General features: G+C 41.1%; 11 protein-coding genes across 19 annotated transcripts; 9 read left to right on the plus strand and 2 right to left on the minus strand.

Annotated features, from left to right (window-relative positions):
• Positions 1 to 15,285: 15,285 nt before the first annotated feature.
• Positions 15,286 to 18,586, plus strand: id4 (inhibitor of DNA binding 4). The gene is given in 4 exon segments (XM_054621700.1): positions 15,286 to 15,980; positions 15,983 to 16,041; positions 16,560 to 16,625; positions 17,325 to 18,586. Coding segments are annotated over 3 exon segments (762 nt in total). The 5' UTR covers positions 15,286 to 15,325; the 3' UTR covers positions 16,608 to 16,625; positions 17,325 to 18,586.
• A 51,310-nt stretch (positions 18,587 to 69,896) lies between these two features.
• LOC129109326 (neurocalcin-delta A) lies at positions 69,897 to 133,645 on the plus strand. 5 transcript variants are annotated; one of them, XM_054621358.1, is made up of 6 exons: positions 69,897 to 69,991; positions 72,480 to 72,603; positions 118,399 to 118,809; positions 127,648 to 127,753; positions 128,968 to 129,089; positions 131,106 to 133,645. In XM_054621358.1, the coding sequence occupies exons 3-5, from the start codon at positions 118,432 to 118,434 to the stop codon at positions 129,063 to 129,065; spliced, it is 582 nt and encodes a 193-aa protein (XP_054477333.1). In that variant the 5' UTR covers positions 69,897 to 69,991; positions 72,480 to 72,603; positions 118,399 to 118,431; the 3' UTR covers positions 129,066 to 129,089; positions 131,106 to 133,645. The 5 variants fall into 5 exon arrangements, with proteins under 5 accessions (XP_054477333.1, XP_054477332.1, XP_054477335.1 ...); XM_054621357.1 differs by having other exon boundaries at positions 69,909 to 70,009; XM_054621360.1 differs by lacking the exons at positions 69,897 to 69,991; positions 72,480 to 72,603 and adding an exon at positions 93,329 to 93,379.
• Positions 133,646 to 136,694: 3,049 nt separating this feature from the next.
• Positions 136,695 to 148,880, minus strand: LOC129109332 (grainyhead-like protein 2 homolog). 3 transcript variants are annotated; one of them, XM_054621369.1, is made up of 15 exons: positions 148,506 to 148,880; positions 147,643 to 147,829; positions 147,105 to 147,542; positions 146,846 to 146,901; positions 146,026 to 146,182; positions 145,626 to 145,737; positions 144,706 to 144,800; positions 140,386 to 140,544; positions 140,198 to 140,255; positions 139,612 to 139,751; positions 139,403 to 139,440; positions 139,174 to 139,262; positions 138,987 to 139,072; positions 138,735 to 138,799; positions 136,695 to 138,013 (listed from the first exon to the last, which is right to left on the minus strand). In XM_054621369.1, the coding sequence occupies exons 1-15, from the start codon at positions 148,517 to 148,519 to the stop codon at positions 137,899 to 137,901; spliced, it is 1,809 nt and encodes a 602-aa protein (XP_054477344.1). In that variant the 5' UTR covers positions 148,520 to 148,880; the 3' UTR covers positions 136,695 to 137,898. The 3 variants fall into 3 exon arrangements, with proteins under 3 accessions (XP_054477344.1, XP_054477343.1, XP_054477342.1); XM_054621368.1 differs by having other exon boundaries at positions 139,174 to 139,265; XM_054621367.1 differs by having other exon boundaries at positions 139,174 to 139,265; positions 145,924 to 146,182.
• Positions 148,881 to 153,167: 4,287 nt separating this feature from the next.
• On the plus strand, positions 153,168 to 154,436 carry LOC129110064 (zinc finger protein 706-like). Of its 2 annotated transcripts, none has more exons than XM_054622214.1 (2): positions 153,168 to 153,302; positions 154,328 to 154,436. In XM_054622214.1, exons 1-2 carry the CDS (start codon positions 153,168 to 153,170, stop codon positions 154,421 to 154,423), a joined length of 231 nt encoding a protein of 76 aa, XP_054478189.1. In that variant the 3' UTR covers positions 154,424 to 154,436. The 2 variants fall into 2 exon arrangements, 1 of the variants encoding a protein (XP_054478189.1); XR_008532118.1 differs by lacking the exon at positions 153,168 to 153,302 and adding an exon at positions 153,760 to 153,985 and having other exon boundaries at positions 154,328 to 154,406.
• Positions 154,437 to 156,053: 1,617 nt separating this feature from the next.
• On the plus strand, positions 156,054 to 168,173 carry LOC129109096 (14-3-3 protein zeta-like). The gene is made up of 6 exons (XM_054621042.1): positions 156,054 to 156,163; positions 159,351 to 159,656; positions 163,903 to 164,026; positions 165,724 to 165,887; positions 166,036 to 166,131; positions 167,066 to 168,173. Exons 2-6 carry the CDS (start codon positions 159,360 to 159,362, stop codon positions 167,120 to 167,122), a joined length of 738 nt encoding a protein of 245 aa, XP_054477017.1. The 5' UTR covers positions 156,054 to 156,163; positions 159,351 to 159,359; the 3' UTR covers positions 167,123 to 168,173.
• A 1,723-nt stretch (positions 168,174 to 169,896) lies between these two features.
• LOC129109466 (polyadenylate-binding protein 1A) lies at positions 169,897 to 176,184 on the plus strand. Its single transcript, XM_054621539.1, has 15 exons — positions 169,897 to 170,807; positions 171,086 to 171,279; positions 171,461 to 171,576; positions 172,381 to 172,520; positions 172,623 to 172,717; positions 172,887 to 173,024; positions 173,380 to 173,475; positions 173,630 to 173,902; positions 174,085 to 174,175; positions 174,295 to 174,417; positions 174,527 to 174,669; positions 175,165 to 175,249; positions 175,374 to 175,504; positions 175,641 to 175,731; positions 175,827 to 176,184. Exons 1-14 carry the CDS (start codon positions 170,615 to 170,617, stop codon positions 175,728 to 175,730), a joined length of 1,908 nt encoding a protein of 635 aa, XP_054477514.1. The 5' UTR covers positions 169,897 to 170,614; the 3' UTR covers position 175,731; positions 175,827 to 176,184.
• Positions 176,185 to 180,206: 4,022 nt separating this feature from the next.
• Positions 180,207 to 208,624, plus strand: LOC129109687 (E3 ubiquitin-protein ligase RNF19A-like). The gene is given in 12 exon segments (XM_054621804.1): positions 180,207 to 180,421; positions 194,729 to 195,388; positions 195,391 to 195,794; positions 200,822 to 201,030; positions 201,872 to 202,016; positions 202,312 to 202,474; positions 203,438 to 203,552; positions 204,257 to 204,418; positions 204,803 to 205,016; positions 205,130 to 205,273; positions 205,683 to 205,903; positions 205,906 to 208,624. Coding segments are annotated over 11 exon segments (2,811 nt in total). The 5' UTR covers positions 180,207 to 180,421; positions 194,729 to 194,953; the 3' UTR covers positions 206,505 to 208,624.
• Positions 208,625 to 208,697: 73 nt separating this feature from the next.
• On the minus strand, positions 208,698 to 223,219 carry LOC129109369 (sperm-associated antigen 1-like). The gene is made up of 19 exons (XM_054621407.1): positions 223,138 to 223,219; positions 222,709 to 222,853; positions 222,309 to 222,468; positions 222,061 to 222,183; positions 221,918 to 221,988; positions 221,585 to 221,697; positions 221,373 to 221,478; positions 221,043 to 221,173; positions 220,692 to 220,798; positions 220,172 to 220,295; positions 218,423 to 218,878; positions 216,229 to 216,328; positions 215,555 to 215,707; positions 214,743 to 214,900; positions 213,338 to 213,479; positions 212,133 to 212,259; positions 211,819 to 211,983; positions 210,730 to 211,053; positions 208,698 to 210,554 (listed from the first exon to the last, which is right to left on the minus strand). The coding sequence occupies exons 1-19, from the start codon at positions 223,187 to 223,189 to the stop codon at positions 210,426 to 210,428; spliced, it is 2,886 nt and encodes a 961-aa protein (XP_054477382.1). The 5' UTR covers positions 223,190 to 223,219; the 3' UTR covers positions 208,698 to 210,425.
• A 33-nt stretch (positions 223,220 to 223,252) lies between these two features.
• On the plus strand, positions 223,253 to 228,003 carry fbxo43 (F-box protein 43). 2 transcript variants are annotated; one of them, XM_054621405.1, is made up of 6 exons: positions 223,253 to 223,411; positions 224,601 to 225,449; positions 225,569 to 226,324; positions 226,615 to 226,717; positions 227,024 to 227,218; positions 227,400 to 228,003. In XM_054621405.1, exons 2-6 carry the CDS (start codon positions 224,665 to 224,667, stop codon positions 227,646 to 227,648), a joined length of 2,088 nt encoding a protein of 695 aa, XP_054477380.1. In that variant the 5' UTR covers positions 223,253 to 223,411; positions 224,601 to 224,664; the 3' UTR covers positions 227,649 to 228,003. The 2 variants fall into 2 exon arrangements, with proteins under 2 accessions (XP_054477380.1, XP_054477381.1); XM_054621406.1 differs by lacking the exon at positions 223,253 to 223,411 and adding an exon at positions 224,302 to 224,465.
• A 781-nt stretch (positions 228,004 to 228,784) lies between these two features.
• Positions 228,785 to 230,239, plus strand: LOC129109252 (regulator of G-protein signaling 22-like). The gene is made up of 5 exons (XM_054621278.1): positions 228,785 to 228,841; positions 228,917 to 229,099; positions 229,194 to 229,279; positions 229,872 to 229,949; positions 230,167 to 230,239. The coding sequence occupies exons 1-5, from the start codon at positions 228,788 to 228,790 to the stop codon at positions 230,237 to 230,239; spliced, it is 474 nt and encodes a 157-aa protein (XP_054477253.1). The 5' UTR covers positions 228,785 to 228,787.
• A 259-nt stretch (positions 230,240 to 230,498) lies between these two features.
• On the plus strand, positions 230,499 to 242,070 carry LOC129110194 (regulator of G-protein signaling 22). Its single transcript, XM_054622384.1, is given in 18 exon segments — positions 230,499 to 230,908; positions 231,060 to 231,221; positions 231,475 to 231,652; positions 232,195 to 232,317; positions 232,484 to 232,585; positions 233,590 to 233,653; positions 233,656 to 233,783; positions 234,127 to 234,219; positions 234,546 to 234,733; positions 234,991 to 235,153; positions 236,847 to 237,011; positions 237,986 to 238,054; positions 238,674 to 238,832; positions 239,723 to 239,902; positions 240,073 to 240,258; positions 240,367 to 240,510; positions 241,470 to 241,569; positions 241,958 to 242,070. Coding segments are annotated over 18 exon segments (2,619 nt in total). The 3' UTR covers positions 241,963 to 242,070.
• The last annotated feature ends 1,723 nt before the right edge of the window (positions 242,071 to 243,793 follow it).

Raw genomic sequence — 243,793 nt, forward strand, 5'->3', positions numbered from 1 at the left:
TAAACAATCGGCAGTATGTGGGCCAACAACCCGGGAGGAAGTGTGACATAAAAGGGAATAATAAGACATGATACATTCTGCTATTACCAGCCTGTGTCCGACACATACAGGAAGGAGTTTTCTGTCGTTAATCCACAGAGATATAGGTGGGTCCGTATGGATTCTTGACAGCCAATACTAGGGTTTGATAGGGTTTTATATGTGTGTGTGTGTGTGTGTGTGTGTGTGTGTGTGTGTGTGTGTGTGTGTGTGTGTGTGTGTGTGTGTGTGTGTGTGTGTGTGTGTGTGTGTGTGCACTGCACACGCGCTACATAAATATTGTAGTGGCTTCTTAACCATCCTCTAGAGTCTCCTCTTGGCAACTGGAAGTGAATAATGCATCGCTGAGATGCTGGAAAGATAGTGCTTTATTACAGTTTTGAAGTATAATATGAGTTGTTTGCCTCTGAAACGGCCCGGCGGGGGAAACGCTGCTACTTATTGTGAACCTCTTTTATGGGCCATTCCCCCCCTTCTGATACATATTTAATAATTCAGGTGATCTCACACAAAAGAAAATTGTTTTTAAAATCATGGAAATAGCAGACATCGATAACATTTGTGAGAAAGCTGCTGTTTATTGGAGGGCGTGTTTTTGGGATCTGATATTTTAGTTTTCTTTTTGTGCCCTCAATTGGTGTTTCCATGGTGATATAAATCATTTTTCTTCCACTTAACAATGGATCAAATGAAGCTAAAAACAGAATCAAAGCAGCTTCTGGATACAGCTTTAAAAAAAAAAAAAGCCATATTTATTTTTTTGAATGCTGAAAATGCAAATGTATTTAGTTCAAAAGTAAGTAAAGCTCAAATTACAAAAATGTCCCAAATTTGAGCACACGGTTTCCTGCTCCCATCAAAAATAATCTGTGGCATTAATAAAAGATATAAAAACATACAATGCATTTATTTTCCTAACTTTTTAAGGATCACAACCGTCCGTTCCAGTTCTGCAGCTATCTATTCTCCCAGCCTTTATTTATTATGATACAGAATCCCACTTCCCAAAAACACACACACACACACACACACACACACACACACACACACACACACACACACACACACACACACACACACACACACACACACACACAATGTGACATCACATTAAAGCGTGACAACAGTTTCCTCTGGAACTCATGAGAGAGGGAAAATAAGAGGGTTTTTTTTTGGGGGGGGTGAACTGTTAGAAAACAGCACAAATGCAGTGCAGTGCAGCTTGAAGTCGGCCGGGGGTAGTTCAGGAGATATAGTGCTGAGAGGCCCCGACTCCCTTACGACACTCAGGCTCTTTCATCTGCTAAACAAATGTCTGAGATCTAAAGGCTTTTCCCATAGTTGTTATGCTAACCTTGGAGAGCCGAGCCACTCCATTAGCATTTGAAGGAGCTAAATATTAGCTAAGAAAGAGAGTGCTCCCATTTAAAGGCATGAGAAAAAGTCAGTCGCCTTTGGTACCTAACCATCTGTGCTGGCGTCTCTCCCTGCACTGCAAACACGACTGCAGGAGCCGCCCGGAGCTCATGCCGCTAACGCCTCACACTTTGAGCTCCTGCCTTCTGAAAATAAGCCTTGCTTATGCCACAATTTTAAATGAAGAGATTCAGATAGACTCCGGTGCTTCTCTACATCCAAATAAAGCTGTTTGGACTCAACACCAAGCAGGCAATTTTCCATGACAAGTCCACTTTTGAACATCTCCGGGTTCTTGTGTGATTATTTGTGGACGCTCTGCCAAAGCAAACCACTGGGCTGTGGAGGAAAGCTCCAAACTACGTCAAACTGTCTTAAGGATTCACTCACCATCTTTATCATGAGGGCCTGGTAATAAAGTGGATTGTGTAAAGCCTCCAATTATATTTAAGATATATATATTTTTTTTATCCAAATCGGCTGTGGGAGATGTGTGAAAATGAAGCAGGTGAATTTTGGAGAGCCTGTTTCATTTTCATGCCGGATATGAGTTACACGTAGAATCATCACTTAACTGCTTAGTTAAGACAAAACTAACAAAAAAATTTGAGACAACCCCCACAGAGAGTAAATAACAAAACAATCACAGAAATGATGGCAATTAACCAGGGAATGCTGGAAACAAAGTATTGCTAACTAAGTGTCAGCGGAATGTGTTTATAGTTCTAACAGAAAAGTATTTGCAGGTCAGAATAGACACGTCCGAAGGAGACGTAGATTATTTTCTACTATAACTGTTTAATTGATAAAAGAGAAATATGCCAGGTTCCTTGAATCCAATGTCCTTAAATTGCTTGCTGGTTATATTGGATATTTTGTTACCTGGAAAGGTTGGAAGGAGATATACATTTCCAAAACGTTACATTTCTACTTATAAACCTGTGGAGCTAACTTTAGCAGAGTATGTTAACACATCATCTTCTGGCGATCAAATCAATCTCATAATTAATACTGGTGTAGTAACTGGGTTTTTTGTTTGTTTACTGGTACAGACGAGTGAAGCCTGATGCCTGCAGCACTGTGGTGAAACTTTATTCTATGCGTTGTACATGTGTGATCTGCCTGCTCCATTGTCATGTTAATGCCGTAATTAGCTACCACATTCTTAGCATTTTTTTTCTCAGAAACGGCGTCGGAGCCAGAGGCCAGGGGTCAGTTGCTGATTTCATGGACAGGATGCATGTTGGGCCGCAGCACCCAGAGGGAGGTCAGAGCACCCAGTCCGCCTGCCTTCAGCCCTTCGGCTCTGCTGCTGCTGCCGCTGCACTGGAAGGCCCACCTGTTACACTTTCCCAGGGGTGTGGAGGTGGAGAGGGCACCAACACCCTGGAGCACAAAGAACAAACACACAGACACACACACACATGCACACAAATACACACCCCGCTCACACAAGAAAGGCAGCAACAGCAGCCGCCCACACTGCACACACTACAGGGCACGAAACCTTCATTCAGCTTTAGTCGTTTCCACCACATGCTACAACACATTCCAACACCACAAGTGGATCTGAACCTCGCCCCCCCACACAACACACACACACACACACATTTGTTTTTCTTTTTGTAAAGAGCCCTAATTGAATGGGGAACAAGGAGATTGCTGAGGGAAATAAAAAAAAATCCAAGATTGGCAGAAGAGAGAGTATGAAAGGTGTGAAACAATACAAATGTGTATTCTGGAGACGTGATTGAGATCTTTCTGGTCTTCAAGGTCAAAAAGTGAAAAAAAAGAATTAATCATTCAAATGTATTCAGAGATTAAATGGGGAAATTGTCTCCTGTAGAGTGCTGGAATGAAGGGATGAAGGGAGGATGGGTTAATGATTTAAGGGAGGGGGGTCAACCCGTATGGGCCCCCTGCTCTCATTATGGAGATCGAGCACAACATAATCCCATCTCTTGCCGCCACAGGTGGGCTTTTGCGAGACGGGCGTCACAAGGTGAGGAAAGAGAGTGGAAAAGTTCACATCCATGTTTTTTAGAAAAGTTGAACAGTAATTTGAAGTAAAAATAATTTTTCAAGGACATATAAAGATACAGAGGTGTTTATTTTACATTTTTCAATACTTTACATTTTTCAGAAGAGGATTACAGTTTTTGGGCATATGGTACTGTATATTATGGTGTTAAACTTCAAGACTTTTCCACAAAGCAACAGTTGACTGATGTTTATTTAGATGACAGGTCGTCAACGTCAGTGTTGCCCTACTGACTAGAGCATATGATAACCTTTTGCAACCACAGACTGTATGTAAGAAGTGGAAGTCACCGTGATGTCACCAATTTGGTTTGTGGACTACTGTTTTGAAGTTCGACATTCAACTGTTAAAAATGGTTAAGTTTTAGGACAGGACAATTACCAGACATGACAACGCTGTGGTAGTGACCTGTAAATAACAAGGTAGCCCCGCCCTAAAGCCTACCCTGCTTTATGGTCTATTTGACTCTAAATGGACCATAATTTACTAAATGAACATCATGCTGTATTGAAGAAGACTTGAAACAAGAGACCATAAACTCATGTTTACAATGTTTACTGAGGGAATAAATCAAGTGAGAAGGTGGTAAGAAAGGAGAGAGAAAGTCAGAATTTTCTCTGAGATTAAATTACCAAATTTACGAGAAAAATTCCATAATACTGATCAAACTAATCCCAAAACCAAACCCAGCCATTGGTAACATGAGCTGCCGTGAGCAAAATACAGTATATTGATTACATCAATATTTATTTATATTTACCATATCACCGAATATCTGTTATATTTTCCTTGTATATTGACGACGTTTTGATATAAAATAAATAAATCTTGATTTTTACGGTTTAATGTCCATAATACACCAACATTATTTGTAGATTTCATAGGAAAACCATTACCATGAATCTGCTTTTGACTTTCATAAATAATAATGTTAGGTTGGTATCAGTAATCGGTGCACTACAGGTTTTGATGATGTTGTCTTTTACAACCTAGTTTGTGAAAACACCTGTTTTGCTTTCAGATTTCCCAACCCTTAAAATGTTTGCGCAACATTTGAATGACAGTTTAATGGTATGCAAAAGTGGAAGAAAGATGATGAGAGAAGTAGGGTCCTCCTGCTCTCAAGACTCTGTTCTTTCTTTCTCACTTACTGCCTTCCTCCTTTCGCCCCATCGTCCCTCTCAATAACATTCCAGTCAGTGGTCTGCAGTCGGATCATAGAGATGCAGGGTCTCCGCTGACGTCCGGGGTCGCCGACAAGAAAGACAAGGAGCAGATGGTGGTCTTTGTCATTCCCTCCTCTTTTCAGCCTCCTGGCAAGCCTCGCCACCTCTCTCCCTCTCTCTCTGCACCACAGCAGCATTGCAGGAGTCTGAATAGGCCCCAGCCAACGCTATGCAAGCCGCCTTGTAGGTGCGGACCTCCGCAACCAGATGGTGAGATTATTTGGAGCAATTAATTCTTTGAGAGAATCAGTGGGAACATGTTTGCGGCAGAGATTTGGGGGGGTGAGCGGTTGAATGCGTTGAATGACATTCTTCCTTAAAGTCCTTCCAAGAAAAAAAGTTTAAAAGGGTTGGGAAGGTGGGGGCCTTTGGTGGGAGGTTCCAGGAAGAACAGAGTGAAAGGAAGGGTTTTTATCCCGGAAAGAAAAGCGCGCGTAAAAGTTTTAAGGCTGTTTATATGGACTTTTCTTACTGAGAAGAGGCCCCAGGGTTCACATCGGAATTTCCACATTCCAGAGCAAAAGAAACCCAAATATATTGGCTGACAATAACTAAACCATGTTATCTGATTAGCTGTCCGAAGCGATCAATCAACATATCAATCAATCCGTCAATCAACTGCTGCCTTTTCAGGTTCAACGGTCTGTTGTGCTCAGTAGGCAAGCAGCAACATAAGGGCTGTAATCCGTCCCCACGCCGCATCATAGACCTCTTAATGACCCTGCAGGTCACAGGGTCGAGTCCCTCATTAACTCGCCACCAGTTCTTTCTCCTGTGGATTAAACATCTCTAGAGGAACAGACGGAGTCTCCCTGCTCACCTTTTGGAAGTGTGAAGAGTGGAAATGTCTGTCTGTGGATATCTATGACATGAGAAAAATGATTGTAGGGTGTAAGTGGCAGCTACAGCTTTTCATAAGGTGACTGAATAAGGAAATATTAGGAAGTCAAACATTCAAAGGAGTCAAAGAATGCTATACTTAATAAATAATATATATATTCTTTCTAAAATAGCTGGCCACTGCAGTTTTTGTCAAATGTTACTCAAACAGGAGAAAAATTATTGGGGACTATTTTCACTTAGGGATTAATCCACATTTGATGCTGTAGCGCTCTCCCCGGTAGCATAGGCATTTACCCAATACTAGTACTTTGGTATCAAACTTAAAAGTTAGTTGGAGGAGCTTAAAACCTTTAGTTCATCATCATTCTCATTTATAGATTGTGTTACAATGACTTGCAGTATCGCCAATTCCACAGCTTGATCAGTGCCCCTCTGCGAATGATGCACCCTTTCGCATCTGTATAAGACGCACCAGGCTTTCATCTAACTCCAATTTAAACCCATTCACGTTAGTATTAGACAGTAGGAGCATCTGACGTAGTATACAGGGAGGGTGGGAGTGGAGGCTGGATCGGTCCAAGAAGCGTGACTTTCACCCAGTGAGACCAACATTGACTTATTTTACCTTAGTTTTGTTACATAACTTACATACTTACCTAACGCCAGTTATGTAACAAACAGGTTTATGTTGAGTAACAAATGTAGTTATCTGAACCAAAACTAGAGTCCTTTCCTAAACCTTACCAAGCAGTTTTGTTGCTTAGGTAGACCTAAAAACTAAGTAAACCTACGTTGACATTTTATTTTGCAAAGACACTATGCATGTAACGAGCAGAAACTGACACAGCCTCCCTGACACGTCCAAAACTGATGCTGGAGGGGAGCCTAGGGCATCACAGTTGGAAGCGAAGGGAAACTGACTTAGTGTCAGCATTTGACGAGTTGGGAGTGAAAATGTGTTGCACTACCAATTAGCTTGATGTTCATCGGAAAGACATTTCCACTATTCACAGTATTGTTATTCATAATTTACCTACATATGTGACATCAACCAAATTGTAATGAAATGAACTGCACCCTAGTCTGCTCTGACCATCAGGATCGGCCATTCTTAATTCTTTATGACTCTCACAGTGTAGTCACCAATGTGGTGTCCAACTCAACAGCCTCCACCAAGAACACCAAGAGATCCAACATCCCTTCGGTTCAACATAACTTAAAACTAAAAAAATCACCCAATACTCCCTTCTTAATAATTTAGTCCATGCTACCGTACATTTACAACTATTACGTTGAGTGACAGTACATGATTAGTAATATTCAAAGTAAGGGCCTGCAGATTACTACACCTAACATTCACTATGTAATTCAGCTGTATAGACACTAACCCCAACCCATAGAGAATGTATGCATTGCATTTCGGTCATTTATTTTAAACTAGATTCTCCACCAAACCAGACCGGGCTACTCATTATTTAGCTTAATAGCTAAATGGGGCTCATTTAGAGCTCATTTTTCACTGCTGAGATAATGTTAGTCTCCTGCTATTTCTGAACACCGTATGCTAGTCTGTTACACTGTAACACTGCAGTGAATGAACGTTGTTTAAGTTGGGGAGTCTACTGCACTACCCTTTGAGTTTAACAAAAAATACTCATGGATACATTGTGCAGTTTCTCAATTCATGGGTGAGATTGGATAAATCTAAAGGGCATTTATTGTATCTGCTGAGCAAGAGTGTACATTTTGTTTCACCATGACCCAAAAAACAGGCAACATTTACATTAACTAAGTTTTAATATTTCATATTTAAACATCAACGATGACATTTTGAGAAACATGACTGGTGACCACAGCTCACATTACATTACATTACAGTCATTTAGCAGACGCTTTTATCCAAAGCGACTTACAGGAAGTGTATTCAACATAGGTATTCAAGAGAACTACTAGTCACCAGAAGTCATAAGTGCATCTCCTTTCTTAAACAAGCATCTAAGAGCATAAACCAGAGCAAAAGTATAGTGCAGAAGCAAATTACTACGAAAACAATAATTGCAACAGACTAATACGAATACAATAAGTGCTACAAACTACTACGAATAGGATAAGTGCAGTAAACGAATACGAATTCAATAAGTGCAGCGAACTGATACGAATACAGTGAGTGCAACAACTAATACGAATACAATAAGTGCTACGAGGAAGGCTCAGGGTAGTACTTCTTGAAGAGGTGAGTTTTCAGCCTGCGCCGAAAGATGGGCAGCGACTCTGCTGTCCTGACGTCAGTGGGGAGTTCATTCCACCACTGAGGGGCCAGGACAGAAAAAAGCTGTGACCGGGTGGATCGGCCGCAGGGACCTCTGAGCGACGGGGCAACCAATCGCCCCGAGGCAGCAGAGCGAAGTGGTCGGGCGGGGGTGTAGGGCTTGACCAAGGCCTGGAGATAGGAAGGAGCTGTTCCTTTCACTGCCCTGTAGGCTAGCACCAGAGTCTTAAACTGGGTGCGAGCTCTTACAGGGAGCCAGTGTAGAGAACGGAGAAGGGAAGTTGTGTGGGAGAACTTGGGGCGATTGAACACCAGACGTGCTGCCGCTTTCTGGACAAGCTCCAGAGGTCTGATGGCCGACGCCGGGGCTCCGGCAAGTAGTGAGTTGCAGTAGTCCAGGCGGGAGATGACCAGAGCCTGGATGAGCACCTGCGCCGTCTCGTCAGTGAAGAAGGGGCAAATCCTCCTGATGTTGTAGAGGAGGAATCTGCAGGAGCGTGTGACCGATGCAATGTTTGCTGAGAACGACAGTTGGTCGTCCAGGGTCACACCCAGATTCCTCACAGTCCGAGTTGGCGTCACCACGGCATCATCAATGGTGATGGACAGGTCTCGGTGCGGGCAACCCTTCCCCGGGAGGAACAGTAGCTCGGTTTTGTCCAGGTTGAGCTTCAGGTGGTGTGTCGCCATCCACTTCGAGATGTCAGCCAAGCACGCAGCAATGCGTGCCTCCACTTGGGTGTCACCGGGAGGAAATGACAAGACCAGCTGGGTGTCATCGGCATAACAATACCAACCCCATAATCATAATAAAGTGATACTGATACCAAAAGAGTAATTCATTTGATACCTTTTTTTCTACTTTCATTCGATAACCATCATGTGCACCACATTTATTTTTATCAGATGCCACAGGTGTGCTACACTTCCACAGCGTTGTCTGGTCTGGGAGTTGGTCATGTTTTCGTCTTTAACCCTTTAACCCTTTCATGGTGTGTTTTCACTTCATGAATACAAAATGTCTTGTTGAGTGTTTGATTGTTCTTAGCTCTGCCCTCTCTGTCACATCAGATGGTGATGGCCAAAAAACAAGATGACAGCCAAAATGCCAAACTTGAGGATTAAAAGCAGTAGTCCCCAAACCAATGTGTGACATCATGGTGGCTACATCCATCGCTTATATACAGTCTATAGGCCCTCCGCATCAAATTACCTCATTCAACGTGATCGTAGTAAAGGCTGGATTAAAGGAGGAAGTCAGTTGATGTAGTATAAAGAGCAATAAAGTTGGCCTACGAACGAGGTCTGGGTTAATGGATGAGTCAAAAAACACAATTTTTCACCAACATGCCAACAGTCCGTGTTCAGTGTGAACCAAAAGTCAAAACCTATTATTATATTATATATATAAATGTAAGTTACTGAACGTACTTCACTTTACTTACATTATGTAGTGTACTCAACTATGCAACAAACATGTTATGTGTCTCTTTTTGGCTCAGGTCAACATTTTGGGTCTAATCATGTGTCATCAGCAAAGGAAGCAAGTGTTCAGCTCACAGTGTTGTGCACTCAGTTCAGTGAAAAGTACAAGAATTTTTTTTTCTTTTTAACGGTTAATAAAATACTGTGCAAAGCTGAACTTTGAAGAAGTGAGGATTTGGGTTCTGGAGACAGCAAGCAGGGCAGCAGCTGTACAACAGGATGCAACAAAGGTGCACCTGTTGTCACACACACACCCACACAGAGAGAGATCATCACACACACACATACACACTCACTCACTAACACACACACACACACACACACACACACACACACACACACACACACACACACACACACACACACACACACACACACACACTGCTGTCTGTCTGCACCTACATGTTGTCGGGTCTCTCCACAGTTTGGAGTACAAACAGGACGCGGCAAAATGGAGCAGGCATCCAAAACGCCAGGTCAGGAGTGTTTGATGTGACCACGGTGGTAAACGGGGGGAAGTGAAAGCAGCAGCAGCTGGGAGAGTTCTGAAAAACTCCCAGCGGTCGGTGACGAGAAAGGCAGTGAATAATGCTTTTGGACCTGACTGAACTGCTTCTGACCTAAATGAGTGTGGCCCAGAACACAGCTCCCCCTTTTAGCACAGTTAATATGAGAATAGATCATGGCCACTAAACACAAACCCCACAGGTGGACTGGCACGTGGTCTGCGGAGAGAATTATCTAAGTGGAGTTTTATGCTAGTCTAATTTTACTCTGAAGCACATTTTCAATCTTGTGTTGTTTACAGTGTAAAAAAACCCAAAAGAAGTAAATTTAGCTGCAGCGGTCAATCCCTCTTTTATTTCAGTTAAATGCGTCGTCGCAGGTGTCCCTCATGATGCATTTGTGTGTGTTCGTAAGTAGGTGTGTGTGTGTGTGTGTGTGTGTGTGTGTGTGTGGATGGTTACTCAGGTTGCACAGAGTAAACAGCGAATGCACCTGTGTAAATGACACAGAGAGAACTGTTGTGTTTGGGAGGCCATCAGGGAATAAGGCATGTTGTGCAAACTGTGTCACCTGGAGAGAAAGAAAAAAGTGCGGCACCACCCGTCACCACAGCAGCTGAGCCGGCCGACGTGGACAGATCTGGGTTCAGAAGATACGAGCAGCTCTCCTACTTCTGATGAATAGTAAAAGTAGTGCATACAAATGTTCAATGTACTTTGAGGGATTTGTGACTGTTGTGCAAGGTGTGCCACTTGGAGACACAGAGAGTGTCAACGCCCAGCTCGACCAGACAGACCCATTAACAGAAAGCCAAACCAGCGGTTGGGTGATATTTACAATCTATGGTCTGTTCTACTCTAAGAACTGTCGGGCAAACTGCGTCAGCTGGAGAGGCTGTTAGGTCAGCCATCAAAACCACAAACCGACAACCAACCTGCACAGCTGGGGCTGAGCTCAGGAGTCATATGAAAGTTTCTGAGAGTGTGAGCTGTTTGGTGGAAAGTTTCAGAGGTAGCTCTGATGGTACAGAGACGGATCACGAGGATTCAAGTTGTAAAAATAAAAACATTGGTTTACATAGTGCTACAAGTGGAAGGGTCTGTATCAGAAGGGTAACTAGTAGTATCCTTAAAAAACAGAACAAAATAGATTCAGTCAGAGGCAGAGCCAGAGGGGGCACAGACAAAAGGGGATCCAAAATGGCTCCAAAAAGACACAAAACAACCACAAAGAGACCCACAAAACTGCCCCCCATAAAACACTAAACAACTACAGAGACACAAAATAACTCCACAAAGAGATAGAAAATAACTCCAAAATGATAAAACAACCATAAAGAGACCCCGAAAAACCACTCCAAACCAACACAAATTAACCACAGAGACAAGAAACAAATTATATGAGAAAAAAATAGCCACAAACAGACACTATACACTTAACAACCACAAAGACTTTGAGTCTTAACACATTTATATTAATTTCCCAAAAGTGTCCGCCTGCTCCCGGTCTACAGGATAAGACTGAACTTTACAAATATATTATGTGACACATATCAACGTTATCTTCTGTATTCTTTGTTCTCTGTCCGACCGTCTTTGATAAGCCTTAACATGCACGAAGGTGGGGCTAATGGGGCTTTGCTTGCTAAAACAACATATTGTCAGTACATGTTATACGCCCAGTGTTTTTTGGGGTCTATTTTCCTAAAATAAGCATGATAATAATCTGTGTCACCTCATTCTTCTACATCTTGCTATAAAGTGTGCACCGGGATCAAGCTTATTATCTTTATGGAGTCAGCCCTCCACCTAACCTCGTGAGATGGTAGAATTAAAATATTTAAAACTAATTCTACCTTGACTCCTAGAAACTATTTTTTATTATGGCTTATTTTTTTATGGTTCTTGTCCATTTTGCACTCTAAATGATTTTAATGTAAAAAAAAAAAAAGCCAAAGAACATCCCTTCAGATGTAATATATCTTACAGAAAAAGGTGCTATGAGGTGGTTTCCATCATTAAATGCTCAGTAAAGTAACATTATCTCCTGTTGTAATGTCATGGGGGGAATAAAAGGTGTTGGGCCTCCAGTGTGTGTGTTTCACACCCATCGCAACTTTAACCACAAAAACCTCTCGCACAGATGCGGCCGTCGCGCAACTTCCACTTTGCACATGTTTACCGACTGTCGCCCCACCGCAAAGATCTGAAAGACTACCCATGCTAGACCTCTCTCCAGCTATAGCGACCGAACTGCACACGTTCGTCTGAGTCTGACTGGTTTGAGTTAGCAGCCTGATCCCTGTCTCCTCACGCTGTGTAGCCACAACAAACAGAGAGCTCTCACCTCTCGGGCTTATCTAGTAACGAGTCTCTAGTTACCCGGCTCCGGTCCCCAGTCAGCGCTGTTATAAACCTTTAGGGAAGTAGAGCCAGAAGGGCCACAATTAGGGAAGTACATGTACATGCAAAGGAAGCACGAGAAAGCAAACACACACACACACACACACACACACACACACACACACACACACACACACACACACACACACACACACACACACACAAAAAGAAACGCACACTCATGTTTCCTCCTTTGTTCGCACCAACTTTGAATTATTGCATGTGTAAAACTTGCGGTCGATCCATGTGTCATTGACTGGGTACAGGGCTGAAGACAGACGAGAATAGAATTATAACAAGGTTACCGAGCACAAAGAGTCAAAAGTGCACCTTGTTTACATTCCTGCTAACACCCCCCCCCCCCACACACACACACACACACACACACACACACACACACACACACACACACACACACACACACACACACACACACACACAGGACACACCGAACTCTGTGCTTTTAACAAGGTTATTCTAATCAACCACAAATACTTTAACCAAAGAGGAGAGAGAGAGAGGTTACATCAAGGCCTGGTCACACAAATTCATCTGTGCTTCCTTGTGAAATAAGTTGCTCATCCCGTGAAGAGTTACTGATGGGAGATAAAGGCTCTTCAAGCTAGCTAGCTTGGCTCGAAGGAATATAAAGGTACACAGTTAAAAGTTGTGTTGATGCATCAGCTCCTATCTCACATTTTCTCAGATAGCTAAAGACCTATGCTAATTAACTCCATTTCGGAATCTCCAGCTCTATTCTCCCTCTAAGGTCAGCACTGTCGAGACACCACATTATCACGCCAAACTCATCAAAAACCCAACGCTTGGTCAGTGGCCCTACACTCCAAAGCACGATGCTCTAGAGACCTCTCTAGTGTCGGTTTTAGACGGTTTCAGGTCGTTACATTCGTAGTGTCAAAATGTATTTTCTTGTTCAAAGTAAACATACAGTTCACGCTCATTAAATACAGTGTCTATTCATACATTTGGTTCATTTAGTTTTTAGGTTTACTTGCACAACAAAACTTCTTGGTTAGGGTTACTTAAAAGATCATGGTTTTGGTAATAATAAGTACGTGACAAAACTACGACAAAATAAGACAACAGCTAAATTGGTTGCAAACGAGACACCAACAGTGGTTTCCTGGGTGAAAGTCCTGTTTGTTTGACAAAATTGTCCACGGCAACCTCCTTTCTCACTTTTCCCATTTCAGTTTCTCCAATGGTTAAATACCAACTGGTTGCCTGTTGCGTCTCATACAGACGCTAAAGGGTTACAGTCTCGTCATCGCTCAACACAGCTCTGATTCTTTTGCTCCAATTCTTCTGGAGCAGAAACTTGCGAGTGATGTTTAAGTCACCTGCTTTATGTATGTCCCTATGTATTTACTCGGTCTGTTTCCATTGCACCTTATATTTTTTAATTCATTTTTTTTAAGTTTTTTTAAGTTTTTCCACAAATAAAAAATTTGGATAAAAACAGGCGGATGGAAATGGCACTTTGTAGCATTTCAGTGTCTCTTTTTAGTTTTATAATGTTTTGGAAGCTTTAGAATCAGACTCTGTGTAGAATCTCCAACTCTCTGTTTTGTTATGGACATAAATGGTGAAAACGTAAGTATTAGTGAGTCATCGATGAGGCTCAACAGCGTTTCCCCCCTCAGGCCTCGTCACCTCATCTGCTAGTCATGGGCGAGAGTTCACGCACCGCGTCGCCAGTGGTAAAGGCTACCATCGACGACTCATACCACTGACCCCTTTGAAGTTGTCCCTGAACCAAACATTGTTGCAACACATTACTGAGCAGAGCAGTCGCTTCCCATGGCAACAGACAAACAGAGAGAAAGAGAGGAACGAAAATACCCATTTAAAGCCATTTAAGCCTTTCAATATTCATGACGGAGGAGACTGTGGTGGTTCCCATAAAGTTTTGGGACATTAAACCTCCAAAGAGGCACTGAGGTGGGTGTCATCCCCGCTAGAGTCGGACCTCAGGGGCCCCTGTATGATTCCTGTGTGAAAAAACACTCAGGATTGATGCTGAATTGAAGCTAGAGTGTAGCTTCCATGTTGTCTTGGCAACATGCCTGACAAGAAAGAAAGAAAGGAGGAAGGAAAGGGAAAAAAAGGAGAGCAGAGGAGAGTAGAGGAGAGGAGTCTTGTGTGTGAATGGAGGAGCTCTCCATGTGTGGCGCCAGGCAGTCTACCCGGCGGGGAGACACGATGGGCGGCAGTGAGGGGAAAGGAGCGGAGCGGCGACGCGTCCCGGAGAGGTGGAGGAATGTAGGAGGCACACAATAACACACACAGCTGGAGGAAGGAGCGGCGAGGAGGCGCCGCCGCTGCCAAATTGGCCCGTCCCGGCTCCCCTAGAGCTGCGATCAGCGTTGTGAAAACGAAAATGTTTTGTTACATGAAGACATAACGACAGTTTGTTCAATGCGAGATGATGGTGAGCTGGATGGTGTGTCCTCGAGAACCCATTTGCTCTTTAGAAGCACTAGAAATAAATCTGATCTGCTCCCTATTGGTTGTAACAGGCAAACGTGATATTATCCCCCTAACCCCGCCGATATGTACGCATCTATCCAAGCCCTCAAAATAATTAGGAATATTATTACCTACTTTTGGTGAGTTTGTATTTATTAATTGAGGAGTTAAATTGTTTGGCTGGTTCATTTCTGAAGGTAAAGCGGGTTTAACCAGGAGGTTTCGTCTGGGGATCATCTGTCACTGGGTAGTGATAGATACACGCGAGGCCGTGCGTAATTACGCATCAACGACTGCGGCGCTAAAGATGCAAACACGACGCTAATCGGCCTCACGTGTTGTGCAAATATATATATATATAAATATCATCGGCCAAATCTCCAAGAAAGAACTCCTGCACGAGCTGGACGTAAAAGATACTCGAGACTTTTTTTTCTTTGTGCAGCGGTGGTAATGCGCAATTGACTGATTTAAATCGCCCCTCTCTCTCTCTCTCTCTCTCTCTCTCTCTCTCTCTCTCTCTCTCTCTCTCTCTCTCTCTCTCTCTCTCTCTCTGTTACCCACACACCTCTCCTACCAACAGGCAGCCCACCGCAGCGCGCACTGAATGAGACACGCCTTTTTCCTCGGCTTCGTCGTTGGGTCGGTGGGCAGCGGGCTGATTGACCAGCTCCTCTCTCCCTTCGACCCATCAGCCGTCGGGTTGGCGCCTCCCCTCTGCTCTATAAATGTAGGGGATCTGTTCGCTCCCTTCACACCGAGCCTGCCGAAGTACGAGGAACTGCGCGGCTCCGCGGGATGTGTTGACAAGACTACGATTCCGCCTTTCGGTCGTTTTTTTATTCGCTTGCTAATTTGCTTTTCGTCTCTACATCTTTCCTGCTACCAGAGACGTATCCCCCCCCCCCCCCCTCGTTGCATATCTCCGAGCCGTTGGTTATCTAGAATGAAGGCTGTTACTCCGGTCCAGCCCCAGGACTCCTCCTCCGACGGCAGCCCGCTCTCGCTGCACTATCTGTCGAAGCAGAGCCTCAACATCGCCCGGTGCAGGGTGGAGGAGGAGGACCTGTTCTGCCTGCAGTACGACATGAACGACTGCTACAGCCGGCTGAAGCGCCTGGTGCCCACCATTCCGCAGGATAAGAAAGTCAGCAAAGTGGAGATCCTCCAGCATGTCATAGACTACATCCTGGACCTGCAGCTGGCCCTGGAGACGCACCCTTCGCTCCACAGGCAGCAGCCACAGCGGACCGGGACCTGCCCTCCCCGGCCTCCAACCCGAGCCGCACGCCGCTGACGGTGCTCAACGTCGACCACCACCAGGTAAGCTTTAAACCGACGGACGTTTCCAACTGGGACTTGTATCGGGGACCCCGATTTTGCTGCCTGCCAGACAGCTGCACACCACCAGGGAGACAAAGCACGTCATGCCCGTTATATGTCATTGTCCTTCCAATGTGTGGGGGGAAGAAAACAATCCACAAAATACCACACACCTCACAGCACAACCTTGGAAAATCGTGCGTAAATGAAAAACAAACACATTTTGCGTGGGTTAGATTGCGCACTTGATTGCGGGCTTTTACGATTTGCATGATAATGTCAGTGCATGTCAGAGGCCCACCTTATCCCAGGGGCTGGTGAAGTACCTCAGCCTGCAGCCCACTCCACTGCGCACAATGAGGGCAATTTGTTATTCATAAGAGCATTTATTATGGGAGATATAGCCGCCGCTCTGCTGCATATCATTTATTCTGCGGGGCTTCAGGCCTTTTCCTTTATTTAGTCTTTATCTAATGACACGTTTCTTTTTCTTCTTCTTCTTCTCCTTCTTCTTGTAGAGGACGTCAATAGTCAAAAAGCCGGAGGACTCTATTTTATGCCGCTGAGATACAAGCACCGCACTGGTAAGTTGACTTAAAATAACATTCTTCATTTATTTGAAATGTGTTTCTTAATTTTTCTCAGTTTAAAATCAGAAGTTTGGCAAAAAAAAAAAAAAAAAAAAAAAAAGGGATCCCAGTAGAGACACTACATCAGTGAAGCCATACCCATTAACTTGATTATTGTATCCTATGTGAGGTGCAAATTGACATATACATAGAGTGCTCTGGAGGAAACAAAGAAAGAAAAAATAATAATTGAGGAACAAACGAAAATTGGCAACGAGCTCAGAGGCAGCTGTGCTTTTTGCGCAATAACTGTCACCGATGTAGCAAGAAGAGAGGGTTAAAACCTCAGTTTGCCCTCTCTTTCATTCTCTCTCACACACACACACACACACACTCCTTTCCCTCTCTCTCTCTCTCTCTCTCTCTCTCTCTCTCATTCACTCTCTGTCTGTCCCTCTCAGTCCCATTCAAACTGCTGATTTATAGCATTGAGTCTAAACACACCTGGATAAGGCCAAAAAAGCTTGCTGTGTGTGTGTGTGTGAGAGAGAGCCCTGAGGAGCTTGTTGTTTGACCTGGTTTGTTTTGGGTTGTTGATCAAGCATGGCCCTCTGTTTTGTCGGTGGCGCCAGTCAGTCTGGAGCTCTGCAGCTCACCCCCTCCTCTCCTCCTCCTCCTCCTCTCTTCCCACCCGCTATTCACCCCCCTCCACAGGTGTGTAGGCCGCACAGAGCCGCTCCAAAGCCAGCAAAGCTTCGCCAGGGACTCACACCCAACTGGAGGCACCGATCACAAGGGGATTTGGAAAAAAATAACTATATTAAAACGCCAGGAGGAATTCAACCCAAATAAAATCACCACTCATAATCAGCTTTTTTTTGTTTGGTTCCATCGACCAAGGGAGTCAGTATGTAGACTTCTCCTTGGCTCCTCTACCTGTCACGTGAAATCTTCTCTAATTAGAGTGCAACCACGGAATCCCCACGCCGAAGAAGTTTTTGTCGGAAACGGGCGCTTAAAAACTGTCTGTGAATTGTGCTTAAAGAATTACTAAAAAGGACTCCAGTTTAAAGCTTTACTAAACTGCTAAAAAAAATGGTTGTACATGTTTTGGACATCTATTGTTTCAAATAGATGATTTGTGTTGAACGGGGGGCCTCATCCCCTGGATCTGTAAAATGTTTGATATTGTAAAGAAGGACGATTTCCGATTCGAGACGATTAAGAATGTACATATATAGAGACACAAATGTTCTATAAAAGTATGTGAAAGGAAGACATATATGCTCAAAATAGACTATTGTAATTATAAGATATTTTTATTAAAACCTTCTTTTTTTGTCGTTATGTAAATATGGTGTTTCGACCTTTTTGAGTCTCTTCGTGGATGGTTATGCTCTGCCGATACTGTCCTCACATGATGATATCAGCTATAACTCTTTGCAGTGTTTCTTTTTGTTTTGGAATAGTTGAATATGTAGCATGTCAGGCTCACTGCGGAGACGTTGAATGTGCACTGAAGCAGCCCCTCCCCGCTGTAGAAACCCGTGGTGGAGTTCAACACAAGTTCTTTTGATGATTCGCCCCACTCTAGCTTTCTCTTGAATTGTTTTGTACTCATTAACTATGGCGACTTTGACCCGCTTGGAGCGCCGGGTCGCTCTGCTGTTTGATTCATTTTTTTCCTTGTATTGATTCTGTTACATTGCACTCTTTGTTAAAAAAAAAAAAGATTTCTTGAGAGTTACGGCACTTCTGACAGTGTTTTGCAAAACCTTTTTAAAAGAACGTTCCTTTTTTGTGCGGTCGCAGCTTCTCCTTGAGAAGTTAATGACTGACACCGTGAAAATCATTCAGCTCTGGTTATGAATTGATGAAATATGTGAACATTAACAGACTTCTTCTGAACAACAACCCGACAGGCGGTGTCTTTAGATGTGAAATTACGCATAGAGAGAGAGAGAGAGAGAGAGAGAGGGGAAAAAAGACGCCTTTTATTTTTCATCGTGTCATCAAACGCCGACTTTACCTCACCACCCTCCTGCCAGTGTGAGAGGGCACTTGTACATTACTGTCAGCTGCACTGTTGGACTTGACCTTCACTGGCTTGTGAGGAGTTGTCAAAAACAATTAAAAGTTTCCAGGAAGAATTGTGTGTCGTCTGCAGTTTTGTCTCGAGGGGGGCGGCGTCTCGGTTTTTATTGCTTTTGAGTTCCCAATGCTGTCACACCACATAACGAGGATGGGGAGGGAGGTGGAGGGGGATGCTGACGCTGTGGTATCGATTAATTGACGCTATTTGGTATTCATTACATAAGAAATATATCAATAATAAAATTATATAAATCAAAATGTGGGTGGCTGCGTGGCTTCCGTACATTTTTACTACTTTTGTACAACAGTGGTTCCAAAACCAGCCCTGACAAATTCAGCTGGCTCGGGTCACATTTCTGTGGAAACCAATGTGATATCGGAACCTACAAAATACAGCAAAGATGCACTATTGGTGAAAATGAAGTGCCAAATAGCAACATGATTAATCTCTCGAAACAAAACATTCAATCAAAGTATTTCTGTAAAATCCTTTTAACAGCCGTATGTGTCATGTGTGTCTTTGAATGGTCCTTTCTTTTCCTTCTTAAAATGACCATATTTTAGGAAAAATCGCATAGGAAATTATAGTTGAAACTGCAACCAAACTATTTGTATTGTATTGAATTAAAAGACATTGGTATCACCCATCCCTTCACCAAACTGAACATAAAGCAGCGTGAGATTTTTAAATGGAAAGTAAAGGGTGGATGAAGATCATCACTTGTTGGCAGTTGTCATCCAAGTCCTAAAACCAGTCCGACAGGATTTAGGGATGAAGCTTTTTTTGTTTCGTGGGCTTTACCTAAATCCATTGCACACATAGTATCTTTATTTATGTAGCACCTTTTGAAACAGGGTTACAACTCATTTCTTCCATAAAAAGAAACACATCAAACTAATTCAACAAACGTACAGAAAAGTTGTAAGACGGGTGTTCGAGAGGAATGTTCCCTAGTTTCAGGGGCCTTCAGAGCAAAAGCAGTCTCCTTCATTTTAAAGTCCAGAGTGGGGGACTGTCAGTAGATCTGAGACTGCATTCAGGAAGATGAGCTTCAGTACAGGATTGCAGAAATAAATGTGACAGCCAAGAAATCAGATTTGAGCTAAATATTGTATCGTATTCTCACTAAAGCAAACTGCCAATTATGTCTTTTTTCTTCTTTGATTTGAATATTAATTGTTTTAATAATGCAGCATTGAAAACAGCTTCAATGTTCCTACCTTTATTCATTGGTCTCAAGTACAATATAAGCAGGATAAGCCACAAATAGAATAATAATGTTTAAGGATAAATGAATGCAACAGATGAGGAAACAAATGGAACGTTCACAACATTCAGGTTAAATGTTCATGTAAACTTTAACTGTCAGGCGTTCATTCTGATACTTTTGCCCTAAAGTGACCTACGATGAGGAAAGATGAAACGGTAAACAACGCTTCCTAGACAGCGTTTGCAGCATTTCCAGGAAGTAGAGCTCACTGATGCGTTCACAAGATATGGGGAAAAGGATGCTCGGTCAGGAAGTAGGATGTTAAAAATACAAACTGCCGACAAAATCCAACCAAAAATTATATTCACACTTTTAATAAAGGCCTCAAGGTTTATTGGAGTGTTCGAGTAGAAACAGCTGGATGTGTTGAACGTTTCAAATGTTTCAAAGATTAAAAAAGGGACTTATTTATATTATTATGATGATGGTTCATCATGCTTTTCAAGTGTCTGGAAAGCTATAAAAAAAAAAGCTAAATCCATCTTCATTCTGCCCTAACATTGTTCTTCAAATATTTTCTTGAGTTTGATTCTGGAATTTATCTTAAACACCATTTCTTTAATAATGCTCACCTAGACACCTGTCATTAATAATATTCCTTAAACCACAGACGTATCTGTCTAAGTGTTAATACTTCCCCTCCAGCTTCCACTCACATACAGACACACTGACCCTGGTCCAGTTGTCCCCACATCACCCTGCTGAAATGTGGGTTAAAGCTGCTGGTTGGAAGTGGACGAGCTCAGAGATGGAGAGATGCCCCCGTGGGTGTAGCAGACACCTCTCAGACACCCTGCTCCACCGTGACCATCTGAGGACAAGCAGAGCCACCTGTGTGTGTTTATAGTCCACAGTCAGAGAGCCGGGCCTGGCTGCCCTTGACAAGCGCCGTCCTTGTGATGTGTAGTGTGTGTGCGTTTGTGTGTGAGTGATAAAAGGTATGAAAATAATAAATAAAATGAAAAATGTGTTACGGCACAGGTGGCCGGTTTGACAGTTTAGACCTTCCTGATATGATTAAAGATATTCTGGTTCCAGTAAGAAAGCACAACGCGGCCCTCTGAGTTCACACCATGAGACTGAGAATGTGGTCTTTCCAGCTAATGAATGTTTTATAGATACACCAAACATATTTACATAACTTTTCTTCCCCAACGTTGTTTAATTCGTCACGTTATAAACCAAATGTATCAGTATTAAACTGATGTTAAAATGAAGCTTAGAAAGATTCAAATTGAAGCACTTAACTTGAAACATAACAACGAAGTGTTGTTAAGGTTTATCTGCCACATTTTTTCACTGAAATAATAATAGAATTTGGGCTCAGGTAAAACATGCAACTGAAAGATATCACTATGAAACTTCCCCAGTTGGTTATTTATATTAAGATCTTTTTTTGGGGTAATATGGAAATGAGGCATTTTCTAATCAAATATGTGCTAACTTGCATGAACTTCCAGAAAAAAGAAATATGAACATTTGTTTCTTATTCTTGACATATTAGAGTCAAAGATTTTTAAAGAGGGAATTATTATTTCTTAATTTTAATCTCTTTGTATCACTCCATAAATCAGAAGACTTTCAACAGCCATTAAAAAACTATTTTCACAATGTTTTTAGTATTAAAATGTTGCATAAATCAAGATTTGAATGACACATGAACAATCCCCTCTGTAAAAACCTTCAGAATATAGATAGGAATGAAACTGGAAAGTTTGGTCTATGTAAGTGCTACTGAAGTGGAGATTTCTGGCTCGTAAAATTACAAACATTTTGAGGATACTACAGGTAAATAGGGTTAAAAAAAATTATTAATACATATCACCATGAAACATGCCCAGGTGATTATTGTCGTTTATACGATAATTTTTTGTGTTACAAGTTGTTTTTAAATGTTTTGTTTAAGTATGCAAATGAGGCCTTATCTAACGGTAACTCCTGGTGAAGTTAGGAGAAATATACAGACGTAAAAAGACAAAGTAGTAAAATAAACACCTAAATGTGTATTCTGGATGTTTTCTCTCCACTAGAAAAAAGACATGTTATGGCAGCAAAACCCAAACTCTCAAAAGCAACCAGCACATGAAAAACAATGTGCAACCATTAATAGAGAAAAAACATTTATCTTTATAGAATTAACTTAATGTGTGACACTTCCTGGCAGACACATATGGCATTAATCCAGCTGCCAATCAGCTGCACTAATATTTCCACGTTGCAGCACATTTGATCCTATAGCATGATGTTTCTGTAAAGACGTTTGTTCCCTCAGTGTTACTGTAACACACTTCTATTGCAGCTCCGTGAACTGCAGATCTAATTCTCTCTATTAGTCAGCACCCAAAACGGCTGTCATCCCCAGATACATTATTCATCACAGCTCTTCTTATACTTTGCTGCAGCCATATGTTGACTCGCGAGTCCCACTGTCTCGCTGTTTCTTGAAGGGAAGCTCCAGCAGCTCTTTCTGCCTCTTTTAACTTTCTGCAAACAGGGTGGGAAAAAAGCGTTCAGGTGGGATTCCTACCTGCAGCATTCCTCTCCTACGTCCTCCCTGCTTAAGACCGTGGGAAAGCATCACATCCTGTTTGATAAGGAGGCCCAAAACCACATTGGTCAAACTGTTTTTTTCCACCCTCGAGCACGAGGGCCGAGGGGAGTGGATGTGTCGGCCCGTGACCAGTCACTTGGAAATGTCATTATGAGCACAGTATCGCTATTATCAAAACAAGGGACCGGCAGTGGTAGCGAGTGGAGCCAACTGTTTGCACAGGTGTGAGTGTGTGGGTGTGTGTGTGTGCGTTAGTGCATTGCCACCTTTCCTTGTGCACGCATCGGTGTGTGTTTCCTTGTGTCTTATTAAGAGGAGACACAACAGGTGAATGAGTTAAAAAATATAGATATCACAATGAAGTTCCCCTGGTTGATTATTTGCATCAAGATAATTTTTTCTTGTATTGATAGTTTTCTGAAAATGCATGTTTAAATATGCATTCTCTTAATAAATTTTCATCATTTCCAGAACAGAAATGTGAACATTAAATAAAGCCAGGTTAAAATTGTATGTTTTATTTTGTCGACATATTAGAGTCAAAGGTTTTAACAGAGGGGATTTGGGATATTTCTTTGTATTACTGACAACAGCCATTTAAAAAACAAATCTATTTCCGTTATTTTTTCAGTAATAAAATGTTGTATAAATCAGGCTATGAATGATATATTAACAATCCCCTCTGTGAAAACCTTCAGAATATAGATAGAAAGGTAACTGTAGAGGTTGGTGTAGGTAAGTGCTACTGAAGTGCAGATTTCTGTCTCAGAGTCTGAGAAAAACTTAATTTCGAGAAAACGGCCTTTAAATATATGTATTGTAGAATTACATACATTGTGAAGACACTACAGGTGAATATGGTAAAAAATGTACTAATAAATATCACTACGAAACTGCCCTGGCTGATTACTTACATTAAGATGATTATTTTTTGTATTACAAGTTTTCTAAAATGATCTGTTTGTCTATGCAAATGAGGCATTCTCTAATGGTAATTTGGGGTATTTAGGAGAAATCTACAGAAGCAAAAAAGTAAAAAGTAGTAAAATAAACACCTAAATGTTTATTGTGGACCTTTTCTTTCCCCTAGTCTGAAAGAATACATGTTATGGCCGCTAAACAGACCAAAATCTTAAAATTGACCAGATTTCTATGTCTATAGTGTCTCGCCTTACAATTATCTGTCTGCAGAAGATTACAATATAAAGCCAAGACTCCCTATTTCTGATAGAATCTCATTGGCTCTGCACTTCTTTTATCCTCATGTAAAAATCCCATTACTGATGAAAATGTGAAATGTGTTGTTTTATATTTCCAGTGCAGTTCCACACAGAAGAAAACACATCAGCTCCTAATTCTACAAATTTGTACAACGCGCCGTGACGCGAACACATAAAAACCCGGGATGCACGCCACCGTCTCTGCCTTGAATTAACCTTCCGCATATGTTAAACTGCAATAACAGGTTTGGCTGTCGTGTCTCGCCTCCCTCCCTCCCTGATTTAACTCCACATTATGGCGTTCCACGGGGGCCTATATCCCCGCGTGTTAATCACCGCTCTTCCCCGGCGCGCAGAGAAATATATGGCGGGCGCTTGCCGAGGAACAGTGGAGGACAAAAACGTGCTCGCTCTTGGACACTACTTGATTACAGACTAATTGGTCTAGAGTGATTAAATATCTCGTGCTTCCCACTAATTGCAGCTATTTAAAGCAGCTATTAGCTTAAAATGCCTGCCACCCAACAGCCGTTTACTCATAAACAAAATGTGAGATGCAGCAATTCACCTGTACAGCTCAGACTGGAAAACAAGAGTTACAGACTTAGGGGAGCTTTGTGACAGAACATCTTAAACATTTTAACTCTTGGTATGGTATACTCTCTCAAAAAAAAAGAAAAATTACTTGCTATCTTCTTTTTCTCCCTCCTGCTTTCCAAATAAGTAACAGATGTACATTTGCAGTGATGCATAATTAATCACAATTATATTTTCCACGTTCTTATCACTAGCGATAATTGATGTGTAATTATTTCTTCATTTGGGCCTTGTGTGTTCATGTTTTCATATATGAGAGGAGAATGTGAAGAAGATAATCCCACTGGCGATCACGCGCTTTCTCGACTCAGAGAGATCCTCCAGGAAGACGGGCGTGCACACGCACACACTCGACATGTTTGTGTGATCTGAGCCAGGAGCGGCCATCAAACACAATCGTAGGAGAGTTAATGTGTGCACACCCACCAGTTTAGCTCCAGCAAGGACCTCGTTCGGGGCAACAACAAACAACGACACGGGGCTAGAGGGGAGGATGATGGAGAAAGAGGGGAGGAATAGGGATAGAGAGTGTGAAAGAGATAAAAAGGTGGGGGCGACTTGGCATCGGCATTGCCAACCACGACTCCCGGGAGACGGGCGATGAATTACAGAAATGAGATCTCAGACAAATGCCAAGCTTTTTCCAAAGAGCAGCGAGAATGGCTGCGCCCCCCCTGGAGAACACAGTGATTAGAGAGGGGGGAACCAGGGGTCTGCCAAGCCCCTTAAAGGATCTGTGTGTGTGTGTGTGTGTGTGTGTGTGTGTGTGTGTAGGGGTGGCACTGGGACAACAGCCGTGTCACAGAACATGACCCCGAGGTGCAGCCATCAGACAGCCAATATGGCGAGTTAAATACCGCTGCTGCATCGGAGCGGAAGGGCTCCAACTGCCTCCAATCAAACAGGTTTCTGTTCACCTAATGAGCTTAATTAACGAGGCTGAGTTTACACTTCTATGCTCCGAAAGAGGGAACGTTGCGCTGCGGTTTAGAGAAGAATACGATGTCTCTCTTATTCAGGTACACGGATGCTTTTCAGCGCAGAGGTTTGGTCAGAGCAAGGATCGTTTCATTCGTTCTTTGATGATTTTTTTGGATAATTCCGATTGAAGTGGAACGCAGCTAAATAGGGAGAGTTGCCAACATGATTCATGGCTTATAAAATTAGGTTCAAAATGATTAAATTTAGATTCACAGCTAATATTCTCCTAAACAGATGCTAATTCTTACAGGCTGTAAAGGTGCCCTGTTGGTTAAAGATCCAAGTACCTAACTGTCAATGGATTATCATCATATTTGGAGCATAATGACCAATTTCCAATAAGATGACTGATTTGTTTGCTCAATTTTTTTATGTAACCACTTTTTGTTAAGTTCAAAGGTGAAAGAAGTGTTATTCAGAACATTAATATAGGATGAAAAATCTATTTACTATGTAAAGATGTAGAGCAGGAATGTCTACCTGAGCAGCTGGGAAAGGGAAGCTACTCTCCCTCTGTGTGTGTTGTAATCTGAGCATCTACTTACTTTTAAAAAAATGTTTTACCGAGAGGAACTCCATGGACGTACAGCGCCCTCATGTTAACACCGTTAGCTGTGTAAACATTGTTGTCATGGTTTGCACTGTTAGCGCCTTTGGCCCTGTTAGCCGCATACCGTCGGCTCTGCCTTTGCCATGTTGACAGCCCTCGAGAGGCATTCAAAATGCTCCAAATCTCTAAAAAAAAATAGAAAACAACCTTAAAAGATGATAAAACATAGCAGAAATAAAGTATTGGGCAGCATATTACATGCTACCAGAGAGGTCAGAGGTGACTTGTGGGTTGGCTTTAATTCCTGACCTACATCGTAAAAGCTGCTGAGCATTACAAAGGCAAGATAAAGAAAAAGGAAAAGAGAAGTATATAGACAAGATATCTACCGCTATACCCCGAGACTAACCCCAAAAACAATTTAATCCCACCTCAGCACAATAGAGAACAAACCCAACAACTAAACAGCAGTATAGTTTGCTTTCTGAATTGTCGGATGTATTCATTTAATACTGGCCGTGTTAGCAGCATATCTTCGGGCAGACTTCAAGTCAAAATATCCAGAGCGGTTTCCACTGGCAGACAATTATTCCCTTTAACTGTTACAGACACATTCAAAAATAAAATATTTTTTTTCACAGACTGTCAGACAGAACAAGCAAAGACGGTGAGCATGGGATGGTTTTGCAGAGACTGTCACGGCTTGCCTCTATAAGTGTGGACTGCATGACATTTCCATATTATATGTATAGATGGATATGGATGCATATAAATGCATTCACATAATTTGACAATATCACCTTATCTCAAGCTTTTTTTCAGAGCTTTAATGGTCTTCTTCAGTAGACCATCCCCACTAGATGGCTGAATGGATGGATGCTAATTCAAGGTCACAGAAGAGGAAATCTCTTCTTAACGTGTTTTTGTCTTGATTCAAGATGACAGGACTCTGTGTGCCGCATTATTCTGCCATTTGAAATTCTTTCTGGGACTCAAATGCGAGCTATCAGATTCCCTCAGACGGAATTGTCTCTGAGTGGGAATACCGAGTCAGAAATGGGGGATTTTATTTCAGCGACTGCCTGAGGGGGAAACTACATCAAACCAAACAGAAATCACATTGGAGTCTGAGATGACAAATGGAGACCTTGAATAACTGCATTACTACTATTATATTTCGAAATGGAAAAAAATTAATTTCACTGCACTGCAATGTTTCAGTTTCTTACAGATTGCGCATCCAGCCGCAGATACAGGTTTTGATAAAGATCATTTACAATTTCATTAGGGAAAACATTTGATCGCATTTACAGCCTTCTATATTTGTCTGTGTTATCTGCCTGCACAGCGGCACTGTGAGCTCAACTGAAAGCAGAGACAGGGTACAGGGGAGATTTGGTGGAACTGCCTTTAAGATCCCCTTCAGACATGTTTGAAGACATATTGGAATACACTGCTTGGAATAATAATTTATGTCCGATATGGTTTTTCTACAAATAAAGTTCATGTACTTGTCCCAGCAATCTGAGAGGTCTGGACGGTTCATAAAGGAGCAGTTGGCCCTGTACCATTCAGCGCTTTATAAATCAACAGTAGTATTTTAAAGTCAAGTCTTGAAATGTAGGTCTGAGTCAATGACTTGGTTTGTGGTTTTAGCGACTGACGCTTGGCACTAACTTTTAACTGTTCTTCTTTGGGACAAAAAGGGGACAAAAAGCAAGACGTCCAAGATCAGAGCCTTGGGTGACTCGAAATGCCATTTTTTGTACTTTCAGGAATTACATATCAACACAAAATAGAACCGTCCCAGTTGTCCTGTATGTCTAGTGATATGTTGTGGTGGACTTTGATGAACGCATCACTGAGATCTAGTAACACAAGGGGTCCTATCTTACACACGGCACCGTCGTTGCTAGTTTCAGACTGTGGGCACACCTGGCTTTCAAAGGGACAGGGAGTTGACATTCTGATTGGTTTTATTCAAAAAACACATTCATTATGACACTAAATACAAACCCCTTGCCTTATGCAATTCACTTTGCGCCCAGACTATGTCCCGTTTAATTAGCCAAAGTTGAGTTGGACCCGCCCTAAATGAAAATGCATCATGCACTTAAGACTAAAAATCTAAAGCCCTAAGACTTTTGAGAATTGAGTATTTTTTCTGTTACTACTTACTGTGTACTTTAACGTAATACCACATTACTGAAGCAAACATTTTTGACTTCTTCTGTTGCAATAAGCCCAACACATTTTTGGGTGGAGTGGGATGTCACTTGTTAGCTTCTAAATATTAATAATCTAAAATATTCACAGGATAATATGTGTTGGCCTTTCATGCATTTACAGTGTGTCGAGAAATATGTTTTTCTACAAAGGGAAAACTTCTGCTTTAAAAGTCTGCGGTTCATCCGAAATAAAGCACAACATTTGTTTTATTTGCTTTGTTTAGTAAATGTCAATTTTCCTTAAATGTTTTCTGGTTCCGAGTAATTGAAAAAAAGAAGAAAAAACTCTTTCATGAGCCGAGTGGAATTTCAGCATCAACAGCCTGATCCCTCCATATGTTGCCATATAGATATCAAGCCATCGATTAGGGGAACGCTGTCATCTAGTTGGCAGCGATTAGGCTGCTGGCTTTGGCACCAAGTCAACAACTAATTCACATGCTAATGTCTTCCAGATCAGGTCTCGCCCCCAAACTGGTTCCCCTTATTGACTTGATTCCCTGATTGGACAGATGGCCACCTTTTCGGTATCACAGACAGTCTGTTTGTGTTTAGGCTCAGGGTACGGGGGTTGTGAAGGGGGGATTCCCGAGCTTATGAATAAACAACAACAATCATCTAGATAAACAATAACATTATCTGGCGTCTGAACCTTGACGACGATCCATTATGGCCATTACTGTCACATCATGTGCTACAGTCAGCTTTTAATTGCTCTTATTCGCAATTGAGGACGGGTGGTGGTGGTGGGGGGGGGACTCAGACACTGTATCAGCGGAAGGCTCTTAATTGATTTGTCCTCGTGCTTGCCAAGACCGCAGTCAATACAGTCGAGTGGGCTGAAACCTATCAAAGCGAAGCGGGGAGTGAAGGCACGAGCACGGAGAGAACAAAACAGCTGCGACTTGTGGAGAGAAAAGGGCGGAAAAAGAGAAAAGCAGCATTTCTTATCTCTCCGACCCTTCCCTCCCTCCCCCACCGATCTCCCTCCCTCACCTTCTTGCTCTCCATTTTGTGCCTGGCAGCAATCTTTCTCAGGAGACTTTCTCTGCAGTTGTGTGAGGAGAATGTCAGTTCCTGTGTAGTTAGGAGTGTGTGTGTGTGTGTGTGTGTGTGTGTGTGTGTGTGTGTGTGTGTGTGTGTGTGTGTGTGTGTGTGTGTGTGTGTGTGTGTGTGTGTGTGTGTGTGTGTGTGTCTGCCTCTACCAGAAACGTCCCCTGGATGTGCTCATTAACAAAACAAGAGCGCGTACGGCTCCCCAGAAACAAGGCATTCTGGGTACTGCCACTGTCTGTCTCAGCTTTGTGAGTTCATAGATAGCTAATGAAGGGATTTGGGCAAGAATATCGGGCACGGTGCACACACACACACACACACACACACACACACACACACACACACACACACACACACACACACACACACACACACACACACACACTAATAACTACTTTAAATTACCTTTCATAGGCAGCAGACACAAAAGAAAAATAACGAGTTGTTCAACATTCTACAAAGTTAATGTTCAGGTTTTGAGTGTGGATGGTCTGAAGCTCTGTGTTCTGGGGAAAAAGGGAGAAAAAAATCAGCTCTAAAGGACTTGTTTTTATTTTTGAAGTGCATATTCAATATTTGATATGAAACACACAGAGCTATCTCCTGGTGGGCTGGAAAGAGGCTCTGTGTTTGTGTGAAGGGATTTATTTCTCTCTCACAGCAATCGTGGGACTTTCAACGAAAAAGTTAAAATGGTTCAAATCGTTCACACATGAAAAGTAGCATTCAGACTTTTTTCATAATAAAACTATTTTGCAGTTTAAAAAACAATTTCCCCTCAAGGACCATTTAGTATCTGTTTTAGAGCTGTCAATCATTCACATGATCTTCTCAGCAGATGGAGTTAGACTGGTTGTTACTTTTTTTTGATGTAAGGTACTTTTTTTTATTTTTTATTTTATTTTTACCAAGGATAAGTTTTTTGTCATAGCGTCAGTAAGGGGGCCTGGCTAGAGACTTTTTTACATTCAATGTTGTAAAAGCCACTTTGATAAAAACATTACATCCCCTTCCTTGGATGGAGGATGGGATTGAAGATAATACATCTATTTCAAAAAGAGAGAGAGGATGAAAAATAAATTGCTCACATTGACAGATCAAGAGCGTTACCAAGAAGCAAAGTCTTTCACAGCCACTATTTCAGAATCCCATGAGCCTACAGTGGGAGAAGGGGCTGCCTGTATCTTAGTAACTAATAGAACCATAACATCGCTTTAGATAGATTGCCTTAGAAATTCTATAACATGCTTTTTATTACGCTCAAACAGTATGACAGATTTTGTTTGATAACACAAAAGTTGTTTAACGATAGCGGACGTAGTAACCGTGACGTCACCCATTGGTTTTATGGACAACAGGTTTGAAGCCTTGTGCTTGGAACTTTGGCCCTCAACATCTTAGTTGGTCGCAACCAGAAGCGACACAAGAGATTGGAGCTAAGTACAACTAAATGATGAATAAGATATCTTTAGGCAACCAAAATGTGCAATTACCTGTTGAAGTAAAAAAGTTCTAAGACAAATACCAGATAAAGTTGTGGTAGAGACCTGTTAATCACAAGGTAGCCCTGCCCTAAAGTATACCATGCTTTATGGTCTATTTGACTCCAAATGGACCATAATTCACTAAGTGAACATCATGCTGTATTGAAGAAGACTTGAAACTAGAGATTGAGACCATAAACTCATGTTTACAATGTTTACTGAGGGAATAAATCAAGAGAAGTAGAGTCATTTTCTCATAGACTTCTATACAACCAGAGGAGTCGCCCGCTGATGGTGAGTAGAGAGAATGCAAGTTTAAGACGCTTTAGTATTGTCTCGTTTTAGTCCATGTTATGGGTCAAACTGCAAAACATTTCCGATAATGACTGAATAACATTATCATCAAAGCCACTCACATAATACGTAAACTGACCTTCTGGTGTGAAATTAGTGAGAAAAATGGCCCTGGTTAGGCCTTATTAGTACAAAACATATCATTCATATATACATATTGTATGATAAAAATAAAAACAGCAATTTCTTTGTGTTCATTACCTGTAAATACGCAGTCTGGTATGTTTTATAAGGTGAAGTTCTGCAAATGTAGGTCCTGGTGTTCAATGTTGCATCTATATAAAGAAAGTTTGGTGTGAAGAAATGTATTTCAAGCTACTCTGAAATGTATTTCAGATCTGACTATAGACACTCATTAATATGCATTTTCACATCCAATAGGAAACAATTTACAGCTAATCACTTTGCCACTGTTGAAAACTAATCAGCACATGGCCACAAATAGAAAAAAAAAAGAAAAAACTAAACGCTGTAATCTCACATGCAGTAAAGGACTGTGAAATGAGCGGAACAGGTGCATAGGTGAACAAAGATAAATATAGCTTGGCTTGATGAAATAATTTCTCTGTCCTGGATAATAACTCATTATGTTAATCACAAGCCCTATTAATCATTTTCTCATTTGAACTGTCATGACGTGATTGTCGTACGAGGAGATTGTGTGAAGAACAGCGAATAGATTCGCCTTTTGCAATTCATCAAAGTCACAGGGGTGAAAAAAAAGAAAAAACAAGAAAACAACGAAATCGACACAGGAGATCAACGGCGGAGAGTTTTTGCCTGAGCCTCCTCACATCTTTAGAAGTAAAAGAGGAAAAAGAGTGATTTAGATCCTGATGGCGCTGTAACACAACAGCACAACAGGAAGCATATTAGCAGTAGCCAGGAGAGTGTGTGCCTCTGCATACTGTGCATAGGTGTATGTGTGTGTGTGTGTGTGTGTGTGTGCGGCACCAGGGCTCATCTATTGTGATCGTCTCATTGTGAGAATGCCCTACTGGGGTGGCCAGCTGTTCCTGTGCCCATAAAAAGGAGGCAGGGATGTCTGGTGGGATGAAGGAGGCTGCAGAGAGCCACACGCACCCGCTCAGGAGAAGCAGATGTGCGACACACATATGCGAGCATACGCGCAAAATGTACACAAATACAGATGGACGCACACACGGGCAAATACAAAATATACAGAATGCACACGCAACTACAAAGTTACACACACACAAAATAATTCACTCACAAAATATCATGCAGAGACAACCCCACAGTCTTATATACCGGGTTGTACTTGTGTTACAGCGCTACACTTTTACATTCACACACACACACACACACACACACACACACACACACACACACACACACACACACACACACACACACACACACACACACACACACCACACACACACACCAGCAGCAGCAGAAGGCGAGGTGGTGGAGGCGTTATCGGTCCATATCTGTGCTTGGAGCCGCAGCAGTCTCCAAGGCTGCTATCAGCTTCCCCATTATCTCTGTCTGAGAGTGTGGAGGAGGAGGAGGACAACGATGAAGCCTTACCACCCCCTACCCCATCAACCAGCTCCCCCCTCATAGCTCCTGTACGCACACACACATATTCACACACACTCACCGCCAACTCGTTAAGAGGGCGGAAATGAAATGTCTGTCCCCCGAGTCGCCCCGAGTCGCAGAGCTTTTTGCTGCTGTGGCACAAGTTTGGCTACGACAACAGACGTCGGCTAATAAATCTACAGACGGAGAGAGTGAGAGAAGGGAAGGAGATGGAAAGAATGAACAGGAGTGAACGAATAAGAGAAACGATGAGAGAGAGAGAGCGATAGAGGGGATGGTTGGGGGATGAAAGGGAGTGAGGGAGCAGCCTGCTGCAACCGCCCCCACCTCAGGTCTCATTAACTTAATGGTCTCTGTGGACGGTGAAGGGCTGAGCAAGGATGGAGAGCAAGGGGGAGGAGAGGAGGGGAGAGACTCTATGGTGAAAGAGGTCTGCAAACCAAATTTATTCTTAAGACTGAACTTTTGAGCACACAATCAGCAATCGACAGCAATCTGTGTTGCCAATATTTGTAGCCAAATTGATGTAAATGCTTTAATTTTGAAGAGCTGTTCCAGCCTCAGTCTGGGCCCACACTAACCTGAAGGGCACCGGATTGTTGGGGAAACGGGTAACGATGTGCGTCATGATAAAGTACTCCAGTGGAGCTGCAGCAGGTCTGCTGAACATCCTTCACAGTAGAACAGTGTGATTGTGGGTGATGGTGAACAATAAGATAAGTCAAACAGACTGAAGATCTGTGAGCGCAAGTCAGCGAGATACTGGTTGTGTTACAGTATATGCTATGCTGTCGTATCATTAAATGTTCTATATTACATTCAGAGCATTAATATAGCAGCAAATAACTATTATCTATGTAAATATTGACATGATGCCTGCCTGAGCAGAGAATGAAGTCTCTTTCTGTCTGTGTGTGTTGTAATCTGAGCTTCTCTGTGATTTGCAGCACAGTTGCCGTTTTTGCACTATTTGCCCTGTTAGCACTGTTAGCTGCAAGCCCGCGACATGTTGTAAGCTGTTTGGAAGCAATAGCCAAGCTCTGAGTGTAGAATTTAACATTGTTAAAATGTAACATATAATTTGCACGAAACAGATGATATTGGGTTTTTTTCTATCTTCGATTGTAAGAGCCAGAAAAATGTCCTGCATGTAGGGTTTTTCACTTTTCTTTTCTGAAAAGTAATTATTATATTATTAAGTCTGAATAAGAAGAAAAAATTGGCTCCATGATATCAACAAACACTAAACATTGAATCTGGTTTAAGAGTCCACGTAAAAGGAGACAATGTGGGACTAGATGGAGGAAAACTTACATTATTATGAATATTATTATATTATTATTTTTCACTAATTTCTTAGGATTTGTGTGTTGTTGGTCAATCAATTTTCTTGAAGAAATTTTGCCTAAAAAGGTCCAACAAGGGACAACTATATTATTTTTTCTTAAAGGTACCATGGGTTTCTTTAGGCAGTAGCTTTGGTTAATAGATAATAATACTCACAATAAAACAGGACCTCTTTGGCTGTCCACACATACCGAGGAACGTAGCTTTCAGGTAGCATATTTCTTATTTCATCACTGGCTAGCGTTATATTCATTATTTCATTACTTGGGTGCATTTTTTACATTATTTGTATGTTGCCATATTTTTGTGCAGCCACCGAGAAACATTCCAGCATCAGTAGGACATTGTTTTTTTATCTAAGACACAGAGTGATACTGCAAGTGCAAAGAATTTAGACGTCATAGCTGAGGCATGTGCTTATTATATCACGGCTACGAACCAATCAGATTGCTCGATTTGAGCTTTAAAATTTCCTATTAATCACTGGGTTAATTTTTTTACCAGACACCTGATTTAATTGCTTTCTTGAAACATTTTAGAAGTGGAGAAGTTTTTTTCGATATGGAGTTCATAAATCACATTTTGTATCTCTTCCCCCCTCTGTGTGGATGAAACCCTTTCTATCAGTGTTCCACAGCAGCACTCACAGTCCCTTTGTGATGGTGACACGGCCGTCAGTGATGACAGGGTATCGGCTGCTATCGTCTGGGCTGTCCAGCCGCTGGCGCCGCACTCAAAAGGGGCTTCTGCCCCACCAGAGGTTTCGGACATGGAGACACTCAGACGGACGGCTCAAAGAGAAACGCGGTGTATGTAGAATAGGCGAAGGGGCCACTTCCTGGTGCAGTGCTGTCAAATTCATTATTGTGCGTGGATGGGAATCAGATTTGCAAAGACAAATCAAGACAGCCATCAGCAAGTTCACCGGGACGCCGCTCTCGCCATGTTGACACATCAGGCTCACTGCATGTCATCCAAAATGTATTTCCATGACGCTATTAATCAGACATGTCAAAGCAAGTGTAGCGCGCCAAACAGCCATTCAGTAATGTGAACTGGAATGGAAAGATCATTTTCGAAAAAACCCTCTGCTCGGGTCTGAAAAAACTCTAACAGCTGCTGATTTGCAGCATGACAGGGCACAGGCCACTGAGAGAGACGGAGACATCGGACGCGCCTGAGGAACAAGACGGATGACAGACCCCCAACTAGACTACATACACGTCAGATTGCCACTTGGTTAAATAGCAAAAAAGGGACACCGCGGAGATGACGGGGGGAAGCTGACGAGGACCAATACTCAGCGTCATGGGAACGCCGGCCGGTAGAAAAAGCTATAATTCACGAGAAATGTACAGTGAAATAATTTGTCTTCTGTGATAAAAGCACCTTGATCACAGCTGTGTGGGTCTGGAGAGACGTCTTCAGAGAATTACAGCAACCCACTGCATTCAAGTTCCCTATTCAACACGCAAGGTGTTCTGTAAGTTAATGTGACACAAGCAAACAAATACACAACCACAAGCTGCACACACACACACACACACAAATAAAGCCACACTGCGGGGACCATCTGACAAGGCCAAAGCGATGTTGGTTTCAGGGGACCAGCAGTCGGTCCCTCCACAGATGGGCCGGGGCCCTGCACCCTCTCCCTAATGCTCCATTCTGCAGCTGTGCGAGATTAGCTAGGTACCATCAATGCTAATTTGTGCTGATACAACCAAAACTTTTATTGAGATGAGGGGAAAAAGGGAGATAAAACACACAAACACACACACACACACCTCTGGTAAGTTGTCTTCTTGAGTCTGCTGCAGAGGCTGCACTCTAGGTGTACTCTGCACAGAGGCCGACGTGGGTCTTAGATACATTGTTATTAATGATTGTTAAAGCTTGATTATATGATCATATGGAATGATCTTCTCAAACTTTATTGAGGTTTAAAAACCATGTCATAAATATAATAATTCGCAGCAAAGTAATGTCAGATCATGTGAAGATTAGCTTTGTCTTTTGGTGTAGCATTGACGATATTCTCACTGGGACGGTAACATCACACTCTGCATGCCACATGTTAGGCTGTAAAATGTTTGGTTAAGGTTAGGGAAAGAACATGGTTTTGGTTTAAAGATTTAAAAAAGTATATTTTCCCTGGCTTGTGCTTTAAGTAAGTATTGACTTTTGCTATATTTAACCAAGACCTCAATGAAGTGCTTTGAAGATAATCATAAAAACCCTTATTCAGGAATTACAGGAAGGCAAATGTAAATGCATGTTATTAATAAATCTTTCAATATTATGTTGATAGAAACACCTACATTTATGCCTTATCATAATTAGTTCAATAGTGGAAAAAAGTCTGGTGCTCAGACACGTGACCACTTTTCTCCAAAGGGATTGCCAAAATAGACACAAAATGAAAGTTTCCACGTAGCAGCTTTAATGTAGCAGTTCGACATTTTGGGAAATACACTTTCTTGCCAAGAGCTGGATGCATCTCAAGGGTGGGAACCAGCCAGGTTCTGTCCAGATGTCACAAAATCTGCAAATCTGCACTCTAAAGAACACAAATAAACGTGCTATTTATCGTTTATACAACTCTCTTATCTGTACAGTTACCGGATGGTATCGATCTAGACAGCGAATTAGCGTATTACCAAAAATGTCAAACTATTCCTATAAATAATTGCAGAGTGTTAAGGGGTCTCCTTTAGTCTACTCAAGTGTCCCAGTGATCCACGACAGTGTGATGATAAGCCACTAGCACCCTGGAACCAAAGCAGCTAAATGGAATTTAGCCATAGTTTATTTTAATATTGGCAACCGTTCCTTCTCTGGGATTAATATGTTTGTTTTTTTCAGACTGTACATGTATGATGAGTGCAAATCCTCTCACACATCATTACACATCACGCCGTCCCATTTGCTAGTCATCATTGGTTGTTTACTGTCTAATCAAGAAGATATCCCCTTAAAGGTTTGACGAATGGGTAGTAGAAGGCATGTTTTTGTTATTGCAAAGAATAGAATATATTTTGTGTCATGGCAAAATTTTTGCTTTGTAACGCTTCATACAGGTAATCTTATCACAATTGTTTACACGTGATTCATTTATTCATTTTCTTTCCTCTGAAACAAAATCCAACCTTTAAACCTCAATAACTCACGCATAGTTTTTCCCTTTCTCTCTCACTCTCTCTCTGTCTCACACACACACACAAACACACCCCACATATGGCTAACCCCTAATACGGTGACTCTGACTGAATGCATTATTTATCATATGCATAATGTCTCCCAGCTAGCCTATTTTCCCCAGATAAGTAATATACAGCGTAATGTCATTGGCACACACACTGCAGTAGGAATAATGGGGAGGTTTGTTCACTTTATGAAACACTATTCATCACAACAGAGACAAACAAATTTGATTTCAGCTGTGGATTATTCACTGGCGGAGATTGATATTGTTTTCATGCAAAGCCAATAAAGAGGCATCATGCGAAGGTTTTGATTACATTATCAGAGCTACAAATACAGTTGGTACGGTGCCTTGTGACTGAATCATCATACAGCATGGTATATTCCTCAGGGTTTTTAATGTTGCAGAAGCAAAAAAAATTACTAAATAATGACTGAATTACCTGAACCATCTGACATATATTATAGGGTAAATTCTGGGATCTCATATTTTACTCTGTTACAGGTGCTTAGTAACAACACTTTGATGTAAATTTACAGTGAAACTTCTACTTCTAATTTCTTCCAACAGACCTACTGTATTATGTTTATACTGTATATCACTGTGAAAGCAAGGTATTCTGGGAGTCAAGTGTTCTTTTCACAGTAATTTAGTGCTTACCGATGACAAATTACCGTACATTTTGATTACAATAAATTACTTTATTTCTGCGATACAGTAGAGATACTGTTAATGAACGGTACCTTGCTGGTAAATCTTCTGCCAGTATAACTGACACTTTTTAATGATAACATTAAACTATATGCTTTTTACAGTAAGTTGCTGTATTCTTTTGAAAAAAGTAGAGAAACTGTAAATTGTACAGTAGCTTACTGGTAATTTACAGTTATTTTACAGAAAATAAGTTTTACTATCTATTAAGGAGGACTATTAAAAAAAGGACTATTATTGGTGATAACTGCTTGAAAACAGCAGTTGTTAAGGCATCGAAATGGCCACACAAGAAATGAAAAGGTATCTTTTGTTTGAATATATCATTCGTTGCAACAATGTTTTGTTACAGTCTCCAAATTAACAACATGTACATGACAGTGACTGAGGACAAAGTTGATTTTGTATATGCTATCTGTGCTGTTGTCTCTCTTCCCCCTCTCTCTTGTATAGCTCTGCCCAGGTGTGCTGCATTGCTCATCGAGTTGCATCTGGCCTGGGAGGGAAATGCTTTAAAGCTTTTTTATTATATAATACGTTTATTCACTTAAATGCCATGAGTTGGATGAGAAATCAAAATAAAATCTATTTCTACAGTCAAGCCAGTTAACAAATTACAATTACAAAAAATAAACAACTCTGACAAATCAGTGGTGTATGATGTGCATGTCAGGTGTTGCATCACATTTGTGGGTGTGGGGAAACAGTCTTGCTTAAGAAGCAATAGGCCCAGGTGCGTCCAATTGCACTAATGACACACTCGCTCCAGCCAAGCCGCTGCATGGAGAGCCAGGTATAATTAGACTCTGTAACTCGCCACACGGTCTGAGCACCACCTGTAGATGTTTAAATGTTATCTACAGATAATCTAAGGCAGGTTTTCTGAGTTGTACAAACGATAAAATAGAATCTGCATATTTTTCACTACAAATAATCCATTACAGTGTAATAATTCACTTTTCTTGATGGTACTAAATGTCATAAATTTGTTGTGTACTGTATTGGAGTCCATTGCCCCTTTTAGCCAATGGTAGCTCGTTAGCTAAAACGTAAGCTGTTTTGGGCCAACATGGATAGTCAGGAAAAATTAATCTTTTGTTACAATAATAGTTTTAATGGACCATATTAGCCATTCAGCCTCAGTGTTTCCCGAGTCGTCAATGTGATGAGCACAAACACACTCCCTCTGCCTCCCTCTCTCTCACTCAGATCCGGTGCCAAGTGGGCATCACAGAGTCGTTGTGTGTTTGTCTAATGACTACCCGCTGCCTGGCACAGCTACACATGGACGCTACAGAGAAATCTGATTAAACACTCTGCACTAATGCCTCTCATGCTCTGTGTTCGCATGTATTTGTGTGGAAGCACTGGAGTGCATGGGTGAGAGAAGTGTGTGTGTGTGTGTGTGTGTGTGTGTGTGTGTGTGTGTGTGTGTGTGTGTGTGTGTGTGTGTGTGTGTGTGTGTGTGTGTGTGTGTGTGTGTGTCAGCATTCCCCCTCTGAAATATTGCTAATGCACCTAAAAACACCCCAAAAATCCTGGTTTTCTTTTATTTATTTATTTTTTACAGCTCCATCATTGGAGCTACGTGTTATTACCGAGGTCGTTTTGCATCTGTCTGTCCAACTGTGTGTCGTCTTTGGGACTGTAATGTTTTTCCTTTAGATTTTTTATAAGGCCACGATTTCAGATTGCGTAATTTTAAAGAAAGATCATCTTTATTCATTCAACCACCGTGGATCAATATGGGAATAACCTTTTCCCCTTTTCCTGCGATTCTCCTTTTTATTTCAAACAAATATTTTTTGTGCTGCTGCAAAAATAAAAAGGCATCAGGTCTTCACTACACTGTTGAGAGGAGTGGATGTTTCCTTCAGATTGTTAATAAATAGACATTTTTTGTACGAATATAATATGTGATTATGGTGAAGTGATTCATCCAAAGAATCTTTTGAACCTACAGTGAAAGAATGAGCTTGTGTCAAAAAGACACATCTAAGCCAGGTGCAATATTAAATAACAAGACATATAAAATTTTTTACCATCCTCTGAGAATGTTGCTTTGCTTTCCTTTTTCCTGGCTCTATAAGGATTTACATTTATCTGTTTTCAAGAGCAATCCTGCAAAACCAGGATCAACGCTGATACGTTTAGATGCCTCTCTTTCTTTCTGCCTTCATCTCTCATTAACAATCCTCTCTCTCTCTCTCTCTCTCTCTCTCTCTCTCTCTGACTCCCTTGCTCTCATATTTCTTTTACCATCGTGTCAATTACTGTCCCAGTGGCTCTCCTCCTCAGTCTGACACATCTACGAAGTGTGTGAGCATTCATCAGAGCTGTTTAACCCTCGCAACGCCCCCGTGCTGGAAAACAGCCAGGGAACGTCACGGAGGCAGCCAGTTGTCCCCCCCCCCCCAGCACCGTCACCGACAAGCACATCAGACAGGGAGCGGGCCTTGTTGATGAGAAGAAATTCACTAATTGTTTGATTATACAGATCTTCATGATAATGAATCGCTACTCCACGGTTCGGGAACATGGTGTGCAACCCGAATTACCACCCCAACACTCAAGCTGTGAAAGTTGATTACTCATTAGTGGGTGACTGAGTGGCACAAACAACCCCGGCACCCCCTTTTGAATTCCCCTCCTGTGATTTTGACTGTATGTGCTTGTAATTGCTGCACAGTGCACTGTGGCACCGGAGACTGGCCTGCACCAACGTCGATAGATTCAAAATCGCCTCATGTCCACCAGCGGGGTTTGTTTCAATGGCTCAACTCACTATGTTCACCACGGCGGTGTTTGCACGTCCAACGTGATCTCATCCCTTCTTGTATTATTTTGCCACTTGGGCAGAAGCAGCCTTTTGTGGAGTATCCTGACGTGGTTTACGCTGTGAAACGGTGGCAGACTGGGTTTATGCAACCAAATTATTAAAATTATTAAAGTTTTAAATTAAATAACAATAGCTTTAAATCCATTTCAGTGGGCAGTTGCATTAACGATCCATTGCAATGAATGATCCACACAATGATCTGAAATGAAGGGGCTAAAATGATCACAAAACATCTGTAAGTACATGTCAACAATGTGTTATTAAAGTGTTCAAGTTAAAGCAAATTCACACTGCTGTTCTCGCTCACCCTCTGTATTCACAGCCTGTCCTTTACTTGTCTCTCCTGCCAAAGCGTATCAAAAATATTTCACTAAAATTATATACATCTTCTTTATTTCATTTTTGTATTTGAGTTTGCATTAGTTTGGATTCGAATTACAGAAATGTGTCTCAAACGGCACACGAACATAAGCAAAATGTGTGTTTTACAATAATGTATTCATACGATTATACTTTATTACACTATAATTATGCTAGGTGTTTGTGCTGGTAAATTGAGCCTTTGAGTTCAATTGTATAACCCAAAGAACATATATATTTATGTGGTAATAGTCAGAAATGGATAGGGTGAGTTTTTGTTTATGTGGATCAGCATAATAATAATCCTATCCTGGGCCCAGTGGGCAGTAACTCCTTCTGTCATCCCCTTCTGTCTTTCTTTTTCACCTCACTCTTGATCTTGTCCTGTGTCTCTGTCTTTGTTGTTTCACTTCTGTCTCTCTCAGTGAAAAAAGTATACACAAGTACGATATTTAGGGCTGAAAGGGAAACTAACTAGTGGGCATTACTGGCCACTGTTTAACGTAACACGTTTCACGCTTTACATGTATTCAGCTGACCGTCTGGTTTCTTCAAGTGACGTTTCAGCAAACCACTGTGTTCCAGGCCATGTCTGGAAAATATGATTAAGAGAGAAAACATTTTTATAGATACTTGCTAATGCGGCACTTTTATATTAAAGAGGTGAAGGGACCAAGCAAGGAAGAACCGTCTGATGTTACAGGGACATTTATGAAAGCATACGAATCCGATCACTGGAGTTCTGATGTATAGAACTGATGAAAAATAACTCAACAGACTTCATAAAGTAAAAGTGGAAAAGAGAACTTGTAACTGAAATTTCTCCTGGAGGAATGCTATCTCATCATCTACACCCAGATGAATACTACAAAGATTGAGAAACGTATGTTGGGAGAACTGCGTAAGGGTTTTTCATGACCCCCAAAAATAAAATAAAAACAAACTGGACTTCAGATTCAGTGCTGGAGGCAATGTGGGCACTTCATAGCTGATCACACTCATAACATTCACTCTTGTCTCATGGTGCAGCCCTTTTGGACTGATGCTCAATCCGCCACAAGGAGTATATTAGGATATGATGCTGAGTTCACTTGTCTCTGTCTCTCTCTACTTAACATAACTGTGGAACTGGGTATCAGAGACAAATATCTACTCACAATTCTAATGGTATCAAGCAAGAAGGCAAGACTCCCACCCTGAACCAAAGGATTAATATTGCAAACAGCATACAGAATGGAACATATGACATTCAGTTAGACATTACAGAAAGAAAAGGGGGAAGAGTAAAACGTAAGTTGTTATTTTTACAATCATCACTTAAAATGAAAGGAAAGGCAAGTGCAAGTGACAAGATGACAAGATAGAACAAAATGTAAACCATGCATACCTGACTAACAAATAGTCAGGTATGGCAACTGAAACTATAGTAAATACTGTGAAACATAAAAATGAATGTTAATGAATATGTCCTGACCTCTGTGACCTCAATAGTAGGTATAGCCACGCTCTTAAATAATATGTACATCGCTCTGTGTTTTACAATGACACAGCATGGTTTACATTGGAGTTAGTAGAATAGTAAGTCTTATAGGACGCTAAAGGATGATTTGTACATCGGTATCAAACGCCAAGGGCTACTGTACAAGCGTTGGTATTGGACTCTGTGGGAGTGAAACCAGGCTGGTCCAAGTGTTTTTAAGAGAGACGCCAAACCCCTAGTTTCTCCCGGTGGGCATGACAAGCTCATCGGTGTGTGATTGTGAGTGTGTAAATGGGTGAATTAGAGGCAAATTTGTCCAGCGCTTTGGCCCGTAAGGTGAAAGCGCTATATAAATGCAGCCCTTTCTCCATTTACCATTGATCTCAATATTACTGTTCAACAGCAGACTTAATTTCTCCCTTACTTTTATCATCCTTTAACAGTGTTTCAGACACCGTCGCCTCTTTCACAATCCCACCTTATGAAAAGTTTTTTTTTGTGTTTCTTCTAATGCGCCACTATGCCAAATTAAGTTTTGTTGCAACTTTGGCTTCTTTGGTAGTTTGGTAATCAGAAACCGTTGTCTTTTTAACTTTGTTTTTACCTCTTGGTTTGTAGACCGCTACCAGCCGGAGTGATTGGATGGAAACAGGTTTACAGAGTGACTTTGTGTCATCAATTTATGTGCATATTCTTTGAACATTTACAAGCCTCTAGCAAGCTTCTGGACATCCCTTGCTCTAGTTGGTCGTAGATATCGCAGAAGCAAAGGAGGAGGTTGTGTGACAAAGTCTATAACGTAGGTTACTTAACTAGCATCGCATACATATGTCGCCTACTTAACTACGTACAAAATAAACTTATACTATTCCAAACCACAACCTTTTTCCTAATCCTACTTGAGCATAAACTTAAGTTTAAGATATTTGGAAAAACAGTGTATACATGTAATGAGTTGATTAAAACTTTCAACATGGACGCTAAAGGTTTGGCCTACCCAGAGCGTAGTTTGAAGCAAAAGGGCCACTTACCAAGCTGCTGCATCTGACGAGTTGGAAGTGAGAACCTGTTAAGTATTGCTACTTTTGTCTACTAGCTACCAGGTAGCAACCCCTGGTTCTGTCGAATGAAGCCGATGCGGAGGTGTCTTAAAACTTTATTTTTCCTGGAGAACCCCATTATATCTGATTATTTTTACCACAAGATTGGTTAATAACATTATCCCGTTGGTGATGGGCTCCGAAGTGTTTAACCTCAAGTTTCCATACAAAAGGCAGACTTAGGCTGTTAAAGAAATTCCTTGGTGCTATCTTCTTCAAAAGAAATACAAACTTATGCCAAATACGAAAAAATAAATAATTACAAAGGGTAAACATTCAGTCAGATTCTATGGAAATTTGTTTAAAAAAATGACCCTACTTCTGACTTGATATATTTCCTCAGTAAACTTTGTAAACATAAGTTTATGGTCTAAATCTCTAATTTACAGCATGATGTTCATTTAGTAAATGATGGTCCATTTAGAGTAAAATAGACCATAAAGCAGCGTATGCTATAGGGCGGGCTTACTGTGATTGACAATTCGCTACCGCTGCTAGAGATGTATAGGGCGTCTCTACGTCACTCCTCCGCATTCCAAATATGGTAACTTCCATTCGTTGGTTGCGGGAAAAAAAAGATGGTAATCCAAGAATGCGGCGTCGAAATCGTCGAACTCGAGGCTTCAAAACGTCAGTCCAAAAACCAATGGGTGGCGTCACTATCACTACATCCATTTCTTATATAAAGTCTATGCTCCCTACATATCTGCACCTAGTGCGTATCGGTCCATCATTACTTTCCCTGAGGTTTCTCCCTTTTGTTCGGATTTTGTGAGTTCTACCTCGTTTCGCATTGAGGGTCATGTCTTAACCATGTAGAAGTAGTTTAGCATTGTGACTGAATAACAACCACTCTCATTCAAGTTTTGATTGACACAGGTCCCTGCTTGTTTTCCTGAATGATTCATCCAGTCCAATTATTGCACCTTAGCTACGAATCCACACAGTATGCAATGCTCAGTGACCTGCATCAATCCAACAATGTGACTCTGTGATTGATTACGCCCATTTTTTTGGACAAAAGCCAGCCGGTAGTGAGGTCGCTGCCAAGGTAGAAAGATGACAACTGTCTTAGCCCCGAAAATGTGTGTTAACAAGCAAATCTGGCCTGTTGCTAATTGCATGAAGCTGCGTGTCGTTAGTGAGTAGCCATCAGTCTGCATTGTTGATATTTGTGAATTTCTTAATTGTTTTAATTTGATGTGCACAAGTAATAAAAATAATAAAAAATAATGATTACAATGGCAATCAAAGCAAACGCTTGAGGCACCCATATTGCACAGGGTTTATCATATAAATTGGTTGCAGGGAAGCGCCAAAGATGGACAGCAGGATAACAAGAGCAGTGTGTGTGTGTGTGTGTGTGTGTGTGTGTGTGTGTGTGTGTGTGTGTTTGTGTGTCAGCCAACACAATGAATTTGTCCGTAATTGCATGTACAGTAAAGGAGTGGGCGGCTGGGCATTCGCGTGCATGTATGTTTGTGAGTACATGTATGTTTGTGGGGGATCGTGCGTTCTTGTATGTGTGTGTTGTATATTTTGTGTGTGTGTGTGTGTGTGTGTGTGTGTGTGTGTGTGTGTGTGTGTGTGTGTGTGTGTGTGTGTGTGTGTGTGTGTGTGTGTGTGTGTGTGTGTGTGTGTGACTGCCGCAACAAGACAAAAGTTAATGAGGTTTGAAGGCTGCTGTGGTAGCGGCGGCCTTGTCTTTGTCTCCGTCCTCTGCCACCCTACTTCCTGCCCAGGCTTTTTATTAAAAGGATAATGCGGCGAGGGTCTTTAAGTGTGCAGCTGCAGAGAGAAAGACAAGGGAGAGGGAGAGAGAGAGAGAGAGAGGGAGAGAGAAAGACAAGGGAGAGAGAGAGAGAGAGAGAGAGAGAGAGAGAGAGAGATGAGAATGAGAGAGAACGTTTGGGGTTGTGAGCAAAAAAAAGAGAGTCAGGGAGAGTGTTGGAGGGAGAAGGTAGAGGAAAGATAGATAGATAGATAGATAGATAGATAGATAGATAGATAGATAGATAGATAGATAGATAGATAGATAGATAGATAGATAGATAGATAGATAGATAGATAGATAGATAGATAGATAGATAGATAGAAGAGGAACTGAAAGAGGAGATAAAAATGGGGAAGACATTAGGGAGCTTCAAAGAATACGAGGATGGATTCAGAATGAGAGACGCAGGGATCAGGACTGGGAGGGAGACAGAAAGGAGAAATTTAGTGTGAGATGAGTATTGGCTTCTGTAGCAGGCTACGAATGCACAACAGGGACATTTTAACAGAGCTGGCAGTAGAATAGTATTCGCTGACGTTAAGATTATAATTGTTCTCTTCAAAATTTCAATGTCGATCACACACGTATAGCGACAGGTGAGGAAAGGTGGGCAAATCGCCATCTGTAAAATCAGTGTGGTTTTAGAGGTACCGATAAGAAAAAAATATTTATTCTGGATTAATGCCGAACATAAAACATCCTTTGTTGCAGCTGTTATTTATCATTATTACCTCCTTACAATTGAATTGTCTGGATGGAATAGTTTTTGAATGGTGTTTTAATAGTGCTTGGCCTCTGAGAGTGGAGAAACAGCAATGCACATGACCAAAGCCTTGGGCAATGAAAGCAGATGGCACAAGTTTTATGCCAAATGGGGTCAACTGAATGTTGCCCCTTTGCAATTTGTTTTCTTTTTGTATTTGGCATAAGTTTGTATTTCTTTTAAAGAAGATAGCAACCCTCACCATGGAATTTCTTATACAGCCTAAGTCTGCCTTTTGAAGGGAAACTTGAGGTTGAACACCTCGGAGCCCATCACCAACGAGAAAAGGTTATTAACCAATCTCGTGGTAAAAATAATCAGATTTAATGTGAAGGGGTTCTCCAGGAAGAAGAATGGCTAACTGCTAACTTTTTTTGCTTCCGGTGTTAATTAGAGGGTATGGTACCTAGTCAAGAACAGGCTTTTTGTTTTTAAACAAAACATTAAACCATTTTTTCCTCTTAAAAAAACCTCTGCAAACCTGTGTGCGACCATCACCATAAGTCAAATCCATATACAGTATGTAATAGAGTGTTGCAGGTGTGACATATTTTTGTAGGCTAACCAAGAAGTTAGCATCGCACTGGTTCCGTTGATAAAAAGCCAATGGGATTTTTCCACTGGATCTTCGATTATTGCACAAAAATAAGCTCTGTTGCAAACAAACATTTCTGATACTTACACGTTTTGTTCCACTTTTATGATTTTTGAAGCATAAATACACTCGACAGAAGTAAAAAGCTAATGTCATGCTATGAACGAACTACACCACTGTCGCATGAGTGGGACTATACACAACGAGGATGTGAATGCAGACTGGTGGGCTTGAAGACGGCATCTAACCTAAACAAACTATATAAAAATATATATTGACTTTGAAACGAGGGAACCAGAGGGGCAAAAATGCAGAATCATTTCTAGATTTAACGACTCTTTCCTTTATCGCTCTATATATAGAGACCAAAAAAGACCATAAACTGGACAAGGGACTCCTTGGAGAAGTTGCCAATCTATCATATCAGGTTTTTTTAATTTATTTTTTAATGATTGTATGTTTATATTCATGTAATTTTTCAAAGCCGTGTATAACTTTGCATCTGTGCATCGTCTATTCGTCAAGACCCTGCTGTGTAAAGGCCTTAACTCTGAGAAACTGTTGCTTTAACAAAAGCTTCCTTCTAAATATCTGAAATATAACAAACAATGACTGTGCACAATTTGACTGACGAACACACAGCACACAGTAACACAGCACATGCTTCCCCTCCCCTGTGGATCAATCAGTCTGCCGAGGCGGACGGTCATATTTGTCGTACCCTGCCTCGTGCCGGCCAATTAGCAACCTGTTAATTGGCGCAGGTGCACACGTCTGAATCCAGGGGCATCGTTACTTATTAATGGTTCTCTGCAGACCTCCCGTTGGCTGAAATTAGCCCTCTTTTTTCGGCCAATGGCGGGTCTCAGGTGTGGGCGTTGTAGCCGAGACACGTGCCTGTTAGTGTTGGTGAGTACGTTGTAATTAGTCTGTGGCTGTAATAAGTCTCTCTGTGTGTCTGCTTGGCCTCTCTCACCAGCTGCCTCTCTCCTTTTCCCCCCCTGCTTTGCCCATCCTTCTCACCTCTCGTCTCTCCGTTTGCCCGTCTGCTGTTTGTCGGCCGAAACATCACACAGTCTATACTCCGTTCTTTGGCTCTGCATCTGTTTTCTGGTTTTGATTTTGTCCTTCTCACATTATTTGTTTCATTTTCCAGTTTCTGCCTGGCCTAAATTTTAATATGCCATTTTTGAATTTAAACATTATTGGGGGATCAGATTCAGGCTCAGCTCAGAGCACCTATAGCCTTAAAGATGCAACAAGGCTAGATTTTATGCAAAGTTATGCACAAATTCTCAAAAATGGAGTGATGTTAAGAGGGATAACTTATAAAAATGAAAAAAGTGTCATTGAGGCATTTGTATTAGGTTGAAGACAAACAACCCCAACCTCAACATGTAAAATGTACATGACAAGCAGCGGCAAGTTCAACATCTGCATGCAACAAAAATAAAATGTTTATATTCATGTGGTAATCCGTGAGCTTCTGTTGTCATAGTTTTGTGTGATTTAAATACATAAAAATAGAGTTATACATGGATATTTGTATTTGGAAAAATAGTCTACGTTAATAATGTTGAAGTAGTCATAAATTATGCATGACATTGTGACAAAAAATTTGTTCAATAAATGAATTATTAGTGGATCATGTTTAGATTTGGGATATTGCTTTTCTTGTCTGCTAAAATACGTAAGTATATATTATTTTATTTTATTCACGCAATAAAACTGTTAAGTGCACTTCTGTAATTATGTCAAGTCTTAAACGAACCAGTCCAAGATGCAACTTTGCTCCTGATTAGATGCAATGTTCCTGTTGCTGTTATCTACAGGAGGAGGGGGAGGCTGGGCGGGTTTTACAGAGGAGGAGGTGACAGACAGCTAACACTCCTGCTGGGAGCTTCATTCACACACCGAAACAGAAGGGAGGATGATTCTTCAGATTGGTTTGTTTGTTTGTTTGTTTGTTTGTTTGTTTGTTGATGATGGGTGTTCATCATGAGCGGAGAACAACAACAGGCTCCATTAGTGTTACTCTAATGATCTTGGACAGTAAAGTCTGCCTTTGTCTCATGATATGTCATTTACCCATAGTTGAGAAATAATACAATATTTGCCTTTGAAATGTAGTGGAGTTAAAGTACAAAGTGGTATAAAATTGAAATAAAGTCCAAATACCTCAAAAATATACTCAATGTGACGCCGGGGGGTGATTACGGAACCATCTTATCTCCTTTTAGGATGACATTTAGGATATTTGGTATTACAAAAACATGACTGACCTAACTGTATTTAGGAAAAAAATGCTATCTTATCTTATTGATAACGCAGATGGAATGATGCTGAAGAAACCTTAAAATAAGTGGCATTAATGCAAACATGGCAGCTGCAGTTAATGAAGGCTTTAAGGCTTACAGTAGGAAGCCTTGGACATATTCAAGTATGTCTACAAATATCCACACTGAAGGCATGTATATTGTATTAAAGAACATGAGATTATGTTGTTGCTGTTTTTTGGGACCATATTCTGCAGTCTGCACAATCATATGAGAAACAAAATGCATGGAGTAAGAAGCTATTGCAAATCACTACGCACACATAATCAGTTTCAATGTTTCATTAATCATTGTCAAATACAATGTTTGTGAGATAATCTGACAATTATCTCAGTAGCAGTCTTGACTGGTTGCAATTATTAGAATGGTTTAGATTTAATTTAGCAATGATTTATTTGCCTAAAATGCTACATGTAGGAACCTTAAGGTTATTTTTTGTTTTGTTTTTTAGTCTTGAGAGTCTTTTTTTTTTTACTGAGTTTCTGCTTTTTAGGAGGGCTTACAAACTGTGAAATCTGCACTGGGAAACAATGTAAATAATGCAACAGCACAAACAAAAGAACCAATTAGAATTTAGTAAATGGAATTTGTGGGATGAAGAACCTTTTCAGCTTGCAGGCATGGCAACAAGAACATACTCAATTCTATCCAATTGGTGTGATCATTAAAACCAGAAACATTTTTGAAGTCAGATGTGGGATACATTTTTGTCGTTATTGATGTTTAACACATGGGTAGGATGTACAATGTGGATTAAACTTGAATTTAATTTTAGCTCTTGAGTCACTCCATATAATCTCTTTTTTCATTTTTGTGTTCAGTACTGACCTCGTTAAAAACAATTGTAATTAGGTCAGAAACTTCTTCCTTTTTAGTTAATTTTGACATATGTTTAATAGCATTAATCCTGATTTTACATTTCACCTTAATGTCTTTGAAGTTACGAAAAACACTATGTTTCATAGTATCTCATATACAGTATTATGTATCAGCTTTTATGGCTACATCAATCCATAAAAAGGAAATATTCTCTCCCATCTGTCCTGTAGCTGTCCATGGTTTGGACTGGTTTCCATGACAGATTTATGACCTTAAAACATTTTTGCTTTGCCATTTTTTATCCATATATATGCAGAGTTTTTACACACCCACATGGTCCGCTCCCTTCTCTGTGACATAAAACAGCCACCGAGTCATTGTTTTGCGAGTCACAAATGAATCCCAAGTTAGCACTGTTAAATCCTGAGTCAGGTCCCAAGTTAATGCTGACAAGTCCAGGGTCAAGTCCAAAGATGTCACAATTCAAAGGCACAGAAAACCCAAGAGCACGACTCAGGAGGCAGTTGAAAAAAAGTCTTTACTGAAGACCAAATACAAGGATTTACAAATCAAGGCAAACAAAGAACAAAGGTGTCAGACTGAGGCAGAATCCAAGGTTCACAGGCAGGGTCAAAAAACAAGGTAGATCAGGATCAGCAGCAGTGAATCAGCAGCAGTGTGAAGAGACTGTGGAGTAGAATTTAAATGCTGGAAAGCTACGACACATGGCAAGAAGACAATCTGGCAAAGAGCTAGTGTAAGTGGTCTGGTAGATATACGTACTATGGAGCTAATGAGTGAATGAGCAGGAAGGAGGAGTGACCGGGTCTGAAATGACAGCAGAAGAGAACGTGAACAACTTGTATAACCAACGAAACTGAATAAAATAAGCAGATTGAAACACAAAATCATGACAAAAGATAAGACTGATAAGGCCCAACTTAAGGATGACAAGTCCAGATAGTATTAATGTTAGTAGATTTGTGACACAATTTGCAAAAAACATACTTTTTGATCTTTGTACTTAGGGGAAGGTATCAAGTATTTTCAAGTCGTACCTCATAGAGAACGGCAAGAGCAACAATACCGCCTTGCATAATCGATGTGAAAGAGGCCATAGGCTCACAAACAATACAGTAAAAGCAGCGCACATCATTATTAAACATGTGGGCATTGTTGATGATGAGAGAGACAGAAATCAGGTAACATTTCTAATTACATCCAAGGGGGAACTGAACACTGATCTGCCTGGACCCTGTCATGGACCAGGTGGAGATTCTAAGTAGATACATCTATAAGTGTTTTACGTCTTATGAACTGAAGAGTCAAGAATAGATCTTTATGGTTAAGATTAAAATAGTCATGAATGTCTGTGCATCTGTACAATTAAGTAGAAAAAAAATGGCATGGCAAGTGGGTCTTCTTTAATGCACCTGTCTGTGTTTGAAGCATTATTCCCTGCGTCCTCTATGTGGACGCGGCCTACATTTTTACGAGACACATCACAGTGACAGACTGAGATCTAATGTGGCTCAGAGGACAGACACAACCCACTGGACCAACCCCGCTGCTTTTATATGGGGCATTTATTCACAGCCGCCGCTTTCAGTTCGGAGAAACGGAGAGGGTGTACTGGTTAATTCATTGTCTTCCTCCGCGGTGGGTTCACGAGCACGCAGCACAGATAGAGATCCAACAATGGCAGAGTCCACAGTGAAAGAGCATTCAAATAAATGGCACACTGCAGAGAAAGTCAAAAGGAATTCCCTAGTGACAATTCCATAATATTGTTACACTATGATGTCCTTTTATATTTATTGAAGTATTATTATAGGTATGTTTTTTTATTTTTTATTTTGGTGAACTGACCCAACGTTATTTCCATCAAAGACTGTAATTAGAACTGCCAATCTGAAGCTTAGTATAGCAGTCAAGAGATCTTCAGTCACTTTATTCATTTAGTTTCTCTTAAGGTACCGTCTCTCTTCTCTCTGTTGTAAGAAGAGAAAGCATAGGGGAAAAAGTGGATGTCGATTCTTCTGAGTATTGATTTTGACAGAATATCCTTTACAAAGAAGAAAAAACAAGGGATGCAGCAAAGAGAGGGAAGTGGAGAGCATGAGAGACATAGAAAGAAAGAAGCTGCAGAAGAAAGAAAGCAAGATAGCAGGAAGTGAGAGGTAAAGAACAAAGTACACAGACAGAGAAAAAAAGGAGGGAGGGAGGGAGGGAGGGAGGAGGAGGGCCCACACTCCTCTTTCTTCTGAAGAGAAAAAAGGTAGACTGGAGGATGACAGCAGGGTCTGAAAGTGCAGCCCTGTGAGAAGATCATAGCTCCTGTCAGACCATCACTCTGGATGTCACAAATTCTCACACACACACACACACACACACACACACACACACACACACACACACACACACACACACACACACACACACACACACACACGTATACAGGCATCAAAGCAGACGGCTCAGTGAGACCTGTCTGAGGAAAACACGAGTGAATGGAGGAGAAAACAGCGGGGTCAACAGAGGTTGATGGACACACTGTAGTAAACAAAACTCACACACACAAAACTTTTGGTTGCCACTCAGGCAAAACACAGAAGTGACGACCCTGTAAATATATACTGCAATAAGTAATATAAGATAAAATAAGATAAGATAATCCTTTATTAGTCCCACAGCGGGGATATATACATGTATTTTAAAGGAGACATTGACTATGTTTACATGCACATTCATATTTCCCTATAATTCAGAATGACAATATTCTGAATTTGATATGGTTTATGTAACTTTCATATTCCATTTGGATGTTCTGAATTAGGTCTTATTCCGAATGTAGGATTTTATATATTTGGGTTTTAGGAGCATTCTTTGGACATATATATCAGAATATGCATCTCAATAGGGGTTTAATGGCACTTTGCAACACACAGTCGTTCCTGTTTACAACCAGCTCTGTGCCTTGAACACAAACCAACTAGCTAATAGTTCAAAGCTGAAGTAGAGATCCATACCCAAAAGAAAAGCCCAGATATCTGGTCATAAGGAGAAACACACCTACTTTTAATCATTATGAAAGACTTATATATCAACAGGTTTTTGGATATGCCCAAATATCACAAACATTTCAAGAAGATGGTTGAAGGAATGAAAGAGGGAGGCTGTGTTCACAGGGTCTGACAAGTCCGCCACCGGTGAAAAAACGTTGATGCAAACATGCAAAATGACACAAACAGCTCCTGCCCCTTCACTTTTCCACATTTAGACGTGATAAATGACCTGTTAGGGCATCAACACGTCAAATCCAGTCGAGAATGACGTCAACGTGGGATTCACTGGCCTCGATGATGAGGATGCGACATTGGGGTCATTTTATAAAAATATGAGTGGAATATTAATTTTCATTAGTCATGTAAACAGCTAATTGGGAATATTGCAAGGGCAAAAAACTGAATATTGTAAACATAGTCGCTGTTGTAATAGAAGAATTCTTGTTATTTGCAGTAGATACATTTTCCTTGGTTACTACTTCACAGAGGGTACAGCGATCTAATTATCACACTGTCTGAACAAATAGCCCACTTAGTGCAGGAATCAGCTCTGTCAAATACTAAGATTAAGTGAGTAAACTCATTCCTGATGTAGCTTTTTTCCGTATCACCAGCAGCAGCAGTGTTACTGCTCCCATTACCAGAGCGGGCCAAACCTCTCCAAACACACAGCGAGCATGAATAAGGAGAGCCTCTTCATGCCACTGCTCTGTGTTCATTATCTTCTTCTGTGGTGCCTTGTTGTACAACGATGTGTTGTTCGGCGCCGTGTTGAGCGGCGTGCACTTACCTCCTTTTCCTATCACTAATGCAGCAGACATTAGCATAGCGTTTGATGTCGAGTTAGGAGACATTTAGATGCTCTCTGTTAAACAACTGTGTCAAGTGTTTGCTGCATCTATTTATTCGGAGAACAACATCAAACAGTGCACACACATGGGCCACAATGACTACGAGGAGGAGAGGAGGCTGGGAGATAAAGAGTGAAAGGAGGAGAGAGAGAGAGAGAAATGAGAGAGGGGCCCTCCTTCTCCAGCACTGAGGAAAAGTGAGTGCTGTGAATCAGCAGCAGTGTGAAGAGACTGTGGTGTCCACTGCAGGTCTTCATTAGAGCACAGCCAACCAGGAAGAGCCCAGCTCAGCCAACAACTGAGCTGTTCAATACCTCTTTTTATTCTGCTGTAGTTTTGAATCAATCTGCACCATTCTTCTTCCAAATGAAAGGAATATGTGTGTGTAAATGTATGCAAATTGAATCCTTCCTTTTGTGAGTCTAGAGCGAAAAACCACCGCAACTAAATCCGTTTGTGCCACGTCAAGAGAAGTTTAGACTAAAATGCATAGATATGAAGATAAATAATTTGTAGATTTAACAGGAAGCCTGAAGAGAAAAAGGAGATCCAACAGCTCTGGTGTTTGCATACACTAGTTTCCATCAGCATGTGGAGGTTTCGCCAAAAAAAATTAAAATGCTGCGGCTCTTTCATTATGTGTCACTTCAGATCAGGCTCTAACCTAAAGTAGACATTTTTTCACGGAGCAGTGTTACAGTAATGAGCTGAATGACTCGTGGACCGATCAACCGGTGTGCTTGTGTGCTCGTTAAAGTTGTTAGAAGCCAAAGCTCATTGGCCAATCAGCTGTTGAGACCCAATTAGGATGCCAAGCTTCATTGTTTCCCCTTTTGATGTGATTCATTTTCATGAGCAAAAAATAAAAGTTCCCTGGTTAAAATGTAACAGGGACAACTGCAGGAGTTTTGAACATAACAACTGAAGTAGACATGTGTGTATGGAAGCATATAGGAGACTTTAATAAAATGATCATATTAACTTGAAATTAAAATGTAATTCTTGGTGGGGGGGGGCTTATTTGTTTTCACATATGAATATTGTTTGCTGTACAGCAGGTTAACACTTTGAAAAATTGCATTTTTTAATGGTCTCAAAATTGCATTTTTGATTTTTAATTGTGACTTAAATAGTGCTTGCACAAATGGAAAACTAGGCTAAATTGTTTATATTTCATTCTAATTTGAAAATTAGGTTGGACATTTGAATATTGTCCGCTGTACAGGAGGTTAAGTCTTTGTAAATGAAATGTCAGATGCCATTTTTATTTTGAAATTGTAAGAAAAGTTACATTCTTCATATCGCATTTTAATTTTCAAATTTGAATTAGCATGTGAACATTGTCTACTGCACAGCATGGCACCACTTTAAAAAATAATTGGCAAACAGCTTTTTCATTCTTATCTTAATATTGTCATTAAATGGCCATACGAGTATAACACGAACATATGTGTACATTTTTAATGCTATTGTTGAATTACATTTAAGTTACATCATCATTTTAATAAAGTCCCCTATGAGCTGTCACATAAATAATTTGGTTAGGTTATGAAGTTTTTTAATGTTAATTTTCTGGCCTTTCCAGCATACAAGGTTAGTTCATCAATTTAACATAAACATTTTTTTTTTTTTAAAAAGTAATAGTACTCTAGGTGCAATTCGAGCAACTAACATCACACTGTCTGGCTAAACACTGAAACTGTACAGAAACTAGAATATAGGACTGACTTATTGTCATGTTTTATGTGTTTCTATGTACCTGTTAATTTACATTATCTTAGATATATATTTTAGATGAAGTTTAATCATAATTTATTGCCATGTTAGATTGTGCATCATCTGCATAAATGCGCACATGTGCTCCAGCGGCTATGTTTGGGTTTGTTTGTTTCTTCTCCCTGCCATGGAAGATTCCAGGAGGTGAAGGAGGGAGATAAGAACGAGTGAGAGAGAGAGCAAAGGAAGAGGGAGAGGCTCTGTGGAAGGAGGGAGATAAGAGGGAGAGGGTGAGCAGCAACACTTGTCACTAACCTTAACCCTTCAGATTGGGACGGGGGGAATTTAATGGAATCAAGGCGGGAATAAAATGAGCTGAGGAGCAAAGAAGCTAGTAGGACCTCTCTTGGGTGTGATGTAGTGTAGCGTTACACCACACTGTATACAAAATGGAATAAAATATCTATTGTCATTTGTATAATATGTGCGGACTCCCAATTAATCACATTTGAATGCATACAGGTATACATAATCTTTTAACTTGTCTGCTAAATCTGCATTATTTTGCAAGATTTTCCAATAATTATTCATTTTCTTTAATCCAGTGTCTTTATTAAAGTCTGAGTCATCATTATTGCTGGGTTGTTTTCCGTCTCTTTTTAAACATTTCAGTCATAGCTACAAAGCCTTCTATCGCCACATCACAGTCTTCTCATTACATCTTTTTTTTTTTATATACAAACACCATTGTTATGCACGCAAGCATTTCATCCCTGCAATCAATACCTGTCCGTCACCCCGACCCCGGCGCAGTGTGTCTCAGACGTGAGGCCTTGTCCACTTATAGCAGGTGTTTTCTGTGTTTGGGCTGTCAAGGACAAATGGTGGGGAGACGGGAGCGTCAGTGGTAAGTAATGAAGAGCAATCTGCAAGGCATCTCAGCTCCATTCAGCTCGATCAGCCGCAGGCTAAATGAGGCTGCCGTAACTCTGGCAACCAGCGCTGACCGAGTATACGTCGAGAGACACTGTAGATGTGTTTTTAATGCATTCCTGGTTGTGTTTTTTTTTCTTTTATATCTTTGCACACATTTATAGGTTGCATGTATGTGTATGTTAAATATGTGTGTGTGCGCTCTGGAGCATTGCCCTCTGTATCTCTACTTCCTGTATAACAATCCAGCAGAGGTGTACAGTGGCCAGAGGGCCTCTTTTCTTTGATATGAAGAGCAGTCAAAAGGTCTTTGGCTGGAGGCTGATATATGTCAATCAGCCTTTTTTTTCCCAGCAGCAGGAGCGTCCGCCGTCCTGTCCGTCTCTCACCTACAGCGAATCCCTCCCCAGCACTGATAACACTCCAGAATAACAGGTGAGCGACTGCTGGCAGAAAGGAGATTGCCTGACCTTATTGTTTGCCTTCGCCTCCTCTTTGTTCTTCACAAATAAAGGGTTTTTTAATAAACTGAAAGGTCCTCCGCCGTGGCCCATAGATAAAATGAAAGGGGGCAGTGAGGTATGGTACAATGTGGCGCGAAAAAAAAAAAAAAAAAGAGCAGCTCATCAGAAAATAACAAAGGTGCAAGTTAAAGATAAGGCGCCTGTCAGAGATTAATCCAGGCCCGCTTGATTGTTTTCTTTAATACCGGACCTGCTACAGCAAGCGATAAGTTTGCTGAGTAATTTGGTTTTCTAGGGGACGGGCGTGCGAGTGGGTGGCTGGGTGCTCGAAATAATATTCAGGTGTGCTCCATAATTGATTTTATTTCCTTCTTTTTTTCCCCACCCCTCAGTTCTCAAAGAAAAATGAGATGAAACTCAAAACTGCTTTGACTTGCCTTTTCTGTTCAGCCCCACTCTCCCTCTCTCCTCTTTTCTTTTCTCCCTCTCCCACTCTTGCCCTTCCTCTTCTCTCTTTCCCCTTTGGATTAATAAACTGGCTTTGTTGAAGACAATAAAAGAGAGGAGAGAGTGTGCTTGAGGAAGCAGTTTCTCTTTTCTCGCTGTAGCAGCTCCATTGTGACGGCTTCTGAAAGAGGCAGAAAAGAGAGAAGGATGGGTGGCGCGCGACGCAGACAGACAGCATAGTATGTGTGTGTGTGTGTGTGTGTGTGTGTGTGTGTGTGTGTGTGTGTGTGTGTGTGTGTGTGTGTGTGTGTGTGTGTGTGTGTGTGTGTGTGTGTGTGTGTGTGTGTGTGTCACGTTCTGATGAGTCGGAGGAAAATTAACGCATAGAACAATAGATTAAAATCTATTAGTTTGGTGATCAAAAGCGTGGAAACAGTCAGCCTATGTTAATTTGGCTTCAGAAATGAGGGAGAGCGAGCAGGAGAAAAAATGCTTCCAAAATCATCTAAAAAAGGTTTTTTAATTTTCTACAGCATAACCCTCCTTGCCCCTTTTCTATCTCTTCCCTTAGAGATCTGTCTGGTTTCTCTAGTTCACTGGGAACAATAAGACAATACACAGCCATGGGCAAAGCTCTCAAAATGATATATTCTTTATATATATATATATATACATATATATATATTAAAGGTAAGTAATAGGCTTTTGCATTTTTGAAAAGTATAGCAGCACACAATCTAAATCTCACTGAAATATTTATTGTTGAATCCATCATTCATCATCATCATGATCGTCATTTCCAGCCTTTTCTTTTCCATCAGCACTGTGCCCATCTACGTCTGCGGATTTGAATAAATGAATAGTTTTTACCCCCCAAAGAAACAGACACAGAGGAAGAGAAAAGGTTCTTGTGTTTTCAGCATTTGGCCATTTTGATGCCGGAATTGATCCGCCTCACAAATCCCTCATCTCTCTTCCCCTCTCTCTCTCCCTCTCTCTCCCTCTCTCTCAGCCACTCCTGCAGTAGATGGCCTGTACTCCAGGGCTGTTTTCCAATTACGGCCCAACCTTTTCACAGAAGGTCATTATAATTAGAGATCCATTTAGCTTTTCTGTGAAAAGGCACAACATAATTTTTTGGTGATTGTGCTCCCTGGAAGAAGAAGAAGAAGAAGAAGAAGAAGAAGAAGAAGAAGAAGAAGAAGAAGAAGAAGAAGAAGAAGAAGAAGGGGAGGAAAAAGGCTGTAGTGCTGATCTCAAGTGGCTCTATTATTATGGTTGGGTGGACAGGTTGGATGCATTAATGGCTTCACTTGGGGGGAGAGACTGGCCTCTCGCACATTACTGGCGCATGAATGGAAAAAGACATCTCAGAAATAGCTCTCCAAATCAATACAAGACCCTCACGCGTCTGTGTGTTCACCTCGGAGAAGAGAGGATAATGAGTGGAGGAGGACTTCATATGTAATCTGAGGAAAAATGACTGTAGAGTCCAGCTTAAAAAGTCTTGGTAGGATTGCTACCAACAAACCTGAGTATGTATATAGCTTTGTAACCAACGTGGCATGGATCACAACCAAACCTACTTTCAAAATAAAGGTCCTCTTATTTTTCCTCAGATTAACTGGCTGTTCCCCCAAACAGCTATTCTCTAAACATAGCACCATGCATCGACCAAATGAATGGAAGGAATTAGCAACCGTCACAATTCTTTGCAATGGCAATGTTACACAGAAAGATGGCCACCGTTCTGACCGTCCTGCTATGTCGATTTGAATGGGATTTCCCTACTTTCATTCCATTTCTATGGCGGTGTCTGTTTTTGCTTTTTGTTTTTTCAAAATAAGAGCAAACGTATCTGCTTTAGCATAAGTTGCTAACTGAAAGCGTGTCCAGCTAACTAGCTTGCTACCCCATGATTGAATATGAGCATTACTTCCAAGTATAAGGAGCACACCGCTAACTACATTAGTCTGTTATCTAGGCCAGCTGTGGCTCAGTGGTAGAGCAGGTCATCTTTCAATCAGAAGATCGACACTTTGATCCTCAGCCCCTCCAGTCCACAACGATGTGTCCTTGGGCAAGACACTTAACTCTAAATTGCTTGTGTAAGCTGTGCCTACAGTGTGTGACTGTTGCTAAATGTTAGTTAGTCCTGATCGATAATGGCTACTTGCATGGTAGCCCCTGCCATCTGAATGGGTGTGAATGGGTGAATGATGACCTGTCGTGTTAAAGCGCTTTGAGTGGTCAAGAGACTAGAAAAGTGCTATTCAAGTACAACTCCATTTACCTAATGACTAACAGATCCACTGTGCATGCTAACAGTAGCAGCTCTGTCTTGCACTTTTTTGGATTTGGGAAAGTTTACACTCCAGCAGGCCCAGCAAAACTTTGTTACTTGATATGGGGTTACATTTGCTGAACAAGTCAGTGATAAACGCTTGCAATACAAGAACAATGCTTCTTCATTATTTACTATTATCTATTATTGGACTGTTGTGGTCCTGACTATTTGCCTGAAACATGTATATAGCTTAAACCATGTTAGCACAATGTCATGCTGAAGGCATCAAGTGTACATTTAAAGATGCAATGTAAAAGATTTAGCAGAATGGAGCTGGGTGAGGCTGTAGAGTGCAACCAAATGAAACTCTCTTCTCTTTGGTTTGTATGTTCTGGGCTACTGTAGGAAACGTGGCAGTACAAAATGGCAGACTCTGTGAAGAGGACCTGCTCCCTTTGTGATATGAACGTTTCATGATCAGCTAAAACAAAACAAATTCGTAGTTTTAGATGATTATACACATTTTAAAGCATACTTATTTATATTATATTCTGTCAATATTCTGTCAATACAAACTGGCCCTTTAAGACCCCTTTTACAAGATACTTGTTTACAGCAAATCAGCTAGAAACGTCAAAAGTCAAGGACAGCCTTTTGAACTGACTCATGAGGCTAACGTTAGCTTTCCTCCCACAACATGGTGTGTACGGTACAAAGTATGTGCTTCTCACAAAATATTTGAGATTGTGTTTACGGACAAAGAACCTGATTTGGATTCTAGCAGACTCACAAACCCAGATAGGAACCGGATCCTTGCAGCATACAATCTAAACAACAGTATGTTTTCTCCTCTCTGTATTGCATAAGCAGATGGCTGGGGACCAACACTCCAAAGTGGTGGAAACCAACTAATTGGTTTGAGGGAAATCGATATGTTGCCGCCAGCGAACCCCTCCTTTACCCCTTTGCAGTCCACCGGTCCCCCTCTGCAATTACCCCATTGATTGGCCAGTGTTAATTGCAGGTCTCATTATTGCAGGTTTCAGCCGGCCACTATCACAGCAGCCGAGTTCAGGGGTTAACAGTGAGGAGTAACTGCAGATAGACACATATAGAGTGAATGAGGAGGGCATACAGGTGCTCTGGGGAACAGAGGGCTATATCTGACTCCGATTGTCATAATGAGGTATTTTATTTAACCCTTATTGGACAGTTCCCTGATGCTCTACAGCAGGCGGAGGTCAGAGGTCAGGTCAGCTTCACAACAGATTCCTTTCAGCTGCTAGGGTGGCAATGTATTGTGTAACCCCTAAATGAAAATGTTGTCTTGTAGTACTCCACCTCATGTCAGATTAAAAACAGAAGAGCATTCCTATGACAATTACTGAAATGGTCAAAAATACTTCATTTAGAGCTCACAAGGGAAAAAATACAACCACTACATTACTCCAAACAGCATGTGGAGCCCCATCCTCAAGCCAAGTGCCGAGACTCCAGAAGCACCATATTTAGACTACCTCCTCTGCAACTATTAATAAAGTAGCAAAATGATAGATGACGTTGTGTTCATCCAATGTAGACATTCAGGTCATGACTAGTGTGTCATGTATCAGTAGGATCGAGTTTGACCCTGCACCAAAATAGATTTTGTGATCAGCAAAGCAAAAAAGTTTTTTGCATTAGTTGTGTGATGTTTAATGTTTTTGTGTTGCGTGACATCTTATAGTCACTCAGGCGGCAACATCCAGTTCTGAAGAGTGAACCGAATGCGGATGTGTCTTAAATGTGCATTCTCTCTACTGACCAGCAGTAGGGGGGGTCTCCTCTGGTTGCAAAATTAAGTCTGATTGTATGGAAGTCTATGAGAAAATGACCCTACTTCTCACTTGATTTATTCCCTCAGTAAACATTGTAAACATGAGTTTATGGTCTCAATCTCTAGTTTCAAGTCTTCTTCAATACAGCATGATGTTCATTTAGTACATTATGGTCCATTTAGAGTCAAAAGGACCATAAAGAGGAGTATGCTGTAGGGCGGGGTTACTGTGATTGACAGGTTGCTACCCTACCTGAGCCATATACTGCTCTCTACGTCACCCCTCTGCATTCCAAATATGGTTACTTACGTTTATTGGTTGCAAAAAAGTGGATGTAATCCAAGATGGCGACGGCCAAAACGCCGAACTCAAGGCTTCAAAACTACAGTCCACAAACCAATAGGTGACATCACGATGACTACGTCCACTTCTTATATTCAGTCTATGAAGCCACTCGAAGGTACTTTCATTTTGTGTTGAGTTTGGCACCTCTTGTGGACAAAAGTGGTAGTGTTTCCATGTGCACCACTGCATAACAACCTCCAGCTGCCAGACTCCCACACAGGTGGGCCTGCACCACGTGAAAGATCCTCTCGACCACCACTTTCAGACGGTCCCATCTGGACTGAGTAACTGGGAGAAGCTCTGTTCTAGAATAACACAGACTGTTTCATAACCAGTGAAAAGTTCATGATTTTGGTGTGATGTTCAATGGTCTCTGAATGAAGGGCAACTTTTAGGGCATTTATGACTTGAATGGCTCATTTGAACATGATATCTTAAAGCTGCATATGTTTATAACGTGGTAAATAAAGGACATTTAAGCACTCTGTAAAATCATTTGGTCCTCAAATCCTGAAGGCCTGACACTACTTTATGGTCATATCTTCTCACTATATGGAATTCCACAGCAGTATTGTGGAGAATATTGACATAATGTTCCATGTTATACAGATACTTTACAGACATCCACTTTACAGGAACCTCTCAAGGGTTTAAGTGACCAGAGGGTGAGCAGATAAGAACAATATTTCTAATGCAGCTCAGCAGCAGTGCATGTGTGGACTAATGGGCCGTAAACCTTGGCCCACTATTTATAGGAGGGTATCCTTTCCTCCCACGCCACCCTGCTGCCTCTGCCATATAACAAATCTTTTGTTCATTTCAGCTTCATTTTGTTTTTTGTGACATTTCCGCTGTCTGTCACGAGAGCAACCACTGAATAATTACTGTTATGTTAGCCAAAAGTGAACAGAAAGCAGGCTTTATTTTCTGGTGACAAAGCTCTGCAGAACAATGGGATAAAGCTACATACACAGTACTCTCTTCACGTTTTCTTCCCACACAGACTTATACACTTGCAATATGAAATTCCTAACAAAAGAAATCATGAAAATAGGCGATAAGAATCTGCTCAATGTTGCACTTGGTTTTGAAGGAGTGCATGAACGAAAATAATGTACACCGCTGAAATATGCACCTTATTTAGGTTCTACTCAGAGATAATATTCAGAGAGGAAATAGGTTTCTTGGCATTTTCATGATTATAATTTCATAATGTGACTTGCCATATTTCACAATGTCATGCTGGATTTTTCAAAGTAGAAGCAGAGGTTAAACAATAACATTTCAACTCTGAATATGGAGCTAAATATTTCTTTAATAACGACATTCAGACAATGGAAACATAAAGAATAACTGTGTGATTGTAACAGACTTAAAACAGCTATTCTTCCCACACAGCAGATGCTTATCTACTTATCTGTTATCTAATTTGCTAAGATTTGCACAAAACGTTTTCTTTCATATACGATGCAGAGGATATATAATGATGTGGCAACTCCCCTTATTTATTTATAGTATAGATGCACACCATTTCCCCACACTCAAAGGAACTAAGATCACATTCTTTTCTGGAGGACACTGGACGTTTAAGATGAATCAGCTTTAACTTTCTGTGAATATTCACCACTATGGTTAATAGTCAAAGCAGATTATCATTAGCAAAAACATCTGTTCATGTAAAATGATTTCAAAATAATATTTTACTTAAAGGGGCTGTATTACAAAATCATAATGCACCTATGATTGAGGGATTGCCTTACTTTTAAGTAGAAGCCCTGCATTCAAAATCTTACTTGAGTAAAAGTATAGAGGTATTCGCAAAATGTACATGATGTATTAAATCAAAGTACTCGTTATGCAGAATGGCTATAGTCAGAATTAAATATAATCAGTGTGTGAAATCCCCGGTGGCAATCTGGGGTCCCATCCAACACCTACTTCAATAAAATGATACTTGGTGAAGTGAGATTTTATATTTTAAATCTCGGTCTGTAGAGTAAATTATTATATTCCTTTATTTATTTTAAATACAGCTGTCGGATAAATGAGGAGAAGAAAAGTACAAAGTAGCAACTATTCATCCGTTCACACATTAAAGGGACAGGTCACACAAAAATCTAAAATACATATTTTTCCTCTTGTAGCACTATTTATCAAGCTAGATGTTTTAGGTGTGAGTTGCCTTGTTTAGGTGCTATTGGCCATATAGACGCCTGCCTTCACTCCAGTATAACGGTACTATATGGCACTTCGGCTTGTGGTGTTCAAAGCGCTATAAATATACGATTGAAAAACTCAACAGCAATATTTCCTACCAGAAATCATGAACTGGTTACTCAAGATAATCCACAGACCTTGTGAGACGTTTCATGCAGGAACTATTTTCTTTCTACCAAACTACAACCGCCAACCGTCAAACCACGCAGAAGGAAGTATGCATCTATACTCCATACTGATAGATTGATAAACAGCACTACAGGTAAGAGTAAAAATTGTTATTTTTGATTTTGGTGTGCACTATCCCTTTAACTCCAATCACTGCAGTGTAATGCCCATGGCACACAGGTAAACACAGGCACACACACAACCAGAGCCTCCGCTCGTCATGCTCTCTCCCATGGGTCTGTGTTAAGATTGACCTTCTCTGCCTTTCATCACAGGAAAATATCACCCTCAAAGAATAATAAGGCCGCCAGACACATTAATTAGTGAGCATCTATTTAGATAAACTTCTGAGAGGGCAGGGGGGTAGGGGGATGTAAGGAAATGTATTAATATGCAATGTGAAAATAACTGCACACAATGAAATGGCACCTCTGCATTTAGCAGATCCATTTTTCTTCTAAAATGTTCTCGTCTCTTTATGAATGGAAATGTGAGGTTTGCAATCTTATGCATTCCCTGTTTGTATTATCTTGGTTGTGAGTTTCTTAATATTTTTATTGTCATGCGTAATGTCATTTTGGCAGACGTGCAGTATTTCCTGTGATTAGAAATCCTGCTTACAGTGCAGCTTTTCACTCAGTCACTTGAGCTGGTGTTGCCAGCATTGCAGACTCAGGTTTCTCTTTCTTTTATGTTTCTGCTGTGTATAGAACACGTATGCATTCATGTCTGCGTATGCATGTGAGCACTTAATTGCAGCTAAGCAGCAAAACTGTTTACAAAACTGTGTTGTTATTTGGTTTTTTTCGTGTGGACATCAGGAGCCCATACATGCATTGCATGTGTGACCCTCTGTAAATAGGGTTCTGTGCTCCATCTGGTCCCAGTCAGAGCCGGTTTGAGGCAGCGTCTCAATCAGAGCTGCTGATTGGTGTTGGTGCTGTCGGCCCTCAGCCACACCCGAACACACTGGCTGGGATCAGCTCCACGGCTGAAAGCAGCACACACTCTGCTTCATGTGTGCCATTATTTATTGACAACCAGAACACCTTTCGCAGTGCATGCTGGGGATTCATTACGGAGCAAAGATTGGTAAAAATTTGACAAAAAACAGTGTTCCTTTTACTAAATTGAACTTCTGTCGTAACAATTGAAGCCTCTGGTCACAAACACACACACTAGTCTTGGTTAATCTTTTGCTGCCTTCATGTACAGTTTGAAAAAATGTATTTATCATGACTTAAAAGGAGAGTGAAAGAGAGATTTTTCTGTCATACCTAAGATGCAAAGACATGGCATTTAAAAGCCATTAATCTGACAGGAAGTGCCATGTAATTTATTACATGTCGATATAGTTTTGTAGGCCTTTCATATATTTTATTGTCTATTATGTTACATTTTATTAGATGAAAAATATGGGGCTATTTTTCCTTCCTGTCTTCAGCGATAGCAGAAACTAAGTAACACGTCCAAGGCTTTGTTTGGTTCTTCTGTTTCTCAATCAGCTGGTGACTGTTCAACACGTATCTGGTGTGTGGTTTGAATCGTTTTAAACCTTTTTTATGCAGATGTTTGAATTGTTGCTTTCATGCACGTTTTTTTTTTACAACATCTCAGTCAGCCTCAGAGCAGTTATTTTGTGTGTATATAGTTGTATGTAGACTGCGTTGTGTGTATCCGAGGCAGGGAATAGCATGGTGGTTACCAAGGCGACGGAAAGATTTTTTCCCTGCATTTTTCCTTTTTGTTGTTGTTTTTTCACAGCAGGAAGCAGGACGACTTCATCAACTCTGGATAAATCCCAGAAACACACAAATAAATTGAGAACATGATCAGAAAAGGATGAGGGGTTATGTGTATTTATTTTTGCTTGTAGGCAGATTAAGTGAAAAATAGTTTACAATGTATTGTGTGTTGATCTCCATTGATTCGATGATATTTTTGTCAAATTACTTAACACAAACAATGACCCGTTTAGTTTAACATTATAGTGCATTATCACAGTGGTTATAAATCATTATAAAAAGATATCAGAATATAGGACACGAGAATATATTACAACTATGGGAATTATAATATAACTTTCCTTGATATTTGATATTATACAATGTTTTATAATGTGTTATGGCGTCTTAGAAAGAGTTTTACAATAAGGTCATACCTGCTTACCTCGTGTATGTAAAGAAAGAAAGAAAGAGGCGTTATCCGTCCATCAACACACTGTCTGCTCTAATGTGTGCGACTGTGGGGTTAAGTTGCTTTGACCTCTTGCAGACTACACACTCTCTGATACCACTGTACTGTTTACTCCGCAGCTTTGACATTTCCACCAATCACAAACAAAAAGGACGGGCATTTCTCCAGCAGCAGGGCTCTGTGCGTGTCACTCACTCACAAACCCGATTACAGCACTTGATGGAATTATCATATTTACAATAAGACCTTTTCCATTATAACTCTCAGCTATTGTGCTTTTTCGGATGCAGACAGTAAATGCCAGACTGATTTTACCAGACGGGAGGGGAAAGGAAAAAAAGAAAGCTGAGATAGATAGATGCCTGACAAAATGGAAAGTGAAATGAGAAAAAATAGCAAAATGACAGTGATTGTGATCTGAGGTCTGTGTTTGTATGCATATTAAACTGTGTAGCAGATCAGTGGTGCTGTTTTGGACTTAGAACATTAAAGACTAGAAGTTTAGAAGTTGTATTTTTTTTTAAATTCAGATTAATGTTAAAAATGTGTATTGAAGGGGAAATGGAACATTTCCAGTGTGCCCCGGATTAGCTCTCAACCAGGAAGACTGTGGGAATGTTTAACACTCCGGTTTGGACCCCTTTCTTGGCTCTGTGCCTCATGAGTGTAATTTGGATGAGTGCAGCTCGCTTGCCTTTGGGCTCATTAACAACAATATAAACAGTAATTACTGTGATCGCCTAATTAATTCATTTAAAAATGCTGCACGCCGTAAAAAAAAAAAAAAAAAAAAAAAAAAAAAAAAAAAAAAAAAGGCGCTGGCAAATCTTTTCTGGAGATAACATTTTTTATGAAATCATTGTTGACATAATTAGCAATTTCATGTTCCAAAATACAACCCAAAATGAATAATTAAAAAAAATATAAACTTTTTGTCCTATTTCTTGCATTTGCTCTTTTTATTATTCAGATTGCCTCGGCTTTTTTCTCTCCCTTTCCTCTAAGCCCGCTCTCTGTGAGTTATCCTTCTGATCCCGTCTCTGTCTGCACGGCGGCTCTGCAGCCCTGATAAATGTAATCCTCCCCTCCGGACACATTTCTTTTGTTTTTTTGGGGGACCATTTCGAGGCTCTCCTCTGATCACCAAGCCCTGCTTATTATAGAACTCTCTCTGCCTCCGTTCTGTGTCTTTTTGTTGGGGTAAAGAATGGTCATTTGGACCCCGATTGTCCATTAATTCCATCTAGTATATTGGCTGGTTAATTGTGATTAACAGTAATTAAGATTCAGCCGAACAAAACGTGGATTTGTTGTGGCTCGGCACAATGGATGATGAAATCTTACATTTCTTCCACCACATCCGGCATTTTCTCTACATTTTCCTCAATGTTTCAATTAAACCACTAAGCAGCACAGATATGTTCCATGATAATTACTTATTATGCTTTCTATAAAAAAATTAAAGATAAGATCCGATATTTAAATCCCAGCAGCATTTAAACAAAACAAAAAAACAGATTTATGTTGGAGAAAATAGATGTTGATTAATTCAAGGCCCTAATGGAACATACATTGGTGCGTGAGATGAAGAGCACATTGTGTGAGAGTGTGACAGGGTGCTTTATGTCGCGGGCACCGTCCTCTGACCCTTCAAAACCCCAATTAGTATTCCTGCAGAATTTATTACCACGCCTGGCATCACTTCTTGTTGATTACCTCTCTACTCATTAAAGTGAGAGCAGATTTATAGATCTGACTGATGCACGGAGGGGGAGATCCAGTGCAGTCTGGTTGATGTTTGAAAAAGTGCCAGAAGATTAATTATGATCTAAACAGAGGCAGGGGTTATGTGGGGGTAACATGCTTTTACCAAAATAAAAACAAAGTGACATATCTGAGGACCAAAATGCCTCTGATACGCACACACACACACACACACACACACACACACACACACACACACACACACACACACACACACACACACACACACGCACACGCACATATGCACTCGATACTATTAATACAACTTATTTGATATGTGTTGTGCAAAATCTATCAATATTTATGTCCAGCTAAATGTGGTCTTCAACCTTTTAACTTTTAACTGACTGTATGCACAGAGAAAGAACAGGATGGATGCAACACAATAATATGAATAAATGAATGAATTAATCTTCTTCTGGCAGTTTTATCTTGCCTGAGATGAAGGGGCATGCAGAAAATGGGGACTTACAGTGAAGAACAGCACTCGATCGCCACCTGCTGGTGTAATGCACAACGCCGTGTCAGGCCTTTAAGACAGTTTGAGAGAATGGAAGCTCTATAGGAACATCTGGTGGTAAAATCCCAGGAATAATCTGTTAATCTGTTAAAAGAAAATATGTGTTTGTATGAATAAATATTAAATAAATAAATTTTCTTTGAAGATGCATAGACGGACAATTTGTGTGCTTCCTGATGTCGTTTATTTTTTTTAGGTATTTTCCTAATTATGTTTTCCGTAGTTTTTTCTCCTTAGTTTGAAGAATAATTATCTGGATTATATGTTTTATGTGTAAATGTAAAAGAGCCCTCAACCTTATGAAATGATAGATAAGACAAACAAATATAGGATTGGATTTGGTTGGGGAGCTATTCACTGATATTAACACTAAGCAAAATGACATGAACACGTTTTTTAACCGAGCCCTGTGACTGGCCTGTTGGGTCTCTGAGCCTGTGCCCTGCAGGCCCATTCAGTAATCTAACCATGCTTGGGGTGGTTTCCAGGTAAAACACGCTCCACGATTAATAACAGAATAACCATGCGATGCTTCACAAAATCCTGCATTTTTTAAAATCACTATTCATTTTTGTGGTGAATAGTGTTGTTGTTTTTTTTTTGCTATGACTCAGTCAGAAGTGTTAATTCAACCTTATGGTCTCTTATTTTTTTAAGTATGTGTGAGTCCTCTTGTTTCCCTGTATTTGACATATGCCATCTTTTTTATATTTACTTTTGATTTCTAAGAATTTTCCCCAAACAAAAATTACAAATTACATTTTCCCAAAGCTTGTGATAAATGCAACTGCAAATTAGTCAAAAGAGATAAATCACTATAGGTGAGCCTTCTTTAGTTGTCCACTAGATGGCGCGAGAGTCCTATATAGAAATTGTAACGTCATTACGCTCGAGGTGGCAAGAGAAGAGAATAAAGACAGAACTCTCACTCTGCTCTTTCTTTCTGATACCACAAATGTACGCATAATATGTGGATTTCACATATTGCTTCCAGGATGAAGAATTATTGGAAATGCCAATTTCTGTATGAAAAGAAAAATACTATTGGTGTCATGTTTTTTTTTTTTTTTTTAAATGTCTAATGGCAAAATGTTTGTCTTGTCCGACGACGCATGCGTCGTGACAGACATGATCTCGCCGAGCCGGAAGATGAGCCATTTTTCCTCTCACGCAGCACACATCTTCACTTTATGACATCTTTGACTCTCTAACTCTCTCCACTCTGACACTTGTTGGAGATCCATGTGTTCCCGAGCTACCGGCAGATGAAGAAGTGGACACCTTCAGTGACATTCATAACCTAAGTGGTACGTCTCCTGTTTAAGGTTAGCACGTTACTGTATTTACAGCTCTTATTGGCTCGTGTCCTCTTTACAGATCATCATTTAGACTCAAGATAAGCTTTTCACGACGTGGTTAACTCACTAACATGTAAACGTAACGATAGTGGTTTCAATGAAAGTAGTTTTCAAAATAAATACGTATACGCATCCTGGCATTTCTACGACGTGTAGCTAGCTACCAGCAGCGTGGTGTACACAGTATGTGTTGCTTTGCCCTGACGCGTCTACCAACCGTAGCATGTTTAGCTTGCTATGCTAGCTGAGAGCTTTGTGTGGAAACGTTATAAACCCTCTTCTGTCTTTGGCTCCTGGTTGACGCCACAAGGTGTTTCGCGTGCGTTTGTCCCGCTGTTGTTAGCGCGTGCCACGTTTATCTCATTGGTGTGTATTTACACACGCACGGAAGATCTCCGCAGCTCGTGCTTTTGGGGCGGATACAAACTAAAACAACAGAAACCTGTTGAGCCCACAAACTGCTTCCTGTGCGTCGGCCAGAGAGTTCACAGCAATCTATGTTGAATTGGAGGGGTATTGTAATTATATATTTGTATATGTTTTTTACATGTGTGTAGCACAGGGAAGCCTGGGTAAACACAGCCCCGTTTAAAGAGTAAGCAAATCACTGCATTACAGAGATTCCTCACCATTATATTGTTTGTCCACCAGAGAGCAACTGTAAAATGTCCCGCTTATTATGTAACATGGTCACAATTCTTAAAAAGTCTAAAGGATCAAGATTGTTTGTATGTTTATGGTATGCGTTTATGTTATAATTGAGATTTAACTCCTCTAATACCCAGCTGGTTGGGCTATAGTCACACATTAAGGCTATATGACGACGTGACTGAGACTATGTAGGGAAAAAGTTAGGTTTAAGTACAGTATTTTTGATATCAATTCAGCATCTGAAGAGTTTTCTCAATTAAACAGTGAACTAATTACTCATTTGATTCAGGATGATGCATATAAACATCCAGAAATATAAAAAGATGCTCATCCAATTGTCTTGAGCCTAAAATGACAAGAGATATTTAGTTTCCTGTTATGTTTGATAAGATGCAAGATAAGCACCAATCGTCACTTGTGAGATGCTGAAACCTGCAAATATTTGTCTTTTTCATTTGGAAAATATCTGAAGCGCTAAATCAGCTGATTCTTTTTCTATCAATCAATTAGTCTATTTGTAAACTAATTGTTTCAGCCCTGTTAAATAATTTAAAGAAAAACAACTGAAATGCATGTTTACACCTCTGGTAGAAAGAAGTTACAGTCTGTATTCTGCTAGGTCTGGTGGGACTATTACACTACCTCTCCTTTTATATATATTTATGATCATTTACTGAGGATACTGCCTACACCACTATGCACAAGGGGAGATCAGTAGTGTGGTTTAACATGTTTAGGGAATGTTTATCAATTTCCCTCAACTGTCAGAAACAGTTTTTCAGCACATCTCTAAAAATCTGTAAAACATCTGGTCGCGGTGTTAAGGAGGTGTTTGTTGGTGGAGATCGATGACAGGAACTCATTGGTAGTACCCCCCTACCCCCGATGGCTGATTTCTCACCAGTTTATCACATGCATAGGCAGCCAGATGAGCCGACATCTGGGGCACACGTCATCAGGCAGCCAGGCATTCCTGACAGCTGCAGTCAGCATCAGCCGGGCGGCGAGGAGGGAGCTGGGGCTTAATGGTACATTTGGTCAAATTCTACCATGGGGGGATTATGATGGGAGTCTGCCTGGTTATAGCCAGGCGACCTGTCCAGGATGTACCATGTTTCACCCTATGTCAGCCGGGATTGGCTCCAGCCCCTCCCTCCCCGCGACCCTGAATAGGATAAGCCGTTACAGATAATGGATGGATGGATTATGATGGAGAAATAAAGCTCCTTTTTTCAGTCAAGCTAACCTCTTTCTCAAACTGAGCGGAATAATACTCAGCGGTGTTTTGTCTTTTTTTTATTAAGTCATTCATTTTTTTTTTTTTTCTAATTTTGAATGATCCCATGATAAATAAGTCTTCTGCTTGTCATTTTTTGCCAGCAGTACTAACTAACCTCAGTCAGCGTGGAGTAGAATAATCAGTGAGTGTCTTAGCAGCTATGATAGAGCACAGTAAACTGAGGCTGTATTGAGTGCCCGGGTACAGTAACATCATCCAAGCTTTGCCCTCAGTCAGTGTTTTATTCTGACCCCATGCATGACCTCTGAAGTGAAACCAGGATCTCATGCTTCTGCTGGGTCTGCAGGTCAGTGACCCTGAACCACTCAGGCCACACGTCTGGACCGTAGTCAGTGAAACACAACCGCTCACTGACCCACTCAGTTTGCGGACCCATATTTATGGAGACAAACACAAACATGTACACTAGAGCACATATCCAAATGTCAAATACAGTAACATTAAGTCTTTAAGTAAAACTGAAAATGTCTTTTCATCTTTCTTCAGGTGCTGTTAACTTTCAGGTAATTTGGTGGACAAGGAAGGACGCCGTAAACCCAAACTCTAGACGGAGTGACCCAGCGGTCTGAAACCACTCACCTGGGCTGCAGGCGTCCACAAGCTCCACCTGGTGAGTGACAGAACTACAACAATTGAAGTGGAAGGAGATTATGTGTTTTGGACGTGTGAGTGCGTGCATGCACTGCATCCATCTGTCTGTCCACGGCTAATCTTGCGTACTACTGGATCCATCAGCCTGATATTGTCTTTGCTCATTCATGACTGAATGCTCAGGAAATGGTTGTTATCACACTTAAAAAAAAATAAATATATATTTTAACCCTCATTGGCTGCTTACTCCTTGGTCCTCTTACCCGGACGTTTGGGGCAGCAAGTAATCAACAGGGGCCAATCTGCATCGATGGTAATCAAAGCGTATCTGTTGCGAGAGACGTGCAAGTGAAATGTGAGATGTCTGATCACAGTCATTAGAACATTCTAGTTGGTATTCATTCAATCAAACATTAGCAGTGGTCGATGCAGACACACCTGGCAGAGATCTGCGCTCTACTGAGTGCACTAGTTTTATAGCTCGTCTGAAGTTATGAGATTCTGTATGTAAGCGGAGGAGTGTAAACGAATGGCTTCAGTGTTTAGACATCAACCTTGGTATCAGATAACAGCTGCATACATTAGAGATGTCGGGGGCCGTCCCAGAGGACCACCAGTGTAAAGGATTGATTTCCCCGCTGTGAATGCGTCTTAGATAGGGCAGCATTGATTGCTTTTGTGTCAACATAACATCGATTGTGCCTATTCTTCGTTTCATCATGTTTCCTTCTGTCAGTGCACACTTACCGTGACACGCTACATTTGTTAGTTAAAGCTTTGGTTAACACTGTGGTCTCAGATTATTGGTCTGAAAAGCTCTCTCATCCCCTGCTTTTTAGATATAAAGGAGACTTTTCTGACTGCCTCCTTACTTAGTTGTTTAAAAAGATGGTTTAATTCATCTCAGCATCAGTTCAGGCAGAATGTGCTCCCTGCTGATGGTTCTGTATTCAGCCAAAGATTGTTTGTGAGTGAAGATGTATGACTCTTTGACACCCCTGTACTACTGCAAGTGTTTTTGTAGTTTGGTAAGTGATGACTCTTCAGCTCATGTCAATTTGAAAATCTCTTGCTTAAACTTTGTTTCATATCAGATAGATAATTTGATCTCATCAACTTTATAGTTCTGAATCGGCACTTTCAGCATTAGAAGAGTAAGTAGTTTGTGAGCTACAGTATGCTACACCTGTTGAATGAATAAAGATACATATATAACATTATGCTGCTCAACTCATTTCTAATATCAGGTACAAGGCTGTATACATCCGTTAGGCTCCCAGTAAAAACGGTCGTGTTTCTGCCAACAAAGGGTCATCAAACATATTTCTGTTGAGTCACTGGAAAGTTGTCATAATGTTGAAAGTTAAACCTATAAGAAACTCAGATTTGAAATAAGTGGATTTGATACTGGACATGAATTTATCAACATGCTATTGAACATTTGATGTGGTTTAGGTATTTGACCTCTGTGGAGATATTCCCTCTGGAAGTATTTCAGAACCATGACACACTGGGGGGATTATAAATCCCGTCTGACCCAGCAGGAGTTATAGGCTGAGAGGCGTGATGCTGCTTTATCAGACCTGGATAACTAAAAATAAACGTTAAGTATTACAGAATGACTAATGATTCTACAATTATACTATACAATGTATGATTAACTAAACGTGACAACTTAAAATACAGTCGACTACAAAAACGTTTCCAAATATTTTAATAGGACACGTTTTTTAAAGTGAACATCCTTTTTTAGTGAAAAACAATAATACAATCTTAAACATGGTAATCATAAATCTTAAGGTCCCCCTGCATAAATGAGTGATAAATAAATAAGAAAACTATTAATTAAGCAACATTTTATTTTGATCCGCGAATAAATCCCATTATTTCTCATCTTTTAATGAAAAGGACATTCACACAAGATTCTTCCAGGCTCCTCTCACCCTGCTATATATTTACTTACCTTCTTTTAAAAGATTGAAAGTATCAGGATAAGGACAGATTAAAATTCTCAAATCTGGAGTGGATCTTGAATCGTGAAGTTGCTATAAAGTATGAGGTGAAAGGCAGAAAATATCAGCAGTGAGCGGGATGAGAGCAGTAGACGTGCTGTAACGGCACAGCGAATATGTAGGAATTCAGCCGGGACCGACAGCGCGGCATCACTTTGGGTTGGTTGTTTGCTTTTTCTTCGCTCCTCTTTTTTTATCAAACAGGGACACGGTGTGGGAAATGCTGTCCACGTTTGTCCTTCAGTTCTCCCAGGATGGACAGCACGAATTGTTGTCATTCCTCATTGAAACCAAGGACACAGCTATACCGCCGCTAACCCAGCCCCCTGTTCATTATAGGAACGTCCAACAAATCAAATTACTGACTGATTTAGGTCTTTTTTTATGTTCGTTTTATATGTTGATACCGGAGAGTTTGAGCGGGGACAACATCAGATCTGATCCATGGATGTCACAGTCACATGATACAGTAAGCGCCCCATATTAGGCAAACATGAAGATTCTTGCTGAAACTTTATATCCATGATGTCCCGTGAAGAAGAAAAAATGACCCACTGTAATAATAAATATCGACTCTCAGTACACTGCAGTTGTTCCCTTTCGCCTCAGTCTGCTCAACACCAGTAGCTTAGTGGCTGAGATCAAACGGGATCATCAACTGTCAGCCTGGCGCTTCCCACGGACACGGCGGCGACAGCTTGAACAAGGGAACGCGATGTGCTGCCCACCGCCTTCAGGACAAGGCCCGGCACATGACACCCCCCTCACTCCATCCATTCAGGGGCGGATCATTTGTCCACGTTGTTTTTTATGTTGTTGCGTGGCTCCCCGATGAATCACTGCCAATCACTTTGATATTGCTTGAAAATGATCATCTCAGTTCCATCTATTCTTTAAATGTAGATTTCTGCCTCTAGTAACTCGCAGACATGGCAGTGAGCCGTAAACACAGATCTTAATTTAAGATGTCCTCTGAGGAACCAGTGGGTGACATTTCTGTCACTACGTTCAGGGTTTAACCACAGGATCAATGGAAAACATTGAGTTTCCTCTTGTTAGGTTGTGTCAAGTTATTGTTATTCGTTGTCCTTCCTCATAGCATGGACACAACTGCAATGTATTTCTTTACTTTGCCACTTTTGAAATTGTCTTCCTGCCCAGGTATTGAACCTGGAAGGCCACATTTCAACCAAGAGGTCCCTGCCTTCGGTCACTGGACTATGGATCAAGGATGTAGAAGGTTCCATCGTTGTCTTTAGGGATAGTTTCTAGTCCCTGGGGAAAGTTTCTGACTAAATCTGATGCAAAACATTTCTTCTCAGTTATTGGGATTAATGTTTTGTACACTGTCCCTGACTAGTGCATATGACCTAATGAAAATAGGGCTAGTTTCCAGTATTTGTTTATGGAAGCTATTTTTAGATTTAGTCACATTGTAATCATTTTATCCTTCATAGTTGGTCCAGTTTTCTTTGCCAAAAGGTCAATACATTACATTAAACGTTTAGTTATTACTTTTAGTCTAATTGTTTTCAGTTATTTGTATGCCTCTGCGCTGGCCATAACCATGGCCTGAAGCATTATGTTTTTCATTAAGTCCACACTATTAAACCCGATAACTCATGAACGCCTGGAGGGAATTTCATCAAAATTGGCACACAAATCCCCCTGGACTCAAGGTTGAACTGATTAGATTTCGGCAGTCAAAGGTCACTGTTACCTTACATCAGTCCCATTCTTGTAAAAGCCTAAGACATGGAGTGAATTGTATTATGCCTGGCACAAACATCCACCTTGACTTGCGGTTGGACCTCTCAAAACATGTTTAACTCAAGAATTCATATGCTAATTGTGACAATATCATACAACTGTCTAATAGGATAAAATAATCAAGTGACATTTTTAAAAGGACAGGGATGTGAGCTATAACTTGACTGGTTAGCGGAGGTTCTTCTTTACTTTGTGCCTTTTCCTTTAAAACAAACAGCACTTTCGAATTTAAGATCTATCAGGTATAAAGTTAAGATGGAACATTTATGATCGATTTAAGTATTGATCCCTTAATTTAATTCTGGTGCTCCTAAAATGTTCAGTTGGGAGCACCAGCGCTCCTAGTGGAAAAAGTCAGCATGGAGCCCCCAATAGTTCATACGGGGATTACCTACCCAACATGTCTGGTGAGTCACAGTGAGTCCTGCAGATCCCACAAATGACACCTGGTCCCGTGACTGGTCGGATGCCTTTCTCTGACCTGTGAGTCATCACAGCTGTGCACAGCCAGCCTGTCTGGTGTGTTATATCCTAACAATGGCTGACATTAACTTAACTGAAACCTATGCTGTCTGCAGCACACACAGGGTCTGCTGGCTTGAACTATGTATTTGTGTCATTGTGTTAAAGAGTCCAATACATAGCCTTTTGTATAGCTGAAGCAGAATCGCTCTGTTAAACAAATGTATTTGTATATAATTATAAATTGCCTATATGTAATTATTTTATTCTAGGGCACCACAGGAAGAAATGAAAGCCAGTGCAAGTGTTACACTAGTCTCTTTGTCTTTGTGGCATGACACAACAGTTGTACCCTGTTGGCAGTAGCAGCAACACAGATGTGCTAATGAATTGTCTGGACAGTGAAGTTAAGCCTCCTAATAGCTCTACGGATTTATGTAGACTGTATAATCACGACTCCTTGTGTTGATACACCTAGGGAGCCACATCCCTCTGCAGCCTCTCATTCACATGTCAGCTGTAAACACCTGCTGGTTGTTATAACTCTGTCTGCCATGAATTCTCTCAATGGAGGTCAGATAGAAAGACAGAGACCAACTGCCAGTGTCTAACAATCTGGTGATGGGCTTCAGGGCCTGATGCTAAATAGAGCCAAATTTCTGTTCGCTCATTTGGCTGTTTATAGCCACACAGCGTAAATGAACGAAGGTTTGAGTTAAACTCCCCAGTGTGTCTTTCATTGTCACAGTAACATTGTCAAGCATTGTTCAGACCCACAGGACTTTATTTTAAGTTCTTGTCAAGAATACCACCACACATCCTGCTGAATACCACGGGAAGGGGAATGATGGAATGTAGATTTTTTTTTCCCATGTGGTTTGTGGTGTAAAGCATCTAGGCAGTACTTTCTCAAATCAAAGATTCACTTAATGGCTCTTAAAGGCTTTCATCAACATCACACTGTTTTGGTCAGGAAATGGACCATACACTGATGAGGACCGTGCAATACAGCTTTAGGTCGCTTTCACACCCTAACCTGTTTGGTTCAGTTTAAACAAACTCAGGTCCATTTGTCCTAGTTAGTACTGTACGTTTGGGCATTTGTGATTGCTGTCAATCCAACCCTGGTGTGAACCAAAAAAACTAACTAAGACCGCCAGAAAGAGTGGACCAAAAATAATTTCAACCACTCTGAAGTGTGTGTAAACCATCAAAAATCCTACACTGATCCTTTTACTTTGTTATAAACATGTAAAATGGTTATTGGCATAGAAAACAAAAAATTCAAATGATTAGGAAATAGACATTTTAGTTCTATTGATTTAAAAAAGATCTTGTCATTAGTAGTTTTAACTTTGTATTATAAGCTGCTTGAAATTGTGTTAAGGTTAAATGGCTCATAATTCATCTTTAATATCTATTTTATATGACTGTGAAAACATCCCCGTCAAATAGTTATGCTAGGCTCTCATGAGAAACTACATTTTAAAAGATTACGTTTTAACACATCAAGAAAACGTTATACTTTACCTTCGCCCATAATCGAACTCAATGGAACCTCTGTAATTAAGCCGTTAGCGGTGCTGCTAACATTACTAGCTCTCCACCAATTAATTATAACACAGATTTGTTGTTCACAATGTAACATTATACAGGATCGGCAAAGAGAAAGCATGAATGGCGATGTCATGATCGCATATTTTTACTGAATATTGGCTGCTAACGATCGTCAGTAAAACTTTATTTCACACTATGATAGTTAAATTGTGTTATAACTCCGCTGTTCTAAAACGAGGGGGGATCCGTACGGACCACGGATCGAAAAACGGTCCGTTACACCAGCAAATATAAATATACAAATCAGAAACATTAAAGTGGTGTATGGTTGATGCCGTGCAATGCTGCATTGCCTTTAAAGGAACAAAACTCCACTCTCTACAACAAAACAAACACGTGCACGCACTTGAGCAGGACACAGCTGTTTAGTGGAAAACTTGGTCCCCCCAGTTAAAGATTCTGAGAACCGTCACTGTTTAGCAGATAAAGAGTCCAATATGTTCCAGAAGTTTGTGGAAAGCAAAACAGAGCTAAAAGGAGAGGGAATGTTGGACGTACATCAAACACAAACACAAGACAAGACTCTTGTTTAGAGGCCTTCGTCATATCAGCTTATATGTCAGTGTCGTGTTTACAGCTTGTTTCCACTACCTCCAAATGGCCCAAAATACCTGTTATTGCTCATTAAATAAAGCCTTGGACTAAGCAAATGTCTTTTATTGGGCTATGTGAAAATCAGCTATAGAATTTGGATCTAAAGAGCATACGTAGAGGTCACATCCTGGGCCAGTTTCATGCACAAAGTGAAAAACTTCCAACATGAGAAAATTCTCTTACATTAATTCTGACATGTTTAACTAATTGAAAACTGAATGTACACATATGTACGCATGTAATACTAGGGCTGTGCATTGGCAAGCATCTCACAATACAATACGTATTGCGATACACATGTCACGATGCGATAAATCACCATATGATGCGATACCATACGATACAATACAAATTACAATATATTTCATGGATTTGGATTTGTGAATACATTAGTGGATTTGGTAAATCCAAAGGATAGGAAAACAAAAAGTTTGTGCACTAAAGATGCACTGATTGCAATTATCTTGGCCAATTCCGATTTTCTTTTTAATAGCTATATATGAAAGCAAGGCTCCAGTGTAAGATTTTCACCACCGCCCGATAAATATATTCAGCCGTCCAAAATCTGTATGTTATCATTTTGCTTTGTTTTTGTCATCTATAGTGATTATTTGCAAAAAAAAAAGCACACAATTGAAATGATTGTATCTTCATTTAATAGTAGTTTTAATTATAAATGATAAGCTGGGATCTAGAGAGCAAGTGTTAGGAATTTAAACAGGTCATAAGTTCCTCTGCAATATCTATTTGGTATTGATGTGAAAATATCTCCTTCAAACAACTGTATTTATTCAAGTTTCTCACCAAAAACTACATTTTACATGATAACATCTGAACACATCATGCAAGTGTTTTATTAAATAGTATAGTTTTTAAATAATAGTCAATGCAACCTCCGTTAACATAAGCTGTCAGCTCAGCTATAAGCAGGACTGCCCGAGGGAGAGACTCTGTGCTGTCGGCAGACGAGCCGGTTACTACGATGACTCTCTGCAGCATGCATGAGAATGAAATACCATATCATAAGTGTCTCATTTAGTAAGTTGTTCCAAATCGTTCCTGTTTCTCCACAGCTTATTTTTTGACTCGCAGTTGTAACAATTTACAAGCGTACCACGTAGCACTTGTGTAGCACGGACATGAGACTAATCTCTATCGTGAACACCATAATCATCTTTAATCTCTGCCAGCCGTACACACAAAATCGTTATATTTGTGGATCACGAAACACAGCATTTGTCACTACTTATAACACTGATTTCTCTCTATATTTGTGAGCTTTATGATGCTCTGTCTGTACCTTTCTCTCAGGACTGTGTGATTTATGACTCCAACTAGTTGTTATTAAGTCATTTTTCAAGTGTTTGCAGACTTCATTTTTATAGATGAATGAAGATTTAAAAAAATCAACTGAGAAAAATGAATCACTTTTATTCTAGTCCCTTTTGAGAGACCCATTTGAGTGGGGTTGATGTCACAGAGGTGGGTGCCTCTTCAGGAGCGATAATAACGTCTTCTCTGAGCCCTCTGCAGGAAAACAGAACCAATTCAATTCTGCCAGAAAACATGCTGCATATTTGAATTCCTGTAGGTTGTTACCAAACACAAAACTTCATCCTGTGTGTCTTGTTAATACAGTTTGTTCTAGTCAAGCCAGATTTATGATAATAATAAATATATTACATTCATAAACCTTTTTATCTACTGCAGGTGAATACACACAAGTAAATTCACACACACACACACACACACACACACACACACACACACACACACACACACACACACACACACACACACACACACACACACACGAGCTGGGCCCACATTGTCTTTATGTAATGTTCCTGTTTGCCACCCAGTGTGCGGTAGAGGAGAGGTAGGATGAAAGCTTCTTGGAGCGACAGTTACATGAGAGAGGAACGGTAATGAGTGGGCTGGAAACCGTGACAGCCGGTCAGCTGCAAGAAGGGAGAGTGAATAAGAGGAGGGGGCTACTTGTAGGAGTATACGACACAGCAAGTATGGTGGGAAGACAACACGTTGCAGCCGCAACCCAGTTTCTTTTTTTCTTTTCCTTTTTTGGAGCAGATAAGCGAATGAGCAAGCGAGCGTGTCTCGTCCATACACCCACACTGCCTGGGCCGCTGTCCGAAAAGATTAGCAACGCATTGTTACGTCTTTCACTTTTGTTTATTTCTTTGCTTTAGGTTACCTCGCAACATTTCAGTATATATATCCATTCCACATCCATATTACTTTGGTCTTGTGAAATCCCATCGTTCTATTCCTATGTGACAAACAAGACCATCTCTTTTTGTTGTTGCAAAGTGTAGTGCAGATTAATTTGATATACCCAAACCACACTGCCTGGGATGCAGGGCCAGCTAGTGTGTTGCTCTAAGTGAGCAGGTAGATTACTTCAAGGCAAGGCCAAGCTTATTTATATAGCGAGGCATTCAAAGAGCTTTACATAAAACATGAAAAGCATGGAGATAAAGTGCATAAGAAACGCATTGAAGGACATTTAAATGCAATTAAAAACTGTAAAAAATCCAAGAGAATAAAACATAAAAACAAGCCAAAATAGAATGAGACAGGTATAAAATACAAGAATAAAAGTTTCAGTGCAAGAAACGATTTAATAAGTCTTCAGCCTTGATCCAAATAAGTGCGACAGACAGTTTTCCGGGAGTTTATTCCAGAAATATGAAGCATAAACACGCTGCTTCTCCATGTTTGGCTTTGACAGAAAGCAGACCTGTACCAGACGACCTGAGACGTCTGGATGCTCTGTAATGAAGCAGAAGATCAGAAATAAACTATTTGGTGCTTTATAAACCAAAAGTCAATTATTTAACCCACAGGAGGCCAGTGTAAAGATCCATCATCTTTGTCTCAGTGAGGACTCCAGCAGCGGCGCGTTGTATCTGCTGCAACTGTCTAATTGATATTTTAGGGAGACCTGTGAAGACACCGTCACAGGAGTCGAGTCTACAGAAGATGAATTCAAGTTTCTTTTTCCAAATCCTGCTGAGCCATAAGTGCTTTAATCCTTACGTTTTTAAGAAGACAGTAGGCTGACTTTATAACTGTCTTAATGTGTGTTGAAAAAATGGTCTGAGGTAAGATAAGATAAGTTAGAACTTTATTGATCCAGAAGGAAATTCTCAACAAATGACTTTACCAAAATCTCTGGCTTGAGTTGTGGTTTGTGCCATAGCAGATGCAGCAAACAGAGCACACTTAGTTCCTTTTTGGCTACAAAAACAGCTCGCTCAGATTTGTCTTTGTTAAATGAAAGAGATTTCTGAGGCAAATTTTTGCCCGCAGGATCATTAGTGTCTACTCACTCGCTCACTTGCTCGCGCATGAGGAGGGGAGGGGGGTTTACCTCCATGGAGACACTAACAGCGCTTCATTGATCATGGCCCAAAAAATGAACACTGTTGTGACGACGACGGATCTCGATGGAGAGTTTTAGAGGAATATGTGGTCCTCTGGGCTCTTTCTCTCTTCCAGTACTGTGAAATATCTGTTCAGAACAGTGGCCTGAATGTGTATGCAGAGTCACTGCTGGGGCTGGAAGTGGTCATTTTATTCGTGGCAAAAATTTCTCTATTGATTTTCATAAAGCACACCACCTGCCTAATTTACATTCGGTTTGGATCCCTGTGCCGCACCACAATGTGAGCTACCGTGGTTCAGTTTTCCAAACATCAAGACTGGCACGGGGAAAAAGTCTTATGTCAAGAGGAAATACAAATCATTTTTTGACATATGCACAACAATTACAGAATGTCCGATCGCAGGCGCCCTCCAACAATTTTACAAAATAAAATAACTTTATGACACTGAAATGAAATGTTACCTCATTGCTTAAATACGTTTCAGCCCTTAAATTACATCATGGTTATATATATAAGGATGTTTTGATCCTCGTGAATGTAACAGGAATAGAGCTCAAGAGCTTGCTGCTAATGAAATGTTAATCCTTTGAATTACACAGTCTTCTAGCTCATTTAACACCACTGCTGGTGTTTGATGTTTTGCATCAGTGCACACACACCGAACAGGTTTTTTGAGTTGAATATTGTTCCAGTTTTCTACACCTGATTCCACTTGTTTTGTTCTAATGCACCATACGCATGGAACTTGTTGCCATGGCATCGGTGAAAAGGCTGAAGTCGCCCTGTTGTCACAATTTGTTCAAAGACAACCTGAGCCCTCCAAATCCTCTGCTCCTCTGTCTCTCTGCACATTTATTTCTATTATGCCATCTCCTCTACCCTGAAACTAAAACCATTTGTCTCCACAGGGGAGCTGACCACTTCCTTTTAGAAACCGGGACATCTTTTGTAACTGAAAAATGACATCATCTTCACAAAATAAAACAAATGGAAGAAATGTAAAAGCCACATTGTTATAGTTTAAAGATTGTGTTGTCTGAGTACAATAATAACCTCTCATTAATACTATTTGCTCGCTATTGGCCCCCCTTAACGTCTTTTAGGTGATATAATCGCATTGAACACAATCTCAAACAAAAGTTGGACTCCTTCATGGATTTTCCAGACAAGTTGTTCTCGATCCTCCTTTTCCCTGTACTGTAACATCAGAGTTATTGAGTCATTTTCAGAAATTTTCGCCAGAAATGGCGTTCCATATAAGGTCGCCAGACAGGCCAACTTCTGGGTCAGCAATGTTTGTGTATAAGTTTCACAAATGGTGTGTGAAATATGCTCGAGACCCGGGACAATCTGTGGTGTCTGTACACGTATGTGTGTGTGTGTGAGAGCATGAATGTGCACAAACACCAGCGCTTTCACTAATGGGACTATTAAGATCATCCTGAGCCAAACCAGCTTGCACACAAGCAGAGGAAGTAATACCCTTTTTATTTGAAGTGGATTGAGGGAAATGTCGGAAGGTGTTTTGATGGATTGACTATTATCCAAAGCTAGGACAAATCCTAGCTTTTTCTCAGGCTGCAATATCTGACCCACCTTAGTGTTTGGATGCTAAGGTGCTGAAGTAAAGTTGAATATTTTGTCAGTGAAACGTCAAGAGAAATATATGCACAGTTATGGAGAAGATCCCTAATATAATTACCCTTAAAAGTGTTGTTATCACGTATCTATTTATCTTCCAGAGTGAAAAAACCTTCCCACTGAGTAACTATTCTGGGAAAGCCACAGCAGCAACACCTCGTGTTTGGAGTTATAGTTGGAGCTGTTACGGAGGCCCCTTAGCAGGGAGCTTCCCAAAGAATGAAGCTCTGCTGCTGCATCATTATAATCATTCAAAAATAAAAAATGTAAAATAGTTCTCTCTCACATTTCCAATAGAAAGCATGCAATGAAGTAACCTGAGTGGACAAACCAACCAACCAACCAACCAACCAACCAACCAACCAACCAACCAACCAACCTACAAATGAGCATCTAGCTGTCACAGAAGTTGGGCATCATTGGATCGGTTGAATCGCAAAGTGTAATTTCAGCTCATTGTGTTAGGATGTATCATCTGGGAACCATGAATGTCGGTAGGGTTGGGAGGCATGATACGCCACGCCAAAGTAAAAAATGTGTGTCAGCAAATACAGAGCAGCTAGAGGCATCCCAACCAACTCAAGATTTTGTCCGATCTTTTTAAATGAAAGAGGAAAAATGTGGGAAAGTATTTTTTCCATTTTGGTATACTCTCAAATACAAACGAGTGTGATTTTTTTTATAGTGCACTGACTGAAGTAAAGCTGGTGTATATTTGCACCTGTTAACCTAAAAACTTGCAACACTTGAAATTATTGTTTTCAGGAACCACAAAGCTCCATTTTGAAATAATTTTAGTTTAGTTTTTAATTCGAGTGTTGCGTCACGTTGAGGCAGTTACTTGAATTTACAGAAACAATAACTTTAGCATGATATATAACGTTACTGCGACGTTAAATTGCACATACCACGATTGAAGATTTTGGCCTTATCACCCATCCTCATATGTTGGAACCATATGTTTAGCCAATCCATCTTACAGGTGTTGTGATATTTCACAGCAAGCTGGTGACGCCAGGGGAAATATGAGGGAATCAGCAAAGTCAGAATGTCTCGTCCTCTGGGAACCATGAGATAATTCAGTCAGGACCCAACTGATGGGCCGACCAATCTTTCTCATACCTTTTAGCCTTTTGCCAGAAAGGATCTAGCCGCTAAACAACAACTCACCTAAATCATTACTGTCACAGCCAGCTGTTTACTGCTGTCACAGTGAGTGTAACGGAGCTCCTTTTTAACATCTCAGTATAGCTATCACAAAAGTAGTACTATTAGTGCTTGAAGTTGCAGTTATATAAGCAGATGCTCTGTCTTGGTTAAAATATCTGTTTCACAGTTACATCTCTTTGGTACTGATTGGGATCATTCCTCTAGGTAACCAAGATTACATGAGACTGTAACTACTTTTTTCATAACTGCAAGAAAAGACAGGGGGAAAAAGTCGTCCCTATTAGAAGTAGGCAAATTGTTGTATAATGGTGTTTTTTCACCACCATGCACACACAAACTCTTTCTCGCACATACCCACAGGTTTTTAGTTTGCCTGCAGAGTTTGTGGTCACCAGAAGAGTTGTGTTATTTGAGCGAACTGGGGGAAGTGAGAGGAGGGCAACCTCAAGAAACTGTTCTGTTTCTCAGCCCGCTGCAACACGGAAAGGTGTAGCTTTCCTCATACTATCCCTGTTCTCCCAGCACCAACAGGAAAAAGCTTTCATGCTCTCTGCTGCAGAGACGAACCCGGCGTGCTTGCAAAGAGCAGGTCACGTAGCTCGGTATTTAAAAAATAATACCCAGAACTGAAGGGTAATTACTGTGAAATGACTCAGCTCTGCAGTTAAAAAGCACAATAATGACATAAAATCCTCCATCCTTGAATAGATGAACCATTGTGATTTTTGTCAGCCTTCATTCACACCACATCGCACATTATATTTATGTCATTAGCTATAGCTATCTTTTTGATCCTGGCGCATTAATAAAACAGACATCCATTATTCTTGTATCTCCTCTCACTTGACAAGCCTTTTGAATATCACTTTATGGATCTTTTCCTTTCTTGATCGTCACTGACCTCTTTGATTTCCTTTCTCGTCTACACACACGCACAATAGTCTTTTTAATTGTGTTATCTATTCTAACCATCCCAGTGGATATCACATTATAAGCCGTATAGTCATGTCTTATAAGGCATGTAAAGCACACGTGTTGGATCTATTAGTCTTTTGACTATTTGCTATACAACAGACCAAACAGCACAGGGGTTGAGCTTTATTTAGCACTCAGCTGGCCTGTACTTTTTGTAAGTTTAGAGGCATTTGTTTTGGCCCAAAATGAGATTTGAGCTTTACTTTTTTTTTCAGCTCTCTCTCTCTCTCTCTCCCTCTCCTACTCTGATCTAAATATAGATGACTCAAAGACCATGCTTAATTCCAGTAATTCCTGGTTAATTAGGTCATTTCTCTGTGAAAAGTGCATCAGCTATGTTTCCCAGCAGACTGGGAAAACTCCATTCATATGGTGACTGCTTTTTAGCCATACCAGTGGTGTGGCTGTAGGAGGGCAATGTCGCACGGCTGGTCTGCCAGTCCTTTGGCTGGCCTAAAAAGCAGGTTTAGGAATTACAGCCTCATTTAAACTCACCCATAGAGGACTTTTCATCTAGAGTCATCATTCTGGTGAAATGGTCCCAAAAAATGTTTTGGGTCATTTTTCAAATAGCAGTGCTAAGGAGCTAACAGTGTTAACTTGAGAGGGAACAGAAGGTTGGACGTTTCACATTTAGTTCTAGTAAAGACATTTCTGCCCAGGTCACATTTAGGGACAAACATGAGTTTAATGATATCATGTTGTGAAATGAAGCTATCATGAATATTGAGTCTGATTTCGTTCATATTTCCTACCACTGCAGAAAATGATTTAAAGCTACAGTTTAGTTTTAAAGGACACACTCCTCTCTCTTTTTATCTATGGCAGAAGTCTGTGTGCGATGTCCCGTCTAAACAGCACCATGTCGGTGGTCAAGCTGCAGCGTGCACAATCCCTGTTGTTTTTGGTCAGTGTTGTTTCCCATGACTCTTGAGATGAGCCAGAGGAAGCCTAATGTGATTTCCACACAGTTCCCAGGCCCCAAGATCCCCCCCCCCCCCCAAACACAGGCCATCACACAGTCACACGCACACACTCACACACACACACACACTTGTAAATCAGGGACAAGTTTGTGTGTGCGTCTGTTTGCGTTACTAACATTAAAAGAGATAAATGGCTTGAACATCCTTTGCTCTTTGATACACACATGCTCCCTCTGAGTTGTCATCCACACACACACACACACACACACACACACACACACACACACACACACACACACACACACACACACACACACACACACACACTCACACACACATTGGCCAGCAGGGCTCTCAGACTAAGGGACAGCTGCATCTTGTCCAGTTGAGAGGCCCACTGCATAAAACACGGACCAACTTCCACTTTGCCTCATACACTCACACTTCAGGTCACTTGCTTTCAGCGGAACCTTTGAACTCCCTAACGATGATGTCCACTTAACTCAGAGCTCTCTTGAAAGAGGGAACGTAACACCAGCACCATAGGCTGCTGGTGTTATTTTTGGGGCTTTAATGAGATGCTCTGCTGGAGTTGGTGGATAAAAGAATATTGTAGACTTTTACCTTGCTAAACTTATTAGACAGATAATGTGACCTGGGATAAATCCATATTTACCAGTGTTCCACAACTTTTTTTTATTACCATAGCATTTTCGGTTTTGTCCCTGGCTACACAAGGGTTGTTTTAATATTTGAATAGAAAACGTTTAGGTTTTCTTTATTGTATATTCCAGCAAAGCAGCAAATAGCTGCAACAAGAACATCAATTTATATTTGTCTGTTGATCAACCAATCGAATAATCGACAAATGGTTTTAGCTCTAGAACTTGATTATCAGTACAATCATGCTTGTTCCAAACCGATTTTAATAATACTTAATATTTCTTTTTGAATTAATGTCACAAGCGATAGGGTTTCTCCAAAGTTGACAAAAACTGTGTGACACACAGGAAGCGGTTGGCCAGTAAAAAATAAAAATGTCATGGCTGCTGCTGTGAGCTACTCCATGAATCTAGTTGGGACTGACATTTGATAGGCGCGCTCCATCTGTCCATCCCCTGCATGCCAGTAGACAGTCATCAATATGCAGAGACAACGGCTCTATTTCTGTATGAATGTTATTGATGCGTGTGGAGGAGTGTGTGTTCGTGTGCTTGTAAGCCGGGTCTGTGTGTGTGGAGTCTGTACGTATCAGGAATAGTGAGCAGAGGACCAGAGCGTGACTCATAGGGGAGGTAGTGGTGATGTGTCTTTCTCTCGCTCGACTCCCAACCTGCTGCGTCCTGATAAGAGAGAGACTGACACAGTGGGCTCTGGTTAATCCTCTCCCTGCATCGCGCCTGCCGACCTCCATAAAGACGAGTAGATGGCACCAACTGGTCCTTCCTTTTCTTCTGGCTTCTGTTTATAGCGTCTGAATCACTGAAGGATGGAGTGGGTTGTAATGCTGTTGAGTAACTCTTGAGACACTTTGGGCGTGCAAAAAGATTTCTTTGTTATACAACCTCCCCAGCTTTAAATGGGATTAAGTAGATATCGAATGCTCTAATCACAGTCAACCTGCTGTTTAATTATATGAAGGCAGATGTTCTGATGTATTTGGAATTAAAAGATGTCCTGCACCTATTCGAATACATTGCGGATGCACAATTTCTTCCATTAAACAATTATATTTCTAATTCTTTGCCTTTTTTTTTCTCTGGCATCAACTACTTTTATGCCACTCTAGCAGAGCTCCTCAACTAATGACGTCCCCCCAAAAATCACCACTTTCAGCATAAAAAAAACCCCAACTGCCTAGGGCTCTGACAACTTGGACTAATTCCTTCAATATATCATGTTGTCTAACCAGGAAGGTCAAACATTGGTGATGCAAAACAAGTGTGACGAGAGAGATGGAGGAGGACAGTGGGCAATGCATCCACACCGTCTCTCTCTCTCTCTCGATTCTAAATCTAAACTTTTCTATGTCTTGGCATCGCCATTACTGAGTTCAGTATTGCCAGAGCAAGTTGTTTAAGGTTTCACAATGTAAGAATCCCATTTTAAAAATGATTTCAATGTGATTTTTGTCATCTCTTCCTCTCGGTCAGGGGTATAGGTATAATATGTTCTGGTTATAGGAGTTTAGAGGTGAATTTCTTCCCCGTGGACAATCTCATTTTGGTCGATAGCTATAGTCAAGCTGTCAAACGTTCCTCAAACTTGTAGTCGTTATTTATCAATATTGTACTTTACTTTGCTATCACGGTCCAATGAGAGATGAGGAATGATTTTCTTTTTTCATTGAGATGAAAAAACGCCTCCATAATCTGCAAAAATCACATCACATATATCACAGCGTTAGCCCATATAAACATATTTACTCATTTGTATGCCTATAAACAAATGAATACTGTCTGTGTATCACCTCCGCTCAGTCTCAGCACTGGGACAGCACAGCAACAACACAAAACAAACAGCCCCATCTGTGAACGCATAGCTAATAATAATGAACGTCGATGCCTAGTAAATACTGTTGGATTAACTTTACCTTATTTTGTCGGCTATTTAGGATTTTTGTGGTGAAGCTTTACCTTATTTAAAAAGAAAAAATTTTGGATGTTAATTCCCATGGAAATGGTCGTAACTTTTATGGTCAGCCTTTAATGTTTTTTCTTCCCTATAAATTATTTCCGACTTAATTGACATCATATGTGTTTTTGTTTCTTTTCCTTATAATTAGAACCGGTCTTATTACACAACAAGAAGACGCTCTCGTCATTTGTTTTTTGGCATGTGCTCTGATGCATTGGATTAGCCTGTTCAGCGAGGTGTGTTGGCTCGCCTGCCTCCTGTACTGCGGTTACATAACACTAGAGGAGGAGACTTGCTTTTAAACAACCATGTCTGCTCATTTCAGTGAGCTGTAAATTAACCCTACTGTACTGATATAAACAGATTGTAAAGCTATGAGAACAGCTGCTGTTTGTAGAAGACTCCCCGACTAGAGCTGAGTAAAGCAGCGTGTCGTCACAAGTCGTGTCAGTGGACTGTGTTGAACAGTGCATCTTGTTAGACAAGGTTCCCTACAGTATGTGGGTTTATCCATGGCTGCACGTTTACATGGTGTGTGTGTGTGTGTGTGTGTGTGTGGGGGGGGGGGGGGGGGTGTATCTGGATGTCCTCTCCACTCTCTCTATCTCTCTTCTCAGGACAGTGCATTGTTATATTGGTAACCATATGGTATGTGGGAGATGAATACACTTCCCTGTCTGCCTGCCAGGTTTCTGCTGATTCCTGTATGTGTCGTAATTGGCAGTACACTTGTAATTATGCAACATCACATTCTAAGCATCATTATTGCGGTCACCGCGTGCTGCATCTGTCCTCTTTTCCTGACACCTACTAACTTGTTGACATCCTCACCAGACTTTCTCCTCAGAAATGACATTCCTTGAAGTGAGTTTCTACACAGCCAATTGTCCAATTTTGTTTGTATCCAAATAGACAAGCAGCTGTGACAGATGAGGCATTGTCCACATACTTGTCTGCATGGAGGATTATATCAGTGTATGGGCCGGAGCTTATTCATCTCTTCCCTAAACTGGAATATCTTTATCAAGGAACTTGATTGTGCGCAACGTAGACAGAACTACACACAGGAACATAATTACCGTATCGTCTGTGTTGACATCACAGCAGAAAAAGTGGCAACGGCGCCATGATAGATTCTCATAGAGAGTTCCTCTTTAAAAACTTTCTGCTGTTGTTGTCTCATCGCCTGTTCATGGACTTGAGCACCTCTAACTCTAAAAGAACACAGGATATGCAGGGAAACCACCAAGTGCATTTGAACGCAAATTTTAAAAGCTAATATTCCAGAAGCTTTGGTCACAGTGTGCTACTTAAAAAAAAAATAACAGTTTGGATCAAGTTAAAACTACTCACGTCTTGCCTGTATGACTAATAATTGGGACTCAACAATACAGCTTTTGTACATGGAAGGGTGACTAATAGGGTAAACAAATTTTGAAAATGTCTCAAGTATTGAGGGAAAACCCTGCAGCCACTAAACGGGATACAATGTAATCGATTGATGCAATTACCCACAGTCAATGTACGTCCGCTAAAAGTGGTTTTTTGACCACTAAGGGGCTGAGATTGTTGTTACAATTGTCTGTAGACAATATTTCAGATAGAACAACCAATTTTAGATCGACCCTTTCTTTTTGTCATTGTGTCTCACTAAGTCTTGCTCAAGGAGAAGTCTCGCAATTTCGCAATCAATATGCACAGGTGGGGTTAATTATAGGTGAGCACAACCACCACCACAAATTCATCGCAGCAGGGGGATCCCCAATTGTTCCAGGCACAGAGTCCCGTGATAGATTCTACATTGTAGAATACTTAAAATATGAAGAAAGAACAAGAAAACTAATTATAATATAAGAAACAAGTAAATCAAATCAACCCTTTGGAAATGATTGTATTAGGTAAGTTTAAAAAATAAACCTTCATTAGAGAGATTTATTCTATTACCACCTGTAGGGTTCTTTAATAATGTTGTGAGACACTTAAACTAACAATCTTAGCCTGTCAGCAGCAAAAACAATCATTTTTAGTGGATGTGAGTCGACGGTGAGGAGTTGCCCCGAGCGATTACATTGCAGCCCATTTAGCAGCTGCCGGTTACAGTGTTCTCCCTCAACACTGGACCAATTTAAAAATGATTGTACCCCATTATTCACTGAGACACTAAAAACATGGGAATATAGGGTTCAGGTTGAAAAATACAGAAGTTTTCCTTTAAGCTAAGCCTTTTATAAACTCATCCAGCAGTGTTTTTCTCAAAATATTGCTTCAAATTCATTGTGATGAATAATGAAACACCAATGCCATCCACTGTCATCTGGGATCGTAGGGGTCACATCATGTGTGGATGTGTGCATGCCACTGTGCTGTCACTAATTTGTTGGATAAGACACTCAAACCTCATTAAGAGCTCTGCCCCCTCCCCTCCCCCGACAGCTGATTATCCGCTTGCTAATCTGTCGTTATGCAACACCTCCAGCCCAGCTGCCCAGATTAACATGACGGCTCTCTGATGGAGGTTCAGCCTTCGGTTTTTAAGTCTCCCTGCCCAATGACCATTTTGACTCTTGTACTTAATCGCCGTGAGCATACATTTGTCATCTCTCTGTATTGCTTGTTTTGGGGTAATTATTTCAGGAATTTCAGTCTGTTGTTTCGTACTTGACCCTGTTCTGCTCTCAGCTGAAGACAATAATGGAGTTATTTAGAAGTGAGCTTCTAACAGTGACACAGTGTGGGGAGAGTTTCCTTTCCCAAAGGAACGACTTCTAAAGGGTTTGCCTTGGAAAGAGAAGTTGTTTTCTCTTCCGCCCATGCAGTTGCTTCCTGAGTCATCAGGAGGAAGGAATTCCCTCTAGTGCTAACCCACCCTACATCCTAACGCACACACTCGCGCACACACACACAGAGTGTCTAAAAGTAGTGAAAAGGCTCTTTCTAAAGGTTAGATGAGGTGGTCCTTTAGTACCCAGCTGCCAAACCTGAAGGTCTGAAAGTGAATCCAATGCTTAAGTGCCTTAAAATTGTATTGTTTCTAATGGCCAGCAGGGGGCCACTCCTCCAGTTCCAAAAAGGAGTCTGATTGAATAGAAGTCTATGAGAAAATGACTCTACTCCTCTCTTGATTTATTCCCCCAGTAAACATTGTAAACATGAGTTTATGATCTCAATCTCTAGTTTCAAGTCTTCAATACAGCATGATGTTCATTTAGTAAATGATGGTCCATTTAGAGTCAAATAGACCATAAAGCAGGGTATGCTTTAGGGCGGGGCTACCTTGTGATTGACAGGTTGCTGCCACGGCGCTGTCCAGTCTAGGAGTTGTCTGTGTTTTCGTCTTTGAATTTAAACCGTTTAAAAGTTTGTTTTCAGTTCATGAAACTTAATTGTAAACTTTCTGGTCGCCTAAAAAATTGTTTCATTGTTCGGTTGTACTTAGCTCCTCTCTCTCTCGTGTCACTTCTGGTTCCAAAAAAACCAGATGGTGACTGCCAAAATGCCGAACTTGAGGCTTCAAAACTGAAGTCCAAAATCCAATGGGTGACGTCAAGGCGGCTACGTCCACTTCATCAATACAGTCTATGGTAGGACCAAATCTTTGTGAGTTTTTTTTCCGAAATGTCACATCTGATAGTCATGCCCACTTTCCACAGTGATTGACCAGGTATGCACGGGGTCTTGTCTCTAGTCCATGTCTCTATTTAACATAATTGTCCCTCATTTATTTCCTTCATATGAGTTGTTTTATGAGCCTCTGTGTTGCATGGCTTTTAGTGTGACTTTGTATCAGCTGTCTAGGGACTACTGATGGAAAATAGCCCTTTTGCTAACTCTGGTGCATTTAAAGGAATGTTTTATTAATGTGCACTGTCCCTACCAAATAAACCAATAAAATAAATAATAAAAATAAAGCATGCAGTGCAGAAGTGTGACCTGTAAATGCAATAATGTGTCCGCCGTTCTGCTCTTTCTTCTTATTTATCTCTGTAGCAACTAATAATTCCACTTTATCATCCCCCAACCCTTGATTATGATGACAAGCATCTCAGCCCAGCTTCAAATGCAGCCCATATAAAACAGCATACACTGATACATCTTGACTTTTTCAACATGGTGGACCATGCCTCTCCCAAGCTTTATTTTATAAACGATGTATTCACCTTTAGGCTTCACGGGTCAGCCCACTAATTCCCCAAACTCGGGCTTTGGTCTAAATAATTTATCCCTTAACCAATTTACCCACCTGGCCGACTCTCATTTCAGTGTCTTACATCATCTAATCTCTTTGTGCTTTGCTGTTCTCTTCACTCTTGCCTCTGCTTTACTCCCCAGACATGTCTTTACAGTCATATATAAATATATATATAGCTACAGGCTTTATTAAATGACTTTTCCCTGCACTGTGTTGATTCTTTCTGCCCAATGTTGCTTTTCATCTCGTGTCTCTATCCATGTGCCTCTCACGCCGTACATACCCTTACTAAGAACAGTCCGGTGGGGGGGAGGGGGGCAGCCCCACCCTAGTCTGAGCCCCATGGCGCCCCATTCAACTGGCCAGCAGATGCTATTCATATGAACGTAATCAGCCCAAAGCTCTTCGCTCCCAGCTCGGGTCAGCGGAGGAAGGGGGTAAGGAGGCAGTTTGGCCGGCCGTGAAATGGTTTATCTCCCCACTCTGCACACCCTCTGTCTTTGTCCAGTACCCAAGCTCCGCTCCAGATAAACTTCACACAATACACAGCACATTTCTTCCACAGATTAATACAGAGTTGTTGTATGTTAATGAACACATGCGTGCACCAAGATGGTCCTCGCTCCGATTTAACAAAAACTTTAATAAAAATGATTTATAGATTAAAAAAACACAAAAGACGCAATGTGTTAATGGAACAAAAGCTGCAACACTACCAGTATCACAATATTTACTGTTGCAATCAACAATGCAATTTGTTAATTGGATACATTTTCTTGCTGCGAGAAAACATTCTAAATATCCCTCCAGGTAATCTGATGTTGCACCTTTTCATGTAGATGGAAATCCTGTAATCAGTTTATCTCTTATGTACAGTAACTGACACATTAGCTATATTCAAATTGGAATAGTCTAAAAATAGAAGGTTATAACCATCATTGTATTTGTTAAAGGAATAGTTAGAATTTTTCGACAGAGCCAGGCTAACTGTTTCCAGCGCTCGAAATTAAAGATGTCTCATTGTCCCTGGGACTACAATAATGGACCTGGGACACAAAGATGCAGTGTCTGGGACAATTCTGGGACAGTAGAGACATTTTTGTGTTTACAGAGTGAAGCCACAGGAGTGAAAGGTGAAAAAAAACCCAGATGTGTTGTTGAAGCTGCTGTATGTCCATTACTTTGGTGGATGCAAAGTTTAACCCACGGTAACATACATATTGCAACCTACAGGATATAAATACCGCTGCATGTGTACTTTTCTTTATCAGAACTAACAGTTACCTCAAGCAGTTTATTATAAATACCGCTGCATGTGTACTTTTTTTTTTATCAGGACTAACAGTTACCTCAAGCAGTTTATTATAAATAGCTTAATGAAACTACATTTATTATGCAGCGTCAAAGTTAATTTGAGATGTTGGTTTTTCATACCATATGACAGTGGTAATAATCTTCTCCCTGGCAAGATAGAAATACTTTTATTTCCAAAAATGTCAAGCTGTTGCTTTAATTTACTTGTGAATTATTCACCCACAGCAGAATCTTGCAGCCTCAAGTCTACTTGAGTAGCAGTCTGTTACTGTGTGAAGACAGTTTCTGACATCTTTCTGTCAAACACTGCTACAGTACCGGAAAGAGTTCAGGCTGATGTGCATGATTGACTCTGACAGTGAAGACATGATGTCTGTTCAGTCTCTGCTCTGCTAATGAGACACGAAGACGTAACCATTCCCACTGTCGATTGGCTGTTAATCATAGTGTTATACTTGAAATCAGATCTTTGTGTTGAGGCGTGCTGCTTCAGCTTGTCTCACTGTATTAATATATAAATGAAATAAAATAAAAACTCCATTGAAACTGGAACTACTGTATTCCCCACTTCCCTAAAGTAATAAAAGTTATTAAGTTTCTTATTCATTTCTTCTTCATACTCCTAGTTTGTGCAGATATAGTTATTTTATTATCATGTGTGGGATAAATCAATGGAGTCCTGAAGGAATAAACAATTTCTCGGGCATAGAAAGACGGTCCATTTCTAATAACTAAAGCTGTGACAACATAAGCTCCTCCTTCATCTTTGAACCAAATCATGACAAATATGTGGGATTTTGTTCCTGAAAAACTTTAATATATGAACTGAGAAAGGCCTTAAAAATGGTCCCTTTCTTATAGGGCTAGGTATGGTTTAATACATTACGATGCCAGTACCAATACAAGTACCCTTAAAGTGATACCAACAGCAATAGAGGACTTAATTTGACAGCCATCATGTGAATGGAAGCTGTGTGTGCATGTCCTACTGGCTAAATGTCTTGACGACGATGCCACGTGACTGTACTAGTTTTTCTACAATTCTGCAATTCAAGGTCAGAGCCATGAATCTTCGCTGGCCTCACCATTCCTTTCCATCACGATTCCCCTGCCTGATTTTCGATTGCATCTCAATGTATCGCATTTTAAATTTTCTGTACCACTGCACATTTAATACAAGGGGTTATTAGTTGAATCTGAACTCCCTGTTTATTATGAAATTGTTTCCAAAAATCAGTGCACAGTCTAATATTAAAAGCTGCATCTTTACAGTACGAGTATCTGTATGAGCCACCTAAATACATAATCATTGCAATAACAAGTGTTCTGTAAACTACAAAAATAAGGTTTTCACAGAGCAGCTCTAAGACAGTGCACTTCCAGAATTCCTATGGTACTTTAAACTGCATGAATCAGCCTACCGCACTTTAGTAAGTATGTTAGGAACCCTAATTACTAATAACTAATAGCTCTTCTGCTATATAAGTCACTGCTCCTCCTGACAGAACGTCCCCACGGCTAAATTTCTACCTTCATGTACTTTTAATTCAGCCAAACTTTGTTGTCAACGGAGCATCTGATGGTGGTAGCGTGAGCAACAAGTTAGTGGACTGCCGAATGACCGCACTCGGGCACAAGGAGTTTGTTTAAGACGGTCAGAAAATAACCGCAAAACACAATAATGACTCACACTGAGCTCAAAAGAGACAAAACTCCAGTGTTTGGCTAGAAAACTTGCGACCGATCGTCAGAGATTAATACATTCTCAAAAAAACAGTTTGCATATGGCTAAATAAGGAGTTAATCTTGAAGACACTTGGGATGAATTGTTTAGTTTTTTAGTTTTTTACCTTGGTTCTGCTTTGGGCATCAAGTAAACTTTGTGTTAAGAGCAGAACATGTTGCTTATCTTGGTTCAAGAAGCCGAAGCCCAAGTTCAAAAGGGCAGTTTGTCTGGGTCACATTCCTTTTTTAATTGCGTTTGTTTTTGTGAACTGGAAACAATTTGAACCAATTTATAACAGCTTCTAATTTCCCCTCTGCTCACCTTTTCTACATTAGTCCATCTGCAGCACTGAGCTCGTCTTTTACCAGCTTCTCTGTAGGTAAGAATCTGTCTGCGTGTGTGTGCGTCGGATGACCTATTGAAAATCATTTCTGTGCTGTGTGCCTGTTACCACAGCAACACAGGCTTCTCCGTCTCTCTCTCTCTCGCTCTCGCTCTCTCTCTGTCGTCCCCCCCCCCCCTCATTTCCCCTCCAAACCAGAGCATGGTCATGTGACTGCTCTGACGTCAAGCTGGAGAGGCAGGCAGGCAGAGTGGCCAGTTAGTTTGTGCGCTTCAGCTCAGACCGGGAGTCTCTGGGAGTCTGTCAGCCACCGTTAGCTCCGTCTCAGTCACTCAGTCCGTCTTCTCCTCCTCCCCCTCCTCCTCCGCTGTTCTTTCACCCTCTCTCTCTCTCTTTTTCTCTCTCTCTCTTGCTCTCATCTTTGTTTCTTCCTGCTACTCTGCGCCCATTGCTTCTTTCTGTGCTGCTGCCGCCGGCTTCTACAAACTTGTCTTGAGAGAAAGTGCTGGGTGATGGACTGCTGAACAGCTACAAAGTGAGGTGAGCTCCCTGCGTTTTCTCTTTGTGCGTGTTGTGTGCATTAGCAGCCAGCGGTGGCTTCCAGAGGGGGGCTGTGCAGTCAAGTCGAGATGTAAGGAGACGAGTTTGAGTTGAGCAGAAGGGAAGTTGTCTTTTTACATGAATTCCCTGACAGAGAGTGAATGAGGCCTCGTGCATGTTGGGAAACACTTTCTCTTATTACTACTTTAGAGTCAAAGGACTGCAGAAAATGTAGTGTGATGTTGGAGTTTTTGGAAGGAGATCCCTGTTCAGGGTGTGATCTGAAAGACTAGTTGCTTTCTTTCTCTCAGCACACACAGCAAGATCTGTTTTCAACCCCCCAGCAGGAAGTGAGTGTATGATAGGAAAGAGAGAGAGAGAGAGAGAAAGGGAGAAGGAGAGTGTGATCATTACGGGGGCCGAGTGTGTTATGTGTTGTGCAGTTGGAAGCGATGGGCACCTCCACATGGCTTTTCCTCTCAAAGCGTTGCTAATGTTAGAGGCAGCAGTGTGGGCCGGAGCTGCTGGCTCTGTCTGCCAGAGAGAGTCAGAGGCAGGGAGGCAGGGAGAGTCGGGGGTGGGGGGAGCATAGCAGCTGCCACCTGCCCCCCTCGATTGGGGGGAAAGCCTCCGGCGGTATGCGCTGCAAAAATGTAACTCTTGTTGTCTCAAGGTCAGCAGTGATATGTCGGTTTTTGTTTTCCAGAAGAAATTTAGTAATGAGGTGAGATAAGGGTATTTTTCCGAAGGAGTTTTCTTCCTTTTAGGAATTTTCTTCAGTGTGTCCCCCCTCCATCCCCCTCCCTATTGCCCCTGCACTCACACACACACACACACACACACACACACCTCCCTGCGTGCCTCACACAATAGCATGCCAGCCCACATTTAGCCCAAATAGGGTGGAAAGAAAAGGGAAATGTGCATAACAAGTGGTTCAGCTCTCCCCTAAGATGCTCCACACTTTCTCCCTCTCCCCTCCTCCTCTCTCTCTCTCTCTCTCTCTCTCTCTCTCTCTCTCTCTCTCTCTCTCTCTCCCTCTCTCTCTTCTTCGCTGCAACTCATCTGCTGTGAGACTTTATCCCTCTCTCTCGCTCCCCTCCTCAGCGGCACCTCCCTCCCTCCTCCAACTTAATGAAGTGGAGACAAGCCAAGAGCATGTAACAGGTCTTTGTCACCTTCTGAAGTATTCCAGTCGCAGATATTTACCGACTCCATCCAATTAAATGCTCAGATTAGGACACCAATTTGCCTTTGACGTGCCGATTAGATTGGATTTACAGTTTGGGTTTACGGGTTGCTGTGACAAAATACCTTACATGGCCCATTTGATTGCACTCATCAGTGGATAGCATCAGGTTAGATAAAGGCAAATACACAATAGATTTTAAGGAGCTGTGCAGTAGTCGTGATCTTGCACTCCTCTACCCTAAATGGTGAAGTCTCTTGCCAGTCTCTTTTATGATGTAAACATAAATGTTTCATCTGGATATTTTTCCTTTACTGAGAATCACAGAAGAGCCAAATAAATTAGCTGAATTTCTTCCACAGTCTTTAAACTTGATATTTATATCTGTGGGAGCCTGAATGTTCGTATTATTTAGATAATTGTAGCCTACTTATAACATTGAATATGTTATGAAGGGCTAGCACACATTCTGCTTTAACTGATGAGAGGAAAAAACTAAAAGATTGTTAACTTTGTCTAAATGCATCTATTTGGTCTCATTCATAAAGTATTTAACATGTGTATAGTTTTCAATAACACATGCAAAACATCAAGTTTTGGTTTATTAAAACATATATCTCTTTTAAATGGTTAGTTTACCCATTCAAAATAATATACTACGATATAGAGATGGCAGTAAAAATGATCTGGAACTCTACTCAAGATTTATAGATAAGACCTATTCCCCAGAAAAATGTGTTGGGATACACTGGTTTAGAGCTTATATTAGTCTTCCTTTAGTGCATGTCTAGCAGTTCCAAATGTCCTGAAAGCCTGAGGGGTGCATCATCATTCAGAAGTGTCCCTTCCTGTTGTGAAATGAGCTGCGTGAATACCACAAGAAGCCATTTTGAGTTCAGAGACAGAAAAAGGTCTTTCTTCGTGTCCATCTAACACAATAATACTTTGTGTTTGTGCACGAGCATACCGTCATCTAATGTTCATGTGTGTGTGTTATAAGCTGGATATGTTGGCAGCATTTACCCTGAAGAAAGAGCTACAGACACACACACACACACACACCTCCAGCATACGGCCAGTAGCTTTATCTGACATCCTGCAGCAGTGGAGAATTCTCTTGACGCGTGTGTGCGTGCGTGTGTGTGCATGCGTGTGCGTGCGTGCATGTGCGCACGCGTGCGGTTGAATGTTTCCACCAAGATTTACACAGAGCAGCAGGAGGTGGCCAAATATAAAACTACCTAAATTGTTCGAAGTTGCTGGATTGACACGATGGCATCTTTATTTTATGTCAAAATATATGGATCTAACTGTTATTTAAAGGATTTGTAATGTGTGTAATGCCCAGCCTGTGTATGAAACCGTCTTGAGAAGTTAGAAAGGTAACCTGGGGTGAAAAACCCCAGGTTACCTTTCTAAGGCGCGCACACACACACACACGCACATATGCACTCGATACTATTAATAAGTATTGAACAGGATTTTGGAATAAGTCGTGTGAAATTGTATTTGATTCTTCAAACCGACTCGTTTTTTTTTTCACACTAACTCGGCACACACTCACATTAGAGCGGAGGTAATGGGCTGACTGAGTGGGGCGACATGTTGGTTACCATGGTATTAGCTCATTTTGTTGGCTGGCTTTCATTTAAACAGAACACACACCAGGCTCAGGTCTGTCTTATTTCCAGCTTTTCTCTCTGGGGATGGTTTATCTGATATACTCTATCTAAAGGTGGCATAACAGCACTTCTGATATTGTGCATATGTTTCAACATCAAGTGCTACTTACTACTGCTTTTACACCTCTGTATGGTATACTGCAGGGCTGGGATGGATACAGCAATAATGCAGGGTTGAGCGCATTAATGTCCTCATAACAACGGCAACATTAGGGCAGAAAACTCACCAGTCGTAACAGCTAGTTAAATATCACTATATGTTTTGACCAGAAACCTTGATATTGCAATGAAAGTGTACAGTTGACTATTGGTGCTTTCACAAAATATTTGCACAATGAGTTTTCTGATAAATAATAATCATCAGTTATGTGGATATAATGACTAAGTGGGCGCAGGCAAAATAATACAACAGCTAAAACTGTCTGGTAAGTTCAGAAAACGGCATCGCTTTACTGTAGTGCATACACATAGGTCATCCGTTCCACTCAAGTATAATTGTGTGTTTGTGAGCATTATTTGTCTGTGTAGTTGCAGGTGGGTGAAAGTAGAGTAGCAGTTACTTGCATGAATAACATTAAGAGTGTGTCTGTTCTACACATGTGAATGCTGAAGTTTCCTGCGTTTCCAGTTGAGTGTAAACGTGAGTTTCCTTGTGGAACAAATGGGAAGCCAGTGTAGCTTTGGGTTTTAAATAAAAGTCTAAATTGATTTCAGATAGTTGTATCATGAACAAAGGTGACTTTAGGGGTGGCTGTGGTGTAGTGGAGAGCAAGGTAGTTCTCCAATCAGAGGGTCAGTGGTTCGATACCCGGCTTCGGCAGTCGATGTGTCCTTGGGCAAGACACTTAACCCCAAGTTGCTCCCGAAGGCTTGCCATCGGTGTGGACTGGATGTTGCATGAATGTTAGTTAGAGTCTGATGGTGGCACCTTGCACGGTAGCCTGTCATCAGTGTGTGAATGTGTGAATGATGTGTAATATACTACTGATTGTAAGTCGCTTTGGATAAAAGCGTCTGCTAAATGACTGTAAATGACTGTAATGTAACTTTACTGCCTCCTAGTATACTTCTGCTACAGAGCCCATAGAGACAGTTATACTTGTTTGGATGCTTCGTTGCCCACATCCGTTGAAAAAAAAAAAAAGACTTGGAGAAAACAGTTAAATTCTGCTACACACAAGCACAGCTGAACCACGCAGCGTTCTATAACATCCTGTTTTATACTTAGGGGAGTCTCATGTAACACTGGTGGAAACCAAGTTGAAGGCAGTTTATGTAACTGTTGATTTACGACCAGAGCCAGAGAGTGAGACAGAAATGGAAAGTTTTAAGTGAGAAAGATGTGTGGAGATAAGAGAAGAGACAGACACTCTGGGAGGCAGTTAGATGTTTTTCCTGCCTGGATTCCTCTCACAGTCTTTTATCACGTGTTTAATAATGGCGGCTGTAAGTGTAAAGCAGCTTATGGCTCTGTCTTTGATGTATTTAACTTTTATTAAGTGAAAGAGATTGTTTCTGATTCTTTTAAGATTCCCAATTCAATATCTGCCAAAGTTGTTAAGGACAAGAGACTACTGACATTTTCCATTCATTCATACTTTACCTTACTTAGAGTTTGTTTAATGGAGTGAGAATGAAGTTTCATGGTGTAATTTACAGGTTTGTTTAGCATATGGATTTAACTTGAGTTGGAAGAAGTTTTAAAATGTGTGCTCTCTCTCACATAAACACCGACCACTCAAAGAGAGCGCTATTCAAGTTTGAGCTCCTGGTCTCAAATGGGGTGTTAGTCAAAAGGTACTTGACAAGCCGGGTTTACAAACTCATACTATATTCCAATATATATTCAACAACAGCAATGGCCCTTTGCTAAATTGGTACGTCAAATCTCTGAAGTGACACACATCTGACTGAAGTGTGGAAATGTTGGTCACTGTGCTCAGAGGGCTGCGACATCGCTCACTACTTTATCTGCTCTCACCGTAAAGGTCAGAACAAAAAAGAAGGGGCAACCGAGAACTCTCTGCCGAGGTGTTGTGGTGGTTGGAGTTTACAGTTACTCGCTGACGGTCATAGTGCCACTACACTAGATGGATGAGTCATGGGAATTTGTCTTCCATTACTGTAAAGAAAATGTGACTCTGCCTGCCTTCAACCTGCACTGTGTGATCAATCTAACAAACACCAGCAGAAATGGAGACATGGACTAAAACACAAAGCAAAAGCTTTCTGACCTATCATTGATCTTAGTTCTGGATGGTGTCTTCAGCTTTAACAGCCGTACGAGTGCTGTGCAGAGCAGTGGCAATTAGTGAGCCAAAGGGGCACAACCATTTTTTGAGAGGGTGCTTGTGAACCACTGTGGTGCTGCAGAATTCACCATTTACTTGACATTTCAAACTTATCAAAGATGAGCTTCAAATCTGTTTTTATTTTATTTATTTTTTTACAGATCTTCACTTTCATATTTGAACTTCACACACTTAATTTCACTGTTGGTGTGTTTTTTAAGCACGTAGAGGACAATAAGCGCTCATACTTTGCAAATTATCTGCATATTGTTGTAGCTTTAAATAACTGAGAGGAATTAGTCAAAAAGGATTTATTTTTACCAATACCCGCGTGGCCTCTAAGCTGTCGTCGTAGCCAGGACTTCCTCACAAAAGATTATTGAAACATAATATTAATAATAATGTACTTTCTTTTTTTAAAGGCCTGGGAGTCATAAGTGATTGTTGGAAGAGGAAAAAACACTTTTAGAAACGTGACTTCAGGGATACTTAAGGAAACATGAAACAATTCTCTGGATGTATGACAAACTGCAGTGCTCCCTGGTGTCAGCCTTCAGACTGGAGAGCTTTTTTACAGTTGGGTTTATGAAGAAGAAGATTTACAGAAAAGCAGGAGGAATTTGGAAATGGTGTTTCGGCCATCTTTTGGGCCGTCATTTGACTTAGAGATGAAACTGGACATGATAGAATTTTTAAATATCAATCAGTTTAAGCAAGTGTCTACCAGAGCAGCGCCACATAAATGATTTTACTCTCCATCCCCTGTGAAAGTATACATCTCCGTGACGCACAAAGTTGAGTAAGAGCTTACAGAAAGAGTGGTGGTTTCGAGGGACAGCTGGTCAGCCATGCCCTTGTCACTCTCCAATAGGCCTCTTTTATGAAGGGGGTCATAGGTCATGCAGCCCCAATGAGGTGCAGAGTGCCTCTGAGAGATGGCCCCCAGCTAAAGGGTAATCTTGGCCCATAAGCTCCCATGCATTGGTTGAGGGGAACTATGGGAAACAGATGTTCTATTTATAGCCACGGAGAGGAATTCACACACATTGTCATGACGTGTTGGACATGAGACAAAAGAATGAGTTGTCGCTTTCTAGATTTTACATGTTGATGTTTCAAAACTCCCCTGCTACCGATACTGAGAATTTGAGTCACTTCAACACACGTCACTAGTCACAGTCAGTGAATCAAAGGATTATCATAATTAGTTTGTGTTTAGAAACTTTATAGATGCGGTTCATCCACTTGTGATAATGTTGATGGACATTTAGGACATTTAGATAGATGCATAGTAGACAATAATTTAGTACTTTTTATGTGTATTTGGCTTTTTTCTACTCAGCTACTCAGATAAAAGGAAGCTCACCCTTTTCAACAAAATGACAAATTAGCCCTGAGATGCAACTTAATTTCTAGCTGTGTCTCTGCTGTTGTTTGTTAGAGTGAGAATGAAAGTATGAGGTCACTACACATCAGTATACAACATTATAAGTAGCTAATGTGTTTTGGAAATGAGACAACATTAACTCAGTTCTCTTAAACTTTGAGAGGAAGCAGGAAGACAACATCTGTTTAACTGTCTGCCATCACAGTACTTTGGAGCATGATGTAGTTTCTATACATATATTTAGCAACCAGATTTTTCTAGTCTAAATTAGATTCCACATTTTTGTTTTAAATCTGTTTGTCGAAAATACAATTAAACTAATTGCAGTGTTCATTTTTTTTAATGAAAACTATGATGTTTGTCAACAACCTTTTTCTAAATGTAATGGCAGTTATTACATGAGGTAGCTGAAGTGCAGGTCGTCCTCCAATCAGAAGATTGGCCGTTCCTCCCTCGCTCCTCCACTCTGCATGTTGGAGTGTCCTTGTGCACTATACTGAATTGCATTGGTTTATCAATGAATGTGCATTAGTATAGATCCTGATGGGTGGGTGGCATCCTCTGCCATCGATGTATGAATGTGTGCGTCAATGAGAGTGCATGACATTTTAAGTCATCCAAAGACTAGTAAGCTGCTATATAAATGCAAGTCCATTTACCATTTATTAAAGGTTGCTTAATATGACAATGTTTTTTCGGGCCATTGTTGATTGTTGGCCAAGATGATGTTGCATTGTGCTGCAGCAGGTTTAGCCAGGTTTTCTTTTTTTTTAAGGAATACGCTGCATGTTTGATTGCATTAATCCTTCTTGCAAAACAATTTCTTCAAGACAAAATTGAGTCTATGTATCATTAAGACCCAGTTCATGATCGCTGTCCAGTAAACCATGAAGACTGTATGAAGGAGCATTTGGTGCTGGACACTCTGCTCTCATCATAAATTAGGGCTTTAAATATTTCACTCCTCCTAATTAAATAAATATCAAATACGATCTTTTTTGGGGAATAACTATTTGAAAAATGAATAGTTGAGCAAAAATAGCATGCATTGGCATTAAATATTTTAAGAGGGGTCAGTCAAGAGAAGACAAGGAATTCTGAAATGTGTTACATAGGAATTTTGATACTGAAAAAAACAATATCCAATCATTGTTGACATTACCTTGAAGGTAGTTATTTTTCTACCTTTCACACGGAGCCCAGAGGCAGCTCTCAGCCAATATGGAAGATCTTGAATTATGCACGATTTCGAGCATGTGAATTATTTCCCAACGGGATCGTCCCAAATGACAGAGTGGCAGCTCGCAGGTGATAGATCTCAGGATACACTACTGCTCAGAATTGCTCAGTGCCTGCAGGGATCTGAATGGGGTATGTGAGGGCCAAAGGAGGAGAGCGCCGTCACAGAATTGTCACTTAAAGATCACTCGGAGGCAATATCTGCGTGGAGATTGCTTTCTGAAGCTGTGCATTTATCACAAGCTGTCAGGGACGAAGATGCTGCCGTAGAGAGGGGATATTGTATTGTATGCTTTTATGTTGTTGTGGCAGCTGTTCTCAACGCAGATGGAGATACTGTATAAACCCACACAACTTAGTGCCTCACTGGTTTTTCAATATCTTTGGCACACGTGTGACAAATGCTGTGGTAGGACTTTCCTTCACTGTTTATAAAACGCTGTCCTACTCTGTGATTAGTTATCTACACAGTTACTGAGACTTCCTCTTTAGTCATTCTATGTGTGTTAACTCTGACTTTGTCAAGAAAGAGACCGTTTGACCGATAACAGCATTGGTATTACGGTCCTGTGCTCTCCTTATAACTATTGTATAGTCAATTGCAAATTATTATTATTCAGAAACAATATATTACTGGAATAACCTGATGGGACTGTTTTTGGTTAATCCAATCTAAATACCATGAATCTAATATTGCTACAAAGGGTCATGATCATTAATTTTTAACATTGCCCACCTTTTGACAATAATGTAGCTATGTTGGTGGAAATGGTAGAACAAATAGTCTTATTGTGTCAAAGATACTATATATCTTTTAATACATTTGATATTAAAATCTTGATCATAGAAGCTTTAAAGGAATTTAGTTTTTCTGGTATATGTTATGCCTCTGTACTGGCGATAGCAATGTTTACGTGTTGTACTTGTGTCAGTCCCATTCTGGCGAAGGCTATAAATCAGAATTCATATCCTTATTATTGCAATTTGACACAAATGTCTGATAGGATAAAATCATGAAGTGATGACATATTGGACGAGGCTGTACGGCTATTTATAAGCCGAATCTAAACGCGTTTTGGCTGACTATCATTTGTGCATATTATTATGTTTATTGCCAGAAACACGCTGCATGTGGGCTATACAGTTATAAATGCTTCTCCATCCAGGATCTCTTTCCTCCTTTATTTTTGACTTTTTCACTGCAAATTGCACTTCTTACACTCAATGCTAGCTGCACTAGTAGGTAGGATTATTGTATGTGCATTATTAACAGGTTATCAATATTTCATTTTTTAAGATACCACAGTTCTCGTCAATACCGGTATATTGCGACGCCCCTACAAATAGCTTGTGTTGAGGCTGCTCCAATAAACATGAAACAGCACTGTGCTGATGATTTTCACAATAAAAGAAATAAACACTTCAAGCCGTATGCAAGTGTATACACCTCGCTCTAGTTCAAATTACAGTTGTAAGAAATCAAGTTCTGATGAGAGCAAAACTAATCATATTCTGATTCTAAGAACTAATTATACTTCCATTAATCAGATGCAGAATCTCACTTTCCATGGTAAAAAAAGGAAATGACTCATTTAAACTGCCTTAAAGATCCCATCCACTCATGAATGTGTTTTTCTAATGTTTGTCTTTTCAGAATAACAGCAAAGAACCGAAAAATTTGGGGCATGTAAACATATACACTGTGCTTCTAGCACCGTTTCAGAGGGTTTTTATGTGGAAAAATAGAAATAAACCAAGTATTAATCATAGCTGAATATTTTGACATACTTTAAATTGTGTCTGTAGGGGAACTTTAACTCTCCAGAACATATACCACTACTCATCACATCCCTGTCCCTGGGTTCGTCCTGACCCCTGACCTCCGCTGTGACGTAACTTTCACTCTGTTTGTCATTTTTCCGTGACGTTATATCCTGTTTCTATATTTTTCCTTGACCACAGGAAGCAGAGCAAGCTTTGTTGCATCCCCAGGGGCATTCTTCAATCAGAACCATCTCCAGGCTCAATCTCTGGCCAGAGTCAAATATTGTCTTCCCTTTCTCTTGGGTCTCTCATAATACAACCACTGTTAACACACGATAGACCTTGTACGTATCCTGCAACAACCATACATTCTCCAGCTGCTCTTATAGTTGCTCTGCAAACACCATTTATCAGTTATAGTTCAGCATAGGCACATTTTACAGCCATCCCACTTCATCTTTCACAATGCTCATGGAAATGTGTATCCAGCTGGTGTTCTTTTTTATCACCAGTCATCATTTTTATGGAAAATGTACTTTGAATGGATCAAACCGAAAACAGGAAGTAGTAGGTGTATTCAACCTTTAAAGTAATGGAAAAGTTTTGAGTTGCTAATTCAGTTTTCCTCATTCTGCCTGGAGATTTTTGATATTTTTATATATATATATATATATATATATATATATATATATATATATATATATATATATATACCAGTCAAAAGTTTGGACACACCTTCTCATTCAACTACTTTGAAGAATCTAAAATATAAAACATATTCTGGTTTGTTGAGCATTTGTTTGATAACCAAATAATTCCATACGTGTTCCTTCATAGTTTGGATGTCTTCAATATTAATCTACAATGTAGAAAAAAATAAAGAAAAACCTTTGAATGAGAAGGTGTGTCCAAACTTTTGACTGGTACTGTATCTATATATCTATATCTATATATATAGATATATAGATATATCTATATATATATATATAGATATAGATATATATATATCTATATATATAGATATATATATCTCAAATCTGAGGTAAATATCAAAAATCTCCAGGCAGAATGAGGAAAACTGAAAAGTATTATTAGTCTTACCTCTTTTAAGCTTGTACAAATATGTGAGCTAGGTATCCAAACAGGGTTATATTAACAGTCCTATTTTGATCATTTTTCTTTTTCATACTGATCATATCTGAAATAACTATCTTTACAATGCAATATATAGCAATGCTGTTCCAACATTGCCACGGAGGAACAGAACAAAATAATCAGCTGGTGAGGATGTTGACTTTTTCCATGTGACATGCAACTTAAGCCTCGGACCTTTTACTGAGTTCTTTCTAGTTGTCCTTTTAGCTGACAAACATGACCGTTGCCTGCTGGAAAAAAGAAGCCTGTTTTGGCTCCCTCTTTATCAATTGAAAAAAGAATCTTGAGCGGTAATTTATCATTAAGCATTGTAAATTGCATAGGTATATCAACAATACAATAACGGGGGCTGGAGTTGGTGTCCAATACATGAATTTTAGCAGTAGTCAGACTGGGCAGGCTTTACAATAAAGCTCTTAAAGCAAGTAGATTGGATCACAGAACCATAATAACTACAGTAACAGACAGACTAACAGCTACTCTGTTTCCATCCTGTTGGATCCTATGAGTTAGACATCCGACCAATTAGCCAGGTCCAATGCCAGGCAGACAGAGACCTCTCGTTAGGTACCCAAGACGGGGAGCACAACAAAGTAGACGAGATCTCTGAATGCAAGGCAGGGGTCCTTTTCTGTTGGACAAAGAGGAAGTGAAGAAGAAGAGATTCTTTGCAGGCATCCAATCCAAACTGATTCTCACAACAGTCCACCAATATTGTTGTCAAGTCTGACTCAGCTGAGAATGTTGCTCGATCCATGGTTGTCCTGGATCTTTAGACATTTATGTGTCAAATTCTTGCACGCAAGCCAGAATAAACAGAAAATATGTTATATAATCGTTATTTAATAACACGCAGTTGTACAGCCACAGTGACTGTGGCTGCATAGATGAAATTACATAACCCCCTTAAGTTGATTATGACAATGACTTGAGGAAGTGTCATCTTGTGCTCCTCATTGGTTCACTCTTCTCCCCCTGAATCAATAGGCATAATGTGTGGTTGCTGTTAGTCTTCCGTCTCGGGTTTGGCGTTGATGGGCTTGCACAAGTGTTGTCAGCTTTGCTGGAAAAGAAATGGGAAGAATCGTCCAAGCCTAGAAAAGTTGGCTTGAGTCCAAGTAGTACTAACTCATCTGCCCCCCTCTGGGGTCGCCCTCTATCAAGCTACTGCCTGGCCGTCTGCCAGTGCCTGTCTCTGTGTTTTCCCACCTCGCCTCCCAGTGCCAGAGCATTGTCAGGAAGTTGGGGCGGGGGGGTCTTCTCCTTTTGGATGCCTCTTTGAAACCAATACCCATTGCAGACTGATTTTAGCTCAACATTTTGATGGGAAAAAAGCCCTCATTTTCAGTCAGACTGCACTCTTAACAGAAATATATAGTAGCTTCACTGATGAATTATTGTTAAATGGCTTAAATTGTCTTCGGGTTTTCCTGCTGGGACAGGATGTGGGCAGATGTAGGCATTTTTCCTTCGTATTTAAATTTCTATTTTTGTGTGTGTGTGTCTTCATCCCTCACTGTCTCACCTCCACACTCCCATCTCGTTGTTCTCACCCCACTATTTGAACAATTATGATGTGTTGGAGATGCGGGATGCTCTTGGCCGTCAGTGGTGAGGAAGAAAAGAAGCTGCAGATGTCTGGGAAAGTGAGGGACAATGTAGTGTTATGGAACATTACAACGCTACTTAATGAGAGAGGCATCCTCCAAACACAAAAAAACTGCTCCCAAGTAAATTTAAAAAACTGAATCGCCTACAACCTCATCATGTGATAAGATCGTCCAGAAGATAAATCACACAAAGGTGGATAGCTTTGGTCGATTCACAAAGTCTACATTTTCAAAGGAAACTGTGCTAGTTTCACAGTTAGGATGTTTATATAATGCTAATTGTTAATATATCCATATAACTTCTATTTTTCAGTAACTGTTAGTCAGCTTCACTTTTTAGCCACTTTTAGAACAGATCTGTATCTAAAAATGCAGAGCTGAATTGTGAGACAGTTATTGTTATTTCTAAAGTTTCCCAAAAAGTTGGCAGTGTTAGAAATGGCGTGTTTTTAGTTAACTGGATTGTTCAAACAAATCAGACATCCAGTCTTTATACAGGTCTCATCCATTTGAAATTCCTTCTTCACAGGATTCAACTGCAGCTGGAACATAAGCCCTTTTCACCCTTTGCAACAGCTGGTGTTCTAGGTTTTGGGAAAGTGGGACAGCCGGGGCTAAAAAGGGCATTATTGGAGAAGTTTGGCTCATGTGTTGTGTTCTTGTGTTTTTTTTTTTTAGAAACCTGTAATCTTGCGTGCAGTTTATTTTAGGACGGCTGGACATCTAGTGAATGCTTCCTTGTGTGATCCTTTTTACAATTTTAATCAATTTTTTCTTAAAAACAAACTATGTCTACAAAAGACGAAGGAATCATTTCACCCAACTTCATTTATTAAAAAAATAATAAAGATGCCTGAAAATAAATAAGTGTATCCCCAAAGAAAAAAATCGTATGTCATTTAAATCAGTTTTATTTTGACATAAACAATCATAGACATTTTTCCGCTGAATCAGGTGGCACACAACGTAAAATCTGTTTAAGTCTGTTTGCAATGGTCTAGTTCAGTTGTGGTTGATTTAAAAAGAATGGTCTGGAGTAGCTGCTTCAAATGAAGGACACATGCAGATTAGACTACTGTAATGTTGGACCATTATATAACTGAATTATTGTCATTATCTGACACACTGCCTCATTGAAAAGACTTTGAATGACTTTGAGTTCATACAGCTGTTGATCACAGCTGGGTACTTGTTGCTATTCACCTCACATACCTGCACCCACACAACCACATAGACACACACACATACCGTAGTCACTGATTCTGTGGATTTAAGTGGTCTGTGTACCCATGCGTATGTGTATGAGCAGCACATTCAGCCAGGAAGCTCATCTATGGCTGTGAGATTTTGCAGAATAGTTTCTATGGTAACTGCAGTGAAATTGCTTCATAAGAGAGCGAATTGTCTGTGTGTAGGATGAAATAGGATGAAGAGTATGGAAATAAGGCACAGGCAAGGTGGAAGAGTTTATGAATGGGATGAAACGGTGTAAGACGGATGGATTTAGGACAGCTAAAGATGGAAAGAGATGAAATGTGTTGGAGAGAAAAACAACAGTGCTTTCTGTTTTTCATCCTGCTCCATTTCTCTCACTGCTTCAGTCTCCTCACCTCTCTGCTGTCAGCGCATGAGAGCTGTCTCATAAATGTATTCGTATACAGCATTAACACTGTCACAGTTCTCACAGCCTTTCATGAGGAGAGCCTTTGTGTTTTACATAGACATTGTATTATGTCCACAGAGGAAGTGGTGCGTGGGGGGGGGGCAGTGTTTAGGTTCTTTATAAACTGAATGTGAATCCGAGCCATGGAACCAGTTCTGGCCGGGCTCTATTTGAATCTGAATCATCACCATCCGTTTCTGTTTGCACGCCCGATTTGAATAAGATCGGCGTCCAACTGTTTCTGCAGCTTGCTTCGAGAGAGGACATGTGAGTGGAGGAGAGAAGGGAGGAGTGGAAGCTTCTGCCCACTTCAATTAAACTATCTCGCAAAAATGACGGGCCAATCATGTTGAACAGCCAAGTTGGTCCTACCTTTTTCTCAGGTATAGCTGCAAGAAACTGGTCTGGAATTATGAACATGAAATCATAGAAATGTAATTTATTTTTAATAACTCCATGTAGTTATTCAGTCTGAAACTTTGAGGTCTCTTGACTTTCTCCTTTGCAGCACTTCATATAGATGACATTGCCATCAGCATCAGCTGTACTTTGTGTTTAGTGTGGGTTAACTAGGGATGGGTTACGATTTCTTTCATTTTCAAATATTATTAATTCATTTTTTATTAAATTTTTTACTATTTAATGCAACTATCATATCGAATAAATATATTTTACTATCTAAGGCGTGGCCTGGTACTAAGGTTCCAAATAGGCAACAGTAAACACAGTTTAGCTTGTGCTGCACACCCCTAGTTTCAGCTGGGAGATGTGTTTGAGCAGTGGAGCATTGTAAAACACATTTCATTTGTACTGGACAGAAATAAAATAAAACTCACTGAAATAGTCCTTTATTCCACGTTCTATTAATTTGCTCGAAATAAACAAACGAGAACGAGAAACGAGAAAGAATTCATCGCGACAGATTTGAAATTGTGCCGGCACTACCTTTTCCCCACTGACTGTTTGAGTAATAATGGAAATATTTTTGCTTGAAATGCCCATCCCTAATTTTAACATGCTAAATAAAGAGGGAAAAGCTGATTAGCATCAGCATGTCAGCATTGACATTTTGAGCATGTTCGTGTGCAGATGTTAGCACTTAGCTTGTTTAGAATTATGCCTAATTACAGCTAGCATGACTTTGGTCTTGTTCAATTAATGTTTTTTCATTCTTTATTTCTAACTTTTTGTATTAAATTATTATTTACCCAATCTGTACTGCAAATGTCCATAACCATTTCTTATGAGCAGCTGGAGTTTTTTTACTAATCAGCTGCAGGTGCTGCTGCACAGGAAAGGCCAAGTGTAGACATTAAGGTTTCTATCTGTAGCATCTCCTCCAACACAGGAGCTAAAAAATGTGGATGAAAACAATTGATATTGTGGTCTGAGTAGCTGTGCAAAGAGCTGAACTGGGAGGCAATTGACATTCCTATTATCTCATCTGAGCTCACCGTCAATGTGGAAAGTGAGCATACATGTCTGATTGTCTTTTGCAAAGCTATGAAAATGTTTAGATTCACCACGCCTCACCCAGCTGTGACAAAGCAGCCATGCCAATGCTACCTGGCCTTCTGAACAGCACACTAAAGCATGCAGCAGCCCTGACAGGTGCAGAAACGTTTTCTATCACCCACCAGTGCCCACCTCCTTTTAATGTCAGCTGTCAAATATATAGTACAGTACGTACGCTCGCTCCTGATTTTTCTTTTTTAATCCATACTAAGCACACATACAAACATCTTAATATTTCTGTCTGTGTTTCATGCCTTCCTTTGGCTACATGTATCCCCTTAACATCTAACTCTAACATGAAGCAAACAAAGTCTGACAAAAAATTTAAAAAATCCATGTCATCACGCAATTTGGTTGCCAGATTGCTGAGCATGTCATCAGGAGCGGCAAGGTGGTTTCATCGCTGTGTTTGTGTGTGTGTGCAGACTGGAAATGGAGTGTAACGTAACAGGTGACGGGGCATAGCGGGTTAGGAACTATGGCTTCATGATTGAGTGAGTGAGTGTGTTGGTGTGTGTTTTATAGCGGTAGACAGGGTTATGGTCACGGATTCCATTAGTGAAGAGCCAGGTGTCATCACTCCAAGGGTCAGTCGCTGTAGCAGCACTTTAAACAGAAGCCGGTGCAGTAAATGGCGTAAAGTCAGAGTTTTTTAAATTCTCAGATAAACCGGCTGTTATGCAATTTCACCTTCCATCATAGGACAGAGTACTTCTTGTGCCTTAAACAAACTAGGGATGCACCGATACCAGTATCCGGCCGATACTGACTTTCATAGCTGGATCAGATATTGGTGATATTGTGCCCAAACCATTCAAATCTATTTATATAAATGATATTAGACCTACAACTATAAACCCAACAATTTTGACAATAGATTAATAATGTTTCATGCAAAAACGTGTTTTGTTGCCGTTTTAAACCTCTCAAATGTTGAGATTTCCTGCTTTTCTCTATTTTGTATCATAATAACCGAATATCTTTGGGTTTTGGACTGAATAAACAAGACATTTAGACCTTGGGCTTTGAGAAACTGGGATGGACATTTTCTGAGATTAATATTCTGCAAATTAATCTATACTAGTTACAGCCCTAGATTATTTACTGGAATTTTAATTCCTGTATAATTTCTGACAAATCTGTTCCAGCATTCAAAGGTTACAGTTGAATTCCTGTAAATTTTCAAGATTTTTTTGCAAGTTTTTAGTGCAAAATGTATTATTGTAATAATAACTAACAATTATTAAATATACTATTTGTTTTTATATTTTGCTTTACAAAGTCAAGAAAGGAATGTGTAAGTCAAGCTTAATGTTGCTTTACGGATAAAAGAATGATCCCAGTCTATTCCACACAATGAGACATAAAGTTTATTAATCAAACGCTGGTATTGGATCGATACTCTGACTCGCCCAAAAGCCCAGGTATTGCTACTGGTATGGGGCCTGAAAAAGTCAGATCAATGGATTCCTTAAAAAACTCACCCAAAGGTCTGTTAATAAATGAACTCCAATTTTAAAAGCCTGGCACTCTGAATCTTCGATTCTCTTTTTCAACTTAATGTTGAAGGCCTTACATTTTTTTGTTTGCCTACTTCTTTAGTTTGCTTTGCCATTTAAATGCATTTGGTGAAGGAAGACTAAAAGAGAACACAGTTACACCTCCTGCAAGTAACAACTAATTCAATCTTTCTGAATGGCCTGCCAAAAATTGCTGCTTCAATGAAATTTGGTTCAGATATTCATGTTTCCCTCAAGATGAGGTGTTATAACCACTTGGTAAATACATGCAATTCTTATATACAGTCTATGGATTTACTTCAGGATTACAGTAAGCTTCTTGCCATGTGAAGTATTATGATCAGGGTTAACTTCCACATGGCCTTGAGAGACTCTGTTTCCCATTCTGTTACTCTGGATTCCAGTCTACAGGTTATCTTGTTTTTATTGATATACATGCTGCTTGTTCAGTTTTTCCACCTACTCCAATGTTATCTCCTCTCACCCATGTTTTTGAATATGCTGCAGTTTAAATGCTAAGCATTTTTTATTATTTTTTTATGTGCTCAGTGTGGCTGTGCAAACAAAAGTCTGTGAGAGAGGTAAACAGAGGAGTGTCAAACATAATTCCCTACAAAAATCAGTCTTCCGGTTTTATCTGTCCCACCCAGACACCAGAGCCGTATTCATCATCATGTTTGCCAAAGAACATTAACCTCCTGGCTGGTTATTTTACATTCCTTTAGGGCACTCAAGCGTTTCCATCTGACTCTTGAGAGTGGATAATTCAACACTGATAAGTTATCACATATCAGATATCTCTGCTTACATTGTGGCTTTCCTACACAGGCGAAGCCTTCGTTGAACCTTCAGCGGGATGCAGGATGCCTTGATGTTGGCAGATTGAATGTCTGTGTTGTAAATAGTTTTCTAATTTCACTCTATGTGATTGTAGTAGTAACTAGACACTGTAGATTACCTGCTCCCGAGGATGTAGAATGAAACTTTCAGCAGTTGGTTGTCATTTCCTACAGCTCTAGTTGTATTCAAGGACCTTTGCTTCGTGGTTTTCAGTACACAAGTGACTCATTTCCGGAGACATTTTCAGAGTGAAGGCCATATCAAAGATACTGGACACGTACAAGATAAAGTATGTTAGGGAAATTACTGCATGTGCTGAAGTCATTTGAAACAGGTGTGGTTCTTATAATTGTTCAATTTTGATTACATAAAAGCTCATGTGAACACATGCTAAAATATGACCATGTACATACTGACATACACAGAAAGAGCATGGTTACTGTATTTAGGGGCCAATCTCATTGAGACCAGGAGTAGGCACTTCCTGTTTGTGTCACCAAAAGCGCAGACATAAAGCAGACACTCGGAGCTCTTCCACTGTGGCTTTCGTCACTTTTGGTCCGTCTGCCTCTATTTTCATCCGTCTCTCCATTGTATCTGCTGCCTTTTGAGAGGTATCTGTGGAGACCCAAAGTGTTAAGTAAAAAGATAAATGCATATTGAGATAAATAATCATGCAGACAAATACAGTTTGTTCTGTAATTATGACATTGTGAAATAACCAAATATAATTTGAATTCATACATGTTATTTCATCCTGTTTTATTTACACTAAGCCAAAAGTCTCTGTGTTTTTTATTTCATCACGCAGCTTCCTTTTAAAATGCGTTATTTCTAACTTTTTTCGCCACCTTTTGTATTTCACGCTACCAAAATTTATTTCAATGAATAGCTGTTCACTAATTCAGCCTGAAGCAGCAACTAATCACATAACTGTCTCTGCCTTGTTTCTGTTGATTAATGAAGACGTTGTGATGAAAGTGGCATTATGAATGGGTGAAAAAGTGACCTTTGTGAAACTGGGGATAAAGTTCTGTTTACATTAATAATTACATTAGTAATTTTTACTTGTTACTTCTAGAACCATGGATGTGAAAAACAAGATGTGATTAGCGTGATCTGATTAAACTTTTAACACAGTGTCTTAAACAAACTAAAACAACGGATCTATGACACATTTAGAGTTTCTGTTCAAACAGGTGAATTTATTAGGAACTAGCGAATGCAGTAAAGTTAATGTCTTTTCATTTTGGTGTTTTATTACATGAACATTGAAACCGTCTGCAAACATGGATTATAAAGCTTTATCCTGTTCATAAAGATGTACACGACAAACACTGTGCAAGTTCCAGGAAAAGACTTAAGATATTCTGTGAGTGATGAGTCTGAATGTTGTTTGTTGAGAGTCTCATCTTCAATAACATTTGGCTGCACCACCTTTTCCTTCAAGTGCAGCTAAACTGAGTTCTGTGTGTGTGTGTGTGTGTGTGTGTGTGTGTGTGTGTGTGTGTGTGTGTGTGTGTGTGTGTGTGTGGTGTGTGTGTGTGTGTGTGTGTGTGTGTGTGTGTGTGTGTGTGTGTGTGTGGGTGTGTGTGTGTGGTGTGGGGGTGTGGGTGGGTGGGTGGGGGGTGTGGGGTGTATAGATTTTATAGACCATTAAACCCATGCAGGGCATATGCCATTGTGTGTACTCAGAGTACACACTGCTGTTTTCCATGAAAAGTTCCAATAGTTTGTAAAAAGGGAGGGAATTTAGACCTGATAAGCATAACATCTTGCTTACATTTTTGGTCTATGTCGGTAAAGCCACTTGAGGACACATCAGCAGTGGTTATTTAACTGTTGCATGCATCCGATTCAAACAACCCGTAGTGGAAACAATTACTGAACTCCCCTTTCAAAGTAAAGTAGAATTTAATAGGCAAATTATAACCCAAAGCATCCTTTTTAAAGGACAGACTGCTAATGAGTTCTAACCACAGAATGAATGAAATGATTAAAGTGCCAACTTGTTCTGCTGGGAATCATGGAGAGAGGCTCAGAGCACATGTTTGTGATTTATCTTATTGGAATAATGTATCATGAAAACAACATAAAGCACTTTCTATCCACGAGTCTCTATCAGCTGTCACTCAACGCGTGCACTGCTGACCACAAAAGCATCGATCGTGGAGCCCGACAAACTTTTTGCAATGTTCATTTAAATGTCTTACCTTAAAACGGGGTAAAACTATCTAAACCCTTATTGAAATCCAGGCTTCTCACCAGTTACATGCTCCTTATGCTAATTCTGCAGTCTGAGCTGAAAATTAGGTTTCTATTTTTCAAATTGGCTATCTCTTTATGTCACAAAAAGTCGTTCTTGTTTGCTTTCTATTCCGGCTCTGGGCGTTCATGTCAGGATGACATAACTCTGAAACATATCTATAGATTAATATGAGTGTATCCCATTCAGCTGGTAATTATTGCTATGAAGGTCTATACATTTAAATGATGTGTGTGATGAGCAGATTTTCTTCTTCTCATGTCTGTCAGTTATCTGTGACCCACGAAATCAATAGAGCACTATATTGCACTGTTAATTGTGTTTATTCCATCCTAAAAATAAATCCTCTCCTCCCTCTGTCTCCCAGCTGTGAGCCGAGCGACCGACCGGACCGACAGACATGGGGAAGCAGAACAGCAAGCTCCGCCCCGAGGTGATGCAGGACCTCCTGGAGAGCACCGACTTCACCGAGCACGAGATCCAGGAGTGGTACAAGGGCTTCCTGAGGGACTGCCCCAGCGGGAACCTCTCCATGGAGGAGTTCAAGAAGATCTACGGTAACTTCTTCCCCTATGGAGACGCCTCGAAGTTCGCCGAGCACGTCTTCCGCACGTTCGATGCCAACGGCGACGGGACAATAGACTTTCGGGAGTTCATCATTGCTCTGAGTGTGACGTCGCGTGGTAAGCTGGAGCAGAAGTTGAAATGGGCATTCAGCATGTACGACCTGGACGGAAACGGGTACATCAGCAAAGCTGAGATGCTGGAGATTGTGCAGGTGAGTGCGCATGAAGGCAGAAAGGCACAGATACACACACTGTAACATTAAACAGGGCAGTGATTTTTAAACATTTGTATTGACCATGCTGCCACGATATCCATAACACACTCTTTATGAGACTGAAAAAAACAGTGTTGGCACTTTAAGGACAGGAGGAAGCTCTCACAGATACAGAGCTGGATGTGCCTCCACACATGATTTCTGAGACCTTCATTTCCCGCCAGCATTGAAATGTCAGTGTACTTAAAAGATGCATTAAGATATTAAGATTAATGAAATGAAAGCAGTTTTGGAAACAACCATTAGCTTTACATCTTCTTGAATGTGGCTTTTAACTGGAAAGAAAAAATGTGGATTTTCCATTAGCTCTTCCCTTTTTTACTTTCACAAATGGACCTAAAGCTAAGCCTAGTCTTTTTTTTTCAACACATACTGTATATGCTTCCTTTTTTTTTCAAAGGTTAGCTGGTTTCCTTTAAAGTTGCCAAAAGCAGCCTCAAGCTTGAAATACGAGGAAGGACTTTATGAATTAAATCCTTGTCAGTGTTAAAAGCCCTGCATGGTAACTTTTTGTCATTCATTAAGGTAATGATGGTGAATGTCATCTGAAATGCCCAGCGGGCTCTGTGGGCTTTCAAACATTCTAACCAACATTACATTTCCAGGAGGAAGAAAAAGATTAAACTGACGAGCAATTTGAGAAAGCCTGCTTATTTTGAAATGAGAGTTCTTGTTTATTTTTAGAAGGATTGAACCCAATTTTTTTTCTCTCTGTGGCAGGTTCAACAGTTGTACTTTATATTTACAGTATAGGAATGGTAGAAATGCTCCTGGTTGTGCACTCTTTATAAAAAAAAAAAAAAAAAAAAAAAAAAAAAAAAAAAAAATGGGAAAAGGAGGAGCATGGGTGGCATTTCCTGCAAAAGAGCTTCTCATGTAAACAGACTATTTCAGCTGCACACATTCACATTTTTGTAACAGCATTTAGTTGGTCATTTTAGTTTCAACTAGTTTCACTTCCTGTTGAGCAGATATTATTGGTATTTTTAGAGACAATATTTATTTTGCAACCCTTGAAACAGTAACGGCTCGGTGCGAAATATTATGAGTTTACCAGCAAGGGGGGAACTTAAGTTCACCCAGGAATTGTTGTGGACTCCAGCAACCATCAGGTGGCACCTGGGAGCAAGGTGGAGCCTGTGAAACCGCCTTTGGAATCCCAACTACATGTTAGCCGTAGTAGTATAATATCCTTCACTGCAGAATTTATGACAGAAAATAGGACGTACGGCACCACAACAACCAACTGCCAATGGATGCAAAGAAACAGTAACATGTGCAGTACTTGGGACAAGAAGGGGGACAGGCCAACTGCAGTGTTTTAAAACAAAAGTTTCAGACTGAAAATATTTTTTATGCAGTATATTTACTGTTTAATTCATTTGAAACCAAGAGAATTAATCATTTAAGTATATAAAGTTTCCCCTAACTCAACAAATCAATAAGACTTCTGGCTTTTTGAAGGTAGCCTGGCAATTCTCCCCTGGAGGATGAATAAGTTTTTTTACCGTAAATATTCTGTGTTTATCGACACAAATATCTCGCAGCTTATCTGTTTTTATGTTTTGTGCGGTAATACAGCTAATCACACAATTTACTGCAATTTTAAATTTAACTAAATTAATGTTGTCTTTTGTATAATTTAATCAAAACCCACGACAATCAAATGTGTCAGGCAGCGAACAGATAAAACCGTCCTCACACATTCAAACTTGCTTTTAAAAGTTTTCTCCTACATGTTTTTGTTTGCTGTGACTTGGTCCTAAAGGATGGATATTTGTCCCCTAGGGTCCAGGGAACATGTCCCCTTTGCTGTTGCCTAGCAATGCAATTCTATCTTCGACAAGCAGTCTTCTCTGATAAATGTTATGGCATCCACGGCCAATCTTAGCAAATATGAATCTTCAAAGCCTCACATTTGCCCACGTATCATAGTTCCAAGGTTAGATTAGCCTCCCCACCTCAAGACCGCGATGATTCAGACTTCAGCCTGTCACTAGATGACATAAAACCCTCTGCCCACTTTCCATTAAAAGGTGCTGCTCTTCCCAAGGACAGACAAATAAAAAAGCATGACTCAAACGCCCATGTCTGGCTGTGTGCAAGGCTCATTAGTTGAAGTAAAGAAGAAGAGAAGAGTGTTGAAAAGTTGGTATTTTGGCTCTAATGAGGAAATGCAGTCTTGTTGATTTGAGTTTGATTGTGGCTTTTGAAATGCAGAAGCAGCTCTGTTTTACTCATTAGATTAGATAGTGCCATAGATCATGGCTAAAGTTCAGTTTCAGACAGAGCCCAGGGCCGTCTCTCTTTCCCTCTCTCTCTCTCTCTCTCTCTCTGTGTCTCAGACACACACAGAAGCATATCTACTCCCCCATCTGCATTTGGCTGGCTGACTCTCCCGGTTCAAAGCCACCCACCTCTGCAGAGAGAGAAAGCAGGCTAAGAGAAAAGTTTTCAGGTAGCGCTGTCTTTTGCAAAGTGACTGCTGGAGTTAAAATGATGCCTGAGCTCATGGTCTTTAAGTAAAGTCTGCAGCTTAGTGTGATCACAGTATCGGCCTTCAGTGATATCAGAGGGCAGATTGTCAAGTGGATGTCATGAAGCTTAATCCATCCACTTTGTGGTGTGTATCTGTGTACCAGAATCCCAGACATACAAACCTTATATTTACTAAAGCCAACGTAATATTTACAAGATTTAGTGTTGTTCAGTTTAAGTTGAGGGAAGCTGCATTTTGTGTTCAGTGATAAACAGCAAATGTTAGCATGCTAACACAATAAACTAATATGGTGAACATTGTAAACTTTATCTGCTATCTATCACCTCATCAGTATTGTCGTTATGAAAAAGTTAGCGTTTTGACGTTAGCATTTATCTCAAAGCACCACTGCGCCTAGAACAGTCTCCCAGAGCCACTAGCATAGCTGAAGACTCTTATGGCCAGTCGGTAGTGGCCACATCTGCTCGGCCATAAGGGAAAGCCATTTTCTTTGTTTTTACTTTTAACTATTTTTTTGCAACACAAATAAAAGAGCTCCTCCTCGGGCTTTTATGAGGTTGCCATTTAGTTTTTGTAGTGCACACATTGCAGCGACAGGTGCAAGACTTCATCCCCATCTACATCTGTAATGAAGATTTCACAAATCTTTAGAAATGTCATATAGCTCTTTTATTCATGATTTAACAGAATTTGACCCAAGTTATTTTCTGTAAGATATATTTTCCCCCACAACAGTATAATAGTAATTTGAAAATGCTTCACCAAGGACCCTGTCATTCCCCCCTAGAGTGGTCTCCGTGTTTTCTACTCACAAACCTCCATTTCCCTTAGTGAGTGAGAGCTGTGGCTCACTCCAGCTAGCTAATGGTCTCCCCTGCAGAGAGTATGTAAATGCTGCTGATGCTCATAATTAGCCTTGCTGTGGGAGTAATTGAATGAGATGGATGGCAGCCAGCCCGGCTCCTATTCCTCAGATAACGACAAAATCTGAACTGCGGGAGAAAGATGAAAAGTGTCTACTCGACTCACCAATAATTGATATCTACCCTCTGTCTACCTTTTTATCTGGAACGCGGCGCTATCAGCCGTGGGGAAGTTCATTGTCTCGATAGGCAAAAAGAGGAGGGAGAGAGCATTCACACAGGTAATTTAGTGAGATTGAAGAGAATAGCAGGTTATATGAATAGATCACTGCTCAGTCAGATAAAGTCGCCATGGGAAACGTATTCATCTTTTGTGTGGGGGTTATGCGAGACACTGTGTGCATGTTGTGTATGGCTGCTTATTACTGCAGGGACACTCCAACTGTGCTCAGCTGGCTCGTCGCCACAAATAATTATCAACAGCATTCTATATTTTAATTTCTTGATAATTTTTTGGTTCTGCAACAAAACACCATGGCAAATTCCTTGAACCTGATTCTGATTGAGAAGTAGACGACCCCCCTTCCTCACTGTCTTCCTTCCTGTCTCTCTTAAAAGGCCAGTGTGTAGCATTTCTATTAGCAGAATTGTAATAATCGCCCCAAGTTCTCTCACACAACTTCCCTTCTCCGTTCTCTACACTGGCTCCCTGTAAGAGCTCGCACCCAGTTTAAGACTCTGGTGCTAGCCTACAGGGCAGTGAAAGGAACAGCTCCTTCCTATCTCCAGGCCTTGGTCAAGCCCTACACCCCCGCCCGACCACTTCGCTCTGCTGCCTCGGGGCGATTGGTTGCCCCGTCGCTCAGAGGTCCCTGCGGCCGATCCACCCGGTCACAGCTTTTTTCTGTCCTGGCCCCTCAGTGGTGGAATGAACTCCCCACTGACGTCAGGACAGCAGAGTCGCTGCCCATCTTTCGGCGCAGGCTGAAAACTCACCTCTTCATGAAGTACTACCCTGAGCCTTCCTCGTAGCACTTATTGCACTCGTATTAGTTGTTGCACTTACTGTATTCGTATCAGTTCGCTGCACTTATTGAATTCGTATTTGTTTACTGCACTTATCCTATTCGTAGTAGTTTGTAGCACTTATTATATTCGTATTAGTCTGTTGCAATTATTGTTTTCGTAGTAATTTGCCTCTGCACTATACTTTTGCTCTGGTTTATGCTTTAGGATGCTTGTTTAAGAAAGGAGATGCACTTATGACTTCTGGTGACTAGTAGTTCTCTTGAATACCTATGTTGAATACACTTCCGGTAAGTCGCTTTGGATAAAAGCGTCTGCTAAATGACTGTAATGTAATGTAATGTAATATAATATTCATAATTATGTTTTCATTAGTGTAAAATCACCTGACACTAAGAATTGTCTTTTCCTTAGATTAGAAAGAGGCCTTCATAAGTACATTGGGAGAGGGTCCTCTTCACGGAAAACAGACACCTTTTCGTTTTTACGTTTCCTGGGGGCCACCATAGTTCTCCGTCACGCTTGTGAAACTGCGCAAAGTGCAAAACCGGGGTACTGCCAGCCACCGTCTGATATTTGTCGCACTAGGCGGCCAACATTACTGCAGTCTTGGACAGGGAGGAGGGAGCGGAGGGGTTTTCAGTTGGTTGCAATCTGCAACCACTGTGCTAGAGGCCATCAAATCCTACACACTGTCCCTTTAAGCTCTGCCTTTCCACATCTGACTCTCTCTCGCTGTATTTTTTCATGTGGTTAAGGTCAAGAGGGAATGTGATGACATTTATGGGATGATACTTTTCTTCTCAGAATCGGCTTTATCAGCTTGATTGGCCATGTAGGCGTATGCATACAAGGAATTTGAATCTTTTTTTCCACTCATTAGTACACAGAAACAGACAAATAAACAAAAAACGAGGAGATCCAAGAAGAACAAAAGGTGAACATTTAACTATTATGTACACATGAAATCTCACTCTCATTTTGAAAGTGACCACGAAAAAGTCATGCCTTAGTACCTATGTTCTTTTTTTTTTTTATGTCTGTCCTCAATCTTGTTCCACATGAGACAAGGCTCCCCTGCTGAGGGGGTTTGAAAGAAGATTTTTATTTTCCTTGTGGCATTCAGATAGACTTCTAAAGCTTGATGAAGTCAGTCTAAAACGTAAAATAATACATATGTGCAAGACAAATGAAGGATGTGCAGGCGGTTTTCAGTGTTAAAATTGTGTGATAAATTAAGTCAATCCCTAGTAGGAGGTAAGAGGGGAGACGAAGACGGACAATCAGCCAAGGAGGACACACCAGCTGGCAGGGTGTCAGGTGTGAAGAGAGACACAACCAATTAAGAGAAAGGTTGTGGTCTGTGGACACAGGGGAAGAAAGGATCACACCTAAATAACGCTGGCTTTACTTTAAGCGCAGGAGAGTAACTCTGCATGATATTTTAACCCCCTCAGATATGCTATCTAAACACTGGCTTTGTTAAAGGAGAAGGCTGGTGTTATTCTTAAATTCTCTAACTATCAACAAACCCCTTGCGAAGGCCTAAGTGTGTAAGTCCATTTCTTAATACTTTCTGACTTCCTTATACTGTCTTGTGCCCAGGCTCATTGGTTCCTACTGAAGACATGCATTTTTGATAAAAGAGTTCAAATATATAGTGAACGTCTCGTTAATTTTAGCGAAGATTACTTAAACAGGAGAAAGTAGTGCATATGTTGGGGATCTGTTTTTCATCATAATGATTTTTTCTCAACTCTTTTTTGTTATTTAATGCAAATTTTATATGTATTATTAGAATAATGAATGGAATACTAAATTAACTGATATCTTTGAAAATAAAATGTTATTTTATTTCTCTAAAACAAATGTATTTTGAGCATTAAAGAAAATACAGGGCTGTAGACCATGAAGAAAAAGGTTCAAATTGTTATACAGCCTGATTTTTTTGTTGAAATGTAATGCATTGTGTCCAATTTAGTGGCTACATAATTCATTGTTATTCCCTGTTTAAGATTGTAAAAATAGAAGATTTATGTTACTTCATGTTTTCATATTTTTGTCAGCAATGTGTATACAGGAAAGTGGCTTTCAAGTAGTCCTTATATAGTGACCACTATTCTCACATCTGATGCTCTAGTGAGTATTTGTGGCAGCAGGAAGGTGTATATGGGTTTGTGTTCATTAATGAAAGAACATGTCAGCCAGAGCAACAGTGTGACTCACTGATGTGTTTTTAATGGTTTGTGGACAACAATGGAGCTCCATGGGACAGAGGAATAGTGATGTCTCTGTAATGTCTCTCTTTGGTGTGAGCTGTCGGGAATATTGAGAGGGCTCTAAGCTCCAGATCGCTTCACTTCTTATTGGTTGCTTGTAATTTGGGGATTTAGAAATTTAATCTCATTCCACTGCGTTGCTTTGGATTAGACCAACAGCTAAATCCCCAACATGTAATATTGGCTAAATGTACTAAACACTCCCAGCCGTTTGAGGGATTTTGATTAATAACAGACCCAGCTCAGAACTGAAATGAAGACACATATTAACCGTGGCTGCTGCTTTTTCCTCCATGTCGACCCAGGAGCGGAGCAGCCCTGCTACTGTGTAATAAGAGGCATAACCAGCACCTATTTAAAGCTCCCGCTGCACTGTAATCACAATCAGCCCTCCTCTGTTCACATGTCGGCTCCCATTCCCCTCAAACCCGCCTCCTTATTAGAGACAGAGAGAGTGGGCTGGGATTTCACTGTTTACTGCCAAACAGCCTGCGATGCACCAGAGAGCAGCGGAGACACAACACGGATAAATAGTGTGTGAGGGATCGGTACGTGCGTATGTTCGTCTCCACCGTACCTAAACCACCAAAATGTAATTTATTCTCAAAAGAGTTTTGCAGCCTCTGTAGTCTGGACCAGGGGAGGCACCTATCAGACACAAGGGGCCAGTATCGGTGCTATGAGATACAGTTTCTTTAATGATATAGAATTCAGTTCTTCAGTTATCAGGTACATTCATGAAGTCATGGTCGGCAGCTGGATCAGTATTCCGTGCCTGAGTGATCCCTGACCTCATAAAACCAGATGAGACCCGCATTGTTTTTTAATTTGTGGAAAAATAGAGCGCATGTATCAAATTCAAGATGTTTATTATCACTCCTGTTATACAAGTACAGTGTGTGAAATCATTTAGCTGGCAGGCTCCGGTAAAGAAAAATGTTAAAATATGAATGTAAAAATAAAACATTAATATACTAAAACAGTACTCAGGGTCAGTACTCTGTATCGGCAGACATTTGTTATAAGTAGAAAACGTTTGATCAATGCATCCTTAGTCTGGATCCAGCCATAGTTTGCATACAAGTAATCTCTTTAAACAGATATCTGCATGTGACTGCAGAATCTGTAGGCAATGGGACAAGACTTTGGTCATTGACCAATCATGTTTGAGCAGGCTTTTAGTGAATGCACGTAAACAGTGTGTGTGTGTGTGTGTGTGTGTGTGTGTGTGTGTGTGTGTGTGTGTGTGTGTGTGTGTGTGTGTGTGTGTGTGTGTGTGTGTGTGTGTGTGTGTGTGTGTGTGTGTGTGTGTGTGTAGAGAGCAAATGAAGAGGCATCCATAGGCTATCGTCTGGTAATGATTTAGCTTTTTATCAGTTTAAAAGATAAACTGGCTACTTGTGAAACAATCCACTCATAGACGTCGTCTCTCCAACTCCAGTCTCAACTTTTCAAATTGCTAATTGGACTGAAAACAATGACTGGCACAGGGAAGAGGAAGTCTTGGCCCAGATATCCGATATCTGGATATCCGCTGGCTACACCGGAACACCAAAAATACTGTCCGTTGTCCCTAGAGGCTAAACAGCAGTCAGGCCGATAGCCCATGTGTTCAGATATTGGCAAACAAGCAATTTGATGAGAGCACACTAAGAGAGAAGCTGAGAGGCACGAATGTTTGAAACTGTTCCATTTTCATGAAGGCAGCATTTAGAAATTCAAGTTTATCTTAAAAATCAGATTTGGCTAAATCATGATTGTTGCACAAAAGTAGAGGGCGTCACTTTTTTCAACTTAGTCCACTTCAAAAGAGTTGAAAGAGCACAGACAAAATTAAATACAGAACATCTCGTATGTGAAATATCCGCAACTGCTCTAACTGTGGAAAAACAGAGTGTGCTCACTTATGGCTACCAATGCTGAGCAGGTTGATTGATTGATTGAGAAAGTAGCTTTTCAGGGCCTTTTAAAACTGATCCATCTAAAAAGGTCTTGATTATCAGATGCTAGAGACTCAGAGAACTTTTTACAGATGCAGACAAATCGTTTACAGAGATTCCATGGATCAATCATTGATTATATGACCTCCCTTGTGTCCCCTTCCTAGGCGATCTATAAGATGGTGTCCTCTGTGATGAAGATGCCCGAGGACGAGTCGACACCCGAGAAGAGGACGGAGAAGATCTTCAGGCAGATGGACACCAACAGAGACGGTAGGCTCACCTCGTCCACTGTTGTTTCATGTTGGGGGTAGTCGATGATGTAGAACCAACTTCAACTCCATTTTGAGTAAAGACAACTGTTGTGTGTGTGTGTGTACCTTCTATAACTCCAAAACATCAAGCTGGTTTGGAAGAAACAGCAGGTATTTAAAAGTACTTCCATTCATACAAAGCTTTTTAAATTTAATTTCGCTGCTTCTACCAAGACACCATTATAATAATACAGAAAAATTATGTAATTTGTCTATTGAACGGTTGATTTAAATGGTTTTAGTGAAATGGGACACAGCAGGCATTCAAATTGCAAATGTATTTGACAGCCTGTCACTGCCACCTGGTTAGCTGGCCGGCAGCTGTTGTCATTGTCACTGGGTTTTCCTCCGCAGAGCCACTTGTAGAGCCCTCCAGCCTGAAGCAGTAGCCCACTGACAACACAGCTCACGTACAACCAGCAATTTTAGTCAAATATACTGTAGATACTCAGAGAGCCCATTCATATAGCACAAACACTTCAGTGGTGAACCCAAGCACAGGAAAGGGATATGGGAGGAATGAGACAGATGGATGGTGAAGAATGAGTGAGTAGTGTGCAGATGTAGGAGGAGGAGAAGATGTAGCAAAAGAAGATTGGTAGAGAGAGAGAGATAGAGAGAGAGAGAGAAGAGGTAGAAAAAGTGACGGCATATCAGAGACAGTCACACAAAGAGAGAGGGAGTGTGCTGACCGGAACATGGAGATGCGTTGTCCTTCCTTTGCTCCTTCTAATGAGAATCACAAGCCGCCGTAGTGAGGCACCTCCTGTCTGTCTTTTCACCGCCGCCTCAACACCTCCACCTGTTGGTGAGAAGTGAAACATTGTTAGGATGCACTGATAAAGGTACATAAGGTATTCAAATGTTCTGTATTATCTCACTAAAGTTCTCACCAATGAATTGCACAAAAATGGACAGGTCATCTTCACAGCATGAGGTAGCCATAAAGCGCAGAATATAAGACGTGTTTTACAGCAAAATGAGTAAACCAGCTAATTAGAAAAGAGATCCAACAGGAGCACATTTGGTGAAAAGCTGTAACACACCCATCCTTTCTGCCAGTGTCTGAAGTCATTTTCTGTTTTCTTGAACAAATAGTGTCTCCCAGCCAGCGACGTGTTGCTCAGTCACGTCAGCATGTCATTCATATTTTGGGGCCGTTGTGTGTTTCAGGTAAGCTGTCTCTGGAGGAGTTCATCAAAGGAGCGAAGAGCGACCCCTCCATCGTCCGCCTGTTGCAGTGCGACCCCAGCAGCGCCGGACAGTTCTAATACCTGAGGGCATCAACACAACCTGTAAGGCTTCACACTCATCATCTTCACCTGCAACGCTTCAGTACACTAAAACTTGTTATTTATTTTTGAAAACGGCAAAGTGTGTCGGCAGTAAGCATGCCTGCTGGAGGGAAGCTATTCAGAGGCTGCGTGCGCCGCGCAGTGTGGGATGGGTCATCCACCATGTCACTGGCTTGTAGTTCATGGACGGATAAGAGAGCCTTGTAGGAGGTGACCTGTTATTTTGGAGCAGTTGTTGACACTCTGAAGGAGCTTCTTATTTTTAAAAGCTCCCTTGTGTAACATTTTGGCAATTTCTGAAGTGCTGTCTTTGTTGGCAGTCTTGTAAAGAACCTCAGATTCTCTTAAAATCTAAACTCTTCACTAGAGATAGAAACCCATGAATTAGTGTTTCTTAATGTCTCGGGAAGTCTACAAGTAAGTGTATCGACTCGAAGCTCTGGGTTTCAGCAGCAGTCAGAAAATGTGCCGTGTGTTGTCTGCTGTGTTGTCAGAAGTTAGGGATTTATCAAAATCAATTGGTGGTTAAAAAACAAATATGGCCGCACAGAAATCGTAAAAGAGGATAAGTTAACAAACAGCCGCCTGGCAAAATGTCTTTCTCCTCTTAAGATGTTTGTGTATGCCGTCCAGAATGAACGCCACCTCTTCCTCTGTGGTTATATAGTGGAAGATCCGTAAGAGTCACTGATCTTAATAAAGTTTTTATGTGAGGAAAAGAAAACCCTGATACAAGAAGTAACAAGGTTGTTTTTGTTTTAATATTAGTTATTGTGAGACTCCCACGTGGTGTTAGGATCATTAGAAAGTTTTCTCAAGTTATGAATCATAAATGCAGTGTGTTTTTAGTGGTCTTTGATGTGTGTGTGTGTTCCTTTTATAACGGGGCATTGAAGCCTCATTGTTGACCACTAGCATGTGAGCTGATCTGTGATCATTAAAGATATTTAAGACCCACCATCAGTTTACCTTGATTCCTCCATGAACATGTTGGCCCCAATGTGACAGTAACACAATTATTTTGATCAATATTGAGACTGAGATGATTATTTATCAGTTATTTATATATATATTACACATCTTTGAATATAAATCACAATAGTCCTTATTTTCATTGCTCGTCTTAAGAAGCAAAATTAAAGTAGTTTGGTACCTTTTTTTTTTTTTTTACCCAAAATGAAATCAACAGATTATTGTTTTCACTTTTATCATTTACATTCCTGCTAATTAACAAAACGTTGCATCAAAATAAGACTTAAAATAAGTTTATTCTTCACATGAATTCATTGCATTTTTGTTTAGCAAAACCAGTTATATACAGTATCATAGTCTTCCACTCTGGACTGCAGCTGCAACATTCAGCTAAAAGTTATTCTGCAGCGGTGAAAGCTACCAATCAGCTAAAACATCTGTGTCGCCCCCTTGTGGCTGGCTGTTAGCTTAGGAAGTGCTTGATTTGATATGCAGCAGTGTTTCTATGAGCCACGCATTTTAAACGTTAATATCGCAGTCGATCAGGTTAATTTAATTTTGGGAACCCAAAATCGTATTTGTGATAAATATTTGATTAATTGTGCAGCCATATCAATGTCAGAGATTATCCCAACCTGTTATCCAATGGTTTCTCTCCCTTTAAAGGCTTTGCTTGTATTATGCCACTGTGGGCAATGTTGCAAATGTTTGAAAATGACTATTATGGTAAAAATGGATTTTAATACGCATAAATGTACCTTTTATAAGATAGCACTTTGTGTACATTGCCCACCCCGGAATGGGACCATAACAAATCTTGAGAAATCATTAAATTGTTATTTATTATTAACATATGTAGATATTTTTATTATTTAAACTGGAAACTTGTTATGCATTCAACAGATTAATATAATATCAGATATGACACGTTCACACATACATTAGATGACTCTTCTATATTGTGTCATAATGTGTTGATAATGACCGACATATTAGCTCCTGTTGTCATAATATGACTGTCTCCCTTTGTCCGTCTCCTCGCAGTGCTTCTTTTGAGGGACTCCAAATGCCCCTAACTCTCCACTACGGAGCAGAATGACGATGAAGAATGACGAGCTGATGACGATGAAGAAGACATGCCTTCAACCAGGACTGAGGACATCAAGGATGGGCACAGGAGCCAAATTCTCCAGTTAAACCCCACCCCCCTGAGCTTTTTATCAAAACCCTCCAAACCCCAACAAAGACTTGACCTGAAGACTTTTCCCTAAAACCCCAGTGATTGTAGTTGACCAGGCTCCCTCAGTTCTCCTATAGGCATGTCAGAGTATTAGGAAGGTCCACAGTAGGTTGTGTATATAGAGTTTAAACAGGAGTCTCTGTGTCCGTGTCTTTGCTTGGCTCTCTGTGCCCCTTTTGAGGCTCCAGCCGGGGCGACACAGAGCCTCTGTCTCTTTAATGTGTATCATAGACGGAGTGTGTGCATGAGACAACACGAGAGAGAGAGAGAGAGAGAGAGAGAGAGAGATACGTGATGGTGTTGAATAACAGGACTTACTTTAGGTGGGATTATTTAATCCGCAGAGAGGACTAGTGAAGTTTGTCCTTCACTCGGAGCGAGTACTGCTTTTTTTTCGTTTCCTCTTTTCTACTGTGAGAATGTGTACGTGTGTTTGTGCATTTACAAACTCGATAGACTTTGTTTCATATTTTGTATAGGGACAAAATTACATGTAACATGTAATACTATGCTACTATGCATACGTGCCCTTATCAGTAGTTTAGATTTTTGTGAAGTCTCGCTGATATAATGAAGAATGAAACGCATCCCTTTATCCACCATCTGTTCCAGTGTTTTTTTTTTCATATCAGTAAGAATTTGACAGAGAATTTTGAAATGTGGCAGTGCGTCTCTGCACTCTAGCTTAAGGAGAATAGAAAGTAGTCTTTAAAATATTTCAGTACAGTGTCGATATATTAAAAGTGCACCTAAATTTGTAAAGATAATTCAGATTGCTCAATTCATAACAAAAGTTGTGAAATGTTAGATAAAAAAAACAAAAATGTTTATTGAAGGTATTGCGGGACGTTAAGCATGCATACCGGACTTTTACCTTATGAAGATACAGAGACAAACGTCTTCACGGTCACTTTTAAATGTTTTTAAAATGAAGCATGTTGAACAGTCGGGTGCAGGGATGCATAGACTAAATAACACGTATGCATGTGACTTAAGCGCATGTGTGTGTTTTTACCTGTGTTTATGGATTTCAGTGGCTCCACGGAACGGTTGCCCGTCCAGCCCTGAGCTCGCTTTCTGTGCGTTAGTGTCGTCATCGTTAGTGCTACCAGTAGTCAGTGTTATTGACAGCGTACGGACTGCCAAAGCTGACACACCCGATGGTTCACTTGAATAACTTCATGGAGGGGAAACAAAGAGAAGCTTTAGAAATAGACCACCACTCACCAAAAATGATATATATAGAAATGACAAGCAGTTTAATGGGGATGCTGGGTAGTTAGGGCTGAGAGCTTTTATTTTTTTCTCTCTTCAGTTGAGCTCAATAATGAAATCACTATCCAATTGTATCTTTTACAGGACCAAACACACACAGAGGACTTAATCCTTTAGCAACAGTCCAGATTTTACTGCACACCTTCAATCAACTAGAATATACAGTTTACGCTGTCACGTAAAATAAATGACACACTATTGGTCACACATCAGTATAAGTGCTGGCGTCCTATTATCAACAAAGGGAAGGAGTCAGCTTTGTTTTTGTTCTCACCTTATCTCCCTCCTTCTTTCCTTCACTAAGCTTTCAAAGAAAAGAGAGAAAAAAAAAGCTCTCCCTGAGGTTTTTAAGTAAGTTCAACTGGGACCAGTGTGACCCTGCCCTGAATGTACCGGAGCCCTCTCCAGGGCAGAGCGAAGCCCTTTCAGTTATTGTATAATTTTCCAATTAGAAAAGCTTTGAATGTTTTACTGAACAACTGCTGTTTTTTGTGAAGGTAAAGAAAATGCAGACAAACAAACCGAGAATCACTGCAATGATACTGTCACCATGTGTTGCTTTTATTGTATTTTTATGATTTGTTTCTTCTTTTTAAAAAAAGCTAAAAAAATAATTAAAAAAAGCTACGTCAGGTGTAACATTTCTGTTAAAACACAAAATAGCATCTTGTGGTCAAGTGCCAAATAAAAACAAAACAGTATTGTATAAATTTATACTGTACAATTGTTATCTGTTGAACAAAATGTTTGTAATTGTTGCATTTTGTAGATTTTGTATGGTATCCTGTATTTAGTGACTGCCGTTTTGGAACACAGGATTCTGTATTTTGGTCAACTTTAAAAGGCAAAAATTAAATTTACAATTTATTGTGTGCAAGCATTCATGTGATGTCTGGTTAATTGTCATACTGCGGTTTCAGTATGAACGATGAAGTTCAGCCTACATTAACTTATTGCAGATATATTGTATCGTGTATGTGTTGGCCCATAACTAACAAGACATATCAATACTTAAATGTTAATAGTTTGTTTTTGCATGGTTAACAATTAGAGAGCACCAGAATTCTTAAAATTCTTAAGGAATCCTAACGTAAGAGGATAAGCATGTTTGAAAGGAAATGAATATCTGATTTTTTTTTTTTTTTTTTTTTTCAATATTGATATGGTTATTGCCCTCAAAAATCCATAATTGGTTCTGTTGCTTCTAGTTTTAGTAATGCTAAAATCTGGTCAATAATTCCAAAATGCTGAATAAAATTAAATTATTTGGAAATGTTTTTTACAGTAGGCCTAACCATTCTGTTAAAGCGCACCTTTGTGTCAAGAGTATGGCTAGGAAAAGCATACATAAATCATAAATAGGAGGACTATACTCTACTTTACTATATGCTTCAGTTGATGTCCTTTAGTCATGGAGAAAACAAAAGTCGACAGACATGCTAGCAGCTCATTGACAGCAGGTCTTTGAGCTAAATGCTAATGTCCGCATGCTAACATGCTGATAAATATTGACTTCATAACAGCGCTACATGAAAAGTAGAGAACATGATTGTTCTCTACTGTTCTATCGATTTATTTTCGTCCTCCTCTTCCAGCCCCGGTGCCGCTCAATACAAATCCCACAATGCACCTGTGTTTTGGCTGCACACCGGCTCCTCGTTAAGCTCGTTAAGTCTGGGGGACGAGGCTGGAGGGGGCCGACTTCACTCTGGACTCCAAAATGTCAACCTTGTGGGTGTGTTAGAGGAAAGGTAATGGAACCACAAAAGTCAGTAAGCTTCATCCTCCATCCGTGCAAAGTTTCATTGCAATCCATCGTATAGTTGTTGAAATATTTCAGTCTAGGGCAGAGAGGTGGATTTACCAACATTGCAAAACCATCTTCAGAGCAGTTTTTTCCAGCGGTTATGTCAAAAACCATGCCATGCTAGCTTGCTCAAATGCGACCACTGTGACCTGTCACACTGAAAAGTACTAAAAAGTACTCTGATCTTTGATTACGGAGAGGAACACGGTGAAATGTCTTCAAAAATTGCAGTGTGAATGCCGGCTGTTGAAAGGTCGACCCTAAACTGGGATCCTGGCTTAATTGGATGAAGAAGCAGCTAAAGTTGTATGATGGAGGACTCAGAGAGTGGGATATGGATGGGTCAAAATTTGGAAATCTCAATTTAAATATCTTTAAAGTTGTATTAAACTCCTGATGTATGAAGATGTGGAACAATTTAATGTTCAAATAGAGTATGAATCAGTAGATAAGAGTGGAAAATTCACAAAAAGCAGCCAAAGCAGTATGAACAGTTGGGAGTGTGGGAAATGGATGAATAATACAAACTACAGAGTAAGCAATTACAGTGATGTCATGTGGATGTATAAATAGTTGTATCACCATAAATATAAAAGAAAAAAAATGGAAATTTAATCTAAGATATTTTTTTCAAAACACACGACAAAAAAAAAATGAATAAGACCTTTGACTTTTTAAATTTGTAGAAGGCTTCTCATCATTTATGAAGGAACAAATTCTATTTCATGACGAAGGCTGACTTTGTTCATCTTTTTAATGTTATTTATACATCCCATGATGGTCAGGTCCTCATTTACGGTCTCACTCCTGTGTTTCGCTGTTGCATTGAGTGCTTCAGTAGGCTGTTGAGTATCCACACTTGGTTACGATGTTGACTATATTAGAGCTTTCAATACAGACAATCACTGTACTTATTCAAACCCTATTTTGGATTTGATTCGATTGCTTGTAGATGGTTTCACAATTCTTTTTCTGTAAGATGGCAGAGTGTCATAGCCGGAAATATACATTACATTACAGTCATTTAGCAGACGCTTTTATCCAAAGCGACTTACCGGAAGTGTATTCAACATAGGTATTCAAGAGAACTACTAGTCACCAGAAGTCATAAGTGCATCTCCTTTCTTAATCAAGCATCTTAAAGCATAAACCAGAGCAAAAGTATAGTGCAGAGGCAAATTACTACGAAAACAATAATTGCAACAGACTAATACGAATATAATAAGTGCTACAAACTACTACGAATAGGATAAGTGCAGTAAACGAATACGAATTCAGTAAGTGCAGCGAACTGATACGAATACAGTAAGTGCAACAACTAATACGAATGCAATAAGTGCTACGAGGAAGGCTCAGGGTAGTACTTCTTGAAGAGTAGTACTTCTTGAACATACAAATGTTACAAGTAACTAAAAGCTGTTCCACAAGGATTGGTTCTGGGCCCTTTGCAGTTTACAATTTATATTGAAATTATTATCTCTTCTCTGTATTGTATGGACTGTATTGTCCATCTTTTTGTGGATGACACTATTGTGTATTGTTTTGCTGACCTGTACAACCTTCCTTGTGTGCTTTACAAAATGCACGTTTCAACTTTAAACTAGACTTTAATTCAGGCAAATAGTTAGGGTTAAATCCTCAGACAGGAAGTCATCACTTCTCTCCCACATTCACTAACAATAAAAAAATGAAACATCTCAAAAAAGGAACTAAATAACTAAGTCATTGGCAGGACTTATTTTGACATGCTATACTATATTATTTTTTGTACGTAATATACTATGATTTTTTATGACACACTAAACTATAACATTTTGGTGGCTTATTTCTACGGACTTTACTATGATTTATTTATGACTTTTGTTTACTTTTTTCGACATACTATGATATAACTTTTTCATGACTTCAACACCCTATACTATGGGATTGTCAGGACTTATTTGGAAAAACTATAAACACTATACCATGATTTTTTCTAAACGCTTTAGTATGACTTTAAAAGAAAACTAATTGACCATATGACCACTTACCTTTAGGAAAAAGGGCTGCTGAGGATCTGGAAAAAAATCCACCTATTAAGAACTTATTAAGCATTTATAATTGCGTTTATTACACAATGATATAGATAAAAATCAACCAGAGATATTTCATCACCTGGTTACCAAAAATCTGCTCTTGTTAGTGGTTTATAAATAATTTATAAATACTAGTTGCTGATTATTAACCGTTAATTAAGCCATTAATTACAACTTATAAAGCCTTTTTAACAATGCCTTATCAGAAAGTGGTAAAAAGCAAGACAAGTGACTGCTTATAAAACTATATTTATTGACTTATTTAAAAGACTGTACATTGTGGTGCATGAAGCAAATAAAGGAGACTCAAGCCATCATCGTGTGAAACACAGGCAGTGGGTAGGATAAGGGCGATAAGACTGTTAAAATAGATATTGGGATTGGATTGTGTTGGATGGATGGAGCAGTTGGGCCCTGTCAGACCCCAACAAATGTCATAAATACTAATGACTACAGTCTCTTCACTGGAAGGAAAGGCTATACACACATGCACAGAGGAAGCAAAACAGTTTAACAGCATCCTGGAGACTCACTGTCTGGTTCCTTAATGGTGCCTCACCATGTACTCACTATCTGGGGATAACTGATATTTCACTGGCACCGATTGGAATCATTTAGTATGCAATAAATGTGGCCAATCAATTAAAAAAGATGGACAACCAAGAAAGATAAGAGTAAGATCATTTTGACTAAGAATCACGACATAACAGCTATATGAGACACATCTAAAAAAAATAGTTACATACAAAACAAAAAGCCTTGATCTGTTGAGAGCCAGCATAAAATGTTTGTTGAATTGCTTTGAAACAAGAGCCTTCCAAAACATCGCATTAAGTCATTTTTAAGCTTATACCACTAGAAAAGCTAATAGGACAGAAGGCACAGCAGAAACAAGTAGCTGCAGTAAATTCAATAAGACTACTGTATACTGTGTCGCCTTCTTCATGTGAAACCACAGCAAGCTGGCTAGATGCTTTGTGGTGGACCTGGATTAAGGCCTCTCTTCTGTTGGACCAAGTATTAAGAACTGAACTCCAATCGGCTACTCAAGACTTGTGCTGGTAGTTAGCCAGGAAATATCATTCATTTTCCCCCCTAAGCCACAAATCTGGACACTTCAATAAGTTTTCAAAGTCAAGCCGGTGTTCCTAATTACAAGAAGCCCTCCTACAGAAGGTTGTGTAGTAAACAGGTACTGCAGCAAGTGAGGTGGAGGTGGATTTTGCCTGGTGGATGGAGTTTAGCCAATGGTCCATGTAGGACAACAAGCTGAGACTCCTGCATGGCCTTCCTCAAGGAACACATTTTGGCGCCATCGTCTGATACTGCCAACAATGTTCACATTTGCTGCGTGCGGCATGGCTAAAGCGTCACCCACCCGTGATCGCTACCGCCAGACAATGTGATGACTGGGGAGCACAGCGCTGTGGCCAACGAACGTCAGATCTCTGACAGAGTGACCCGCAAAGATTCTGCTGAGCTCTCGATAGACAGGATGAAGGTGTCCTCGTTGGAGTAGTGCTGGATGATGTTGTCATCCATGTTCACCATGACCCTGAGGAAGAACAGACACGTTTACCGTCAAGAGTGCATGGGTACTTTTAAAGGCTAAAGCTTCCGTTAATTAATCTGCATGTTACTTTAGCCATGCTAGCTGCTAGCATAATTCTATGGATGGTAATATTGGCCAATTACTTTTGATCAAGACTACAACTATTTACAAGAGCCAGTGTGTAGCGTGTAGGGGGATCTATTGATAATAATATAGTATCATTAAGTATGTTTTCTTTAGTGTATAGTCCCCTAAAAAGAACATTTTGCCATGACATTTTTACACACACATGCATGGTCCTCTGGGGATGAATCCTACGGACTCTGGCGATCCTGCTGCCACTGGGAGGTTATTGTTTTCTGCTTTAAGTGAAGGGCCTCAACAACCTTTTTGATGATTGCCATGAAATTTGGTGGGTTTGTGTCCAAACATTCATGTCTCCCACGGGATGAATTGAGAGAGATAATACGTTTCCTCTACTTCCGCTTATGACCAAAATACCTTCAAAACTAATGATGTTCCCATCAGCCTCGGCTGTGCTTTGTGTTTAGTGCTAATTAGCAAATGGTAGCATGCTAGCACACAAAAAAAAAGATGGTGAACACAGTACACATTATATCTGCAAAACCTAGACGTTTGCATTTAGCTCAGCCCCATGGTGCCTCTGTAGGGCCTCACAGTGGCTGAATACTTTTTTCTTGTTTCAATAGTTTGACTCACTCACCCTTTTTTGCTTTTTTGGTAAACTTTGGCCATCTTGTCAACAGGTAATGCATATTTCTCTGAGATCTGTGAAGAAAACAGTGCACTTTCAACATGTTGAAGCACCTCAAGGCCCCCACCTGTATCATAACTATTTAAAATGTATTGTATTAATGATCTGGGACTGACTTATTCTGTTTAGCACAATGGATTCACTGTGTTTGTGTTATTGTTTCAGACTAAAGCAGCTCAAACAACACTTATTAATACTCACTGCCTCCATCAATGCCTTTAGGGTTGGGGTGCGCAGCATTAAGGCATCAAACACTTCATCACACTCCTTCCTCACATACAGCAGAACTGATGAGGCAATGGAATAGACAAGGAATTATAATCCATTCTGACAAATAATAATGTAGGAGATCAAAACCTTTAAAGAGAGATTAGCAACATTTACCAACCTTTCCTTTCCGGTTCCGCTTTGGATTTCTTGGGCTGAGGTGAGCAGACATCTTCCTCAGCAGCACATGCCATCCGTTTCACCACAACACTTCTGACACACACAGTCATCATTGTCATTATCATCATCATCCACATTTAAAGGGAAAATTACTGGAACTCTAACCAGATTTTTTTTTTTAAATGGAGATCATCGAACCAGAGGTGTGAAAATAACAGTATGATACTCACCCATCTCTGTTGCTCTCTTCAGTGTTGAAAGCAAACACCTGCAAATGGAGTAGAGCAGCAACATGAGGTACACTGCAGGACTGTACAGTTCCCATGCCTCTGTGTGTGTGTGTGTGTGTGTGTGTGTGTGTGTGTGTGTGTGTGTGTGTGTGTGTGTGTGTGTGTGTGTGTGTGTGTGTTAGACAATGAGACAGGGAGGGGTCCCTCACCTGCCCGGCTCTCTGCATGTTTCCAAAGTAGACGTCAGGAATGAAGAGGACAGGCTGGGAGTCCAGGTCCATCATGGTTTTGAACAGCGTGTTATCACCCCTCTTACAGGGAGAGGTCTGCCCTGAGCTGCCATTTTTCCCTTTACCACAGAGAGAGTATGAACTCAGCATCTGTTGCCAGGCAACCACTCCAAGTGAAGATTTTGATATGGTTTTAAATACAGTACCAGTCAAAAGTTTGAACACACCTTCTCATTCAACTACTTTGAAGAATCTAAAATATAAAACATATTCTGGTTTGTTGAGCATTTGTTTGTTTACCACATAATTCCATATGTGTTCCTTCATAGTTTGAATGTCTTCAATATTAATCTACAATGTAGAAAAAAATAAATAAATAAAGAGAAACCATTGAATGAGAAGGTGTGTCCAAACTTTTGACTGGTACTGTACATTTCCCTGTCTTTTGCCACTTCCATTCAACAGTGATTTTATATCAAGCTCTCTAATGTTATTTCTGAAGTTGAAATTATATCTAATTCATATTTCATTATTTAGCCAAACAAAAAAAAAAGAATGTTTTTACCTTTCATCCTCTTCCTGAGCTGCTTCTTCTCCTCATCGCGAAGCTTCCTCTCGGCGCCCTGCAAAATAGAAAAGGGGTTGACGGGACAGAAGAGACAAGAGTATGCTCAAAGAAAAAAAGTAATCGTAAAGCACCGCTCATTGTTGAACAGATCAGGGAACTGACTTGTGCCTGAATGCCATCCTCACCTTATCGCAGAAGACCTTGATCTGAGCGAAGGCCCTGTGGATGGGCCTGCTGCTGCAGCTGTTGTAACTGTAGGTGTCAATCTGGATTATCAGAGGCATCCCCTTCACGCCCTTCTGCGAGGAGAAGTCTGTGCTCAGACAGTTTACCGAAACAAAGACCTAGAAAACAAAAATAAGTCAGAGGACAATTTCTGGAGTTTTGTGACCTTAAACAAGCAGTGTGAAAGGTGATACATCATGGTTTCAGCTGCACCTTTTCAAATGGAATAAACTGCAAACTTCCCTCAAACTAGAGTCTTACATTCCACTTGGAGCTTTTAAAGCTTAACTATCTAAACTATGTTTTTTATGATTCTCTTAATTCCTTTTAATTTCTTATTATGATGCAGTTCCTTCTGTTTAGCTGATTATAATCTCATGAATGCTTCTAGTCCTCGAGTCTCTTGTGGAAAAGAGATCTTAATCTAAGTGAGACTGCCTGCTTAAATAAAAATCAAATAAAGTGATTTAAGTGATTCCCAACCACGAGGTACTTTCGCAGTTGCCAGGGCGTACGTGGAAACATTTTAGAGAAGTTGAACTAATTTGGAGAAAAACAAAAATCAAATTATAATTTGATTAGAAAACATTGATTATTAAATTGAATCAGCTGTACCACTTAAACGTGAGCTCATGAAAACTAATTAGCATGCAAGCAGAGAGGTCTAAAGCGAGCTTAAAGTAGTGGAGAAATAGTTAAAATACTTAGCCAAAAGTAAGGAATATGCAGTATATCTCTTACTTTTTTTATTACATATCAATACATGGTTGAAATAGCTTGCTAAAAGTAATAGATAATTTGTTGAACAACATATCAACATATTAGTAAACTAAAAGTAAGAGACATACAGTATAACCCTAATTATTTAGAAAAAGATTAAAATACTTTCATTGGTAGTAGTCCAGAACCATGAACTAACCACGCCAAATAGTGACAGTTCAATTGTATTAATACACTTTTATATCATTAACGTGAGGCATTTAATAACATCCAGAATAAAAATTCATTCAAATGAACACATTTTGTACATGACGGATGGTGAGAGGGCTTATTAATGAGAATTACAAAAACAAGGAACACTTAAGTTTTTTAAAAAAGATGAAAAAATGACAGAGTTGACAGTGATGGTGAATGAGAAAATGTTCTTCTGTCTTACATAAAAACTGGACACCTTTCTACAAACTGAAATCATCTCACTACTTGTGAAGATTTTTTTGTGGGTGGATAGTCAATATTCAAAGAATCAAGGAAATGCATCACTTTAATTTTTAACTTATGTAGCTACTGGTGAAACATTATCTGGTAACTAAGAGATGATTATAAAAATGTATTAACTCTAAAGATGAGAACCTACTGTCATCAGCTTAGTAAGTTTTACAGCCAGTCAGATCTGATGGGAATCTTTGTTCCTGAGTGAATCTCAACCTGAATCATATACGATGCAGTGATGAGTGAGAGGGTCACAGGGTCACAGGTCACCACAGCAGCACTTCACAGGCCAGAAGCAACACAGATCTGTCCCATAACCTCTCAGCACCACTTTATATGCTGACAAAAAAGCTTCCAATCTGTCAGAACACATTTGTGAATGATCTTGATTTAGAAGACAGTGTTTCGCGTACAGAAATGCTGAACTACTCTTTGCTACTAGATCACTCTTTCCCGGGGCCAAATAATGTAGCAGAGCAGAGCTGCTGCTCTGTTGGATCTTTTAAAAGCTTTTCAGAGAAAAAAAGAAATTCACAAAATTTCACCCCAATTCCATTACAGTCACATAACTTTTAAAGTTCAAACCATAAACCATAAAGTGTGCTCATTCAGCCGCATGACAGAACAGATTCTCGCCATGATTAATGATGATGCCAAAACATCTTAAAACAACATAAACTCCTGATGAATTTTCCCGTTAAACAGGTCCGACAGTTTAGGCAACAAGTCGGCAGAGACTGATAACGGTAGAGATTCAACAGCAAATTTTCCCACTACGCAGCATCAACCGCATCGTGCCTGAACCTGCAGAGGTGAGGGCTGATTGCTGGAAAGGCCTGAAGCACACTTGAGCCTCCTACACACCTCCACAAATTCACACCTCCACAGACCCAAGCCATTTCAATTTTCTCCAGAAGCACTGGACGTGTTGCTGCTAGCATCTCTGTGTGTGTGTGTGTGTGTGTGTGTGTGTGTGTGTGTGTGTGTGTGTGTGTGTGTGTGTGTGTGTGTGTGTGTGTGTGTGTGTGTGTGTGTGTGTGTGTGTGTGTGTGTGTGTGGACATACTGAGCTTTCAAATGCAATCCTAAAAAGAGAAAGGGTCACGAGGGCAGCGTTAAGTGGCTGTTCAGTGCCATCCGCTCAACCAGGCACAAACAAACAAACAAACAAAAAAATACAGAGACATGCAGCAGGAAGCAGCTCATCTCCCCTGCAAACACATTCCACGCTCTCATTACAATGAGGATGATGATTGTTGCTTGGCAACAAGTGGCAAGGCCAAAACAAAAAAAGAGGATTATTTGCAACAGAAATACCAATTTTGTACGTCAGCATCGTCAGAGCCTGATTAGACATCAAATTATGTTTTGGAAAAAATAAAATTCTAGGAACACAGAGAAAAAGATACACGATAGCAGCTCCATGCGAGCACACAGACTTCCTCACAATAACAGAGGTGTTCATTCTCAACCTCTTCCACATTATTACCGGCTTTGGTCCTGTGTGGGGGCATAGGAGGACTGTCAGCGTGCAGCGGCGAGGCTGATAATGATCATCTGGTTTCAGACAGCATAGCCACATACTGACATCCACACTCAACAAAACCAGTCTCACCCTGCTCAACCAACAGCATTCAATACTCTGACTGTAATATTCTGGTGAGGCTTTATATAAATCATCATATATAAAAAAAATGATCTAGTTGATATTCAGTGCATGAACTGTTGTCCACTTCCATTTACTACATCAGTGAAGCTTAAAGGATGGAGGGCATGTAGGAAAGTAGGAGAGGGAACTTTTCTTCTCACCATAGATATTTACTTTACTGTATCTTAGCCATCTTATGCCAGGTTGGTTACAAGTAATCTCTATAAACAGCTTCTGCATATGAATGCAAAATCAACAGGACAAGACTTTGGTATCGGAAGTGCTCTGGTTTCCGATTGTAGCCCGCTCATGGTCCGGGTAACAATCAGATGTTAGACATCGTCTCTAAACTCCATTCTCGTGTCTCAAGTTGCTAATCGTAATGTAAACAGTGACCGCGGCACTGAAAAGGAAGTCTTGGTCAGGGTATCCGATGGCTACACAGGAACCCTTGAAAAACTGTCCCTGGCCACCAGAGGCTTAATTGTAATCAGACCAATAGCTAATGGGTTATGAGATGGAGTTACAAATTACATTAATGTGGGTCCCAAAAGCTATTTCATCCCGAGGGGAACTTGAATGTTTGTAAGAAATTTGATGGTAGTCCATCCAATACTTCACTTCCAATACTTCACTCAAAACCAAGTATGTTGACCTGTCACTAGAGAAAAAGTCCTAAAAAGAAAAAATGTGTGGCTGTTTACCAGTCAGAGGGGGTCTACTGAAAAGATGCAACTTGCATTATGGGAAGTGTAGGATCAAGTGTTTTGGGCTCGAGGTCAGGAGGATCATTGGAGAGCTGCTTGATGAAACACAGGAAGCCGTAACAATTAGTGTTCTAAAGCTGGAATGTGTGTATAAGTACTTTTTTTTTTTATCTGTAGCTGCTTTCCAGCCATACAAGGTCTGCAGTACCTTCTCAAAATGATGGTACATTATTGTGGTCAGATTCACAACGAGCTTATTCTTTTGTGTCATCAGGTTTGACTTAACCATTGCTTGCCTAACTTCTTAAGACATTTTTACAAATAAATTAATTGATATAAATGTATTGAATTTGTTATTTATTAAAATAATGGTAACCGATACAGGAATGGGGGGGTTACACCGTGTTCACACAATGTTTGCTATTTGTCTTTATCCAACTGGCCACCTGTACAAAAAAGGTGAAATCCGAGTAGCTCCTCTCAGAATCCAAAGCTGTTATGTCCACAATTTGAAATAATGACCCATGGAGTCCAAAGGGGTTTGGGGACATATGTTCCAACTATTCTGATGTTTCATGGAGCAATCTTGAGTTTCGAACTGACAAAAGAAAGAAAAAAATATGACAAAACTAAGTTGTTTACTGGCTTGTTTCAATCATTTCCTGCTTTGACTCAAAACAGCACCCAACCCCCCCATTTCCTCTGTTGCTTTTGTACCTGAGCTTCTTCGCTGACATCCCATGTGAAGGAGACAGCGTTGTAGGCAATTTCCTCTACGTTCCCGATTGTGTTGAAGCTCTCCTTGTAGTCGGCTGCAGATGCAAAGTGAACGGTTTCAGTGGGAGGTTTGTGTCAGCCCTAATTTCAACATTTGAGGGCTCTTTCAAAAAAACAAAATGGTGGCACAAGCAACAATACAATTTAACAAAAAAATACATACAAAGTCCTGCATATTTAATAACAGAGTAGCATTTTATTGTTGTAACTGGCCAAGGTGGAACTATTACTTTATACACTTTTGGGCAGTTTAGTCCACTAGTAGTAGATTTTCTTTTACTTTTCTCTAGTCTTTGCTTTTTTTGTTAAGATATTGGACATTGAAAACCTCATTTAAAACAAACCTGGTTGTTATAGGTTTGACCATGGTGCTGGCATGAACTTGCCACAGACAGACTCACCAAAGTGTCTCACATTTTCTGCTTCATTCCATTGAGTTTCCAACCACAGGTTGAGGCCTGTCTGTTATTGATGGTACAGGATATGGCTCCAGTCCAGGCCTCCGCCTATTACTCCCGTTAACGCCTATGCAAATGCAAACCCATTGGCTGTCTATTCACAGCGCTCCTGTGGGAATCGAGGATTGACAGTTATTCAAATTGAGTCAGGTTTCACCTCGGGATATGTGACAGGATCCTCCTGGAGTCTCCTGCAGGTTTGCCACCTGCTTGCTTTCTTCTTTTTTTTTTTTTTTAACTCTATGGTTTTGTGGAGCTTAGGTGTCTAAATATCTATATCTGAGTGTGATATTTCATACCAAAGAGGGTTCCGTTTTTGTACCTGGGCCTATTCCTGTACCACCTACAAACCCACATAAGGGCCACGAGTGTAACAGGCAGGTTTATCGACAATAATCTTACCAATGTCCAAGACTCTCTGTTTGGCAGTGTGCTGGCGGGAGTGCCAGTATTTCCAATTCTTCAGCTGCTCGTCTCTGCACTTGTCTTCCCCAAAGACAACCATGATAACACTCTGAAGTAGAAGCAAAGAGATACAAAATATATATCAGTATCATGTCTAAGCAGAGTAAAATGTAATCAAATCCCGAATAACATTTCATTTCAGAGTGTAATGAGATTTCACACTACCCGACAATAAGCTAAATGTAGAACCCTCTACCTACACGCTTCCTCTCCATGAACTGGCCCCCTCCCTCACCTGTACAATACTGTCCTGTTGCAGCTCAGAGCCTCCCATGGTGCATTGCTCATTACTGGACGGGCCCTCATCAGGCCCCCTTGACGGCGTCGGTCCACTCACCCGCACTTTGCCTCTGGGCTGACGTTGGGACGATCTGAAGCCGGCCTTCGACAGTGTCAAAGCGTAGAACTGGCCCCGGTTCAGGTAAGCCATGGGTCCTTCTCCCTGCCACGGCCGGATCGACATGCTGGCCTCCATACAGTACTGGAAGCTGCCACTTTGAGAACATGAGCATGTGTGTGGGGAAATACTTATTTTATTTTTAAAATTGAGTAAATTGAGCTTGAGAAGAAGACTGATGCAGCAAGAACGGCTTGTAATGCCTCTAAAAAATGAAAAATCGAAAACCAACTATCAATGTATTTACGAACAAGTATTGTGTGTATCGTAAGCATGACATATCTTTTTCCTCTGTACCATAGAGCTGTTATTTATTTAAAAAAAGAACATAATGTTCCTTCATTACCATGAACACAACCACAGTGTAGTTGTTTTGTTTGGACTCTATCCCACATACAGACACTTGCTACCTTACAGCAAATTCTCACTACATCAAATGTGTATGACTTAAAATGCACATTTAAAAATATACAGCGCCCAGCATTTAAACGAAGCTATATACATGTGAATCAGGTTAAGAGAGAGTTCTTGTTCAGTAGCAATGAATTGGCTGGAGTCGGAAAATCTAAAGGGAAATCATGAAGTGAGAGACAGACTTGGTTTTTGGTCTTAAAAGTGTCAACATGACAAAAATAGAGAAGATGCCTCCCTAAGCTTTAACATATATATATATATATATATATATATATATATATATATATATATATAAATAAACAAATCATTTAACGTTTTCACTCGTCTGTGAGTTTTTCAAACTTACGTTGGTGGGCTGTAGTGGAATTCAGCAACTCCTGAGGAGGGACTTCTGTGGTATATCTGTTAAAGAAGAATATATATGAATATATACATACATACATACATACATACATACATACATACATACATACATACATACATACATACATACATACACACATATATATATATTTTTTTTTCAGGCCTGTCACTGCTGGAGCAAACATGATCCTGGTTTACAAAGCAAGACACCCACCTCACCCTTATTGTAAAACAAGTCTCACCTCTCCTTCTACAGCATCTTCATCAGTGCTGTCTGGAGTGCCTCTTTGTTCATCTTTCAAGTACCCGGAACGGGACAAATCGTAGTGGCTCTGCTCGTAAGCCATCCTCATCTCCTCTCTGGGCTCCTCTCGGTAAGAGCCTCCGGAGCAGGACAACCCCATGGACGTCTGGCCCTCTGTCTTGACTAGAGCCAGAGCCGCCCCGCCTCCACCTGTACCATTTCCTCCTCTGGTGTCTCCTGCAAGGCAGGCAGCTCCATACTTGGAGCCCTGCTGCTCTGCAGCGGTGTTGTTGTTTAGGGAGAGATTGACGGGCATGGATCTGAGAGCGTGAAGATGGTAGTCCAGCATCTCCAAGCTACCGCAATTTTCAGGTCCCATAGGAGAGGGCTCTGTGGGTTTAACAGCGCTTGAGGCACATCTCCTCTCTCTTGGAACCTGACAGGGTAATAGCAAATACAAAAAAAATGCATATATTATTCAAAAATGTTCTTTATTATATCGGATTTTATTGGCTGCAATGTCAAGCTTTCCACACCTTGTAGTAGTCGTACAGCAGTCCCAGTGCTGCTGCGCTGTCTTCATCTCCATTGATGCTCATCATGGCTTTAGTGGCAGCGGTCAGCGGGTTCTCCAGGTAGCTCCTCCATGCTTCATCCTCGCTGCTCAGCGCTCTGCGAGAGGGCAACAGCATGTCGTTGGGTACAACCACCACCAGCCGTTTACTGGGAGAACAGGGGGTGGTAATGGGAAAAGACGACAAGCCATATTGTTACTGCAAGGTCAATCTGTCGTTTACAGCAGCTGCGTCTGCCAACCCGCCAAGTCTGCCCCAGGCTGTTTCTCACCAAACTTCAACTGAACGTGCCAGCTCGGTGTGAGGCGTGTTTATTTAAGTTCACTACTGTATACCATATTAAAATAACACAAAGAGGTACTGATTCAGTTCTGAGCATTTCTAAATAAATCATTTTTTAGACATCATTCAGATAGGATGGCAAGAAGGGCACACGTTGAACAATATTGCAAAATAATATTTACACACACATAAAGATAGCTAGATAGCTAGATAGATAGCTATTTACAGGGAAACAAAATATTTTGCAATAGTTATAGTGCATATAAAAACCGTAACACTGGAATTACAGCCAGGTTTTCCTATTACACAATCACTTTGATATTACCATTATATTCATTTCGGTTATTTCTGCAGTTGAATCTGTACCAATAGACATGTCCCCTCTTTAAATAGATCTTAAAGGCATAACCAAAAAGCATGTTCTGCTGCCTATGTGTAAAGGAACAATGAAACCAAAGACATTTGAAATATTTTAAGCTTGCAAAAATGTAAGTAAAACTGACAGACATAATTCCTCGCCGTATTATTGTACTTTCTCTTACCTGTCCAGGTCCATGTTGCCTACAGGACTCTCAAGTGTTTTCTAGGACTAACTTGAGGAACTGGACTTTCTAGTTAGTGCAGGTAGGTTTGTGTGGGAGACTGAGAAAACTAGGCGTGCAAGAGGCTGGCTCTATTTAACCTCTCAGTCAAAGCCACCAATGAAATGTTCTATAAACTTGCGTACTGAAGTATATTCGGATGTCTAGCATAGACAAGTACAATTTGAAGCTACGCTGATACATAAAAAAACATTTCTTGGACGTGCCAGGTTTCGATCCTGTTTGGCAAATTTCGGAAATTTAAAGAGATTGGTATACTACTGCAGTCTGCAGCAGCTGAAGATGCAGGATAAACAAGGAAACGAAAATTGCATGGCTGATTTGATAGATGTTTATACACAGGTGGCATAGTCGTCCCCCCATTTGTGGACGAGGAGGGAAAGGGCGTGGCCTGTGATGAGCAAAAAGCAGTCACGCCGATATTGAAATTCAGTTTCTGTCTACGACACCGGTGTAAAAAAAAGTTTTGTTGTGCGCTGGTGGCAGTTTGAAAGAAAGAAGTGTATGACGACAAGTTCTCGCCGAGTTGGGGCACGTTCATTATGTCAGAATTTTGACTTAAAGTGGCAGATTGACTAATATGCCAGACAAATACTGTCTTTATCATTATATTGTGCGGCTGCTTAGATGCAGTCGCAGCAGGAGGAAAGTATAGTAACTGGTGTGAGTAAACTTATTGTTGTCTGCACCGTGACACCTTGTGGTAGGCATATCATTTTGCACCATGCAGACCGAAAAATGTTAATCAGATATGTAATCCACAAATGTGGTTGGCAATGCGCATTGATTTAAAAAAAGATATGTTTTGTATCGGTTAAGGACTGCTGCCTTTCCGCTCATAAACTTTGGTGCATTCGGTATTTCAGGTTTGTTTTGTTAAGCTTTTCCTGTTGCAAGAGAGGATGGAGTAGATGCTGCCTTTTCGTGCTGTCAGAAATGTTCAGATCAAACCGGATCCAAGCCATGTCCCTACAGCGCCTCACTCACGTCCACTGACAACACTTGAAGGCAGCACAGCGTAGGGCGCGGGCATGCGCATTAGCGCATTGAGGACAAACCACTGTAAACTGGTGGAAGATTCGTAGAATTAAACATGCATACATTTCTTGAATTTTATTTGGGTGGCTTCCTTCGGTAATACATTTATTTTTGCTGGTAATGCATTTACCAAATATGTCATTGGACTCGTAATGCCTTTACGTCTTAATATCTATCTTAATACATATCAACATTCAATTTTCTGTGTGTGTTCCTTCAAACTATTCTGCTGTTAACGTTGCCTGACCTGGCGTCAGAGATTGAAACCCCTGTGCAACCATCGCTCTTAAATCCAGATGCCCGGTGACGAGCTAAAGTGGGCTCAGTTAGCTGAGGGTTAGGTAGCCGCACGAGAGCGATGCATGGCGCAGACTGGACTGACATCCCCCTCAGTGCTCAGGGTTGGGTGACATTTTATTTGTGACATAAAGTTACAAGCAAAGGGGGGAAATGGGTAACGTCACTCCTTTTTTTAGGGTTTACTGATTGTCCACAGTGTTTTGTTAGAATAACAGTCCCTCCCTCGTCAAAAGCAGTTAAAAACAAACCTCTAATATAATCATATCGCTGACCTAGTTATTCTATCTATTATAACTTTGAAAATGTGCAGTCGGATTTTCTTTGGGGAAATTTCCAAGTTAATTGCCTCATCCCTGTGACCCCCAAAAAGTGGCAATTAACCTAGTTCTTTCACATTTCACACTAATTGCTGTCTTGCACATTTTGAAGTCTAATGATCCTATAAGACGGATGTCTTTAAATTGTTCATCATCAAGGTTTCTTCATCTGAAAGCCACAACTGGTGTAACTGCTTTGTGTTTCCAGTCGGTGCGTCTTTCAGCCCCCTCTGTGCTTCACATTTTCCTCTCCAACCTCTTCTCAGGGGGTTCTAGGTTTATCAGAACCCCCTTTTTCTCAGTTTATGGTTCATCATCTTCTCTATGGTGTTGTAGTGATCAAATTCCTGTATAATTTCTTCAGGTTTAATTCAATTCAATTCAGTTTATTTTGTATAGCCCAGAATCACAAATTACAAATTTGCCTCAGAGGGCTTTACAATCTGTACACATGCGACATCCTCTGTCCTTCCCTCACATCGGCACAGGAAAAACTCCCCTAAAAAACCCCTTTAACAGGGAGAAAAAAGGAAGAAACCTATGGGAGAACGACAGAGGAGGGATCCTTCTCCCAGGATGGACAGAATGCAATAGATGTCATGTGTACAGAATGAACAGCATAACAGAGATACAACACATTCAATGTATATGACATAAATTATTCATATAATAAGACTACTTATAATAACAGCAGCAATTATTATAGTAGAATTATAATTATGAAAATAGGGATAGTAATGTGATTAATAATAATAATCGAAGTAGCAGTGGGTGTCAGTCGGCTCACAGCAGGAGGCACGACTACAGTCCAGGTACCACAACGATTCATGGAAACCTGCAGAGCGAGAAAGCAAAAAGGGCTTCAGGGTGGAAGTAAAGCTAAAATGCTTAATGGTACAGGTAATAGTAATGGTAATGTGACTAGTAATAATAATGGTGGTAGCAGTCGGTGTCAGCAGGGCCGTAGCAGGATGCACGACCACGGTCCAGGTACAGCCACGATTTATAGAAGCCTGCGAAGCGAGAAAGCACAAAGACTCCAGGGTAGAAGCAAGTCAATAAGCGTAATAGTACAGGCAATAATAATAGTAATGTGACTAATAATGATAGTGGTAGTAGTAGTGGGTGTCAGCAGGGCCTCAGCAGGTGGCACGATGACAGTCCAAATATAACCCCGATTCCTGGGAACCTGCCAGGCGAGAAAGCACAAGAACTCCGGGGAAGAAGCAAAATCAGTAATGTGCATAAATAGGAGGTTAATACATAAAGAGGGAGTGAGAGAAGAGGAGAGAGAGTGTATCCTAGGTAGTCCCCCGGCTGTCTAGGCATATAGCAGCATATCTAGGGGCTGGACCAAGGCGAACCTGAGCCAGCCCTAACTATAAGCGCTATCAAAAAGGAAGGTCTTAAGCCTGCTCTTAAAAGTGGTGAGTGTGTCTGCCCCCGGACTGAAACTGGAACCTGGTTCCACAGAAGAGGAGCCTGATAACTGAAGGCTCTGCCTCCCATCCTACTTTTATATACTCTAGGAACCACAAGTAACCCTGCATTGATTGAGCGCAGCTTTCTAGTTGGGTAATATGGAACTATAAGTTCCTTAAGATAAGACGGTGCCTGGCCAGTTAGAGCTTTGTAGGTAAGTAAAATAATTTTAAATTCTATTCTTGATTTAACAGGGAGCCAGTGCAGAGAAGCTAATACTGGAGTAATATGATCTCTTTTCTTAGTTTTTGTTAGAACACGTGCTGCAGCATTCTGGATCAACTGTAAAGATCTAAGAGACCTATTAGAGCAGCCTGATAATAAGGAGTTACAGTAATCTAGTCTAGAGGTAACAAATGCATGAACTAGTTTTTCTGCATCGCTTTGAGACAGGATTTGCAAGAACAGACCCCTGTGGAACTCTGTGACTGACCCTGGTTTTCATCGAGCTTTCATTGTTTACATATACAAACTGAGATCGGTCTGATAAATATGACTTAAACCAGCTAAGTGCGGTTCCTTTAATGCCTATTAGATGCTCCAATCTCTGTAATAGGATTTGATGATCAATGATATCAAATGCAGCGACAAGTCCTTTGTCTGAAGCTATTAGAAGGTCATTGGTAATTTTCACCAGTGCCGTCTCTGTGCTATGATTCACTCTAAATCCTGACTGAAAATCCTCAAATAAACTATTGTTATGCATAAAGTCACACAGCTGATTTGCTACTGCTTTCTCAAGGATCTTAGAGAGGAACGGAAGGTTAGATATAGGTCTATAGTTAGCCAACACCTCTGGATCAAGAGTAGGTTTCTTAAGAAGAGGTTTAATTACAGCTAGTTTGAAGGCCTGTGGTACATGGCCCGTTAGTAAAGACAGATTGATCATTTCTAATAAAGAATTGCTAATTAAAGGTAAAACTTCCTTAAGCAGCCTGGAAGGTTTAGACTTAGAAATAGTTAAAGTCAATTGTTGAAGGTCGAAAAAAAAAAAAAAAAAGCCATCTAAATATATTTCAGGTTCTACAGCTGTGGATCGATCGGTACTGGTTGAGGGCAGTAGATTATACATTTTTTCTCTAATAGTTAGAATCTTATCATTAAAGAAGTTCATGAAGTCACTACTACTGAGGTTTATAGGAATACACGGCTCAACAGAGCTGTGACTCTCTGTCAGCCTGGCTACAGTGCTGAAGAGAACCCTGGGGTTGTTCTTATTTTTCTCTATTAATGCTGAATAATAGGCTGCTCTAGCATTACGGAGTGCCTTCTTATATATTTTAAGACTGTCTCGCCAGACTAACCACGCTTCATCCACATTGGTGGAACGCCATATCCTTTCAAGTTTTTGCGATATTTGCTTTAAATCGCGGGTTTGAGGATTATACCATGGAGCAAACCTCCTTTATTTTATTAGCTTCTTTTTTAGAGGAGCTATAGAGTCTAGTGTCATTTAGCATCATATATGGCCCGTGGGCACCAGAAGTTCCAGTCCCAACAGAAGAATGCCAAAAAGCAGGCAGACATCAAGAAGAGCAAAGACCACGACCAGAAGGAAGCGGCTAAGGCTGCTTTAGTATACATGTGCACTGTGTGTCTGGTATGTGCTTGGGCAGACAACGGAACATACAAGTATTCTATTATGAGCTTGGTATCATTTAACTGAAGTCAGGATTGAAATCAGTAGATAGGGGGCAGACAAATGAGCCACTTGCCTGCCTAATTAGATGCATAAAACAATTTAAAATGAGACGTGAGATGTTATTGTGTATGTATCAAAGATACCACAGTGAAAGTAGGATTCAAGCAAGGCTGCTACCAGATCATCTCACCTCACATATTGTTTTAGCTCTGCAGTTGGTAACTAAACTGCCCAAATCACTTCAAATGAGACATAGCTGATCCAGTGTCCCTGCCTGTGTCAATTTTGGGAGAAATGTCTTTTGGACACTCTGAAAGTGTTTTAAAAGCCCTCTCAGAGAAAGTGGGTTGAGCTTGTCGGATGGCCACGCCCTCTTCAGTGATTGTCCAGATCGCAGTGGGCTACACATGTTTCAGGAAACCTTTTTTTGCACGTTCCTTTCATATGCTTACCTCCAACACTGTCTGTGTTCTCTGCAGAATTGCTCTGTTTTTCAGTTTTTCTCTGTGGTGTCAGCGATTGAGTTTTAGACAACATCAGGGATTAATATGAGCTGATACTAAGTCATGCTTCACTTGCTCACTACATTTTTTTGAATAAACGCTCACCAGGAAAGGTGGCTCGCTACATGTATGTCACTTGTAAGTTAATGCATATTATTTTGCTTCAGCATGTTAAATAATCTGTTGTCACAGCGATTACTGACAAACAGCCTCTTGCATCATCTATGAAGGTAGCATCTCTGAAAGAATAAGAACATGTAGGCATTTTTCTGGTGGTGTACAATGCGGTGATCTTATTTCTAAAAGACCAAATATTCCCCTTTTACTGTGCGGATGGTTCTACCAGGGCTAACTAATACAATTTTATGAGCACATGCCTTGTTTATCAATTTTATTTTTGTTGGTGTGCTTTTTATATTATGTCTGTGGAAATGTATATTTTCTAATTTTTCACTTTTTTCCTTTCCCACACTTTCTCAGACACAAATGCCTGACCCGAAGACCTTTAAGCAGCACTTTGAAAGCAAACATCCAAAGTCCTCAATGCCCCCGGAGTTGGTCGGTGTGGAGGAATAATCCATTCACCTCTCTTTCAGTAAGACTGCTGGGGCTTCTACATTTGCCATGTTTTAGTTTTTGTATTTTCAGGACAAATTCAATTATTCCTCATGCTACCTAATTTAGTTCTCGATATATGTGTTCTATGCTGGGTTTTTACTGTTACTGCCTTCCCATGGTCTTTTCACCAAAATTGATTTTTTTTTTTACAAAACTATCCTCACTTGCCAGGTTTTGATCAGGGGGCCAGAACTGAGGGTAGACATAGCAGACAGCTACCCCCTCTTGGCTTGTGCCAAAAATGTAAATGTTTTACCTTATAATTGTATGCAATATTTCTGTCTTACTGTTTCAAAACGTTATGGGCCCCTTCCGCCATTACGCCACATCAGGGCTCCCACTGTTTCAGTACCAGGTTTGGATTTAGAAGAAAATGTAAAAATGGCACTGGCTCAGCTGAGCAAAGTTGTAATACTGAGAAAATAATTGAAAGTCATCTGCATCCAACTCCAATGTACTGTGAAATACAATATGGCTTTTTGAAAGGAATTTGTCATGTTCCAGGGTTGGGCTCATATAGAGCTATAGTGTACTTGGAAAGACACTTATTCAAAACCACTAATCTGTTCTTTTGAGTAGATTCAATTTTGATAAAACTTAAAAACAATCACAAAGTCACACAAAATATGCGTACTGTTATTGTCTAAGAAACATGTTAACAAAGTTAATAATGTGATATTCAGTGTCAGTGGATAATTATGAGGAGAATAATTGGAGCTGGTTGGGATTTTGCAACTTCAGCAGTGTGTGTCCAAGTTCTCAAGACATGGTTGACAGACTGAATGAGAACTCACCTAACTGGTTATGCGTCTTTACACTTCACATTGTCACTCCTCTTGCTACTTGTTTCCTTTACTTACCAATTCCGTTAGTTTGGCACTGCAACTCTGTTGGACCACACCTTTTTTGCACTGGTACCTGTGCATTTCTACAGCCAACACTATCTGATCTGCCCTTAAATAGGTTACAATCTTGAAATCTTGACCCAGGAGGAAAACATGTGACAAGGCAGAAATAGCTTCACTCTCTCCAACCAAACCAACCAGAATGCAGAAATAGTAGTTTCTATTAGGCAAGATATACTCTGTAGCACTGTGCCCTGTGTTCTAGTTTGTGACGCCCTCAGCATCACAAGCAGTTGCAGAAATGATTTCCCTACAGTGTGGAAATTGACAATATCTCATTTTGTTACCCATATCATGGGTGGTATTGGGTGCTGTGTCTGCCTCAGTTCTGATACAGAATTGAGATCTGCCGCAAGACAACGGCAAGTGCCACAGTATCAGTTACTTTGTCAAGTTGAGGTTTTCATGCTCAGATGCATCATCATTACTTATTGAATGTATTGAAAAGTCAAGTAATGCATTTGGGGGTTGTACATTGGTTACATTACGAGTGTGACAAGGTTGAAATATCAATTTATTATCAAAACGGCAAAATATTGACTACATTTTGTGCCTAATAAAGACAAGGGAAGTAATGATAAAGGGAGGGGAAACTACACCTCCCACAATGACTCATGTTCGGTTGCCTCGGTAACGTTTGACGTCATGTCCCCCGCCCCCCTCCCCCGTCTCTGGCCGAGCCTTGGACTGGTGTGATTGGAGGGAAACCCCGTGGACTGCATTCACACAGACAGGCTGAGAGAATCAGCTGTAGCTTGGCACGCCGAAATCACTGCTATCTGCTAGTACACAGGTATGGAAGGAGTTTAAACTTTTGAAACTGCACTTTACGTTTGCCTGATTTAGCATTAGGACTTCTAACTTCGTCAAATATAGTGGTAATGGAAGCGCATAGTCCATTTGACTATGGGGCTGCATGTAGCAGCGACAATCCTCAGACCAAAGAACAATGGCTAGCTTAGCTACAGTGTGGGATGTGTCTAACGGCTGGTTTTAAAATGGCACATCAGACGGGCGGACGTGGAAGGAGGGTCAGGTCGAAGGTTGAAGCGCCGATATTTGGTTGACCTGCTAACGCAACTAATTTGACAGGGTATGCTAATTAGTTCCGTGTGCGCGTTCGCTTGTTAGCAAATACTTGACTGGCTGTGATGCATTGTCTTTGAGCAGCGATCACCGTCGCATGTAACGTTAGCCATACATTCGTCCTGTACTTCGGGCATTAATCTCAGTTTAGCGTTTGCCACACGTCACATGTAAGGACAGTGTCCGCACGGTGACGTCCCAACGACCTACGGCCACGTTAATGTCGTTTATGTTGATTTAGTATAACGAGCATGTCAATCAAACTACCGTTAAGCGACAAAGTGCGACTCAAATACGGCCCCGTTAAACCAAGTGAACACCTTTTGTTAAAAGCTTTGCGTCCAACTAAACTAGTCATTGTTCGGTTTTACAACCTGAGGTAAGAGTAGGTCCAAAAAACGGGTTTAACCCCTAGCCCGTTTTAAAAGCTGCCTGGCTCGGAATGCCTCGCTTCAGGAAATAGTCGCTGCCATACTGGAAACGGGTCACGAGGGCCTAGTGGTAGCGGCTCATTGCCGAATGGTGTTTCTCGTCCGGACGAGTTACATTTAACAAAAGTTAGATTTAATGGAAGTGCTTCTGGGCTCGTGTCGGTCAGACATACTATAATGTATCACAGTACTCTGCTTTAATTTAGCACTTTCATTTCCGTGTTCTCGCTTGTTCGGTGAGCCACAGGTACAGGGCTGGGTGTGGTGTGTGTGTGTGTGACAGAAAGAGGGAGGGGGGGCATGTGCGATAGCTCTGGAGGCTAGTACTACAACAATCAAGTTATTCTTCCGTGTGTCTGTAACGTTACCACGGCTGTATGCATGCATTCTCTCGACCGATGGTCTTACAGCCACAAGTGACTAAACTGTAACTAATAAACTACTGTTGTAGCATATTTATTTATTGTTTAAATTAATACACACACCCCGGATTACCCGTTGTTCATGTTGCATCAAGTCATCGGGTACGTCACCAGCACCCCAGGGCTGAAAGTGTTACAATTTGCATGTCCCTTGTGCAAACCTGTAAAACACTTTTGTGATTTTTAATCCTTGTGTGGTGGTTGTAATGCTGCAATGCTTATACTTAAAGGCCCAGTTTATAAGATTTAGTGGCATCTAGTGGCAACCAACTAAACAGCCCTCTGCTCACCCCTCCCTTTCCAAACGTGTCAGGATAACTTCTGTGGCCTTCAGGTAGGGAAAGGTATCCTTAGCATTTTAGTACAACTAGGAGCTACTCTTATCAATACTCTGCTTTTCTACATGACTAAATAATTACTTTTAAAAGCATGTATAAAATCAAATTAGAACAGGATTAGAAATGTGGCTTTTTCCAAGCTAACGAAAAACATTTCAATTCTTAGTTTCAGGTGATTTATAAATTATCTAAAACAGTCATGAGTATTGTATTCAATTATAATTGTGTTCCTTTAATTGCCTAACTGCCATGTATAGAGACAGAGCGTTCACATACCAAGCCAACCGGTAGGGAAAACTAGCGAACCCGCAAAATACACTCAAAGGCTGAAACGCTGTATGCTGGCTAAAACTGTTGGCTTTAAGAATGTATAAGGATCATTTAGCCCCTTTTAGTTTTTTGTGAAAACGTACCAAGCGTGGAGTGTAAAAATGTGGCATGTTGAAAATATGTCTGGGCAGACACACAACATGAATTCTGGAATGGAAATTTTGATTGATTTTTGTGGAACCCCGCTGGCTATTTTGGATGGGTCGAACGGATGTAGGCTATTGAACTAGCAATGTGAATTCGTGTGTGTGTGTCAAGTCTGCACATCACTGCATTAACATTGTACCTGCTGGTGCCGTACATTTCTTCACTTAAGACCTTAAAGCAACCAACACTGCTTAGATACGTGCAGGGCGAATACAGTGCTATAAAACAGTGGCTAATAGTAGTGCCACTTTCCCCAATCAACAGGCTCACAGGCAAATTTCAATTTTAATGCAACTGCAACTGCATCTTTGCTTACTGCAACCTTTTATATTTAGCTAAAAATGATACATTTCAAGGAATGATTTTCTGATAGCTTAAATGTATAGAGTGCATCCCAAGTCTCTTAAATTGCATCCACTTTCTCTCACTAGTCCCTTTCATGGAGAGGCAAGGAAATATTATTTGCCTGTATTAATTGATGATCTCATTCTGAAATCATTATTTATTAATTCAGAATATGACTATGGTGTCTTTTGAACACTAAACATTATTTATTAGGCTAAATGTTTTTGGGGAAATTTAAATTATGTAACTCAAACCCCACGCTTAGGAATTATCAGCTCTTGACTGAATGACGATACATTGTGTAAAAGGGGTTTTTGCTATCAGACAAACTTCTACTTTCTCTGACTTCCTTTGTTTCCATAATACAAGTTAATGGGGGGGGGGATGACAGATCACAAAAAGACACATCTTTCTAATAAATTAAGAAAGTTGTTTGTGGTCCATAGATTATTAACAGAACAACTTCCTGCTCAAGTGAGGATTGTGGAGCGAGAAAATCAAATAAGGGACTACGAATGTACCCAATTTCAATGAACTTTTCTTGCCTGGTTGATAGCCCTTGCCATACTTCTCTGTCCAATTACCCCTTCACTCCCATAGCCCTGAACAGTCATAGAGTGCATCAGTGCTTCCTTGTAGAATTGTTTTCCTAAGGAGAACCACAAGCCTTAACAAGCAGGTGCATCATATGCCGCAACTTCAGTGTACCAACATGGATGATTTCTCTTTTGCTGATAGAATAGCCTCATTAATTGTTCTTCACATTTTATTTTTATTTGCTCTTGCTCTACTTGTTTGCTAAAAGGAACTTCTGGTAGATGGGTACTACCCCAAACTTAAAAATGATAATTTTCTTTTCTTCCCTGCTTTTCTTTTTCCAGTGAGCAGTCATGAGTGAGCCACCGAAGGAGCAGGTGCAAAAGGCCAAGCTGGCCGAGCAGTCTGAGCGTTATGATGACATGGCTGCTGCGATGAAGGCTGTGACGGAGGAGAACAGTAAACTCTCGAATGAGGAGCGCAACCTGCTCTCAGTGGCCTACAAGAATGTGGTGGGTGCCCGCCGCTCTTCGTGGCGTGTGGTGTCCAGTATTGAGCAGAAGGCCGAAGGTGAAAGGAAGAAGGCCATGGCCAAAGAGTACCGGGAAAAGATCGAGAAAGAGCTGGAAGATATCTGCCGGGATGTGCTGGTGAGATTTTACATTTTATTGGACAACATTTTCTCTGTTTTGTTAAAGCTTTTTGTCATTTACATTCAGATTATGTGAAGAAATGTTGGATGACTGAGTAGTGAGACTTACTCTACAGTCTTCCCTTCAGCTGCTCATGTTGTTGAATGTGTCATTTAAGCCATACCTTGAGTGCCTTATTTCTATCTCTGGCTGTCTTACAGCAATCCTTCTCAACTGTTCTGTTCTTTTAGTTTTCGTACTAACAGTAATGACTTAGGCTTATCATGGCATTCTCCTGCAGGCATGGAAAGTCTTTCAGTTGGGGTGAGAGTATCCAGAAAAAGGTCTTAAAGTTTTTAAAATATACTATCCTTAGCTTAACTATTTGATTCAAAATTCATAGTCTTGAGTTGGCCAAATTTTTCAGCAGTATGTGAATTGGCAAGTGGGTCAATCTTGATTTATGCTAATGCCCCAAGTGGTCCTCTCTCATTACACCTGCATCAGCAGTTCCTTTTGAAAAGTCACCAACTTCCTCAATTTGATTGCCACTGAGCAGTGCGAGGCGCAGTGAAAATGTAAATGGTTACCCAGAGATGACAAAGTAAGAAAATAACGCATGAGCTCACTCAATGCGGTGGTGTGGTGGCTAACACTATTGCCTCACAGCAAGAGTGGCCCTGGTTCTTTTTCCGGGCTAGATGGGCCCTCTTTGTGGAGTTTGCATGTTCTCCCCGTGTCAGCGTGGGCTCTCTACGGGTTTCTCTGGCTTCCCCCAAAAAATTTTGGGTGTAATACTGAGACATGCTTGATCGATGACTCTAAATTGTCCGTAGGTGTGAGCGTGACTGGTTGTCTATATATGTCAGCCCTGCGATAGTCTGGCGACCTGTCCAGGGTGTACCCCGCCTTCACCCAATGACAGCTGGGATCTGCTTAAGCAAACCTGTGAGGGAATGTGTTTATATAAATGTGTGCGCATATAAAGCTAAAAATGACGGGCATAGTTTGTATTCTATGTGCATGAACATTCATATTCACGTGGTATTTCGAGCCATACGCTCTTCTCTCAGCTCAAGAATTATCTGTCTGGTGACTCACCGTGTCCTAATCCTATAATGACAGCAGCTGAGCTACCAGCGCACTGGCTCGCTGACCTCCACTTCGACCAAGCAGCCTTATGCGGACCGAAATAGAGAGGGATGAGAGTAAATAGGGCAGAGGAGGAGGGGTGTAGGACAAAGGTATACTTGAAGCGAACCAGTTCGTGCAAAGGTGTTGTCCGAACATGTCTGAAGACATGTTTATTCTTGTTCTGAAATGCCACAATCACAGGCAGCATGAAAAGCCAGCTGCCATAGAGAGGAACAAACACATTGAACAACGCATAACTTTTCTCTTCTCCATGGTATTTATGTTATAGCACTTAGTTGGAAGTAGTTGCGTGAAAACAAAAAAAAGAGCCCATGCCTACTTTATCACCTCAACAAACGGCATTGCATCATGTTGGTTGTTCAAACCAATAGCAAATACAGATGTTCTCTGGGTTTTAGTTTTTGTGTGAGAGTGATATAAGTCTAGTTGAATGTGTTGACATCTTTTTCTTTGTTGGTGGAATTGGTTGAATTATTCTCATAATCCACCTTGTTTCTCTCATCCTGGCTGTCCTGCAGCACCTCTTCTTACCCTCTCTCTGAAATGCTCCGTTGTAGCGCTGGCTCCTCCCTCCAGAAAGCAAAGTCTGCCCTGATTAGTCAGCTAGACGCTCTGTTGTGATTGGTCATCGTTTCACATTTCAAAAAACTCTTCCTCAGGAGCTTCAGCTCAGTCTCTCTCTTTTGTTGTTTGAGTGCCAAAATAGCCAGGAGTTTTACGTCACTTCCGTTACATTGTGACCTCATAAAGTTACGGAAGTGAAGGAGAGAATTCAATCGAGCTGTTTCAGGCAGCTCAGGAGCAGTGATTCTGAGGGGCAGGGTAACTCCTTTTAGGCGTGGACTTCAGGTTTTACACTCTACAAACCTTTTACATGTACAAAAAAAAAAATATATATATATATTATTTAAAAAAAAAAAAAAACACACACACACACTAAAGGAGAGGGGGAAAAGCATAATAGGGCCACTTTAAGAGTGTATAGTACTCTTATGGACCCACGGTCCAAAAAATATCTGTGGCATTACAGATGTCTCTTTCACAATGTAAGTCTATGAAAGTCTTTTTGGGCCCCATGTGAAGGATCAGAAAATTTTATCGCCATTATATGAATTTGAATTTGATTGTCAGGCACATGTCTTGGGAGCTTGATTTGCGTACACATACATTCACCCCTGATGCTAACTTTGACTGACATTGAAAGTTGGATTTGAACAACAAAAATCAGACCCCTTCAGATTCACCACCCGTCTCCACTGGCCATCCAGTTATACATCCATAGTCCTTTCTCTGCTGGAATATTGTTGTGTGGCCTTTTAGGGCTGTACAGAATAGTTCAAAGCTTAATTCATAGCATTGCCATTCAAACCTTTTTTTTTATTTATTTATTATTTTATTTTTTTTAAACTGGACGTTCGCTACCAGTGCTTCTCGTTGAAAATCTCTGACCTATTCAGTAAGTCACTGTGCTTCCCAGTACACTGCTAGCGGTTTTCAGCCAGAAAAGAAATCAGTCTAATGGCATTCGGCAAATGCAGGCAGTTACATCAGCCTTGTTTGTTCTGTTATATCTGAGATAATTGATAAATGCAGTGTGTAGTGAACAACATCTTACAGAACATTTATGTATCTTAATCCATTTGGAATACTGTACTGTGTTCGAGCTGTCGTGTGACCCTATATTACATTATTTTCAGACTGAATTCTTTAACTTGTGGCCTAAATTTTCACTTTTGCTTTCAACCCAGGGATCCAGGCTAAGCCCCCTTTTTTTCATATTACTATTTCTATGAAGAGAGCATTAGTCAGGCCCATAACTTATGCCGTCTCCACTTAGGAGGCATTGTAAATCTAAGGGCAGGTCTGGACTGGGTTTCTTAAAGGAGCTTTAGACGCAATTCTTCACAAATTTATGATTGAGGGATTGCCTCCACGCTGCCCTCAACATGCTGATGGCTGAGCCGGCGGCTAGCAGCGATGCTATCATTACGAACTGTGGTGACAGAGCTAAGAGTGCTAACCTGGGGAGGAGAGCAACCGTGTCAACAGTGTTATTAGCAGTAACCACTGAGTGTATTGCTGAGCCATTAGCTCGCCAGTGGGACACACAAACAGGGATTCGCATGCGCTCAAATGCATACACAGCAGTACCAGCCACATAAACGTAGCACAGAGAAGCTTAGGTTACAACACAGAGGGAGAGTAGCCTTATTCCCTGCTCAGGACGACATAATAAATATATGGCACGATTTTTATCATGGCTGTTGGGGAGAAACAACATGGAAATGTAGACATGGAAACTACATTAAAATCCACCGTTAGGCCATGAAGAAATCAACTCTGCACTTTGAATTCAGTATTCATTCACGTTTCTGTTAAACCTTCTTTGTTCCATAGACCGTTAGCATAGTAGATAAACAACACTATAACATTAGTCTTGTTATGTTGCACTCTTGCTCTTATGACAATAAGGTACGCTATTCCCCCTGCCAGCTAGGAGTTAAGTTGGCATGGGGAGAGGCTGTCAAGGGCCTCATGCTTGTGTTGGAAAGAGCCAAGCTGGGCTCTGTGAGTGACCTACTTCCTCAGCAAAATCTCATCAGGAGTTCAGCAGCCTAGCTCTCTTCCATCTCTCTCCACCCCCCACCATCTTTCAGCCATACATCCATCCTCCCCCTCTATCCTCCTCCACCCTTTCCCACTCTCCACCAATATATGGTCTCTGAAGCATTTGTGATGTAGCGAAGGGAAAGTCTCAGGCTCTACCATCACTTAGGTCTGATGAGGAATGTCGGCCATGATGTTTTATTTGAATGGGTTGAAATCCCCACTTCTGCTCTTGTGGGGTCTATAAGTGGCGGGTTTTATTGTCAAATGATCCTTGTAGATATCTGTATGGCCTTCTTTATCACTGAATTGTGTACATATTTTACAGCAGATGTACCCAAGTATAAGAAATAAACTCTTCTGTTTCTGCAGATTTTAGGGGCCTCCTAGCCCCAAACGTAAAGAACTACGTCCAATAGTTGACACATTGCGTTCAACGTCTTCTGTATTCTGTTCCATTCTACCAGTCTACAGTACATGTTTTGTTTGTTTCTTGCCACAGAATCTCTTGGACACTTATCTCATTGTCAACACCGAGGAAGCAGAGAGCAAAGTTTTCTATCTGAAAATGAAAGGAGACTACTACCGCTACTTGGCTGAGGTGGCTACAGGAGACGATAGGAAAGGTAAGCGCTATGTTAAGTCTATTTTATACCATCTGTGTGTCAAGTGACAGTAGGGTTTATTTGATTATCATTATTAATGCATCTGCATGGTTTGCTGTCTGGTAAGAGCGTATATCTACATCCTCTAGCCCAGCCAAATTTGATGTATTAGATAAGATCTTATTTAATATACACTTAGTTTTGGGATAAGCTTTATGACATTGGCTCCTCAATGTTGGTTACTATAAAAGTATCTCGGTGAGAAAGGCTAGTCTCTGGTCTACAGTCACTAGCTAAAGCATGATCAAATCTTTTTGTACGGAATGCCCAAACGGACATCTTTCAAACTTTTTATTTGATATTGATTTCTTAAGATCACATGTTAATTACTCATCTCGAGAAAACAAGTTTTGTTATCACTACAAAACGAGATCATTAATTTATTGCCAAAAAACAAAAGGTCACTTCCTTTGATTACCTAAAATGTTTTCCTACGGTAAATTTATTCAAACAGCACACATGACAGTTATGGACTCAGTGGAAGGATACATGTGTGACTACATCGTTAAAAAGGCACTACATACAATTACAAAGTCAAAAAAGAAATAGTAATCAGTCTACAGTCAGTGCCACTGTCCAACTCTGACATCTCACTAAGGAGTCCACTGGTCTTAAGACAAAGAAAGTAGAGTGTTGGTTGTATGGTGGTAACTTCGCAGTGCAAATGCACACTTTTTGTATTGATTTAAACAGTGAGATTCAATGGGTGAATTGGTGAGCTTTAAAGGTGCCAGTAGCCGGACATTGTTACTTTACAAAGCCATCCAAGCAGTTTCCACCTATTTAGATTCTTCAAAAATCTTCAAATATTTCTTAAAACAAGGCTTGAATTACACTAGTCTGCTAAAATTAGACCTGATAGGCCTTATAAAATGCCTTACTCCTGGTTCAGTGCGTTAGGCCATCTCAAGCCAGGCTTTTCTCAATAACCCTGCTTTTCTGAGCTACCTTAGTGTGTGCACTCAATCCCTTCAAGTCTTATTAATCCTTTTTATTTTTTTATTTTTTTTTACAACAGTGTTAATCTGTTTGGGTTTTTAGAAGTAACTAGAACTACAGCCCCTGAAAAAACCTCCCTAAAACCCTTATTGTCAACACACCAGAAAATATCACCTGTAAATGGAGAATATTTTCTTCTGATCTCCTGCATCTGCTTTATTAATTCCTCCTTCACTGTAAAGACAAACCTCCAACCCCACCACCAAAGTTAGCCACTGTAAGAAAGTTTGTACAACTTAGTAACAGAGGCCCTTGTTCATACCACAGAGAGGTGTGGCTCGTCCATGGTATTAGTCATCAGTTACTGTTACCGTATTGTGGCAGAGTGTTTGAAAGTTTTTTTTTTTGTTCAAACTGTCTGAGTCAGATGTTGATTCAGCTTTAGAACTTTAATTATTTTATAATAGGAAGGTCAAAATATTGTGTGTATGTCAGAGAGAACGGTATAAACCCTTAAGGTAAGATTTATAGCAGGGTTGTTGTGTTCGATTGGATCACTTTTAGCCAGGTGTGCATAATAAACTGACAACTGAGTGTATTGTATAGTATATTTTTTATACCATTTTTAAAGATTAATTTAAAAAAAGTGAATGCTGTCTTTCACTCAATTGTCAGTTTCAACGTTCCACAGCTCTCATGCTCCTTTTTTCCTCTCTCAGCCATCATGGAAGACTCAAGGAAGGCCTACCAAGAGGCCTTCGATAAGAGCAAAGAAGAAATGCAGTCCACGCACCCAATCCGTCTTGGTCTTGCCCTCAATTTCTCAGTTTTCTATTATGAGATCCTCAGCTCACCTGACAAGGCCTGCCAGCTGGCTAAAGACGTAAGTTCACAAAACCAAATAATGCTCCTCTCACACTTGAGGATATTAAGCTGGTCAAGGTTGAAATATACACATACTACCCACACATAATAGCTTGTTTAAGACCACCATCACTTCTCAAAGTTAAAAATGTGTTTTAATCCTTCAGGCTTTTGATGAGGCCATTGCAGAGCTCGATGCACTGAGTGAAGAATCGTACAAAGACAGTACACTAATCATGCAGCTACTGAGAGACAACTTGACAGTAAGTTCCCTTTTTTTCTAACCATGTACCAACTCAAATGACATTGACAGATTTTGTGCCAAAAAGAATAATGCAGATTATAAAACCGCAACTCATTATTTTCTATATTGATTATTCTACCGATCATTTTCTCAATGGTATGGTTTTTAAAATGCCAATAACAGCTTCCCAGAACCTTTTGAACCAATTGCTGTTTTTCAAATGTCTTATTTTCACTTCAAATCTTAAAGATACTCAATTTACTATCATTGAAGAGTAAGAAAACCAGAAAATGCTCACATTTGTGGAGCTTAAACCAGAGATAATGCAGTTTTTGCTTAAGAATCACTTAAAGGTTAATGTATCATCAAAATGGTTGCCGGTTAATTTTCTGTTGTCTTATCAATTGATAAAACGACTTATGGTTGCAGCTCTAATTTTTGCTACTGAAACAAATGCTTTTGTTATGTAACATTTGTTATGTAATCATCACTGCTGGGATTTGTGCTTTCACAGATTATTCTTGCTGCTAAAGTGCAAGAATTGTCCTGTAATAGTTAAAGGAACATTTAGGTAAAATCTGGGTCTCGACATGACCACAACAGTCCTTATATTGATCGAACACCTTTGCTATGAACTCCGTACAATCTATCACCCATCAGTTTTTGATTGCTGACATCTGCACGATGAGCTTTAACATGAGTATGCAAAAGGTACCACTAAATTTGTAAAAGGTATTTAGTAATCCAGACTTGTTACTGAACAGTGGCGTTCATTTGTTCTGGTCACTGTGGAGTGGAGACTATGCAGAAGGCTCTTAACAGACCATTCAATTGAAACTCAAAGTATTTTTATAAGATAAGGTATTAATGGACGTTGCCCTATTTTCCTTTACCCCCTCCTTTTTGACCCTTTTCTCCTCTTTCTCCCGCTTGTCCTCCTGTCTTTTTCTCAGCTGTGGACCTCTGATAACCAGGCAGAGGCAGAGGACACAGAAGAGAACAGAGAATGAGCCAGACCCCTCCAGTCGTCCGTGTCTACCTGCCATCATCCCGGTTCATCTTCAACATGTCCATCAACACTGAGACCACCTTATTATTATTATCATCATTGTCGTCCAAATCTCTCCATCTTTTTTCTATTTAGTTCTCTCAACACTCATCTCATTCCTGCCGGTTTACTATTCCTTCTTTTGTAGTAACTGTGGGAAAGGGTATGGGGAGCGAGGATAAGTTTTAAATTGTGTGGCGGGGAGGGTCCATGTGGAAGGATAAAGTGTGTTTGGTTGCATGTCTGCTGACTTTTTTTTTGTGTGTGGGAGCATTATTGCATTGTTGCATTATTGAGGTGGTGGGTAAGAGGGTAAGTTCTCAACTCATGAAACATGCTGCAGGTTGAGCTTTTAGAGTCAGAAAACAGTTATACTGTGTGTATCCTATTCAAGTAAATGGCCCTGTTCTCGATTGACACCGTCTCTTGATGATGAATCTGGTTTCACAATGAGGAGTCGGCTGCTCACAATGTAAGAGACAGCAGCTGTTGGCTTGTGCTCGGCAGGAGGAATGGTGGCAGAAGTAAAGACGGCAGAGGTGAGAGGCAAGGAGGAGGGGTTTTGTTGGAACACAACAGTTACATTCCATTTACTGTCAGTTGCTCAACTTTCTACTCTATTATTTTCTTTTGTTTTCGGGTGACCTGCTTTTTGTATTTCTATGTATCGATTACGAGGTATAGAAAACTGAAGAACAAAAGAGCACACAAGCTTGTTTTTATGAGCACAGCAGTAAAAAATGAATAAAATCCCACGTGCTTATCTAGTTACTGCTTTTTCAAATTAAGATTTTTATTTGATTTGTCTTTTATTCTACTTTTTTTTTCTTTCAATACTTGCCTAAACTGCATGTTGGTAAGAATTAGTTTGTGGAGATGTAAGGATGGTTGTGGTCGGGCGGGCTAGCTTTGTTCATGTCTTTGGAATTTTCATACTGAACACCCAAGCATAACTGTTATTTGGGGGGAAATGTGTAATTTCATGTAAGTGGAATAAAAAAAAATAATTTAAAGGTTTCAACTTTTCTTTTGATACATTTGTATTACCCAAAGCTGTCTATAACTTGCATGAATGACTTTCAGCTCTCAGGAGTGATTCTTGCCTCAAAAACCACAAAGTTCGCTACATTTGGATGGTAAATCCAGCAACCTTGGTTACTGAGATGCTCCATGTGTGAATCACTACAAGAAAAAGTGAGTCACAAAGGCTGTGAGCAGACAGGAGACCTACAAAGTCCTCTCCTTATTACGCACCAGTTTGATTCAGCGTGGTAAATGTGTCTTCCTACGTTTGCTCCAACCACATCATACAAGTCTGTAGGAGGAAAATCTAAAGATCTCATAAGGGGAAAATACAAGAAAACTACACATACACAGGCCTGACACTTGAGTAGGGTGGACCGTTGGAGGAAGGAGACATGTAAAAGTTTACTACTGCAAAATCTCATTCACCTCTAAAAGGCAGAGCTGCTCAATAAAGGCTGCAGAGCAAAAGGGGGAATCATTTCATGGGATGTGAGCTTCATCACCCTTGTATCTTGTTCCAAAATCAGAAAGCCAGTCAGCTCGCTTCAATGCCAATGCTTGAATGAACAGCTTAAGTCAGGGGAAACAAAAAAAATGCCAGATTAATTTTATTTCGACACAGCTCTTGGGGTTGCTGCCCCGTTGCCATGACTACGTGGGAGGAGGCCACTGCAAAGCCACCGCAGCGGAATGTTGCGATGCAGTGGCCTCTCCTTAACCATACCCTTGAGTGAACAGAAATACAGTAAATGGCACATCCGCAGAGAACAACCAATGCTCACTTTGTCTGCACACAAGTGTAATCAAGGTGACATTTAACTGTACCCTGTAGATAATGCAAATAAAACAGTGGATAAGTACTATGTAGTGTAATAAGCTATTAGAATTGGTGAAATTATTATTTCCTTCGCCGTGCCTGCCGCTTCCAATGTAGCTTTTTGTGTTTAGCTTTCGCTCTATGCAGCAATGAATAGGTGTGCCTACCTGCTGGAATGCGCGTGACCCTCGCGGGAGCGCGCCCAGCAGAAGTGAAAGCTGTCGGACATTTTATTGTCCTTATTATTTCTTGGGCGTTGAAAATTATTGACTTATACTATAATACGTAGTAATTGTTGGGTTATTCAATAATAGATGGCCTGGCCATAAGTGATCAATTCGAGATCAATTATTTAGGTGAATTACATATTAGTTTTATTTATTATTAAAATTATATAGAAATATGTGATTTTCCGTATAAAAGTAGTAGTAGTCTGTGCAGGTAACATCTTGAGGTGTTCTTAAGCATGGAGGGATGCACAAAAGTGCATCCATTATTGTATTGTATGAAAAATACCAAGAGATGCCAAAACAGTCCAAAATATGTGCTGAAAAAACAAATGATTAATTAATGTCCAGTCAAACTTCAGGGGATGATATTCGACAGAGCTAAATAATGCCTAGATAATATGTAAATAATTGTTTTATGGACTGATCACAGCACAGCAACACAGTTTCGCTGACTCAGTGAAATATTTCTGGTGCATTGAGTAGTTTTTAAAAATAACAATTTATAGCTCAGGCTGCGGGCCCAGCTGACCATCGTAACATTTCTTACCTGTACCAAATAAAGCTGGGGGACTATTCACTTTAATACGAAAGAGGAAACACGTGCTGTAATGCGCCAAATGAAATCTAATGTGAAGTATCGCGATATGTGTGACGTCACCCGCGGTGGTACACGCGTCGTGGTTTCGACTAGAATCGGGAAACAACCTCCACCGACCTTCCTTTCATTCCCGTAATCCGTCTGCGTAGGGTGTGCTCCGGAGCTAGTCTCGGCACACATTTTATTATTATGAAACAAACCAAAAGCTAGAGAGCTCACGCAGACATATTTTTATAAGAAAAAAAAAAAAAAAAAAAAAAAAAAATCGGTGAAGCAGGATTTCATTTGCCAACCCAAGCAACGCGAAGAAGACGCTACCTTCGGAAAGAACGAAAGACGGAAACGAGAAGAAACGTTAGCAAGCCAAGCAGTTAGCCATTGTTGAAAGCGTGGGTGATTACCGTTAGTCAGTTATATTGTCAACCGCTTATTTCTCCCTTTAAGGGCTTTGTCATTTGAGTAAACGAGAACCTTTGCTTCGTTTACAACTGGTAATTAAGTTAACTAGCTGACTGAGGCGGAGTACATATTCAAAAGTGTGAAGTCTGCGACCTGCATCGGCTAGGCCACGCTCCGACATTTTGCTAATCAAGCTAACTAGCCCACGTTGCTAACTGGTTAGACAGCCAGAGTACGTGTCTGCGCTCAGCCTTTTTGAGAGACCGGGCAGAGGTATCTCTTTATACATCCACGAGGCATATATTGGCTGACTGTTGTCAACAATATATCGAGCTTTAATATAACTTCACAGTTTGTACTACTTGAGAGCACACGTCGTCCAACATGAATCCCAGCGCGCCTAGCTACCCGATGGCTTCCCTCTATGTGGGAGACCTGCACCCAGACGTTACCGAGGCCATGCTCTACGAGAAATTCAGCCCGGCCGGGCCCATCCTGTCCATCAGGGTGTGCAGAGACATGATCACCCGTCGGTCCCTCGGCTATGCCTATGTCAACTTCCAGCAGCCGGCTGATGGTAGGTTTGCTCTTAAGTTTTAATAGCAAGGACTGATTAAGTTAACGAGGGGATGTGGCACCATTTTTTTCTTCACGAACCACCATGCTATGTCCACGTTTCTCTGTTGCAATTAGCATAATTTGTATTTTAGTCAACACGACATCAGATTACGTAATCTTCTGAGCATGTGGTGCATCTGTCTTGTATTTAAATGTTTGTAGGAGCTATTGCAGTTGGTAGAACACCAACACGACATAGTAACCTAATGTCCTCTCATTTTGGGTCCTGTTTTCCAGCTGAGCGAGCCCTGGACACCATGAACTTCGATGTGATCAAAGGCAGGCCCCTCCGCATCATGTGGTCTCAGCGTGACCCCTCCTTGAGGAAGAGTGGAGTGGGTAACATCTTCATCAAGAACCTGGACAAGTCCATTGATAACAAAGCCCTCTACGACACCTTCTCTGCATTTGGAAACATCCTTTCCTGCAAGGTGGGCAGAGCCACATTCACTTTGTCGGCCTCAGTTTTTATTTGTGTTGTGCTTTACATACAGAACACTTGTTTGCATGACTAAAGACTGAAACTGATACTGATACTGTGTGTCTGGTGTGTGTTTTTAAATGCATGGTGTTTGGGATTGTCTTGACATGCTCAAATCTCCCCTTTCCAAGGTGGTTTGTGATGAAAATGGCTCAAAGGGTTACGGATTTGTGCACTTTGAGACCCACGAGGCTGCTGAGCGGGCCATTGAGAAAATGAATGGCATGTTGCTCAATGACAGAAAAGTGTAAGTGGGACTACAATTTCACTCGTTTATATATAGGTATTTTTTTGGAGTGTCGTGATTTTTTTCTAATCAAAGTCTGTGTTGAACTGCATCTTGTCCACGAACCCATCTTCAATAATGCCCAGTGTCCTTTCTGTTTGCATACAACCAAGTGAAGTAATAAAAAAAACAGAGCCAAGTTTTAAACAATTTACAGTGTTGGAAGCAGGGAACATTCAAATCCTTGCAAGTGTAGTTGTGAAATACTTTCAGTATTTTTAGTTCTTAGTTTTTTATGTAGTATACAATTCTTGTATTTTGTAATCCATTTAATTGTGAAATTGCACCAAGGAAGCGTGGTTTGAAGCAACCTGGTTCACTTTTACAAGTTGCATCCTTCCTGCAGTCCACACTGCTTACCATATTAACCTGGTGCCAATGCCTGTATAACACAGTTTGGTCTTTCATTGCATTTAACTCCAAATAAGTCTTCCGTAATACTTAATCATTTTCTTGCCCTCCTGGGGTAAGGTACTCTCAGTGCTTTACTTCTTGACTGGTTTAGGATCTAAACACACTGGCGGTATAAAATAGCCTTGTGTTTCCCACACTGCAACTAGTGGTGGATGACGGTAAAGTTCTTTTGGTAATCAATATTTAGTTGAAGGAGGCAAAAAAGAGAGTTTTTCCGCAATATGAGGGGTTTTGTTGACATTCCTGCAAAAGTTATTGGAATGTCATGCTAATTGAGTGGTAAGGCTATATCTTGTCTTTGTATGTTATGTATCATTTCATATTAATAATGTTTTACATCATTTGAAACAGATTTGTTGGGCGCTTTAAGTCTCGCAAAGAGAGGGAGGCTGAGCTTGGGGCACGTGCCAGAGAGTTTACCAACGTTTACATCAAGAACTTTGGGGAGGACATGGATGACGAGAAGCTAAGGGAGATGTTTAATAAATATGGTAAGACAATGATACTGGTTCAGAGAGTGGCATGTTTACAATTAAGTAGGTTGCCCATGGTCTGTTTTTAATATGTACTGATGAGCTGTTGTTTTGTTGTAGGACCTGCACTCAGCATCCGGGTAATGACTGACGAGAGTGGCAAATCAAAGGGATTTGGTTTTGTCAGCTTTGAGAGACACGAAGATGCACAAAAGGTTAGGATCACCTCGTTGTGCTTTTCTTAGGGGACATTGCCCCATAATATTAATCTTTTAACTATTAGAAAACGAAACATCTCACTGTACATCTGCCGATGGCTTTGACTCCATACAAATACATCTCTTTTCAGTCTGTTTCAATGGTCTATTGCTTATTTCATTGCAGGCTGTGGACGACATGAACGGCAAGGAACTTAATGGCAGACAGGTGTATGTGGGCCGCGCACAGAAGAAAGGGGAGCGGCAGAATGAGCTCAAGCGTAAATTTGAGCAGATGAAACAGGATCGGATGACCAGATACCAGGTTTGTTGGCCTTCCAATGCATTGTAGCAATGTCATTTGACACATGAAAGGGTTTTAGCTTGAACAGGGCCCATTCACAAATAAAAGTAAGATCATTGATAGTGTTAAGATACCATGGGGGGGGGGCTTTTGTATCTACCAAAAAGCCCTGTAGTTGAAATTATCATGAGCAGTGAAATTGGCGCAAAGGATAGAATTAAAGTAGCGTCAGCTTCACATTTTGCAGCCTTCAAAACCTAATTTTGACTAATTTATCATTGCATACAATTGGCTCTACAAGACTAAGCTGATTTGACTCATTCTTGATATATTACTTTGGTTGAAAAACATAACGATGTCAATGTCCATACAACAGGGTGTCAATCTGTATGTGAAAAACCTGGATGATGGCCTGGACGACGAGCGCCTACGTAAAGAATTCTCTCCATTCGGAACCATAACTAGCGCTAAGGTAAAGACTTCAGTACTTGATTTATTTTATTTAATGTTGCAATGTTTCATGTCTTGATTACAGATTTAGACATATCTTGATTTTAATGCAGTTTTATGGTGATTAACAAGATGTTCTTTAAAGAATACATTCTAATGAGTTTTTTCTCCCCTAGGTGATGATGGAGGGGGGCCGCAGCAAAGGCTTTGGCTTTGTGTGTTTCTCTTCCCCAGAGGAGGCAACAAAAGCCGTTACAGAAATGAACGGTCGCATTGTTGCCACAAAGCCACTGTATGTGGCCCTTGCCCAGCGTAAGGAGGAGCGTCAAGCCCATCTAACTAACCAGTACATGCAGAGGATGGCCACAGTTCGTGCTGTGCCCAACCCTGTCCTCAACCCATATCAGCCTGCCCCACCCTCAGGCTATTTCATGGCGGCTATACCTCAGGTGAGTCTCCCATCCCCTATGCATTGCCGCCTCACTACTTTAAATCATGCTGTGTATTCAAATGTACAGGTGTATGGTGTTACACTGGTGTAAACCACCTCTGTTAGTTGTGGGGAAATGTTTCAGTACCTTGGCTGTTAGAAATCATGTCATGATAAATCTTTTATCCTTGCCCGTCTCAGGCCCAGAACCGTGCTGCATACTACTCTGCCAACCAGCTGGCGCAGCTTCGCCCGAGCCCCCGTTGGGCCACTCAAGGAGTTCGTCCTCAACGTAAGTAGAAACAGTGACGCTGTTAGTGAATTTGTAACCAGCACCCTCTGTTAGCATTGAAAGGGCTGAGTTCTGCATATGTGAAAGTGGATCTCTAATGTTGTTTCCTCTTCCTTCAGACTTCCAAAACATGCCCAATGCTATGCGCCCTTCAGCTCCCAGGCCCCAGACCTTCAACACCATCCGTCCCACCACCACCCCCAACGCACAGGTCCCGCGCATGATGGCGTCCCAGCGCATGCGTAAGTGTTTCTCCTCTCAGAGTACAGAGTCTGCTATGTTTCCTTCTTGTGTCTCTAACTGTTAATCACTGACATAATTTTGACGAAGTGCCCTTCTCACCTTCCTCAGCCACCCAGGCTCTCGGCCAACGCCCTACCGGTGCGTCAGCCACTGCGGCCCCAGTGCGAGCCATGCCTCAGTACAAATACGCCGCCGGTGTGCGCAACCCCCAGCAGCACATGGCCTCCCAGCCACAGGTCCCCATGCAGCAGGTATGTATTGATTTGAATGTCATAGCCCCAGTTTAATGCACTAAAAAAAGGTACATGGTTTCATTCATTAACGCTGGTATCCCAAATTGATTTAAATATTTTAAACCATTGGAGTGTCGATAAGAAATGTGCTTTTTGACGAAACTAGCTTAAAAGCAAAGTTTGGACCATCTGCATTTACTGCCCACTGTGCTGGTTAAACATGGTCAATGTGCAGATGACAAGATGGGAGCTCTTTAGGCTTTTTATTGACCTTTTTATAACAAAAACAATCTCAAAACCATGTCATGACAAAATTTACAGTAACCAGGATATCAATATGCATGATTCGAGTCTAAATCAGTACAATCTTCACAAGACCAGAACTCACCTTTCTGTCATTCATTTATGAATATATAAATAGATTGTGATAATGATAAATTGTATAGTAGTTGTGGAGTTGGTCATTTATACAGTCTGAATTTGTTCCTAAACTCATTTTTTTTTCTTCCTCAGCCTGCTGTCCATGTCCAAGGACAAGAGCCACTGACTGCCTCCATGCTGGCTGCTGCTCCTCCTCAGGAACAGAAGCAAATGCTGGGTCAGTACACACACTGCTCAGAGATGTACAGGGAACTAAAACAGAACTGTTATTTTATTTTACACATTAAACTGGTTTCATGCATTTTAAAACACTTTGTTAATTCCTGTTCTTCTTCCTTCAGGTGAGCGTCTCTTCCCCCTGATCCAGAACATGCACCCCAGCCTCGCCGGCAAGATCACTGGTATGCTGCTGGAGATCGACAACTCTGAACTTCTGCACATGCTCGAGTCACCTGAGTCGCTTCGCTCAAAGGTCAGTTAGTGGCTAAGCTGTTAGAAAATTTGCTCCTTATTAATTGACATGAGAACATGGTTGCTAGAAGTTTCCTGAATGAGTACAATGGAAATGCTTTGTATGCAGCGGTTCATAAAGGGTTTTGTTGTTTCAGGTGGATGAAGCTGTTGCTGTGCTCCAGGCCCACCAGGCTAAGGAGGCTGCTCAGAAGTCCACCACCCCTGCTGGAGTTCCCAGCGTCTAAGGTGTGTGTGGGTACTTCCTCTTTGATATAGGTATCAAATAACACATAGATGCCATACATTTAAGCATTGCTGATCTGTTTTTATTTGTTTTACAGATTGAAACCTGCTTCACCGATGGGAAAAAGAGAAAAAAATATTAAACATTGAAAAACCTAAAACTCTGAAAACATCGCAAAATGATAAATTATTTCTTAAAAAAAGAAGAAAACAATTAATCTGCCAGGTCTAGAGATGTTAAAACTAGACCTTGATCATAAACAAAAATTTGTTTGAAAAAAAATAGCAAAATAGCAAAAAATCGAGATTATAAATTTGAATGCATTCCTCTGTTTTAAGTCATTTTACTGTGTCAATGCTCAGAATATCGACCATGTTCAGGAAGGTGATAGCTGAGCATTATGAAAGGTGATTTGTATTGTAAACTGCTGGCTGTAATAAAATTCTCATTCAAAATTCAGGTCTCTACTTAATTTCTAAGTGTTGTCCCTGTAAAATAATAGTTACTACACTGATATTGGCTGCAATTTCATGTTTTGAAAGACATCCTTTGTCAGATGAATTAAATTGAACTGTAGGGTTTTGGCAGATGTTTTACTGTTACAGATGTTTGCAGTCAAAGGTTTATGTTCATGCAGAGGTCACACTGTGTTCCATGTCCTCTACTACCATGCTGTTTAGTATGCCTGAAAGACATTTAATAGGTCACAATACCGGATGTTCTGCTTCATTCTACCACATTTTGCAGCATGCGTGCAAACATGCTTTCCTGGCTATTCTGACCCACAATCCTTGACACAGCAAATAATATGAGCAAGAGCATCAAAGTCTAATGTGCCATGCTATGAGGAAGTAGAAGTAGTGTCCCAATTGAATGCATACTACATGCAACAGTGCTTACTTTTTAAAGGCGTGGTATTCCATTTGGAATGCTGCAGCTTGTATTTCAACGTATAAAGTGCAGTACTGTTGTGATCCACCAGGTGTCCCTGTCATTCAGTGTTTAGCAGATGACAAGGTGTCCTTGAAATGTTGGTCTGTATCTGACCAAGTCAGTAATTTAGAGCATTGTTTTCTTTGAATACATGTGCTTTGGCTTACTGTACAGTGTACAGTAAGACATTGATGTGCTTTTGTCTTATTCAGTGCCTTCTGTGGGCAGATAATTGCCATGGTAAAATGGCTACATTGTGTAGCTCTGATCTATATGGATGATACAGATACTCAATATTCACACCAAGTAGGACAGCATGCATAAATAAGTGCCTGAGTAGCAGCAGCTCAGAATTCTAGATGCCTCTGACAACAACATAGACTGAGTGGATCAGCAATTTTTTATTTTATTTTATTTTTTATATTTTGTACCATCATCACTTGTAAATTATATTCACATTGCAAACAAAACCACACTCATCACATCTTCCCTCCTTCAAACAAAGAAGCCTTGTACATTGTCTGGGAGCTGACAAAGCGTGAATGTCTCCTCAATTCAAGTTCACCCAATCAGACTAGCAGTCTTGGCTACTTATACTATCTTGGTTTAAGTAGCCAAGCGATCTATATCGAATACTTATTTTTAATTTTAGTACGTACAGCAGCTGCTCTAACAAAGTATGCACTGTTGCATGAAGTGTGCATTCAATGCGGAAACACTACTTCATCATAACATTGCACCTTACTCGTTTATCCGCCGCTCAGAGGATTGTGGGTCAGAATAGCCAGAGAAGCATGATGGCTTTCAAACTGCAAAACGCGACTGGATGCAGCAGGATATCCTCGCATTTTTCTCATACAGCATTTGACATGTTATGTATCGGGACATACAACATATTTTCTGGCATACTAAATAGTGTGTTTGTATTGGTATTGGAACGCACAGAAAGGTTGAAATATGATAAAATCATTTGATACATCCTAATTAAATCATGGGAAGTTTACATTCAAAATTAGAAAGAAATGATACACATTGAACATCCAGGCAGCAATGCATGTGGGGATATTTGATTACAGACTATTAATTGTGTGCCTTCTCCCCAACAGCCATCCATATAAAATATTCAAATGATGTGACTTGTGTGTCTTAAATGAAATTGAGGGTAAAGTGAAAAAAACTGAAAGTGAAAAAAAAGAGATTAAGTAAAGCCAGAAGCAAATGTATTAACCAATACACTTTAAACATGGTGTCCTATTAGGGAAATAGAGGATTTGAATACTACATTTTTGGTAAATATGTTTTTTGCAATTGTACTGTTAACTATCATTTATTTGGTTTTTAAGATTAAGACAAATGTTCCTTAAGCTCAAAGGCTTGATATCACATGTTGCTTGTTTAAAAACTAAGTATGTCCATTTTTTTATTGTATAATAATTGAATAATTTATTTTATTGATCAATTATTTAAGTTGATTTTCCATAAACTTACATTTTTCATTGATAGTGGTTAATTAAGTCATTTAATAAGGCAGCACTCCAGAGAGTCAGTTGTTTAAATATTGTTATCTCATCATGTTAGTGTTGAAGTATCTCTGCTTAAGCAACAACTCAGGCTTATAGCCTGACAATTAGCCTGCCGCTGACCACAGCCAATATAAGTTGCCATAGTAACTGAGATTGAACTATGTTGAATTTGCTTTATGGAACCGACTGAGCTCAATGTGAGTCAGCCTAACTGACGTAAGCCTGGATCATTTGGTAAACTTGCTAGAGTAAAAGCATATTAATCTGTTTTCTTATCGTACTCATTTTTAAAAGGGACCTTCCACCATTTTTTATTCAGATAATGTGAAAACAGGAAGTAAACTGTTTAGACACAGGAGGGGAAGCTCTGGTTGGAGTCAGTCTCTGGAGGCCACGTTCTCCAACTGAGCTATTGAGAAACTCCCTTTTAGTTGGAATGTACTGTATGCTTTTATTAAATCTCCTATGCTTACTTTACCGACTTCACTGTGTTATTGGACCGACAACCCATTTATAATAACACCTCAGTGTCAAATTTTATAGGGGCTGCAGACTCTTCCAGCGTCTCCCTTGACACTCCAGCACAAACACTCCCAGGCTCACGATCAGCCCTAGTTTAAGCTGGAACATATTTCAAAACGGGCTCCGGTACAAGGCTGACCCCAAACCACTTTCTGTAGGGATTTCATAGGATTATCCAGCTTTGACTCTCATGACGTTTGTTCATATCTGTTTCTGGCTTACAAAGGGAGGATTTTGTGTAAAAATCGTTCATCTACAGTTTGATGGGTTCATGTAAACGACAATAGTGGCGGATTCCCCGTCTGTTTCCCGTGCTTTTAATTTTTTTATTTTAGGTGTGATACTGGATGGAGTTCTGTGTGGCCGGATTGTAAGGTCCTGGGTAGGTGTCAGATCTGGAGTTGTATACATACAGACTTTGGTAAATAACAAAATGCATGTGCACAAAAAAAAAAACCTAAGCTTACCACAGATTCCTGCTATCACATGATTTCCACAGTCGGTTTCAGGTCTGCTACTTGTGTTGGTCGGCTTTCCTCCCTAATTAGGCTGTAAGGGGTCCTTACTATGAGTAAACAGCGTTTCTAACATAGCCTATCTGTAAATTTGTGAGTGGCAGTAATAATCAGAGCTGTGGAATTCCACCAGCAGGTTTGTCACTTCCTCTTGTGTCCCTTTAAATGAATCATAAACACACAGAGAGCTATGGGGTAATCCTTTGTAGCTTGGATTAGGTGTGTCTGTCTGGAACTGCCCTGTCTGCCAGTCAACCAACAAAATCTTTCATGTACTATATGGATGTATGAAAATAAAAAAGGTTCTATTTTAAGGCTATACAAGTCATTTATGGGACATGAGGGAGCTTAGTTCTCAACTTAAATGTATATATTGCACTCTAGTGTACACCATATTTTCTGTAATGCATAAAACAATTCTTCATGTGCTGTGAATCAACTCAATTTGATCTCTCAGATTTATGAATACAATTTCTTAAGGGAATTTATGCATCCATGAAGTGTTAGAAGCCCCCAAGCTTGAAGATGAAATCAAGCCCTATATGCCTTTGAGCTGTACTTATTTTACTAAATGTCAAAGATTTGGTTTATTAAGTAACACAATGTATACCTAAAAGACAATAAACATAAGACAGCTGTAGAAAAACTAGCAGCTGGTTGGTTTAAGTGTTTTGGAAGAGTAGAGTAGTGATAATCTTAATTTTTGGTGGTTATACTAAATTGGTTTATTATTATTATTGTTGTTGTTATTATTATTATTATTATTATTTGATTACATTTATTACCATCATTAATATTTAGAACACTCTAAAATATAATGATTATTATAATTATCATAATAATTGTAAATACATATCAGCTCTTGTAAAAATGCTACAGAAGCCATAAGTGTGGTGCTGAACCTACTGGAGAGAGGCCTTTGAAACTTTGGTCCAAATCTCGCGATGCGATTTGAATTTCTCAGCTAGAACGAGAACGGTAAACAACAGAGGGAGCTCTGTAGAGCTGTTGTCGGTCGGAACGGAACGGATAGGTGGGACCGAAGACAGAGGAAAAGAAGTGCTAGTAGCAGTGGGGAAGTATTTCACGGCACCGCACCGGGGCCACCGATTGATTCACTGGAAACCGTTTTTGGAAGGCAGCCCGTTTCCTTTCGTCTCCGGTACTGTCTGCGGAACAAGTGTCACCAGCAACAGACGGTATGTTCTCATCGTTTCTAGCTAACCTTGCTAGCCAGCTGCTAACGCTCGCTGTATGTGGGGACTGTTCACGTTAGGTAGCTGGCTGGCTTTCTGGTAATGGCAAGCTGAGACCAACCGGACATTTCTAGTGGCTCATAGCTGTATTTTGTTAACGTCTCGTGCCCTATATGTCTGTCTGGACACGAGTAGCAGCTGGTGATCGTGTGTAAGGTGACGTAAACTGACATTAAACACACTGAACTAACGTTATCTGGCTAACCTTGCTATCAATCCAACGTCAGTGAGAAGAGACACGTACAGAAAACCAACGCAAACTGTAGGCATTGTCATTACTTTTTCAAAATGAAATCTCCAAATGCTGATTAGCAAAGTTGCTTGACTTGACTAGTCCGTTGAAGACGATGGGTCGTTTTTAACCAACGTGAAGTGTGGCACCACCGTGTAACTTGGGCTGCAGGACTGGGGAAAGTTGTGATTTTGAATCAGGGGTTTGGTTATGTTGTGTCTGTCAATTGGTTAACTGAAATGTAAAACAGGGATCTGTGTTAGTTTTGACAAATGTCTCAGATGTGTAGCTAGGTGTGACTGATGCTTCACAATCTTTTTGTGCTGAACTGGTGGGAGTTTGCTTTGCACCTTTTATACTTGATGGGGGGGATGTTACAGCCTTTGGTGCGTCTGTTTAATACCTGCCAAGATAAAGATGGAGACCACCACTCAGTTCAGATACAGAAAAGCAGACACAATGCAAATATGGATGAGCAGGATTTGAAGCCATGAAGACTTGACATGTTACTTGCAGTAAAAATATGAATCAATAGCGGATATTTTAAACAGGAAAAGAACTAGCATGGTCCATGATGCTGATAATCAACCTTATCAGCATCATGATGTATCTTATATAAAGGACTTGGATATTTGTATGCTTGGGTCTAGCGCATGAAGCTGCAGTTCTTGTGTCTCTACTCAGCCCTTCCCTAAATCTGGAAGTAAAGGTAGATGAAGTGATTACTGTACAGCTGAGTGGAAATCTCCAGCTGACACACAGTGTAGTCGATCCGCTTGACTTATCATCCTTGGCTTAAAAAGACTGAGCACTTGATCCATATGTTTCTGTCTACTTTGCATTTGCCCCGTCATTGTCGTTTGCTGAATTATGCAGCCACAAGCTGTCATCCTCTGGGTTCTCTTCTTTGTGGGAACCTGAGCTCAGTCCAGATACGGTTGGGCTACATGGAGAACTGAGCCTGAATAAAAACATAGTGCACAACTCTCATTTTCATGTAGTCAAGGATGTAAAGTTGAGCTGTTTTTTTTTTTTTTTTAAACGATCTGATGCCTTATATACACCTGTCTATTCTATAGAAATATATTCTACACATTTTGAGTGTTGGGGCTATATAGCTGACAACGTTGTCATAATTATATTTTCATATTCCAAAACAAAATTTATGAGAATAATTGAGTTTTAAATTGATTGCTATAATGTAAATAAATCAAGAAAATGTTTTTATTTTATTTATTTGATAGTTTTTTGCCCACAGTTTTGCATTTTATTAGTGATATATTTGCAGAATAAATAAAAACCAAACTGGGAAAAATCCAAACTTTTAGAAGTGGTTGCCAGGCTGGCAACTTGGTCTCAGCTTTTGGTTTGCTGAAACTGAAAATATGGTTACCATTTTAAGTCGCCTATTATATTTTGAGTAATTAAGATACTTTGCGGTTTTACATCAGCTTAATAATGAAAATGTATCAAATGAGAACAGAAGCTTTCTTATAGGAGCTGAATATTATTTTGATGTTTTGTGTTTTATCGGAACACAAACTAGCTCAAAGATGCCGGGACAAATTTCCCTTTTTTGTTTTTCATTCAGTTTCATCCGTGCTTTGTCAGTTGATTCCATTTGCTCATTGGTCCGTGTTCTTGATTAGTCAAACTATTCCTCCATAGTCAGGCAACTTAATTTACTTTTCCGTTGTCTCTAAAAAAGATGCTAAAGCACAGGAGTTAACGAAAATCCAGTGTCGTCTGCTGTCCATTCTGACTGTAACAGCAATATTTAAATATCACTATTGCAACAAATATTATAAAACATTTTTCCATTCCCTGTCCCTATTTTTTTTTATATATTAAGAAGTGGTTTCCACAGATGGCAACCAAAGGTCATGGATTTTATTTTTTTATTTTTTTCTCAAAATGGTTACCGTTGGCAACCTGGCATCAGTTACTGTTGAGCCTTGCCAAAGATAGTTTTCACTGTTAAAAAACTAGTTGCAATACAGCAACAACTAGGTCCACAAGAGTGGGTTGTCCTTCCTACAGAGCATTTGTGGTTCGATCCCCGGCTTGACTAGTCCATGTCGATGTGTCCTTGGTCAAGACACTTAACCCCAAATTTCTCCTGTAGGCTGTGCCTGCGGTATATGAATGGGTATGAGTGGTTAGAAAGTCATGATGGGCAGGTGAAAACTTGAATGGTAGCCCCTATCATCAGTGTGTGAATGGGTGAATGACATGTAGTGTTAAAGCACTTTGAGTAGTCGGAAGACTAAATAAGTGCCATTTACCATTGCCATTTACAATAATCTATAATTATTTCATCTTGATTGTTTTACTGGCATTTTATTATGATTTTCTATTCTATCCACATGACATATATTGCACGTGCGTCCGTCCAGGTAGAGGGGATTCCTCACCAATTGCTCTTCTCAGGTTTCTTCTCAGGGGGAGTTTTTCCTTATTCGAATCAAGGGTCTTATTTATGATACCGGGCTATATAATACAATTGTCTTGACTATCATTCAGCACTACAGATTTCTAATGGAGACTCCTCACCACGGTGACTAGGCCACATTTGTTGTGTTTTTTTATGAGTGCTGGAGAGCTGCCTCCAGAGTAATCAGTGTTTGGGTGTCAGAGGCCTCCCATGGCTTAGCAGCACGTTGTCCAGACCTGAGTGTTCTGCCAAAGAAAGGTCATTAGCCCAGCGTGATGACCTGGCCTGTGTGCTCTGTGTGTTTTGTCAGGGCTAAGGTAAACACAGCTGCAGGGCTAGGTGGCGTCGGACCGGTCACATCAGGGTGCTGTCATTGATTAGGACGTGCACCTCGGATTATCAGGCATCTATCTCATTGTGCTCTACGGTAGGAACCAAAATATTAGCTGCGGGGAGACTGATGACTGGCTAGTTAGCTTGTCCTTCTCTGGAGCAGCGAGGAGGGAGATGGAGGGACCATTGGACCCATAGTCTGTATATAAGAAGTGGACATAGTCATTGGGACTTCACCAATTGGTTTGTGGACTACCGTTATGAAGCCTTGAGATTGTAAATTTCAGCGTTGTCATCCTGAATTACGTCCGTCGCCATTTTGGTTTTTTTGGGCAGTAAGCCCCGCCCTAAAGCATACCCTGCTTTATGGTCTATTTTACCCTAAAAGGATCATAATTTACTTAATGAACATCATGCTGTATTGTAGAGGAATTGAAACTAGAGATTGATACCATAAACTCATGTTTACTGAGGGAATAAATCAAGTTAGATGCAGGGCCTTTTGTTCTAGACTTCCATACAATCAGACTTCTTTTCTGCAACCAGAGAAGTCGCCCCATGATGGTCAGAATAAAAGAATGCAAGTTTTAAGATATTCTGCATCGGCTTCCCTCGCGGAACCTGAGTTGCCACCGGCCCGCTGTTCCGCTTATTTTCTGTAACCAGTGTAGCATTTAAGCATGGTGGAATTAGCCAGCCAGCTAACTAGCCGGCTCTCAGCCCTCCAGGCTTTGACGCGACACTGGTTACAGAAAATCAGCGGAACAGAAACAGTGTTTGGATGAATGTGCAGGTGTTATTATAAGGCGTTTCAAACACTGCAGATTCCCCACTAATGTCAAGGGGTTAGTAAATAAGTCAATCTCCAGCTCAGATGTTTTTTCTGATTTCCAGAAAAAAGATTTCTGATTTTTGTTGTTTTTTCTTTCCTTATCATGTTCAAAACTTTCAAACGTGTCTCATGCTGAAGTGGAAAGAAAATGTAATTTGTTCACATGACCTCAAAAGGTGTTCAATGTGTATATCAGGCCAGCAAGCAACCATAACTGCATTCTATTCAAGAAGATGTTGCAAATAAAAGGCAGGGGTGAAGATGAGTGAGATGTCTTTAAAAAAAAAAAAGAAGATGCATAAAACATTGTCACCAGAGATATTCAGGGGTTGGGTGCAGCCGTATTAGTGGTACAGCAAAATCTCTGCCAGTTGGCAAATCTCTATCGACTGGTATCGATCTTTATCTTACCAGTGGGCTATAAATCAAACCCTCCCAGTTTACCAGTCCGTTCCTTTCTATTTCACACCCTCTCCCCTAGCTTTTAGCTCTCTCAGCTGAGCTAAAATGCCAGGATGCTTACCTCATTTCCTCCCCACTTGAGTGGGGGGGGGGGGGCAGCTGGAGACTGTACTGGCTTTGTTGGGGTTGGAAACTTTTTTTTTTCTGTTCTTCTCCCTGTTGGCTAGCCTTGCCTCTCTTTGTGCAGTCGACAATGCTTTCCCTGTTCACGCTGCTGTTGTGGTTCTGGTTTGCACCGTTTTCAATCCTTTGCATCTTGCAGGGTCAGATTCAAAACACAATGCATGACCAATATGCTTGTATTTCTCCTCTGCTTGAAGCACCGCATACTATGTTTAATCTTTACACACAGTTTGTAAAACCAGTCATTTAGATAAAGCCGCTGACCACGTACCCTCCCAGTTTTTCAGCTTGTTCCACACTCTGGTGAAACGGGAGGGAGGCTGTTTGACTTTCATCCCACATCAGTCAGTAGCCGCTCGGCTCGCCTGCCAGCAGGTTGGCTCTGTGTCCGTTCATGATGCAGTGGGAAGCCTCGCTAATGCAGTGACTGTCCCCAGCCCCAGAGCATCCCAGGAATGTGCATAGAGGCAGCATTAAATAGGAGACAGAGAGGCCAGGAATGCAGTCGGACCGATACCGACCGGCTGAAAACACCGGCTCAGCTGCTGCATTTTTTCACTGTCCACAGCTGTCTGCGTGCCCGTCTCCTTCATAGCCTGCCATCACTGTTGTCTCCCTGTCTCTGTACCTGTCCACCTACTTGTCCTTCTTTGAACCTATTATGTCTCTGCTTGTCCCTTGGTGTATCTTTCATCTCATGTTTGTTAAGTTAAGACTAAAAGGTGGAGTTAAAACACGTGCGTGCGTGCGTGCGTGCGTGCGTGCGTGCGTGTTTGTGTCACGTTGTAGATGACGTTGCGGCAGTTCACACGCCGCTGATATGACGATCAGCTAAGAATCCTACCTATACTGAGGGGGTAAAAGAAAAAAAACTGAATTGAGAACATTACCCAGTACTAAAAGCGAGTCGAGCAGTAACGTGCAGTTGAAAAGCGGCACTGGTAGAAGAGAATCTAATTATGTACTGAGTGGAATGCAGGCATTCATCTGCACTGCTGAGTCACCCAGGGTGGTCCTCTCCTTGTTGTTAGGCTACGGAAAGGTGCTGATTTCCCTAGGAAAAGACAAGGCCTGGATATGGAGAGGTTTGCCCTTTTGTAATTTCCTATTCGTTTAGAGTCGGCCTGACCAGCCTCATGTTTAACCAGCGTGTCAACATGGTTGGGAAAGAATTCAGTGGGAACTTAAAAAGGTCCTTACTCATTGTTTGGTTAGTTGGTTTGTTTCAAGTGTACAAGTCTGTGTTGCAAAGTCATTGTGAAAGATGTCCATTTATGTTGAGGACACCACTCTAGTCTTTCCGACTTTTTCACACACTACAAAACATCTTTTGTTTTTATCAGATGGATGTAGTTTATGACTTAAACTAGATGCATGTAAACACTAAGGATGGGTTTAAATGGTACAACATATTCATTTCACACAATACAATATGCAGAACTAAAGATACAGGGAAGTAGGTAGGGTGAGTAGATTTTAAATCTCCCCACTACTTGGGCAAAACAGTTAAAACATCCGGTTTTCATTGAGTGCATCAGACCACATTTTACCATAATGACTTGCATAGACATAATGAGAAAATGAGTCCAGTTTTCAAATGGCAATACGCCAGGCACAGTTTATCCTGCAGTTGCATCACAGTCATCAAAATATTAAACCTGAAATGAAAAACATTTTGTTTACCATGTTAAATAGTTGGATCAGTAACTTGGATCACACTTAAAGTTGCTTGAGGCTAAATCCTTTTTATTTGACCGTATGCTGAATATTGTTCATGTATTTATTTCAGGGAAAAACAATAAATCCCTGCTAGAGGAAAATCAGGGTTGTAGCATTTTAGAGTTTAGTGTTCTGTGGTTCACAGCTTGTGTTTAGTGAGCGTTGTACTCTCCCCGGCTGCAGCAGGTCAGCAGTGGATCTGTTCTCTCTCTTTGGAATGCCAAATGAACTCTGTCCCCAAGGAAAGCTCTGGCTCGTCTACCAGCTCTCACCTTTTGTCTGCTTTCTCAGTTCGTTGTTCTCCTGCATGCACACATAAATTCTCGAGGCACTATTATTTACATTTTTTCTGTTATGCTCATTTGTACCGTACTATAAGGTCTTTACATACAAATACGCAATACAAAAATGTAGAATGCTCGCCGCATCTACATCTTTTATTGTGGAGGGTAATAACAGAAGGAGTGGATCTGGTACGACCGCTTTTTGTTGAACGAGTTATAAAATTTGCCTTCCTAGTTTGGACTATGGAGCAGTATAGCGCCTCTGTGTGCCTTGCTGCATATGCTTTATTAGAAACAAGCTTTGCCATAAAATGTAACCCTGAGCAATTTAAAGTAGCCCAGAATGGACAAACCAGAGAGGCCCTTTGACAATCTTTTTGACAGAGGACTACTCAATCTCCAACCTCACTACTAGATGCCAGTAAACCCTACACACTGCCCCTTTAAGTAGATCTTCATAGCTAGTAAAATAGCCTTTTATAAAAAAATGAAGTTGTGTGTATTGTGAATACAGGTTACATTTGACTGAGGTTAAAGTTAACTGAGGGCTTTCTACACAGCCATTGTAGAAATAGATAGGCCAGTTTTGATTATTGAGCTGCTGTGCTGGCTTGACTTTATTTTCATCTTAATATTTTCCTTTTCAGTGTTTATAATGCACTCAAATTAACCAATTTACTGCAAGAAGGTGCAGTATTGTAGTATTTTGAATGAGTGCAGCCAAAGAGAGCGCTTCATCCTGTCTGCTCGACTTCGCTGTGTAGTGCCTATAATGCTCCCTCCAGCTCTGGGTCAAATCTACACACAGACCCGCAGCTCTTTATGCATAATGCGGAAAGAGAGCAGAGGAGAAAGACCAACACGGCGATGTTACCTGGTCGTTACATTTTTGATAGAGTCCCGAAACTCAACTGACTAACCTGGATCCAGCAAAATGTATTTATTTATGCATAGAGACTTGTTTACTTTATTCAAGATTGTTTGTTTGATGTTCTCAACTCAAAGATAGGTTTATTTGTTTATTACCGAAATATAAGTTAGAGTGATTGCTGTATGTTTTAGTGCCATTTAAAGAGTTTTAAGCATATTTTGATGATTATCATTAATCCCAATTACTTGGCCAGGCTAATAGAGACATGAAATCGTCATATCATCCCATGCCTACGTCAAAATCTGGTGCAGGCAGAACACATGGTGTGCAGATTGATGCACGTAATGTTGATCCAAAGTTCACAGGCGTTAGTTCTGCCCGAAAACTGAAAACCTTTTAGTTGTACGCTGAAAACCTAAAACAGTGAAATTTTATCATCTGGTGTCAGGCTGATCCCTGCAGAGGTACAAATAAATAGATGGATTTCAGAGCCTTGATCCCAGCGTCAATATTGCTCAAATCTGTCGAAACATTTACATCCCAAATTGATTCCAAGCCTTCTTTTCTCTGGACTTCCTCTTTCCAGCAAAGTGTGTGTTTGTAATCCTTAAAAGTATGTTATTTTGTCCTTCGCTCACAGCATCATTAGTGAGCCAATACAAAAGTGACAAAGCATAATCTCTTGTTTAAGAGGTCGGGGGAATGTTAAGTTATCCAGAGTGCTCTATTTTCTCTCCTTTGTCTTTCTGTTCACTTTTCTTTTTTCCCATTTCTCCTTTAGACATGTCACTTGATCGAGGAGGGGAAATGCACTGTGTGGAAAGCTGCCAAATCACAGGAAAATGTCCCGGGGGAGCTAGCAATCCTTCACAGTTTCCATTTGCCTCTCCCTCCATCCTTATTCATCTCTACAAATAGTTTTTTGCAGTATTTTATATGTCTTACTCTCTCTCATTTTTTCCTGTTTATCCTGATCTTATCTTTTCCTTCATTTCTCTTCGTTCCCCCCCTCTCTCTCTCTCTCTCTCTCTCTCTCTCTCTGCCCTCACTACTTTCTGCCTCTCTTTCTGCCTCTCTTAGCTCTCCCTCCCCCTGTTCCAGGGCACACCAGGCAGATTTGGATCGGGTTAATGTACTTAAACTACCCACTCGATGAGAAAAGCCTTTACCGCTGACCACAGCCCGCAGCCAATGAGCTGACATAGGTGTTTCATTTTGTGAGCAGGACCTGGCCAGGGCCTTCAGATGAGCCAGCCGGCCCAGTCTACCTGCATCATCAGTCCATTCACCACACACAGCTATCTGCTCAGCAGCGATAAGCCCGCACCGTCACGCCATGGTTTATTTAGATACGGCTGCAGCCTTGTAACAGACATCAAGGTCATGACGGAGCACCTGACCCGCATGAATCTTTTCATGGTAGCCTTTCACACTATTGTTTACTACACAATGCACCCCTATATCTCACTCGCAGTACAATACACTCGACAGCCCTGCTGGTTGATGAATGCACAACATCACGAGGTGTCTTAAACCTGCATTCTCTCTAATGTCCATCAGGGGGCGACTCCTCTGGTTGTATAGAAGTCTATGATAAAATAACCCTACTTCTCTCTTGATTTATTCCCTCAGTAAACATGAGTTTATGGTCTTAATCTCTAGTTTCAAGTCTTATAGAAATAGACCATAAAGCAGTGTATGCTTTAGGGCGGGGCTACTGTGATTGACAGGTAGCAGAGGCGCTAGCAGAGGTGTATTCAGTGTTCCTACTACACTCCTCCGCTGTCCAGATATGGGCACTTCCATTTACTTGTTTCCAAAAAATAAACAAGATGGTGTAGGCCAAAATGCCGGCAGTCCACAAACCACCGGTTGACGTCACAACGAGTACGTCTACCTTTTATATACTGACTGTGGTTAAACATTACAGCCATGAAAAAGACAACTTGTGTGTGACTGAGATAGAGATAAGAGGGGAGATTGTGCGGAGAAGGAGCAGCATGAGCAGAGTAGAGCACTGCTGGTAGTGTCAGTGGTGTGGTTGCATCTGTAGAGGTGCTTCGCTCAGTGCTGTTTTTGATCTTTTTGGTTCAGGGGAGCAGACTGTTGAGGTTGTTTTACTGCAACTGCCGTAAGTGCTTATAAAGTATGCACATTTACAGAAGGCGTGAGAGAGCATGCTCTGCAGGCCCCAGCTCGTGGTGGTAGATTATGGGTGTGTGTGTCCCTTGGCACCACTCTGTGTGCGTTTCCCACCCCAGCATGGTTCATTGCCAAGGTGTAACCAAAGACACCGATAAACACACATATTCAGGCTTGGACACCCAGTGAGCAAGATGGATTCTTCAGTAGCAACACTCTAACTGAAAATAACAAACAGTCATTCTCCACCTCTCTCATCACCACTCCCAAAAAAACACGCAGCACAGATGTAGAATAATAGGAGGACAGTCAGTGAAGGTCAAACTGTGGGAAAAACCAATGTTTTACCCTCAACAACCACCCCACAGTGGTGCTCCTGTCAAGTTTATACAGTTGTTTCTGTCCTGGATGTAGATTATCTTGACTCTGAAACACAGTTTTACGTGGCTTTGATGGTTTGTAGAGATTGTAGCCTCTTCTGAAACCAATCCGTACTTTATGTCTGCGATGCTCAAGCTTCGACCGTGTATTCTTTTATGGTTGTCCGATTTATTTATTTATTATATTTTTTTACACATAGGCTATGCATTACCCCAAATAACCCAGGAAATTAGGAAAAGTAATCCACCATTATTCATTACGCATTAACATTAATTATCAAAGCGTCTGCTAAATGACTGTAATGTAATGTAATCATGAGATGGGAATGATAATTATGAGTTGCTTAAAGATGCAACTGCAGTGGGTTCACACACACACACACACACACACACACACACACACACACACACACGAGCACACACACGAGCACACACACACGAGCACACAACCGGCCACAAGAGAATAAAACTTTTTCCAGCAGCTGTGTGTCAGACTGAAAGCTGTTTCACTTGCTGTTTCACTTACTGACTGCCTTACTTACTGACTGACTGAGTGAAGGGCGAGAGGCGACCGGCGCTCGTGAAGAGAAGGAGGTTGTCCTTTGACACAGTCTCTCTCTCCCTCTTTGTCTCTTTTCTTTTGTGTGTGTTTGTGTGTGTGTTGGCTCACATGGATTTCCCCAGAAACAAAAAACAATCACCCTCTTCCATCCAGCTACAATTCTCAAAGTAAATCTCAAGAAGTGGGCTGTTAAGGAGACTAAAATACTTTGCTCATTTCAGAATTAACAATTTCAAAGCCAGGCTTTTATTTCTCTACAATTGAACTTCTATGTCCATCTGACCTGTAGCCATTCTGCATGTAATGACTAGCCTATGGTTTCTTGGAAAGCCTGATCAATCTAAAAGAGGGCAGACGATCAAATTACAGCAGCAACAAAAAGTAAACTGTCAAGATGACAGAGAATTCCCAGAATGCTCAGTTGAATATCGTTCTTTGTGAGTTGACGCATCACAGATGAGGAAGTGGCGAGCGATGCAGTCAGTCATATCTGTTGTACAACTCTAGAATAACCTGCTACTGTATATGATTTTTCTTTTCCTCTGGGGCACATTTTTAACTAGCTGATGATGCAAAACAAGCGTGCATTATGTTGGAATGTAACAGACCTGGTTTGGGCTGTAGCTTCTTTTGTCTCAACGGTTGTGCTCTATTTTAGTTTACAGTCTTCGGCGCTTTGTTTCTCTCACCCTCTCAAATGTGTGAAATTCTCAAGTGATCAAGAGATGCTTATCGTTTTGCGTGTCAATGTCTAGTCACACAAACACGCTCAAACACACAAATAAGTTTCTTGTTTTGTCATACAGGAAATTGTGAAATTGTCAGATCTTACCAGCAAAGCTCTGTCGAAATTCAGATTGCATGATCACGTCTTTGTAGTAGATCTTTAAGGAATCCAACATATGAATCTAGTTACTGTGAATTGTTCCTTGAATTCACTGCTGTTTTGAGCCATGTTTTTTCTTCAACAGTGCTCTGGCCCTGTAGGGTTAGATGATATTATGTTAATGTATATTTACAATAGATTTGTTAGACCGTTCCCCTTGACATTTAATATGTTGGCTTAATATCGTGGCTTGGCTAATGTCCCTTTAAATGTTCTCATGTCACAAAATGAAATTGGTGTTTGCTGTACAGTTTTTGCTGTCTGAAATGCTGCTGCATCAGAAACCGGTCTACCGAGGCAAAGCCTTTTCCCGCTCGGCCGTTCATTATCTCACACTTCCTCCTGTTTGCCGCTATCAGCAGACTACGGCCCGGGCCGTGTCACTGCAGATCTCACAGACACATCAGAGCGCTGTCTTCTCTGCTTCAATACCGTCTAAGGTTGTCAACCTTTTGTCCTCTCTCTCCTCAGCTCTGCAGACTCTCACGCCGATCGGCTACACAAAAACCTGCACTCTGCCAGCTGTGATATTGACTCAGCAAAATAGAAAGATCCAGTGAACACATAGGAACACTGCAGTGTTTATTGAATAAGCATTGGAGTATCAGAAGGAGGGGGTGGGGCAGAGGTGTAGACTTTCTTTGGTTATGAAGCCCAATGTTACTTTAAAATTAGTGTATGAAGTGCACTATATTCTTTACTAGCAGTGACAAACTGAGCAGCGTACCCATTGGAGTGGGTCCAATGTTGGTTGAATGTGCGTAGGCAGTTCTATAAGATAAGATAAGATAAGATAAGATAATCCTTTATTAGTCCCGCAGCGGGGAAATTTGCAGGCAGCATAGAGTAAAGTGCACACAAGAGACATAGTAGAAGAAAGACAAGATACAAATAAAAAAAACAAGTATTATAAAAAATAAGAAACAGTAGAAAAACAACAATAACTGAAATATTATATTTACAGACAGAAAAAACTATTTTAACTATTATTGCACAGTGTAATGTATTGCACAGGTTTTTATTGTCATGTTTTTATTGTCATGTGGTCTGCTGGGAGCAGAGTTGGTTGTGCAACCTGACAGCAGCAGGAAGGAAGGACCTGCGGTACCTCTCCTTCACACACCGGGGGTGAAGCAGCCGGTGGCTGAAGGAGCTGCACAGAGCTGCCAGGGTGTCCCGCATGGGGTGGGAGGTGTTGTTCATCAGGGATGATAGCTTGGCCATCATCCTCCTGTCTCCCACCACCTCCACCGTATCCACTGGACACCCCAGCACACTGCTGGCCTTCCTGACAAGCTTGTTCAGTCTCTTCTTGTCGGCTGCTGAGATGCTGCTGCTCCAGCAGACCACTGCATAAAAAATGGCTGATGCCACCACAGAGTTGAAAAAGGTCCTCAGGAGTGCTCCCTGCACTCCAAAGGACCTCAGTCTCCTCGGCAGATACAGTCTGCTCTGACCCTTTTTATAAAGTGCATTTGTATGATTAGTCCAGTCCAGTTTATTGTTCAAGTGAACACCCAGGTACTTATAAGATTGCACAATCTCAATGTCCTGTCCCTGGATGTTCACTGGTTCCGGAGGACAGTGTTTACCCCGGCGGAAGTCCACCACCAGCTCTTTGGTTTTACCAGATTTGATCTGGAGGCGGTTCCGCCGACACCATCCTATGAAGTCCTGGTTCAGTTCTCTGTATTCCCTCTCATCGCCGGCGGAGATGAGGCCGACGATTGCAGAGTCATCAGAGAACTTTTGCAGGTGGCAGGTAGCAGAGTTGTATGTGAAGTCCGATGTGTATATGGAGAAGAGGAATGGAGCCAGAACGGTTCCTTGTGGGGCCCCCGTGCTGCAGGACACCCGATCTGACTCGCACTCCCTTATCCTCACATACTGTGGACGAGGTGAGGTAGTCCAGGTTCCACGCAGTGAGGTGGTGGTCCACCCCGGTCTGCTCCAGCTTGTCCCTCAGAAGCAAAGGCTGGATGGTGTTGAAGGCACTGGAGAAGTCGAAGAACATGACTCTCACAGTGCTTCCAGCCTTTTCCAGGTGAGAAAGGCATCTTTGTAGCAGGTAGATGACAGCATCATCCACCCCGATGCCAGATTGGTAGGCGAACTGAAGAGGGTCCAAAGATGAGATCACCAGGGGGCGGAGGTGCACAAGGACCAGCCGCTCCAGGGTCTTCATCAGGTGGGATGTTAATGCCACCGGCCTGAAGCTGCTGAAGTCCTTGGCCCCCGGGGCCTTTGGGACTGGTACCACGCAGGATGTCTTCCATAGCTGTGGTACCTTCCCCAGCTTCAAGCTCAAGTTAAAGATGTGCTCCACTATCCCGCACAGCTGGTCTGCGCAGGATCTGAGGAGCCTTGAGCTGATGCTGTCTGGACCCGTTGCTTTTCTCACCTATAAATTATTATTACCTATACGTCCCGTGTTTGAAATATCTGTCATCATCGCGCTGCATTTTTCTAAACTTTGCTATTCTGGTCCTAGGTTGCACCTCTCGCCTGCATCCAGACACCGTTCCTCACTCCGTCTTCCACTCCTACCAGTTATTTTTCTCACAGAGCTGAACATCCAGTAACTCTACTATTTTCCTTTTTTGTTTTTGCTATGACTGCAAAACTTTGCTAACTTCGCAACTTCAGCTGAAGAGGATTGTGATGTTAATTGCAACTTATGCAATACTTGCTGCCTCGTATGCTCACATGGTAACACTATCAGCGTCAAAGCAACAGGCAAAAGTCATGTTCAATGAAATCCGGTGACATGAAGCCTCGACTTTATTCAGCGTTCCAATGACACAGCGAAGCGTCAACCAATCATGTGTTCTGGTTTAACCATGTCTGGTCCACTTCTCTCTCTCCCCACATATACATGTCTGAATGAAAATGAATTTGCATTTTCATTGCATTCTCACTGTGAGTGTTTATTGAAATTTAATATTAACATATACTTTTTTCTCTCTTCCCTTCTCTTTTGCTCTCTCCAGGTTCTGTTGCATCAGTTTCGCCGTAGGTGACCCCCCACCCCTCCGCCAAAATCCGGCTGTTAGATGTGACCACGAGGTTGATAAGGAGAAGCCACCATGTCTTAAGCGCAGACGGGCCCTCCGGGGCCCTGTCCCCCTACCCTGGCCCGCCGTCCACCTCCCCCATCCACCACCTCACCCCTTCCCCCAGCCCCAGCCCCATCCCGCTCCCGAACCTTCCTGCACATGCGCGGGACAGGCTACCCAGCTCCGGCTCCCCGCTGGCACACCCCTCCCCTCCCCCTAGAGATGAGCCTGCAGAAACACCGGCAGTTGGGCGGCGGGGTGATGGGCTCCGACCGGGACCTGCAGTCCACGGCATCTTCCATCTCCCTGCCCTCTGTGAAGAAGGCCCCGAAGAAGAGGCGCCTCTCCCTGGCCTCTCTTTTCAGACGACGTGGTCGAGAGTCCAAATCGGCGCGCCAAAGGTCCAGAGAGCTCCAGCACCCGGGACCCTTGGGGCTTGGAGGGGTGGATGGCATCGCCAGCATCGAGAGCATCCACTCCGAGATGTGTAACGACAAGAACTCTGCCTTCTTCTCTGTGGCCGGGACCGGAGCTGCCTCTGCTGCTGCTGCTGCTGCTGCTGCTGCTGCTGCTGCTGCTGCTGCTGCTGCTGCTGCTGCTCCGCTGCTGCTGCTGCTGCTGCTGCCTCCACCTCATCTGCCTCAGGGCCTTCCTCCTCCACCTCCTACACCACCTCCTCCTCCACGGCGGGGAGCGGGGTGGGGGCAGAGCTGCTGGAGTGCCCGCTGTGCCTTCTGCGCCACTCCAGGGAAAGCTTCCCCGACATCATGACCTGTCACCACCGCTCCTGCATCGACTGCCTGCGCCAGTACCTGCGCATCGAGATCTCGGAGTCGCGCGTCAACATCAGCTGCCCCGAGTGCTCGGAGCGCTTCAACCCGCACGACATCGCCATGATCCTGGGGGACCGGGCCCTCATGGAGAAGTACGAGGAGTTCATGTTGAGGAGGTGGCTTGTGGCCGACCCCGACTGCCGCTGGTGCCCCGCGCCGGACTGTGGGTAAGAAGTGAAGTTAAATACAAGGGCGCATAAACACTGCCAAAATAACATGCACTCTGATGCAGTGGCTTCTGTGACAGGATCAGTGTGAGAATCTCTAGATCCCCTCGATATTTTTTTTTTAACATTCAGTCAATTTTTTAATTTTCCAGTTATCTTAGGTCATAAATATTTACAGGATAACAACACAAAGAGGGAGATTGACTTCATACTTTACTTCACCATATTTTTTACATAACAAATAGTTGTTCACTGCTATTTTAGCAGCAAATAGTGAATATGGAATCTAGCATATTTTTTAAATAATAAGAAAACCACCCATACCCACATACATCCGTGTAGTGCTTGTTTTGATTGGTTACCAAATGGTTGTACAAACGAACATTTGTGCTTCCCCTGAATAAATGTGAGATTAAAGCCATTTTCTTCCATCAACAAAAGGAAATTGTGATGGAGTAAGAAAGGCACAGAGAGGGCTAGAAGGACTGAGAGGCAGAAAAACATATTAAACAGGGTTTCTTTCTTTTCTGTTCCAGTGTTATGACATCTCATAACGTGTGTACAAAGTGTATTAAGCAACATAAACAACCTTAGCAGAACCATATGCCTCTGCTTGACCTTTTCAGAACAAACAAAATATCTATTTTCGTGCATTATGTCCAGGACGTGATGTCCTAACGGGCTGCGAGTGACACAGCACTATTCGCTATTTGAGCTGAACTCATGTTCACACACTGTGTTTCTATTTTTCTTAGAAAGCAAACGGCCGATAGATGAATTTAAAATGAGGAGTTATCTTCATGATACGTTCTCATTTCACTGCAAAAAGCTAAATAAGGTTGCAGCTGTCTGGAGGGAGAGCAGCTCAAAGTTTCCTACTTGCTGTTGGGTATAACATTAAAGGAGTGATTTTATTTTTTTTAAAGTACGTCAGAAAAAGGCAAACACATCCCTCTTTTAATTGGTTTCGTCTCCAGTTTGCTATGGAGCGCAAAGCTGATTGCTAGTGGTTTGTTTACATGACGCAACGTAACGCTTGTTGCTAAGACACGCTGTCTTGCTGTCTGTCAGTTGAGTTCTCTGGTTGTTTTTGAATAATTCCTTCATTTTCAATTAATGAAAGTGACTTTGTGGTACTCCCATTATGCAGTGCATTCAGTGAGCTGTAGTGCAATTATTTATCACAGTCTAAGATTCATTTTCCAATTTCTTTTAACTAATCGAATACATATTTAAATTTAGAATAATCTTGTCAGCGGCGTGTGCGTCATTCCCTACCTGCCTGTCTTTCTCTATATATTTGCTTCAGTTCTTTCTGTCATACTGATGGCATGCCCCTCTATCAGCGATCACGTAGTGCCTGGCTGTCTAATTCCCTTCCTGAGTGACGGCTCGTTGGCTCGCTGCCACCCAGTCCCCCTCAAATGTCACCGCAGCGTGACTTTGTAGAGGCCCTGCAGGGTCAAATGGTGACTGTGATTCACTGACAAATCAAATCAGCACCTTATCTTTATGGAGCTGTCTTAAGTGCCTTTACTACTCACTCTTCAGAACTCACAACAGTAAGGAGGAGTCCACATTTATTTGAAGATGCATCTAGATGGCGACGATGTATGTAAGAATGTTGTAGGATAAACCGCTGGAACATTTAGAACACACCATAAGCGTGCGAGCATAAACCATTGAGATCTGGTAAAAACCCTGAACCAGGGATGCTGATTCATGAAAACAGGCTTGACTTATTTGGTGGATTCACAATCCTCAAGCAGATCATGTTTAAAAACTCTCTCTCTCTTTGCTTTCTCTCTCTCACACAGCCATTTCCTTTCTTCCAGGAATTGTTTGAGGTCAGGTGACCCCCCCCCCAGTCCCATCAGACTTTCTTCAAGTACTGTTTGTACCTTATTCTTGACGCCATAGTGACCTTGTATACTATTTGGCAGCTGCATGTTTTGTTATGAGGGATGTCCTGTTTTGTAACTATGACCAGGAAAGAAGCAAATACATATTGAGTGTTAAAAAAAGCTTTCCCGCTCTGCTTGGAGCTAGAGCGCAAAAAATAATAATTTCTGGGAAAAAAACTTTATATATATGATATAAAGTTTAGTTTTGATACTTTAAAAAAAAAAAAGCAGCAGCGGAAAGATGGTCCAGCCAAAAACAGACAACAATCTCGTCATGCCAACAATTGAAGTTACAAATGAAAAATCAACCAAGCTTGTTAGAAAATATAGTTTTCCATGAAGACACCGCCGCCTGGTTATTCTTAATGGAAGGAAGCATTGATATTATATTAAGGTATTGGCGAAAAGCAAAGTGAAATTTTACTGTAGCAATTTAGTTTATGATTTACTCAGTGTGAATACTTATGTTGATGGTCAGCTGTCTGTTGGCTGTAACTGTTACAGTGTACAGTGTGCTTGTCCTTTGACGAGTCCTCCTTTCCTCTTGTGTCCACATTTGTCAGACAGCAAATGTGCATCTTTTGTGCTGAATGACTAGATATTATTTCTGTCCTTCCAGTACATTTTTGATTGATATCTCTTTAGCTTTTCTCTACTCTTCGTCATTTCCTCTTGCTTGTTCCTCTTTCCTGCTCTCTAGTTTCAAGTCTTCTTCATTGGCTTTGGCCAATATCACTGTGTTTCTAGTGCCGTTATTTGTGTACATCGTTACGATGAACTTTGCACAGAAGGCCCATTTGAATCAATGCACTCCGTCCGTAAAAAATAGCTTCAGCCTTCTGCAATTTGGCCCACATAATCGGGTGCACCTTGTACTGGGATCAGAGAGGTTCTGGGCCTGAGCCCACCCATCCTGCCAGCCAAGTGAAGCCTGGGCCAGGGCAAAATACAACATATTTTTTTTTCAACATTTTGTGACATAGTGTTGTTTTAATCTGACATTATTGAATAGAATACAGTTTTATCCCTAGTGATATCTTGTTTGTTGCTGCTGTGGTAGTCACAATAAAACGTGTTTGAGTACTTTCTTTCCCAAGACGCTCTGGTAGGAAGGATTTGTAGTTTTGACCTCTTGTAGGAACAGGACACAGATGTTCCAGTATCTGTTATTGGTGTGATGCATTTAGGGGGTTTTAAACATCTAAAAGTAGTTCTACAGAAACTGTTGTGATCTAAACCGATCTGGTGTTCTGTCGTTGTCGACTTCCCAGACCGCAGCCCCAAAGCCACGCTCTTTTCTTTCCCTAACATCTCTCCAGTCTTCTGCAGTCTTCTAGTCTTCTAGTAGTGCCTAAGTGCTGGTGTTTTACTGACAGTTTAAACAAGATTGACACATCTCTGCTATTTCTCACTGTCTGTCTACATTCTAGACTCAGTCCCTCAGTAGAGTAAAATGATCCGCAGCAGAGGAAGTCTCCCAGGCTCCCCACGGCTGTGATTGAAACTTAATCTGGTTTCAGTCACAGAGGGGGCTGGGAGGCTCCAGTCAGACCAAACTACGTCACACACTCCAGGGTTTCCCTCAGGACATGGGCTAGCCAGTATTTTGCATCTTTGAGCACATGGACTTTTCTTATTTTTTGGATCGTCTCTTTGTCAAAGATACCTGCTTTTATGTCCTGTCTGTCGGCTGAGAGCAACACGCGTCATGTCACTCTGTCAGAGATGGTCGAAGTGCCGTGTGTCATGTAAAGCCACTTCTTCTTCTTCTGAAGGAATCAGGTGGACTGACAGCAGCTGTAGACTCTACTCCAGAATCTTCTTAACACGATTAAACTGATAAAAGCACACTTCAAATGTCCTGTTCAGAACAAGATCACTCTTATTCTGTCAATTTACTAGCTGATGGTCTGGATAACTGTCTCACATTAAACATATAGACTTTGCTTTGCAAAATAGCACTGCTGCCCTTAAGGTCCCAAGTTTTTTATTTTGTATAGGCAAATAGTTTCTTAGTGGAGGAGATGGTGGCAAAATAAATAAAACAATTCAAAAGAAGATAAAGATGCTCAGTTTGACATTTCTGAGCCTTAATAAAGCTGCAAATGACTTGTCTATGTAAAGATATAGTGGAGTAATGTCTACCCGAGCAGAGAATCAAGTCACCCCTTCTGTGTGATGTAATCAGAGCTTCTTTGTGCTTTGTTTACATAGCCTTTTAGTGCACGTGTGTGTGCATCACTGGTTAGCACACGGAGGCCACTGCTCTCTCACAGGCCGGTTAAAGCCGATAACGTCGTTCCAACCGATGACATCATCGCGAAAGTGGCAAGCCCACCCCTTCCGGTTCCCCCTTAGGTTCACACTGTTGGCTGCTTTCAGCACTGTTAGCTGCGAGCTAAGAGCCGTGGTGGAGGCAATATAAAAGCTCTGAATTCAGTATAAGGAGCTTTTAAGTGTGAAGAGACGTGTATTCAATTAAGGATGTTAGTTTTTTCCACAGCACCAGTGGATTGTGAACCAAAAAGTCTGTCACATAGACTGTGTATATGGTGCGTAATGGGCTAGTTTTTACACAGTCAGATCAAGATACATTACAACACATTCTGCTTCAGCATTTACCTGAGGACACACACACACACACACACACACACACACACACACACACACACACACACACACACACACACACACACACACACACACACAGTCAATGCGTGATTGAGGACGGACAAAGCCTCATTACTCATGTCGGGAGTACCGACCGCCTCTAGATGGATCACAGTGCTGATGAAGAGTGTTGTCTAGTTTGCCGTTTTAGCAGCTCACTAATATACTGTCAGTATAAGAAGATGGATCACACTGTGTTTATAAATGCTAAAATGGACCTCAGGTCTGCATCACATCCTCTCTGTCTGCATCTTAATTTATACGCACAACTTATTTATGCATCATATGTTTGTTACTGACGGTTACTTTCAATCACTTGTGTTTTCATTTGTACTTGGAGACACCAATATGTTTTTTCCTGTGACCTTGGTGCGTTTAGACAAAACAAATTTTGTCATGTCATTATGCTAATCTTAAACTCCTACCTGATACGCCGTATTTGTCTCCCACCAGGTTTGCCGTGATCGCCTTCGGGTGCGCCAGCTGTCCCAAGATCACGTGCGGCAGGGAGGGCTGTGGTACAGAGTTCTGTTACCACTGCAAGCAGCTGTGGCACCCCAACCAGACCTGTGACGCCGCACGGCAGCAGAGAGCCCAGAGCCTCCGCCTGAGGACGGTCCGCTCGTCCTCCCTCAGCTACAGCCAGGAGAGCGGCGCTGCAGGTCGGTCGGCGCTTTTCCTTTTCCCCCCACTGTGTTTATGCCACACACGTTTTGTCAAATCACTCAATGCTGCTGAGCATAGATTACATCCAGAACACCGCGTCAAGTGTAACGATGTGGGAGATGGATTGGCAGCAAAGGTCAGAACCATAAACTGTATATAAGAAGTGGAAGTATGCATCGTGACGTCACCCATGGGTTTGTGGACTGATGTAATGAAGCCTTGAGTTTGGCAATTTCGCTGTCGCCATATTGTTTTTTCCCCAACAACTGAATAGAAGTTACCATAATTGGAATTTGGAGGAGTGAGGTAGAGACACCCTATACGTCTCTGGTAGAGGGTGGGTGAGCTGTCAATCACAGTAACCCCACCCTAAAGCATACCCTGCTTTATGGTCTCTTTGACTCTAAATGGACCATCATTTACTAAATGAACATCATGCTGTATTGAAGAAGACTTGAAACTAGAGATTGAGACCATAAACTCATGTTTACAATGTTTACTGAGGGAATAAATCATAAGAGAAGTAGAGTCATTTTCTCATAGACTTCTATACAACCTGACCTCTCATTGCGACCAGAGAAGTCAACCCTGTTGGTCAGTAGAGATGATTCAAGTTTTAAGAGACTTCGTCATTGGCTCCAAACGGCAGAACCGGAGGTTACTCAATTGCTTTACAAAAAGACAAAGAAATGGTTATTTTTTTGTTCTCAGCATGATGATGTTTGGAAGACGTAACAAGATCGATCAGGCCAAGTTTGTTTGATAGCAGAAGAGTTAACTAGTCAGGGAAATTCCATCATGCACATTGAAATCCTGTTCTCTTTCCATCCCTCTCAGCCGACGACATTAAGCCATGTCCGCGCTGCGCCGCTTACATCATCAAGATGAACGACGGCAGCTGTAACCACATGACCTGCGCCGTCTGCGGCTGCGAGTTCTGCTGGCTCTGCATGAAGGAGATCTCGGACCTGCACTACCTGAGGTCAGTTTTGTGGACATGCACGTTCACAGATTGTGGTTTTCATTCATTGTGTTTGCCGTTGGGAATATATGTATCGCTCACTTTTATTCGCTGAATATAAAAGTTTAGCTGCCCCTATATTGGCAGAGATTTGAAGTTTATTTACATCCATAAAGCTTGCAGCAGGGGGTGAAACATTTTCCCCCTAAGTGGTGTAACCAGAGATGAAAAGGGTGAAGAGCAATTACTACTCTGACTTTATAAAACTCAGCTTCCATTGTGTTCTCTCTTAATCCTTCCCCTCTGCCTCTCTCAGTCCGTCAGGCTGTACTTTCTGGGGGAAGAAGCCATGGAGCAGGAAGAAGAAGATCCTTTGGCAACTGGGGACACTGGTGGGCGCCCCCGTCGGCATCGCACTCATCGCAGGCATAGCCATCCCCGCCATGATCATCGGCATCCCCGTATATGTGGGGAGGAAGGTGAGGCTCCGGAGACACACATTCATGTGAAGAACTCTCAAACGTATTTATGTTTTCCTACTTGTAGTTCTCACTGCCTGGATGAGGCCGAATATTAACAGCAGTGTTAAATAACCAAGCATATCGCAATATAACACACAGTAACTACAGTATATTGTAAAAACCAGTACACCTATCGTCATGTACTTTGTATTCTTAAATCATCTGAAGCCAGCTGAGGTCATTTGCGAGAAACCTGCCGTTTGAGTGTCATTACAAAGAAACGAAAGCATTCAGACTCCAGAATTCCCCCTCTCCAGGCTGCCAAGAAGAAGCCAGCAGAGCCAACAAACGTTTCCTTCCCCTGACAAAACCAGACCACATTCAGCAGTGATCACGTGGGAAACATCCCAGCATGAATCACTTAATTTTCACATGTGGCCGGATGAATGTAGCTGTTCGGCTCTTGATTTTTATAATCTGCATCCTGGTGAAGCAATGCACCGATGCCATTTTGTTGGTAGAAGTTGGAATGTACATTTACTGGGTTTTTTTGTTCACGTCTGTGTGCTATTTTGGGTTCGGAGCAGCAGAGAACTCTATCAGCCAAATCAGTTGGAAATGTTAGCTCATTGAGTTTTTCAACTTAAAATGAAACTTAACAACTGTACATTTTCTGGTCTCAAGATATTTGCCAGTTTTTGATAACTTTTTTATTGTCCATTGATAGTATTTTAACTAGATTTTAAATGTTTTTACTGCTGCTGGCAGACTTGTTTAAATGTCACTTTGGCAACTACACAAGCTTTGATTCCCAGAATGAAGCCAGCTGTTATATGTTTCAAGGCTATGATCACCCTCTAACATAAACTGTCAAAGAAAATTGTTCAGGGAAGAATCGTTCTCAGCTGGTTTAGATGCTAGTTATGAGAAGTTCGTCTCATCAGCCTGTGTGTCTCATCGCTCCCCTTTTCTCTCCGTCAGATCCATAACCGCTATGAAGGCAAAGATATCTCCAACCACAAGAGGAACCTGGTGATCGCTGGAGGAGTGACCCTCTCTGTCATTGTGTCTCCGGTGGTGGCTGCAGTCACAGTCGGTCAGTCTGTTCTCCAACACCCACTATCTCTTTCGCTGCGGCCAATAGTCTTTTTGTGGAATGACCCAGAAGTATCTAAGTAGCCGCCATGATAAGAGCTGGTTTGATTTCTCTAAATGCTGAGGAAAGGTGTTTCAATGTTTCCTTTCTTACCTGCTTTAGCGTAGGATACACTGGAGCATCCTTCTCTGAAGTAAAAGGAGATCAATTCTGTCCCACAATTCCTTGCGACATTCAAAGCTATGCACCATTTATCCGGCAATAACGTTTGCAGATGTTGCAACTTTTCCATGTGTAAAGAAAGTTGTTATATTGTATAAAGAAAGTTGTTAACAAAAATAAAAGCGTCCGCCATTGCATAGTGTCAGTGCAGTCGGATTCTCTTAGCACCACGGTCGTTTTTTCCTAGAAATTTCTCCTTCACATCTTTCCTTCCCTTAATGTTAATCATCAAGGTTGGGGAAAGACGAAGGTTATATTTTTTGCTATTGGACAGCGTGTCTCTAACTCTGCTCCAAGGATCTTTATTATCCTTGTTTGACTTTGAACGCTCCAGGAATTTCTTTTGTTTATTCTTAATAGTTCTTATTTGGCATAAGGTTTGTTATCAAAGTCATGACTTATAACATTAAGGTATTTTTTTTTTTTTACAGTGTCTTGGTCTAACATGTCCCTGGTGTCTCTGTCTCTTTCCCCCCCTCCAGGCATCGGAGTTCCCATCATGCTGGCTTACGTCTACGGCGTGGTGCCCATCTCGCTGTGCCGTAGCGGAGGCTGCGGTGTCTCAGCTGGGAACGGAAAAGGGGTCCGCATAGAGTTCGACGACGAGAACGACATGAATGTCGGCAGCGGTGCGGCTGCCACCGGTGAGCTTCGACGTCCCCACCACCCACACTGACACCCCTAAAGGGTTTATGCCCAAGTCAGCAAACAGTATTTTCCTTTTTACTGACAGACACACTACTGAGTCCACGAGCAAATGTAACCCACTGCTGGTTTCACAGATGTCAAGGGTTCTTTTCACACTTTATTTTAAAGATAAAAGTCCTCTTTGTGAAACTTCTGTGAAACCAAAAGCCCACGGCTTATTCGAAAAAAAGTCCCCTTGCTGAAATTTTGCACATTCAAATTTCATCAGAACTTTTTAACACACAGCACTGCCTTTTGTTCCTGATTGGGATTGATTGAGATTGACATTTTTATCCCTTTATTTTGTATTTTTAAATCTCATGATTGTACATTCTGTGTAGATACCACGTCAGTAGCAGACGCCAGGAACAACCCCAGTATAGGTGAAGGAAGCGTGGGGGGGCTGACGGGCAGTCTGAGTGCCAGCGGCAGCCACATGGACCGTCTGGGGGCCATCAGGGACAACCTGAGCGAGACGGCGTCCACCATGGCCCTGGCCGGGGCCAGCATCACCGGCAGCCTCTCCGGCAGCGCCATGGTCAACTACTTAAACAGGTACAGAAACAGAAACTCACTGCAGGGGGATTTTTACATGTCTGTGAAAGTTTGGGCTTCAGGGTGCTTTTTCCTGCATTGTTTTAAAAATCCCCCCCCCACATTGTGGTCAGGCTGGAGGTGCAGGCTGACGTGCAGAAGGAGCGCTGCAGTCTGAGCGGCGAGTCTGGAACCGTCAGCCTGGGCACAATCAGCGACAACGCAAGCACCAAAGCAATGGCTGGATCCATTCTTAACGCCTACATGCCCCTCGACAGGTGAGCGCCGTTCACTGGTTATCTGGATGAAGCTGTCAAAGAAAGAGTCAGTTCATTGACAGAGTTTGTGTGTGTGTCTAGCTGGTGGCCTCCCAGAATTATCCAATAAATGCAGTGTTGAAATACTGGGTGAAGAAAAGCATTACATTGTTTTTATTTTAAATTGTTTCAAGGTTAAAATACTCATTGAGCATGTGAGTTCTCTTTATTGAGCATGTGAGTTCTCTTTATTGATGATGAAGAATCCAGTATTTATTATAGAAGCGTTTAGCATTAAGCGATGCTACAACAAACTTCCCAAAACAGCCTTTTGAGGCTCATTGCTTAGTCATGCTACACATGCTCGCATACATAAATACAGTATATATAGATTTTTGTCTCATGCTTTCCTCTCCCTCCCACATAACAGAGATGGGAACAGTATGGAGGTCCAGGTTGACATTGAATCCAAACCTGGCAAACTGCGGCACCATAGCGGCAGCAGCAGCGTTGACGACGGCGGCGCCCACGCGGGCCGCTGCGGCTGGACCTGCCCCTCCGGCGGCTGCCCCTCCGGTGGCTGCGCCTCCTCGGAGGGCAAGGGAGCCTCCGGCAGGTGGGCCAAAGAGGCGTGCTGCTCCTCCTCCTGCAGCTCGGGGGCAAAAAGAGCAAAGGCAAGCTGCGCAAGAAGGGCGGCGGGGGCACCAAGATCAACGAGAGCCGCGAGGACATGGACGCCCAGCTGCTGGAGCAGCGCAGTACCAACTCCTCGGAGTTCGACTCCCCGTCGCTGAGCGGCAGCCTGCCGTCCGTGGCCGACTCCCACTCCAGCCACTTCTCCGAGTTCAGCTGCTCCGACCTGGAGAGCATGAAGACTTCCTGCAGCCACGGCTCCGGCGGTGGTGACTACCACACGCGCTTCGCCACCGTCAGCCCCTTGCCCGAGGTGGAGAATGACCGCCTGGAGACCTGCCCCGGCTCCTCCTCGGCCTCCTCGCAGGGACACGGGGCTGTCGTCGCCCCCCACTCCCCTACCTCCACCACCTCCTCCCTGGGCCACGGCGCGGAGCTCTCCCCTCTCTGCTTCATCACGGCGGAGAACGTCAACCTGGTGTGCCCCGCTGAGCTGGACTCTCACAGCAACGCCAGAGAGCTGCTAAAAGAAACCAACAACAACCACCACCAACCACCACACCCCACCCAAACCCAGCAGCAGCAGCCCAAGAACTCCTGCATACAGACTGACATCTGAAATCTCAACACCTTAAGTGCTGCACAGATGCTATGTTTAGTTAACATCTTCTCCACTGAACTAACCATCACAGCTTTCAGTTTAACCTGCATTTTCTTTTATTCCCTTTGTAAAGGGGATTTCTGTCCTTCATTAAAAAAAGCAACCCTGAGTAAAACAGACATCTGTGTGTCTACTGACGGCCAGAGTGCTGGTTAGAAGTATTAACAGGCAGCCATGTGAGAATCATTAAGGTCATGAACGCTGGTGTTTCTCCCCCTGTGACCCGCAGACCGCCCAACGCTTTTTCTTTTTTTTTGACAGTCCACACACTCACCACTCGTAACGGAAACGGCCCACTGTTTCGGTCGCCGTCCCACCGACCTGCGTGGGTGTTCAAACAAAACCACTGTGCCGTTTTTTGCTAGTATTTGATTTTTTGGGCTCTCTGATGCGGATGCAACACCATGCGGGAATCTTAATGTTCCAGCTTTCCAGAAGGGAACTCAAAACAGGGACCAGGCAATATGATTCACTATTTTATTTTTTATTTCTCCCCTCCCAAATGTAGTAGTAACAGAGGAACCTTTGTATTCTTGTCTGTATTTATTATTAGACTTTTTTTTGTCTTTTCCCCGGATATTTGTTTGAAATGAACCCCTCCAAGGTATAATTGTAAGGCCTGGGCTAAACATCCTACATAATTTTAGCGCTAAAAACAGCTTGTCACACAAGTGAGGTTCTCTTTTAGAACGGGAGATGATACTTGACAGCTCTCTCGCAGCTTAACGACCACAGAGTTCAAACCTGTGGCTGATGTTTCAAAACCCTCAGTGTGTTGGGTTTTTTTTTTAGCGCTAAGATGACTCAGGAAACCCGGGCCCTGTTAGGTTTCTGTGGGAAGCGTGTGATGATGTGTTCAGGGTTTGATTCGAGGGAGCGGTCTCTGGAAGGCCACGGTTTTCAAAGATAATGCTGAAAGTCATTATATTAAGAAATTAACCAATGGGTTGGTTCAATTCTGTGAAATTGTATAAAAGAAAATGTTTTTTGTCCTGTTCAAAGGTGATTTATTCCGGCTGATGGCCTCGCCTCACCGAGTAAGAGAGAGCTCTGATGTCTTTCTTGGTTAACTCATGGTGCCTTCAAGAAGCTGTTTGTGTTCTCTGCGTTTGTTTCTCTCTCTCCACTGTGTCTTCAAGACTCATTATAGGTTGCAGAACGTCTGTCTGTGTAGGAGGGACGCTCATTAACTCTCACACGCACACACACACACACACACACACACACACACACACACACACACACACACACACACATTCACACACACACACACACACCATTCATACTGTGGTAGACATGGTAAATGAAGACTTCTCAATTGCCTACCAAAGACAGCACTCAGGCTCTTGTTAAATCTTATACCGTAGAATTGTCACCCGTATACACAGTATAGCGGGGGACGAATGAGGACAGGACCCGGGACTATACAGACATACAGACATACAGACTGCTGTTTTTTCTACATGCTCCACAAATGCTACGCAAATAACCGAGGCCGCGGATCGGCCCAGAGGCACCTGCACTGTTACCTGTTTTTCTTATAACTTCGATGTTCTGCGATGCACAAAGTTTAATGGGGAGACGTGTGTTGGTTCTGGGTTCCCCCTCCCTGTTGATTTGTCCTGCATTTTCCCATTTATGTTGCCAATCGGTGCTGCTGAGCAGACTTTGACGTCCAAATCCATTTTCAAACACTTTATGTCAGTGTGTGTGCTTTAAGCCTGTCTTCACTGCTCAGTGGTCGGCTTTGTCGAAGGCCACTGAGTCGGCTCAGGTGAACCTCTACCAGGTAGGTAAAAGCATCCTGAATGGTATTTTGACCCAGGTCTGTTACCGACTGAACACCGAGTTCGGTTCCTGCCCCACATTAAAAGCAAAATCATTCATTTTTATGTACCCCCCTCGGTTTCGGTTTCTCAATCCTTCAACAAAACTCCAGTTTCTTGATCCTAATTTGAACACTAGTGCCAGATATAATTTGTAATTTGTGCAGAATGGCATAAGGTATTTGTATATTTGTTTGGTAATTTGCTTTACTATATGCGTGTAAATGCATATCAGAAAAATAAAAAATATATATGAAATGCCGCGTCCCGTCCTCTTTTTTCAGGTTAATGCAAGTACTGTCAATAGTAAGGGTATTCCATTTAAATTTTTTATTGAACTATTTCATTTCAACTCAGCACAGAGAAGAAAACATATTCTTCCAGTTTATTGAATAGCCCTCTGTGAATACTGTACACATTTGTTTTACATCTCTACTGAAATATACTGCTGAAGTGAAGAGAAACTGTGGAACATGGGAAGTTGGAAGCCCCCACCCACAACTTCTCACCCTGAACTTAATTTGTTACATTCATGTAGAATTGATAGAAGATTAGAAAACAAAGAATTGTTTGGATTCAGGCGGCCGATTTGAATGACTGGAATGTACAGTAATTTGATACTTAAAGGGACAGTTCAGCCTAAAATCAAACCTTCCTCAGGAAACTGCTTACAACTAGTTATGTTGGTTATCTTGAGCAACTTTGTCATGTTTAGTTTTTTTTTAAACATATTTTGGGTGCTTTGATCACCACAAAGAGTCCCCTACAGTCCCATTATATCAGATAGAAGGCAGACATCTCTTCGGTCGTTAACGCCAACACTACTCACACCACTCTAAACTGATAAATAGCTCTTTAGATAAGAGGATATATATGTAGTTTATATTTGGGGGTGAACCATCCCTTTAACATCGATAGAATGCCTTTTTAAATGAGCAAATAAATTACATATCTTAAACAATTACACGCATGTAGCTAAATGAGTATATGTATGATTTATGATGCACGAATCCAAACAAACATTTTGATAAAAGCTACAGTGACATAAACATACACCTCTTTAGGAATCTGCACACTCCAAAATAATAAGAAATAAATACGGAACTGTATAAGTCTGACCCCTAGTCTGACATCTAAGGCACACATCTCGGGAAGATGCTGCTTCTCTCCAGTGTGTACACATCTGCACGGCTGAACTGCTGTGGGGATGACTGTGCAGATGTGCGCTGGCTAATTTGGTAAACACTCTGATTACTTTCCTTATGGAGAAGACAAAAAAACACCAGCCTTTGAGAGCGATTTGACATTAGAACCCAGATCTGCTAACTGCATAGCTGAATAAACAGAAGAGAGTATCGGAGTCATGTAAGGTTACACACTGTATTTTCACCTACAACATTTTCAGTAGATATCAGTTCAACAGGTGCTGCTATCATACAGCACACAACAGCAATAAGATGTCATGCAGGCCTATTTCTCTCACCGAGAGCATTTGGTCATAATAAAACAGTTTCTTTATCTTTCATTTCGCTCTGTAGCATTTGTTCCTAGGTTAGTTAATATTCAGCATGCACTGAATATCTCATTTATCAAATGGCCGATATCAAATTCTGATTGGAACAAGGAAGCTCAGTTCTGGGATCATGAGAAAACTCACCTGAAGTGAAACACTTGTCTGTAGCCTTACATAACATTGTACTTTGGACCCTATTTATCAATACTCTAAAGTGAAAGGTCCATAGTGTCCCGCTGTCCGCCTGTTGTACAATGCAAATGGTTAGTGGTGGTACAAAAGTAAATCTGCATAGCAAAACGTTCTGGAGAGAAAAATATATTCCTTGTCCTGTCACTCAAAACGTACAGTGATCAGATACATTTACAGCACAGACCAGTCGAGCGAGTGTGACTCAGTTTCCGCTGTATTGCTTTGGGGCACATTCTGCAGCTTCCTGCCTTTTGTGTACTCAGTTCTTGTGCAGTGTTTTTGCATAGAATCCTGAAGTAGTAGTGGCGCGGCGGCGCATGCAGCAGGGGAGCAAATTGGCTGGGCGGGTCAGATGTATTTGTTGGCCAGATTCTGAACATCGTTCTTAGTGAACTCTGAGCTCTGCACTGCAGACAGATGCTCAAACAGCTGAGTCATGTGGCGACGCTCCTCCTTCTCTAGCAGCATTAACACGACCTAAAAAAAAAAAATAGCATCACTTATCACCATGACCCTTAGCTGCCCGGGACAAAGTGGACCAACAAATAAGATATACAAGGTATTTTTCTTAAAAAATATCCTCTCAGGTTGATTTTATTTTAATGCAAATTTGAAAAGCTTCAAAGAATGGGACATTAAGTCTGTATCTTACCGAGAACCTGTCGGTGGTGTGCAGGTGGTTGAGGTGTTGGTAGACCAGGTTGGGGTCTCTCTCCAGGAGGTGGGAGTCCAGCGCCTGCATGATGAAGCTGACGGTGTTTCCATCCAGCTGGGTGCTCAGAAGCTGGGGAAGCATCTCAGGTGTCGTGGAGGCCAGCAGGTCAGCGCAGGCCGCCGTGTTTCCGCTGCAGCGCACCGTGTTCAGGGCCTGGCCAAACTCGTAGGCGTTGGTCGGTTGGATATTGATGGCCATGCCCTCTGCTCCGTGACTGCTCCCTGAGTTAGAAACGCTGGCCGTTTCTTCGTCGCCATCAACCTTAAGACGTGAAAAATTGTTGGAGAAGCTTTAGAGGACAGATGGCAACTTTATGTGGGTACTGCATTCGTGTAAACACACCGACTTTAACAGAATGAGAGAGGCCAGAAGGAAGTAGGCAGGTGTTATTAAGCCAAGAGCACATTCTGGCAAGATTTTTTAATTATTCCAACTCTTTCTGAACTCCTTTTGAATAAATGATATGGTTTTGGTACAGTGATCTAGTCTGAGATGTACTGTTTTTTATTATCAGGTAGTTAATGTCTTTTTGAGTGTGCTATCACAGAGATAGAAGCACAGCACAGAGTAGCAGAGCTGGAGTAGATACTGCATTTAAGTCCTCATTTAGTGTCACAATGTTAGGTGTCTGGTAGCCGGAGCGCTTCTGGACACAGGCCTGCTTTATGTTTCACTGAAGTCGCTTTTCTGGCCTCATGATAAGCACTTTAGTCTTGCTGGATGTTTTATTTCCTTCACCAGTCACTTCTCTTAGGGTGTTATGCATTTAGTGCTGCCATGCAAATCTGCTTGCCCGGGCTTGTTTAGTGGAAACGGCTGCCTACGGCTTTCACCAGCGGTTACCGAGAACAGTCCTCTGATTTAGTGCTGACGCTTCAGATTATCTGAAAAGAGTCCATTTTGAATGTTTGTGAAGGCAATGTTTCAACCATTTTGTTTGCAGTGGATGCAGAGAGAACAAGCAGTTCTGTCTATGGCCACTAAACCAACATCTCCACACATATCACCTAATCTACCGGTATCTACCTCTGTGATGGGGACAGTCTTTCTGGGTTTGGCCGGTGACGCATCGGCGTTGGCCAGACTCTGTCTGAGCAGCACCGTGACCTCCTCCAGCTCCTTCTCGGCCTCCTGCACGTTGGGATCCTGCTGCAGCACCTCCTGCAGGTCGGCGCTGCATGCCAGGTAGTCCTGGTGGAGGGACAGACAATATACAGCTTTATAAATGCAACCAATATGTGCATTAGTGGCATTAATTAAAAGATTTCCCCCTCTCCCCCTGGTTTTAAATGAACACATTTCTTTCGTGGCATTTGTCATCGAACGCAATCTCTCTTCACCTTGAGGCCTTTATTAGCCAGGGCTCGTCTGTAGAAGGCCTTCTTACTGGTTGGCTCCACTCCCAGTGCTGTGTCACAGTCCTGCTTGGCCTCAGCAAACCTCTCCAGCTTCAAGTAACACAGGGCTCTGAACACACACACACACACACACATCACTTGGGATTTTTATCTTTGTCACCAGCAGCTAATTCGATGCATGACTAACAGCTATCATGAGTTTGTGACTCATCAGCTGTGAATCTGACTTGATAATAAAGGCTGGAAGCATGGAACAGATGAGACACGAGATAGAATCTTTCTCTAATAGATTTGCTTTCTTCATTAAAGGCAGGGTTGGTAAATCTGATATTTTTGTTGACATACTCATTTCTGCCCTTGCACTCTGCTAGCTTGACAGCTGTAAGAACTAACAATAGTCATGTTACGTTGCATTAATATAATTTTATGGGAGTGGCTTTGGAGGGAGGCCTGAAGGGAACAGGATGTCTGTCTCGCTAGATTTAGCGACTTTTGCAGCTAGCGCTTTGGGCTACTTTCATTTGAAAAGAGTTGGCAACACAGGGCTGTTTTAGGCTACATATATATCTATTTCTATTGCACTCCTGCTAGCTTCTCAAGATTACCAACCCTAGCTTTAATGTGTTTACAATGCTTTCAGTCTTAGCGGCTATTTGGAAAGTAACAAGTGTGTGTTTTCTCTGGTGTGGCTAAACATATAAGCTCATTTCCTCAGCTGAGCTCAACACACACACACACACGCAAACACGAAGACGAACACACAATAGGGCATTGATCACGTCAGCATCAGGCTTTCCTCTGCGACATGATCAACAATCTACCTACCATTGTGAAAAAGAAGGGGGGGGGGACCTATGTGTCTTTAGATGAGGATAATATCATTGTGGCAATGAATGGAGTCGTGATAAACGGCGCTGAAGCAGGCAGCTCAGCCGTTCTGTTCCGACTTACTCAACAATACCAGCTAATTTACCACCAGTGACAGACTGACGACTGGTCGTGTTCAGCCACGGAGCTGAACGCACCGCCACCGCCTGTCAGATGACAGCCGGGGATAATTAATCAATCTGTTTGTATTTATCCAAAAGCAACACATCATTTTTTCTGGGTGTGTTCTGACATTCCTGCTTTGTGAGGGAAAAAAAACCCATGACAATTATGACGAACCCAAAGTGTGTTGTTCTAACCTGTTGGTGTAGATAGCACACTCTTCTGGCTTCAGCTTAAGGCATTCAGTGTACTTTCCCAGTGCGTCCTGGTATTGGCCCTTCTTCACAAAGTCATTCCCCTCTTGTTTCAACGCTGTGAAACGGACTTCTGCTTTCCTCTCTGGAAGGCAAAGTAAAGTGGTGATTACTCACTTGAAGAGCAATTCTTCTTTCTGTTAAAGCACTGAATCCACATTGACACTTGCAATACATGTTAATTAACCTCCCTTTTACTTCTAAGGAAAGCTACCACAAGGAAAAATGCCAGTGTTCTATGATATAAAGCTTCAGTGTTCAAACCCTTAAAATAAATGGTAGATGTGATGCATGAGAGTCAGCAATCAGGCACGGTGTGGACTGAGGGCTAATCAATCTGCTGCAAAGTGTCTTCTGGGAGGAAAAACGGTACCAGCAGGTCTATTCTTTCATTAGAGTTTAAAAATAACAGCTGTAACACAGCCCTGGGAATGGAAAAAAAAACCCTGCTTGGTCAGTGAACAGAGGTGACATGTCCACTTGTATAAAAAAAATAGGCCTTTAACATTCTCCTCCTACCTTAGTGCAGAGTGAACGAGAAAGCGGAACAAGCTGAATTTTGGTGGTCAAAATGTAGTCTATTGTCTTCTGTTCCTCTATCTCGATGTGAAGCGGTGTGGAAAAACTATTTAGATCCTTAAGATGAGTAAACTACCACTAACAATTCAGGCATTGGAATTGTTTCCTAAGTAAAAGTATGCAATTTATTTTGAAGCTAAATGGCAAAAGAGAAAGTACTCAATGTAAAGGAAAGTGTCACTGTGGGTGTCGAACTGTTATCTAAGTGGTAAATTATTATTGCTTTATGTGTCCTTAGCATTTAACTGTTGTAGCTGATCGAGGCGGAGCTACTTTAAAGGATTTTATACACTGTTATATAGCAGTCAAATCTACAACAATGCATTCTATTTTATAAGATCAAAGTTGGCTTTGTATGAAAAATTTAATTTTGCAATGTTATTGACGTCAGACATGACACTTTTTTTGAAGACGGGTCGTATGAGGTTCTTATCCATAGTCAGTGTATTTCCTACAGTAATACAGTAGACGCGGGCAGAAGCAAAACTTGTTTAAGACACCTAAAAAAATCGATATCAGTATTCTATATTTAGATTATTTTCACTGCTTTACTTTGCCATCCGACTGCCCTTCTCTTTTTTTTTAGGTGACAGTTTTGCTGCTGCCCCCGTCAACAGCCAGTACATTGCTTTAATCCCGTGCTGGTACTTAAGGTTAAGGATTCACAAGGGACCCTAAAAACACCGTCAGAAGAACACAGCAGTAAAATCCTGTGTTTTGGGGGATAAAACTCAACAGTCATGGTTAGGACTTATTTTTAAAAACAGACCTGCGTCTCTGGCTGCCTTCTCTGCTCGAGCCTGGAGGACCTCCGTGCTTGGCGGCTCCTCTCTGCGGTGCTGCTGAGCTGACAGGGGGACCAGGGGAATGTCCGGAAGTTTCTCCCTCCACTCTGCGCCATCCTGCTCAATCAGCAGCCGGCTGATCCTGAAGGAGGACGCCGATCAGTCAATGTGTTACACATAGACACAAAACAATTGAATATAGTCACACGCACAGTTATTAAAATGGCTCAAAGCAAGTAAATGTTAAAGATCCATCCTTTTTTTTTTTTGTTAAATCTTGTAAATATATATGGAGTTTCTCCAATTGCATAACAGAGAGGACATGCCCTCTAAGAGCCATAATTAGCCTGTAGCTGGAGCTGCTTTTAAACACCAGCTAAACCCGTTAGCCACTAATTAGACTTTGTGTGTTTGATGTTGATTTGTTGTAATTTATTCTTCTGAGTATGTCACATTGCAAGTTCTCGCGTAGAGTATAGAAAAGGATTCAAAATATCGGTATAATACTATACAAGGCAGTGATAACTTTTACTCATCCAAAACACCTAATGATATAGTGCGTCACCCAAAATTAAAAATGGATAGCAAGGACACTTTCATCATAGATCTCAGTCATAGGAGTAGCTGCCATGGTCACTGTAATATTCAGCAAAATTCTAGGTTTATGAGGCCAATGAGACCCTTCCATGTGAATATGGTTGTCAAACATCATTACGTCCGTTTGTGTGTTTCAGCACGGACAGATCTCCGTGCTCTCTGTGGCCTCTCAGCTGAAGTGGGAGGTGGAGGCTAATACCTGTTGACGCTGTCTTGCGCCGCCTTCACACCGATGTCTATCTGCAGAACGGTCTTGTAATCCACGTAGGCCTTCCGGTAGCGCTCCAGGGACTCGTAAGCCATGGCCCGGCGCAGGAGGGGCTTGAGGGAGAATGGATGCAGCTCCAGGGCTCTGGTCGGTATAAATAGATGTGATGAGACGGGAGCAAAAGATCAAGTCTGCTGCTTTGCTATACATGCGACTGTCTGAGAGCCCTGTGACAGATTTCAAAGTGGACGTGTTCTTGTGTTTATTAAGTATATAGCACTAATGTATGTGTTGGTGAACTGTCACACAACCCAGTTTGCCCTTGAACCTGAATCATAAGCAAACATACAGAGTATTTAAAGGCTTTTCACATGGGAGGTTCCTTCAAGTTATCCTGAGTTTACTGCTTATGAAACTTCTAAAGAGATTAATGGCAAACCCTTACAACACACCTCACTGCAAATCCCCTAATAAATCAATAGCAATCTCCTAGTTTAGTGCGTTACATTTTGTTGAATGACTGCACAATAACATTGAGAAGCTGTGCTGGATTCTCAGGGTACCCAATGTAAATTTGTAAATTTGGGTTAACACCCACAGCTAACATTACTTCTCACCCCACATATTCACACAGTTTTACGAGATCAGTGAATATAGTCTCTCACCTCGTGCAGTCCTGTATGCACTCTTGACTGTTGCCATCTTTAAGATAGCAAGCTGCTCTGTTAGAGTACAGAGTACATAAATCCTCTGGACTGTCAATCCCTGTGTAAAAAAAAGAGACACAACACAGAAACAGCATTATGTAACTTACCAATCCATTTGGGTTCTGTTAAACATAATATCTGTAACAGTGCCAAACATTTAAACAGTAGGCTTTAAAGAACCCCTTGGCTGGTTTAAGTGTGGCTTTAAAAAGCCAGGATGTGTTATGAATCATTTTTAACGGTCAGAGGCTGAATCAATCAGTTTGATGTGTTCTGACACAGAAACACCACAGAAACATGGCGTACTGCTCAAGGACATGGAATTAAAAGTTTAGTATCTGCTACATAGTCAATATCTTGTCACACTATGCTGCTGTATATGTGTGAGTGTTGGATAATGGAATCCTGTAACGACTAAAGAACTTTATTAACCTAAAATGTATTTTATGTCAGCCTAATGAATGCAAGACTGTTTTTAAAGCTCCATTCACACGCACACATTTATGTGGCAACAATTCTGTGTCTTCACTCGCTCACCGTTCTTCTTGTTTAAGTAACTTGCAGGTTTTTAGCCAAACTTGTTGTCTGAGATATGAGTCCTGATGAATCAAAGTTCCTTAAAGTCTTTGTTTGGACCTTAAACAGCCAGCGGGTCTACTTTTTATTCTTCTTATACACCCGGCTGTTTAACCGCAGTAGCACAATGAGCTCCAGGACTGACGAGGTTAAAAACACAAGGTAAATGACGACCCAGGAAAAGCTCATCAAACAGGACGTTTTCTCCTCAGACTTGCTGAAAGAGACTGCACACAGAGCGCTCTCTCCACTTTCCCCATCACCATCACTGACGCAGGCAAATTGTGCTTATACTGTGCATTACAGACAAGAGCAGCTTTCTTCTGCGTCACTAAATACAGTCAGCTTAGCATGCCACCTCATCAGATGAAATTGGTTTATGAATGATGACACAGTGAGGCAGGAATGATGATGTCTCTGCTCACACTCAGGAAGGTTACTGTGACACTAGAGCATGTATGTTAATATGTTAGAGGTGAAAAATAGGGCATCCGTTTACCAACCTAAACCAGCTTTGAGACCCTGTTAAAAACAGTTTGAATGTCAATATTATGACATGTGTCCCTTTTTGATTGACCACCCCATGTTTAAAGGGGTTCATAGAATGTATCCTCATCTCTTATCTCTATTCTGTCTGCATTACGTGTAGCCCTCCCTACATCGGACGGATGACGAACCTTGGACCATGTCCAGTCACTTTCCCATACAGCAGCACAGTGGGGCAGTGGAGTATATTATAGCAGCCCACGTATTGACAGGGAGAGTATGTTCCATGGTGGGTGAGCCTGACAGGAGGCAATTTCTCTTTCTCCATCAATCTCTTACTTTCTCCCTCTCTCTGAGAATTATAGCTTTGCTGTCCTACAGATTCAATTTCACAGTGAGTGGTTAGTGGTCATGTGACCTGGAAGGACCTGAGCTGAGAGGCTTAGCACCAGGCTGAGGCTGAAACATAAACACTGTCCGTATAAGCCACACAGGACAGACACATTTTGACGCATCAGTGCAAAATCACTTGACGCACAAAAAAACGGCCTGACCTTTAGACTCCTCAATTGTAAAATATTTGTAACTGATTCGAGACTGCGTGTGATCTAATGTGGACAGCTTCTCGGAGGGATCATTTCTGTTGTTTAGGTATGAATCTTCTCATGGAAAATATCATTTTAGGTGTATTTTTGTTATATAAATATATCCTGCAGTGTGATAAAGCAACAATAACTAAATTGAAGCACAAGCCTTATAACTGCAAGGTCATGACCTTTGATTTACGATCGCATTGGACAGTTATAGGACACAGTCTCAAAGCATTGATGATTAAACAATAAAAAAAAAAAATATTCAATTAAATATGGGTGACTTGTGATGAAACATCAATCTGTTAAGCTATGGAGCAGTTGTTTATAACACACTGCTGTCAGATTAAATGATCCTGACATGGAGGAATAGAATAAATATCACTCCAATATAACAATATAAACCAAACACAATTGTACACACCATGTGACTGATCTGCCAACCACCTTGGACTACAATAACAAGAACAGCATCGACCATGATCACCCGTCCACCCTACCTGATTCTGTATAGCCTTGAATGGCTTGTGAGTATTTCTCCAGTGCATCGGCAAACTGTCCATTTTTAAATAGCAGGTTCCCTTCATTCTTTAGCCGGGCCAGTGGTGGGGGCAGGGCTCCGCACGGGGCATCAAGGTTGACAGATTCCCCTGCATTTCCTCCCACCGGAGTTCCTTTACCGCCGCTGCTCTGATCTGCCGGGACTGAAGCTGTCGAGCCCCTCTTGCTCGTTCCATTGGCTACCTTTTCCTTTGGGTCCTGCGAGACTTTGTACTTGTCAGAGCTGGCTCCTTTGCTCCTCCAGTGTCCATGGTGGGAGCTGTTGAACTCGCTGTGAGGACCCCCGTCGCCTCTGCCGTGGGGCTTCTTTTGAGCGTTACCCATGTCTCCCCTTTCGCCAGGAGCAGCTGAGCTCTCCTCCCCTCCCACAGCCTGGCTGGGTTCAACCGGATGAGCTAGAAGGGAGAGGGGAGGGGAGGGAGAGGCAGAGGGAGAGAGAATGGGCAAACACACCCACAGGAAGGAGTCAGCGGTTACATCACAGTGGGGGAGGGTTGAACACACATGACATAGAGCCACTTCAGAGAGGGAGTTCCAGGAAGCAGCCACTCTCAATAGTGAATAATGAAAGCGCTGGGTGGGGGCAGGGCAGATAACACACACGCATAGACAGTATGTCACGTTACCCAGATGGCCAAGGGGTGTTTCCTCTTTCTATTTAGCACAGGCAGACAGAAGGGTTTGGGATGAAAATGACTGCCCTACCATAACCAGAATTGCTAAAGCTTCCTCAGATGTTTTGTTTAAATCAGTGGATTACAGGGCAAATCCTTTACCAGGCAGCTACAGTGAGGACTAAGTAAGGCACATATATACAAATGTACTACAGTGTAGTGTATAAATACAGTAGTTCTAGAGTTCTAATTTATTTGAAGTAGGGCAGCTATTATGGACTATTTGATGCAGACAATCGATATTCGAGAGTCTACAGTTTATCTTGTTTTTCCCATACATTTGGATTGAGCTTTAGTAATTTGTTAATTACTTAATTTGGTTATTAAGTAACATTCCATTCCATTTTCCGTAACCTGCTTATCCTGTTAAGGGTCGCAGGGTGCTGGAGCCGATCTCAGCTGTCAATGGGCGAAGGCAGGGTACACCCTGGACAGGTCGCCAGTCTGTAGCAGGGCTTATTAAGTAACATGAATAAGACATGTTCTAAGCAGGATATTTTACATTTGGAAAGTAAACCTGCCAGTTGTCTTTGGTGGAAAAACTAGGTAATAACAACAATGCTTTTAAACTCTCCCAAATATATATATATTTTGCATTTGTCCTACAATTGTATATTACTTATTGCTATCAGTTGATAGTATCATCCATGCCAAATTATTGGTCAGGCTCTACTGTAAAACTAGACAAATGTTACCCACCATAGAGCTATAGATCCACTGCACTAGGTATATGGTTGTTGTTTTTTTTAATTTTAGATCAGTCATAATAAATAGCGAATAAGGGCCTGTTTGTCTATGCACAGCCTTGATACATAACGGATGCTGATTTTAAAAGCTAATTAAACTGTCCATGTTGTGTTAAATATAGCTTAGAGGACATGACCCTCATTTATATTGATCATAGATAGATTTTTGGATGGATTCAGGGAATTTTTCAACAGTCGCTGGCTTGAGTCTCTGTGTCTGTGTGTGTAAATCAAGGATATATAGATATGGAGATCCAAAAAATCTCACCGGTCTGTTCTGCTTTTGTCTCATCGTCATCCTCTTCTACTTCTTGGATGAGGATCTTTTTGCCTTTGCGTTGCTGCTCTGGTTGACATTCCTTCATCTTCTTCTCAGTTTCAGACAGAAGTTGCTAAACCACAAATAATTCATAAAATTAGAATTTGAACAACAACCCAAGTTCTGTTAAGTAGTCAGCAAAGGTGACACACCTACTGGCACCACAATCACCCATATACCACTCAGCTTAGCTTTTCCCTATTCACCTACAGTACATCAAAATCACTAATACTTAATTAATGGACATATAAACAATGTCTTAAAATAAAATCAATCATCAACTGTCAAAGAACAACTGAAATAGCTACACCGTTGTGTAATTACAGTTATAGACTAGGTGTGATTTTATTAAACCTTGCAACAGCTGCAAGCTGTTTTTAAGCGCCTGATCTCACACAAATACAGGGACACCTAGTGGACAAAAAGGGCTACTGGCATGTCATCATCATGCCTCAGTACTTCTACCTACAGTGGCTACATCATTCTGCGGCTCTTCTCTTAGCACTGCCCTCAGGTCCTCAGCAGCCATTCGGAAGTTGCCCATGTGGTTATGAACAGTGGCACGACGTAGCAGAGCTGATGATGAAAAACAAATCACGTACAGTATTGACATACATATACTGAAGCCACTGTTAACTCCTGTGCTGTAAAGTTGCAAATGTGGTATCAGAAAACCCTTGTGAATTTTCAAAATGGTCTTCACAAAAGTACTTTGAGGGAGTGGAAACATGAATTGAAGCCTGCATTATAATCACATTTCTGTTGACATGCATTTTTTGTAACTCGATTAAAGCGCTATGGTACAAAAAAAGGAAAGCACCTTTCATATTGCCTGGTTCCAGCTTGAGTACCCTCAGACAGTCGCTCATGGCATTGTGCCAGTGCTTGAGCTTGATCTCTGATTGAGCTCTGTTGTTATACGCAGCCACAGTTGGTTTAATAGAAAGGCTCCTGTAATGGAAGGCCAAAAATAAAACAAACCTTTATTCATAACAAGGATAATGGACAGACACTTAGAGCACAGTAAGTGGGAATTGAATCAGACCTAAATGATAACAGAAGTCTAATTAAATGCCAGGGAACATAATATAATCCCCTTAAGAGATGTAGAATGCTTGCTATAATAATTGAGTTGTCTTAAGAGCCTGACCTGGAATAGTATGCAACTGCCTCCTCATAATCGTTTGCTCTGAAAGCTTCATTGCCTTTGTCCTTTTCCCGATTTGCCAGAAGCAACTTCTCCTGTTCTGTCAGCACTGGATGTATTAGACCACACATTTCAAACACAAACTCACACATTTTAAGTAAACACAATGCCAATGACAAGAAAATATATATGAGCTGCTTAACATAATACATTACATGTAACATCCACTTTAGTCTTGATTTTGGGGTGTCCTGTGTTTACGATGACAGCTGGATCATTTTTGGCCAAATTCCCGCTGATTCGTTCACATTCTTTTTCGACATCAAACCTGGAATTAAAGCAAAATATATTTGGGTAAAGGAATATTTTCTGCTAAATGATGCTCTAGAGAAGCATAACCTGTGGATTAACTGTGGATTAACTGTGGATTATTGTAATGAAAGATTCTAAACTGAGGCGTCTTTTTTTTTTTACAAAGTAAAATGCATGGAAGCTTTTAGGTACAGAGCCTGCAGTTAAAAGACAAATGTAGAGGCAAAATGACTCACTTGTCCCATTCTCGATAATCTCGTGGGAGAGGGCGTTTTGAAGAATTCTTCTTTTCTTTTGGAACTGAAGTCTGTGATGAGATAAGACTTAATTTAAGTATTTTCCTTGTGTACATAATGTGTGTGCTAAATACCATTTTTACCTGACTAAGTGGAACGGAGCAATTGAAACCTCTTATTGGTGGAATGGTTTTATTCTCTAAATCATCAAACATTGACTGCTGTTTAAGTGAAGTCTCAGTCTTTTTGGTTTCTTCTTGCCACGTCTGTAAGGAGCAAAGTAATTAATATAGAAACTCATTTTCAGAGAAATTTAAGAGGGGAACAGGAGGTGAGCAGGATTGATAAAAAAAAAGAAAAAAAAGAAGCAAATCTATGATGTGTTGCATGCCTTCAACTCATCAACAATTTGGTTCCACTCATCATTGGGGAGGCTGGCTGCTGTGGTCACGGGGTTTTCCTTCCTGAGAGCTCGGCTCCTAGGGTCCAGTTTCTCCAAGTGACTCTCACAGAACTCGATTAAATGAGGATAAATGCCCTCGTCACCAGACCTAAATACAAAGCAAAACGTTATTTTCTGAAAACCCGAGTTCCTAGAAAAATGTTCAGTCAAGTTTATTAGACTGCACTGTGTCATGTTGTACTCTCTCATGCAATTTGTGTTGGTGGTAGGCTTATGCAATCTATTTACAATACTGCATTATTAATATAAATATAAAATAGAATATTTGATGAACATACAAAACCAATTCTATCTCTTAACACCTCAAGCTCAGTTATGTGACTTTTACCTAAGCACTCTCCAGATCATCTCCAGGTATTTCACATCTTTGCATTGTTCGATGTAGTCATAGTCCAGGTGCTCCACGGGGACCTGTCCGCCGAAGTCAACGGTGGTGGACTGGTTTCGAGAGAAAGTTGCGTCTGCGCTCATACCTGTGGAGAATACAGGTCACTCAGCTATTCTATCAAACAACTTCGTTTTGTTAATAGTAGACTGGTAAACTAAAGTAAGCTAACCCAGAATAACCTAGAGTTACCCCACGTGAGCGTCGGTATTTAAGAGCGTTGAGCTTTATTTAAAAATACAAAATACGATGAAACAACTTGTTAATAGAATTTTTGGAAATACCGATAAGTCAAGACAACATTTTCAATAACGAAATGTCAGTGTTCCTCGTAGATTATACACGTGATGTTAATGTATTAAAATGCTTTACCTGCTGCTTTTTTTCTTTTACCCTCTTTGGCCAAACTCTCGCCTGTTACCATGGTGACCACACGCGGAAGGAAGTTGCACTCCAGAAAGGAGGAAACACGTCACAGCGTCCACAGTGGCTCCACATTTGAAAACGTGGCTGGTAGTTGCCTGCAGATGAACATGAAACAAACAAACAGCGGCAAGGGGTGAAAGCTGAGTCCTGGAACCGAGCAGGAGGAAACAACGTTTCTGCCACGGTTTATGCGTTACCTTTAGTCCAGTTTTGTGAATAGGTAAGTGTTTTGTTATAATTCTATTAATTCTAATTCTACTAATGCCTACTAATGTTTTGTTTGCAGCTCGCTGGTTACCGTCATGTGTGTGTGATGGGAAGCCTCTAACACTACCGAGCAGTGGTTGTGGTTCTAGGAGGTTAACGTTGTCAGGGATAAGTTGTCCGTTTGTTAGACTATGTTGAATGTAAGTCGGTGTTTACATTATTGGGTTCAACTTAACGTTATTTACCCGCAAGGATAGACGGGTAATTTATTTGGACGGGTGGATTTAATTAATCCTCATGGCTCTTTAATATTATGTGTGTTTATTGTGTGCTGATTTTGTAAATTAATGAGGGAAATGACACAGACAAATGTAATAAAACGCATCCAGATTTTAGGCATGTCATCCCACTACACGATAATTAACCTGGTAATTGACCCAGGTGTTTTCACATCATGCTAATTGCTTTTAACAAAGATGTCTGTGGGACTTGAGGAAGTCATACAACACGTTTTTTTTTTAAACTTAGTCTTGAACACAGTTAACTGTTATGAATTCTACATCCATTTTAAAGCGTATTCTTACAATTGCGCTTTATTTGTGCAGGGTAGCGTTTTTTAATTGTGGCCTCCTTCTCTTGCATGCAAATGGCAAACTGCTATTTATTTTTCGGGGACGTTATTAGATGTAAAGTAAGTGAAAAAGAAGTGACACACTGCATTCCTGACCCTCCTCTGAGCCCCGGGTCTACTGTCAGCAGAGTACCACTAGTAGGGCTCAGCTGTTGGTTTTGGCGGCTATAGCTCACTTTAAAGCGGCATCACAGAGAGCACGCGACGGGGGATTTAAATCGAGAACACGCCCTCGCGTAGCAACGCTGATGATGCTGATGATACAGCTGCGAATGTTTGGTGTTGAACCAGCTGACTTTATTTGACAATTTGTGTTTTAACAAACTGCTACCGACAGTGTCAACGCTGAAAACCACATAAATACTTTGGACGTATTTAGTTTATCACTTGGCTCATCAGTTATCACGATGCGAGTCCAACGTTGAATTAAAGCACGGTAAGACCTTGCAAACAAAGGCAACATTTAAGCTCGCTTTCCTAGATTTAATTAACTAACGATAGCTGGTTGATTTACCAGTTCATGCTGCTCAGTTATCCTTGTGATCACTTACTACTTTCTTGCTGTCTGCAGGTCAGTTGACATCTACTTGGTGAATACGGTGTATTCGACAAAAAGTGCACACAGGAGGAGAAAAATGCAGTGCACTCCTGAATCAAACGTCTACCTTGAGAGCTGCAAAGGCCAGCACTCTTATGATGATTGCTCCGACAGTGGATACTCAGGTTTATTCCACAGCCCACAGAGCATCGGTGGAGTGAACTCCTGTCGGTCTTTGTCTCCAGTAGAATTCAGTGAAACGCCTAAAGAGAACATCTGGCTTTCTGTCACGCCCAAGGAGAGGCCCAGAGAGCCAGTTAGGTGTTTGGGCAATGACCCCAGGGGGCTCCAGCGGCCACCAGCAGTTAGCTGGTGCGAAACCCCTAAAGCGTACAAAAGAGATGCCCCAATGCGACACAGACTTCTCATGTGCAAACCCACCACCGATGTCAAGGCTGACAACACAAGATCGCCATGCACCAGAAGGGCAGAGTCTTCCATCAGTGTCAGATCTGAACACTGGCTCGATGCATCGTTCGACTCTCTAGACACTTTGAAATTGGAGCAGGACCTGCCGCTATCTGGAAGGAAGCGGCGTCTCCTCTTCACGCAGGTGAGGACCTCGACTCTTGAAGATGGTAAACTCAACTCCAGTAACCTTTCCAGTTTTGAGAGAAGAGCTTCACTCCCGGATGCAGATTTCAGTGAGAGCAGTTCTGCCACTGATCAAATTGCTATTGAGACTCCGTGCTTTACCAAATCCCTGCCTGCTCGCTCTAAGGGAACCTCTCAGTCACCAGTCAGCGGTGTGACAAATAACCAATATGACAACTCAAGCCTCCTGTGCACACCGTCATCTTCACGCACACCCAAATATATCAGGTACATGCTTTTTTTTTTGTCAGTTTCTAAATTTGGTACATTTTCCCAGCTGAATAAAGAAATGTTCCCTACATTCATCCAAACATGCTTCTATTAACCACCTTCTTACCCTGGAACAGGTCTGTGTGTGAGGATAGTGGCTTTAGTTCCTTGGCCCTTGATAAATCCCAAGACTCCTTGGTTGACCATGATGGCTCATTCCTGGAGCTGCTCCATTCTGCCTCCAGAGGAAACAATGAAACCCCAAATCAGGCAGAGGCAAAGCGGCGCTCCCGTTTGCAGCGTCAACATAGGCTTTCTACACTAAAAGAAGGGGGCTCTCAGTCAGAGGAAGATCCAGCAGAGAGAAAGCACGGAAATCTTCAGCAAAGCCACAGTCTTTCTAAAGAAGATGATGTTTTTGCTCATAGTGACACCCCTCGCAGTGCCCTTTCTGCTAAATGTAGTTATAGCATGACATCTGATATTTTGGCCTCTGCAAGACAAGACAATGCCACCCCACTAAGAGCAAATACAGCCAGGCCAGAAAACACGACACCCCTCAGCACAGCTCCTGTTAATACAGATGTGACTCCTCTCAGGACGACCCCCGTCAATCTCTCTCTGACTCCAGCTTTGCAGCTGGTTCATGCTATGTGCCAGCTGAAAGCACACATGTTTTTTGGCCAAAGTCCAAGCCTAAAGGAGCAGCTGAAGTCCACCGCAGCGCTGACCAACACCCCAGTGACGTTCACAACCACCATGCCGCTGGCAGGGCTGATTGGCAGGAAGATGGGCCTGAGGAAGGTGGACATTCTCACAGAGCTGAGGAAGAGGAACCTCAGGCACATCCTGTCTGTCATCCTCAGCCACCTGACCCCTGAGAGCATCTATATGTAAGGAGTTCATGTTTAGTCACATACAAAGTAAAATCATATTTGCTTTCATATTTTTGATGCATCTACTGTATGCCTCAGTTTTCTTCTCAAAGGCTAAGCAGTTTGATTTCCAGTTTGTCAATCATTAAACTGATTATGGTGACTTGTGATGGCAGCATTTAAGTTAAATATTAGCCTGTTACTCAAAAAACAAAGCTTTAACAAACAATCAAGGACACAACCTTAATTTAATGTGCTGGAAGGCTAGAAATGTTGGTCTCATGCATACAATTGTTTGTATTGGGCAGGTGCGGTCGGGTGTGCAAGAGATGGAATGAAATCATCCAACAAGACAAGCGAGCTAGTTTTAAGAGGAGAAACTACCTGAGTGAAGTGGAGGCTGCTCTTGAGGTAAGAGATTTGCCATATTGGCCACTATTGCTTATGACCGGCCAATGTCAAATGGGTCTATCAATATACAGCCGTTACTCAGGGCTCTGTGGCTTTTTGATGTCTTTCTCAAGCAGGTTTTTTGAAAAACATTGGCTATGACACTGATGATCAACCCTGTAAAAAGTAATCTATTAGAGATCAGTACATCAGCAGATTTTGGTCTGATGTGATTCACTGTAAAGTAACATTTGGATTGTCAGTACGGGTATCGACTAACCGTGGCTAAAAGTTGAAATGAGCTAATTTTGTATCGTTGTCTTACAGCTTGGTGGTGCCGTCCATGTCCCCGACGCAGAGACTAGACTCGCTCTGCTCAAGCGGTCTGCCCTCAAGACGGTTCAGGCCCAGTCTAGGACGTCCAGCTTCTGCACCCCACAGTCAGGAAAAAGCACTTTAACCCCATCAAAGCACAGCACCTTCAATTCAGGCAGCAGCAGCAAACGAGATAAATTTCTAGAAGTGAGTTTGAAACTGATTACACGGAATTTGGTTGTATAGATTATATGTAATGTTTGGATATATTATATAAGAGTTTGCATTGATGTTTAGTGGGGATCTAATTGATTTTACTGAAGGAACTCCTGTGGGAAGTTAACATAAAACATTTATTTAAGTAATTACATTTTGTTTTTATTGCCAGGTTGCCCAAACCCTCTTTAACGATGAGTGCCTCAAGCCGTGCCCAAGATGTCAGCATCCTGCGAGGTGTCACTCAGTGAAACGGGAGGGCGTGTGCAGCAGAGCCGACTGTGATTTCCAGTTTTGCACAGCCTGTTTGTGTGCTTTCCACGGCTCTAGAGAGTGTGGCAGCCAGTCTGTAGGCCGCCACAAGAAGGACATACTTCTGCCAGGAAGCGCTCAAAGCAAGCGAAATGTTAGGAGACTCTGAGCAGAAGGTCAACTGTGTATTCCTGTTTGTTATGACGAGGTCACTTCCATTTTTTAATGCCTATTGGTGAACACAAGGCATAGCAACAGGGAAAGTGATATTTAGTCACATGAGAGCAACTTCTCTACTTATCAATGTCTTTGTGCCTGTTTTGTACTGTATTTACTGTATTCTCACGCTTTTTTCAACACAGTTCTTAATTGTGTTTTTAATTATGAATGTGAAGGAAGTCTTGCCAGCAGAACAATGACTGAATTTTGCTGTTGATGTATTTTTTTCCATACACATTGATCAACTGTACAGAATGTTTTTGGGAATTCTTCAACGATTTTCAGCTTTTACCAATGTGTTTTCAGAGCAGTTTTAAAATAAATTTGATTTTTTTAAATTTGTCTCATTTGTGAAATAATTGGTCCTATTTTGGACTTAGTCTCTATTGTAATCTGTAAAGATGAATTTGTTTTGAATTTTTTGTTAGTGATTGGCGCCATCTAGTGGTATAACCTATCCTGGTCTCAACTGATATAACAATGACATTCTCTCATTAAACTTTATCTTACTACATGTAAGTGATTCTAAATAGTAATAGTAAGGTACATTCTGTAGATATTTAAGAATTGAGTATTTTTGTGGACTCAAACTGTAAGAAGAAACACAAACTTGTATTTGTAACTCTCTGGTCATCTCTAGTTAAACTTTTACCACCCCCTGTGTTTTGAAAATGAGTCCACTTCCATAGCAACCTGCAGTGTATCTGTAATTACACTGAGAGGTTTGTGGCTGGCCAAACGTTCGAATGTGACTGCTTGGCTCGATTTTACTGGGCAGACAGTTTTAAAATACTGTACAGTCATTAGCGTTTTCAGAAGTGAACAATGTATGGGGTAATTACAACAGGTAAGAGCAGAACTTTTTAAGCAATGTACTTTTTGGAGCTGATCTTGGTTTAGTAACTTAAGTTTCACTCTGTAATTTGAAGAGTTTCCAGATCTTACTGCTGACAACTTTGTAAGTATAAGTTTTGATTGACATTTCATAACTTCTGTAACCGCAGTAAAAATGTGTATATTTTGCCTCTTTCACTGGATGCTCCTTAGAGAAATAATGGTTTATTCTTTATCTCTATGCAGGAGAAAAACATGGCATCTGATGACGTATTGGTTCACTACTTCAATGATTTCTTGAATTTGCCGGTAAAGTAGTCCTGATCTATGGATGTAGCATTTCTTTTTTGACAAAACTCTTACACCCTTGAATCTTTTTTCCAGTCTTTCCCAGAGGCTTTGCTGTACAACCAGGAGACCGGGCAGTTTGAGGTAGTGGATGGGGCGGCCGAGTTTGTCTCCAAAAGAATCAGATCAGTCCTTCACCACAGCAAATCACAATTCCTTACTGGTGACCCCACAGAGCTGGCCAGAAGCCCCCCAGTAGACAACCGTTACACTATCTGTGTAAGTATATATTTACTTTTGAAGAGGAGCAGAAAGTGTGCCATGTAGATTTTAGAGCACTGACTTGAGGAATATGTCTCCCTGACCTTTGCAGTGCCTGGACAGAGAGCCAGGAATTCAGTGGATCATGAAAGAAAGACTGCCCTTTTTCCTTCAGAGTGATTGCTACAATGAATACAGGTACACATTGTTTTTGTCCCAACTACATATACAAAACACATGTAGTTACTCCTATATCCTGCATTGATTTTGATCTCTTTTTATGTTTACATTATTACTATAACGTGCTTTTATATTTTGACTAAACGTAGTGTTCAGTTTTACTCATTCAATTGTGAAATAATTGTGAGTCCCAGGCAGTGTGTCTAAAAGCTCATGCAGTTTGTTTCTTGCTGCCTTTTGTTAGCTTTGCTATATCAACCTGAAAAATAGTTGCTTACTAACCTAGATTTTAAAGATTTGTATTCAGTCAGCTGTGACTTTATCACATATTATGAAGAATGCATGAATCAGTGTTTACGGAGTGTTAACCTCTAGCAGTACACATCTTTAGTATTTCCCTACTTCCCTACTTACTGCATCTAGAGCCACATCCCTAGACAGATCAGATGACTGCCTGGCGCTAGCTTAAAACCTACACATAAAGCTTTGACACAGGAATGACAATTGCCAAGTTTATTTCCATTTATCATTAAAGGAATGCTTTTAGGGATAAAAAACACATGCTTGTCTATTCTATTATGGTGGTGTATTGTTTTTTTGTCTTTCCCAGACTATCCAAGCTGTTGTTTCAGAAGAACACAATCTTCTGTATCCAGAGGAGGAAAGGCAGTTCAGGTCGACCCACCCGGTCAGCCCCACAGCTGCGTTTTCCCTCCCAGTTTGATAAGGAAAATAACAAAGCACTGAAGGGCCTACCATGCTTGTATTCTCAAGAGAACATTTCTGCAAAACAAGGTATATATACCTGTGAATTTCTATTCACACATGTAAGTGTATTTATTTGCAGGCTAAAGTCTAAGTTTGAAGATAAGGATGCTTATGTTCTCTATTTTCTCACTATTCAGGTTCTCTGGGGACGCACAACGTTGCATGTCTACTCTCTGGCCAGAAGGAACATATCAACACAGAATGCGGTGAATCATCCAGATGTTTCTCCAGCTGTTCTGAGCCAGAGAACCCGTGGCGCTTTTCCTCTTCGGCCTCCTCCTTTAACCCTAAACTTGAGAAACCCCAGAGACAACAAACAGAGTTGATCCTCTACTCAACAGAGCCCTCAGCTGGCAACTCAGAGGAGCAACAAGAGTCTAGTCGCCACAATTCTGAGTCTTCTGAACTACAGCTGGAGTACCTGGCTGCCAAAGTGGTCAAACAGGTGCTTAACAGTGCATTGTACGTGATGGATGGTCAGAGCCAAGCAAACCCTTCTGACTGTTTCAGCAAGTCCAGAGACCAGATGAATTGCACCAGCGTAGACCGATCCCTTGAATGTAAAGTTCTCCTGCGTTCGGCTGACGGGGGCTCAGAAAGGTTGGGAGGGAAGAAAGAGAAAGTTCAAGAGGGCAAGAGGTGCAGTGGGGGGGAAGAAAAGACAGAGTGGTTTAAGAAGAACAGGAAAGTGGGGAGTGGAGGCACAGACCAGGATAATATCCTTGATCTTTGTTGCCATGGCTACGGTTGCCGTGACAGTAGACCAGGCTTGGATGAGTTGAAGGAGTTTTTGCGAGGAACGCCAGGAGAGAAGCTGCTCAATCTCTGGATAGATATAGAGAGACTGAAAGCATCACAGAACAAAGAGAGGAAGAACAGGTAAACACACAGCATGATCAAACTCAATAAACTTTGGTCTATTTACTGTTAATACAAATGCCTCTTTTGAATGGTCATGGTGTGATATTGATAATATTTTGAATGGCAACTGCAGCTTATACATTTTTTTTTTATGGGGTATCTCAATCAGGTATTTGGTCCTGATGAGGAGCCGGTACCTGCTGAGCAGCAGCCAGAGCAGTCTGAATGTGGAGCTGCTCTCCAGACTGGGGCTGACTACCTCCCCCCGCTGGACAGAAGAGAAACTGCGCTCAGTTCAGCCCTCCCTCACCGAGTCTCTGCTCTACTACTGGTGAGGTTCACAGTTCACAGTATTCATCTTCTCTGATGGTAATCAAATACTCTGAATTTGTGTGTGCGTGCATGCAATGTGTATTTATACATTTTGTGTATCCATACATATGACTACTTTACATTCAATAATCCGCATAAGATGAATATAGCACATGCTGTCCAGTAATTTTAGCATAATAGTTAAGTCTCATATTATATATTTATATATGATATAAATGTCCTTGTTAACTCTCTCTCCTCTTTCCTTACAGGGTTCCTCGGTTCTGGACCTCCCAGTGTGTTCATGAAGACCGTGATGACTCCCCTCATTCAGAGCTGTGGACAGAGTGGTGTGTTAGGCCTCAGTCGGACATACAGCCCCACCATGGCTCTAAGGCTCTCAGCTCTGACACCTGCCTGCCCCAGTACCCAAATGCAGTCCACACACAGGTAGTAGCATATGATACCACTTGGTGCATAAAAAGAGAATCCTCTGAAGCAACATGTGAAATGAAGCAAAAACAAAGAGACCAGCAGTAATGGAGCTCTTACTGTCTGGGTAAATGTCCAACTTGTTTGTGTGGCCGCAGGTGGAATCGTGGCCTGCAGTTAATTGTCCTTTCTCTGAGGCATGTTGATGCTATAGTTTAAAGTCTAGCAGAACCATAAGTGGATTGATTAATTAGTCGATCAATGGAAAATCGCTATCATTTCTAGTCATTTATAAAAATACCAAACAAATTTTCTACTTCTCCTATGAGGAGTCGCTGCATTTCTTGAGTAACTTCAGGTTTTGGTCTGCTAGTTGGACAAAACGAGCAGTTTAATATGTTACCTTGGGCCTGGGAATTGTTTGTTTATTAAAAGTTGAGGTGTTCAATTAAGCAAAAAATAAAATGATCAATGCAGCCGTAGGTTTATGTTTTTGTGTAAAATAAATAATTGTTTTGATTGAATTCAAAGTTTTCTCTTCTGTGTATGTGTTTCACTAGTTATATTCTAGCAGAAGTCAGTTACTGGAGAGCAGAAGAATGGAGAAGATGTTGCAGGCTCTACGTGTTGACTTGTGTGCCGGATTATACTTTACAAACTTCTGTGAACGATCTGGAAACCAGGTACAATAGCAGCTACTGGATTGTTTGCATGTTTAATCATCACATTTAAATGTAATTATTATCATACTGTGGCCCAATAACATCTTAAGTGTACACTATCTTTTATTTGATGCATTAGACACAGTCCATGATGACAGTTACTGAGGTTTTTTATTTTCTGTCGCAGCTGTGGGAGAATGCGGTTTACTTTTGGACTGACCTGCAGCACTACCATGAGCTGTTCTATCAGGACGGACTGGACCCCTACCGAGTCCAGAGAGAGGCCCAGGTCAGTGTTTGTGCTGAAGGTTGCACTTTGGACTTTTGTATGTTCATCTCTCACCAACTACTATCTTATGGAAAAATACTAAGCTTTTAACTAGTGTCTGGTTTACACATTGTATGTATAGTCCACATATGTGAAGGTAGGGTGATAAAGACATAAGTTGATATTAGCTTAAACTATGACAGCTATTTAACAACATCACCGCAGCAGACAGCAGATTTCTGGTACCTCGGTGCGTCTGTCTGTCCCCAACACACTTTTCCTGACCTTAAATTGTTCATGATTCCATGACATTTTTCTTGGATTAAATATTGCTGCCAAAACCAACTGTGCAACATCTAAGTCATTTCAAGAAACAATAAAAATAAAAATAGAAAAACTGTTAAAACTAATTAAAACCTCAAATTAAAACCTCAAATTAAGATGCTTCATACAGAGATGAAGAAGCTTCTTTTAAAAACGGTCGCAAGGAAGAACCATGAATCATGATAAATTCAAGTTGCAGATTCCACTAGTAATAAAATACAAAGGCGTCAAAAGACAATTAAACAGAGATCGAGTATATCTGTCACCCTCCCTGTTACACAAAACAACACACACCTGCTCTTGTTTGCATGCTCTCTTGGCCTGCCGCTCTAATTTAAATGCCCATAAAAACAAGTGAGTCAGACCCCCCCAGCTCCACGCCAGTCCAGTCACCCAGAACTACCCGGTCTGGCTACAGTTTAGTGGTCCGGTCCAGAATAATACCTCACAGTGAAATCTATTTTCCTTCAGTTAACCTTTAGTTCACTGAAGGAATGACATTTAGATGGTCTTTCCATAGTGCCGTGGCCAAGAGGGTTTAAATGAGTGACATTTATGTGGTGTGATGGCAGCAGTGATGAGAGATAGTGAATATTGTGTATGAGAGCAACGAACAATGGTAGTGATGGAAGTGATGGCGGTTGTGAGGAGAAAGGTTTCTGAAGTGACGACACTTTTACGACTTCTTCTCTTCTCCTCAGCTCCTCTACTCCACCTATCTCTCCGGCTCTGCCAGGAGGAGCATTGGTGTCGGTGAGGAGATCAGAAGGAGGTGTACGACCAACTGATGCCCGCTTTTGAAGAGCTGTTTGACAAGGTTGAGGAGCACACGCTGAGCATCCTGCTGGAGCCGTGGACACTGCTGGTCAGCAGGGACAAAGAGTCCTTCCAGAAGGTAACCACAGTTTAATTCACCTCTGTTTTATCTGGAGAAAGTGGGTTTCCTTCAGTAGCTTCAGTAAAAAAATGCCTTTCAAGTGGATGACCAGCATTTGCCCAGCTGAAGTGATGTACGCAACAAACAGGCATCTGACTCCACTGAGGAAAGAGGATATCCCATGAAAACTTTGATGTAATAAATGTAATATATTGCAAAAAAACAAGAGAAGGAGCAAATTCTCAGGGACTGTAAACTGTCTGCATTTCTGCTGAAAACAACTTATTTTATCTTTAATTGTTTAATATTCAACTAATTGTTCATGTTCCAATGGGCTTAATGTGTGTATGTGTGCGTCCAGGTGTGTGTACAGGAGGAGGTGCGTTGCATCGACAGTCAGGAGTACAGGGAACTCCTGAGTCTGTACGAGGAATCAGAGTGCCGACTGAAACAGGTCAGCCGGCATCCAGTGTTCCACAGATTTATAAAATGTTGGTTCTCAGTTAATAACCAATAAACGCACACCTGTGAACTTAAAACAGCTTATGTTACCAATGTGAATATGGCCTCTATCCAATGTTCATGCGTTGCTTAGTAACAATGTTGGTCCAAGACTATATTACTTGGCCTGATTGTTGTATTGACAAGGATGTGATACTGCAGTTTTTAAGAGGCAGTAGATGAGGTGCAAATATCACAGTTATACAGCTTATTTTTCCTCTTTCTCGCTGCCTCTCAGTCACTTATTCTCCACCTTCTGCTGCGGTGTCTCCTCTACAGGTGGAGCAGTGCGGGTCCACGCTATTTCCCTCTCCCATTTCACCTTCGACCCCCTTCTCAAAGGACCCCCGGGCCCCTGACTCTTGGTCCAGTGTGTCTCCAAATTACCAAGGCTACCGTCTGGGTTCTTTACTCCGCCACCACGAGATCGGGCACTTTATGTCCTTCCTACAGAATCAGGATGCCAGGTGAGCAGTATGACCACATAGTTTGTAAATGAGATGTCCTCTGTTCAGACTTAAGTCCCCCACTTTACCTAAATATGTACAAACAATATATTACAGCATAACACTGTGCCTGATTTGCACCATATTGACATTCAAAATGAAATAAAGGCAGTATGAAAATGGACAGAAAGTGTATAGTTTGGAGGATGTATACAATCCCCTGAAGTTTTTATTTACAAAATAACATGATTGTTCTGAACATGTGTGTATCCGCTCAGTATCCATCTGACATGCTGGCTGGATCTGGAGCAGTACAGGAGGACTCCTCACAAAGACAAGGCTGTCAGACGGGAGAGATCGTCTCATATCGCGACCAAATATCTCAACAGGAAGTACTTCTTTGGCTCCGACAGCCCGGCCACAACAGAGCAACAGAATGATGTACGTCAGTCAGTCACATGGTTTGAAGAATGACATGTTCAGTTTTATTGGGAAACCCGTTTTGGTGTAGTCGCATCTTGATTGATATTAAACTATTGTCAACTTCCTGGGAAAGCATTACAGACAGCGGCAGAAACGTGGTGCTTATGATATGACAATCCCAAGATGGGATGTGAGCTCCAGCTGGGGCTCAACATCTAGATTTGATAAACAGAGGCTGCTGCGGCTCTCACACAATTCCCCATCTAGCCTTCTCTGGCATCCTGCAGATGTCACGCTGACAGCTCTGACAGCAGGGTGTCGGTGGGAAACGGAATGGAAGGACGTGGTTAGGATTAAAACGAGAAGGAGAAGAGTGTGGTTTTGATCCAGACAGACAACAAAAGGCTAGCTCCGGTAACAATGACCGTAGGATGAAATCTCTCCTGACATTTATAGTCTGAGATTTGGTTTCTGGATTCTAGGATTACTGCAGGAGGGCATGCTGTGTAGAGCTAGAATGAGTAGATGGGACACTGAGCAGTGAGCCTGATTTTTCTCTTTTGGGATGCCAGAGATGGTTGGTGAGTAGTGTTTATTATACGGTCACAGAAAAGAGTGATTTTATGTGTTATAGGACAGTGGCACAATGGTTTCCGACCTTTTTTTGTCTGACATTCCCCCACAGCCCTGTCAGATAAACTCATGTATGCTACCCCTTAAGTAGGCAGGTTTGTTCAATTGCAACAAATTATTCGTTTCTTTTAGCCAAGTATTTGAAGCCTTTTTTTACTTTTAGCTTTGTATCTTAACATTCACATTGTTCTGAACATTTTCAGCAAACTGTTCAGACTTATCTGCTAGTTTTCTAACTCCTTTTCACGCACACAGTCGCAACAGGAAGTATTCAGGTGTTTCCTTTTATTTAAATTAGCTGAGCTAGTCAACAATGTTTGTTTGAGAATATCAAAAATGGCCATTGAAGAACCCTGGTTGTTCTCGGAGCACACTGAGTCAAGAGAGAGACATACAGAGTAGCCTTCTTGTTGACATTACTTCAACTCTGGTGCATGACCTTTGTCATTTTTCACTCTCATCTCATAAATACCAGTAATTTAATGATTACAACATTTGAGTGAAGATGCCAATTCTAGTGCTTCTAACTCTGCAGGAATGGGTCTGGCTGCTGCTCTCACATCTCAGCGTTGGTTCTCGTCTGCGTGAGCGATGTAGAGAGACTGACAGCTTTACTGCTTTGGCCCTTCACTCTTTCAATCACTCAGTCATCCAGTCACAGATTGGCCTCCTTTCATCTACTGACTCCAATGGCACGACTGTTTCTCATTTCTGAAGCCTGTGAGTGTGTGTGTGTGTGCGTGCAATGCTTGGCTGCGTGCGTGCATAATGAGATGAGAGAAAATATAAAAGAGATATAAATATGGAGACATGGCCAGATCGATGTATGAGGACAGAAAGCAGACAGGGGAGATGAAGGGAACAGAGGGATTGTGGGGATGATGAAGAGCACAGCGGGAGTCAGGAAGGAGAGGAGGTTTCAGTCGGGTTTCCCACTGTGAGTAGTTCTCTTTCCTGAGTCGGTCCTCATATGTTTTTCATGTTGTGTGACATCTTTAGAATTCATATCAAACACATTAGCACACACGCACCCATCTGCCCCTACTGTATCTTTGACTTTTACTGTGTGTGTGTATAGATATTGCGTCTGGCAGGTGGACTGGAGCGTCTGAAACTTGAATGTCTTTCCAACCCGGTCGTTGGGGAGATCCAGGACATCATCAGGAGTCACATTGAGAAAAAATGGCTGCCTCTGTTCCTGTCCACAGCAGAGTTCACAGAGCGACTGAAACACAAACCAAAGGTGAAAACTAGCACGACACTAACATAAACTGGGAAACAGCGAGCCTGGTTCTGTCCAAAGATAACAAAATCTGTCTACCGGCAGCTCTAAAAGCTCACTAATTAACATGTTTCATCTCGTTGTAATCCGTACAAAAAACAGACTTTAAAAATGACAAGTTGTGGTTTTACGGGGGGTTATATGCCGGACTGTTCCTCGACTCTGAGCAGTTGCCAGGAAAACAGCAGAGCCTTTGGGAAGTTACTGGTCCCATCCAAAGAATAGTCCCATTACTTATACTCCAGTTTTAGTATGGATTGCACAAACAAGATATTACGTTTTGGCCTCGTGTTTTATCAATAATTAATAGCTCTCTGGTAAATGGCTATGTCCCAGACATGCTGTCATTCACCCTCTCATCAAAAGTGAATTAACATCAGTCTGTTTAACAGCACACTGTTGTGTAATGGCCTTGAGAGTGGAGAGAGATAAGAGCACACTAGTGGCTCTGCTATGTGAGAAACCACTAAACGCCGTCGCTGTCCAGTCGCTCTCTCAGGTTGCCTCATTAGGTGGTAACACATAAACCGCAGATTCCACTGCACTGCCTCATTATGTTATCAAGTTTACCATGTTTGGTTACACAGATCCTCTCGTTAGGTAATCAGAGGTAGACGTAGTTTAGCGTTACATGCTGAGGAGGAGACAGGTGGAAAAGACGGTTAAGAGGATGATGGATGAGGCCAGGGGTGGGAGACAGTGACATCAGAGAGGCAAAGATCTCTCTAAGAGGCGATTGAATGAATAAGGTCAAAGGAAATAAAGACCAAGGCAAGGTTAAAGGTAAAAGAAGAGAGAGAGAGAGCTTTAGTTACTGCCAGTGACAAAGAGCAGCAGAGTGCAGAACAGAGAGGTTTGAGAGGTGTTCAGTGTCTCCGTTAATCCTACTTTATTCAGTGTCTGACTTTTGACTCGTGTCTTTCTGTATGTGGTAGCCCCAAGGAGCAGACAGGCTCTCACAACACGTCTACCGTCGACGCAGAGCGAGGAGAGAAGCCTGGAAGGTAAGGAGAAATCCCCCGGGGAAGCTGGATGTTTTAAATGTAGAGAATAAGGCGTTCCCTGGCCTGAAAGCATGTGTGATGTGATGTGATTTAGTTCACGACTTGGCTTCGAGCACTGGCTTTGTCAAACACCATTTTGGCCTTGTGGTTAGTTTTCCCAAATTGGATCCAGGATAAATACGATTAAAGCATCAGCATTACTAACCTTCCTTTAATAGTGTTTGGAGTGTTTTCCATGCAGCTCTGATCCCGCCTCTCATTTCATTCTCCACAGCCGAACACAGATATAAAACATGTACATTTCACATTTCAGGCAGAATGATTACAGGAAGGAGTTTTCCATACATGATTATGACTATAGTCTTTATGATCGTTATCTCATCACTGGAAAAGAGCAGGTTTAGTGAATAAAGTAGTATCATTATCTCAGTTTTCTGTGAGCTAAGACTGTAGCTCATAGGTCACAGATCATCTTTAGGCTGTTGTTCAGGAGCACGTTTTGTTATACTGTTATCACACACACAGGTGCTTATGTGTATTTTATCTATCCCCGAGGGATGTTTTCTCTCCTTACAGTGTGCTTACAAACCTAACATTCCTCTGCCGTGTGTCCCTGCAGGCCGAGGGCTTGTGGATGAGTTCCTCCAAAGAGATCCTGCTGTTTCGACGGATCCTGCTCAACCCTGCCACCTGTATACAGTTCCAGCACTTTGTCTCTCTGAAGGGGGACTTCCTAGAAAACAATGTGCTCTTCTGGCTGGAGGTGCAGAGATACAAGGTAAAAGAGGCAAAGATACGTAGAGGACGATGTGCTGGTGGTTCTGATGGTGGGCCTGCAATGCCAAAAGATCTGAGATCTTTGGTATATGCTATTCCATATTAACTATGAAAGGAAATCAAAAAATAATCTAAAGAATAATTTAAATCCCTCTCCATTTAAAATGTGTTTATTGTTACTTTAATTGGATAGTTGAGCTTCACTGTGTAAAATAATGTTTATGTAGAGTTTTCACGTCTATCTACTGAAGGAGGAAAGTTTCTCTGGCAAACTTTAGGTCTTAGTTTAACATGGAATGTGTAAACTTTAAACCTCCTGGTCACATACACTGAGAATGTACTTTTCAGTGTAGTAGGAGACAGCTTGTGTCCAGCAGTTAAACTTTTGGATTAAAGGGGAAAGTTACTGTCTGCAGAATTGTTGGTATATGTATTGGTCAATGAATGAGCAATGAATTCCACAGTGTGTGCTATATTGACTGAGTTCTCCGGTTTGCCGTGCCTACTGGTACCAGCATGCATTGCGCATGATCTTCTGTAATTTAAGTGTTTTTTGTGTCAAAATGTGTCGGTATCTTTAAGGGTAAAGAAATCTGCCCGCCATGATTGTATCTTTACGCTTAACCTCAAGGCCCCTGAAAACTTGGTTTTCACTTCTAAATTAAAGAGTATTTCTCTATAACATATTCATGGCTAAATGAGAACAGGGGAAAAACACAAATATAGAAATCTGTAATGGAAATTTACAAAAACTGGAAGACTTTCATGGGATATTCAATTTCTTATAGTAAGAAACAAAATGCAGTAATGATCCAAACATTTCAGGAGCATTGGGAACCGAAATAGTTCCCACCACACGTTTCATTTCTCCTGTGTCCCCTCTCTGTGCAGGACCTCTGTCACTCCCACAGTGATGAGGCCACCATCCAGCAGAAGATCTCCACCATCATTAACTGTTTCATCAACTCCTCCATGCCCCCAGCTCTGCAGATAGACATCCCCCCTGAACAGGCTCAGCACGTTCTGGAGAAACGCCACGAGCTGGGTCCTTACATCTTCAGAGAGGCACAGGTGTGTGTGTGTGTGTGTGTGTGTGTGTGTGTGTGTGTGTGTGTGTGTGTGTGTGTGTGTGTGTGTGTGTGTGTGTGTGTGTGTGTGTGTGTGTGTGTGTGTGTGTGTTTTATATGCATTTCCTTCCAGTATGTCGGCTGTATTTGTGTGCCTTTTCTCCATGTATGTAGATGTCAGTGTTCAGTGCATTGCTGAAGTACTGGCCCGAGTTTCAAGAGCTGAGCAGCAGTGTCCAAGAGGAGCAACTTCTTCCTCTACTGCAGGAGAAACGTGTCAAACACAGAGCCACAGTACGGAGACAGAGAAGAAAAGAGGAGGAGGAAGAAGAGAGCGAGGAGGAGAAGAGGAGAGCTCAGGTGAGAAAACGGTCCATACTGAGGGATAGCATGAATATACAACCTCTAGTACTACTGCAATAGTGTTGAGAAAAAAAGTGCAAATTCAGTCTGATCTCTCCTGTCCAGGAAGAGCTGGAGAGGCCAGAGTCCAGTCTTGGAGAGGAGGAGGAGACGGATGACGAAGATGATGTAGAAGAAGAACAAGAGGGAAGAAGTGTAAAAAAACAGTCGAAGGCACAGAGCAGAGTGCTGCTGGTTCCCACACAACCGGTGAGGAGCTCTCTGATGTTCCTACCAATGTAGAGCTGAAAATGTTTGTATGTATCATATGAAAGGAACCAAATCAAATTATTTCCTTTTTTCCTTTTGTATGCCTCCACCAATCAGTTCAATTTACATCCATGCCTGTCCAAAATGTCATCACTACATCATTTTATCCTATCAGACATTTATGTGAAATTGTCATAATTAGCATATGAATTATTGAGTCAAGACCAAATACGTGTTTTGTGAGGTCACAGTGACCTTGGACCACCAAATTCTAACCAGTTCATCATTGAGTCCAAGTGGACGTTTGTGCCAGATGTAATTTCACCCAGGCGTTCCTGAGACATTGCATTCACAAAACTGGGACGGACAACCTGAAAACACAATGTCTCCTGCCACAAAAATTGCAGCAATGAAGGCCAAAACCGTTCCAACCATAGACTAAAAATGAGAAACTCGATCGGATAAATCAGAGGTTCCAAAACTTTTCAGACCATGTATCAATATACGAAACCAATTCTCCCACGTACCACTTCACACTGCAGATACCACCGCGCTTATACAAAGCCTTTGCTGTTACTCTGGCTCTGCAAAGGTAAATCACAAATGAATGCAACTAGCCTAGCAACGTCTTTTCAAAAGGTTCAGCTTTGTCTCCTGTCTCTTGACTGTTTTAGGACCTTGTAGCCATTTTACATCTCCACTCATTCTGCTTCACTTAACGTGTGAGGGAACTTAATTCGACTGCGTTTAGCTAACGTTACTAGTTCATGCTGTGTCAGATGCCATGTCACAACAAACTACTTTGTGACAATCAAGTTAAGGATTTTGGTCAGTTTGAGTGAAATTGTTAAGTCTTTTAGCAAACTCTTGCGTGTACCACATTTGGGAATCACTGGCATGATTGAACCATTTTCTTAATCGCGTTAGATTTAAGTGGATTTCTGGAAATGTTCCCTCAGTTGTCGTGGTCCTACTCCAAGTACATGGCAGCTCTGAAGAGAGAAGAGGTGCTGCTGAGGAGACAGAGTCAGCTGGAATCCTCGTTCTCCACGGCCTCAGGTACCCCCTGAATAAATCGTATCACGTCCAGTCTTGTCTTTCTGTAAATTTAATTCAGCATCTGCAGATGGACTCAGAACACAGTCAAGTGAATGAGAACAGCTGGAGTCAGCTTTCATACACACTGACAAATAACAAGATTAGACTACACTATCTAGCAGCGTACAGATCAGCATCTTCAGGAGATGACAGTGCCTTAATTCAATTTTCCAAGATAGGATGGCCTAAATGCTCTTACAGTTTGCTTTGTGCAGAGGTGTAAAATGTTTTTAATTAAGTAACATGTAAGGTTTATTTGCATTTTTGTATCACAGCTTTGTAGTTGTAGTATTTGTATGTGAATGTGATGTTAATTGGTTTGTCATTCTCCTATTTTGTTTTTACACAGACTGAGTGCAGAGTTCCGTTTCTGAACCACATGGATGAACGGCTTTTCTCACCTGTCAACTTCCTATTCTTCTATTGTATGAATGAACTTGCAATGTACTCATACGTGTCATGTTGGCAACATTTTCAACCAAAAAATATTAAAATTTGTTTTTTTCAAAGTACTATACTATAACATTTTTTACTTTTTATGCAATACTATACTAAGGCATTTTCATGATTTTTTTCTGACATAATATACTATGACTTCTTTATGATTTTTTACGACAAACTATGCTACGATTATTTTTTTCGACGTACTATACTATGGCATTTTTATGATATTTTACGAAATACAATACTATGCTCTTTTTTCCATTTGTTGACATCCTTCACTATTTCATTTACATGATTTAGATTTTTTCAACATAATATATTTCTCTCTTATACTGAGTTTTTCACCACTTTTTTGACATACTATACTATTGCATTTGCATGATATTTTTTCCGACATACTATACAATGACATCTTTCGACATACCATATGATGACTTTTCTTATGACTTTTTTTGACATGGTGTACTATGAATTTATTTGCCTTTTTTCCGCATAAACTATGACTTTTTATGACATTTTACAACATACTATACTATGGCTTTTTAATGTTTTTTTCGATATACTTTACTATGACTTTTTTGGACATACTATACTATGACAGTTTTTGACATACTATACTATGACATGTTTCGACATACTTTACTATGGTATTTTCATGATTCTTTTTGACATAATATATTACTTTTTAATACGTTTTTTCGACATGATGAACAGACCTTTTCCGACATACTATACTGACTTTTTTGTGACCTATTTCGACATACGGCATTTTCATAATCATTTTCGAAGTACCATACTATGACTTTTTATGACTTTATTCAAGATACTATATTATGACTTTTGTTTTTACTTTTTTCAACATACTATACCATGGCATTTTCATAATTATTTTCGACGTACTATACGATGACTGTTTAATGACTTTTATCAACCTACTGTTCTATGTTTTTCTTTTTTGACATACTATACTATGACTTTTTAATGTTTTTAAAACATACAAAATTACTTTTTTATAACTTTTTTCGACAAACTATACTATGGCTTTTAAAAGATTATTTTCAACATACTATACTATGTCTTTTTTATAAATGACGTTTAAAAAAAATTGAAATACTATACTATCACTTTATGACTTTTTTCAACATAGTAAACAATGACTCTTTTTACCTTTTTTCAAAATGTTATACTATGACATACTATTCTATGACCTAATGACTATTGTATGTATTGTACAACTATTTTTGACATACTATGGCTTTCAGGATTAGTTTTTTAACATGACTATGACTTTTTTCGACATACTATACAATGACTTCTTTATGATTTTTTACGACTTAGTCTACTATGACTTTTTCACCACTTTTTTTGACATACTATGGCATTTCCATGATTTTTTACTATACAATGACATCTTTCGAGATACCATACGATTACTTTTTTCGACATAGTATACTATGAATTTATTTGCCTTTTTCGGCATACTATACTACAACTTTTAATGACATTTTACAACATACATACTATGGCTTTTTGGACATACTATACCATGACATTTTTTGACAAACTATACTGTCATGTTTCGACATACTATACTATGTCTTTTTTGACATACTATACTATGGCATTTTCATGATCTTTTTTGACATAGTGTACTATGACTTTTTTCTTTTAAATGTTCGACATACAATACAATTACTTTTTCATGATTTTTTACAAACACTATACTAAGACTTTTTTAAAC

This window comes from Anoplopoma fimbria, chromosome 20 (genome assembly GCF_027596085.1).
Source record: "Anoplopoma fimbria isolate UVic2021 breed Golden Eagle Sablefish chromosome 20, Afim_UVic_2022, whole genome shotgun sequence".
NCBI classification, from domain to species: Eukaryota; Metazoa; Chordata; class Actinopteri; order Perciformes; family Anoplopomatidae; genus Anoplopoma; species Anoplopoma fimbria.

Coding starts and splice junctions, on each gene's coding strand:
- LOC129109326 (XM_054621358.1), top strand. CDS start 118,432: ATGGGGAAGCAGAACAGCAAGCTCCGCCCCGAGGTGATGCAGGACCTC. Junction 118,810..127,647: donor AGATGCTGGAGATTGTGCAG/GTGAGTGCGCAT, acceptor TCCCCTTCCTAG/GCGATCTATAAGATGGTGTC. Junction 127,754..128,967: donor GATGGACACCAACAGAGACG/GTAGGCTCACCT, acceptor TGTGTGTTTCAG/GTAAGCTGTCTCTGGAGGAG.
- LOC129109332 (XM_054621367.1), bottom strand. Junction 146,902..147,104: donor AAGATGCTGTAGAAGGAGAG/GTGAGACTTGTT, acceptor CTTCTTTAACAG/ATATACCACAGAAGTCCCTC. Junction 144,801..145,625: donor ACAGAGAGTCTTGGACATTG/GTAAGATTATTG, acceptor TTGCATCTGCAG/CCGACTACAAGGAGAGCTTC.
- LOC129110064 (XM_054622214.1), top strand. CDS start 153,168: ATGGCCCGTGGGCACCAGAAGTTCCAGTCCCAACAGAAGAATGCCAAA. Junction 153,303..154,327: donor ACATGTGCACTGTGTGTCTG/GTATGTGCTTGG, acceptor ACACTTTCTCAG/ACACAAATGCCTGACCCGAA.
- LOC129109096 (XM_054621042.1), top strand. CDS start 159,360: ATGAGTGAGCCACCGAAGGAGCAGGTGCAAAAGGCCAAGCTGGCCGAG. Junction 159,657..163,902: donor ATATCTGCCGGGATGTGCTG/GTGAGATTTTAC, acceptor TTCTTGCCACAG/AATCTCTTGGACACTTATCT. Junction 164,027..165,723: donor TACAGGAGACGATAGGAAAG/GTAAGCGCTATG, acceptor TTCCTCTCTCAG/CCATCATGGAAGACTCAAGG.
- LOC129109466 (XM_054621539.1), top strand. CDS start 170,615: ATGAATCCCAGCGCGCCTAGCTACCCGATGGCTTCCCTCTATGTGGGA. Junction 171,280..171,460: donor GAAACATCCTTTCCTGCAAG/GTGGGCAGAGCC, acceptor CCCCTTTCCAAG/GTGGTTTGTGATGAAAATGG. Junction 174,418..174,526: donor GATGGCGTCCCAGCGCATGC/GTAAGTGTTTCT, acceptor CACCTTCCTCAG/CCACCCAGGCTCTCGGCCAA.
- LOC129109369 (XM_054621407.1), bottom strand. CDS start 223,189: ATGGTAACAGGCGAGAGTTTGGCCAAAGAGGGTAAAAGAAAAAAAGCA. Junction 220,296..220,691: donor CGCAGAATGATGTAGCCACT/GTAGGTAGAAGT, acceptor TTTGTGGTTTAG/CAACTTCTGTCTGAAACTGA. Junction 215,708..216,228: donor TGCATACAGGACTGCACGAG/GTGAGAGACTAT, acceptor TATACCGACCAG/AGCCCTGGAGCTGCATCCAT.
- fbxo43 (XM_054621405.1), top strand. CDS start 224,665: ATGCAGTGCACTCCTGAATCAAACGTCTACCTTGAGAGCTGCAAAGGC. Junction 225,450..225,568: donor CGCACACCCAAATATATCAG/GTACATGCTTTT, acceptor ACCCTGGAACAG/GTCTGTGTGTGAGGATAGTG. Junction 226,718..227,023: donor AAGTGGAGGCTGCTCTTGAG/GTAAGAGATTTG, acceptor GTTGTCTTACAG/CTTGGTGGTGCCGTCCATGT.
- LOC129109252 (XM_054621278.1), top strand. CDS start 228,788: ATGGCATCTGATGACGTATTGGTTCACTACTTCAATGATTTCTTGAAT. Junction 228,842..228,916: donor ATGATTTCTTGAATTTGCCG/GTAAAGTAGTCC, acceptor TCTTTTTTCCAG/TCTTTCCCAGAGGCTTTGCT. Junction 229,950..230,166: donor AGTTCAGGTCGACCCACCCG/GTCAGCCCCACA, acceptor CTCACTATTCAG/GTTCTCTGGGGACGCACAAC.